Source organism: Pararge aegeria, chromosome 20, assembly GCF_905163445.1.
Source record: "Pararge aegeria chromosome 20, ilParAegt1.1, whole genome shotgun sequence".
NCBI classification, from domain to species: domain Eukaryota; kingdom Metazoa; phylum Arthropoda; class Insecta; order Lepidoptera; family Nymphalidae; genus Pararge; species Pararge aegeria.
In genome coordinates, this window is record NC_053199.1 from 15,344,550 (window position 1) to 15,632,907 (window position 288,358).

At 37.1% G+C, this 288,358-nt stretch overlaps 10 protein-coding genes across 15 annotated transcripts; 7 read left to right on the plus strand and 3 right to left on the minus strand.

Moving 5' to 3' along the window:
- Window positions 1–2,606: 2,606 nt before the first annotated feature.
- LOC120632770 (mitochondrial import inner membrane translocase subunit TIM50-C-like) lies at window positions 2,607–10,829 on the minus strand. Its single transcript, XM_039902766.1, has 8 exons — window positions 10,609–10,829; window positions 9,500–9,680; window positions 8,651–8,822; window positions 7,747–7,880; window positions 5,691–5,916; window positions 3,742–3,865; window positions 2,853–3,040; window positions 2,607–2,705 (listed from the first exon to the last, which is right to left on the minus strand). The coding sequence occupies exons 1-7, from the start codon at window positions 10,745–10,747 to the stop codon at window positions 2,853–2,855; spliced, it is 1,164 nt and encodes a 387-aa protein (XP_039758700.1). The 5' UTR covers window positions 10,748–10,829; the 3' UTR covers window positions 2,607–2,705.
- Window positions 10,830–16,792: 5,963 nt separating this feature from the next.
- On the plus strand, window positions 16,793–24,075 carry LOC120632765 (serine/threonine-protein kinase RIO2). The gene is made up of 8 exons (XM_039902760.1): window positions 16,793–16,867; window positions 16,957–17,098; window positions 17,363–17,531; window positions 18,447–18,656; window positions 20,504–20,695; window positions 21,899–22,070; window positions 23,097–23,210; window positions 23,627–24,075. Exons 1-8 carry the CDS (start codon window positions 16,802–16,804, stop codon window positions 24,047–24,049), a joined length of 1,488 nt encoding a protein of 495 aa, XP_039758694.1. The 5' UTR covers window positions 16,793–16,801; the 3' UTR covers window positions 24,050–24,075.
- A 2,565-nt stretch (window positions 24,076–26,640) lies between these two features.
- LOC120632506 (sorbitol dehydrogenase-like) lies at window positions 26,641–34,128 on the plus strand. Its single transcript, XM_039902318.1, has 8 exons — window positions 26,641–26,763; window positions 27,257–27,290; window positions 27,818–27,951; window positions 29,310–29,500; window positions 31,049–31,233; window positions 31,538–31,716; window positions 32,267–32,388; window positions 33,812–34,128. Exons 1-8 carry the CDS (start codon window positions 26,710–26,712, stop codon window positions 33,993–33,995), a joined length of 1,083 nt encoding a protein of 360 aa, XP_039758252.1. The 5' UTR covers window positions 26,641–26,709; the 3' UTR covers window positions 33,996–34,128.
- A 1,192-nt stretch (window positions 34,129–35,320) lies between these two features.
- LOC120632505 (sorbitol dehydrogenase-like) lies at window positions 35,321–51,527 on the plus strand. Its single transcript, XM_039902317.1, has 8 exons — window positions 35,321–35,431; window positions 36,483–36,516; window positions 38,202–38,335; window positions 46,535–46,725; window positions 47,307–47,491; window positions 48,689–48,867; window positions 49,549–49,670; window positions 50,095–51,527. The coding sequence occupies exons 1-8, from the start codon at window positions 35,378–35,380 to the stop codon at window positions 50,279–50,281; spliced, it is 1,086 nt and encodes a 361-aa protein (XP_039758251.1). The 5' UTR covers window positions 35,321–35,377; the 3' UTR covers window positions 50,282–51,527.
- A 1,222-nt stretch (window positions 51,528–52,749) lies between these two features.
- On the plus strand, window positions 52,750–61,105 carry LOC120632620 (sorbitol dehydrogenase-like). Of its 2 annotated transcripts, none has more exons than XM_039902563.1 (8): window positions 52,750–52,832; window positions 53,778–53,811; window positions 54,775–54,905; window positions 55,751–55,941; window positions 57,060–57,244; window positions 57,902–58,080; window positions 59,608–59,729; window positions 60,622–61,105. In XM_039902563.1, exons 1-8 carry the CDS (start codon window positions 52,782–52,784, stop codon window positions 60,764–60,766), a joined length of 1,038 nt encoding a protein of 345 aa, XP_039758497.1. In that variant the 5' UTR covers window positions 52,750–52,781; the 3' UTR covers window positions 60,767–61,105. The 2 variants fall into 2 exon arrangements, with proteins under 2 accessions (XP_039758497.1, XP_039758495.1); XM_039902561.1 differs by having other exon boundaries at window positions 54,772–54,905; window positions 60,622–61,104.
- Window positions 61,106–62,209: 1,104 nt separating this feature from the next.
- On the minus strand, window positions 62,210–90,731 carry LOC120632602 (Bloom syndrome protein homolog). The gene is made up of 23 exons (XM_039902531.1): window positions 90,532–90,731; window positions 90,068–90,144; window positions 89,530–89,582; window positions 88,529–88,669; window positions 87,397–87,651; window positions 85,968–86,820; window positions 85,619–85,765; window positions 85,264–85,422; window positions 84,533–84,688; window positions 83,556–83,668; window positions 81,584–81,762; window positions 80,531–80,696; window positions 79,365–79,489; window positions 78,210–78,369; window positions 76,569–76,761; window positions 74,800–74,996; window positions 72,909–73,060; window positions 71,882–72,016; window positions 70,950–71,111; window positions 69,985–70,175; window positions 68,670–68,853; window positions 63,505–63,620; window positions 62,210–63,037 (listed from the first exon to the last, which is right to left on the minus strand). Exons 1-23 carry the CDS (start codon window positions 90,621–90,623, stop codon window positions 62,931–62,933), a joined length of 4,113 nt encoding a protein of 1,370 aa, XP_039758465.1. The 5' UTR covers window positions 90,624–90,731; the 3' UTR covers window positions 62,210–62,930.
- A 929-nt stretch (window positions 90,732–91,660) lies between these two features.
- LOC120632767 (arrestin domain-containing protein 2-like) lies at window positions 91,661–102,662 on the plus strand. 2 transcript variants are annotated; one of them, XM_039902764.1, is made up of 7 exons: window positions 91,661–91,706; window positions 91,792–91,941; window positions 92,867–93,010; window positions 93,634–93,848; window positions 94,530–94,715; window positions 95,184–95,372; window positions 101,577–102,662. In XM_039902764.1, exons 2-7 carry the CDS (start codon window positions 91,809–91,811, stop codon window positions 102,006–102,008), a joined length of 1,299 nt encoding a protein of 432 aa, XP_039758698.1. In that variant the 5' UTR covers window positions 91,661–91,706; window positions 91,792–91,808; the 3' UTR covers window positions 102,009–102,662. The 2 variants fall into 2 exon arrangements, with proteins under 2 accessions (XP_039758698.1, XP_039758697.1); XM_039902763.1 differs by lacking the exon at window positions 91,661–91,706 and having other exon boundaries at window positions 91,733–91,941.
- Window positions 102,663–111,416: 8,754 nt separating this feature from the next.
- On the minus strand, window positions 111,417–119,076 carry LOC120632789 (arrestin domain-containing protein 2-like). Its single transcript, XM_039902798.1, has 8 exons — window positions 118,832–119,076; window positions 117,975–118,127; window positions 117,023–117,231; window positions 115,722–115,904; window positions 114,633–114,818; window positions 113,039–113,839; window positions 112,677–112,749; window positions 111,417–111,934 (listed from the first exon to the last, which is right to left on the minus strand). The coding sequence occupies exons 1-8, from the start codon at window positions 118,944–118,946 to the stop codon at window positions 111,924–111,926; spliced, it is 1,731 nt and encodes a 576-aa protein (XP_039758732.1). The 5' UTR covers window positions 118,947–119,076; the 3' UTR covers window positions 111,417–111,923.
- Window positions 119,077–120,834: 1,758 nt separating this feature from the next.
- LOC120632686 (bumetanide-sensitive sodium-(potassium)-chloride cotransporter) lies at window positions 120,835–179,613 on the plus strand. Of its 3 annotated transcripts, none has more exons than XM_039902651.1 (24): window positions 120,835–121,560; window positions 137,814–137,914; window positions 141,228–141,342; window positions 152,235–152,394; window positions 153,810–153,905; window positions 154,401–154,570; window positions 155,779–155,971; window positions 157,894–158,033; window positions 158,900–159,097; window positions 160,584–160,691; window positions 161,495–161,618; window positions 162,582–162,703; window positions 163,706–163,841; window positions 164,586–164,685; window positions 165,652–165,763; window positions 166,234–166,368; window positions 167,803–167,909; window positions 169,993–170,126; window positions 171,991–172,053; window positions 174,039–174,132; window positions 175,394–175,530; window positions 176,947–177,061; window positions 178,292–178,440; window positions 179,357–179,613. In XM_039902651.1, exons 1-24 carry the CDS (start codon window positions 121,180–121,182, stop codon window positions 179,599–179,601), a joined length of 3,435 nt encoding a protein of 1,144 aa, XP_039758585.1. In that variant the 5' UTR covers window positions 120,835–121,179; the 3' UTR covers window positions 179,602–179,613. The 3 variants fall into 3 exon arrangements, with proteins under 3 accessions (XP_039758585.1, XP_039758586.1, XP_039758587.1); XM_039902652.1 differs by having other exon boundaries at window positions 169,993–170,039; XM_039902653.1 differs by lacking the exons at window positions 120,835–121,560; window positions 137,814–137,914 and having other exon boundaries at window positions 141,231–141,342; window positions 152,239–152,394.
- Window positions 179,614–190,652: 11,039 nt separating this feature from the next.
- On the plus strand, window positions 190,653–286,821 carry LOC120632494 (putative GPI-anchored protein pfl2). 2 transcript variants are annotated; one of them, XM_039902301.1, is made up of 12 exons: window positions 190,653–190,823; window positions 239,515–239,535; window positions 266,735–266,833; window positions 267,531–269,510; window positions 269,719–271,181; window positions 281,097–281,261; window positions 281,724–281,960; window positions 282,676–282,813; window positions 283,500–283,785; window positions 284,130–284,318; window positions 285,144–285,328; window positions 286,667–286,821. In XM_039902301.1, exons 3-12 carry the CDS (start codon window positions 266,806–266,808, stop codon window positions 286,718–286,720), a joined length of 4,725 nt encoding a protein of 1,574 aa, XP_039758235.1. In that variant the 5' UTR covers window positions 190,653–190,823; window positions 239,515–239,535; window positions 266,735–266,805; the 3' UTR covers window positions 286,721–286,821. The 2 variants fall into 2 exon arrangements, with proteins under 2 accessions (XP_039758235.1, XP_039758236.1); XM_039902302.1 differs by lacking the exon at window positions 239,515–239,535.
- Window positions 286,822–288,358: the final 1,537 nt, after the last annotated feature.

Here is a 288,358-nt window from a genome sequence, read left to right on the forward strand (position 1 = left end):
TTAGCAGGTGGACACGTTAATTATATTCCTTGCCTGTGCTAGCATGTTGTCGTGCTGTAGTGCCAGTCCAGGTACCAACTAATTTTTTTATACTAATTCGCCTGAACAGAAAAAGAAGTGTCGGTACTTCCGTAAGCATGTTCATTTGGGAACATGAAAGGTTTTTCTTAACGTAAATAGGTGTCTCTACTTTAAGTTACTTTTTTTGACGTTGATCATTTTATAACAGGTAGGTAATTTTAAATGTCATCTGTCAAATAAAATAAAAAAAAAATGTTTTCATATTCCCTATTTGTACTTAGGATTCAACGTGCACAAATAAAACAACATAATTATCATAACCATTCTATAATACCTATCTATAATGACTGAGATAACGTCAAGCGCGTCTACGAGTACACACAAACACACGCACGCACACATCCACGCAGTTACTGTATCTATGTAATATACGTACAACCGTTACTTACGGTACAAAATAATATATCTCTATTCAAAAGTGAAATTACATACAAATTTCATAGTATAGGTAGAAATAATTCAAGCATACACTAATTTTTGGTCAATGAAAGTAAACAATGAATGAAGTTCTAATACTTAAGAGTGTTTTCACTACTGGGGCCTTATTATTGTTGTTTAATACAGTATATTACAGTTTATTTGATATACCTTAACGTCCTAAAAATAAAGATAATAATTCTGTCAAAAATAGGTATTATACTGTAAATGAAAACCGAAATAATATTTAACAGGCTTTAGAGGTACATTATGTACTGTCTCTGAGACTTATCTGTGTAACCGAAAACCTAATAGCTTTTGAGTAAACCATTGCTATAGTTTTACTGAAAGAAATGAGGTACAGACCTAACATCACATGCAAAATTAAAATGATGTGACTTTTGTAATTTTTTTAGGTACTTGTCGCGTAGCGTAAGTACTATGCGCGTGTCGGTCTTTTATCTTCAATAGGGTTGTCATAAGTAAACACTTAGAATGTTTTAAATTAGTTTGTATGGAAAAATAAATATGCTTCTTTTGATTTATATTTACAACATCTCTTACTGATGCATCCTTCTTTATTTCTTCTCCATTATTTCTTAATTCTGTTACCCGTTGTACAATAACACTAGTGATAGTAGTAAGGCCCCCAGTCAAAAAAAAAGAACAATCTAATCCCAAATTTTCAGTTATTTTTTTGCTATTGCTACCCTTATCTAGTAGTAGTTGTAGCAGAGCTTTTTTTAACAGAGCTCTTAGCGGGGAAGTACTACCGCATCAACAGTAAATTCCGCGGGGTTATTACGTATCTTGCAAAAGGCGTAAATCTTACAATCACTGCTGTCAAACGACACTTTTCCATACATAAAAAAACAGAAGTGACGTTTGACAGCAGTGATCTGAAGAGCTTGATTGCCGGTGTAATTATAAACACATCAATCGAATGGTGATTATTACGTACAAAAACTATAAGGAAGAATAGAAAGAGGGAAACACTCATTACTCAATTCAATCTGCCATCTGAATATTTTAGATTCGATTGATAAATAAGTAAATTGACTAGTGCTTATCTACAAAACAGAATAGGAAAAGGAAGGCACTACTCAATTCAAACTATAATCTAGATTTTGGATCCGATTGATAATCAACTAATCAATTTAGGGCGTTACTGAAACGCACCCTACAGTTGTTCGTTTCAAATAAGAAGACCATTGAACATATTAACCCCAGTTTTAATTTATAGTGACTGCAATACTAGATAAATCTGACCACGAGGCGTTGTCGTCATCTACAAAACCGCCATTTTGAAACTTCAGTTTGAACTTAGCGGGCGTCCATAAATTACGTGAGGTGTTTTTTTAAATTCTCTGTCCCTCCCTCCTCCACTGGTGAGATGTCGTGAGATTTTATTCAACCGCCCTCCCCCATCCCCCAATCTCACGTGAGATTTTTCAAAATGTGGGTTTCTTACGTTAATGCGATTGTTATTGTAAAAAGACCAATGGACCCCTCTCCCCAACGTAAGATTAGATGAGCTTAGAATCGGACCCCCCCCCCCTCCTTAAAAAATCTCTCGTATTTCGTGATTGTTTTGCGAGTAATAAATGAGTCGATGCGAAAATTTTGCATTACAAAGTTCAAGTTGGCCACGCAATGCGAATTCTTATTTGAAACGTACAGTTAGTTGCTTAGTCTAGTTGTAGGGCTGAACCGTTTTCGATGTCGATGTCGATACATTTATGATGCAGAATGAAAGAAACATGCTAATGATTCTTTGTAATATCTCATCCGTTAAAAACCAACTTAAATATGGATATAATGTGGAGAGCCAATTAAGCGCAGTCCTACAACTAGGCTGGGACTACTATATATCTAAAATTAACGAGCAATACAGATAAGAAAAATGTAAACAAATCTATGCCCATCAACCTCATTACATACATTTTTCTTAGCTGTCTGTTGGGGCTAATATACAAATGAATTACATTATGAATAACGTCAGAATGTTTTTTTCAGTGTTTGTTTTGGGACGATCAGAAGTGGGATTGATCACGTGTTTTTCTACAAAAAGTTTTTATGAGTTTATAATGCACAGATAAATGCCGGAGGAATTTCAATCACATTTTATTCCACAAGTGAAGTTATACAAGTATGTACAAAAGCTGGCGTTGCGATCCGTTCGAGCGCTAGTTTTTCTTTAGTTCTATCTGTAAAGAAATTGATCATAATATTATGTCTAGATATGAGACAGTTTTATTGTCAGTTATTTTTAAATACCAAATTATATGCGTGGCCATCTGCTCTTTGAGGCGGCGCTGGCAGTACGAGGTCTCCGCTGGCAGAAGCATGCTCACCTAGCGGCGCGTGAAGGGGCGAAGCCAAGAGCGAGCGAGCGGCACGTCCGTCTTGTTCTCTCGCTCGCGCTCGGCCATCTGCTCCATGAGGCGGCGCTGGTTGTCGCGGAAGGCCGCGATGGGGTCGTCGTACTGGCTGTAGTAGCGCAGCACGTCGCGCACGTCCTTCACGTTGGACATCGCGATCGCTGCAACACGAGCGTGTTAGGAAGTTGCGTGTGTACTTAAGTGTGCAAGTGAATGAGCTCGTCTTACATTGGTTAAATGGAGATAGGGTAAAAAATACAATACTTTTCATTTTAAGGGTTTCCATGGCACAGTTTACAAAGCAACCCTTGAAATGTCAATAAATGGGTAGGTATCTAATTTACCACACTTGTTTCATAATGTAGGTAGGTGCAGGTTTTTTTTACATTTAGCCTAAAATTACCATTTGCCCCCTGTTATTGACATAGCTAGAGGTTAGGGTTTTTAGATAGTTAATAGGAAGTTTTTTTTTTAATTTGGAGAATAAACTTTTGAGGTGTCAATACTAAATCATTGATGGGGTGGCGGTAATAAGTATGCTTACCTCATATCAAATTCAACATAGGTCTTTTGTAGTTTCAAATTCCACGGTTTTTTGCCACTTGGTTCCAGCGACGCGCTTAATGTCGTCTAACCACCTCGTTGAAGGTCGATCAACGCTGGCATTCCAGAACTTTGGAACTCCAACGTCCATCCTTTCTCCGAGCTATGTGCTCCACCCATTGCCACTTATGCTTCGCGACTCGTTAAGCTATTACGGTCAATCTGGTTCTTCTACGGATCTCCTCAATGTGATCACGCAGAGATACGTGCATAGCTAAACTGTGAATAATTTATTAATTCAGCTGGGAACTTTACTTACTTTGTAATAAATTAGCTAAGTCTAGTAAAGCGGTGTCGTCATCGTCCCCCTTCCATTTGTTCAACACCAGAGCGTTGTCGGGCTGGTACTGCGTGGCTTGTTTATTCCAATCGACGACTATTACCTGCCAACAACACGACACATTAGATTATCAACATACGCGACTAGGGAGCGCGTTTAGGAAACTTGGAACTTAAATTTTAAGTAAAAGAACATAAATAGATAACAACTGAAATATTTTAGAGAAAAATAATAAATAAAATATATTAATAAAATATTGTATCATATTTTTTTAAATATTTATTATAATATGTATTATTTCATTTGTGTAATCTAGTTAAGTATTAGTATGTATTTTTTTTTAATTATGCACATCCTCATGTTTTCCTTATCCTAAGGTTGACTGGCAGAGATCGCTACTAAGCAAAAGGCCGCCTTTTGTATAGTGCTTCTATCTGCTTTTTTTTACTCTTCTTCTGTTTTTTTTTTTTAACTTGTAGTTTGCAAATAAATAAATAAGAATTACTCTTAAAATATTAATTAAAAAAATTGCCTAAAAAAGCGTATAAAAATAGACTTGCGTATAGAAAATTTTAAATTACAGGAACATTGTTTTTAAGGTCTCGGTTTTGGTAAATTGTATACTACCACGTAGTAAGTAGACAAAGAAGGCAAAAAGTCGCTAATCTTCTTAAGAGAACAACAATCCTTACTAATACTATAAATTTTGCATACCACTTGTGAATTTAAGGAGGTATCGGGTTCGGAGGTACCGGGTTCGGTTCGGCAGAGGCGATTTGGGAATCTATAATTTCTGAATTTTGCTGGGTTTGGTCTAGTGAGAGGCTTTGGCCGTTACCACTCTATCGACATAGACGTTCCGCTAAGCGATTTAGTGCTCCGGTGCGATGTCGTGTAGTAACTGATTCTACAACTCGTGTAGTAACTATGACTACAATACTCCCTAACAGGTCATCCCTCTACCATCTTAGACTGCATCATTACTTACCACCAGGTGAGATTGCATTCAAGGGCTAACTTGTAGTGGAATAAAAAAAACAATGCGAAGGTGTGTTTGTTTGTTTGTCCTTCCTTCACGCCCTAACTAAGCAACCAATAAACTCAATTTTGGCATTGAGCATAGTTATAAGGACTGAGAGTAACATAGTCTGAAACAGTATTAGGGGTTTATTCTTATTAATGTTTTTTTTTTAGTTCTGTTATTTAATTTTTATTTGGTTGATTTAATTTAATTTAATTTTTTAATTTATTTATTTTGACATATCTTTCGAAATTTACTTATTTATTTTAATCGCATTTCATTTATATACAACTAGCTGTTGCCCGCGACTTCGTCTGCGTTTGATTTTGTGTTTTGATGTGGCGTTAAAATTTATTTGTAGTTCTAAAAAAATTTAAAGTACATATTCAGTATCGCTAAGGGGTTTGCTACTGTCCGCTGAGGAGTTCTGTCCTCTATCTCCAACCACATTTAGATCTACACAAAGTTTGGGCAAAATTAAACACATATTATAACCTCTATAGTACAAAAATAATTATTCAAATCGGTTATAATTTGTCGGAGTTATGGTGTAAAATACTCTAACACTTTCATCCCCTCTCCAAAAGAAACCGAGCTTAATGTCGGGATAAAAAGTATCCTATACTTATTACTTCTAACACTTCCAAAATATATATTATAACATATAGTATATGTACAAACTTTCATGAGGATCGGTTAAGTAGTTTTTGCGTGTAAGCGTAACAAACTAACATTGACATTTATAATATTAGTAGGGATGTTTATGGGTAAAGCCAGTAATAAATGATTATCATCATAATTATTATTATAGGCTACTTTTTATTCCAGGAAAACAAACGGTTCCCACGGAATTTGTATAAAACAGTTATATACGCGGTCAAAACAGCCAGTCGTACATAAATCTTACCTTGGACAAATCACGATTCAATCCCTCCAGATTCTTAACGTGTACTCCGTCGGTGAAATGCGTAGAGTCCCTGAACAGTCTGTATGATATCAGTTTGTTCTCCGGGTCCAACTTGTCCAGCACCGGCCAAATCATAAACGCGTTCTCTGAAGTAAATATCACCACTTCGTAGTCCGAGTTGGCTACAGTTTGCAGGAATTGATCTACGCCCGGACGCTTTTTAAATCTGCGAATTGGAGACATCCGATTACAATACACGCCGAGATTTTTTATTTTTAAATTTTTCATTCCGCAAGTAGGTCGTATTAGGACATTTTAAAATTTCGTACATAAAACTGTGTTCAACCTATAATAACATTGAAAAGAGCAAACATTTCTAAGTAAACGTTAAATTTAAGTAAACGTCTAATTTTTAAGTAAACGTTAAATTTAACGTTAAGTTTGCCGTTTGGTGACGGCAAATCAGAATACAGTTGTCACCACCCCTCGTCTTCCCGCTGGTATTGTACGAGGCGACTAAGGGAAGATAACGGCCAGCAGCGTCCTCTGTGCCACTACTACCATCTACTGCGATCACCAACCGCCTGCGAGGCCTTTAGTCTAGCAGTGGACTGTAATATGCTGTTTTGAAGGTTGATGTTAAGTTTAATAATCCTTTCATCATAAGAAAGCTATTTTATGAAGAAGTAACATAGGTTATATATAATTTCAGTAATTAACTAATTCATGGTATTTAGAAAAGGTTGTGTTAGTTCACGAGTGATGGGCAGTGGCGTGCACTTCATACATGGACAAAAGCAATGCCTACCCTAAAATTTAAATATAATTCGTATAAGAGGAGGATTTTTGCCATTTTATGCAATTTTCCTGCTCAATGCATACCCAAGTGGTAAGAAACCCAGTGCACGCCACTGGTGATTGTCAACTTCTTTGACTTAATTTTATCTCTTGTCGGTGTAGCCTTTTCCAACCTTCTTTTATCTCTTTTTAAGTCCCCACCCGAACCTGTCGAATTATTTGTCCCACAAAAGCCAGTCTCGGACGTTCTCTTCGCCTCTTTCCATCTACTTCTCCCTCAATTATATTCGCAATAAATTCATCATGTCTCAGTAGGTGGCCAATCATTTTCCCACTTCTCATTGCTATAGTTCTAAAAAGTAATTACCAACCTTGTCCTAAAACCCAAATTCGTCAACATGGATAGTAAGAAAATCTTTAGTCTAGGATTTACGACCCTAGATCAAGTTAAATAAGGTCTACTTTACTTAAGGCGTTAAAATTGGTCGATACTTGAAAAAGACTACAATAATATGCGTGCAAATTTTACTAAAGCCATTTGCTAGTTCTCAAAAAAAAATAACTCCTTACTATTAAATGCGAAAGTGAGTTTGTATGTTTGTTTGTCTGTCCTTCATTCGCACTCTAACCAAGCAACCAATCAATCTGATTTTTGGCAAAGAATTAGTTTAAGGGGCGCAGAGAAACACAGGCTTTTTATCCCGGGAAAACACACGGGATTTTCACAAAACCGTAATAAACGCTGACGAAGACCGCCTATGACCTACAACCCTCACCTTAGGTGAGGTCTTCAGCAATGCAGTGAACTTGTGACACTCCCACCCATACACCAATGAATCGCACTGTCAGCTGTCACAGAGCTATTTGCAGAACGATCACTATTTGATCTAACACAGATCGATAGTCACACATTTAGTTACAGTTTTACTTTGTAATTTTAAAAAATAAATTTAGTTTAAAAAATTTGCACCCCAAAGTGACTATAGTGATATTTATATATATATATTTTATTTATATATTTGTATAATTTTAAATCTTATTTATTGCACCACCTACCTCTTTTCTATGTTTTTTCCTTTTACGCCATTGGTTGCCTGGAAGAAATCGCTATGTAGCGATAAGGCCACCAAATTGTACTCTCTTGATATGTAATTATATCTCTGTAACTATTTTTTTTTCTTTGGTGTACAATAAAAGTGTATTCATTCATTCATTCACTCATATAGGCAACTTGATGTTGACGTTAAGTAAAACTTACCTCCATCCAGTCTGATATGACCAGTCAGGGTGGACCAGGACATCTGTGAATTCCAGCACCAAGGTGTATGTGGGCTGGTAAGGTACAGGCAAGGGATCCGGCAGTAGCTTCTCTCGAGATGGCTCTTTTATCATCTGAACAAAACATAACAATATTATATCATAGAACGTATCATATTTGAGATGTTTTGAAGTTTCCAAGACTAAAGAACCTAAAAGAAGCCAAAGTCAAACGGATTTCTTTTATTAGGTAAATGTTAGAAAACCTGCGGAAGCGGTGATAGACTAGTGGGTATGAATTTTATTAATTTTAATATGCATATAAAAATTTTCGGAACCGACAGGATTTAAATCTCTCTGGCAATCGCGACCTGAGTGCTTTTTCCAATTAAGTTACGGCTCTCCTACCATCAATGCCACAAATCAGTATATACCTTTTACATCAGTCTTATAGCGACTGTAGCGTCATCTAGTAGGAAACGTTGCAGTTTTGATCTACTTTTTCAAAGGTCCATATTACAATGAGACACGTTTGAAACAAGAGATGACACATCCTGTCGGTTCCGAAATTTTTTTTATGCATATTAAAATTTATAAAATTGATAATTCTTTCAAGTGTAGGTAAAACACTAATAAAAAATTATAAAATTATAGTCTGTATGACTTTGACTTTACTTTCAGTGGGCCGAGTTCGAATCTCCTAGCACGCATCTCTAACCTTTCCAAGTTATGTGCGCTTTAACTATTTAAATACCACTTGCTTGCTTGCCTGCTGCTGTGGTCCAGTATTCTACAGTTAAGTTTTTTTATCATTTATGCAATGTTCTGACAGTTAAAGTACATATTTAAAGTGCACTGACAGCTATGTGTCCCTTGTCATTATTAAGATAAGTCTTATTTTATACCTTTTCATAAAATGTAAGTTCTTTCCACGTCCGCCTCAAATATTGCAGTGCTAGAGGCAAATGAGAAAACTCGTCTTCGATTGGCTGACCGTCGTCGCCGCGTCTCGGGGCACCCATCTCGATGACAAGGCAACCACCCATCACAGTCAACGCACCACCAAATGCTGCGAATCTGTTTAAAAAAAATTATCTGTGACCTTATCTATGTGTCTATATCATATACAAGATGTATTTTCATTCATCAAAATTCATTTATTTCAAGTCTGGTTTATAATCGCTTTTGATCAAATTAGTCTGTTTGTAGTGACTCTACCACATTTTACAGTTTTACAATCTTTAACAAGTAGCCTTGTCGTTATAAAATTTATCAATTGTGTAGTTAATTAAATGTAAAGGGAGATCTAATATTAAAAGCATACAAAGGATTTCTGTATTTTTCTCAGACAATATGCAGATATAACTAATTAATGCCCGTTTTTATTTTTTGTTAAAATTGCTAGGGCTTTTTTTTTTTAATAAGAATTATATAATTTTAAATTTTAAATTAAATTTGGCACCTATATTTGGATATTTTGACCAGTTAAAATGCTGATTTATATAATCTTACACTGATTGTAACTGTTTATTATTTACAATGAAAATTAATCTTAATTTGCTATGCTCTGCAAAAAGCAGGAGAATCTGTATTGTGTAATTTATAATTTCTTCAATATTTATACTCTACACCAAACAGATCTTTGGCAATGTACTCTCCAGGCACGTTTCGCTCCAACACTTTCAGATTACATCATTGTAATGTCAACGTATCCTAAGATTGCTTTGGTGTTGGTGCAACACAAAATTCCGTACCCAATTTTCATACGCCTCCAGTTTTTCTCATTTTCTTGTGACTTTTCCTTCTGCTCCTGCTCAAACTTCTCCTGTTCCTTTTGCACCTCATGTGCATCTTTGGTGGCGGGAGGCGACTGCGGGAAGAATCGGCCCAAGATGTCTACCTTCTCTCCCTCTTTACTTTCTTTGTTCTTATCACCTAGATAAATGAATTTATTAATAAAGATGACCAGTTTAGTTTTAATGTGAATTATGGTTATATCAAGCTTAACTAAGGTAACCAAGGCCTATACCCGTAAAAATCATTTTATACACACACAAAAAAAAAGGGGTTAAGGTGTAGTCCACCACGCTGGCCCAGTGCAGATTGGTGGACATGTATTTAATTGGGGATTAGGTTTCATTGGGGTATTAATGTCACAAAAACTTATAAAATCATTGCTAATTAAAGAATGTATGAAAAAAAATTGCAACATCAGCTTTTGCCACAGGGCCCAACACTACTAAGCATGTTAAAAAATAATGTGACTAACCTAGAAGTACGCTAATCTATAACCCTAATTGGCTCCTATGTAGCATCATACCCAAACTAAAGATCAGTTGGTTGTCTCTGCCATCAATGTTATTGGCAGAAAGCTTTTACCAGACCTGATCTAACTCATTTAGGAAATAATAAATTGCCTAAACTGATCCCACACAGGAATCAACCCAGGGCCTTAAAAGGCAACAGCGTAAACCACTGTATCAGAGAGGTCACTGACTGTGAAATATGATAAACAATCAAGACCAGTCATTTTATGTGACAAGTCCTTCTTACCAAAAATTACTTACTCTAAACCGCTACTTTGTCTGAGTAAATAATTTTCGAGGAATAAAAATAGCCCATGTCACACTCTGGTTTTTGAACTATCTGTTTACAAAAAATAATATATCTCTTTTGCTGCGTGAAAGAATGGCAAAGCAACGAACACAATTTCGCATTTATAATATTTGTAATTAGGTAATAATATGGTAGCTTATGATGGTCTTTCCTGGGGAAAAGAAAGTAATTTTTACATAGTTTAAATAACCCAGGAGCGCTTTTAGTTTCGTAAATAACTACTAAATAAAGGAAAATGTAAACTAACCTAAATGTTCATTTGAATAGAATCTTGTGGAACTTGCCGACAGCAGAACAATGTTTTGTCTTGAGAAATTTGTAGTTTGAAGCTTAACAACTTTACAGCATGCCGTACGCGTTAGGAATAGTATTTTTCTAAGAGACATTTTCTTTAATATTTTGCAGAATTTCTTAATTCATAATTCTTTTGCTCTTGATTCTCGAAACAAAACATGAGAAGAAATTGGAAAACTGTCACTGCCAAGTGTCAGTTGTCAAACTGTGACACTCGCACCTTTTGTTGCCAAGGCAACATCGGTTGTAGACAATATATTTTTTTAATGGTAATTTGAATTTTAAATATTTTTCCAACAATGAAAATCAATGCGTGCAACCGCAACACATCAAGATTGTCGTAGTCTAAGAATAATAAATGAAAAAAGGGCGGGAAACTTCGTACATGGCGGACGCGGTTTTTTCAAATTTTTCTTTTATTTTATTGTAAACTCGTTTTGAAAAGGATTTGGTGTTGTTTATATTGTACATATTGTAGTATTAGTGTCATTCTCATAGTAGTTAGCTGTTTATATAGGTAAGTTCTTCAAAATATTTTATTGGAAATTTTAAACTTTTATGGGGGATCGGCCCCCCGACCCTGGGGGAACAATACCCCCAGGGTCTGTAAATATTCCATCTAAGATGGATATATTAATCTCAGCGGTTGAGTCGTCAATGGACACGGACGCATCTGCTGTGTCCAATGCCGAACAAACGCTAAAACGAAAAATTTTTTCCCGCGTTTGTACGATGTGCAAGAAAAAAAAAAGGAAAGGCAAAGCAAATTATGAAAAGGATAAATTTAATGACTGCATGTGCGAATCACATACTGATGATGTTCCGAATCGCCCTAACAAAAATCCAAATATTTCTCCCAACCACAAACCAACTGAACCCACTTCTCCCATTGATAATAATAAACCATCATTATCCACCATACCAACAAATGTACCAACTCGAGTGCCAATTGGTCGTGCTCAGTATCAGAAATCTGACAGTGCCCCATATGTGGTACATGTTAACAAAGAATATGAAAATAGTGATAGTTCCACAACCCTACATCCCATAACTTTTGGTCGCTTTTTGCAACGTAACAAATTTGATGGTGTTGTGAATGGTAGTCTCAAACGTGTGGGTAGGAATCGCATTAGTATGGCGTTTTCTTCCTATATGGATGCCAACAAATTTCTGTTGCATCAAAGTCTTGGCTTGGAAAAATATAGCGCCTTTATACCTACCTTCAATGTAACACGCATGGGTGTAGTAAGAGGTGTTCCAAATGATTGGTCTGATGAGGAAATATTGTCAAACATAAATGTGCCACTGGGTTGCGGTCCTATAATTAAAATCAGGCGTATTAAAAGAAAAGTCACTGTAAATAATGTAAATCAATTTATTAGTACTGGCACTGTAATTATAACTTTTGACGGACAAGTTCTGCCTACCCGGGTGTACATGTGTTACACTGCCTTATCAGTGGAATTGTACATTTATCCAACTGTACAATGCTATCAATGTTGCCGTTTTGGTCATGTTAAAAATCAATGCAGGTCTTTGCCAAAATGTTATAAGTGTGGTCAAGGACACTCTGGTGACACTTGCCAAGTTGAAGAGGAGGATTACCGGTGTTGCTTATGCAACGGATCACATCAAGCCATTGATAAAAAATGCCTAGAACATAATAGACAGAGAGCAATCAAAGAAACAATGAGCAAAAGTTGTATTTCATATATGGAAGCAATTAAGATGCATCCACCAGTTTCAAAGATGTCATATGCCGAAGCTTTGTTTTCAACACCTGTGTCATCCTCTTCATCAAAGGACATACATAGTCCTCAAAACTCTAACCTTCCATCTTATTCAAAATCAGAGTCTCAGTCATATAAAAAAACAGTCTTTGCCAAGCCGAGATCACCGTCAAAGCTTGGTAAGGGCTATGACCGCTTTGCTCACTCTGATATAATAAAAGATCCTGTTTTCCCTAAACAAAAGCCTAATATTAATAATAACAATATTGAAAATAGCATGAAAATTGCTGACATTATTAAAATACTTATTCAACTATTATCACAATCAAACATAGTTACACCGTCCCACGTTGCCACAGTAATTGAAGCATTATACCACATCCCAAACAACAATGGATCACAGAGCCAAAGTGGTTCAGTGGAATTGCCTGAGCCTCAACAGTAGAAAACACGATTTAATACATTTAATAAATAAACATGATCCATTTCTCATATGTCTTCAAGAGACATGGTTGAGAAAGGAGTCATTATTTAAAATGCCAGGTTATGTTTGTGTCAGAGAAGATAGACCATACCCATCAGGGTATGGTGGAGTGGCCATACTCATCAAAAATAATCTGGCATTTACAAATATCACTCTCCCTGTACATAGCAATAACTTATCAGTTATTGCAGTTATTGTAAATAGTGTATGTTATGTGTCTATATATTTTTCTCGTCCTAGTAATGATATATTTAATGAAATTAATCAACTTTTTAATTTTTTGCTGAAACCTTATTTATGTTTAGGGGATTTTAATTCTCATCACATGTTATGGGGTTGTGCTACATCAACCTATTATGGAGAACAATTGTTAGAGTTAATTAGCTCACATAACTTGTGTATTTTGAATATGGGGTCTCCAACAAGGCTTGCACGGACACCTAGTGCTCCTGATTTGTCCATTTGCACCCCTGATCTTGCTTCATCTCTCCTTTGGTCAACTGCAGAGTCTACTTATGGTAGTGATCACTACCCGCTTATTATAACTTTTCCTTTCGAAAAACCTCCAAAACATGTGAAACAACCAAGAATAAAACATAAACTTGTTCATGCTAAGTGGAACTTGTATAGAGTAGCTGTTGAACAGAAAGTTAATAGTTTACCACCAATAAGTAGCTCTAACATATTAGAATGCTCACAAACATTAGCTACTGCATTGATTGCAGCTGCAAATGAAATTTTTCCATTAAAAAAGTATGGTTCAGGATTTATTCCATCACCACCATGGTGGGATGCAGAGTGCACTAATGCAGTAAAACAAAGAAAGGGAGCAGAGAAGCAATATTGTAAAAACATGACTGATGACAATTTTGACCATTACTTACAAATTGCCAATTCTACTAAGGAACTACTTAGGGTAAAGAAGTATGAAGGTTGGCGTAGGTTTTGTAAATCCTTAAATCCTAATGTTTCATCATCAATAGTTTGGCAAAATATTAGAAAGTTCAGATCTGCATTTAAAGACACACAACAGAATAAATTATCTCCAGCAATAGCAGAGCAAATCATGGATCGTTTAGGTCCTCCATATGTACCTGAATGTCCCATGGCCATAATGCCTCTAATAGTATCCAATAACAATTATTATAACAATTCAGATTTGAATTCACCATTTACACTTATAGAACTGAAAGGCGTACTTTCATCAACGACAGATTCTGCGCCAGGTGAAGACGGTATTCCTTATTCTTTCTTGTCAAATCTTGACGACAATAGTCTTAGTTATTATCTTTCTTTAATCAACAATATTATAATTGCGGGTATCGTTCCTGAATCCTGGAGATCACAAACATTGATCTTATTACAGAAGCCGAACAAATCGAGTTCAGATCCAAAATCGTATAGACCAGTAGCTCTATCATCTGTGTTAGCTAAAACTGCTGAACACCTTATTAAAATCAGGTTGGAATGGTTTTTGGAACATAAAAAATTACTATCAAAAACACAGTTTGGTTTCAGGAAAGGTAAATGTACCCTTGACAGCTTGAGCATCTTTACCACAGACATCAGACTCAGTTTCTCCAAAAATGAATCAGTGGTTGCTGCCTTCCTAGATATAAATGCTGCCTATGATAATGTTAACATTTCAATTTTAAAGAGTAAACTGTTAGCCCTGAATATTCCTAGCTTATTAATAAATTTTATTGTAAATATGTTATACGAAAGATATATAAAGTATTCAATAGGCCATTCCCAAAGTGAATTCATTAGTAGAACTGTATGGAAGGGCCTACCACAAGGTTCGGTTTTGAGCCCTATTTTGTATAACATTTATACTTACGATTTGGAAATTTCTGTATTGAGATATGCAAATGTTCTTCAATATGCGGATGATTTGCTTTTATATGTTTCTGGTCGATCATTAGATAATATCAGTGAATTATTAAACTTAGCTTTGAACGATTTAAAGTCTTGGTTAGACAATAATGGTCTAGAACTATCACCATCTAAAAGCTCTGTTGTATTGTTCTCTCGGAAACGAATCCTCCCATGTATTCACATTAGTTACAATAATGTACCGCTAACAGTTACAGATAAATCAAAATTTTTGGGTGTTATATTAGATTCCAAGCTGACTGGGGTTCCTCACTGTGAATATGTTTTATTAAGGTGTGAGCGAAACTTAAATATCTTAAGGTGTCTTTCTGGAGTATGGTGGGGTGCACATCCTTTTACAATGAAACTGTTATACAATGCTTTGATCAGGAGCATTTTAGACTATGGGACATTCTTGTTACACCCTGGTAACACAGGTGCAATTAAAAAGCTTGATTTCGTTCAGTCCAAGGCTTTGAGACTAGTTACAGGTGCCATGAAATCAACTCCAATAAACTGTTTGCAGGTAGAATGCTGTGATCCGCCCTTATATCTTAGGAGACAGTTACTCTGTGATAAATTTTTCTTTCGTACGTTACAGCTTATCTCCCATCCATTATTTCCAAAAGTAAAGCAACTTGCGGATCAGATTGATACCTGTAATTACTGGACTCATAAAGATTCACCGTGTCTTGTAAAAAGCTATAAAAAATATGAAAGCTTGGGAGCTCCCACTCATCGCAGTGTTACTCTGCCTTTATACCAATACAATTACAAAAATCTTATTGCGGTTCCCAAAATTAAGATATAGGACTATTGAAAAATAGCCCTAATATAAAACAGGATTTTATTAATATTGTTAATAATGAATGGTCTGATTGGCACTGTTTATATACCGATGCATCTAAACATGGGAGTAAGAGTTGCGTGGGCGTTGGGGTCTACCATTCACAATACCAAGTTATTCAGCAGATTAAATTTCCACCAGAAACATCAGTTTACACGGGTGAATGTTACGGTTTACTCAAAGCTATTGAATATATTTTAATTCTGAAAATACCAAAAACAATTGTATTTACAGACTCCCGAAGTGCTTTGGAGGCTATTATGGGATTTCCGTTCAAGTCTCATAAGCAGTCTCCAAATGTTTTTCGAATTAGAGATTTACTATATACATCTTCACAGAAAAATTGTAACATAGTGCTGGCTTGGGTTCCAAGTCATGTCGGCATTCCTGGAAATGAAAGAGCGGATCAATTGGCAAATGAGGCTATTCGCATAGGAGACATTGTACCATATACGAATCATTGTTCCGACTTGGCAAACCAAGCCAAGGTTTATCTGTATGAAGAGTGGGATAGGGTATGGAATAATGATAGTTCAGTTGGTAAACATTACAAGAAAATTCAAGTATCCATTCCGAGAAAACCTTGGTTTAGCCAATGCGTTTTTTCTAAAACAGTCACCTCTGTTCTGTGTAGAATGCGCCTGGGTCATGTTTGTACCCCGGCGCACTTGCACAGAGTGAAAATCGTTCCTGATCCTTTTTGTTCCTGTGGGGAGTATGGGGACTTAAACCATGTTTTCTTTACATGCCCTATGTATGATCGTTCTGCCTTTCTTGCTCATCTCGAATCATTAAACATTCCATTTCCCACCTCTATAATTTGTTTATTAAATATCCATTCGTATAAAGTTTATAAAATTGTATCTTTGTTTCTAGAAAAAAATGATATCAAACTATAGAACAAATCGTATAATATATTTATAAAGTAGAATCAATCCCTATCCTTTTCCTATCCAAATAGTTAAGTAGATTAATCCTGATGTTTTATATTTTAAGTTTCCCTAACTTTTATTAAACATATAGACACCTGACATTGGCTAATCTCTGTAAAGCCAGAACAAAAAAAAAAAAAAAGAGAATAATAAAAAATTAAGTCGTAGTTCATATTATGATATTAATCTGTGAGATTGTCACTGTCAAATGTCAAAGTCACGCACCACGCCAGTGTTTATATTGATGTTGGATTTTGCTTAAAAAATATAAAATAATAATGGGCAAACTAGACGTAGCAATGCTACGGTATCTAACATCTGAAGATTTTCGCGTATTAACTGCGGTAAGCGTTCATTCTAAGGAAACCGAGGTTATACAAATCTAATGTATAACCTCGGTTTTCGCACAATATTAATATTAATGTATTTTCAGGTTGAAATGGGAATGAAGAACCATGAGCTTGTCCCAGGATCATTGGTAGCCTCTATTGCTAATCTACGCCACGGTGGAGTGCATAAACTCATGAAGGATCTGTGCAAACATAGACTGCTTACATACGAAAGAGGAAAACAATGTAAGTATTTTATAATAGCTAGTATATACTACCGGAACGCCCTCCCTGCGCAACTTGTAATAAGTTTCCCAAACAATGTAATTTCGCTATTTTATACAATTTACCCGCTGCGTCGAATCGCCCGTGGGTACAATTTTCTACCAGAATTTGGGCTATCAAATTAAAAGAATATTGTTAGTTTGTTCCTAAATGAGGGACCATGTAAACTCAATGGAATTAATAATGTCAGCAGGGATTCAAATCATGGTTTGCTTTTGTTCACAGATGATGGTTTTCGACTCACAAATGCTGGGTATGACTACTTGGCACTTAAAGCTCTAACAAACAGGAAGGTTATTGCGTCATTTGGGAATCAAATTGGGGTTGGTAAAGAGTCAAATATATACACTGTTGCTGATGAAGACAGAAATCCTTTGTGTCTTAAACTACACAGGTAATACTGGCACATTTAAATTATTGACACTATCAAAGAAGTTCTTAGGGTTCCCACACCTTGTGATGGTAAAATGAAACTTAGACTTAATAAACTTAAATTTACTTTGTCAAGTGGAAGGCTTTGCCCGTGGCCATGTACCACCTTTCCGACAAAGACATGCTGCCAAACAATTTAGCATTCCGGTACGCGTACTGATTAGTCGTATGTACCCCTAACAGGTTATGCTGCTACCATCTTAGCATTGTAACTTATCACCAGGTGACCAGGCTAACTCTGAAGAGAAGCAGTGTATTGGAAAAATTATTGATGAAGAAGTGTATTGGAATAATTATTGACGACCTCCCTGGCGTAACGGTGAGAGTTGTGAATTGAGTAGGAGGTCCTGGGTTCGATTCCCGGCAGGAGCAATTTGGAATTCTGTAATTTCTGAATTATCGGTGGTTTGGTCTCGTGGGAGGCTTTGGCTGTGTCTGGTTACCACCCTACTTATAAAGACTTGCCGCTAAGTGAATCGTATATGTCGCCTAGTAACTGATTAGGGAATATGACTACCATACTCCCCAACAGGTTAGCCCGCGACCATCTTAGACTGCATCATCACTTACCACCCGGTAATTACAGTCAAGGGCTGACTTGTAGTCATCATCATCATCATCATATCAACCGATAGACGTCCACTTTTGGACATAGATCTTTTGTAGGGAGTTCCAAATTCCACGGTTCTGTGCCGCTTGGATCCAGCGGCTACCTGCGACGGGCTTAATGTCGTCTGACCACCTCGTTGGGGGTCGACCAACGCTGCGCTTACCAGTTCGGGGCTGCCATTCCAGCACCTTGGGACCCCAACGTCCATCCTCTCTCCGAACTATGTGTGTGTCGAATAAAAAACAATTGAGATAATAACGCGTGCAGGTTAGGGCGCACATGCTTCCGCAACATCAAGGACAAACGCGACTACCATGCGCACCGTAACCGCGCCTCCTGGCTATACTTGTCGCGCATCTCCGCTACCAAGGAGTTCGCCTACATGAAGGCGCTGTATGACCGTGACTTCCCCGTGCCGCGCCCCGTGGACTTCAACAGACATTGCGTGGTCATGGACCTGGTCACTGGTGGACCACTGTGAGTACCTACAGCTTTTAAAACTGTGTCTAGAGCTCTATGAAAAACGCTGCATGAGCGTGGCTACCCCATGCCTCGCCCCGTGGACTTCAACAGGTATTGCGTGGTTATAGACCTGTTCACTGGTTGACCACTGTGAGTACAGCTTCTAAAGCTGTCTTCAGAATTCAAAGAAGAAGTTATTTTACTTGAAGACCCTGCACGAGCGCGACAACTTCGTACTGCGCCTCATCCGTGGATGTAGACCTGGTCCCTGTGAATCCAGCTTCAAAAACTGTCAAAGCTCCACAGAGTTTCTCAAACTTAGGTGTCAGCCTCGGTAGTATTAAGAGGAAAAAAAACCTTACTAGTAAGTAAGGTTTTTAGTTTTTTTTCTTTAGTTAATAGTATTCAAAGGCATATACCAGGGAAACATAGAACATTGTGATTACGCATAAAAGAAAGCCCATATTCATATCTTACAGCGTTTAATCGTTTTAGTATCTCTAATTACAGCATAACACGTTATAAAGTCCAATATCAATCTATCTGAACTTAAAGCACATAGCTTCTTCAATCTTCCCTTGACACTTCGGTACTCTGCTGTACCTCTTTTTTCCCGCCATATTCATAACCTTCCTTTTTTGTGGGTTCCTGTCATTTTGAATTCCTACTCCAACTTATATAAACCACAGATAATTCATTTATTTACTAGGTTCACCAACAGATTATACACTGAAACTAGCTTAGGAAGTACAAAATTGAGAAACATAAAGTTGTAGTGTGATCCAATTACTGGTAAACCCGCATGCGTACCTTTAAAAAAAACACAAGTGCGGGGTTGCAAGTTTACAATATTTATATTTATAATAATATAGTATTTGTAAGACAACATATTAGTCTTTATAAACAAAAAGTGGATATAAACAGTCGACTTACAAGAAATGGTCATAAATTTGTGACATCTTCATATCGTCTGCGAAAGGTACAGAAGTCATTTGTGGGATTGAGTATAAGCTTTTACAATATGATTCCTAAGGTAACTTTGGACCTACCAATGCATAAGTTTAAAGAATGTGTTAAAACACATTTATTACAGCGATGTTATTATACAATTGATGAATTTCTTAATGACAAGGTTGCTTGGAAGCATCCGGCTCCGCTTTCATCTCTCACAAGATAGAAAAATGAATGTTAAAATGTAAAATGTAAATTTTTGATGTTGGAAAAGAGCAACTGCTGTGTTTCTTGCCGGCTTCTTCTCGGTATAATCTGCCTTCCGAACCGGTGGTAGAGTCACTACAAACAGACAGACTTGAACAGACACGTTTCAAAAGTGCTTATATTAGGCCTACTTAAAATAAATGAATTTTGAATTTGGAATTTTTTGACAATGATATTATTGTCGTACAACATTGAAGTTGAAAACAGCTTGAATCAAAACAAAACCGAAATGTACGAGGCAATTGTAAACTAGCTGTATTAATATATAGTTGCAGATTTTTTTTATATTGCTGAAGAGAACATGAGTTGATGTCGGGACGAGTAGTAGATTATGCATAATTTTGACCAGTCTGAACAAAGATACCTTTTTCCTTAACCAAACATACGGACAAAGGCAGATTTGCTAACACACATGCAGTGGCGAGCATAGATGGTATGCACAGGGTATGCAGATGATATAAAATGTAAAAATCTATAATACAAGTTATAAATACTTAAGGGTAAGCTTTTTGTGACTCTTACAAAGCCTATCCTTAGGTTTTTTATAACTCGTACTGGAGATTTTTTTCATTTTATATCATCTGCATACCCTGCGCATACCTTGTAATCACGCCACTGCACGCATGGTATTCATGCTTCATCAGGACGCACGTGACGGCCGTGGAGGACGTGGAGGGCCTGTACGACGAGCTGATGGGGCTGGTGGTGCGGCTGGGCAACTGCGGCGTCATCCACGGCGACTTCAACGAGTTCAACATTATGATCGACGCGCACGGACGCCCCATTATCATCGACTTCCCGCAGATGGTGTCCACCAAGCATCCCAATGCAGAGCTGTGAGTGTTTCCTAGTTCACTAGAAATTCTGTACCAATCTTCATAAGCTGGGCAGTTTATCCTATCAAACCATTACCCACTACCCACTTCAGTGCGCAGGTTTCCACAATGAGAAGGGGTTAAGGCCACGCTGGCGTCGTGCGGATTGGTGGACCCTTTTGAGAACATTATGGAGAACTTTTGTTTTTAAAAAGCGTTAAGTCAAAACTTAGTAGTTCTAGAGTTTTTTGTGCCGGTGCTCACCCGGGGAAGTACTACTACCATGATTATTTCTGCCGCTAAGCAGCATTGTGGCAATGCTGCTTAGCGGTTCCGGTCTGAAGGCCGTGGTTGCTGGTGTACATGAGGCTTAACACCTACGCCTCAGTTTGGTGGACACAGGCGACACGATACGGACGTGTTCCTTGCACGCCCTGCGAAGTGTTGCCCTGTTGCCATATGCTACGTCTGTGGCCATAATTATGCTCGGTCCGTCAATTATAACTATAAGGGGGCGTCCATAAATTACGTGAGGTGTTTTTTTAAATTTTCTGCCCCTCCCTCCCCCCTGGTGAGATGTCGTGAGATTTCATTCAACCCCCTCCCCCATCCCCCAATCTCACGTGAGATTTTTCAAAATGTGAGTTTCTTACGTAAACGCGTTGGATTATTATTGTAATAAGAAAAAAACAAATTTGCTTCATGCTTTTATTTACGACTATTCAAGACTAGTAATCAATATTGCTGAGAGTTTAATTATAAGTGTAATAAAAATTTAACAATAGAATACTTAAATCGTAACTACTGTGATTAAAAAAAGAATATCTACTCTAAAACGTCGAAGTATGAATGAAATTAGACCAAAATAGTATATTTTTTTTTTGTTTCAATCAGAAAAAAAATTGCGTGATATTTGCCGAGACCCCCCCTCTCTCCAACGTAAGATTAGATGAGATTTAACTCGACCCCCTCCCCCCCTTAAACACCTCACGTAATTTATGGACGCCCCCTAACATACAAAAAAAGCCAGAGCTAAGATATTGTATCCAAATTTGAGCTTTAATACAATGCAAATAAGATTCATTTCAGTCCGATGTTCAAGTATTTCTATAATCGAAAACGACTCTTCGATTGCGAGCAAGCAAATGTAGTAGTAAGGCTACAGGGGAGATTGCAGTCAAAGGCTAACTTGTGCAAAAAATAAAATTACTAATCTTATTACAGCTATTTCGATCGCGATGTGAAATGTGTGCGCGATTTCTTCAAGCGCCGCTTCGGGTACGAGAGCAGCCTGTATCCGCGGTTCACTGACCTCGAGCGGGACGACCATATGGACGAGGAGGTGGCGTGCTCGGGATACAAGCGGACCAAGGGGATCGAGGATGAGTTGATGCAGGTGACTAAAGTTATGCTAACGTGACCGATTCGTTCGGCATACCGGGGCGTAAGTTGTATTATTTAAAAAACGAAGAACACGGAAAGAAGGTTTTATATATTAACTAACTCTTGGTTGCGTTAAGTCACTAATGCCCGTTTTCACTAAACTTACGCATCGCCTTAATCGAATGCCTAACTAAAGACGTTACATCAACTTTTAGGTGATAACTATTGGTGAACGGTTGATGTATGCCTAGGAATCTCCTTAGGTTAGGCGATACTTATTTTGATTTACTTATATAGATATTGCCTTGTTCGTCGTGAGTGAAAACGGGTATAACTCTGTGCTAATATTTCAAAAGGTGTTTTGTATTTCTCGGTTTCAAAATATTGGATCTAGTTTTTCAGAACGCGCAAGCTCGACACAATGATTGTCGTTTTATATTAGTCTATAAACTTACTATTCAAAATGGCTTGTCCATAATTTATTTGCAAAATAACAATAAACAATTAGCTCTAGCTGCGAGCTAAGGTTCGAGGCCAGGTCACTAGGTCACAAATGTTCGTTTGTACAAGTTGGAAGTAGCTTCGCTTCGCGCTCAGAGCAGACTGACTCAGTTCCGACGTACGCCTGGTTTTATACCCGTTTTTTTAAATTATAGAACTTTTTTTTACACGGAACTCCTAAACAAAGACAATGTTTCAGGTTTTGATTTAAGAACCATTCTAGTACCTGCCTACCTACTACCAATTCTAAACTTTAACCGATGTACCTACCTAATTATAGCGAGGGAATTTTATTTATATGGAATATGTTTATTGATGTAGTGAGTAGGTGGGTGTTAATTAATTTCCTTAGATGTTACCCTTTGTCGAAGGCACGGTGGTGTACGGTAAAATTCGTAAGAATTTATGATGACACCATAATAGTTTTAAGTCTACCTATGAATTTTCGTTAGTAAATTTATTTATTATCTTCTTGTGAGTACCTTCCGATATTTAACCTAGAAATAAGTTTTTTCGTAACAATATCAATTTCTTCTAGGAAATGGGTATATGTCTGGAAGTGAGTGACGACGAAGCGAGTGGCGAAAAAGATGATACTGAAGATCAGCAAACTAAATACTCCGAGGATCAATTAGCCGTTCTCAGAAAACAGGTCAGCTTTTGTGCCTCGTAGCGAGACAAACGGTCTTACAGAGCTATTTTATATAAATTTAAATGTTTTCTCTCATTAAAGTGACAGAATCTTTAACAGTAAATATTTTGTACTAGCCCGCGAATTGGATCAGTTTTTAATTCCATAGGAATCGTTCGTTCGTTATACCAGTTCTGGTACTTATGAAAATGTATTTGTGTCCTCTACAATTTTAATTTGTGTCCTCTCTGGCGACACTCTGTCGTCGACGCGTGGGTACCATTTAAGCAACTTTTCTGTCCATCGCCCATCTGTCGCTCTCTCTGGCTGTGTGTTTAAGGATAACAGCTAGTTATGCCGCGCCAATTATTGCTGGTACTGGCAAAAATAATTCCAAAGTTAATTCCAAAGTTAATTTTATATCCATTTTTTTCTAGGTTTCCGACTCTATACAACACGATGAATCCAAACTATCAACACAAAACGTAACCGACAACATAACCAATTTACATATAGATGACAAAACTGACGCAGAAGAAATACCCACATTAGTTTCCACAGAAGATATACAGAACAAAGATGGAAAAGAAGAACTTGACAAAAACTCCCAGAAGTACCGACTAGCTATGATAGAGAAGGCCTTATCAGATGTTAGGTCGATGAGATCTTATACATCTGCCAGTACGATAGCCCCAGAAGTGGTAAAGCAGCAAGTGAAGAAGAATCTAGAAGTTAGGGAGAAGAAGATGGCGCGAAAGCACGCGATAGCGAAGGGAGAAGCGAGCGCAGTGACTCGTGAGCGAAGAGACAACAGAGAGACCATCCGGGAGAGCCACGGCCTGTGGGGTTGGGACGAATGATGATAGATATAAACACAGCTATATTATTCATTCGTTTTTATTGACTCCTTTCTCACTTCCTCCACACTCACTCTTACACCAGTGGTGTAAGAATTTCAGTCGTACAGTACCGGCTTATAATGCATCGCTCGCAAGAGAAAAATTAATGTTATATTGTAAAATTCTTATGTTGGAAAAGAGCCACCGCAGAGTTTTTTGCGTGCTACTTCTCTGTAGAGATTCTGACTTCCAGCCCAATGGTGGAGTCACTATAAGCAGACATACACAACCTTTTACTTCTAAAGTAGTACTAGTGAAATTTGCCGATTGGCGCAGTTTGCAGCAACCCTGCTTTCTGAGCCCAATGCCGTGGGTTCGATTCCCACTACTGGAAAAGGTTTGTGTGATGAGCATGAATGTTTTTCAGTGTCTGGGTGTTTATATGTATATTTTAAGTATTTATGTATATAATTCATAAAAATATTAATCAGTCATCTTAGTACCCATAACACAAGCTACGCTTACTTTGGGGCTAGATTGCGATGTGTGTATTTTCGTAGTATATTTATTTATATATTACAAATTTTTGGGCACACTGAATTTCGTTGGATGTTATGTTTCAAAATATGGCCACCCGGCGCGTTACTTTTGGCGCGTTGTTATAAACACACATAAAGAGTTAAAGTAAAATACATAAATACTGACAATATTCAGATAAACACACAGACACTGAAAAATATTCATGTTGTTCACACAAATACTTTTCCTATTGTGGGAATCGACCCTACAGCATTGGGACTCAGAAAGCAGCGTGACCACGGCCCCAATTGGCGGTGACTTAAAACCTAATAGTTTTTGAGTAAATCACTGTTATAGTTTTTATACATAGAATCATCTGATTCTATGTATATAGTAACGAAATATTATGCTGTAGGTATCTACCTACAGCATAATATTTCATGCAAAATTAAAATCATGTGACTACTGCCACTTTATTAGGTACGCATCGCGTAGCGTAGATACTATGCGCGTGTCGGTCTTTTATTTAATTTTAATAGGGTTGTCAAGTAAACACCTAAAATATTTTGAATTCGTTTGTATGGAGAAATAAATATTCTTCTTTTGATTTAATATTTTTACAGGTGATTCCTTATGAAATGCACTAAGAAAGCGGAGAGAAGAAATAGCCATGATGACAATAACAAAGAATCGCTAAAATATTGTATTTATCTATAGATATATGATTCCTGTAGTATAAAAACGTAAATATTTTTATTTATAATTTAAGTGACATTGGTATTTATTTTCAATAAATAAAACTGCAAAAACTAGCGAGCCGCTATAAAAGGTGAAACGCCCAATTCAAAATTACGACGTGACGTCCATATAATCATATTTTTGTTCCGTCGAAAATCTCTGCGTACAATATCAAGTATTTTATGTAATAACTATCAGCTGCTAACTTTTTAATTTAAGCTACGGAACAAGGACTTCCCGAGTGCAGCATGACAACCAGCGTGCATTTTCACGCGAAATATTTATTATAATCGCCTGCCCAAATTTCAAATTGTTGTATTTAAACCCGCCAACATGCTTTGGAGCAGCATCGTGGGTCTGTGATATAAACTCGTCTCTCCTGTGGTATTGGAAGCCTGTGCCCAGAAGTAGAACGGTCGGCTGATGACGATGATGATATTATGGTGATTCTTTAAATTTGTAATTTAATTACGTTCGGGTCTCTGTAAGGAGCTGTTATTTCGAGATCACAAACAAACACTTTATTTGTAAACATTGAAGCAGTTAGCTAATTAGCGCTTTATCTACGTTAAATGACTTTTATATACAAACTGTTCTATCTCTATGCAAATGAACATAAATACTAACCATACAAATATTGTTGAAATGTACGTCTGTAATTTAGGATTTATTTCTTATATTTAGACGATTATTTACTTATTTAAATCAGAGGTCACGACAGACTTTTTGTTGGTTCGATAACCGAGCCGGAAACGGGGACAAAGGACGTCAAAAAAAATTAAAAAATACTATCCCGCTGTCCCCGCTATCCAACTGGCCCCGTTAATAGCAGTCAGTGGGATTTAAAAAAAAATCCGCGATGGAAAATATCCAAACTATCTTAGTTAGGGCACAATAGCCGCTTTTGTGTTCTGAAAATTTAAAAGTATCGATTATTTTACAAAAAAAAAGGTTTTAATATACTATAAATACCCTTAGTATTTACATAGAGGTAAAATACTTTTTAATTCATTCCATTTCTTGAACAAAAGAGTTCTTTGTAGAGAGTAATTATTAATGAATTTTGAATTTGAATACATATGTATGTATGTAATATATGTAGAACTATACCTAAATTTATTGGACACACATCTCCCAATTAAACTTCTCTAAGGGATGCTTTAAAAAAACATACGCGGCCAACTGCTTGTGCAATATATATGTGAAGAATAACGGATGAATGTTTGTAGGAGACCGCGTGTATGTAATTGCGTTGTTCCCTATGAGTTTAAAGTCGGACGAAGCAGCGGGCACAGCCGGTTTATGGTATCGATTGGCTAATAGTTATTGTAATTCGTAACCTCTGTGTTTACTAGCAATTCCAAAGAGCATATAAACCCGACGCTGGAAGCAATCATGTCAGTGTTTCTAGGTGGAGGTAAACGATGGCACAAGATAACCTGGGAGCTGTTTTGTACAAAACAAAAGATTTACGATTGGTAAGTTTAGCTATACCTATTTGTTTTTTTTTTATTTACGGAATGAACTGATGACGTTTTATGTGTTTGGTGTTATAGGATGTGCGCTTGTTACTTCCGCTACAAATAAGCACAACTGATGGCTGTCACTGCGTATCTTTTTATGAAAATTTTGTTATTTCTTTGAATGTATTGATCTCAGGAAAATTTTGTGAGCAGATCTTCATTATTATAGTACCGAATATTCCATCGGCTCACTACCCCCTTTCCAATTTTTGAAATTAAATGTACTTATAGTATGTAGTAATCGTTAAATGTACCTAAATGCGTATTGGGTTAAACTGTCATTTAGATGAAGACTTTTAAGTTATTTAACTTTGTTTAGAAGAATAAAATTTATTTTAAAGCTAAATTAATATAATATAATTATTCAAGTAATATTATATTAAAACATTGATTTAATAATTTAATATTATACTGTTTGTAATCTCTCTCTTTAAATTTTTTTTTCCAGGAACAAACACCAATCCCAGTAATAGAAGATGATGGTAAGTTACCTACCTATTAAGTAAAGGAAATGGCAATTTTTCCTTAGTTTTCTTTAAATGTAAAAATTTTTTTCTCTATGAATATTAAACTTACTATACGTTTTTTTTTTAAATGCACAAGAAAAGCAATATAATAGGGCAAGAAAAAACCATAAAAAATATATTCAGAAAATTACTTACTAAAACTAGCTCAGACTAAATTAGAAATACGAATAAAAATATTTACAGATTTTAACCTAATACTTAAAATAAATATTATAATGCATTTTTTATTATTTTTTAATATGATAACAACATAATTTACACTAAAAATATCATTTTCATTACATAGCGAGAAAACTGAAAGATCTATATTTTAAAATGAATTACGAAAGGTCTTCATTTGATCATCCATAAAAAAATATAGATCACGCTTACGCTGATGTTAAATATTTGTTAACGTTTGTTAACTGGTAGCCCATCTGTGAAAACCAATTGAATCGCCCACTGCTGGGCAATTGTCAAGCTTTTATTTTAATGTATTACAGAGGTACTCTTGCGCATGGACTGTGTGGGCATTTGCGGCTCGGACGTGCACTTCTGGCAAAACGGCTCGTGCGGAAACTTTGTGGTCAGAGCGCCCATGATCATGGGTCATGAGGCTTCTGGGGTCGTCGCCAAGGTACTTAGTGCTATCCTTTTCTTCGCCATGGTCTTTTCTACTTCTTCTTCTACTCTTTTTTAGGACAGTAGGTATTACCTTTTGGATCTATCGAATAAGTTTAGTCGTACAATTTAAGAGATTTTTGTAAGACATAATTGGCACCAATAAGAACTTTCATGGGTTGTGTCAACCACCGTGCCTCGGAAAGAAGATTAAGACAGGTTAATGATGAAGTATTCGAACAGTGCAAAACTACTTAAAATTATTACATTCAGGGGACAAAAAGTTAAAAATCGCAAATATTTCGGGTCACTAGGATATTAAATGTAACTATTTTTATGGCCTACCTTATATATTAATTAACTTAATAGAAAATAATATCCAATAATAACTTTATATATATATTACTTGTGTGCGTGTGTATGTCACTGAACTCCTCCTAAACGGCTGGACCGATTTGAATGATTTTTTGTTATGCGTTTGGGTGGCACCCTGGATGGTTTATATTCACAAATCAGCCCGACAGAGGGCGCTGGGGTCCGCTAGTCTTTTTATAAATTCTAGAGTATATTATAATCGTAATAGCATAGTTCGCAGCTCCAATCAAAGATCAAGTGCAGCGTAGGTTATCGTTTTGTTTGTTTCTAAGTGCATCTTGATAGCTTTCAATGACATAACTGGTATAATAATTTTAGCTATCATACACGTGCAACAAATCGGGAAAGTCGGTTTTATTAAACGTTTTTAAATAAATTTGTTTAAACGAAACCGAAATTGGAATACGGATTCAAACTCTACGCTCACCAATAATAGCACGATACCGCAGGAGCTGTTAGGATCCTTGTTTGTTGCTTAATCATGTATTTAAATAATGAACTAGGTGCATGAATTTATCTAAAGCTTTTGATTGCGCTTAACTTAAAACCTAAATTCTTTAACTATGGCATCAGAACATTGTTCTTGATATGATTGCCTATAAGCTTAGTTATAGAATCCAGATGACATACGAGGCACAAAATTTTAGGGTGCATCTACCTTAATAGGTGTTCCACAGGGCTCAGTTTGGGTACCCTTCCTATTTTTGATTTTTATAAAATACCAAACACAACATGTCAGCGTCACTTGTTAAATTTCACTATTCTATGCTTTGCTTGTGGGAAAAGATATGGATGAATTTAGCACTGCCAAACTAAACAGGGTACCTATTTACGACCAAATTAAATTTTGTAAAATTGTATGCATTGCGTACATCACTTCCATAACCCATCACTTTTATTTAAACTAACACAAAAATAAGCATGGCGGCAGTACTTCCGTGTTCCTACGAGCTCTGCTCTGTAGAGATCTACTACTACTAAACGTTACTACTATTGTAGTTGGGAGCCAAAGTAAAGAACCTGAAGGTGGGTGACCGTGTGGCGATTGAGCCGGGCAAGCCATGTCGCTACTGCGAGTTCTGCAAGACGGGCCGCTACCACCTGTGTCCTGAGATGCAGTTCTGCGCTGCGCCGCCCACGCACGGCAACCTGGTGCGGTACTACAAACACCCGGGCGACTTCTGCTACAAGTACGTCATACTTTTGCATTGGATAGAAGCAGGCGTTACTTTGTGGAAGCGCATGATATATTATGAAAATTAAGCTTAATTTGCTATACTACGCGAAAAGCAGGAGAATCGTGTAATTTATAATTTCTTCAATCCTTCACACTAAACAGATCTTCGGCAATGTACCCTCTACCCACGTTTCGCTCCGAAACCGGGGCATCCTTACGAGATGTTGACTTTACAATGAATAATGGTTAAGTTAACTCTTGCATGTTTTCTCGAACAATTAAATAATCATCATCACCAAAGCTCCACAGCCCTAATTGGGTCGTTCAGAAGCAGCTTCCTTGCAACTTCGAACTCCCAAAACCCTCTCTTCTTCATCACTCCACTTCTGAGTCGCCCTCGGCCATTCATTGCACAAGTCCCGCCCAATGCATTCATAACAGTTTAAGGTTTCCGAAGGCATATGGCTCTTTAAAAAGCACGTAAAGTTTATGGTATCGAATGCACCAAAAACTGCAATCCGATAACGGGTATCCTGAACAGCACCAGACACTCGTCTCAAGACCTGTTTTATTGAAAAATGAGCAACTGTTTTCGTCTTTCTTGCTTGCCAACACTCAGCGTCATGTATAATATATTGACCGTAGCAATATCTTATAAACGGTTATTTTCGGGCAAGATTTTTGATAGAAGATAAGGAGAAAATAATATTATTTATTATTTATTCACGAATATAAACAGAAGAGACCAGTCACCAGCTTAGATTGCATTTTAAACTATTTGAGGTGATCTTGGTAACAATCCTTAAGCAAAGTCAAAAGTCAAAAATATATTTTTTCAAGTAGGCCCATAGGTGGCACTTTTGATGCGTACATAAGAATTACACGGTAGTGAGATGATGGCGATAACCACATTCGTAAACTTAAAACTAAAGCTACGAGGGTTCCAAACGCGTCCTGGTCTAAGAAGAAGCCCACAACAAACTTAGCCGGGTGTTTTTTTTTGTTATCACCATCTCACAATGTCATTTTAAATTATTAGAAGAGACCTGAGAGAACCTGGTTAGAGCAATAATTTACACCCAAGCTTTTTTTATCGATTACGTAGTCCTTTATACTATAATAGGACTTTTCTATAAGCTTACGTTTAATACTAACTTTGAACTTTTTAAGAGACATCTCCAAGATGTCAATTTGTTGTTTATTGTAGAATTGTATGCAATTTTCTTTAAACGAATTATGAATTTTATGTAACCTAGTATATTGCACTGTAAGTTTATTCTTACTTCTAATGTTTAAATTATTGCAGTCACATTTTTTCTTCAATTTAGAAATGTTTTTATGAACGTACATTAAATTTTCAAATATGTACTGACTATACACTGTCATTATTTTAAGCTTGGACTATAATCTGGAAAAGGCATTTCAACTCATATCGACTGAACAGTACAACATCCCATAGTAAGAGTAGCGTTTGGCAAAACAACCTCATTGATTACCTAGAGATGTGTCTATTTTTATAAAATCTTCTTGAAAAAAAATTAACTTAGGAATTCATATCTAGATTGCCAGACCATGTGTCAATGGAGGAAGGTGCTCTACTGGAGCCACTTTCAGTAGGCATACATGCGTGTCGGCGTGGCGGAGTGACTGGTGGAGACGTGGTACTGGTGCTTGGTGCCGGGCCGATTGGCCTGGTCACTTTATTGGCCGCCAAGGCCATGGGAGCAAGCAAGGTTCTCATCACAGGTGAGATTTTACTTCTAGCTTTTTAAAATTCCATTTTAAGTTACCCCAACAATCTTACAATAATGGTAATTGATGAAACAATCTAAGACGGTAGCGGGCAAACCTGTTAGGGCAAGTGTATCAAACTTATACCCCTAATCGCTTTCAACGCGATATCGTACCGGAACGTTAAACCGCTTTCGCTGTTAAAGGCTGCACGTCTTTTCGAAGCTTCTACCTAATTTTAATACAATTTGCCAGATACATTTGTAATGTAGTTTGTTATTTGATTAATATACGTTGAGTTTACCCATTTTTATTCTAGATATCCTTCAAGCTCGATTAGACGTAGCCAAGGAATTGGGTGCAGATTTCACTCTCCTAGTCTCCCGGGACTCTCAAGAAGCAGATTTAGTTAGAAAGGTCCACGAACTACTCGGAGGTCACCCGAATATTTCCTTTGATGCCAGCGGGGCAGAGTCCACTGTGCGATTGGCTTTATTGGTGAGTATATTATATTTATAAAATTTTAAAATATATTAAAGGTGCTCGAATGGCGACCGGTAAACGCAGCGTTGCTAGATCCCCGATGAGGTGGACAAATTACATCAAACGAGTCGCAGGTGGCCGCTGGACCTAAGCTGCACAACACCGAGGTATTTGGACCTACGGACCTACAAGGGATCTATGTCTACCAGTGGACGACCATTAGTTGAAATTATGATGAACGAAGGTTTCAAGTGCCCTGGTAAAGTATACCAGGCTGCGTTTGAATGTTTCGCACTGTAAGGGAGCTGTGGTGATGCGCTCCACCCTAGACCGTACCAATAGGAAGATCTTCCTTCGAGCGGGTGATCGTGCTCGGGGACTGAGGTCCGACCATTCATCTTTGGAAGTTGTATATATGGTCAATTTTTGTGAACACTTCGTTAGCGCGATGCAGGATCTTTGTTGCGCCATCTAGTTTGGTAATGTGGTGACCGCCACATTACGTTTATCAAATTTAGAAGTCACCAAGAAACTCACCTGGTGCTCTGTCACATTTCCATGTCAGGCGACCAAGTCTGGTGGCGTAGCAGTTCTGGTGGGAATGGGCAGTGCCGAGCTCAAGGTGCCGCTGGCGGGCGCGGTGGCCAGGGAGGTGGACATCCGTGGCATCTTCCGATATGTTAACGAGTGAGTAAATTTACCTTATTATTCACAACTTTAACAACACCCGTGGGAAGAGGAGGGTTGGTGACAATATTCTGGGCTGAATTTGCATTTGCTGAATGGAATTGCATTCCATTTATACAGTAAAATTTAAAAAAAAAAAACTGTTTTGTTCAGGTTTTTACAAAATTAATCCTTAAATTCAAATTCAAATTCTTTTATTTGCATAAAACATTGTAGGTATACATGTTCAGTCATAATATATGACCTGCAAATCTTAATTTAAACAAATTCATTTGTATAATAACTAAAAAAACATCAAAATAATCAAAATATGTCGGCTGAATATAATAAAAATGTCATTTATTTTACTGTAGGGAATAATAAATTCAATTAAAAAATAACATATAAATTAAATTAGTACCTAAGTAAATTATATTCTATTATTCAAGAACTCTTTTACCGATTAATAGCATTTATCAACCAACCAGTCACGCAATTTTGCCTTGAATTTCAAAAATGGCAAATCTTTAATTGCTGTAGGCAATTTTAACTTTTAAAACTCGCGATAACTTCTAAATTAAATATTCTTTTGGAATGAATTAAATAGTATTTCACTGATGTAAATACACTTGATAAACACATTTATTTGAATATGAATTCACACTGCGATACTTATGTTACTAACTTTTGTTTTTACTGGCGATCAGAAAAAAATTAGAACATAAAACCTGCTCATGCAAATTAGCTATATTTGTAAGATATATCCGCGGACTTTTTCGAAGCTAGTATTTGAGTACATAATTTTCAATTTCTATATTTTTTTTAGCGCATGGCAAGTGATGAATTTTATAGGCCAAATTTGCTACTTTTGTTAAATTATTGCAATTTTCACGAGAAAAATAAATTATAGCCTATGTTATTTCGTGATAGTTTAGCTTTCTTTTGGCGAAGGAATGGTTATAATCGGCGCAGTATTTTGGGAGCCTATTATTTTATTTAGCTCTTATATTATTAGTAGATACTAGGTATACAATCTGTAAATGAAAACCGAAATATGACTTCACAGGCTTTAAAAGTACTCTGAGACTTATCCGTGAAACCGAAACGTTTATATTTTTTGAGTAAACCACTGCCATAGTTTTTACTAAAAGAAATCAGCTACAGCCTTAACATCACTTGCAGTATGAAAACCTTGTGACTCCTGCCACTTCATTAGGTACGCGTCGCGTAGCGTAGGTACTATGCTCGTGTCGGTCTTTTATCTTCACTAGGGTCGTCATAAGTAAACACTTATGTTTTGAATTAGTTTGTATGGGAAATTAAATATGCTTCTTTTTATTTAATATATTTGCAGCGTGATTCCTTATGAAATATATTTATGCACCCTTGAACAGTATTTCGTATTTCGGGTGCACGTTGTATATTGTATGGATGCCTCGTGCAGGTACCCCATCGCGCTGGCCATGGTGGCGAGCGGCAAGGTCAACGTGCGGCCGCTGGTGACGCACCACTTCGGCCTGGAGCAGAGCCTGGAGGCCTACGAGGTGGCGCGGCGCGGGCTCGGCATCAAGGTCATGATCCACGTGCAGCCCAGGGACGCCAACAACACGCACAAGTTCACCAAATAACGAAGACGATAGAGTTATAACAACTAACGTTTGTAGCAGAAGTAGCCACAATGAAATTTGATTGTTACCATAAATTTTTGAACCTAAGCCATACTTTTGTATACATTAAATAAAACTTTTTTAATAATAACTATAATATGTTTTCTTTCCCATTTTCGACTATTTTATATGACGGCTGATTGGCGCAGCGGGCAGCGACCCTGAATTCTGAGTCCAAGGCTATGGGTTCTACGGGAAAATGTTTGTGTGATGAGCATGAATTTTCAGTGTTTTCGTGTATTTTATAAGTGTATAATATTCTTAAAAATATATACAAGTCATCTTGGTTGCCATACCACAAGCTACGCTTACTTTGGGGCTAGATGTCGATATGTATTCTGTCGCAGTATATTTATTTATTATTTATTTAATTACTGTAACCTTCAGCCCTATTTGAACACAGTAGCAGTAGTGATTTTTGTGACAAGAGCTCGTGCTGAACAACATTCTGTGTTCCGGTCTAAAGGGCGTGGTTACCGCTGTAATAACAGGTACTCGTACGTATACGTATACTTCTTCAGCCTCAGGTTGATGGACATTGGACACAAGTAGGCACGTAACAGGACGTGTTCATTACAAGCCCTGCGAAGTGTTATTCCTTCTATAGGCGATGGTTCAGGCGGGCCACCTGCTTGGCCATTAATTATTACTATAACAAAACACCCTATCTTTCATAACTACATATAAATATAATTTCAATAAACATTCTGATAAACTGAAGAAAAAATAGACTTGAACGGTTTCGTTCGGATTATTGATTTGGCAACGATATATCAACGCGTTTGCTTACACGTGCCGTTTTTTTGTTTTGGTTAACTCCTTTGTTGGGGTAGTATATTTATAAAAGAGGACATAGCCTAGTGCTTCGGTCGAGGGACTGATTCGATGCCTATATCAACACAGTAATCAACTAAAGTCGGAAGAAGCAGGAGGAACCGCAGTTTAAATAAGTATAAATGCAACTGTATGTTTGCATGTATTTTGATCCTTTATGTCACATCAACTTAACCATCTCGGCCGATTTTTGAAATGATGATTACTTAAATCCGTAAACCCTGAATTAATTGTAGGCCACTAAGTACATTAAATCTCGGAAAATTTAAATAATCCCGAAGGAATATCTCGTGGAAACCAAATACTACGAAGAGGCGAAAATGTAAGTAACAAGCACAGAGCAGTGAAAGTATATAGATTAATATATTTTGTAACAATCAGTCTTACGAATTTGTAATTGGAATTGAGGGGTGTAGCTACTCTGTGTCTAATATCAGCCGCGACCCACAGCTCTTCAAAGTTCAGTGACAGACGACAGTCGTCGGAGGCGCACGCGTGAAAACATAACCATGGCACAAGATAACCTCGCCGCTGTTTTGTACAAAACAAAAGATTTACGATTGGTAAGTTTATTTGTTACTTATAACAAACAACGGAATTAAATCGTAATTTTTTGGAACTGTTATTTAAATTGTCTAGTTATATAATATTGTTATAATTGTCTGTCGTAATTTAAATGCAATGACAGATTTAAAGTTCAAATATTCGCGAATTCGCGATCCAAACTCTTGCGCTCTCGACAAGAACATAGGATTTTAATTTTTAAGTGATGCATTTCTATTTTTAGTTTTTGCTCCCGACAATTCTATAAGGTATTTCTGGCGTGTTGCGATAGATATTTATGTTGTTGTTTTGGTACAATCATTAATGTTTGGGCAACAAAATATTGCATTTTAAAAATCTGTCACGTTGCATTAACAAAATTTTACACGCCTTTTTGAAAACAAACGTTCCGCAAGAATAAAGTTTACCTATCTGCTGTTGTTACGAATATCGATTTACCTCACTAGTCTTTACTGCGCGGATTTGTTTTCTTGGAGTAGTTATAAATAGCAAAAGTCACTATTCGTAGCTACCACGTAACCCGTTGCTGCGTGAAATAGGAATAAACCAACACAATTTCGCTTTTATAATATTCAAGTGCACCTTATTCCCTTGTAGATGTGTGGTTAGCATGCTAGATTACAGATGACTAGGTCCTAGGTTCGATTCCTGGGTCGGGCAAAGAATTGTAAGATATTTGTTTCTGAGAATACTAATACTGAGTATTAATGTTCTCTGCTACGGTGTACGTACACGGTACACGTCGAGGTTGTTATTTATGATTACAAACAAGTGATTGTACCTAGACATACAACCGACTTTCAAAAGGAGATACAATTTAGCGTCACATTATTTGGCGTGATCTTTTTTGGCGTTATTTATATTACATATTACTAACAAGTAGCAACTCAGTTTATAGTGGAGCACTTTATTTATTTATGACCCGTCACTACACATAACACACTACACTATAACATAAAAAGAATAATTAAAAACTAAACTAAATCAAAAATGATAAAAATAAATAAAATACTTTAACTAAACATTAAAAATAGTCTGTTTTTTTTGTAGGAACAAACACCAATTCCAACAATAGCAGATGATGGTAAGTTAAGGTCTGCAATGACCGGGTTTCAATATCATTGGCAACCCTTTACCCGCCCACCATAGACTTCACACGCCTTTGCGAGCTTTTGGCATCTAGGTTTCCTCACGACGTTTTCCTAAGTGCAATTTTATTTCCTAAAACGCACGTTACTCCGAAAGATTAGTGCCGGGCAGTAGCGTGCACAGCGGCCAGGGTATGCATAAAGCAGATATATAGCATAAAATAGGAACATTCCCCTCCAATACGAGCTATATGAAATAATTTGGGTATGCAGTGCTTCTGTGCATGTATGTTATGCACGCCACTGGTGCCGGGGATCAAACTCTTTTGTTCCACAATAAGCTTGCCTTTGATTGCAGTCACACCAGCAGGGCTAGCATGGGTTTTTTTTTTTAAATTAATTTAGTTTTCTTACATTATCTTATTTTATATACTTCGTTTCGTAAGGTACAATTTTTGAAAAAAAGTACAGCCCTGCTTCTGCGATTTGATACATCGGCCAGGCTGTTCTTCCTATACACATAGATAAACTAAAACTATAAAATTTACACACTTATAATAATTATTACTAAAAATTTATAATCTACTAAATAGTGTTGAATCGCTTGAGCTCACTCAGGATGGAGTTTACCATGTCGGTGTAAGATTGCGAGGCAGATCTTTTTCGCATCAGAGAGCGCAGCTAATAGGGGGAGACCCCAAGGTGCCCGCAAAGGAACTCATGGTCCAGGCGGAGTCTTCCGAAGCGGGGACATTCCCGAAATAGATGGTCAAGGGTTTGGCTGGTAGACATAAAAATTATATCCCCTGACAAGGAATATAATCAACGTGCCCACCTGCTAAATCACTGGAGCACGGAATAGGAGAAGTTTACCCCCGTTTATTAATACACATATGTATATTATTTGGATATTATTTCCACTTGTGCGCCAGTGCGCTGAGAGTTGATAAAGCTGTGGGAGAAGATAAATGTATATCCTTTCCCCGGGTTTTTTTTCTCATGCCCATGCTAGCCGTGCTGCTGATAAGTGATGATGCAGTCTAAGATCGTGACGGGAACCTGTAAGGGATACGGCAGTTATATTAAATCCATATCCTTAATCTGTTTCGCGACATTGTAACGGAACGCTAAGTCGCTTAGCGGGACGTCTTTATCGGTAGGGTGGTAACTAGCCTATACCGAAGCCTCCCGTCAGACCAGACCAGAAAAAAATTGGAAATTACAAATTCATTAATTTCCCTCTCAGCGCTCACCATTGCGCCAAGGAGGTTATTTAATACTGGCCGAGTATGATCGGGGTAACTCGTATTTATGCCTTACCCGTAGCAAGTTAGCTCGATACCGTGTAACTTATGGCAGAATAAATTAAAAAAAAGCTCTCGTTCCCCCCGGAAGGCAGACTGAAGTCATAACCAAAGTCAAAAACTTATTAGGCACTTTCGATGCGTACATTACATGTAAAATATGACATAGAAGTGAGTTGATACCGATATCCAAATTCGTCAACTTAAAACTAAATCTATGAGGGCTACCGTGGTCTATGAAGAAACCCACATCAAACTTAGCCGGTTGTTTTTTTTTGTTATCACCATCTCACATTGTAATTTTCAACTATTTAAGAAGCAACCTAAACCACTAGGCTTCCACCGCCATTAACCTGGAGTCTTATAATGTCTTACAGAGGTACTCTTGCGCATGGACTGCGTTGGCATATGTGGCTCAGACGTGCACTACTGGCAGAGTGGGTCGTGCGGACACTTCGTGCTCCGGGAGCCTATGATCATGGGCCACGAGGCTTCGGGAGTCGTCGCCAAGGTACCACTTTTTACATCCATTCAGTCATTAGTTTCGTCGTCATGGGCGTACCCAAATAGGGACCGGGGAGGGCAGCTGTCCCCCCGCGCAAATGTATGACACGTCTTAAAAAATGTATGGCGGCGAAGACACGTACATACAGACATATACTAAGTGTTTCATGTAGTGTGTCTTAGCTGTGTATGACAAAACAGCCGCTGACGTTCTGACCTAAAAAAAATCTCACTCGTTGTGACCACGGTCCATGTAACTGGGTCGAAATATGAATGACTGAATGAATGTATAATATGAATGAGTGTATTCACAATTTTATTGTACACCACATAACAATACAGGAAATAATAAAAATAACTACACAATGTATGATATGATAAATCTCCAGTACGAGATACAAAAACTTTAGTGCAGGCTAACTCGTACAGTGCCTGTACTTCAGTTTCTTATAACTCTTACTGGAGATTTTTTCTTTTATATCATCTGACCGCTTAGTGCATACTCTATGCAGGCCACTGATGAGTTAGTATAATCAAATTATAATATACATATAAACACCCTGACACTGAAAAACATTCATGTTCATCACACACACATTTTGCAGTTGTGGGAATCGAGCCCGTACGGCCTTGGACTCAGAAAGCAGGATCGCGGCCCATTGCGCCAATCGGCCGTTCAATCGGCCTGGGCAGAATTATCATGTAGTCCACCTAGCTGGCGCAGTGATCTGATCACCAATAGTTTTTATACAAAGTTTCAAGAGCTTGCTAAATATTTATTTACTGCGAGTTGGCTTTTCTTACACCAGGGTTGATTTGGAACGTTCCTAGCTTTGGTTTTTTATTATATATTCATATTGATTGATTTATAGTATGTATTTCATATAAATTGAGGATGTTATATGTTATATATTGATATAGATATTTATGTTATATATTTACATATTTGTATATGTTGTATATTAGGCAAATAATACAAATATTAATTAGGAAATATTGAGAAATCTCAAAATATATTTTAGGAAAGTTAATTATTTTAAATACTTCGTGTTACACGTTGATAACCTGATGGGTATGGCTTCTGCTTCCCTTTCGGGGAAACTCGGTCCACCTGAAAGAAAGCTGTAGCCCTAATCACTCATAGTGAGTGGGGAAGCGCTGTATATTAAATGTAAATTGTCTGGACGTCTGAATGTTTGTTAAGAAATTATTTAGACGTCGTTTAAATGTAAAGCAATTCCAATGCTAGTTTGACCTTCAAACCGGTTGAATGTGGAGGTGTGTCAAACCTGTCTTTGTTTAGTTATAATATAATGATAAACTTATATAACAACTTATTAAGAAGTATGCTAAATATAAAGCACGGAACACACTAATGCCGGGGCACAGGCGGTCCGGGGCTCGAATGGCTGCAGCGTAAATCCAGGCTGACATTAGAATGTTGGCTGCATATCACTGAACAGCCAAGCTGATACTTTGCGCATAAAATGAGCCTGAGATTTTGTCACTAAATGAGTCAATCAAACGCGGTGTATTGTTTGCAAGATTTGTGATTCTATCACATTGTGATTTCAAACTCGATGAAACGAAAAATAAGTCCATTGAGACACAAACACATATATGTATAGGGCAGAGTGAGATAAAAAACATTATACATTTTTTACCTCATCTGGTTACCATGGAAACTAAATAATAAACCTTACATTTATCCTAATAGTTCTGATACTCTACATCCACCTTAAGCTACTTTTCAGAAATTACACTTCTGCCGTGTGTGTATAAATTGCACAGGATTTTTTTTTGCATATAGACTCCACGGTCGCACTTATATATTTTATAATAATTATTGCCACTTTGCTTAGCGTTGGTGGACTTGGGATGTGTTAAGGTTACTGCAGAGATGCCGAATGGACTGCCGACATACCCAAGTATTGCAGTGTTTGTACAAAAACGCCACTATGGCAGTTCTACGAGGCCAATCCGAAGAGTGCGATCTCCATGAAATCTCCCCGTGTATCACATAATTAACATCTTACACTACAGAATAAAAGGTCGTCACTGTATAGCAAAGGTCGACACTGAGTTTATATCTCTTGGATCATATCAGTAAATAGGAAAACATATCCGAGTACAAAAGTTGCTAGGTTCCTACTTATTCTACATATATACTCATATATATGTCTATCCAACAGAATAAGTATATTTTAATCATAGAAGAAGCATACCCCCCCTCTCCCCCCGCAGCTGCAATAAAAAGATTAAGTGCAGCTAACGTTATCTTATGCTGTATTATTTGTTTATAAGTGAGATATCTAAATTGCTTCTGATAAGGTAGGTAGGTAAAATAAATTTTCCCATCGTTATACAGCCCAACAATATCGGTTCAATACCTCCCAGAGGTAATCAGGGCAATGCAAATCCAAATAAAAAAAACCTATTGCAAAAGGTAATAAAAGTGTAAATAAATAATCAGGCACATTATACGAATATTTAATCGATTACCACAGGTACTATATATATTTTATTTATATATTTGTATAATTTTGAAATCTTATTAATTACACCACCTACCTCTTTTCTATGTTTTTTCCTTTTACGCCTTTGGTTGCCTGGATGAAATCGCTATGTAGCGATAAGGCCACCAAATTGTACTCTCTTGATATGTATTTACATCTCTGTAACTACTTTTTTTCTTTGGTGTACAATAAAAGTGTATTCATTTGTTGTGGTTGTGTGTGCACCAATTGTGAGGGCCGAAAATGTTAAAAAACATAAACATGTTAATTAACATATTTAAAGATCGAACATAGATTCCCTATGTTAAATTTATATAGACTTTAACAGTTTCCTGCTGGACTAAAGGCCTCTCATAATCACTACTCTGCGCTGGGCAGACAGGTTGGTGATCGCAGTTGATGATAGTAGTACAACAGAGGATGCTCCGTTCCTCCTCCCGTTCTCTGTATATTCCCTTAATCGCCTCGTACGACACCCGCGGTAAGAGGAGGGGTGGTGACAATTATATTCTGATCTGCCACCACGCTGGCAACCTTGAAATATAATACCTAGATCAGAAATAAAAAAGTCTGCTTTGACACTGAAGCAAACAGGATCTACTTAAAATTTAACCTCACACAGGTTTTCAATTCAATTCAATTTTGAGGCTTCAAAGCTGTTTTTCAGCGTCTATAGCAAAAACGGCTTAACTTGACATGCTAAAATTGAAATAGTGTGAGTGATGATAGCCTAGTGGTTAGGACTTCAGCCTCCCTTTCCATCCAATTTTGTTTCGGAGTTATGTGCGTTTTAAACACTTAAATATCACTTGCTTTACTGGTAATCGAATACATCGTATTTAAGATCGATCTTAGGAAACCTGCATGACTGAAAGTTCATTACGTACTCAAAGGCATGTGAAGTCTACCAATCGGCACATGGTCAATGGTGTTCTAAGAGTTGCGACGGCCTAAACCTTTACATTTTGAAATGAGACATGTCTGCTCGAGTGGTAGTGGATTATTTATAATGTATGTAGTGTAATTAGGTACAGTTCCTGATTAAACAAGCGCGGGGCCCCTAGCAATTTTTAAAAAAAACCCTTGATCTGTTATGGGTTCTTAAGTATAAAGTGATAAAAATACAATTCAATACTCAATACGTATCTTAAATACGTATAAACTTCTATAAACTATAGGATACAATTTTTTGGGTAATTAATAGTGTAGTAAATTACTGTAGGCGATTTCTGTGCTCGTGTCAGTCAGTCAGTCAGTCAGACAGAGATAAGCGGTAATTAATATGCGGGGCCCGTAACAATTAGTACTCTTGCTACGTGGTTAATCTGGCACTGTGTAAGTATTGAACACTTATAGAATGAATCTTTATATGGCGTTACCCCTAAAAGTTTTTACAACACCAGGTGCTTTGTGCGAGGACGAAGCACTATAGAATAAAATATGTAAAACATTTGAACACAATGTGTTGATTATAATAGTTGTTAGCCCATGCCGGTGTCATTATTGTAATTCTGTTATCGTTACTTATACCTACTAACTGTTAGCTGTAACGTGGTGATAAGTGAATTACGTTAGCCATAAAACGTTCTTGTAAACATAACATATTTATTTGCGTCAGATAAAGTACATAATGACAACGAATTATGATATATAATTTTATCTCCACTTTAACATAAATATTGTTCTCCAAAACTTATAACATAAAAACTTAAGAATTTTTAAGACCAGTCCATTTAAGAAGTTAGGTAGGTACCTTTTTCAAAGTCAAGTCAAGTCAAGTCTTTAGAGAAAATTTTAAACAAAACCCATCCAGGATTGTTCACTTCCGCCACGGCTTCTATGTGTTTCGTGCGTTAGGTACCTAGGTTTGATATTCAATTAGTAGGTTATGATTTAAAAAAAGCGTGATAAAAAGTGGTTGCTTTAAGTCACCCTTCTCATATTAATTGGAATCAAATTTTACCCTTTACAAGTATTAAAAAGTTAAAAATGTCTAATATAAATTGGAAAGTAGAGCAAAAGTATATTTAACTAGCTGTTGCCCTCGACTTCGTCTGCGTTTGATTTTGTTTTTTGATGTGGCATTAAATTTAGTTGAAGATCTAAAAAAAATTAAAGTATTCAGTATCGCTAAGCCTTAAATGATGGGTTTGCTGCTGTCCGCTGAGGAGTTCTGTTCTCTATCTCCAACCACAGTTTGGGCAAAATTAAACACATGTTATAACCTCTATAGTACAAAAATAATTATTTAAATCGGTTAAAATTTGTCGGAGTTATGGTGTAAAATCCCTCTCCCAAAGGAACCGAGCTTAATGTCGGGATAAAAAGTATCCTATATTACTTCTAACACTTCCAAGAATATGTGTACAAAGTTACATGAGGATCGGTTAAGTAGTTTTTGCGTGAAAGCGTAACAAACAAACTTACATTGACATTTATAATATTAGTAGGGATAGGGATAGATAATAATCGAGGCACGAATCGCGAGGCAGTACAAAACATAATTTTTCATCCAAAATCTGGAAATATATAAAAATCTAGAAATATATACATAGCCTACGAAACTTTCATACAAAAACTTGTCAGTTATATTCTAAGAACGTATTTAACAGTTTATCCTTTTTTTCCTCGCAAGTGTGATGAAAATCGTCGTATGAAACGCGTATGGAACATTTCTTGTTACACTTCTCACTATTAAATTCGTTTTCTAAGGAATACAGTATACCTACATCTAGTAAGCAAACTAATGGTAATAATACTGTCTGTTGTTTCACAATTATTTAAAATTATTCTCATGTAGACGGCCTTGATTAATAAATAAATAATTAAAGGCGGTATGGGCAAACTAAAGATTACTTCTTTACATAGCGCAGATTCAAACACACTTGCGAGTATGTTTACAAATGTATAAACAGAAAATATCTTCCGTCAGGTGTCCTAGTCTATACTATCGACGGCCGATTGGCGCAGTGGGCAGCGACCCTGCTTTCTGAGTCCAAGGCCGTGGGTTCGATTCCCACAACTGGAAAATATTTGTGTGATTGTTTTTCAGTGTCTGTATATTATAAGTATTTATATGTATTATATTCATAAAGATATTCAACAGCTATCTTAGTACCCATGTGTGTATTGTCGTAGTATCTATATTTATTTATTATTATCTGACCGCGCTGTTCGTTTTCCCATTAAGCAGAAACTTTAAATTTCAGTATAATTATATCTGAATCTAATAGATTTTTATCTTGGCCAACAGCTTCGAAACTTTAATTACTCTGGGAAGAACGGAAGCTGGTGCAAAACATAATTCCGGGCTTGTCCCACAAAAATGAAAATTTATAATTTTTATTATTAACGTGATTTTACCTACACTTGGATCGAATGTCAGAATAAATTAGTTTAAAAAAAATGTAAACAACCAAAATGGACTTTAGGTACCATAGTACCTAATGTCTAAATATTAAAGTATTTTTTAATGTATCCCAAGTTTTTATAAATAAGTATGAAACTTATTTCAAATTTGCTCACTAAAATGTGCGGTTATTTTTTACAAATTCGTCTGACTTTCTGAAATAACAAAAAAACAAGAAAGTAATATTTTCTATCGAATGTCCGAAAGTTTGTACCAAGAAGAATGTAGAAAATTACTGGCTAATTAAACGGCGCATTAAATATTTTTCACTATGGTTATCTGTTGAGAAGGGCTTAGAAAAAAAAATTAAGAAACTAGTAAAATAATGTACACTGCCTATAGTGAAAGTCAGTGGATTCCTTATTTTTTTTTTTATATAGTAATATTGGTCGGACGAAACAGATGATCCACCTGTTAGTAAATAAAAAACAATTGCCTACAAAATTAAAAAAAAAAAGGAATTATAATTTCTGAATTTTGTCCGGTCTGGACAGGCGGATGCTTCGGCCGTGGCTAGTTACCGACAAAGATCCTTAATGTAATTTTGTAATTATTCAGAAATATAACCAATCATGGCTAACATATATTTTTTTCGCTGTAAAGAACCAAGTACTTAGATAATTTATATTGTTTCAGTTCTTTAAACAGGTCATATAGCAGCACTCAGCACAATGAGTTGTCGTTACGCCAATTTATGCCAAGCTAAAGTATTGTCCTCGAATCTTCATTTACTACGCAAATTATAGACTCATATTATATTGTCTTATATCTTATATCTTTAAACGAGCAATTCTTGTTTATATATGTATAATTGTAATCTCGGAATCGGCTCCAACGAGTTTCATGAAATTTAGTATACAGGGGGTTTCGGGGGCGATAAATCGATCTAGGGATTCAATTATATCCCCGGGGAAAGGATAAAAATTTATCTTCCCCCACAGCTTTAGCAACTCTCAGAGATTTGGCGCACAAGTGGAAATAATATCCAAATAATATATGTGTAATAAACGGGAGTAAACTACTCCTCTTCCATATTCCCGTGCTTAAGCAGGTGGATACGTTAATTATACCCCTTTATCAGGGGATATAATTTTTGTCCCCAGCCTGTGCTAGCCTTGCTGACGTGATCAACAGATGCCTCCTTATTCCACAAAGGTATACTCCAAGCACAATTCTCTCCATCTTTAATTACATAGTTACTATAATAATCTGTTAAACAATTTACCTGGATTATAATCTAGATAAGTAGATACTTAAATAACAAGTCATAAAATACACACGATAATCAAGTATCTATGAAGTACCTAAGTGCTTTTATGAAATTACTATAAAATTGAATCAATAAGCGAAGCGTTTAGATACATTTACGTGCATAAAATAAGAATTAACGATCAAGTGAGACTACATCGCACTACTTTTCCGTGGTATAAAATACTAGCAGGTCTATGTTTCAGTTTTCAGTATGTGTATGAGATGAAAGGAGCTTAATTAGTAGAATTATGTACAATATATTGAAAGTCAGGCGTTTTTAAATATTTTTTAGGTAATAATAATTGACGCGCCTATGGGCCTCATAAGAAGGCTCAGAGTCCCTCAGCGAGCGATGAAAAGAGCTCTACGTGGTCAAATCATAAATGAGGAGATCCGTAAAAGAACTAGAGTTACCGACATAGCTCAGATTCGCGAAGCAGAAATGGCATTAGGCGAGGCACATAACGGTAAACGCAGCGTTGGTCGACCCCCAACCAGTTGGACAAACGACATCAAGCGAGCCGCGGGGTGCTGCTGGCCCAGAATGGTGGAATTTGGGACGCCCTTCAAAAGTCCTATTATTAGTATTACTCTTTATTTTTACACCACGTGAAGTAAAAGAATTATACAAGAAAGAAAGAAACATAAAAATAGACGCAGAATACAAAAGGCCACCAGTGGACTTATACCAGCAGTAAACCTATGTCTATGCTGTGGACGTCAATATAGTCAATATATCTATATTATATATTGACTATATTGACGTTGACGAACTGACCAAGCAGGTGGTAAATTTAAAACCATCGAAAGGAATACGTCATACAAAGTTCCGCGATGAGTCCATCGCCGGGAGGGGTTACACCGGAAACCATACCCCTCAGACCGGAACACAGGAAACTTGACGGCAAAAATAAGCATGGCAATTGGCGGTAGCAGGCACCTGCCCAGACCAGCTCTGTCACAAAATGCTTTACTAAGTACTGCTAGTTCTGGCTGTCCCTTCATTGAAATTCGTGATTCTTTGTCGTAGCTTGGCGCCAAGGTGACTAGCCTGAAAGTCGGCGACCGTGTGGCCATCGAGCCCGGCGTGCCGTGCCGCTACTGCGAGTTCTGCAAGACGGGCCGCTACCACCTGTGCCCCGACATCCAGTTCTGCGCCACGCCACCCGTGCACGGCAACCTCGTGCGGTACTACAAGCACGCCGCCGACTTCTGTTACAAGTACGTCTTTCCAAGCTTCATTACAATTACCGATTTGATTCCCGAAATCAGTTTTTTTTTATTCCACAACAAGTTAGGCCTAAGATGGTAGATCTTAGTAAGATTTCAATCAAGGGCTAACTTGTTAAGGAGTGTGGTAGCTATACCCGTAATAGGTTTCTACGCGATGGCACCAAAACACTAATTCAATCGCTTAGCGGCACGTCTTTATCGGTAGGGTGGTAACTAGCTACAGCCAAACACCAGAACAGAGAAAATACAGAAATTATTAATACCCAAACTGCCTCTGCCAGGAATCGAACCTACTTAAATTCACAGCGTTCGACGATTCCTGATTACAGCTTAGTTTGTAATTCGGAAAATGCAGTTCAACTCATATCGACTTAGCAGTACAAAATTCTGATAGTCAGAGTTGATCAGCAATGTCAGTTTTTATAACATCTTCTCGTCATATTTTTTTCTTAGTATTTTTAATTTTTTTTTTTAATTTAATTGTTCAAATTAAATTGTAACAAACATTTCATTACAACATCAGTCATCCTCTACGAAAATGCATTTATGGTGGAGTATTATGTATCTAGATTGCCAGACCATGTGTCAATGGAGGAAGGTGCTCTACTGGAGCCTCTATCAGTAGGCATACACGCGTGTCGGCGTGGCGGAGTGACTGGTGGAGACGTGGTGCTGGTGCTTGGCGCGGGGCCCATTGGCCTGGTCACAATGTTGGCCGCCAAGGCCATGGGGGCTAGCAAAGTTCTCATCACAGGTTAGATTGTAATACTTCTTTTGACCCCTAAGAAAGATATTTCCTATAACACACAGAGTTTTTCAATCATTAACAGATTGGCAGCAAGAATTATAGGTACATTAGTCTGTTATGACTGTACTTTTTTTGGTAGGAGTAGTTTCCACATATTATGATCAAGGTATCGTGAGATTACCATCGAGAAAATGTATGTTTAAAAAAAACCTTGCTCTAGTGAATTATTTTTATCCATCACATGGTATGTTTAAATCTCAGATGTCATTAACAACGTAATTTTTTAAACATTGGCAAAAAGTGCACCAGATTCCAAACCTGAATTAATATAAAAAAAGTTGAATTTTAATGGTAATTTAATATATTCTAATTTAAATTTTAAATTTTATTTTTTCATTTTATCTCTTGATTTTGTATATTGGTCCCCGACATGAAATAAAATGATTTTATTTCATTTAATTTTATATTATGTTCTCCCCATACGCAACGTCTTCCTCAATCATTAAGTAGAAGTACCTAGAACTTTTTGTGGCAGTGCCTCCCAAGCCATGCTTATTTCAGCCGCAAAACATTGTTGCACTGCTGAGTTCCGGTCTGAAGAGCGTGGTTGCCGGTTAAATTACAGGAGCTTAACACCTATGCGTCAGTTTGATGGACTCAGGGTAGAACATTGCAGTACATGTTCCTGGCAGGGCCTGCGAAGTGCTGATCTGTTTATAGACTATGGTATTTCACTAACCATCTGTTAGTGGGCCATCTGGCGCAGGAGACAATTATATCCCCGGAGAAAGGGTAAAAATTTATCTTCTAGAGCTGTATTAACTCTCAGAACATTGACGCACTAGTGGAAATAATATTCAAATAATATATGTGGAATAATTAACGGGGGTAAACTTCTCCTATTCCGTGTTCCTGTGTTTAAGCAGCTAGACATCGTTAATTATATCCCTAGTCAGGGTATATAATCAGGGGATGTAACTTTTGTCTCCTGCCTAGCCCTGCTGCTTGGTCCATCAATCAATACTAAGATTGAAGAGTTGACGGCACAGTTATATCTTCCTATGAATGAACTTTCAAGTTAATAGCTGCAACTGCTAGAGACTGATTCAACTAATTATTGCTCACATTAAGTTTTCCATCGTAGATAGATACAATATCGTAATATAGCATGATATCAAATTAAAGGTTATATCTTACTTCTAGATATCCTTCAGAGCAGATTAGACGTAGCCAAGGAGTTGGGCGCAGATTATACTCTCCTGGTATCTCGAGATTCTCAAGAAACGGAGCTAGTTAGAAAGGTCCACGAGCTTCTCGAAGGTCATCCGGACATTTCCTTCGATGCTAGCGGAGCGCAGTCAACAGTACGGCTTGCTTTATTGGTGAGTTATTACATTCTTACAATATTTAAATTATATAAATTATGGTAAAATTCCGTGGATCATCAATCATTAATAGCCTATAACGGACAGTTCCAACAGTCTGGACCGTACCGTAGATTATGGAACTACAAAATACCGATGTCCAGCAGTGGACGTCAATTGGTTGAATTGTTGAACAGTCCTCTGCTAGACTGAAGATGTCTTCAAACGGGAGGATTGGTCCATATGACCAGAAGGGTTGGCGATCTCACTAGTAGTTTTTTAAATAAGTGCCAGCTCACGATTGTCGTGATATGGTTCTGATACAAAATATTTATTTTTTTACTGCCTTTTAACTTCTCCTCCTATTTTCTACTTATGCATGAGTGGCTGCTGTCTCTGTTGTACTCCCCTAGTCAATCAATAGCCTATATATATATATATATATAGCAGTCTTCTGCTAGACTGAAGATCTCTTCCAAGGGGAAGGATGGCCCATAATCGCCACGCTGGGCAGGCCGATATGTGATCGCATTAGATGGTAGTAGTAGCACAGAGGACGATGCGGGCCGTTCTTCGTTATATTGCCTTAGTCGCCTCGTACGACACCCGAGGTAATAGGACGGGTGGTGACAACTGAGCATTCTGAGCGGCTATCCGCACCACTTGGTCAAGTATGCTATCACGTTATTTCCATTCCAGGCGACAAAGTCCGGCGGCGTGGCGGTTCTGGTGGGCATGGGCGGGCCCGAGCTGACGGTTCCGCTGGCGGGCGCGGTGGCGAGGGAGGTGGATATTCGCGGCATCTTCCGATACGTCAACGAGTGAGTATATACCATTTCTTTTAGCAACTCACACGAAACTTAAACTCTATAAAATTCCGTTCCCGTTCCGGACCGAACTCTTACGTTTGCAAGACGCGTCACGTAAGCCCTGGCGTTCCAAATCTAATTTTTGGACGCTCGTCGCATTATCCGTAGGTATTCAAGTTTCTCAAAAAATTTTGTCTTGCTGGCGAACGTCATGGTGATTTTTAAATGCGTGCCAAGAACTACGAACCCCAAAGTTTATGTCTACTTTGTCACCTCTATTAAATTCGCGCATATTTTACTTACGTTTGGTTTCTTCTGACTCCAGAATTCTGGCATTGCAGCTTTGGCATATACAACAATAATTCTTGAGACACATTACTTTGCGGAAAGGTTGCTTCTAGGTTTATTTTCGTTACAATGTTCGTTTCCCGTGCAGGTACCCCATCGCGCTGGCCATGGTGGCGAGCGGCAAGATCAACGTGCGGCCGCTGGTGACGCACCACTTCGGCCTGGAGCAGAGCCTGGAGGCCTACGAGGTGGCGCGGCGCGGGCTCGGCATCAAGGTCATGATCCACGTGCAACCCAGGGACGCCAACAACACGCACAAGTTCACAAACTGTTGACCCTATAAATAAGTCTCATTAGGCGCTTCGCAAACGTAGCAACTAACAACGTAATTTAAGTTTCCTTGTGAAACCTGTGTTTACAGCTCAAAGGAACTCCCAAATCCTCCAGCAAAAGTGCCAGGGTTGCTGTACTCAGCTCACCAAACACCCACCAATTCCTCTAACCTTTTTTGTTTCTAAAACTAGGGGTTGAGTTTGCAAGGACAAATGGAAGCGAAAATGTATTTACCTACCACTTGCCTTGACTTGAATAAAGTCTCCGTTGGGGCAGGGATAAGAGCTCTATGAGAAATTCATCATTGCCTCAACTTTATTAAAGTCACAATACAATTTTCGAATATTAACTTAATTTAATACTAAAACGATTGGACACGCTATATGATATGATGTTTACAGCACGTTTAGCTCGTTTCGCTCGTGCGTAGAGGGTACATTGCCGAGGATCTGTTTGGTGTTGAGTATACGGATTGAAGAAATTATAAATTACACCATAAAGATTCTCCTGCTGTTCGCGGATATAGCAAATTGAGCTTAATTTTAATAATATATTATGGATTTCCGCAAAGTAACGCCTTCTTCTATCCAATAATAAAAAAGGTAAAATTTCGCGGTTGCTGCTAGTAACTTAAACTATGAGGTAGAGAGATACCACGATGCATTGCGGTCTGCGGTTCTCGACAGCAGAAATCTGAGCAGCAATTTAAGATAACTTCGTACCCACTGATGAAAATGTATATAATTATAATAAATAAATTGGTAAGTTAGTTAAGAAACTGGAATGCAACAGAAAAATAAATTAAAGTTGATACTCAGAGTTTCTGTGTCTGCACACAATTTTGAAGTTAGGAAGGTATGTTAAAATCGTCATCGAGAGCATCTTCCCAGTTAACTCTTACAAAATTGCTACGTCTGTACATCGCCTAATGGCCCCAGTTCCATCGCTGGCTAGAGTTGGCAATTAGTGATAAGCAAGTGTGTAGATAAACAGTTCCGAAAGATTTAACACTATAATATAAGCGTAATTTATTAATTTTATCACTGGGCTATAATGGGCTATAGGCGAGTAGTTTCGATTGTTTTATCACTAGGCTTTAATGTAGTTCCGATCCTTTTATCACTGGGATATAAGCGAGTGTGCAAGTGAGGCGGACGAGATTATCTTTAAGCCACTGCGACAAACTTGTGGAGAAACATGTATTTTCCACAGTGTCCACGTTGAGCGTCCAGCCATAAACTACTCCTAAACTTTGGTATGTTCCTAGAGTAACCATCAAACCAAAGGAAGAGAAATACAAAAAAATATTAAAAAAACTATGTCCAATTATATAGGGGAGTGCACTGATATCTATAGTACGAGTTTTTACTCAGTTTAGGTACCAGTGATTCAACCATACATAGTACTAAGCTATGATTTCTGTCACAATTTAATAATCGTGTGAATAAATGATTTTATTATTATTATTATTATTATTATTAAATAAAATACCTACAGCTAGCTAGCTTCAGCTAGAAAATTATTTATTGTTTCCCTCGAAAGTTAGTCGATTGATTTACTTGAAATTTTTCGATCTTGTTTTTCTTAATACTAGTGTTTCTACACCATTTCCAATACCAGACCTGAGCTACAGTGTAGCATGAACGGGTTCGTCTTGTAATTTTAAAAAATAAAATAAATGTGTATTTATTTTAAAACCATTGTATAAACTATATAAATATACTTTTTTTATTTAGTTGTGTTTCATTTTATTTCTCCTCCCTCCTTCTTAATCCTTGTTACCTGACTGCGTTTGTTTATAGTATGTAAGTAAATATTACTTAAATAAAACTGTGGTATTTAGGTACATAAACATACACGAACTTTCATCACTTCAATGTAGACCCCTAGCCTATCGTGGGTCCCTAAGGGTTCACCTGGACCACTGGCAATTAAAATTCATTTATTTTAGGAAGTCTTACTTTATAAGCACTTTTGACACGTCAAGTATGTGTACCTGTAGTGACTCTACCACCGATTTGGAAAGCAGATTCCACCGAGAAGAGCGGGCAAGAAACTCAGTAGTTGACCTTTTCCAACATCAACATTTACAATTATCTTTCTATCTTGCGGGAGATGAGAGCCGAGCTGGCCGCTTCCAATCGACCTTGTCATTAAGAAATTCATCAACTCGTTCATTCAACATCAACAATCACTGATGTAGAATATTCAAATAGAGCAAATATGCCGATTTGAAAGAGTTAACGTCGTAGTAAGATTTGAGTACAAACCAACAAACATAAATTCGCATTTCAGAATAATACGAGCAATGCGGATTACCGAAGACGAGTCTTAATTCCAAATGTTACGTAACTAGCTCCGCGGACTTGTTTTGTTAAACAAACATTAATTGCTGTTCATTATCACAATGTTCTTTTATCATAACTATTAAATAATTAAAACGAAATCGGTATTAAGTGGACAGTTCCATTAAGCTACTGGCCGCGCGAAGATCGGTAACAAATGGCGAACAATTACGCAGCTGTGCTCTATGGTCCCAGTGACTTAAGAATCGTTAGTATTGTTTAAGTAGTTAATTAAATAACTGTTTCCCGCGTTCTTCGCCTGCGTTTGTTCCGGATTTTTACGAATCCCTTTGGAATCAAATTCTAATTTAAAAAAAAAATCTTTATTCACGTAGGCCTATCACAGGCATTTGATAGCGATCATGAAGCGTTCATACATATATGTTTACATAATTGTAAGAGGATGGTTATAACTTCGTTCGCCAACTTAAACCTAAAGCTACGAGGTTTCCAAACGCGCCCTGGTCTAAGAAGAGCCCACAACCAACTTAGTCGGGTAATTGTTTGTTTCCCTGGGACAAAATAGCCTATGTTACTCTCCGTCCTGTCAACTAACTCTTTGCTTAAAATAAAGTTCATTGGTCGCTAAGTCAGAACATAATTTCCTATTTAAAGTTACAGTATATTATACGAGGCCAGTGGTGTACACGGTCTTCTAGCGTAGTAGACAATCGTGACAACTCATAAAAAAAGCTTTTATCATCATCTTTATCGGGCACACGGGTCTGATCTCACAACCAAAGTAGTTTAACCCACCATGCTGGCCTTGTGCAGATTGGTGGACAATGGACTCACGCCTTTGCGAGAATTATGGAAAACTCTCAGGCATGATGGGTGGATGGATGAGATTCAGTGGCGTGCACAGGGTCTTCGACCAGGGTATGCATAAAGCAGGAACAAGGCACAAAATGGAAAATTTTCCCTCACATACGAGTTATACAAAGTAATTTGAGTAGGCAGTGCTTTTGTGCATGTATGAAGTGCACCCCACTGATGAGATCTCCTAACGATGTTTTCTTTCATCCTTAAATCAAGTGAAATGTAATTGAGTAAAAAAAAGTGAGGCCGTATTCATAAGCACACGGCTATCACCGCACCTCTTGTTTATTTTTGATGTCGTATCTTGTTATCTAAAAGAATATTATTTTTACAGGAAAAATTGCCAATGCCCGAGATAAACGACAATGGTACGTTGACATTTGACTTTAGATAATTTATCTGTAACAACATCTCATTCATCCTTAGGTACATTTAATAAAACAGTTCGTTTTGTATACAATGTAGCTGAATGTATAAAAAAACTTTATAGTTTTAAAATTACCAATTACGTACCAATTTTTTGTTGTTATCGCTGGGAAATGTATTAATGCATCCCTCCTGTACTTATGTAACAACTAACCACTTAGTTAAGACCATACAGAAACCGTGTACAAGACTAATATTGAAGCATCAAAAACCAATAAAAGTTGCGCACGTTGTTGTGCACGTTCCTTGCATGGCCTACGATGTGTTGCTCTGTTTATATGCGATGGTTTTTCACTTAAAATTTGGTGGGTTATTTGCTCAGTCCGTCAATTATTATTACAAACTATAAAAAAATTTAAAAAGGTGACGACACAAGGTCGCTTATGCATACCACTGTGATGTCCCGAAACTAAACGATACTAGTGCGACTTACTCCACTACTAATGACATCTGTTGGCGATGTCCTAAAACCATGAAAATAAAAACACTGACTTAAATTTTTATTATACTTCATTCTTATATAAGCTCATTATCTATAAGAATGAAGTCCTGATATAAATATATTTCCGAGATTGTGCTCAAGAACTGTTTGATCTAATTCCCCCCTCACCTTTTTATCATCGAACCGCGAGGCCCCGAAAGGATCTGAATTCCGACGTGGTTGATATAACGCGGACGCGTGCGAAATGCTTTTGCATCATCGTTTCTGCTTCGCACCGCCCCTTCTAGCTTCCATTTTCCGCAGTACCTACAATATGAGTACCTTCAAATCAAGAGTGAATAGGCATCTTCTAGGCAAGCGCGCTCCATCTTAGGCTGCATCATCACTTATCAGGTGTGATTGCAGTCAAGCGCTCGTATATAAACATAAAAAAAAGTCGTTGACTCAGCTACTTTTCCAGAAGTTTTGATAAAGATCGACTGCTGCGGAATCTGCGGTTCGGACTTGAAGATTTATTCGACGGGGAAATGCGGGCTCGTCAATCTCACCGAACCAGTTATACTCGGCCACGAAGGGGCAGGTGTTGTGGTTAAGGTGAGGACATGGAAATTTATATTTTTTAAGAGCAGGCTGTGCCACTGTCTTCAGTGAGCTTACTCTAGTAAGCTCAAATCGTCAATGGGTAAAATGAAAAAATATACTTACAGTTGCATTCAAATTCAAATTTGAAATCCATATTTTAAAATTTATTATTCACGTATACCTTTATTCGTGGGGAAATCTTAATAGATAACATAGCGGTAGCGCCACGGTGAGGCACGGTGGCTATGTCGGAATGGGTAACGGTTTCTTCGCATTACGCCCGTGGGTCCTCATCAAGGGGGCAGAGGACGTTCGTGAGCAAGATGGCTGCGCCCGATCCTCCTTCGACGTATCGGTTGAGATTCTACGTCGTCCTCTCTCCGTCGCCACCTTCTGCGACATTATTAGCTCGCAAAAGGAGACCGTCGCATCCCAAGGTGTAAAAATATCGCAGGCACTTATGAAACGTTCATAGTTTACACCAGTGGCGTTACTTAAAGGACTAGTTTAACTTGTCATGTTCTTTAAAGTCACATATACACATATGTGTTGCCATCATTGTGAGGGAATGATGTTAAACTACATTTGTGAATTGAAAACTAAAGCTAGGGCCTAGGAGAGTTCCAAACGCGCCCCTGGTCTAAGAGCCCACAGCAAACTTAGCCGGTGAATAATTAGCATTTGGAGCGGCATTTTTTTTTCACTTATTCGCAGTAAACTCGTGACAGCAATCTCATTTGATGCAGTCTGAGAGGTATGACTGTTATATTAAACAAAAACCTCGATTTTTTTTTACACAGTATCGTACCGGAACGCTAAATTGCTTGGCGACTCACTGCTATTCTCACCGTCTTTAGATGGGAAGCAAGGTGGCGGGCCTGGCAGTCGGCGACCGGGTGGCTATCGAGCCGACGCAGCCGTGTCGCAGCTGCGAGCTCTGCCGCTGCGGCCGCTACAACCTGTGCTACGACCCAAATTACTGCTCAACGCCTGGCTCACCCGGGAACCTCTGCCAGTACTACAAACACGTCGCTGACTACTGCCACAAGTACACCACCGTTCCCCATTGATTAAATACTTTACTATCACTTATCAAGTTTCAATATCACTTCATCGGGATCAGAGTCAAAGTCAGGTCGTACGGTCAGGGCCGTAGACCACCGCACTGCCTCTGTGCGGAATTGGTGGAATTCACACCTCTTTGGTGACATTATGGAGATCTCTCTGGCATGAAAGGTTTTTGCACGATGTTTTCATTCACTGTTGAAGCAAGTGATATTTAAATTGCTTGAAACGCCTGTTATGAAAATTAAAGTCCGCGAAAAGCAGGAGAACTGTATGGTGTAATTTATAACTTCTTACAATGAAAAATTGTTAAGTTAACAATTATTCATCTCCTGAGGATGCTCCGGTATCGGAGCGAAACGTGCGTAGAGGGTACATTGCCGATGATCTGTTTGGTGTGGAGTATAAGGATTCAAGAATTATAAATTACACCCTACATATATCATGGATTTCCGTAAAGTAACGCCTGCTTCTATACCTACTTCTATATTTAAAACGCCTATAACTTACAAAAGTTAGATGCGATTCGAACTCAGTCCCCCGAATATGAAGTCGAAGTCTTACCCACTGGGCTAAAAGCCCGATACATATATTTATATAAATACTAGCTGTTGCCCGCGACTTCGTCTGCGTTTGATTTTGTTTTTTGACGTGGCAATAAATTTAGTTGTAGATCTAAAAAAAATTAAAGTATTCAGTTTCGCTAAGCCTTAATTGATGAGTTTGCTGCTGTCCGCTGAGGAGTTCGGTTCTCTATCTCCAACCACAGTTTTCGGCAAAATTAAACACCTATTATAACCTCTTCAGTACAAAAATAATTATTTAAATCTGTTATAATTTGTCGGAGTTATGGTGTAAAATCGTCAAACACTTTCATCCCGTCTCCCAAAGGAACCGAGCTTAATGTCGGGTTAAAAAATATCCTATATTACTTCTAATACTTCCAAGAATATATGTACAAAGTTTCATGAGGATCGGTTAAGTAGTTTTTGCATGAAAGCGTAACAAACAAACTTACATTGACATTTATAATATTAAATAGGGGATAGGGATAGGGATAGGGATGCAGACAGATAAAAATATCCGAAACATTAATTCCAGAATACCAGATAATTTGAGCATGGAAGAAGGCGCTGCCGTCCAGCCCTTGGCGATCGCCATCCACGCCTGCAACCGAGCAGGCGTCAAGATCGGAAGCACCTTAGTGGTTCTAGGCGCCGGCCCTATTGGCGTGCTATGCGCAATGACCGCACGCGCTATGGGTGCCACTAAGATTCTTCTCACAGGTAACCAGGTTCCTATACCCATAGTATAAAGTTTATATACAAAGTTTGTATTAAACGTAAGCTCATAAACAAGTCTTATTATAGTATGAAGGATTTATCTACATCTTCATCGACCCCTCTCCGGCCCACTACAGGGTACGTCTCCTCTCAGAGTGGGAAGAGTTTAGGCAAGTGCGGATTGGTAGACTTCACACGCCTTTGAGAAAACTACGGAGAACTCTGAGGCATGCTGGTTTCCTCACGATATTTTCCTTCGCCGTTTAAAGCAAGTGATATTTAAATTGCTTGAATTTAAATATTCCTCCTTTAATAAAACTCCGAAAAGTCAGTGGTGCCAGGGCTCGAACTCGGCCTACACGAAGCCTTACCCACAAGGCTATCACGTTATTCGAATAAAGGATTAATTAACCGATAGTAAAAATGTAAGATTTTAAATTTAACACAAAATGCCACTGAACTACAAATACTTTTAAAAAATCTTACACCCGCGCCATCCTTGATGTGAAGATGCTCCAGTGTCAATCTCCGTAACTGAGTTGGCATTCCATTGTCCCCCTTGATGCTTGGCACCCGGGTCGAACCGCCCTTTTTGCCGCCACTTACGCTGTCAAAGTAGTTGGACAAGCTTAGTTGGCTACCCTTTCAATTTTATTCCAGATGTAGTTGAATCGCGTCTCAAAACCGCTAAGAAGTTAGGCGCGGATCACACGTTGCTTGTTAAGAAGGAATACAGCGACGAGGAGGTCGTGGCCAGGATCACAGACACGCTGGGAACCGCGCCTGACATTACTGTGGACGCATGCGGCTTTGCGTCCGCCCAGAGAGTAGCCATGATGGTAAGTTACTAACGACGATAAAAGTTATCTACATCCCTAATTATATAAAGCGAAAGTAGATGTGTTTCTAGTTTGTCATAAATAAAGCAAAAGAGCAATAGATTCAGATTTTTTTTCATAATTTTTTAATTTGAAAAAATAAATGCTCGGATTCTATAGGATATATCTATAATGCTTTTCTGATTTTTTTTAAACTAATAATTGACGGATAAAGAAGATGGCCCACCTGGATAACCATCGCCTATAAATAGAGCGACACTTCGCAGGGCATGTAAAGAATACGTGGTACGACGTGCGGCCCTGTGTCCATCAAACTGGGGCGTAGGCCTAGCATTATGTGCCTGAAATTACGCCGGCACCCACGCCGCGCCGCCCGCAGACCAGAACACAGCGTTGCTCCAATACTGTGTTCCGGTCAGAAATCATCAGAAACAGAAATAATCATAGTTCAAATCACTGGTTGAAATGCTAAAATGCCTGAATTAAATTAAGAATTAGAAAGAAGTTACTGTTGGTGAAAAGAAAAATGTTATTAAAATACAAAAATCAGAAGAGGGAAATTGGTCACCTACCAACAACCTGTTGGTTTTTACATATGCATGCCAAACAAGGAAATTTACAAATAAAACAAAAAAACAATATAAATACATGTCAAAGAGGAATGGAACGGAGCACGCTAAACATTAAAAAGCTACACAAGATAAGACACACAAAAATAAGAACAGCCACGAAAATAATAGATGCACTAAGCTACGCAAAAAAACGTGTAAAGTGGAAATGGGCGGGTCACGAGGCGCGCCTCACAGATCACAGGTGGACCAAAACAGTAACCACATGGAGAGGCCCACCAGGCAAGCGCTACAGAGGCAGACCGTGTACTCGATGGGATGATGATAATAAGAAAATCGCGGGTCCACAATGGATCCAAATAGCTCATGCATAATCCTGAATCTGCCCCTTTACTGCAAAGTCCTCAATAGACCTCATAATTTTGAAAAACTGCCCTCTGATGTACAGAAGTATTTATGGTATACAAAAAATATCTTATTTTTGCAGAAATGAAAGGTTTTATTGTTATAAATTTCATATTATATTTAAAAACAATATTTCCCACGAAATTGCACGCTGGGTGTTATGGCCGCACGACATAGGCAAATAAGACCTTTAGGTAATAGGACCTACGTCCTTGTTCCATTGCTAATGACAAAAAAGCAACTGATAGTTTGAAAATCATAAAATACTTGATATAGGTACCTACCTACGCAGTCTTTCGAAATTCAAGTGGTATAAAATTATATTAATGTAGACGCGACGTGGTAATTTTGAATTCGGCGTTCCACCTGTCATGGCGGATCTAGCGCTCTGGGATTTTGCAGTTTTATTTATTGAAAAAAATATCAACCTCACTGCAAATGAAAATAAAAATACGTATTTTATAAAACATTAATCATATATCATTAGTTATACCTAAACAATATTTTAGCGATTCTTCGTTATTGTCTCAATGTAACTACTGGCACGTTGCAGGTGACGCGCTCGGGCGGCACTGTGCTGGTGGTGGGCATCGGCGCCGAGAGCGTACAGGTGCCGCTGACGGGCGCGCTGCTACGCGAGGTGGACGTCCGCGGCGCGTACCGCCTCCTCAACTCGTTAGTTTGTCTCAGTTCCTCACCGCACACGTGGCGACCAAAGAGCCAGGCCACGCGCACGGGCGGCTCGGTGGCTTCAGTTACTTTATGAAAATTAAGCCTTATTTTCTATACTCCGCGAAAAGCAGGAGAATCTGTATGCTGTAATTTATAATTTCTTCAATCCTTTTAATCCATAGCAAAGAGATCTTCGGCAATGTAGGGGACATTACGAAAGTTTAAATCCGAAACCGGAGCATCCTCGGAGGAGATGTTATTGACTTTACAATGAATAATTAAAATGATGCTGTTGACTTTACAATGAATAATTCTTAAGAACACACTTAAAAATTATTCATTGAGATTATAAATTACACCATACACATTCTCCTGCTTTTCGCGGAATATAGCAAATCAAGCTTAGTTTTCATAATTTGTCATGGAATTCCACCTGCTTCTATCCAATATTCAATTACTTACGCAATCCAGGAGAAGGGAGAGTCCATAGCCTTAGCACACAATAGGCATACGTGAAACTAAGGATACATATTTGCAAAATCAGACGTGCTATCACTAAGCTTTCAACGCTCTGGATGTTAAGCGCATCAAATCATCAAGTTGGTGCGCCCTAAATTTATCGATGATTAGTTTTCTTTTTCTTTTACAACTTAACCGCTATCTCACCTGGTGGTAACTAATGATGCAGTCAAAGATGTTAACGGAATGGAATTTTGTATACTTTAATTGGTCAGCAAGTAATCCTACATATTGCAGCTACTACGAACGTTCTTTTCGAAAGCTCTCTCAGGCAATGATGTTATGATTGCGCTCGCTCGTTTCACTTTTAAGGTCCCCATCCCAAACATGTGATAGAAGTTATTCTTCATAAAATAAATTGTATTAAATATTGCAGATACCCCCAAGCACTGGCTGCAGTTTCCAGTGGGGCCATAGATCTGAAGTCTTTCATCACCCATCACTTCCCACTACAGAAGTCCAAGGAAGCCATGGAGTTCGCCAAAACCGGCGAGCCTATGAAGATTATCATACACATGTAACTGCCGTACACGTCACATAACGAAATATACGTTGCATAAGCAAGTCAAATTTCCTCCGCAAGTCAAATTCTTATAATCATCCTGTAGAAAGGACAAACGGCGAAATCTTAGTCTGGACAAATATACAGAAAAACAGATGTTTAAGTGATGGTATCAAATGTGGAGTCCAAATGGACCTGGGACCTGGGTCACCTGGCCCGTTAGTCCGCTATTACAATATGTCAGTGGTCGATCAATAAAAACATATTAATATAAAAAAAAAACTTTTATTTTAAACAATGAAGTGAAGGAAAAAAGCGTGATCACCCTGATCGCAAACACTATTTTTTAATTAGTTATTTTGTTTCATTCCCTGGACCATACCTGAGTATGCCCTCCCGACACAACTTGTAAAGTATTAAAATTTTTAAAAAATTAATAAAATTGAAGAGTTTTAAAATTAAATAAAATAATAAAATTGAATTTTATCTGTATTTTTTTTTCCTAGGTTAAAACACTTTTGAAACGTCAAGTCAGTCTATTTGTAGTGACTCCACCGCTGGTTCGGAAGGCATAATTTTATAATTTAACAATCTTTAGGATTTTGCCTGTTTTATGACGCACGTAACCACACCGGAAAAGAAACATTAAGGAGTATACAGTAAACAATGTAGACATGCAAAGGCGGCCTTATTGCTGTAAGCAATTACAACAATAAGGCCGCCCTTATTTAAATGTAAATTAAACCAAATTTTCCGTATAAATGTAATAATTTATTTAAGATCACTATAAACTTATTTAATTATGAATTATTAATTTAACGTTAGTTATTTATTTCACTAAGGCAACATCAAAATTGACATTTTATAACAATTATTGGTTAATAATTAAACTGAAATGGAAAAATAAATATTACATATATTTATGAAAAACACTTTAAAATTAAATTTATCACACTTTGTAATCACGAATAATAAAATTTATGAAATCCCAATATCACAAGTATCTTCTTACTTGTACGTCTTATTTTGTATGTAATCTTTTCATTAGTGCAGTATGTTTCAAAATATTAAAAATTAATAAATATATAAAAGGAAATACATTTTTATTATAACGGGCTTTTTGACGTGACGCAAACCTATTCTGCTTTATTATTATTATTATTATTGTTATTAAAGTTACATATAAATTTGATCTTGTGCACAATAAATTATAAACTTTTACTATAAAGACAATCCTTGAGATGTCTCTCATTATATTAACGATTACACATACATATATGATAAAAAAGCTTGCTCCAAACTTCATAACTAGACTGTGAGATGGTAATAACAAAAAAAAACCTAAATAAGTTTGTTGTTGGCTCTTCTTTTATTAATTAATTTGGAACCCTCCTAGCTTCAGTTTTAAGTTAACGAATGCAGTTATCAACATCACTAACATTAGTGTAACATGTTAAATGTATAACGCTTCAAGTGCCTGTGATAAGGTCTACATGAATAAAACATTTTCGAACTTGAATTTGACACGTTTTATATATTTTAAAAACAAACTTAACACTACTGTAAGGAAAAGTTAGTTTTCGCTATAAGATGGGAATGAAAAAATTGAGTATATATATGTGGAAAACGCCACAGAAAAAAAACTGAAATCCAATGAAAATTAAGCATCATTTTCACAGTATATCATGGTGTTCCGCAAAGTAACGCCTCTAATCCAAAATCTTTGCCAACTTTGGTTACGTATAAACTGTTTTTAAAAGTGTGTAAGAATTAACTTGTGATATGAAGGGTTCATTGCTATCATCCTATAAATATCAATATAGAGCTTTGGCCCTCCACGCTGCTTCAATGCTGCGTGGTAACTAGCCACGGCCAAAGCCTCCCACCAGACCAGACCTGATAAAATTCAGAAATTATCCCTGCTATCCACAGCGCTCAGGGTTGCGCCAGGGAGGTCGTCGTTAATATAAAACAGTTTTAATTTTTATTTATACACTTCTTAAATCGTCAGATATTACGCATAAATTCGACAGTTACCAGCGACACGTATACGATTGTTATTATAAAAAAACATTTTAAGAATCATGCAGCATCGAAATCAGAAGGGCGTTCCACACCCAAACACGAAATGCGTATAACAAAAGAATATTATGGCACGAGTGCAATAATAATGTTATTATTGCCTATATTAGATTTAGTTTTGAAGGTTTGAACACGCCGGGTCGTGTGTTCAAAACAGCGCTGTTAGCTCGCGGCATCGGCATAGTACCTAATGCATTAGCGCTCGTACCTGCATGGAAAAACCACTTTAGTTAAAAACCATTGTTGAAATCGCTATGTGGTGAAGATCTGAATACACTTGTGACAATCTTTTTCGGAATACATTTAACGGCCGATTTGCGCAGTTTCCAGCGACCCCGCCTTCCGAGCCCAAGGCCGTGGGTTCGATACCCACAACTGGAAAATGTTTGTGTGATGAGTATAATTGTTTTTCAGTGTCTGGGTTTTTATATGTATACTAGCGGACCCCGGCGCCATCTGTCGGGCTGATTTGTGAATCTAAATCAGTACCAGTTATAAAAACATAAGGGTAGGCTTTTTATAACTCTTACAAAGCCTATCCTTAGTTTTTATAACTCGTACTGGTGATTTTTTAATTTCTATCGTCCGCATATCCTGTGCATACTCGCTATGCACGCCACTGCTTGCTTACGTACAGCCAGCACGGCTTCAGTATCAATAAATAACGCGGCGTACCGGGGCGGCTGCGCGCGGGCGAGCGGGCGGCCGTGCGCGCTCTACCGCGGGCGAGCGCCGCGCATGCGCCGCGCGCTGCTTTCGCCTTCGCGGCCGAGCCACCCTTGCGCTTGTACCTGTGGGATTGCAGAACTTTAAGTAGCGGTCTGCACATTACCAAAAACTAGATGGCGCCACAATATTATTACAAACCTGGGTGGTTTCCTGAAGCTATAAATAAATAAATGACAAAGATCCTGCATCGCGCTAACTAAGTGTTCACAAAAATTTACCATATATACAACTTCCAAAGATTAATGCCCCCCCCCCCCCCTTTCTACGCGTGTGGTGCCGTAGCAACCCCTCAGGTGGTTATTACCAAGTGTCAATTCGAAAAAGAAAACATGAATGGTGGATAAATGTTACAAAAAAGTACATAAAATACTAAATAAGAGGAAAGATTTTTTTGTTTGTTTCTACTAGTGTTGCCCAAATTCAGTCTTGGTCTTGCAGTCTTGGTCTTGTTCTTGCGTTTTTGCAAGACCAAGACCAAGAACAAGACCGCGTATTTTTAGCAAGACCAAGACCAAGACTGACCGTGCAAGACTTGAGCAAGAACAAGACATAGCCTGCAAGACTCTTGCGTCTTGCAGCTAGGACTTAGCGCTATTTCACGGAGTAGTTAGGTGTAACAGTTCGGTGTATAGGTAGGTAGGTACGCTTAGGAATTCTATGAGACGCAAAAAACTATATCAAAGAATATGAAAAACTGGACCTATGCGCATTACGACTAATACCATAAACATAGCGAATAAAAAAATATCTATTAAAATCAAACTGAGTGCATGCATAGTTATGTTTTAACCATCGGCACTTTGATAATGCGGCATCAAAGGTTTTGTACTTACTTCTCAAAGAAATTTGCCGCTTTTCGGAAGTACATGGTTATGATACACGCGCCGGCGGCTTCTTTTGAAATCTAAAACAATCGTTGCCGCCGCGCCGAAATCATAACATTTGACACTATTCATGCAAAATAATTTCGAATTTTAAGAGTACCTACAGGTGTTCCAAAGAATAAATAAGTTTCAGAGTGCTTAGAATGAAAATGAATACATTATACTGATCACGCAAGTAGTATTATGATTAGGATAAAATGGTGAGGATAGGTAGTAGATGTCATAATAATTCATTCTAGTAAGTAATTATAATATTGATTACTTATATGGTTTTAAACTAATTACTTAGGTACTATTATTGTACATTTAGTCATTATATTTCTTAAGTTTTTACAAGAAAAAATAGCAAAAAAGTGTTCGAATATCTCTGAGAGAGATGATGAGAGTAAGTATTTACTAGCTGTGCCCGCGACTTCGTCCACGAGGAATAGTAACTTTGGAGGTATAGTGACGTTCAGGATTTATTTATTTATTTTAAAACTTCTGTCATCAAACATACAAACGAACTCTTCAGCTTTATAATATTAGTATAGATGCACGCCAAAACATTCACTTATATGTAAAGAATAGTGATTGGCACTAATTCTTTACATATATTTTATTCACGGGTCGCATCTGTACAAGTAGGTAATATTTAGTGTGTGTATGTACGCCGCACGCGGCATCGTTCGATTTGCGGCGGCATCCTTTTCATAGAGCCGGCACGTGGCGAGGCGGCGCGGTAAAAAGCAAGGAAACGTACTATAAATGAAGGAATTATTTTAATTCCAGTCATTTCCAATTGAGCTGTGCTTCGATTCTAACTTAATAATTGTTTTTACTAATTCTCGTTGTTTTCTAAAAACGTATCACGTGTACAATTTAATATGAGTGACGAAGATTCAAATTATTCTAGTCCGAGTAACGAGAGTTTGAGTCACAGATCTAAAAGACCCAAAAGCAAATTTGAGGAGTTTTTCGAAATAATTCATGCATCCCAAACTGCCTTGTGTAAATTGTGCCAACATAAAAAGATTGAAATAAAAATGAAAAACAGAAACACTTCAGGCTTAAGGAAACATCTAATGTCTTTCCACAAAAAGGAATCAGAAATATTTCTTCCTGTTAAACCAAAATTAAGTGGAGATATCACAAGCTTTTTAGTAACCGCTGGAAGAAGTGGACAGGTAAGAATATTTTTTTAACAGTTAAAAGAATTTTAACTCCGCGTAGCTATTCATGCGATACTTTTAAAAACGCCATTAACTTACGTAAGTATTTTTGAGTTAGTGGTGTTTTCATCTAGGGGTGCGACATATTAAGTATGTAATTATCGTCTTAAATATTTTTTATAAACACCCATATTTTCATTTAATCGGCCAGTAACAACTAAGTACTTTATTTTGGTAAATTACAGTACAGTGCAACCTTAATATAACAAATATCAATTTAACGATTTTCTCGATTGAACAACAACAAACCTCCTCCTCTTATACGCTCAAACCTAGTATGTTTTAAATAATAACACAAGATTTATTGTTTTGTTTCAGTCGGAAAACAGCAGTGACAACATCACGTCAGCTACAGTTGATTGGGTGGTGAAAAGATATCTTCCCTTCTCATTTTTCGATGACGAAGCTACACAAGTATATTTTCGACGTATTTGCCCTAATATGGTGTTTCCTAAAAGGTCTACACTTAGAAGGAAAGTCAAAGAGCGATTTGAAGAGCTCCAATTGAATCTCAAGGAACGACTTGAACCATTATCATCTAAAATGTCGTTTACCATTGATGGGTGGACGTCAATTGCTGGTAGGAGTTACTACGGGGTTACTATTCATTATATAGACAACGAATGGAAGTATCGATCTGTAGTTCTTGATTTTATACCATCACGCGGTCGACATACTGGGGAAGATATTGCAACTATTTTCCATGAATGTTTATTGGAATATGGCATAATTGATAAAATACAAGGTATCACGGTCGACAACGCAACTGCAAATACCAAATTTATGTATGAACTGGGCAAACAGCTGCCGCCACACTTTGATTCAGACAATCAACATTTCCGGTGCTTTGCTCACATTTTAAACCTTGGTGTACAAGATTTATTAAAGACCTTAGCATTACACTGTGAATCTGACACTAACGCGCAAGATCAGCAGTACGAAGACTATGCAGACGAAACTGAGGATGAGGAAGATGAAGAATCTGCACCAAATATTGCTGACTCGCGTACATCTGTAACAAAGTTACGCAGTATTTCCAGTAAAATAAAAAGAAGTGAGATAGTGAAGAAGAAGTTTCAGTCTGCTTGTGAAGCAGCTGGCGTGCCATCAAATCTAAATGCCATTCTTGACTGTCCAACGAGATGGAATTCCACACATGATATGATTGGATTTGGTTTAAAAGTGAGAGCGGGCATTGACATATTGTGCAGTTCTGTCACCGAATTGAATGATTTTCAAATCACAGCTAATGAATGGCAGGTACTCGAAAAATTACATACATTTCTAATAAACTTTAAACTTTTAAGTACAAAACTTGGTGGAGACAAATATGTTACGTTACCGCTAGTCATTGTATCATTTAATCTCTTGCTAGATAAAATTGAATCCATGGTAAAACAGTTAGATGAGAAACCTAATCGATCTGAAGTGGATGAAAGGCTCATTCTAGCTTTCCAAGCAGCTCGAGACAAAATGCTTAAACATTACAAGAAGAGCAACTGGATTTATTGTACTTCTTTAATTTTAGACCCAAGGCATAAGGCTCAGACTTTTGACCTGACAATGTGGGGGAAGCAACTTAAAACAGAAAGTCTGCGCAAGTTCAATGAACTTTATGAAGAATATAAAAGTCTACACTCACTGAACAAATCTCTGGAATTACCAGAAAAAGACAATAAAGTATGTGATGAAGATGAAGACTTAATAGACTTTGATAAACTCTATGAATGTCCCTCGACGTCATCCGGATCTTGTCTTCAAGGCTTAGTGATAGACGAGTTGGAGGAGTACCTGAGAAAACCAAGAACTGCCAGCTCGGAAGACATTTTAGATTGGTGGAGGACGCATGAGACAGAGTATCCGATTTTATCGAAAATGGCCCGTGATTTTCTCTCAATACCTGCAACTTCAGTACCTGCTGAGAGGTTATTTTCTAAAGCATCATTAGTAATTAGAAAACATAGAAATAGGTTAAGTGATGAGTCAGCCAGATGGTTACTTTGTATTAATTCTTGGTCAAAAGAATTGATATAAAGTATCATAACCTAATGATAAAGCTGTTGATTTGTGTTGTATTTTATTTTTTATTCAAATAAATGATAAATCGTAAAACTCTTTTATTAAATTTCTTATAAGTTGAGGGTTCAATCTCTTTCTAGACAGATAAGTATTGTTCTTTAAAATACAGTCAAGTTATTGTAATTAATTTGTTTTTTTACATGTTTTAGCAAATGTAAGCTTATAAATCATAAATGTTTATTAAGAAACAGTTACTTCCATGGAAAACGACATATAGGTCAGTTGATTTTTCGAATTTCTTATCAAATCTTCAGTTATTTATTAATCTGCTTGATCTTTACTATGGCTATGTTAATTCAAGCTCACAATGTTCCAATTCTAATACGTTTTTCTAAGATTTAAAGTAAACTTTAATAAATAGTAATAGACTAATAGGTAATTGCAAGACTTGCAAGACTCTTGCTGCAAGACCAAGACCAAGACCAAGACTGGGAGCGCAAGACCAAAACCAAGACCAAGACCAGGTGTATTGGCGCAAGACCAAGACCAAGACTGGCTAAGTCTCGTCTTGTTCTTGCATTTGGGCAACACTAGTTTCTACCCAACAGGCTCCAATAGTACTGGAACGATTTTAACCATTTCTTCGCCTATAGAAAGCTAAACTATCACGAACTAACATAGGCTATAATTTATTTCCAAAATTGCAATAATGCAACCCTATTACAAATTCTACCTATTAAATTACCTTGCCTTGCTAAGAAAACTATTGATAAAACAAAATATTTATAATAATATAGTTTTTGTAAAACAACATATTAGTCATAAAGAAAAAGTGGATATAAACTGTTAACTTACAAGAAATGGTCATAAATTTGTGTAATCTGCATTTCGACTGCCATACTCCCGAACAGGTTAGTCCGCTACCATCTTACTGCATCGTCACTTACCACCAGGTGAGATTGCAGTCAAGGATACCTTGTAGAGTAAAAAATAATACCGTTTCCTGACTCCGCCCCGATATGTCTTCCTCCCCCTGGACCCGCTGCTAGTGGAGGTGTTCTCAGCGTTCCTCGCTAGGCTGCTCCAGTCGGTTTCCGAGTCGTTCTCTTCTTCTTGAAAGTCATCTCCCTTTTCCTTAGATTTCTTGTCTTCAAGGTCATCTTCGTACTGCATTAGGATACCTATAACATGTGATTAAGGGGGTTAGTAAAATATAAAATAAGGTAGATCAGCTTTAATTTGCTGATTTATAGATTTGCTTTACAAAAAAAAAAAAAAAAATGGGCATAAAGATGCGCCGATAAACTTTATCTCCCTAGATACGCAGACGAAGTTTTTGGCATGTGAAAGGTAATAAAAAAACAATATTTTTTAAAATTCATACTGCGCTTTTATAAGGTCTACAATATTACTAACTGACAGACGTCAGGAAATCATGAATGAATGAATTAACTTCTATTGGACACTACAAAAAGTACATCAAACAGAAAATTAATCACGCGTATAAAATTTGGCGGCCTTATCCACAAGATGGACTGACCGCTGGCTCAAGGCCGTGGTGTTTGGAAGTCACTATAAATTACTGGCTAAGTTTGTTGTGGGCGCTCTTAGACCAGAGCGCGATTGGAAACCTCCTAACTTTAGTTTTAAATTAACGAATGCAGTTATCAACATCACTAATATTAGTGTAACATTTTAAATGTATGAACGCTTCATAACTGCCTGTGATAAGGTCTACATGATTTTTTTGTTTCATTCAACTACGAGTTAGTACGTAATTTATGTACGCCCCGTACATAAATTACGTGAGGTGTTAAATTTAACAAAAAAATTGCGTGATATATGGCGAGCCCCGAGAGAATTCCGTGTCCGCCACACAGGGTCAACGCTCGATATTGAGACAGCTTAAAATTACAAGAAGGCTATCAACCACCTGTTTTCGGAGGATTCTCGAGTGCTTCGGTCACATTGCCAGAAGAGATGTTGACAATCTTGAAAAGATTCAAAGTCACTGGCAAAGTGGAAGGAACGAGATCTCGAGGATGTAGCCCGATTCGTTGGTCGGATCAAATTACTATACAGGCAGTGTCATGCACAGGGTTTTTGACCAGGGTATGCATAAAGAAGAAAGATGCCACAAAATGGAAAAATTCTTCGTTTTTTCGAGTTATACAAAAATTTAAGGATTGGCACAGCTTTTGTGCATGGATGAAGTGAACGCCACTGTTTACAGGTTGCTAAAGGCCGAGTGAAATCAAAATCGTCCGGAAGGTTGGAAGTGGAAGGGTCACGACGTAGAGAGGGCCACTCACCCAGCTTCTCGACGGCGTAGGCGGTGGTGAGGTCGAGCAGGCGCGCGGCGTACTTGTCGTAGTTGGCGCGCGTGACGTGCGGCAGCGCCAGCATGGCGGCCGGGCTGTCGGGCAGGCTGGCGGCCATGGCGCGCAGGGCGGCCTGCGGGAACACCGCGCCCAGCGACGCGCCGCGCGACACTGCCATCTCCCTGCGACCGACATGTTAGTAGCGGAACTCACAGCCAATTCTAAGTTCCAGTTCACACCAAATTTAGCTAGCCCCTTTGGAAAGTTGGCAAAACAAGAGAGCCAGGACAGCATGTTTGTGACGATGCAAGAGAGCCGGGACATTGACTTTCGGGGGTAAAGCAAACTTTCTTGACGTCTGTATTTGAAGTTAGCGGCAAGGTCAACGCAATGTGTAACGATTTGGCCGTTATTAAAGAACGGTTACGTAGAATCCGATGTTGATAATGTGAGTACCGGCCTCGCCGATCAACTAAATGAGATCGTAGATTTTTAATGTTTAAAGATGATAAGACTAGAATACCATGCCGGCTTTCGTTCCTTGATGTATGAGCTGTCGTAATGCATCGACACCATACCGCACCAAAGAACGCATTAGCGCATGCATCAAAAGTCGACATGTTTTTCGGCACATAGACAATTAAGCGAGTTGTTGGAGCGGGTAAAAACTATTAATGCTCCTTTTAAGAACTCCGGCGCTGTATACTTCTAACTCAGGGTTGAAGCTATCTTCCGACCAATTGCCCACAGAGTTGTCGCACATGGCCAGACTAAGAACATGGACATGCCAGAATTAAGGGTTACTGGCACAGAGGACACTTAACCTCGATTATCACACAGGGATGCAAAGGATATAGTTTCAAATACCTGACACTATAAATACGAACTGCAGAATGATGTTCGTCAAAAAGGACTCTAGGGCTCTCATCGTGAACTGAGTCTCCAAGACAACTGACCTGCAAGCCTCGACGAGGTCGGCGTAGCAGCGGTCCTCCAGTCTCTTGATAAGTTCCCCGATATGAGAATCGTTGGTCTGCGCCGGCGTCACCGTGGTGACCAGGGCCGCCTTGCGCTCGATCTTCATCGGGAAAACGATACGCAAATTGCCTGACATAAGCCTGTAACAATGATGTTTTTAATTTAATGAAAAAATCAACATATTCTCTTTTAATTCGCTCCAATAATATTGCGCACAGCAAATAACGAGACATCAAGTTAGTTAACTGGTGCGTATTTTGTATTGAAGTTTGGCAACATACGTTAGAAGCAGTATGCAGTATAATACTGGCAAATGAATTGAAAATAAACCAAAATGCCATGCGATTCCGTTCGGACCTGAGTTTTGAGGGGATTGTTTTAGTTTGTGCAATCGAACACGCTCTGCTACCATGCAGAAGTCCGTAGAGTTTCTGTCCTTCTCAGCAAGGAAATAAAATGGCACAGAAAATATTACAAAAATAAGTGTCAGTGACAACGTCAACGTGGCAGTAGATCCTTATTTTCCGGAAGTACTCTCCTGGAATCCGAGCCACTGATAAATATATAAGTGTGATTGCGCAGCGATTTATTGTAAATAAATCTATCAGATGTAAGTCGAGTGATATTTTAGATAACTACGTTGGACGAAGAGCAAAGGGACATTGATAACTTCGTCAAACATTTATATCATATTATAAAGATATATAGAAAACAAAACTTCATTTGTCATCTCATGCAACTAAATGAGCCTCAACGTGACCTTGAAATTTTACTTAAAGCTTTAAAGTCTAAAAAATTAATTTATGCCGCCTAAGACAGTTCCCTGACAGAACACAGACAAGAAGGAAGAGTCTTCGCTCTATAAGAGCTCTCTGCTGGCAAAACCTGCGTGTTGTCTCGGTTCACTCACTTGTCGACGCTGGGCCCGAGCTGGACGTACGCGCTGGCGATGTCGTTGTTGACCACGAGCTTCTCCGCCAGCAGCTGACGAACCATCATCTGTCGCAGGAGTCGCTGGGCGTCCCCACGCGGCCAGGACTTGCAGCTGCAGAGAAAATAGGAGCTTCAGGGTGGACACAAGAGGACTATCCCTGTCTTAATTAAAGATTTTAAACTAAGATTTCCGTGGTTAAACAACATTTCTTAAATATAGTTCAACGGGTAAATACCACAAAAATATTATTCGATTTGTCGATATTTCGACCCAGTTGCATGGATCGTGGTAACAACGGGACTGCGTAGGTAAGAGATGCTGCACTCACAAAAATTAAAAGTGACGTTGTCAGTGTAGTAAGTCGAACATTTCGTGAAACACCGACAAAAAGAGCACGAAAGCGGGTAGTCAGATTCTGCCTGTGACATCCAACTTGACATCTCGTACTCACGCAGTCCCGTCGTGAGCACGATCCATGCAACTGGGTCGAAATATCGACAAACCCAAAAATATTATCGTGGTATGTACCCGTTAAACTATATTTAAATAATATCCCTTTGTTACCAAAATAAACACCCTAAAATCAGTCAATTGGGAAGTTTCGACCGTGGCTAGTTACCACACTACCGACAAAGACGTGACGCTTACCGATAAAAAAATAAAAAAAATTATATATTATATATATATATATATAATATATTTTATTATTATATATATATATATTTTATTATTATGTTATTATTGAAAGTGATCTCTTCAAAGCTACCTAAATGAATGGGATATGGTAATGAGTGATGGGACAGCACACAATGTGTATGGTCAAAAAATTCGAATATGGCGTGCATATAGCTTTTGACCAGGGTATGCATAAAGCAGGAAGATGTCATAAAATGGAAAATTCCAACTACTATGCGAGTTACTTAAAAAAATTAGTGTAGGCAATGCTTTTGCGCATGTATGAAGTGAACGCCTCAGAGTATGGTGTAGGAGCGGCAGCACTCACCGTCCATGCAGCGGGCTGTCGCGGAGTGCGGAGAGGCGCTGTGCGTTGGAGCCGCGGAGGGCTTCGGCCACGTGTAGCAGCGTGAACGAGCTGCGGCCCGCGGCGCGGATGCACCGCACGATCACCTTGCAGTCCTCCGTCACGTCGACCGGCTGCGCAACCAAGAGATATGCTATTCAAATAATGCAAACAATTTGCACGCTGCTACGGCAAAGAATGTTTGGACCAATTACTATGTAACCCATCTTTAATGCAAATAAATTAATTATTATTATTAGTATCGAAAACTAGTCTCACGTCCGTGTACAAAATAAATGTATATATAGTGAGCCAAAACAACATTAATATATTAACTTGGATACAAAGTGATTAATACATTAAAATGTCATCATCATCATCATCAGCCTATCTCAGTCCACTGCTGGACTAAGGCCTCTTCATTTGCACGCCATCTCGGTCTATTGCTGGTTAACTGCATCCAGTTCTTCCCTACTGCCTTTACAATATCATCTCTCCATCGAGCTGGTGGTCGGCCAATGCTTCTGTGTCCAGTACGCGGTTGCCAATCCAGAATCACTCGGCTCCACCGCCCGTCCTCCCTTCGACATATGTGACCCGCCCAGTTCCATTTCAGGGCCGCTGCTCTTTGAACGATGTCAGTGATTCCAGTTCGGTTTCTGATCTCTACGTTGGGAATCTTATCTAATAGAGACAAACCTAACATCGCTCTTTCCATTGCCCGCTGAGCCACTTTGAGCCGGTGCACAACCTTCTTTGTAAGGGTCCATGTCTCTGCTCCATATGTCATAGTGGGTAGGACACACTGGTCGAACACTTTGCGCTTTAAACATAAAGGAATGTCTCCCTTAAGGACGTCTGAGAGTTTCCTAAAGGCTACCCACCCGAGTTGGATGCGTCGGCTAATCTCTTTTTCCTGTCCCTCCTTGCTTAAGGTTATTGTTTGTCCGAGGTAGACATATTCGGAAACACACTTTACCTGGCAGCCGTGGACAGTAATATGGGCAATGTTATCCCGACACATTACTTTCGTTTTGTTGATGTTCATTTTAAGTCCTACGGCTGTGCACACTGTATGTAGCTCTTCCATCATCGCCTGTAGGTGTTTTAAGCTTTCTGCTGTAAGGACAATGTCATCAGCGAACCTCAGATGAGACAGTATTTTGCCATTGACGTTAATGCCTTTCGAAGACCAGTCTAAAAGGCGAAAGATATCTTCCAGCGCTGCAGAGAATAGCTTTGGTGAAATTGTGTCGCCTTGGCGAACCCCCCTAAGGATCTTTATTTGGTTTGTCAGTTCGTGTAATTTAACCTGTAGTGTAGCACCTAACATTAAAATGTACATTACATAAATACATAATGGCTCTTGGCGGCGGATTGCACCCCACATATTATTACAGCTAAACCTACAACCTTAGGCTGCATCATCACTTACGATCAGGTGTGATAGCAGTCAAGCGCTCGTCTATAAATATATAAAAAAACCCTAATATAAAATGAAAAAAAAAACACAACATATTACTTTAAAAACAAAACGTGTGAGCCGTCATGGGACTCCTCGCAGATGTAAAACATTGCAGATATTGCATAATGAAAAGATAAAACATTACAAATTTGTTCCACAAATAAAAAAAATACAATCAAATGGATATAACCACTCCTTTTTGTAAGTCGGTTAATAATGACTGTTTCATTACAAAATTAATATTCATTTTTATTGTTACATAAGAAATACAAAAATTCAATCGTGTAGCGTGGCGATGCGTCGCCACGGCCTGTGTCGCCACGCCAAAAATCAGGTTTACCCTCCGCCTATAGAATATACACCAGTTGAATCGTCCATGTCCGCATCTGTTGGCGTGTTTCCACGCACCTTATAGTCGTGGTCGTTGAGGCAGCTGTCGCAGGCGGAGAGTCGGTTGGCGCGGCACTGCTCCTTGGGGAAGCGCTCGCCGAGGTACGCGAGCACCTGCGAGCGGCGACACTCCGTCACACTCTCGCACACCTCCACCATACGCAGGAGGTTCTCTTCGTGCACGCGCCGAGCGTCCGCGGTCGTGTTGCGCTCCACTAGCAAGCAACAAGGCCTTTTAGAACGAGAAGACAGTGTGACCGTCTTTCGGTTCAAAAAATTCAAAATTCATTTATTTCAAGTAGGCAATGGCTAATGACGTCGATATAGCTGTGGGAGAAGGTAAAACTTAGTCCTTTCCTCGGGGAGCAAATTGAGTCTAGCCCATGCTAGCCGTGTATGGCGTAGGTGGCGTCATCAAAGGAATAAGTAGACATTAGTACCAATTTGTAGTTTAACAAAACAGCTGGTGTTCACAATGCATTGTATTGTAAAATAAAAAATAAATTGTAATGAGGTCGCAATCACTAGTGGGCTGAAGTCTCGGGGAGAAGACCAGGGTGGCAAGTGTAAGATTATTTCTACCTACATCGATGGCGTGAAAGATAAAACACGCTTAATATGGTACCGGAAGAGCGATCAAGTGACAATGTCCCAACTCCCAGTATTTAAGCTAGTTTTCTTTTATTTTATAACTTACTACAACCGGAGCAGTACGGTTTCACTAAAGGTCGTAGCACTACGGATGCTCTAAACTTTTAAAGCATCCGTAGTTCAGGCAACACTGGGAACGTTCGCTCCCAAATATAAAATATCCTCTCGATATCTCGATAATTGTCTCCTTCCTATGCTAGCTATACTGGTGTCTTCTCCCCGAGACTTCACCCACTAACTACGACCTAATTACCAAACAATACACACCTTGGAGAACATTACGGAGAACTCTCAGGCATGCAGGTTTCCGTTTTCCTTCGCCGTTGAAGCAAGTGATATGTAAATCGCTATCATCATTATCATCATATCAATCGATAGACGTCCACAGCTGGACAGAGGTCTTTTGGTATGTCCAAATTCTACGGTTTTGTGCCGCTTGGATCCAGCGGCTACCTACGACGCGCTTAATGTTGTCTGTCCACCTCGTTGGGAGTCGAACAACGCCGACCCCAACGTCCGTCCTTTCTCCGAGCTATGTGCCCCGCACATTGCCACTTCAGCTTCGCGACTCGTTGAGCTATGTCGGTAACTTTGGTTCTTCTACGGATCTTCTTAATAAGTCAAAGTCAAAAATATCTTTATTCAAGTAGGCCCACAGGTGGCACTTTTGATGCGTACATAAAAATTACACGGTAGTGAGATGATGGCGATAACCACATTCGTAAACTTAAAACTACGAGGGTTCCAAACGCGTCCAGGTAGACCAGGACGCGTTTGGAACCACAGGAGAAGCCCACAACAAACTTAGCCGGGTGTTTTTTTTTGTTATCACCATCTCACAATGTCATTTAAAATTATTAGAAGTGCAACCTGGTTAGAGCAATAATTCACGCCCAAGCATTTTTATCGATTACATAGTCCTGTATACTATAATAGGACTTTTCTATAAGCTTACGTTTAATACAAACTTTGAACTTTTTAAGTGACATCTCCAAGATGTCAATTGGTAGTTTATTGTAGAATTGTATGCAATTTCCTTTAAACGAATTATCAATTTTATGTAACCTAGTATATTGCACTGTAAGTTTATTCTATGTAACAGCTACAACCATGCCTATTATGAAAAGCGGGCTCACAGTCCAGCAGGCGGCGGTATCGCACCACGTCCCCGTAGCTGTAGTACAGCAGGCACGTGGCGGGCTCGCCGTCGCGGCCCGCGCGCCCCGCCTCCTGGTAGTAGCCCTCCACGGACTTGGGCAGGCTGTGGTGCACCACGTAGCGCACGTCCGCCTTGTCCACGCCCATGCCGAACGCGATGGTCGCGCAGATCTGCGACCGAACTTATCTTTGCGTTTTATGCTCCATTATTTTGCTCCATTTTTTCGTACTAATATTCCTCAACATAAACTATCCTTCAAGATCATTATAATAATAATCATTTATCCGAGCATGAGAATTTTTGGAAGCCTTTCTTTGTGTTGCAGAGGGTATTTAATTACTGACTATTACTTTCTTGTTACTAAAATACATTAATATAAATTAACCTTTAAGATAACCACTATAACCTTGAGAATTTTTGGTTACAAAGATTTGAATTCCCTACCCTCTGCGGTAGAAAAACCTGTGTTGCAGAGGGTTCCTTCTGTTATGTTGGGTTTTGTAGTTCCTTCTACAGTGATTTTCAGTGTCTGGGTGTTTATATGTATATTATAAGTATTTATGTATATTATTCATAAAATTATTCATCAGTTATCTTATAGTCGTAAAAATGTAATAGGCCCGTTTTGACATTTGTGCAAGACCATAGAATGTAACTTGGAACGAAACTGAAAGAAACAATAAAATAAAAATCAATTACATACAGTATTTTAAAAAATACGTAAATTTTTTTGGGACGTCAAATAATATGAAAGAATATATCGCGAGTATTCTTTTTGCCCTTACTTCATAGTAGCATGCAATTTATAATTGTTGCGAAACGTTCCGAAAACAGTTACGTTCTCAGTCTTTTTTTTTTTATACTAGAGCTGTAACCATTTTTTTACTGAATATCGAAATTAAATATTGTGTAGTTATCTTTACTGCAAAGAATGAGCTTGGTTCTCAAAATGGGTTCTAAATAATGAGTCTGAGTTGATGTATCTGACCAAGCGGCACATGACTGAAGCGTCCCCGCGCGCACTGCGCAGTTTTTCGTTCCTCATCTTGTAAAGTTGACTGTGCGCTCGTTTAAGTTTGATATATATTGTTTACTATTACGTTAACTATGGCTCTTCTATTTTGGACATTAATTTAAACATAGTGATTTGACTCGATTTTTGTATTTGTTGTTATATAGTACTAACTCTGTTTCAACATGTTGAAAAGTGGACGTATAATCAACAGCCAGTCACGCGTATTGGTTGTGAAGTTAAAGGAATACTTTGAACGAACGAACACTTTACAATACATAATAATATCAATCAAGTACTGATACAAACTTGAATTGATTTATCGTGAGTATCGAGTCCCGAGTCTTATGGTTCCATAACTAGTTACGTCGCGATGACAAATGTCAAAACGGGCCTATTACATTTTTACGACTATAGTACCTATAACACAAGCTACGCTTACTTTGGGGACTAGATGGCGCTGTGTGTATGGTCTTGGTGTATTTATTACTTATTGTTATTATTTAAATTGTACTCTCTTGTCTCTTGCTCTATGTTTATATGAGTATATATGAGTGTATATGAGTGTATGTGAGTGAGGCTCGCCGGGTTGCGCGAGGAGCGTACCACTTTGTAGCGGTCGGCCAGCCAGCCCGTCTGCACCTCCTCGCGCTTCTTGTCGGCCAGGCCGGCGTGGTAGGCCGCCGCTTGCACGCCCACCTTCCGCAGGTCCAGCGCCAGGCCCTCGCACTCCTTGCGCGACAGGCAGTACACGATGCCGGAGTCCCTGCCAACCAGACCCTCGCATTCGTTCAACATCATCATAGCGGCCCGTTACGCGTGCACGCGATCATCAAGCGTGCTGCGTCAATGATGAGCAGGCTCGTGAGCACCAACACCCTCCTCAGTACACTGGCATGCAGGCTGGACAGCTCTCTCTGGGGAAGCTGGGATGGTGTGCACACGCGGTATAGGGGTGTTATCAGTTAGAGTTAGATAAATTCTTACTTTATAAGCACTTTTGAAACGTCAAGTATGTATGTCTGTAGTGACTCTACCACCGGTTCGGAAAGCAGATTCTACCGAGAAGAGCCGGCAAGAAACTCAGTAGTTGCTCTTTTCCAACATCAACATTTACAATCATTTTTCTATCTTGCGGGATATGAGAGCGAGGCTGGCTGCTTCCAATCTACCTTGTCATTGAGGAATTCATCAAATGTATAGTAACCTCCCTGTACTAGATGCGTTTCTACACATTTTTTAAATGTATGCATTGGTAGGTCAAGAATTGCCTTATAAGGTTGTTTTTAGCTGTTAAGTACTAACATAGGTTTAACTACATTGTTTTACTAACACGATATGGACAAATGTACGAAATAAAGATTATTATTTTATTATTTTTTTTATTTTTTTTTTTTAATTATTAACAATGCTTAAAAATAAATTAAAAAACACTACTACAATAATATCCTACGTTACCGCGTGCGATTATGATCTGTAAGTCCCTCGTAATAGTTTTTCCTAACTTTTGTGATCACCTGAACCAAGATCAGATGTTTTTGTAACTTCTAAAATGTTTATACTATATTTTCTAGTTTTCTAAAATGAAATAATATTGAAAGATAAAAATTATTAGGGATAACAAAAGCACAAGGGATGTTTTTAATACATTAAACCTTATTACTAAAAAGAACTAAAAAGTTCTAAAAAAGAAAATTATTTTTTAAAGAAAGAATTTAAAGTAATTCTTAACACCTATATTATCAAAAAGCCAAAATTTACCTGAAAAACTTCTGCTTTATAAGATTGGCGACGTCTTGATTGACACTCTTCGGCTTCTTCTCTAATATCCGGTACGCGAGGTTAGGCCTGTTGAAACTGCATAGGAACCATTTGCAATTTCTCACCTGTAATATAATATCCATACTAATATAATGAATGCGAATGTTTTTATCCCGGAAAAAAGCAAAGTTCCTGTGCTGACGCTAACGATTACATTTTGTCCTTCAACCACGCAGACATCGAGCAACGGATCAACGTGATTTTTGGCTTAGAGATAGTTTATGAGCCGAAGACTGGCATGGGCTACTTTTTCCCCGAACCGGTGGTAGAGTCGCTACAAACAGACTGACTTGACTTTTCCTGCCTATAAACTAGACCTACTTGAAAATTTTGAATTTTATCCCGGATAAAAAGCAAAGGAAATGGGAAGATAAGCTGTCGCTTACGTACACGCTCGCGCTTGCTTACTTGCTTGCTTACCTTATGTCTTGCACGCTTGCTTACATTGTTGCTTACATTATTGAAGCCTCCCAGTAGACCAGAGGAAATTCAAAAATAATAAATTCCCAAATTTCCCTTTCCGGGAATCGAACCGAAACCTCCTACTTTTTTTTTAAATCAGCGGGGAAATGCGTCGACGTACAATACTATTTCGGAAGTAGAAAAAAAATTCATAGCGCTCAATGTTGCGCCAGGGAGGTCGTCGATAAAGCCGTACGGTACCGTAATAATTTAAAATGACATTGTGAGATGGTAATAACAAAAAAAAACACCAGGCTAAGTTTGTTGTGGGCTTCTTCTTAGACCAGGACGCGTTTGGAACCCTCGTAGCTTTAGTGTTAAGTTTACGAATGTGGTTATCACCATCATCTCACTATCGTTTAATTCTTATGTACGCATCAAAAGTGCCACCTATGGGCAGTGGCGTGCATAGAGGGTATGCACAGGGTATGCAGATGAATTAAAATGAAGAAAATCTCCGATAAGAGTTAAGGATAGGCATAGTAAGAGTTATAGAAAGCCTACCCTTAAGTATTTATAGCTCTTACTGGGGATTTTCTTCATTTTATATAATCTGCATACCCTGTGCATACCCTCTATGCACGCCACTGCCTATGGGCCTACTTGAATAAAGATATTTTTGACTTTGACTTTGACTTTGGTACCTTCAGCTGGTGCAGGATGTCGAGCCGCACCCGGGGCGTGGCGGTGGCGGTGAGCGCCATGATGGTGGTGCTCGGGAACCGGTCCCGCAGCATGTGCAACCGCTTGTAGTCGGGCCGGAAGTCGTGGCCCCACTGCGACACGCAGTGCGCTTCGTCCACCACGAACCTGCAAACCGTTTAGTTGGTACTAGTAGAATCGTTGTGATTTCAAACCGGATGCAAAGGAAAAAACGACAGGTAAGAGACACAAATACAAAAATGTATTGGATTCAGCCGGCGAGAGAATGAGATAGAACACATGTGTTTAATGCATGTGTTTGCACCTGCGTATTAAAAAATTTTAGCATAAGTGTGTCGATTGTTGATGTATTTTTATTTGTGTCAAAATTTTCATCTCGTTGATAAATTAATTTTAAAATTATGCCAAAAACTCAAGTTAAAAAAAACCGCGCACGCACTGCACTACGGCGTTATATTGTATTGCTTTGTGTTATAATAATTACTGAAGGGAAATTAGAACCGCTGTGATTTTAAACTCGATGTAAGGCAATGTTTCACAATCAAGAAAGAGACAGATTTAGAGACAACACATGTATGGGAAGGAATGAGATAGAATACATTAAACATTTTGTTTCGTATTTAAGTTACCAAAGAAACCGAGTTTCTAGATGAAGAAACAAACACATATATGTATAAGACAGAGTTATATAGAAAACATTATAATTATTTTTTAACTATTCTAGTAACCATGGAAACTAAATAATAAACCTTACATTTATCCTGATAGCTCTGATACTCTACATCTACCTCAATCTCTCGTAGGCTACTTTACAGAAGTTACACTTCTGCCGTGTGCAAATAAATGGTACAGGATTTTTCTTTTTAATTTTCTGTCTGTAAATAGAGGTAAACTAATTACTTTCTACTGCTAAATAGTATGAAGTGACTAACGGTTTGTTCGAGCGCCACTACTAAAGTGGAGTGGTTTTTGACGCTTCAATATAAGTTTACACGGCTTCCGTGCGTTCTTAATTCTGTGGCTGTGGGTATTACCTCGCCAGCTTGTCCCTGCGGTACAGCATGTCTAGCATCTCCTGCAACTTGGGCGAGCCGCTGACCTTCTCCGGGGTGACGTACAGCAGCTTGATGAGCGGTTCCTTCATGCACAGCTTGTGGTACACCTCGTCGGTTTCCGCCAGGCTTATGCTGCCGGAGAGGTGTGCGGCCGGTATCTGTAGCAACAACACACGAAGGGGTACTGGCCGGACTGATGAACGGGGGTAGTGCAAAGGGCTAGCTCACCACCAATAAACACTAAGGGTGCCTTTCCACCAGCTATGCTGCGAAGATGTGAAATCTACGCTACTAAAATATGTGACTGTTTCCACCGATACTAAGCTATGTAACTGTGCGAGGACGATGCGCTATGAAGATGCGCCCCCGCAAAGTAGGAGGCGCATCTCGAGCTATGCGATGTATCGATAGTAGGAAAGCGGTGAGGGCGGCGCAGTGAGGGGAGAGACATAGGTCCACCACTCGCAACGGCCCATAGCAGGCATCCGTAGCACGCATCTTTCCATATAAAAACATACATAACGACTGCCGACTGGCGCAGTGGGCAGCGACCCTGCTTTCTGAGTCCAAGGCCGTGGGTTCGATTCCCACAACTGAAAAATGTTTGTGTGATGAGCATTAAGTGTTTTTCAGTGTCTGGGTGTTTATATGTATTTTCTAAGTATTTATGTATATATAATTCATAAAAATATTCATCAGTCATCTTAGTACCCATAACGCAAGCTACGCTTACTTTGGGGCTAGGTGGCGATGTGTGTATTGTCGTAGTATATTTATTATTATTATTATTATTATTATTATTATATCTTAGTTGAATCCGTTTCCACCAGGGCTAAGCTATGTGAACCAATGAATATGATTGGTGGATATCAAACACATCCATAGCACATCTCTGGTAGAAAAGCAACCTAATACTGTAATATACATTGCAGGAGGAGACTCGTGTAGGTAATGGGTGGATATGCCTCACTAATAATTTTAATGATTTGAAATAGTATTTGTATAATTTTAAATCTTATTTATTGCACCACCTACCTCTTGTCTATGTTTTTTCCTTTTACGCCGTTGGTTGCCTGGAAGAAATCGCTATGTAGCGATAAGGCCACCAAATTGTACTCTCTAGATATGTATTTATATCTCTGTAACTACTTTTTTTCTTTGGTGTACAATAAAAGTGTATTGATTCATTCATTTACACATGTATGTACGTAAATTATTGTTTTAACTTTTTCCTGTTTTTCTGTTGCCATGGTTGTCACCGCGTATATTTATGTCAAATTTATACAGCTTTCAATTTAAAAGAATTGATCTCAGGCAAAAGAAGTGAAAATAATTAAAATTATATAATCCTAATTCTAAATTCATTTATTTCAAGTAGTATACTTTACCCCACAAGAGAATTCTGTACTTTTCGCAGACGATATGCAGATATCACTAATTTATGTCATTTTTTAGTTTTGGAGTAGAAACTTTTGGAGTGCCATATTCGGATTGAACCAACCGCGAAAAGGAAATGTACGGGAGCCATGGAGATATGCTCGACAGTAACGATAGAATGATCTTCCTCTTAGCTGGTGTAGGTCCAACCATGAATTATGAATTATGAATCGTTGGAAGTTATCTGTATTGCCCTCATTCGTGCCCTTCCAGCTTCCATTTTCCCCAGTACCTACAATATGAATACCTACCTTCAAATCAAGAGTGAATATGCATCTTCTAGGCAAGCGCGCCTTAGGCTGCATCATCAGTTACCATCAGGTGTGATTGCAGTCAAACGCTCGTCTATAAACATTTAAAAAAATCTTCGATAGCGCGATGTAGATTCTTGTGGCGCCATCTAGTTAGATTTCCGCGTCAAGGCCGCAAATTAATTGGACACGACGATAATTGGTCATCGCAACTAATCCGAATATTCCATCCCTTATATGATATATGAACGAGGGAAACTTACGTCGAGAGACAGCAGTTTGTTGACTTGATCCAAGATGAGCGATTTGAGCGGCGATATGACGATGGTGACGCCGGGGGTCAGCAGAGCTGGTAGCTGGTAGCACAAGGACTTGCCTGCAACATCAACGAAACGGTTGTGACGAATGGAGCCTTCCGAACCGGTGGTAGAATCACTACAAACAGACTGACTTAATAAACGAGGCCGACTTGAAATAAATGAAAGTGGAATTTTTTAATTTTTAATTTTGGAGCATTTGGGCGTATTTATTAACCACGACTATCATGGTGGCATCCATTAATAACATGAGGTGATATTGGCGACTTTTCCACCCTCCCCCCTCTCGCCCTCTGGTGAGATGTGAGATGTCGTGAGATTCTGCTCGACCCCCCTTCCCCTGGTGAGATGTCGTGAGATTTAGCTCCAACCCCCTTTCCCTGGTGAGATTTAGCAAAACCTCTCCTCCCCTCTGGTAAGATGTCGAGAGATTTTGCTCGCTCGATAGATTTGCGGAGTAATGTGCGTTTTTAATTTATGCAATTAAATATCGCTTGTTAGTATGGCTTCTCCTGAGGCTTTCCCCTAATGTACTGTGGGAAGTTTACCAATCCACTTGGCCAGCGTGATTGAAAGAACAACACAGGTTTTTGGTTGTATCTTCATTAATTGTATCAGAGTATCTGTCATATATGACAGGCAGAGTATTTTTCGTTTGACGACATTAGACAGATACCCGTCACAAAACTAATTATTTTTCGTTGGATTTGGATTTTGACACTGGATTTAGAATTGAACCGTGCAAATATTACTACAGAGAGAATTACGACGAAGCATATTATTGTCGTTTCATTTCTGAGTCAAGGCAAGTTTATTATATGATGGACCATAGTGCAACACGCAGCGTGTGGATACAAATGCAAACGAAGAAGCGGGCGACAGCTTGTCTTATTATACAAAAAGGTTTATTTAAAGAAACATACCGCCGCCAGTGGGCATAAGCACGAAACAGTCGTGGCCGAGTAGAGTCGCGTTGATCACTTGCAGCTGATTGGGCCTGAAAGTTTTGAGACCAAACTTTTCTTTGAAGGTCTCCATCATGGGGACGGAATGAGGGTACTGGAATCCGTCAAATTCACCTACGAATAAAAATAAGTAAAAAGTTTATGTCGATAAATAAACGTAAATACATTTAATAAACAATTTATCGTATAGGCGAAATAATATTTGATGTGTAGGCGATGTGTCTACAAAAAAACGTTTTACCAAGTCTTAGGTGATACATGCCTAGGAATCTCCTTAGATCACCACTGGCATAAATGTAAACTAGTAAACTGGCACAAGAATCTTAAGTTAAAGATTCTCCTAACTTGTTTAATCAAATCTACATAAAAGTCCCGTGCCGTATTACCAGATGGCATTTGCAAATTACTATTCTATGACCTATATCATTTTATACTGCGCAAGTTTTAATCCTTACTGATATTACAAATGCGATAATATCTATCAAACAAATAAAATTAAAATTTTCTTTTGAAAAATGCAACCATTTCATCAGTATTTTCTTACGACGTTGTCACGTTCAACTATCGTCAGTAAGCCGACTTTACAGACAACCAATTTTTTTTTTTAAATCTTACTGGGCTGTTATGTCAACTTTTTGTTATTATTTTAAAGCAAAGCATACTATAAACAGATTATAATGATTCCATGCCTGTTATTCCATCGTTCTGCGTGCCTGTGTGAAAGTTGCCCATTCCTTCGTACTTGCTACTCTCCGCAACCGTTTGATCTCCTAAATTAACCTCCTCTGTTCCTTTGGCTGAACAAACGACGTTGTCATCAAAATCTGCCGGATTATATATGGGGAACCCTGAAAATAAATTTGCTGAATTTCTAATGATTGACAAATAATTCAAGATAACGTCCTAAAAAAACAACCAATCGACGTGATTTTTGGCACAGAGAATGTTGAAAGGACATAGAGTAACATAGGCTATTTAAAGTGTACAGAATAATTTACAAAGGGTAAAAATGCAGGGCACAGATATTGTATTAATAAGAAATACCTTCATCATCAATGAGGAGTTGAGCGTTTTTCGAACAAACATTACTTGTGCCCGGAATAGAGTCATCAACAGTTACCGCACTTTCATCGTACGTTTCGGGAAAAATATCAGTATCGTCGTCCAAGTTTATGGGCACCTGGTAATTATCTAAAAGTAACAAAATTTTAAAAATTACAAACGCTTTAAAAAACATACGAGTTAACGTGGCTAAAGTAAGCGTTTGTGTGTAATTGCATGAAAATATAAAACGAGGGAAACTCGCTGTAACATTGCTACACTCCTGGAATGAATCATGTCCCAGGGACAGCTAATGTAGAAACAAGATTCTCCCATCCGCCCAGAAACTCACCTATATCCTCAGAATCTTCGTTCGGACTACTTTTTTGTATCTCATCTTCATTGAGTTGTACCGGTGAACAATTACTGATCAATGGAGCTTGGAAGTGCACAGAACTGCTAGGTAGCGGCGAATACTTCGCCGATGTCTCGAAACGCAAAGGCTGCAATCTCTCCGATGCGTTTTTCACTCTCTCTATTGTATTTGAAGGCACTTGTATAGAATCACTAGAATTATTAGAATCGTCAATAGTTGATCTTGATGGTCTCTTGAATACAAATTTTCCTTTACCCTTTTTAGTATCAGATACATCTAACTCCGTGTCCGAATTAGCTGGAGTAACTGTGTTTTTTTGCAAAGCACCATTGCAAGGCGACAGTGTATTATTAAGTAGTGATATTTTTTTAGCTACACTCTCTGTATATATTGTTTTTTTTGATTGAGGTTTATTAAGTGACATCGTATCCGGAGTAGATGTGTTCGGATGATTTAGTTCTCTTACATCTATGGTTTTTTTATTTGTAATGTTATCTTTACTATATTTGGTATTAAAATCATCATCACCTTCATCATCATAAAATGTTGACATATCTTGTGTTTTCTGACTATCATCAATATTAACAAGCTGAGCATCTGAATTACAATTATTTTTATGTTTATCCCTTTTATTGTTAGCATTACTTCGTAAAAGTGATTTGAGTTTAACCTTCAAATGGTTCATTTTGCTATACGTGTTTTTATCGTAACCGGGAAATTTCTCTTTAATAACATTAGGTATTCTATTGAAGGCGTCGCTAATTTTTTCTAGTAATTCAATGTACATTTTACTACAATCTTCTAATTCTTCGGCAGAAAATTTCCTTTCCTAAGACAAAAGATTAAATTTACTTCTCTGTCTACGATTGTGTTTTATTTGTGTGTGATACAGTGTTTATCTGTATATTATAAGTAAGTATGTATGTATGTTATTCATAATTCATCAGTCATCTTATTACCTACCAATAACACAAGCTACGCTTACTTTGGGGCTAGATGGCGATTTGTTTAATGTCGTATTATATTTATTGATATTTATATTTACTGTAGTGGTTTATTCAGACATTTCCAGGGCTTTGTCAGAGACGGGAAAAATAATTGCAAGGTAGGACACTAAGTATATTGCCCTAATATCAAAAACATTATTTCTTACAAAGCAATGTTCATGCAAATTGTTTTATTTGTTGCGAAAATTGGAATATATATCCAGCATGACCATATATATCTTGTGAATATCTATGACTTTGCAAACCATCTTTTAAGATCTACATTAGAGCTTTATCAAATTTATATTTAACCATACTTCAGTCCAGACCGCCCCGAAATAGTTTAATAACTACCAATTGTTATCATTAGCTGTACATTAAGGCACTGTAGTTGCATTATACAGGTATATAGCACTTACTCTATCTTGCTTCTTCAAAAGACGGTGTTGTGATATTCTCGATAGAAATCCAGATATGGAACTATCTAAATGCAAATTCTTCAATGGGTCCTTGTCTTTGGGACTAGACTTTTTAGGAGTTTTAAGAAAGTTTACTTCTGATGTATTCGAGTCACTTTTAGACGGACTTGGTGAGGAATTTATTGTCAAGGAAATATTTGTTCTGGGTGGTGTTCTGGAATTTCCTCTGAATGCTGTGGCTTCAGCCATTTCATCCTAAAATGAGGAAAATGTAATTGCTTTTAATTTTTTATACAAAGATAAATTAATGCAAAAAAAGTTTTTATACTTATTTAGACTATCATACGTTTGACCCTAAAAATAAACTGTCTTTCCCCTCATCATGTCTGCTCTCAGTGTGAAAAGGGTTTGGAAGGGGTTTGTCCACCACATGCTCGCTGACCAAGTGCGGATTGGAAGACTTAACATACCTTTGAGAACAATACGGAAAACTCTAAGGCATACAGGGTTCACAATGTTTTCCTTCACCATTGAAACAAGTGATATTTTAATTACTTAAAACGCACATAACTTAAAAAAGTTATAGGTGCCTGCCAGTCCAATGAAATTGAAGGTAATGTCCTAACCACTGAGCTATCACCGCTTCACTTTACGCTTAGCTTTACTTTACAAGCTTATAAATGTATCACTAACATCGCAATACACCAATGTAATTTGTGTAAGCATCAAAATTATTCTCTATAAGTCTACTTTAGACCATCCTACCCTGGCGCAGCGGTGAGCGCTGTAGTTTTAGGTGGGAGGTCCCGGGTTTGATCGCCAACGGGGACCATTTGGAAATTTAGAATTGCTGTATTTTTTCTGGTCTGATCGGATGGGAGGCCGTGCTGGTTACAACCCTAGATACAAAGACGTGCTGCCAAGCGATTTATTGTTCCGGTACGAAGTCGCGTAGAAACCAATAGGTACCAGGTTAGCCCATTACCATTTTAGACTGCATCATCAAAGTTATGAATTTCTGTCTTCAAACATAGGGCTTAAAAAATATAATCAACCTGGTTGCTTTTTCAGAATTTCGGCAGCTGTTCAACATAAGAAAAAGAAATAAAACTACTGAACAACAATAACTCACCACATCCATAGCATCAAACAAATCATCGCTATCACTCTGATTAATTCTGTTATCGCTTTTGATTGATTCCACTTGTTTATTTGGAGTGCTCGTTGGATAAGATATCTCAGCTGATTCTAGTCGATCCTTATCTCTGGAGCTCTAATAATAAGATTTTGGAATAATATAAAGTTCATTGTAAGTAATGCTATCTTATTACCTGCACTGCTAACAAGGGCAAAAGACATTTTTCTAATCGGGGAAAAGACAACATTGTATCTTCTTCCACAGCTTTATCAACAGCATGGGTGACCAGATAGAAATCAAAAAATAAATGGGGGTAAATTTCTCCCATTCTCTTTTGCCATGGATGCAGTAGCACTTGTCAGGGGATATAATTAAGCATTTGATTTTTAACTCTTGCCTATGCTAGCAGTGCTGTAGTTACGTCTTATTTTATACTTATATATAAAGCTGAATAGTTTGTTTGTTTGCTTGAACACAATGATCTCAGTACTGGTCCTATTTGAAAAATTAGTTAAATGTTGGATAGCCTATTTATCGAGGAAGGCTATATATCGTCACGCTTAGACCAATAGAGGCATAGCACCAATAAAGAATGTTTCAAACTCAAGGGTTTTTTCCTTTTGAGAGCTTCCATGGGAACGCTGAGTAAATGGTTAGTTTTGATAAAATCATATAATAAAAAGTTGTTTCCCTTGTCTATCTTTTAAGGTTGACTTATATGCGGACAAAACCGCAAGGATAAATTTTTTTTTCTCTTTATTGCATAACTATTTATATATTTGTATAATTTTTAAATCTTATTTATTGCACCACCTACATCTTTTCTATGTTTTTTCCTTTTACGCCATTGGTTGCCTGGAAGAAATCGCTATGTAGCGATAAGGCCACCAAATTGTACTCTCTTGATATGTATTTATATCTTTGTAACCACTTTTTTTTCTTTGGTGTACAATAAAAGTGTATTCATTCATTCATTCAACTTAAAGCATACTCACAGTAAGTGACTTCTGTTGCCCAGTTGTAAAACTTCCTTTAAATGGTGGTGTGACTGGAACATATAAAGTAAGTTGCTAATAATGAGCACAGGCTTCAGACAAAGCATAACACTGCATTATTTTTATTTTACACTGATTGATTTAAATTCAATTTGTTTCTTCAAGATGTAGTTTGATTTGCTTTCAAAAAGTTTAGATCTTACTCTTCTTATAGAAACTTTTGTTATTATAAACAATTACATATTAGGTAATTTACTATAGGTAATTTTTTAAATAGAAAAAAATAAGTTAAATAAATAAAAACAAATTATATAAAAAGATATTTAGTTGTTTTTATTATGAACAGAAACACACTTAACAATAAAGAGTAATGGAAAGTTTGTTTACATAATAATATAATTATCAAACCTTCAAATGGGTATGGGTGGCATGGGTATCCTCTCAGAGTGAGAAGGGTTTGAGGCAGTAGTCCACCACACTAAGTGCGGATAAGTAGACTTTAAATGCCTTTGAGAATGTTATATGTACAGCTACTTACATGTCGAACTTGATGATTTTGATTTAAAAACAAATTTTGACCGCTTTTCCGTGCTTTGATTAAGGCGGTCGCCATTTCTGTAAATTTATTATAGAAGTTTCAACACTGAAATAGTAGTAAAATGTTAGTTACATGCCCTTGTTCAATCAATAACTAGGGCAAGTTTAGAACCATTTAAAGTTCTGGTGTTAACCATATTGATCACTGCAGGATAACATGGAGAGAAAAGTTACTTAGAAGCTTTGCAAGATGTTAACTCTAGGGTAGAAGGATAGTCGTCTTAAGGTCGCCACTTCCGAGATAATTTGGTTTCGAAACCACAATAATATTAAACTAAAAGCTTGTAGCCTTTTTTAAAATATATTATTGAGTTATTATGTTATAATGATCACCACACACAAGTTCGCAATAAGCTATGCAATCGTCAATTTTTAAGTTTTGAATAATTTTAAAATTGTTGGTACCCAGATACTAGTTTTGAATCTTGGTTAGACTTTTTAATGAAGTCATTGATCGAACTTTGTCTGCTGAGAGTTAAATTCTTCTTTGACGCCATAATTATACACAAACTTATGCGTTCCAAATAATTTATTGTTAAATTATTTGCAGTCCCGCTGAAATAAAATGTGACATAAAACGGCAGAACGGCAGAACAAAAAGTAAATAATCGAAAAAATCACACAGATTAGTAACTATTGGCGGAGACACAATAACAAGATCAATTTTTTTTAATTTATTTAACGACCATGGGTTCAAGTTCTTTAACGCCTTTCTAAATATATTACAATTAATCTTCAATATAATATAAAATAATTATCATTATAATATTAATATAAAAATTGTTAGGATTCAGTTAGGTAAGGTAAAACGAATAACTAAAATCTTACAATTGTTCTACACTATTACAAATAAAATCAAAAATAGGCTTAAAATATAAAGTATTAAGGCTTTAATTTGGCAGGGAACAAATCACTCAGTATCACTGTACCACCATATCACAGTAAATATATTTCGTAATTTATATTCATCAATTATTCTTTAGAAACAATTTTTGGTATATTACCATTGTAATTTGTAGTGTAGTAACTACACTACAAATTACAATGGTAATATACTACACTGTAGTTATAGTCTGTAGTTATTGATACCTACCCAAGGTTATGGAGGGTAGAGGTAAGGAGAGTCATCTTATATGGGAGAAAAGTTGAAAAAGTGTCCAGTGTATGCGCTAAATAACAGTTCAAAAATCCTCCACAATGGCGCTGGTGGATGCACAGGATATGGTATGAATGTAGCAATCGTAGATGAATTGAAGTATGCCGAGTTAAAAACTTTAATGTCATTATCGACTAAAGTAGTAAATTATTGAGAATTTCAACAACTTACGTTGTACAAAATATTGTGGTAAATATAACCTTACTTCCTTGTATCTCCATACTTCCTTGTTTATTTTTCAAGCCTACTCTAACAATATTTATATTTGGCGCTTCTTTTAAGAGTTACCCTGATGCAAATGTGGCGCCATCCTAATTTAATACATTTTGACGACACTTTTTCATATACACAGATGACTCTCCTTACCTCTAACCTCCATACCCAAGGTGTTTCTAATTACAAATAAGTTTTATTTTGTTTACTTGTAAGTTTTAGCCCATGTTTTTTTTTTATAAATTAGTATCTCATGTTCCCACAAACAATATTTTAATCATAATTGTGTTCTTCAGAAAAATTTACTACACAAATGGAGCCGCCGCCAGGTCGTCGGTTTATTGACGGTTGTATTGTATTCAATGGCCTAAGATCCATATTTTATTCCGGTCAGACGCTGGAGGGTAAAGTGAACTTTGAACTAAATTCACCATTACATATTTTTGGTAAGTAAAAAAAAAAAGTAAGACGGTAAATAATTGATATTTCAGAGCTATTTGAAATGATCACACGAGTTATATTTCCCTATTGGACACAGGCCTACTCTCATTAAGGAGAGAGAGTTGTGGAGTTACTAGCCTACCGACAGGTACGCCGCTACTCAATTTAGCTCCGGTATAATTCAGAATTGAAACCCATTAAGAGAATGTATTTAATAAAACTGCCATACTGCATCATCACTTACTACTAGGTCTTTTTTTTTACTACAAGTTAGCTCTTAATCTCACCTGGTGGTAAGCGATGATGCAGTTTAAGTAGGTAGCGGGTGAACCTGTTAGGCAGTATCATAGTCATACCTAATTGGTTTCTATGCAACATTGCACCTGAAAACTAAATTGCTTAGAGCTCCATTTTTGTAGATAGGGTGGTAATTAGGGTCCCACCAGACCAGACCAGAGAAAATTCAGAAGTTATAAATTCCCAAATTGCCTTTGACTTTCCCAAATTGCATTTGCCAGGAATCATACCCGCAACATCCTACTTAAATATATGTATTTATAATAGATTCCAATTGGAAATATTTATTGATAAAACACAAATAAGATGACATTTTCTAAAAATGAATCGCAGCTAGATATATTTATCGCCCCCGAAACCCCCTGTATACTAAATTTCATAAAAAATTTGGAGCTAATTCTGAGATTCCAATTATATAATATAATAAATAATATATGTATACAAGTATTGCTTGTCTAAAGATATAATATTATGGATTCATATTAATTATTAGAACTGTAGGGGGCTGACGATAGCAACTTATTACTATTGATGACAACAATTATATGATCAAAACCCTTTTATGGGGACTGCTAACATGTTAAATTCTTTTTACTAGTTTTGATTGATCCTGATATGTTAACAAATCTGCAGCTATAGATGCAGTTTTCCTTGGCCAAGGAAATGTGGAATGGACAGAGGTGCAAGTTGAAACATATGGGCATGTAAGGAGGGACAAGAACTTGAAATATGTTGGCAGAGAGGAGTACTTCAACTATGCCCAACGGCTTTCTCAAGGTAAACGAAAACTCTGGCCCAATTTTTGGAATTTACTGCAATTCTCCTTTTTACAGTTAAGCTCTTTTGTCTTCAATGGTATGATATGGCCTCCATTAAAAATCAAAAAGTAAATAGGCATCTTCTTTGGATATCTCTCTCTACCAAGAGAAATAAGACTAAATCTCTAAACATCTTCAAATTGTAGTATTAGTATGTAATGTAATGTATATCAATTATTTATTTTTAAATTGAATGTTGCACTATCCTGTTATCCATACTAAACATGCTTTATCAACCAAAGGTTGTCTGGAGGATATTGCTTCAAGCGATAAGGCCTCTGCCGCCTTTGCGCATATATACTTATTTACCTTTTGTTTTGTTCAATTTGTTTTTTTTTCTGTATGTGCAATAAAGCTTTCTATCTATCTATCTTCTTGGGTGCAGTACTTATATTCCAAATTTGGCTGCAATGTCTTCCCAGACTTCCCAATCTACGTAAAAGCCTTCTGTAATATTTCCAAACATTTGGCTGTATAGTGAAAATTGGCTCAGAGGGCCTTATGTACTAGTGTTACTACTTATGTTATTTTACTCCTATACCGATATACAAATGAATTTGCTACAACTGTGAATGATTCCAGGTCCATCTGTGCTGCAAGCTGGTTCACATTCCATACCATTCTCATATTCAATACCTTATACATGCCCGTCATCCTTTAAGGGGGAGAAGGGCCAAGTGACATACACTGTGGCAGTGTACATAATACACCAGGATGGTGTGACAAAAGAGATAATAGAGACAGAGTTCAATGTCATTGATCCCTTGAATTTGAACACTGGTAGCCCTGATATTAAGGTAATATTCTTTGTTCCTATATATAAATCTATATATGTTAGTCTTCTATATGAGACTATATCACTAAACTCCTACAAAATGACCTATTTTGAATTTTTTTTTGGTATGTTTGATAGGGTCCATAGTCCACATCGTGATAGCCTAGTGGTTAAGGCTTCAGCCTCTTTAATTAGGCGGGGGGGCGGAGTTTGGAGCCACCTCTAACTTTCTGAGTTATGTTTGTTTTTAATTTAAAAGCAATTAAAATATCGTTTAACATTTAATGATGAAAGTGAAGGAAAAACCTGCCTGCCTGGGAGTTCTCCTTTTAGTTTACCTTTTCAAAGACGTGAGAAGTCTACCAATCCACACTAGGCCAGCATGGTGGACTATAACCTAAACCCTTCTCATCCTGAGAGGAAATCTGTGGGTTGGTAATGGATTGATAATGATAAAAATAGGTCTGAACTCTCCTTTTCCCCTGTTTTGCTTTGGCAAGTGGACAGTAACTTTGAGTGAAGTACTAAGTAACTTTGAGGATATAATCAGTGGATACAATATTTGTCGCCCGCCTAAGCTAGCCGTGCAGAGTGAGTGACTAATCGCAGTTTGGACTTGTGGACATTGAAATTTTAAATCCCTTTCCCACTTCTGAACACAATCTTCAGAAGTGGGATATTAATGACAAGAACCTCTCAACAGAATCCGCTGGTGATGGAGTTCGACCAGGTGATGAGCTGCCAGTGTTTCTGTGCGTCAAATCCCCTGAGCGTGACAGTGCGGCTGCCGGCGCAGGGCGTGTGCCCCGGGCAGGTGGTTCCCGTCACCGTGAGCGTGCGCAACCGCACCAGCGTCGAGCTCGTCAAGATCGTCTTCGCCATCACGAGCGTGAGTGACGGACAACACCAATAGCAACGGCCGATTGTCGCAGTCGGCAGCGACCCTGCTTTCTGAGTCCAACTTGTGGTTTCGATTCCCACAACTGGAAAATGTTTGTGTAATGAGCATGAATGTTTTTCAAAATTGGGTGTTTATATGTATGAGTATAACTAAAGCCTGTAAAGTATTATTTCGGTTTTCATTCACACATTGTATATAATCCCATATCCCGATGCAGATGAAGGTAATGGTGTGTTATATTTACAGAATATTGTTTTTATTTCGGGATATCGATCTAGAACTTTAAAAGTTCGAATAAAATCATGAATAATTTATTCGTGAATGAATTATTATTGCGAAAAATTTTTAATTCGAATAATTATCTAGATAACAATTTATTCGAATAGTGCCCAACTCTGATTGCAATCAACGGCTAACGTAACGTAACGGATTAAACAAAAATGGTTTGACTTCCAGCGGGAGAGGTACCGCAGCCAGCAGCCCCCGTCGGAGTACGAGCCCCCCGAGGAGGTGCTCACAACGCTGAAGAGGGGCCCCGTGCTCGCCCACACCACCCGCGACTTCGTGTTCCAGCTGGCCGTGCCCGACTTCCTCCCGCCCAACATGGACCAGTGCAACATCATTGACATCGGATACTTCTTCAAGGTGGGCGTGGATAAGTGTGCTCAGCAGGACTAGCACAGGCAAAAATTATATCCCCCCACAAGGGATATAATTAACGTGTCCACCTGTTAAAGCACGGGAACATAGAATAGGAGAAGTTTATCCCCGTTTATTTATTCATAAGACACACCAGCAATTAACTACATTCATAAAAAAAAAAAAATATGTATTAGAATTATAAATTCTGTCTAGTGCCATTACAATAATCAGTTATAGGTGTAAAAAGAATTATCGTTGCTATCTCCGGTCAAAATATAAAAAAAAAAAGGAATTGAAAACATAAATTCGTATTTAACTATAGATTATTCAAATTCAAATTCAAATTCATTTATTTCAAGTAGGCCTACTTTATAAGCACTTTTGAAACGTCAAGTATGCATGTTTGTGTGACTCTACCACCGGTTCGGAAAGCAGATTCTACCGAGAAGAGCCGGCAAGAAACTCAGTAGTTGCTCTTTTCCAACATCAACATTTACAATCATTTTGCTATCTTGCGGGAGATGAGAGCGAGGCTGGCTGCTTCCATTCTACCTTGTCATTGAGGAATTCATCAAATGTATAGTAACCTCGCTGTACTAGATGCGTTTTTACACATTTTTTAAATGTATGCATTGGTAGGTCAAGAATTTCCTTAGGAATCATGTTGTAAAAGCGTATACTCAACCCCACAAAGGAGTTCTGCACCTTTCGCAGACGATATGCAGGTATCACTAATTTATGACCGTTTCTGGTAAGTCGATTGTTAATTTCAGCTTTTGATTTATAAAGAGTAATATTTTGCCTCACAAAGACTATATTATTATAAATGTATTGCGAAGCTACTGTAAGAATACCTATTTGTTTAAATTTTTCACGAAGCGATTCGCGTGATCCAAGTTTATATATTGATCGTACGGCTCTTTTCTGTAGTATAAATATACTTTCAATATCTGCAGCTTTTCCCCACAGCAAGATCCCATAGGACATAATACTGTGAAAGTATGCGAAATAAACAAGCCTAGCTGTTTCAACATCGGTAAGCTGTCTAATTTTCCTGATTGCATATGCAGCTGAGCTGAGTTTACTCGCTAGGCTTTCTATATGGGTACCCCACTGTAGCTTACAATCTAAGGTCACTCCTAGAAAAACAGTGGAGTTTTCTATTTCAAGTGTTTCTCCATTTATTATGATGTTTTTATCAATTTTTTTTACGTTAGGCAAAACAAATTCCAAACACTTAGTTTTTTTTGCATTTAAAAGTAAGTTATTAACAGTAAACCAGTCTGACACATGTGACAAAGCACGGTTTACGTCGTCAAAATTATCTTTGTTTCTATCAGTCTTAAAAATGAGAGATGTATCATCTGCGAACAGTACAATCTCACAAGTGCCCCTGACATGGTGTGGCAGATCATTTATATACACCAGAAACAATAAGGGACCCAAAATTGAGCCTTGTGGGACACCCATTAAGGCAGATGATCCCTTAGACTTTATGTCTTTTACGCATACCCTTTGAACTCTATTACTTAGATAAGAGGCAATTAAATTGAGTGCAACGTTTTTGATGCCATAGTGGCTTAGTTTTAATAACAACGTTTTGTGTTCAACGCAATCGAATGCTTTGGACAGATCACAGAAAACACCAATGGCATTCTGCGAACGTTCCCAGGCATCGTAAATATGCTTTATGAGTCTTGCGCCTGCATCCGTTGTACTACGACCTTTAGTGAAGCCGTACTGCTCCGGATGAAGTAAGTTATGTACATTAAAATGATTTAAAAGTTGATAAAGTATAATTTTTTCAAAGACCTTACTAAGAGTTGGCAAGATTGAAATAGGCCTGTAATTGTTAAGGTCATTTTTATGACCGGATTTAAAAAGGGGTATTAATTTACTACATTTCATTAGGTTCGGAAAAATACCCATATCAACACATTCATTAAAAATTACAGCTAGATAAGGGGCAATAACGTCAATAATGTTAGAAATGACCATCACCGACATACCCCACAGATCACTGGTTTTTTTCAACTTTAATAACCTGAAATTCTTTACAATATCTATTGCAGATATATGTTTAAAATTAAATAAAACATTGCACTCTTTAACATTATCTCTCAATATACGCTGAGCTGCTATTGGTGAAGAGCTTAGAGAATCCGTTAACAAAATGGGAACATTCTGAAAGAAGTTTTCGAAAGTATTAGCAACCTCCCTGTCAGACGTCACTTTATTGTTATCAACAATAAGTTCAAAATCCACATCACGAGATTTAGTTTTTCCTGACTCGTAATTAACTATTTTCCAGGTTGTTTGTATTTTGTTATCAGATTTCATTATACTATATTTAATGTGTAGCGATTTCGCATTAGTGCAAACATTCTTAAATATTTTAGAGTATTTTTTTACGTGTTCTACGAAAGTTGGAGTATGATTAAATTGTTTTTCATCATACAGCTCATACAACTTCTCCCTACTTTTATATATACCTACAGTAGCCCAGTCACTAAATTTTAATTTATTACTGACATTGATGTGCTTAAAGTTGAATACTCTATTAAATTCGTTGTTTATAGTATTAAATAGTGCACTATAAAGACTGTCCGGATGAAAATGTTCGCACGCAATACCAGGGATTTTCGCAGTAATTTCACATTTGAATCGCATTAATTTAGTCTTAGTTATTGGCCTACACTTTATAATTTGTCTGCTTTTATTGATAGTATTTAAAACAGTAATAAGTTGACCACAATGATCTGACCTTAAATTATTAATTATTCTTTTATCTAAAATGTCACAATTGAAAAAAATATTATCTAAGCAGGATGCTGAAGTTGCAGTTACTCTAGTAGGTTCACTAAAAGTGTGACACAAATTAAAACATTTAAATAAGTTAAGCAATCTAGCAGTTGTTGCATTTTCTAGTAAAATGTCGACATTGAAATCGCCACATACAATTACTTTTTTAGTAGAAAGACACAAACGCTTTAGTACATCCTCCATGACATTCTCGAAATCGCTAAAATCACCTGAAGGGGGTCGGTAAACACTCACTATTATAAATCGCTCCAGCTCCACACAAGACAGTTCTGCAATGCGTTCAACAGAAAGACCAACTATGTCTTTTCGTTCTTTACAAATTATATTATTACGTACAAAAATTAAAGATCCACCGTGAATTGCAGTCCTTCTGAAGAACGCACTTGACAATATAAAGTTATCGATGTTTACTGCTACTTGTGTACCAGTGAGCCAGTGCTCAGTTATACACAGAATATGTACATTGAGTTTCTCCACAAACAGCTCTATTTCTAATTCTTTGCCGGTGAAGCTCTGTATATTTTGGTGTACAATGTTCATATGGCAGAGCTCCTCCGTTGTCTTATTAACTAGTTTAAATCATTATTATATTTCTTAATAGTACTAGCGCAAGTACTAGGGTCAGTAATAGAAATAGAAGTACTTGAAGTACAATTTGTAAAAGTGTCAATAGACTTTGTTACAACAGTTGTAACAGTATCATTTAAATTATAAGCTAGTAAAAACGCTATCTGCTGCTTACACTTTTTAGGCAGATACAATTTATCTCTTGTCATTACAAATGATGACGTGAATTTATTAATGTCAAAATAAAAAATTGCGTCGCTATGACGGTATGTCAAATTATAGATTAATAAGTTTAATTTATAAATATGTTCATTTTGTTTTGAGTTTAGAGTGCCACAATAAGGAAAGGCACACATTACAAACTTACATTTAGTTTTGTTATTTAAAAGCAGTAATTTTTCAATGCATCTTATAATCTGATGCTTTTTGACATTTAAACTGTCCCCTAACAATAAGACAACATTTGTATGCCTATCTAGATTTTTTTCATTTAGGCTATTAATGACACAATCAAAACTAGCCCCCGGTGAACATATATTTGTCACTGAGTGGTTTAGGTAACAATTCATAATAGGACCTAAACCTCTACCTATTTTGTCAGATATTACTATACTTTGTTTTTTAGGTTTAGCGGATAAAGTAGAATTTAAGGATACAGGAACATGTGTTGCATTTCCAGACCTCTCTGGGCAAATATCCAAATTGTCAGTGAATATATTACTACAGTCTTGACTAGGTATAGGTATGTCATGAGTACATTGACATTTATTTGTTAAAGACTCAAAACGAGCCATATTATACGTTCCTAGGGCTAACAACTCATCAGCTGCCTGGATTTGCTCATGGATCTGCTTTTGTGACAGCTCATATTTGGAAGTGACAGTTGTCAAGGAATCTTCCAACTGTTTAATTTGATCATTCAAGTTTTGGACATCTGTATCATATTTTGCTGTTGTTTTTTGTAGTGAGAAACAATAGCTTTATTAAAAATAAATAAAAATTCATATTTATAATATTATTAAAAATAATAATATAAATATGAATTAAGCTATTAATAAATAAATAAATAAATAAATATACTACGACAATACACACATCGCCATCTAGCCCCAATTTAAGCGTAACTTGTGTTATGGGTACTAAGATGACTGATGAATATTTTTTATATATAATATACATAAATACTTAGAATATACATATAAACACCCAGACACTGAACAACATTCATGCTCATCACACAAACATTTTCCAGTTGTGGGAATCGAACCCACGGCCTTGGACTCAGAAAGCAGGGTCGCTGCAAATTGCTCCAATCGGCCGCTATTAAACAGATTGATTAGTAATATTAAATTTAAATTAAAATTTATAATTAAGATTATTTATATTTAATTTACATACAATTTTCTTCCTTAAACTTTCGAGGGTATCGTGAAAGATATCAATGTCAGGGTCGGCCAGGTTGTTGTAACTATTTACTAGACAATGAATTGGAGCGAATCTGCCTAGATTACTTTTTGAAAAAAATATTACACATATATTATATGGATATTATTTGAATGAATGAATACACTTTTATTGTACACCACAGAGAAAATTTACAGAGATACAAATACAACAGCACAATAAGGTAGAACGTACAATTTGGCGGCCTTATCGCTACATAGCGATCTCTTCCAGGCAACCAAAGGCATACAAGAAAATGTTATAAGAAATAAGTAGGTGGTACAACAAACATAATTAAATATTAGGATTTAAAACTAAATTAACATAAAAAAACATAAAACATAGTATATACTAAACATAACATATTAAAGATATGTACAAAAATATAAAATATATTCCATACATATAACCATACAAATACGCTACTATAAATGCTTAATTAAAAAATGAATAAAAAAAATAAATACAATAAAAGAACCCTCAAAAATATGTAGAAAACGAAATAAACAAAAAATAATACAGTGATGATTCTCAAAACTGTTTGTGTGATGAACATGAATGTACTTCAGTGTCCGGGTGTTTATTTATATATCATAAGTATATTTTTTTTCATAGAACCCATAACACAAGCTACGCTTACTTTGGGGCTAGGTGGCGATGTGTGTATTGTCGTGGTATATTTGTTTATTCATCATCATCCTGATATCAACCCATTATCGGCCCACTACAGGGCACGGATCTTCACCCACAATGAAGAGGGGTTAAGACCATAGCCCACCAGGCTGGCCCAGTGCGGATTGGTGGACTCCACACACCTTTGAGGACAGTTTCAGGCATTTAGGTTTCCTCACGATGGTTTCCTTCACAATTGAAGCAAGTGATATATTAATATCACATAACTTAAAAAAGTTAGAGCTGGGACTGGGACGTATTGGGATTCGAACTCGGCCCCCCGAAAGTGAAGTCGAAGTCCTACCCACTGGGCTATCACCGCTTCCAGTACAAATACTCATTAATCTATTAAGATCGTGACATTCCCAGATTCGATTTCAATACGCAAAGTTAAAATTTGTAATTTTCGCATTCTGGGATTTATCTTTTATATAAATGAGGGAAAGTAACCCTAACACCTGAAAGAAATATCAGTATAAATTAGTATTTAAAAATTAAACTACGCGACCTTGCAGAAAAAAAATATGTACGAACCAATATTTCTAAACTCGCCTTTGGTTGCCTGGAAGAGATCTTTATGTAGCGATAAGGCCGCCAAATTATACCTTCATCCTTATCTTTCTGTTATATTTGCATTTTTTTTTCTATGTCGTTTACAATAAAGGAGTTTTCAATCATTCATATTTCTTCATTAATTTTCAGGTAAAAATAAAACTCTCCGGTTGCAACGAAGACATGGAAGATGAAGCGGAGATATGCATCGGCTTGGTACCCCTTGGTGAAAGCCTCGACCTCAAGAATCACCCCATGGCTGATAAGCTACCCATCGGCCCCATACCGGACCCCAACAACCAAGCCAACGTAGCCCCCATAAATCAAACATTTGTCCCCAACCAAAACACGGTACATCGCTTTCCGTCCCCAATACCGTATCCCTTAAACGATAAATCTAATCACGGTTCGAAAAACAGTCTGGTCGGCTCATATGAAATCGGTTTTCGGACGCAGAACGTTAATACGAGTGAAAATCGTACTTTACCCTACCCAGTCGCGGGTTACCCTTACCCCGGTTTACCCCAGGGCCAAAGTCCGCCTTACCCCACACCGCAACCTTCCGCGCCTCCGCCATATTAAAACCGGGTGTAATTATTATATTTATATTATATTTTATAGAGCTTTGGTATTTTACAATTTATACTGTTGCATTATGATATATTTGATTTTTGTTTTCAAAGCTGATCGCACATTTGTGTTTCGTGGTAAAGTAACATAAAATGCTGGTATGAGTAGTTTCGTAGGTATGGGTCGTAAATAAAACGATATATGGTTGGTGACTAAAAAAAATATTACATTACCCCACTTGTGGGTATAATAAAGTGAAAGTCCGAACATATTAGAAAGATTTATTCAAATCTCGTTTCTTGTCTTTTGTTGATCAATACGAGAACCCAAGCGAATTCGCCTTAGCTAGCCGTCGATCGGGCTGTACAAGACATAATATGTGCAATCAGCTTTACTATACAACTAACGTATTTCTAAGCGATGGAAGTCCACTGTAGGGTTTTCATAATTCACAATTTACGTATTTAGCATTATTGACCGCTGTGGCCTTAATATTCACTATAATAAATGCTATTTTTCATTCATTTCATTAGCATGTGAACTCTTTGTGTTGGCATGTGAACTATTTACTATTTGTATGCTAGCTGAACACCATCTTCATCTTTTGACGACCTCCCTGGCGCAACGGTGAGCGCTGTGAATTTAAGTAGGAGGTCCCGGGTTCGATTCCCGGCACGGCAATGCTTGCAGTCGGAGGCTTAGGCCGTGGCTAGTTACCACCCTACAGACAAAGACGTGCCGCTAAGTGATTTCGTGTTCCGGTGCGATGTCGTGTAGAAACCGATTAGGGGTATGACTACCATACTCCCTAACAGGTTAGCCCGCTACCATCGTAGACTGCATCATCACTTACCACCAGGTGAGATTGCAGTCAAGGGTTAACTTCTAGAGGAATAAAAAAAAATCTATATTTAGAAAACTGTACCACGACTGACTGACTGACAGCACACAGGCTAAACCGCTAAAGACAAACATGCGTTTTGGGCGACATACGTTACTGCAATATAAACCGAAAGATGTCCACTGTTAAACATTATTTGAAATGAAATTAAAATAAAATACTATTGATTGTACACTTAATAGAATGAAATTTTAAACAAAAACACTAAATATAACTCACTGGTACAATAGGCGGCCTTATCGCTGAAAAGCTATCTCTGTCAGGCAACCCAAAGGGTAAAAATAAAAACTAGAGTTAGGTTTTACACAAGAAGAACTAATACGATATACACAGATAACAAATATAACCAAATTAAAAATACCAATCATTATATCATACATAGTAGGAGCCAAAAACACAAAGGGAAATGACAAAGAAGCAATAAAAAACCAAACAAAACAAATTAGGGTAGCATAAAATGCTTTTATAAGGATTATTTTATAAGGATTTCCAAATGCCACGATGTCACGCTATTGCTTAGGTTTTTTTTATTAAATCCGAAGCGCAGACATCATAGCGTGTATTTTTCAAATGGAAATTTTATTTTGCATTCTCAAGTATAATCGCATTTTGCTTTTTTTTGGTTTTATAATTTATTTTAATGTTTCACATGCTAACTTATATTTCGCATGCTAACAATGAATGGTATTGCTAACTGTTTTATTGTAGCTGTTGAATTACTGCGTATGGCGGCTATTTTTATTTTTTATTTATATTTATATGATATACAAATGTTACTTAAAATTAAATACATGTTATATATTTTATTAATAGTATCTGATGAGTATGTCTAGAAGGCAGGACTTGGAACCGGTTTTAAATAACCGGATAAAGTATTGATATTTGTCATAACGTTAATTATCCTAATTTTATAGGTTTGTGTCGACTAGAATCTGTTTCTTCATTTAACCGGTTAAATAAACAACACCCAAACCTTTAAAATGATGCCGATACAAGGTTTCATAATACAAACCGGTTTGAAATTTCTACCGGATTCCAAGCCCTTATCAAGACATTTGTGTAATATTTGTTTAAGAGCAATGTACATAAATATAACTTTTTGATAAACATATATTTTTATAGCTTTTTATATTTTAATAATATGTCAGTTAATAAATATATATAAAAAGAATACAGAAAAATAGCTTTGATAATAATGTACTACGCACTAGAAAATAATGTCGCAAATTATAACTCTTTAGCTCGGACTTTTGACAAGATTTGCGACTCTGTAACGAGAGGCATTAGGTTAATTTTACTTTGACGGTACAAAGTTTGATATGCGAAAACAACGCTTCGGTTGCGAGCGAGCCAATCTTTTACTAGGTCTATCTACGATTGACCGATTCGAAGTGTGTTCTGGAACCTTGATCTGAAAAGCTGATTGAAAAACCCTCTCGGCTACTCAAAAACTAATAGTAACTCAAGAAAATCAAATGAACACATAATTCTATGATATCATTGTCAACCGCGAGACCATCGGCGTGCGATCAGATTCTCTGGTACGTAGGAATTATTACTCAATGCTATGATATAATAATTTATAGATACCGAATGTGCCATATTTACAACTTTGTATAATAGATGAAGCGTAAAAGTCGCGCTTGTAATCTCAATCAAATAACATTTCTATACATCTAATATTTCTATATAACACAATTAACATTAAATAATTTAAGATGACAATCTCAGAAAAAAATATTTGAAAACGGAGGATATATTTTTCGCCCTATTTATCTAGTGTTATTTCAGAGTTTATATTTGCAAAGGTTATTTTTCCGCCTTAATATTTTATTGAAGTTTTTTATTATATTTTATTTTCGTACATTCTCGATTTTTTTAATTATACTCGATGTAAGACTATAAAGCATTTACTCTATGGTTATCCATAACCCCTAGTGCAAGTTTTCAAATAAACAAACGTTCGGTACAAGCGCACTTGAAGGACAGTTGCGCAGAATGTTTTTGGAAATTCATTGGTACATACGTTTTGGCTTTACTATGGAAATGAATAAATAAAAAATAATTAGTAAAATGAGGTCACGCTAACTTAGTGAAGATACATCACCCAATTATCTATAACTCATTTTATCAGTTAAAAAAAAAACAAGTAGGGTGAAAAATTATTCTGTTGCTGCTAAAATAAGTTTACCAATGAAAAATATTTTATTACATAATGTGTCGGAAAATAGGGTAATTATTTTTCTTTGATTAAGATGACCCAAATGAAAAACAATCGAATGTTAAAAAAAAATACACTGAACCATTATTTTTGAACCTTTATCAAGGTTTGCAAATTGGTATAAACTTGCATGTGGAATTTGACAAAGATGGTGGCAAAAATTTTATGGGATTGGAAAAAATCTAACCGGTTTTACAACAGTGTGCAGTCTGTGGGTATTTTATAACGAATGCTGATTTATTCCCGTTTGCTGTACCGAATGCTGATTTAAGTAACGCCTAATCAAAGAAGATTTCTTGGCATACATTTTCTTTGCAACTCATATAGCCTAACTTGTCTATGGTTCATGCCACAAGGTGTGGTTAGTATTATCATATTTATCAATTTTATGTAAAAAATAGGATAATAAAAAACCGATTTAATATATTTTTCATCTGCCAAGTGTCAGTTTAGGAGTCCTCTAAACTTTATGATCCGCCGAATCGGTGTCGTAACTTTAGGCGGCGCACAACCTCGCCGGACATCACATTTGAGTCCGTGAATCGTTTTTACTCTCTAGGAATCACTTAAATTACTAGGCATTCAATTAAGCGATTCCTAGGTTTAGTGAAAACGGGCATAAGTCACATAAATCATTTAGGCACTTACAAATGGTATTAAGGTTAAATCATTTTTTCAAATATGTACAAAAGTTTTCCTTATTAGGAGATGCAGATGCATTCACGTGGGGGGGGGGAGACAATTTAAACGTTTAATTTAATTTTGTAGTGATATATTTTGGGCGTATCTTCTACTTAAGATTTACCCATTATTTAAGGGACGGGACGGTATACACTAACGAATGGTTTATATCTCAAATATCCTCTGTGCTGCAGCCGATGTGACGTTTGTTTATTTGATAAATATGGAAAAATTACACTTGGGCGTTGAATGCATTTATAGAACATATTATACTTACTGTTACTAACAAAATGGTTATTTCTACAATAAATGTATAATTAATGAAACTGGCTTTTTCTTTTTCTATAACAAATTCCTGATACAGAATAACAAATCCATTCCAGATTCAATGTAAGGTTCGAGCCAGAAACCGGTACCTAGCGCATGTTGTTAGGATCATAGTAGGCTCCTCGCAAAGTATATTATTGGTCGGTCCCATTTAACCTAACTAATAATAAAAAAGCGGTGATAGCCCAGTTGTTAGGACTTCGGTATCACTATCGCGGGGCCAAGTTCGAATCCCACCTGCACACACCACCAACTTCGATAAGTTTAACATTACTTCACTGTTGAAGCAATTAAAATATCAATTGTTTCAACAGTGAAGAAAAACATCGTTAGGAAACATAACCCTAAACTTCTTATGGTGGGAGGAGACCCGTGCCCAGTAGTGGGCCGGTCATGGGTTCATAGATGATGATGAGATAGAGGCAAATGCAGCGTCCAAACAGTCATATTTTTTTTTATTAACGATAGGCCAGCGTTTAACGACAATCATGCCCGTTAGAAAGCAATGATGAGGTCTAGGTTGGAGCACGCTTGCCTAGAAAAAGCCTATTCACTCTAGCCTTAAAGGTACTCAAATTATACGTGGCAGGAAACACAGTTGCCGGGAGGATGACTTTCAGGACGTGAATAATAAAAAAATAAATAACACAATGTAAATAAAAACAGTGTTTCCAGTAAAATATTTATTCGTTTCTTCATATAATTACATAATACTTAAAATTTTATTTGTAAAGATTAACATTCAAAGTGATCAAAAAATCATAAAAATTCAATAGCCCATTCAAGGCACTGCAATTATTTTATATATATCATAACAACGTTAAAGTTAGTCTGTAAAGCCTGACCAGGAAAATTAAAGACCTCGCCTTATTGTGGATAGAAATTGAACTATTATTAACTATACGTTAATTATTCTGTCATATGCGGGCAAATATGTTGCCATGAAAAGTACCGCCACCGGAACGGGTTTTTTATTTTTCTGGTCAGGCTTTGTAATATTTTAAGCTTAAAAATTAATAAGGCTTATTTTTTTAATAATTTTATTTCTTAGCACCGTTTTTGTTCTTGGCCATAACATTGAAAAAATCGGTTTGTTTTCAACAAAGACTATTTATTATTCCGATATAGACTAGCGAGCGAATGACACACAAACTGCATAAAAGCTTTAGTTAAACTAAGCTTATACCTAGCTATTTTTAAAAACTATAAGGAAGATTGTTACTTTAAATTATTGTTAAAGAAAATTTCAAAATTTATAAATAATGATAAGAGAATGGCTGTATTTTTAAACGTTGTCAACTAATACAGAGCAAACTTAATTTGTAAGATATCAACTGGTGTTAAAATCTGATCTACTTTGATGGTTCATGGTATTTTTTTATTATCAAAGTAACAAAACCTTTGTCACATCACATAATGGAAGCGCTACTTACATTGAGGAAAAGAACTCCGGAAGTATTACCGGGTCATACATATTGAGTTTCATCTAAACGGAAAAAATATGAATACTTCATAGAAAAAATTCTCATACTAATTTTATATTTCTCACAAAAAAAAATCTTTGTATGTGAAATTCATGGTAAATAGCTTGACACGAATCCACGAGTATACACTCTCATCTTCTCTTAAAGTTCGAAGTTCAATTACTGACTTATAATCCATTCGTTAGGAAAATATCCATCAGTGCAACTCCAGAGAAAAACTTTTTTATTCTCCTTCAAGTAAACCCTTTTGCAATCTCGCTTGATGGTAAGTGATGATGCAGTCTAAGTTGGTAGCGGGCTAACCTGTTAGGGAGGTACGGTAGTCATAACTCATACCCCTAATCAGTTTCCACGCGACATAGTACCGGAACACTAAATCGTTTAGCGGCACGTCTGTGTCGGTAGGGTGGTAACTAGCCACGGCCAAAACCTTCCACCAGACCAGACCAAATTGAACTAATGCCAGGGAAAAGGTTCACAGTGGAGTAAAAATTACGTTTTACTATATTACAAAAGATTGTGTTTAGCAATTACCTTTTTTCAATCACTGTTATTTATGAAAAATTAAATTTTAATAATGAAGGTAAATGCAAAAATAATGCAATAAAGCGCTTACTTTTACAGACGCTTCAAACTTCAACGAATGGTCACTGTGAAATTGACTGTTTAATTATTGGCTTCCTTTACCGTGCGTGCGTGGCTAGGCCGCTGGAGAACGACGACTCATTATTTTCTTACACGAATTTCTTAATTCTTCGAAATTCTTAATAGTTGCACTTACATCATACTTCAACTTACACAGTAACGCCATCTATCGTAATCAATAATAAGTCAAACGATCCGACACAGACAATAGTTCTACCCGAGCTTTGTACTTAATATATGGCGATAACAATCTTCCTTTACTATTTTAATCTATAAAAAGGTCCAGATGGAGTGTTCTACGTGCGAGTAGTCGCGCGTTGAGTTGAGATGACTTGTTTTATGGGCGATTTTACTTTCTAGGACGGATTGTCAGGTGTGTGTTGGCCACTTCCATTATGCTGGCCATGATACAAGTCGTGCGATGTTAAACGTATGGGTGGCCGCCAGTCGCCGCTACTGAATTTATCTCCTTCGCAGGTTCCGTCGCACGATTCATAGCACCTTTAGGGTCGCTTGCTCGCAACTACACTAACTTAAGTAAACGAAAACCGGCGCATAATTATACATGTGGGAGGAATGTATGAACATTTTGTATATCACAATCGCATCAACACGCGACTCAACTCGCGCGTAACTAGCTTCACCTGGACAAGCACTACGCCTTAACTAAAGAGATATAACTTTATATAAATCTCTCATAAAATTGGGTAACATAATATTATTAAGTAAAAAAGCATGTCTTATATTCTAAAATTGTACGAAAGACAATTTAAGTAGTTGCATTTATAGTAATTAACATTAAAAGGTATAAAAAAAGTCATCATTATAAAATATATGCCTTATAGGTGATTAAAACTGAATCACAGAATTAAAATAATTAAAAATAATAAAAATTACGTAGGCCGCAATCAGAATGTCTTATTGATATAAAAGAGTATATGAGTTTGTCTGTTTTACGTAGCCATGCCACAAATGCTTATGTAAATGCCCGTTAGGAACTGCAGTGTGACATTTTGGGAGCGGTCGGGCAGCGAAATTATATCGTCCTTAAATTTCTGAGATCTTCTTTCTGGGTTCTATTAATAAACCTGGCATAACGTCGGAATGCAGTGTTTGGTTAACTTCCACTCAGAGCTAATCTTGGACACGTTTGGAAATGATACTCTAAATACTAAACGGTGTGGAAAATGCATAAAGGTACAAGGCGGACATTTAAAACATCATATCCCTGAATGACAAGTAGACATTGTAATAAATTAGCGTTTCATCATCGTTCTCAGCACATTGGTTTCCCAGCGCTGGGCACAGTACTGGCCTCCAAACTAGGACCCACCAACGCGCTGCGATGCAGGCTGGCGGGTTCAGTGTCAGTCAAGAGCACCTTTCAAATGCCAGACAGTGACAAACAAAGAATAACTATTCCGTCGTTATGCCACGTTTATTTGTATGGCCCAACCCTTTTAAAATGTGTCCTGCATCAGATCACTCCTAAAATGTCACCTTTAAAATATCGTATTAACTGTCGTATATTAGGAGTTATGTGCCATAAGACTATATGAGGTAGAATTCTAGGTAGTTACTGTCAATGTTTTTAAAAATATAACAATTTTAATTTTTCAATAAGACCTACGCTTAAAAAATAAAATAATATGAAATCTTATTCTAAATAGAAAAATTATGTTATAAATCTGTAAGACACAATATTGGCTCAACACGACCCTGTTTATTATGTTAATAAATTAATTCTCGTGTATAAAAATGGACACCCCACTATGTATGAGACTTTAAAATGTTCAAAAATGTTGTCTTATAATATAATATTAAGAAGTAAATCTTTTGTCTGTATTGTATACAATGAATAATCTATATAAACCTATAGTATACATTTTATACTATACGTTAACATGGTTTACCCCATAGTAAATAAACCGATATAAAGTGTATACTATACGTTTACATGGGGTATTTATAAAAATTAAATTTCTTTTGTTCCATTTTCCTGGAATTTTGACATTTAAAAAAATAATAATTGTACCAAGTTTTGTTAAAAAAAATTACTTGGTGAATATAACAATATCTGTGTTTACAGTTAAGAACTAGTGCAACCACGTATTACTATGCCAGCAGTAAAAAAGTTTCATTCACACACGCTCACACAAACACGTGTAGATGAAATCTATATTCATTATAATTATTTAGGGTTGTCAATTTTTTTCAGGAAACTTTTCTATTAAAAAGCGAAATTGTATGCCTTTCTCTAAATCAAGTATTTATAACACTATGTAGTCCTAGTATTTCTTTCCAAAGTAACCTTGTAAGAAAATATTAAGTAATTAAAAAAAATATAATAAAAATATATATATAATATGTACTTATAAAGTTAAAAATAGATTTAAGTACTTTGTGATGAATAGTTGCCTATGCACGACTTTTTTTTGTTCATACACTGCGGTTTAATATTTTCTTAAGTTGGCAGCACCTGATCTAAAATATGTCTAAATATAATCGTAATTTTTTGAATTTCTCATTACACAGGTTAACCCTTGACTGCAATCTTATCTGGTGGTAAGTGATGATGCAGTCTAAGATAGTAGTGGACTAATCTGTTAGGGAGTATGGCAGATATATTTATCCCATACCCCTAGTCGGTTTCTTCGATATCATACTGGAACGCTGAATCGCTTAGCGGCACGTCTTTGTCAGTAGGGTGGTACCTAGCCACGGCAGAAGCCTCCCACCAGACAAAATATATATAAATTCCTATATTGCCCCAGAAGCTGTTTGCTGCCTCGTTTCTGATGCACACCGCAAAGACCTGGAATGCTCTTCCGGCTTCCGTTTTCCCCACTACTAATCACTTGACACCTGAATGCCAGGGCATATTTTTATCCAAGGGGAAAGGACAAAAAGTTTATCTTCTACAATTCTTATCCACTCTTCGAGCATGGGCGTAGGGGTGGAAATAATAGTAAATAAATAAATATATTACGACATTCACACATCGCCATCTAGCCTCAAAGTAAGCGTAGCTTGTGTTATGGGTACTAAGATAGCTGAATGTTTTTGAGTAATATACCTACATAAATACTTATAATATACAGATAAACACCTAGAAAAATATTCATGTTCATCACACCAACATTTTCCAGTTGGAAATCGAACCCACGGCCTTGGACTCGGAAAGCAGGGTCGCTGCCCACTGTGCCAATCGACCGTCAAATAATCAAATCAAGGGTAGACTTCCCTGGCTGTTGTCGTGCTTTTGTGGGACAAATAAATTTTTTCCCTTGCCAGATGATATAATCGGGGATAAAAATCGGATCTCTTGTCTATGCTAGCCGTGCTGGTGAAATCGAAGTCAAGGGATACCTTTTAATAGAATTTAAAAAAAAAAGATATTTTAGGGTAACAGTGTAACGTATGGTACTGCATGCATGTGCGGGTGTAAAAAGAGTTTCACAGCGCGATTTACGTGTCGCGAGAAGTAAAATTGTCGAGTGGGGTTACCCTAGACGCACTGCAACGCTTGTGCGTGGGGACGTGCGTTTAAGGTGCGTTACGTTTTTGTTTAGACGTAGGTTTGCGTGTGCGTTTGTGGGTTTAGGTATGGGTGCGTACGTCTGTCCTATAACCCTAGCTGATACTTGCGGTGATCGGGAACCCCGCAGTTAATCTTTTTCTGTAACAAAAAAACGTCACTGCGTTATTGTTGTAGGTTTTAATTTCTTACATGCAAAAGTAAAATCAAGTGAACCCTGTCTCTTTATTAGGTATGTGTCGGGTAACGTAGGTACTATGCACGTGTCTGTCTTTTATCTTGTCATTGTCATAACAACCCTACTGATGATAAACAATTAGAATGTTTTAAATTAGTTTGTATGGAAAAAATAAATATGTTCTTTTAATTTAATATTTTTCAGGGTATTTTGTGCACCCTTCAACAGTGTTTCGTAATTCCGTTATAAGTTGAATATTATAGAGGTGCGCAAGCTGGCAAGTGTACTTAGTCACCGACTAAGTACTCTTGCCAGCTCCACCTCTAAATTCTCGCTGCCTCATGAGGAAGTACTTTTATATATTATGTATGTTATATATATTTTATATATTACGTTTATTTATTTAAATTATCTATGTATTTACATTCAGTATACATTTTTGGTATTTTTGTATATTTTTCTTTTCCTGTGTGTTTACGAGCAATAAAGTGTTTCTTCTTCTTTATCTTCTTCTTCTACTCCACACTTGAACAGCGTAGTAGACTACGCCCTAAACCTTTCTCATTCTGAGTGGAGACCCGAATTTTCTGGTCCCCCTTATTATCTGACCCTACTATGATTTCTAACAGTAACATTCAATACCTACCTTTTGTATTTTAGATAAAAGGAAAGCTTTTTATTATATCTCTAATAACGAAAACTTACTTTCTGGGAGCGTGCTGTCAGGGGAGTTCATATCTGGCGCGCTCGCCGTAGCGTACGGGTTGGCGGGCACGGGCTGCACAAAAAAAAAACAAAGGTAGTAATAACGTTATCGTTAAATGTAATACAAATGTTAAGCCTTCCATAGAGTATATCACTTCATATTGCTTCCCATGTTAGTTCGACACTTGTAACAGTATAGTGGGCGCCGTTGTGACGCAGACAGCCGATGGCGACCAACAAAAGCGGCGTACACCAGTACAATGACAACCAACTGGCTATCCTTACACGAAATATCATCAAGGTCTCAGAGGTTGTGACACATCTTCGCATGTTTTATATAATACTTCTATGGATGTACTTACAGAGACAGGATTTTGAAATGCAGAATTCGGTAAGAATGGGGGCACATTCATCCCAGCTTCACCCGGTACGGTAAATCCAAGATTTCCGGTTTTCAATCCTCCTATATTTCCAGGACTTGGCATGACGTTCGGCTTCGTTTCGTATGGCACATTTTGTGGTGGGTAAGGCGAATTTGCACCGGGGTAAGGCGGATTTGCACCCGGGTAAGGTTGATTTGCACCCGGGTACGGTTGATTTGCACCGGGGTAAGGCGGATTTGCATCAGGGTAAGGTGAATTAGCCCCGGGGTAAGGCGGATTTGCACCAGGGTAAGGCGGATTAGAAGCAGGGTAAGGCGGATTTGCACTTGGGAACGGCGGATTTGCAGAAGGATCAGTTAAATTACCAGGGTAGGGAGGAGGATTTTCAGGGTAAGGTGGATTTGCAGTGGGGTAAGCAGAGCTTCTAGGCGCGTAAGGTGAGCCTGAAGGTGGATACGGCGAGTTCGATTGAGGATACGGAGGATTTGGTTGCATATTATTACCATTCGGGTAAGGATTAGCGGGAGGGTAAGCCGAATTTCCGGGATACGGTTGTGCGGGGTAAGGAGTGTTTTCGAGGGGCTGAGGTGGTTCACCATCGGAGTAAACATTAAGTACGGGTGGGTATGCAGTTTGTGGTGCCACAGTGATTTGTTGAGGCAGTTGGTCACGAAGTGGGTTTAGCACATTGTCCTGGAATCCAACAAGGGGGACGGTGCCAATGACAATGCGACGGGAGCCTTCAGTATTCGAGTGACATCCATCCGGGCATACCGTAACCTAAAAAAGTAAACTAAGATCAAAAATTGATAAAAAACTAAAACAATGACAACTAAAAAGTCGACTGACGTTTCAAAAGTGCTTATATTAGGCCTACTTGAAATAAATGAATTTTTAATTTTGAATTTGAATTTTGACTATTAATAGTAATTATTTACTCTCTATAAGTAGACTAGCTGTTCAAGTATTTATGTTATGTTAAAGAATATTATTAGTTTATTTTTTTAATATTTAAATTTATTATATTATGTAAGATGCATTTGGGTAAATCAGTTAAATTTATTAGTATGTAGTTATTTATAGCTATATATTATAAAAAATTTGAACCATTTGCAGTAAGTTCTCCACTTTTATTTCCTAATTGTGGTTGGCAAAGATCGCTACTAAGCTATAAGGCCACCTTTTGTATTCTACTTCTAAGTATATCCTTTAGTAAATGTGGTTTACAAATAAAGAGTTATATAATAAAAATAATACTTGTGAGACTTTCTGATTACGTTCATAGTAAGTGGCAACGTTTAAGAGGCAAAAATAATTTTAGTTTGATTTTTTTATCTCCCTTTTTTTTAGAAAGTCTCCCTGTAAGGGACTACTTGCAGCAATAAAGCCACCTTTGCATGCCTAATATTTTCTTTTCGTACTCATATATTGGCTGTATTCTAGTTACGTTTTCCGTGTATTTGTTGTACTTTTTAATAGCGTGGGTGTCTTTAAAATAAAACGCGAAGCTCTTTCAGCGGGTCTCGCCCAGACGCCTTTTTCCGTATATTATTTTATTAGGAAAATCGCTCACTTTGAATACATATTCCAGCTGGATGTACTGGCAGCCGGAGAGGTTGTAAACGTCCAACGCTGGCACACCCATCTCCACCGTCCAGTTGCGACTCGTGTTGGACGGTACCGGTCCCTTCTGGATCTCTGCTATTGTGTCCTTCACTTTCCTCCGGCCGGGCTCGCTCGTCGCTATGAATGTTACTTTCTAGAAATACAAGCCGTATTACATAAATATTAGTACAGACCTGAAAAACTCCCTCGCGCAATTAAAGTCAAAAATATCTTTATTCAAGTAGGGCCCATAGGTGGCACTTTTGATGCGTTCATAACATGAGAATTACACGGTAGGAAGCTACGACGGTTCCATCCTGGTCTAAGAAGAAGCCGACAACCAACTTAGCCAGGTGTTTTTTTTTTGTTATCACCATCTCACATTGTCATTTAAAATTATTAGTAAGAACATTATCACTTGCTTCCTTCGTCGGTGAACGAAAACATCGTGAGAAAACCTGCCTGCCTGGGAGTTCTCCGTAATGTTCTTAAAGGTGCTCCGGCCTTTACCCCTTCTCATTGTGGGAGGAGACCCGTGCCGTGTACTGGGCTGGTAAAGGGTTGATATGATGGTGATGATGAGGTTCGATACCCGGTAGGGACAATTCGAGAATGTTCAAATTTTTTAAATAGTTTACCCTAAAACGACGGTTTTTCACTTGGTGGGCCATCTGCTTGATGCGACACTCCTAACTTAATTATATTCCATTAGATAATAAATGCAAAAGTCTGCTTGTTCGTTTATCAGTCCTTCCTTCACACATCAATCTATTAAATGAACGGAATAAGTTCGTAGACTTTGACAAGTTGTACTAGCTTTTTTTAAGGACTAAAACGTATAATAACGCTACTTAAGGACTATAGCTAACTTCAGGGTGTCAGTTTTTTGCGGCTGTGTTCGCGCGCATCGTAAAAAGGGATTCCCCTCTCTCTCACTCGGTTTCGCAACCTTCATCCTGTTAAAATCCTGTTACTTCGTTACATCGCATTATTTCACTCCCGTCATTTTTCCTAACGCAGCTAAAGAAGTATAACTTCAAATAAAACTGTAGTTTACCTTAGTGAGCTTCAGTTTAATGTCGTCTATCCCCACGCTGCCCTTGTTAGAGCAGGCCACATCTATGGGTATGGTTTGCCCGGGGCAGTAGCCCGAGACGGGCAACTTTATTACTGCTTCTGTTGAGCCAGAGCTCATGCAGCAACAGCAGTAGGACTCCTGGAACTCCATCTCAATCGGCTCCTGCAATAAAGAACGAACGGATGAACGAATGAATACACTATTATTTTACATAACATAAAAAAAAATATATAATTTTGTAGGTAGTATGGAAGCGGTGATAGCCCAGTGGTTAAAAATGGTTCAAATACCAGCAAGCTCGCATGAAAACACTTGTACTTGTAGTACTGTGTACTTGTAGTGGAATTAAAAAAATAAAGGTACGTACATAAATAAATTTAAGTTATACAAAGCATGCAGTATTGAAATATTTATTACAGGATCATTTGAGATAAAAGTATAGATAAAATAATGTAATCTAAAACAGTTCATTTACAGATTGTGCTAATTTTATATTATTTAATTTCCAATATTGAATCAAATTCATAAAATGCAAAATACTGTTATTTCAAGTAGGCTTAGCACTTCTGAATCGTGAAATCTGTCTGTTTGTAGTGACTCTACCAACCGTTCAGAAGAAGTTCAAATTCTACCAAGAAGAAGCTGACAAGAAACTCAGCAGTTCCTTTTTTCTTACATGAACAATTTGCATTTTTCATTTTAGGTTTGACAGTACAGATGTTCTTTAATATTTGTCAATTTAGTTTGTGTAGAGCAGAATTGGCACCACTATATACCTCCTCTCAGAATGAGAAGGATTTAGGCTGTGGTCAAGCACACTGGCCAACTGCGGTTGAGAATATTATGAACAACTCTCTGGCTTGCAGGTTTCCTCGCAATGTTTTCCTTCACCAGTATAATAATAATAATAATAATATAATAATAATAACGTTTCATTCAGATAAAAATCCATGGCTACAACCTAAAATTGGCCAAACCTAGAAATAATAAATAATTAGGAATCTCCTAAGGTAAGTACCCTCTTGAGCACTTGGTGTGTGAGTGTGTACCAACCCAGTGCTCCATAAAGGGATTTTCCCATTTATTGGTTGATATTTTAGTATAGCAAGTGATATTTAATCTTGGTAAAATTAAAAACACACGTAATTACCAAACGTGAGAGGACTCAACGTTTACATAAGGGGGGTTCAAAATTATTCACCTCGAAAGGGAAGCTGAAGCCTTACCCACTAGAATATTATTCCCTAGTTGATTACTATGTACAGATCTAGAATACTCACTCTACAATAGGGATCCAAATTAAGATTCAAAGGTGCCATCACCCTGACAGCAACTTTCTTCTCCTGGTCAAACTTAAAGGCTCTATCCACAACAGCCTTGATCTCATATCTGATGTGTCCATATTCACCTTCAAATGACGATGGACAGTTTGAAGGTAATTGGAAATGGAATGGAAACTCGTAGTGACCTGGTTGGATTGTGTGCTCTCCTGAAATACATGATCTGCTGCCGTCATCATCATCAGCTCATATTAAGGAGTTTTAGAGCAAGTTTCTACAATTTAACTATCCCTACTAATATTATAAATGTCAATGTAAGTTTGTTTGTTACGCTTTCATGCAAAATCTACTAAACCGATCATCACGAAACTTACACATATTCCTGAAGGTATTAGAAGTAATATATGCTTTTTATCCCGAAATTAAGCTCAGTCCTCTTGGGAGAGGGGACGAAAGTGTTTGAAGATTTTACACCAGGCTTAGCTATCCTAAATATGTATGCTGCCAAATTCATGAGGCACATGTCTATCAAAAAACAAAAACAAAAGCGGACAAAGTTGTGGGCAACAGCTAGTCATTTATATGTGATAATAACATTAATAGTTATTATCACATATAAATGATAGTAAGCAGGACCAGTGATAACCTAGGGGTTAGGACTTCGGCTACACTTTAAGCCACCTGAGTTCAAAACCCAGCACCACCTCTATCTTTTCTAATTTATGTACAGTTTAAGCGATTATAATATCACTTGCTTCAACAGTGTAGAAAAACATTGTAAGGAAACCTGCATGCCTGTGAGTTGTCCATAATGTTTTCAAATGCACGTAGAGTCCACCTATTTGCACTGGGCCCATGATAGGCTGTAGTCTACACGTGTATGGTTTGATTTCACACTCCTTTATTAATTATATTAGTAGTGTAGGCATTAATAATATTAAGACGCATATACCTGATTCACCACCAACCATATACATCTTGGTATTGACATATTCCTCATGTGCATTGTGGTTCACAGTATAACTTTGTGATTTTCCATTGACTGTTCGGGTGCGTCTTGTTGTCCAATGAACATGGCAAAATCCTTTTAGTTTCACGAATAAACCTGCAACATACACCCATGTAACTCATATATCTTAGTGGGAAAAAAGACAACACAGTAGTCAGTAATAAATTTTTATTAATTATTATTAATTTTTATAATTTTTGTTAAATCAACTTAATGATTTCATTAAGTTGATTTTTATCTACTAAACTTATTTTTTTTATTCATAATCATCTCATCACTAGTAGTGAAGTGTGTATGAAAGATATACTACAAAGTATACTGGGGAACTTATTAATTAAACTTTTTTAATCGTTCATCAATGCTGGAAGGTCACAATCTGTGTATGTTGACTGTAATGTAAAACTGTAAATGTAAATTATAATGAAGTTTAAAAATAAAAAAATAGCACAAATACTACAGCAATAATTATATCGGCATATTAACTCTACACAAGAAGATTGCTTATTAAACAGGGAGTTTCCATTTTTATTATAGCGGCCAATTTAGACACAGCTATACGAGAATGGTTCTTATATCTTGGGATAGAAAACTTAAATTTTAATATTGGAAACAAAAATACATGGTATTTTAGACTTTACAGCTATATAGATAAGATACATTATACTGGTTAAAATTGGGCTTCAAAATAATCCAGTGAACAAATTATATATAATTACGCTTGGATATCATAAATCACATACTACAAACTTGCGGCGTTTTGGTGGAAAACGATCGGAAGAATTTAATTATATTATGCTTACCACGAAAACTTTTAACTTTGTCTTGTTGAAATATCAGTTTCCCCTGAACTGTTTGACCGGAATAGTACGTTCCGTTAGGGCTGTCTAAAACCATTCGCCCTTCATCGAACCCCATCACGAGATTTTAAAAAATAGTATAAACAGCAAAAATATTTATTATTTCGAGATGAGAACAAGCAAAATCTCAGCCGCCACCAGCCCGCGACAAGCAAAATAAAATCGTAAACACAGATTTAATAGAAAAGATTTACTCCAAATTCCCTATCATAGACTATAGAGCGGAAGTAAACACAGAGTACAGACCAGTAATCATTCTATTATACGATAGTACGCTGTACAGGCTCTAACTTAAAAACTTGTTTAGTGGCACGGGAAAGGAAATAAAATGAATAATTGACTTAATTTACTTGCATCTATTCCTGGACATAATATCATTAGTTCCGATTCTTAGAAAATAATCTTGATATAGTCGTAAAAATGTAATAGGCCCGTTTTGACATTTGTCATCGCGACGTAACTAGTTATGGACCATAAGACTCGGGACTCGATACTCACGATAAATCAATTCAAGTTTTTATCAGTACTTGATTGATATTATTATGTATTGTAAAGTGTTCGTTCGTTCAAAGTATTCCTTTAACTTCACAACCAATACGCGTGACTGGCTGTTGATTATACGTCCACTTTTCAACATTTTGAAACAGAGTTAGTACTATATAACAACAAACACAAAAATCGAGTCAAATCACTATGTTTAAATTAATGTCCAAAATAGAAGAGCCATAGTTAACGTAATAGTAAACAATATATATCAAACTTAAACGAGCGCACAGTCAACTTTACAAGATGAGGAACGAAAAACTGCGCAGTGCGCGCGGGGACGCTTCAGTCATGTGCCGTTTGGTCAGATACATCAACCCAGACTCATTATTTAGAACCCATTTTGAGAACCAAGCTCATTCTTTGCAGTAAAGATTACTACACAATATTTAATTTCGATATTCAGTAAAAAAATGGTTACAGCTCTAGTATAAAAAAAAAAAAGACTAAGAACGTAACTGTTTTCGGAACGTTTCGCAACAATTATAAATTGCATGCTACGATAAATTAAGCGCAAAAAGAATACTCGCGATATATTCTTTCATATTATTTAACGTCGCAAAAAAATTTACGTATTTTTTAAAACACTGTATGTAATTGATTTTTATTTTATTGTTTCTTTCAGTTTCATTCCAAGTTACATTCTATGGTCTTGCACAAATGTCAAAACGGGCCTATTATATTTTTACGACTATAGTAGGATTTGAAAGACAATATACAACCCAATTCATTGTATGGAATGTATAGGTACAAAAATTCATCATCATCATTCTCCGTTGAAAAGCAATTCGATATCTTAATTGCAATAGTTTTGGATAGATATCGATATTTTAAAACTCAGTAGGTTAGTGTTCGTAGGGGATTCATTTAAACAGGATTTAAATAAGAAGAGCATAGAGTATTTCCCGTTATAAACATCTTCATACCTACTAGAATCCACGAATGTAAATGAATAACACATATCAAATAAATAAACACCAATATAAGAACTTACCGTGAATCGAAATTGATATGGAAACATTGATTTAATTTGTTACTATCGTGAAGCTTGTTTATTATAACTGAACTCGTGAACTCAGTTAAAGTTCCATGAAGACTACTATTTTTTTTAAGATAATCATCATCATCATATTATCAACCCATTGCCGGACAATTGTAGGGCTCGGGTCTAAAAATAAATGATTAAGTTAATTGCCATAATTTATTCCGTAAAGTGTATAAAAAAAGATTCTTAATAATAATAATTGAATATAAATTTCTTGATAATAAACGATTATTTTTGCAAAATAGTCGATTAAATATTTAAATCGATTATTTTTGACATCCTTGGTAAAATTGTTTTCCGACTTCTGTGGTCGTGCAATGTGCATCGTGAATGCCGCGTTGCGCGCATTGTTTTCCATTCAGTCAAATTAATGAACTTTACGTGAAAGGTGTAAAATTTATGTCAGTGTTTTGGCGTGAAATTTCACGTTTTTAAAATTATTATATATTTTAAACTTCTTTGTACTATAAGTGCTTTTCTGAAATGATTTTAAATTGAAAAACGTGGTTTAGCGGGTTTATTCGCGTGTTTAAAATGCACGTAGCCAAATAAAATTTAGAATACTATTTATTTTAATACTTCACGTACAGTTTTGTATACGAACTTTCAACTTCATTCAATAAAATTGTTGGCTCGTGAAATGCTGTTTTTGAACTAACCGGTAATATATTTCGGAGTTTTTAATATAAGAATTGACTACAAAATGGGATCTTCGCAGAAAGATATAGAATTAAGCCCGGTGAGTACTGTACCGAACAGCAGTAAGGCTGCAGAAAAAGTGACTATATCTGTGAATGATGAGGAGGACGTTATTATTGGACGATTTAGGAAGATTAGTTCCGCAAAGTCCATGGCGGCGACGAATGGGAACATACAGTATCCCTCTGAGGTTATAAAAAGCGACGTGGATGTGGAGTCAGGGCTCCACTTCAGGGCGAAAGAGGCCGAGAAGGACAAGCTGTTACCAGATTCCGTGTCAAACGGCGGGCTCGTCCGCTCCAAATCGCCAGTGACGAAAAGCAGCTTCCGGGATATTGAGAAACCGTCGAGATTTAAGGATCAACCATCCACCACCAGGTTTCAGGTAAGAATATTATGATGCCAACTTCTTCTTCTCACTGGGCCGTTGCCCGCCCGTAAGCTATCTGCTTGTTGTACTTCAAACTCTTCCCTGCTGAGCTTGCTACTCCAGCCACTCCAGCTTGTTCCAGAAGCCTAGCAGACCGCCCATGTTGCCGAAGAATGATGACAACATAAAAAAACCATTTGTTTTACTGTCTGTTTATACCTACAGAACTATGTTTATTATTATTTTTTTTTTTTTTTCACATTATATCTATCTGCCATCGGCTTTTCCAGCCATAATCAGATTGTATGTTTACATGCTGTTTGATTTTGAGGGGTATTCCAGTGAATATCCTCCCCTATAGAGTTAATTATGGTCTGGTAAGTAAAGCTTTATCTTTTGTCCAAGTCTAGTATATGCCATCTCTTCAGACGTTTAGTGTTTGTGTCTGTAAGCAGTCTCTGTGCCAGGATATTGGGATGTTGCTCGAGTCTGAGTTTGTGTTTCTTGGAGTATTTGTTCACTTCCTCTTTGATGGTTGGTATTTCCAAATATTTGTGAATTTCGTCAGTCCGTGTGAACCAAGGTGCACCAGAGATTGCTCTAAGTATATATTTTTATTATAATAATGAATAGATTTAGCTGATTTCTTTATATCACTAGCTAAAACTATTCCACCTTTGCTGGAGCTCAGCCTGATATGGATTCCCAGGAATAAATATAAAATTACCAACATTTTTAAATAACTTCAGGTTTTGCAGACAAAAGTAAAATGTAAACTCAAAATTCACATAGACACAATGACTTTCAACATGAAGATGTGAAAGTCATTGTGTCTATGTGAATTTGGTGTGGTTGTGATTTTGATATTTTTTGTATGGCTGGCCTCTTGGACCATCATTGATAATGTTTTTGTATTTGGCATAACCATCACAACTCAAATAACTATTTGTTTGTAATGTGGGTAACAGTGTTCAGTTTCATTATTGCAACTTTATTCCTTAGTTGCCTTCTCAAACTTGGACTGCACTATAAATACCTGTTCTTACCTGACTGAAAAACTTTCCTGATAACTTCCAACATTCAGCAAAGTAGCAGCTTAGTAAAGCCCTAAATTGAATGTGAAAGACCCTTAAAAGTTAATAATTATTATAATAATTATAGTAATTAGTTGACTACAATAAATTCTTATAACAACATACAAATGAATATTAAAAAAAGAGAAAATAAAACAATAATAATTAAAAAGTAAGTTGCATTGTTGTGGGAAATGTTTCAACTCTTCAGCTCTGTTGCAGTACCATGACTGTATCTGCCTAGGAATATACTGCAATGCTGATTTTCAGTAGGGTTTTGTTCATGAATCCTGAAGATTACTTCACTTTACCAGTCAACCTGCCAGACAATTTTAGAAGTGTGTGTTGAGTAATTATTTTAAAGGGTGTATTAACAAATAACTGAATAGTTGGCAACATATTTGTGGCACCCCTGGTACTGCAATGTTCATGGGTGGCGGTTCAATTTGAATCAGTACCCTTAGGATCACATTTGTATGCTCCTCGTCCTCCTCATTGGTCTAGTGAAGCGGAGATAGTCCAGTAGATAGGATTTCGACTTCACTTTCTGGTGGCCAAGTTCGAATCCCAGTATGCAATTCTAACTTTTCTAAGTTAGCAATTAAAATAAAACTTTCTTCAAGTGTGAAGGAAAACGTCGTGAGAAAACCTGCATGCCTGAGAGTTCTTCTTAATGTTCGCAAAGGTGTGTGGTGTCCACCAATCCCCACTGGGCCACGGGGCAGGACTTCGGGCATTGGCGTGCATAGAGGGTACTTATGGTATATAAAATGAAGAAAATCGAGTACGAGTTATAAATACTTAAGTATAAATGTTTTATTACTCTTACAATGCGTATCCATAGGTTTTTTTATAACTCGTAATGGAGATTTTCTAAATTGTATATCATCTGCATACCCTCTACGTACGCCACTGACTACGGGCTACTAACGCCCGCACTTCTACAGTAAACGCTCATGGCTTAATAACAGTATTACAAAATAGCGTCAGAAAACGCACTGTATGGTTTAGTCGCTAAAACTCCGAAATAACAGACGAAAGTGTGCTCGTTTGATTGTGTGTGTTTTCCCTACGTTCGTTAGTACCGTGCGCAGATTTTGTTAGGATATGCTTTTTTTTCGTCTACAAGCTATAATAATCTCACGGGTACTTAAGTGACGATGCAGTCTAAAACGGTTAAGGGCTAGCGCATGGCAGTTATATTAGATCCATACCCCTTATCGTCTTCAACGCGGCGTTGTACCGGAACGCAAAATCGCCTGGCGATCAGTGGCGTGCATAGAGGGTATGCACAGGGTATGCGGATTATATAAAATGAAGAAAATCTCCAGTATGTTTTATAAATACTTGAGGGTAGGCTTTTATAACTCTTACAATGCCTATGCTTAGGTTTATTTATAACTCTTACTGAAAATTTTCTTCATTTTATATCACCTGCATACTCTGTGCATACCCTCTATGCACGCCACTGCTGGCGATACGCCTTTTATAGTAGGGTTTACTACCCTACGGCCACCGGATCAGACTAGACAAAATTCAGAAATTAATAAATTCCCAAATTGTCTCTACCGGGTATCCCACCTATAAAAAGCCACACCGCTCAAACAGTGGCGTGTATACAAGATATACACTAAGCTCGCAGATGATGTAAAATAAAAAAATCCCCAGTACGGGTTAATAAAAACTTAAGTGGCATTGTACGAGTTTAAAAAGCCTACCCCTTAGATTTTATAACTCGTACTGGATAATTTCTTTATTTTATATCATCTGTATACCCTGTGCATACCCTGCCACTGTGCCAGAGAGATTTTTAAAAGCTTCTTTGTGTAAGAAGCATTACACCGACCTTCATCGGATTTAGCTTGCACGGACATAAAAGGTCCTTATACCGGAAAAGCCACCCCCGGACGCGTCAAAATTTTGCAATTTTTGCATAAGATGGCTTATATTCTGTCTAAAAATTTATGTCTAGCCGTTATCTCATCTATCGCTAGGACAAAGTAGGACGAGAAACGATTCCTGTACTGGAATCAACGTACCGGAGACCCCTAGAGGCCCCTAGTGAATAGCGATAGAGCTTTCAGTAACAGAGCTTGTCCAAGGAAGTACTACCGCCGTGCTTATTACCGCGTAGCAGCGTTGCTGTGTACTGATCTGAAGCGCGTGGTTGCCGGTGTAATTACAGGCGCATGAAGCGGTGATAGACAAGTGTTTAAGACTTGGTCACACTTTCGTGGGGATAGAGTTCGAATGCTCGCATGCACCTCAAACTATTAACTAAGTTATGCGCGTTTTAAGCAATCAAAATATCACTTGGTTCAATGGTGGAAGAAAATGTCGTGAGGAAATCTGCTTTCTTGAGAGTTCTCCATAACGTTCTGAAAGGCGTGTGGAGTCCACCAATCCGCACTGGGTAAGTGTGCTAGAATACGGCCTTAACTCTTCTTATTGTGGGAGGAGACTCGTGCTTTGCAGCCCGGCAACATGAAATGTCTTTTCCTTTTTTTGTTTTTCTGAACTTGATTTGGTGTACAAATAAAGAGTATAAATAAAAAATATGAAACAGAACAAATTTACCCCCATACTTAAAACAACAATACAAATAATATTATTTGGACATTATTTCCACACGTGCGCCAATGCTCGGAGAGTTGAAAAAGTGTGGGAGAAGATGGCATTTTCTCCTTTCCAAGGAATAAAATATGGGCCATTTTGGGAGTTTCGCTGAAGGATGGAATAAGAAACGAAGAGATCCGCAGGATAACCAAAGTCACTGACATAGCCCAAACTATCAGCAAGTTGAAAAAGTAATGGGCAGGCCATGCTTATCTTAGGTGGGATGGCCGTTGGATCAGCAAAGTTCTAGAGTGGAGGCAACGAACAAGCAAGCGTATTTTGTTACGCCCTCAAGCTGGATCGAAGACATCTACGACGACTATCTTTAGATAGTGACGGGGAGTGGGTGGATGAGGAAGGCTGATGACCGGCAGGGTGATTACGTGTCTCGCGACAGCAATGCGACAGGCGTAAATCTTGCAATCACTGCTGTCAAACGTCACTTTTCCATACAATAAATAAAGAAAAGTGACGTTTGACAGTAGTGATTGCAAGATTTACGCCTGTCGCATTGCTGTCACGAGATACGTAATCACCCTGCGGGTGTGGTGGCGCTTCTTTGGAAAGGCCTGTGGTCAGCAGTGGACGTCCGCAGGCTGAAATGTTGATGATGACGATGATGCTAGCCGGGCTGGTGGTAAAGCTTCTTTGTTTCGTAATAATTATGAAATACTAATTAGGTACTAATTCGTTTTATCTCGGAAAAAAAAACGAATCTCTACAATACAACGGTAGGTACCTACCTACTGTAGGCTTAGTTATTTCAACAGGAACTGACTCACACGAATACATATGGAACAAAAAGTTTATCAGCCTCTAATCTGAATACACCTGAACGCTTAAACATTGAAATGCCATTATAAGCCGTATGCTGCCCACAATATATATTAGCTTTGGCTACAATGAACTGTTTTAATGATAGTGTAAACACACAGATGACATAGAGGTTTGTGTAATGTTAAATAATGAAAAGCTTTGTATGCTTTGTATATGGGAATTAGATAAGCGATATCAATGGATAATGACACAATGGTGGGTACTTTATCTAAATAAAGTTTTTATCGGACTCTCCTAGTGCAGCGGTCAGCGCTGTGGTCTTATAAGAAGGTTCCGGGTCGTCGGCAGGGACAATTTGGAAATTTATTAATTTTAGAACTTTCTCTAAGGCTTAAGGCCTAAGGCTAAAGCCGACCCTACGGACAAAGACGTGCTACCAAGTGGTTCAGCGTTCCGGTACGATGCCGCGAATATCATCAGAAATTGCATTCAAAGGCTAACTTATAATAATTAAAAAAATGTACATCAAGTGGGCCGGGCGCGAGGATATAGTTAGTAAGGAAACCTCCGTGCACACGTATGATCCGTACTTAGGTGTTTTTTTTTTAAACCCGACCATGCTTCGGTGTGGCTCAGTAGGTACAAAAGGTAGGTATTTGCTCGCTATCGCGAAGTCGTTTACGCGTTAAACTATGTATAGTCAAAGTAAAATGGACTTATGTGATTCGCATTAGAGTCTAACATCCTGTACTTAAGATTTTTGTATTACAAACGTTCAGACAAAACCCCGAGCTTAACAATTTTAGACAACTTTGAGCTTTAACACAATGTAAATATGATTCATTTGACTCCGATGTTCAAGTATTTCCATACTCGAAAACGACTCTTCGTTTGCAAGCATGGATCAAATCTTGTACTAAGGCCATAGTCCGATATTTAAAACTATATAAAAACTCTCTTAAGTCATCGTCATCATTATCCACCCATTACTGGCCTCTTCTAGGAACGAGAATGGTTTAGGCCGTAGTCCACAACGCTGGCCAATTGCGGATTTGTATACTTCACAAACCTTTGAGAACGTTACGGAGAACTCTCAGGCATCGGGTTTCCGCACGATGCCTGAGAAACCCGATGCCTGAGATCTGTTTGGTGGGAGTATAACTGAATACTGAAGGACTGAATAATTTTTAAATGACACCATACATATTCTCCTACTTTTCGCGGAGTATAGCAAATTAAGCTTAATTTTCATATCATGGATTTCCGCAAAGTAACTCCTGCTTCTATCCAATAACACTGGTACAGCTCCCCGCTGGGTCACTCTAGCCAGCCGAGCTCACTCCAGAAGCTTAGCAGGCCGCCCAGGTCGCCAAGTGCTTCAGGGAGTGATGCTGGGGAGCCAAGGTATGCTGAGAGACGAGGTAGCCTGAGATACGAGACCGTGGTATTTAGAACTCCCCACGAAAGACCTATGTAAATCAGTTAACATCCATTGGTTACCATGATGAAGATGGACTGACACACATAACTATTCCCCCGTAGTCGTGCGCGCACGCCCTAAGTCTATCCGTCGGATTAGCCAAGACCTGCTTTCAGCGGTCTAGGTCAGAGGCGCCTATACCGATAAATCATAATAGCCGACAATTGGATAATACGCCCCACCTCACTTCCCATAGCCTTAGCGATCGACCTGACTCCTTGCGAGCGTCTTAGGGAACGTACCCATATTACGTGACCTATTTATATAAGTGTCCACCATTTGTATGTGCCAATACCACTCCCTTCCACTTTTCACGTAGTAATTCATAAATGTGGTTGAAAAATATTCTTTAAGATAAGCCTTAGTGGCAGACCGGGTTCCTTGCGATCGTCTAAGGGAACGCCCCCCCCCCCCATAGTTAATGCCAAAACTTCCCTCTCCTGTAGTTTCCACGTAATTCCAATTTAAAAATATGATTGACCATTCTTTAAGACGGAAAATATAAAACAGAACAAATTGGCTGATCCTATCCTTACTAATACTATCAATGCGAAATGTGCGAATATGTGTTGGTTTGTTTCCCCTTTCCCCACGACTTAACTAAGTACCTACCAATCAGTGGCGTGCATAGAGGGTATGCACAGGGTATGCAGATGATATAAATTGAAGAAAATCTCCAGTACGAGTTATAAAAAACTTAAGGATAGGCATTGTAAGAGTTAAAAAAAACCCACGCTTAAGTATTTATAACTCGTACTATAGATTTTCTTCATTTTATATCATCTGCATACCCTGTGCATACCCTCTATGCACGCCACTGCTACCAATTCATTTGATTTTTGACATAGAGTTAGTTGAAATGGCGCTGAGTAACGTAGTAACTGTTTATCCCAGGGAAACAAACGGGGTACCCACGGGATTTATAAAAAACGCGGACATCAGTATTGGAATATAGCTGGAAAAGGCGCGAGATTTCCGTATACTAAATTCACTACGTGTCGAAAACCTAAGCACTCTCCCCGCTGAACAAGCGTTGTATTTTGAAGACCCACCTTCCGCTCTCATAACGGGTCACGTTGTATGGGTATGTTCCCTTATTGAGTAAGTACCTACCAGGTACCTACCTAGCAAGGCCATATCCAGGAAATCATTTCGGTGGGCCGAGCTTTTAACAACAAGGAAAGTGCATTTTGAAGAGTTTTGGAAGAGTTAGATGAATCATCTAAAATTCTATAGGTACTCCATCCAGCCATTATAGATGTGTATTATTCCATCACGTCAAAACGTAAAGAAAACAGAATGGCGGGGTTTATTATAATTTAAATACCTACTTACGAATAATTACATAATACTTAATAATTATTCATTAATGTTTTCCTTGATTAAATAATATTGTGTTTATTTATGTTCAATATATATTTTATGTCTTTTGAGCGGCTGAACTAAAGATACTAGATTGCCCGCGACTTCGTTGGCGTACAAATTGTACGCCACTTAAGTACGTAAGATAATAAAACTCAAATAAATAAATATATTAATTTAAATAAATATATTAAATTGAATAAATATGCTACGTAAAAATAGCAAAAGTAAGCGTAGCTTGTGTTATGGGTACTAAGATAGTTGAAGAATATTTTTATGAATATAATACATAAACACTTATACTATATATAAAAAGTACCCAGACACTGAAAAACATTCATGTTCATCACACAAATTATTTTTCAGTTGTGGGAATCGAAGCCTTATACTCAGAAAGCAGGGTTGCTGCCCACTGCGCCAATCGGCCGTCACTTGAAATGTTAATATTCTTTTTTGTTTCACCGTATACCGGTACTTAATTATGCATTCAGTGAAAAGTAGTGTTGCCCAAATTCAGTCTTGGTCTTGCAGTCTTGGTCTTGTTCTTGCGTTTTTGCAAGACCAAGACCAAGAACAAGACCGCGTATTTTTAGCAAGACCAAGACCAAGACTGACCGTGCAAGACTTGAGCAAGAACAAGACATAGCCTGCAAGACTCTTGCGTCTTGCAGCTAGGACTTAGCGCTATTTCACGGAGTAGTTAGGTGTAACAGTTCGGTGTATAGGTAGGTAGGTACGCTTAGGAATTCTATGAGACGCAAAAAACTATATCAAAGAATATGAAAAACTGGACCTATGCGCATTACGACTAATACCATAAACATAGCGAATAAAAAAATATCTATTAAAATCAAACTGAGTGCATGCATAGTTATGTTTAAACCATCGGCACTTTGATAATGCGGCATCAAAGGTTTTGTACTTACTTCTCAAAGAAATTTGCCGCTTTTCGGAAGTACATGGTTATGATACACGCGCCGGCGGCTTCTTTTGAAATCTAAAACAATCGTTGCCGCCGCGCCGAAATCATAACATTTGACACTATTCATGCAAAATAATTTCGAATTTTAAGAGTACCTACAGGTGTTCCAAAGAATAAATAAGTTTCAGATTGGTGATTTTAGATTGGTGGAGGACGCATGAGACAGAGTATCCGATTTTATCGAAAATGGCCCGTGATTTTCTCTCAATACCTGCAACTTCAGTACCTGCTGAGAGGTTATTTTCTAAAGCATCATTAGTAATTAGAAAACATAGAAATAGGTTAAGTGATGAGTCAGCCAGATGGTTACTTTGTATTAATTCTTGGTCAAAAGAATTGATATAAAGTATCATAACCTAATGATAAAGCTGTTGATTTGTGTTGTATTTTATTTTTTATTCAAATAAATGATAAATCGTAAAACTCTTTTATTAAATTTCTTATAAGTTGAGGGTTCAATCTCTTTCTAGACAGATAAGTATTGTTCTTTAAAATACAGTCAAGTTATTGTAATTAATTTGTTTTTTTACATGTTTTAGCAAATGTAAGCTTATAAATCATAAATGTTTATTAAGAAACAGTTACTTCCATGGAAAACGACATATAGGTCAGTTGATTTTTCGAATTTCTTATCAAATCTTCAGTTATTTATTAATCTGCTTGATCTTTACTATGGCTATGTTAATTCAAGCTCACAATGTTCCAATTCTAATACGTTTTTCTAAGATTTAAAGTAAACTTTAATAAATAGTAATAGACTAATAGGTAATTGCAAGACTTGCAAGACTCTTGCTGCAAGACCAAGACCAAGACCAAGACTGGGAGCGCAAGACCAAGACCAAGACCAAGACCAGGTGTATTGGCGCAAGACCAAGACCAAGACTGGCTAAGTCTCGTCTTGTTCTTGCATTTGGGCAACACTAGTGAAAAGCTGTTTCGTTATCGCAAAAAAATAATAATTAAGCGACTTTTATTTAAATGTTACTTAAAAGATTTTTTACATAGATAGCTTCCACGTGGAATAATACCTTTACACCCAGTCGTGGGGGACAAGTGTCGGTGATAAGATGCGGATTCAACCGGTTCTACATACGCGCCACCGGCTCCTGAGACGTTCCGAGAGATAACCGCAGACAATTATTAATATTCATGACCAGCGAAGTTAAATTTTTTTTTTTATTTGCTACCTGCGGTTGCCTACGACTCCGTACGCGTACGTTTGAATTTTACTTACATACAATTCTCCATCAAAAACTTTCATGCAATAATATCATTTACATCGTAATTAAAATAGAAACCGGTGACCAACCTGTTATTAGATCACAGTGCAATTTACCTACTTCTGTTTTTGAAGTTTCAACCTTGAAGGAAAACATCGTGAGGAAACCTGCATGCATGAAAGTTCTCAAAAGCGTGTAAAGTCCACTAATCCGGACTGGGTCAGCGTGGTGGACTACGTTTCCCATTGTGGGAGGAGACCAGTGCACTGTAGTCGACAGTTAATCATTAGGTTGATATTATGACGGCAATGATGATGAAAGCATTAGAGCAAAATTAGGTAACGTAAAACTTAAAAATGTAGCAAAATTTTTTCTTGAATAATAAATATTCTTTAAAATAACCGCCAACTAATTAATATATATTAGCGTACTTAAAACATTGCAAATATGTAAGGTAAATTTGATTTGTATACAATACAATATGTAATTTAATTTGTAATGCTGATTGTAGATAAAGAATGAGTCATAATGGAATATTATAATTAAAACTACGATACTTCAGCTGCAATAGTCACGTCGCAAAACTAAATATCGTTGCGTCACACATATATTTTGACGGCCGACTGGCGCAGTGGGCAGCGACCCTGCTTTCTGAGTCCTAGGCCGTGGATTCGATTCCCACAACTGGAAAATGTTTGTGTGATAAACATGATTGTTTTTCATTGTCTGGGTGTTTATCTGTATATTGTAAGTGTTTATATGTATTATATTATATTCATAAAAATATTCAACAGCTATCTTAGTACCCATAACACAAGCTACGCTTACTTTGGGGCTACATGGTGATGTGTGTAATGTCGTAGTATATATATATATATACATATATTGTACTAGAAGAACACGCGGCTTAGCCTAGGGTTATTTCGGTTTTTAAAAATACCAAGAAAATTTGTGGTATTTTCAAAAACGGTTTTGTAAAATACCTTTGTTTTCCCGGGTTAAAACGTAATGTTTTCCCACGCACGGTTTTAGAGCGTGACACAATCGGATTCGGTTACAGTATGTGATGTGGCAATGTACCATTTTTTTTTACAATTTTCGCTACTTAATATTATAAATGTGAAAGGGTGGATGTTTGTTACTCAATCACACAAAAACGGCTGAACCGATGTGGATGAAATTTGGCATGCATGTACTCTTTGGTATGAAAAAGAACACAGGCTATTTTTTTACCGTTTTCTTAAGAAGTTTCGAGCTAAACCGCGGGTAGACGGTTTTGAAATGCATGTCACCTATGCTATGGAAAAGGACATGTAATTTCTATACCGATCACTCAAATAGTTCCTAGAACAATATGGGTAAACTAATTACTGGCAACTTTGAAATCGTATGAAGTGACTAACCGTTTGCACCAATCTAAAGTGGAGTGGTTTTTGATGCTTCAATATTAGTCATGTACACGGTTTCTGTAAGTTCTTAATTCGGTGCAATATTGTGTCTAGCCTATAACAGCTAGACTAGAGAGGCCAAACGGATAGGTTTGCCAATAATCACCACGCTAGGCAGAAGGGCTTGTGATCGCAGGATATGGTAGTAGTAGCGCAAAAACAGCTGCCCGGTGTCCGTTATAATCTCTTAGTCGCCTAGTACGACACCCTCGGGAAGAGAAGGGGTGGTGACAAATGTATTCTGATCTGCCGTCACCACACGGCACGTATTCGTGTCGACGTGTTCCGTGGAAATATCGTAACAGTATTTACGAAAGCATTGTTCAAGTTAATACCTCCATCGCATACTGTTTACTGCGCCTGCTTTCCATATTTGAATTTTAAAAACCCTCATGCTTCATTTTCCATCAGTCGAATCGAATTGATTATCCTAAACAAAACAAGCATTAATAAAAAACCGGCCAAGTGCGTGTCGAATTTGCGTACGAAGGTTTCCGTACCATCGATAAAAACGGCAAGGAGATCACGTCTATTGTATCAGAGCTGCCTTAAATATTTATTTTATTCTGTTTTTGAAGTTATACTTCTTTTGGCGTGATAGGAAAAATTATGAGAGTAAATTTGTACGATGCGCGCGCAAACCGTCACAAAAAACCCACAGCCTGAAGTTAGCTTTAGTCAACATTTTAGATTTCAAAAAAAGGTTTGATAGTGTACACTTTCAATTGTCAAATTCTTCAGGCTCATGCCGGTTGTTTAACTGATTCAATTGTACAAAGGTCTCAAATTTTAATGTTAAGTGAAACTTTCTTTTTTAATAAAAAAAAACTCTGTATTAAAAACCTTTTTTCTACTGTTAGTGTCGTTTACTCTTCAATCGTAGAATAAGGCGAAAGATAAAATTATTGAAAAGATTCTTAGTAAGTATAACTTTTAACGCGTGTACATAAGTATACACACGTTTTATATTTAGTACTTGTTGTTCTAACGGCCACAGAAATTCACATGAAAATTTCAACATGTACAACATATACAGTATGGTGACAGACGGACAGACAGATAGGCGGACTGACATCGGAATCTTAGTAAAAGGGTTCCGCCTTTTACTAAGACTCCAATTGTACCCGTTGGGTGCAGTACCCTAAAAAATCCCAGAGTTATAAAATTTCGATTGCTTAGTTATGGCAGTGTTCGCAGAATCTCTGACACAAGGTTAGTATCCTGTTCTTCGTATTACATAAGCGTGTTTATGTTCCACGACATTGGTATATCTACAATTAAATTATTACGCTATTAATAAGATTACTTCATGAATGTCACAGTTTATATGAGTTAGTACCTACCTATAAATTATTGGAATAAGTTCATTTTATACATGGACTCCTTTATGTAACTATTGTTTTTCTGTCCATAACTATCATAGTAGATAACGCATAGGTACATAATATACTGCTCGCCGTGATCTCGTTCGCATGAAATTTTTATGTTTATGTATTCTCTGACACTTACTCATGCCACTACGCAAATAAACATGTCGATCTAATGCTCAGTAAAAAAACAAGAACAAATCTACGGGAACCGCACATATTTCTGGAATAAAAATGTAGCCTATGTGCTAATATTAGCCTTGAAGCTGTTCCAGATAAGTACGTTCTGGCACGATTGAGCAACAAAAATCCATCAAAACTTTCGCATTTATGGTATGAAAATACAAATATAGATTGGCTCTGACAGGTACAGCTTTCTGAACCAGTGGCAGGTGGAGCTCGATCTTTTTCTTTTTATTCGATAACAGGTTAGGAATAAGATTTCACCTGATGGTATCTTACGACATTACGAAAGCCCGCTAATCTGGAAGGCAGTTCATTTTTAGCCATTTCTTTCTAAGAATCGAGGGCCCAAAATCCATAAAAATCGAAACCTTTAAATAATGGAACCCCTCAAATGCGGCTTATAAATGCTGTCAACTCACACAAAAACCTCAAAAAGCAGACGTTATTAAAACTCAAAAAGGGATTTTAAAGCAAGAGTACCAGAGCAGAGTTCCAGAATGTTCGTGGTCAGTGACAATTTATAGTAAAAATGTATTACATAAACCTATATTGCGATAAGAATACGGGTAATTTATCTTACTGGTTAAGTTAATAATGTGGACAACGAGTAAAGTATTTGAGCCACTTAAGCCAATATGAAAATAGCTTGATATGAATCCGTTCTGCTTCAAAGTGGGCGGCTGCTATATTTAGCGGTCTAAATATAGCCAGCGATGCAATCCAGGCCTTGCTGTCTTTATCCAAGAGTAGGGTTCAGGTCACATAAGCGATTTTAGATCCTGTCGTGTAGTCATCATCCTAAGTTTAATAATGACCCGTTCCGTGGCTTGGGACTTCTCTCTGAGAGAGAGGGATTTAGAGAACTTGCTGATCTGCTATGCTGGACGTAGTCTAAGTAACAGTTATAGTAAAGCGTTATTGAAAAACTTAGATCAGATTTAGGCCAAGTTCGAATCTCCGAAGTCGGTCACCGAAATATCTGATATATTGGGTCAACGTTGTGTTCACGAATATTTTTACAAAAATTAGTTTTATAAATAGGATAGCCTGTCATATTATGTAGGTGGAAATTTAAATATGAGCACGTTGACGCGTTTACGTCAACTAAGGCCAACGATGCTTCATCCCAAGTAGTATGTTCATGCGCGGAAGGTGAAGATAAGGCCTTCGATTCCTGATATTACCTGGACTAGGACTTCTTCACGATCTCAGGGACGTGCGGTCGTTCTAGTCCTACCATCTTTACGATAGAAACCCTTACGTTATTGTTAACTCCGACTAGACTTCCTCGAACTGTAGGCCTTTCGAAGAGCTTCGATTCTAGCCTCCGTAACGCTCAAAATAAACAACGAATTTCGGTTTAGCGAACCCGAATCTATCCACAGTCTGAGAAATTTTTATATTTTATACTTCAGTAACGCACAGGTCAAGCGACTTATATAGTATTACAGTATCGCCACTAGTACTGTAGATTTTCGCGCTATAGGTTATCTTTGTCCTTGCACCCACTCGATTTCAGCCGAGCCATCATAGCGTGCTTTAGATACTCTTTATTGCACTAAATTAAAAGAGAAATACATAAATAAAATTTATTGAAACTAGGAACAAAAGATTAAATGAGGTGCAAAGATGGTCTTATAGTTTTGATCGATCTCCTTCAGACAACATTTATTTAGTTATCTTTTTGCGGAGCTAGTCGCTAGTCTGATCTTGAGCTAAAGTGTAATCTGACTCCAAGAACGGGCACAGTACTGCGGAGCGCATGGGTCACTCGGGAAACGATGTAGACAGGAAGGAACCTGTTAAGGGCTAATTGTTTTATTACGTTATACCTAAATTCCGAAGATGTCCAATCGTTGTTGAACTTCCTTAATAAAGACCACGCTTTTTTCCGCGATATCGTCCGACTTTATTCAACAGTGACTTCTCGAACCATCTCGACTGCGTAGTTTCAAATTACGCGGGAAATGTTATATGAGCTAGATGGTGGTGGATGGTTTTTTTGCGTTACGAACTTTCGCTTGTGCCTTGTGGTATCAAATAGATCTTATGAAGTCACCACCCTGGCGCAGTGGATACCACAGGTCTTTTATGAGGGTCTCTGCGTAAATCAATTGGTGAAAAACTCTGTCGCAGTTAAGAGCGCTGTGGCCTTACAAGTGGGAGGTACGATCCCCAGCTAGTAGATCCCCAATTTAGGAATTTATAATTGCACAATTTTCTCTGGTCTGATCTGTTGAAAATTTCATTTCTAATGCTATTTGCCACCCTTCCGTCTAAGACGTGGCGCCAAGCGAGTTGAACAAAACACTAAAGGTACTTATTCAGTTCACAACCTATTGCGATGGAATTATTATTCACGCAGTTATTCGAATGAATGTTTTTATAACTATACAGTATGCACCACCTGCAGTGTGTTTTCCTCATGTTGTCCTAATTTGAAGGCCGCCATTCGTGACCTACTATTTACCTCATTATCATGTTTTTTTTTAAACATTCACAAAAGTGACGGAAACCATTAGATAAAGGGGTATCTGATGATTTTCGTCACTTTTTTGGACGGCCAGGACATTCTGCTCCAGGTATGGCAATCACGAAGCAAATCTTAAGACACGTCGCGGGTCAAGTGAAATCTTCAAGTTATTGGTCGCAAAATGTGCCATCCCGGACGAAGTTTTGAGGCATTATTTAGTTAGATATTGGATGCGTTTGTTTGGGTTTAGGAGCAAAACTCTTCTTTGCCGGCCTAGCAAATCTAGGACACAAAAATGTTATCCGCTGACAAGGGATAAATAAATGTTATACTTACTAAAAAGTTAATATTTTTGGTGTTTTAAATCAAGCTTGAATACTACGTGCTACAACTAGCTTCCAGTCGCGAAAAAATGCGCAACTATTGCATACTAACTTTTTCAGATAATGTGGGTGTACCCTGGTATACTGAAATACATCTGCGTAACACTGACGAGTGCACAGGCGTGATATTACGTAAACAATGTATATCTAGAAGACAGTAATTTTTGAATAGTTCCATTGTCTGTCTCCGAAAATCATCCTGCGACCATTTTGGAAAACCCAAAGTATATATGTAAAGTAGGGCGATCCAAAAAACAATTTTTTTTTTCCCCCAACAGTTTCTTTTGGGTAAAAAAATTTCTTTGAAATGATGCGCCATTAATATTAATATTAAGATTGTCCTCATCGCACTTTTTTAATTCCCTTAAGAATAACATGGGATTTTTTTTTTTGCTTCTTCTGATTTTTGTACCGTTCAAACGACTGATTCACTTATAAATCGCTGTTTCAATCTTTAGAGAGAATAAAACGCTCTACAAAAAAGGTCTGATAACATTTTTTTGATTTGTCCACGCGTTCAAAACTTATATTCTTTAAAAACAAACTATTAATAAAATGAATGTCAACATAATAATAGAATGAAACGGATATGCAAAGAATGATTATTGGTAATCCATTGTTACATAGGTATATGATGTAGCTATGCCCCTTTTTTAAGTCTGTATTTGGTCGCACGCAATTGACGTGTACTCTTATCTTATGGTAGAGATCACAGATAAAATTGAGTGCTGTCATTTACCTACTCTACCTTGTTCATTAGCATGGCTGTACAAACTTTATACTTTCTTCGATCTTTGATCTGAAGATGTTGGATTAGATTTTCGCTTTGCGGAGGGTATCCATCAAATAAATAGGTACCTAACTTACTTGTTAAATCTCATAACTTTTCTTTTACCCTCAGATGGAAGACAAGCAAGATGAGGGGAGTGACTCCGACGGCTCCGGTATGGAAAGCGACGACCCTCTCACGGCCACAGACACTAAATACGGCAAAAGCTTCAGGTACTATATTGATTATTTATTTAAGACCCTAACGATAAAGACGTGTCGATAAGCCATTAAGCATACAAAAAAAACCAAAGTAAGCAGGGATCTCGAGATTTACGCCTGTCACAAGCCTGCCGTGAGATACGTGATCACTCTGCGGTCCAATCCGCGTAAACCGATTAGGGTTGTGGGTTTAATATAACTGGTATGCCTTAATAGTGCGAGATCCGGTGTAAGATATTTATACCCTCATCCGTCAGGCATTATTGACGATCTCGCTGCTAGCGTTTAAATTTATACCTAAAATCTAGGCAATTTTTCGGTCAACTTTTTAAAAAGACACTTTTTAAGTACAGTATGATTCAGAATAAAATAAACTTTCATTTGATATAAAATACGATTAAATAACTGATGAGAGTACATGAATACAATTAAGGTACTCACCTGTTTAAACCTGGCAGCTCCACAGTTGGGCAGACGGGGGACAAGGCAACCTGTAGTTTTTCAACCCTTTAGGGTATGTTTACTCAATTAAAGTACGATTTTTTTAAAATAACTAATGAGGGAAGTAGATTTCAAATTCAAATTCAAATTCAAATTCAAGAGACTTAGAATTGTCTCTCAATTATTTCTTATAACTTAGTTCTTAAGTATATATTGTCAGAATTTTTACTATTATTATATATGTAATTTAAGTATTTGTTTTTTTCGTAATTTATTCTATAATGTATGTTTTTAAAAGCTTGTACTCTCTCTGTCTCTCTTCTTAATCGTTTTTTCTCATTCTAAATGACAATCTAGTTTTTTATTCGCAAGTGGTGACAGTCTCTGAGTGGGTCTACAATATTACATTAGTATGTTTTTTTTTATTTTTTGTTTAGTTTTATAGGAGTTATTGTAACCTGTTTATTGTCCCTTAAATAAATATATAAAAAAAAGAACTTATGAATAACAGATCAGGTTATAAAATTTCTTATATCGGATCTTAGACTATAACAAGTAAGCCGACTACCATTTCACTAACCACTAGGTGAGATTACAATCTAAGTATGGCTATTTTATAGTGGAATAAAAATAGTCAACTTTTTCATGTTGGTCAATTTACCTGCGAATGGTTGTGGCCAACTTGTAGAAGAGGTAATTGAACATGTGCGTTAGTCATGGAGAATAGCTCGTTCGCGCGAGAACTAGTCTTTTCTCTGGAATCCAGATTTAAGGATATTTGTGGCTTATTGGCGGAATGATGGCCGCCGTAAACACGTTGGTCACGTGTGTGGTTCGAGTCGCTGGACACAAATAGCACAGAACCATGGAGTGTGGAAGTCCTTACATGGACGTATAAGGATTGAAGAAATTATAAATGACACCATACAGATTCTCCTGCTTTTCGCGGAGTATAGCAAATTAAGCTTAATTTTCATGAGATATCATGGAATTACGCGAAGTAATGACTGATTCTGTCCAAAGCAACTTCCTGCCTAACGGAATAAAAAACCTCAGTGAGATGAAACATTTTTATTTAAAAGTTTTGGCTCGCTTTCAAAATTAGGCAAATATTTAGAAGTTACAGACACAAACTTCTATATAATTTATTTGTTATCTTAGTACTTAAATAAAACACTCCACCAGAGTGCCTGCCTAACTTACCTAGAATTAACAAAGTTCTAGTGAAAGAGTTTTGTTTGCGCAAGTTGTACTCGAGATTATTATTATTGTGTACTTACTGTAGATTAACTATACTTTCACCATTAGGTAGAGGTACCAACTACCTACACAAGTGTTCGCGCATTACGAAAGTGCCCTAAACTGCCAGTGACATAAATACATGTAAAAAATTCAAATTAGGTATTGCACAAACGGAAAATAAAGTACCCACCAGTGGCGTGCACTTCATACATGCTCAAAAGCACTGCATACCCAAATTATTTTGTATAAGTCATATTGGAGGTGAAAACTTCCATTTTATGTCATGTACCTGCTTTATGCATACCCTGGTCAAAAACCCTGTACACGCTACTTGTACCATTTTTTTGTTTTTTTTTTTGTCGTGGTGGAAAAGCTTTATGGCTACCTTTGTCCTTTTGGGCAGGACAGAGGTTATGTGGGACTCGTTTACCCGAACTAAAAACCACCACGGCATGTCCCTCTCGTTGGATTTATTGGACGTCCGGGGAACCCGTTGTACACTTTCCAGACGTCTACCAACAACCCCAACTGATTGCCAGGGCTACTAAGCTAAGGAGGAGGTGATCAGGACAGCTTGACCCCCCCTCAGACAGCAGGGAGACCAATAACTACCCGCCGCCTCCCAGGGCAAGCAGACGTGCGGCATATTCCCGCCGTCTCCTTCCCCCCCGTCCTACCAATAATATAATTACGATGTATTATCATCATATCATCATCCTGAGCATATTAAAAGCCCACTAATGGGTTCAGGCTTCCTAATTAAGCCTAAAGTGGAATAGAAATAGGGGATAGAGAGTTATGACCAACTATGTAGAGGTTCAAGCCCAGTGGGTAGGACTTTGATTTCACTTTCGAGGGGTCGAGTTCGAATCCCAGCACACATCTCAAAGTTAAGTGCGTTTTAAGCAATTAAAATATCACTTGCTTCAACGATGAAGGAAAACATCGTGAGGAAACCTGCATGCCTGAGAGTTCTCCATAATTTTCTCAAAAGAGTATGGAGTGGACTCCATCAGTCTTAGTACCCACGCTTACTTTGGGGCTAGCTGGCGATATACTACTACAATACACACGTATTGTAGTAGTATATTTATTTATCTATATAAAGTTCTCAAAGGTCTTGTTTTTTGTGTGGAGTCTACCAATCCGCACTGGGCCAGCGTGGTGGACTAAGGTCTTAACCCCTTCTCATTGTGGGAGGAGACCCGTGTCTTGTAGTGGGCCGGTACGGGTTTATATTATGATGATGATGATTCTGTTCGAAAGCGTTTTGTCGGGCTTAAATGTTCGGGCCCTAATAAGCTAATAACACACTGCACAGCTAGCATAGGCAAGAGACATCTGTCTCCCCGGGGAAAGGAGAAAATTCTCCGAGCATCGCCGCAAGTGTGAAAATTATAACATTGCTATTCATTTTTAAAGGCGCTGATTTATAATGATTTCCTTTGTATATAAATATATTTGTATCTAATTTTAGGTTACCTAGACGTACTTTGCCGGTGTAATTACAGGCTTCACCTACACCTCAAATTGATAGGCAAAAAGCGATAGATTGTCGGGGGTCTTTGAAATTTCGAATTTATTTTGTTATTTTATAGGTACCTTGTGTTTACAGCCCTTGAAGTAACTAATTTGTTTGCAGGCATTTCACCCGCGAAGCCTTACCCCGACTGGACAACTACAGGAATGTCCTGTCTCTACACGCAGCGCCCCGACCAACGTTGGACGAGCTACACAACGCGTCGCTTTCCAGGAAGGTTTGACTCTTTTTGATTGTTTGATGAAATTTTGTAGCAGATACATTTTTGTGACAGAGCGAGGGAAACTTGGGAAGTACTTTCTACCTCCATGCTTATTTCTGTCCGAAGGGTTAAAAGCCACGCCTCAGTTTGATGTACACAGGGCGGCACTTGTTCTTTGCATACCCTGCGAACTTATTATATTATCGATACGTAATCGATAAAAAAGTTTGGATGTGAATTGTTGCTCTTCTAATCATTTTAAATGACAATGTGAGATGGCGATAACATGTGATGATGGCTTCTTAGACCAGGACGCGTTTGGAACCCTCTTAGCTTTAGTTTCAAGTATACGAATATGGTTATCGCCATCATCTCACTACCGTGTACTTCTCATGCATCAAAAGCGCCACCTGTGGGCCTACTTGAATAAAGGTATTTTTGACTTTGACTTTGAATACTATATGAAAAAAAATTGTATTCACAAACTATAAGATACTTTTAGCGTTTTGAACGAATTTATTTATTAACTGGAAAAAAAGATCATTTAATACCTATGTATCATATTATTATGCTCATTTAATTTTTTATGTAACAAAATGCGTTCGTGCGAGCGTGCATGCGTGCGTGCTTGTATGTGTGTGCGCGTCTGTGGCATCTTATTTCCCGACGAAATGAACCCATTTTGAATTTGTTTCTTTGTTTGAAAGGGAATTTAGTCGAGTGTTCATAAAAATTTATGCATATTCAGCTATGCTTGATACAAATCGGTCCAAGATGGTCACCGCTACAAAATGGCGGATTACATAGTTTTTCACCTCAATATGCGTATCAAATGAAAGGGCTTGACTACTTAAATACTATACACTATATTGAAAGTCGGGGTTTTATACTATATATTATATGGAAGGATTTTAGTTCGTAACGACCAGTGCACTATTGTAAAGCTAAACAAGTTGACACAAATGTTTAATCTATAACGATGTATGGGAAGTATCTAAAACGCTTGTAAATATTTGTGCTACAGACACACCTGAATCAATATCTTCGCATAAATTAGACGCGCTTAACCTAAGAAGGACGTAATGTTATAGGATAATTTTCATACTCTACCTTTATAAAGGCGATAGTGTTGGTATTCTGAGAAAATAGTCGAAGACAAAATGTCGTTCTAGCATCATATTTAGTGACAATAGACAAAAATATTGTATTCTTGACCTTTTTGTGTGTCATCTATTGGATATATTAAAACGCCCACACAAACTAATTTGTATTTTGCAGCCCAGGGTCAATGTATCGACCCCTGGCGTGTTCCGAATTATTTGAGCGTTACCCTGATAGCCGTTTGTATAAAACGTGATGTAAATAAATCTACCTTATTACTAATAATATAAATGTGATATTGTGTTCTTTCGTTTGCTGGATTTATAAATATACATATACATATTTATATATATACATCCTTATATGTATATGGATGGATGTAATAAAAAAAATATGCCGGATTACATATTTTTCAGAACTCCCTCAATACCATATAAAATAAATTGCTAGTAGAATATTTTAGGTTTAAAGACATTTATTCCCATAAAAAGACCTAAGTCACTTACTTTATATTTTAAAGTTATAAATATCAAATCCAAGATGGCCGTCATCACAAAATGACGAATTAAAAAAAATTGCTTTAGTTCACTTATGTGTGACGAAATTTGGCATAGTGATTTCTGCAACCGGGATTTAGTAGTAGTCTTTTACAACTAAACAAGACTTGCTTTTTGTGACAGAGCACGTCCGGGGAAGTACTTACCGTCATGCTTATTTCTGCTTCTAAGCAACATTGTTGCACAGGTTCTGGTCTAAAGGGCTAGGTTGCCAATGTAGTTACAGGCACATGTGAATTAACACCTACGACTTAAGGCTCCTTGCAGGACGTGTTCTTGTATCCCCTGCGAAGAGTTGCCTCGTGTATAGGCGATGTTTTTCCGCTCACCATAGGTTGGATATGCTAGGTCAATTAGAACTATAAATAAAAGAAGACGGAGTTTTTAGTTCGGTAATCGTAACGTGACCCCGGAACCGGTAACATAGCGTAGCTATTGATCTAAATCCATAGCTTAATATAAATTTACTTTGAGATGGTGAAAACAAAATAAAAAACACGGCTAAGTATGTTGTGGGTTCTTCTTAGACAAGGGCGCGTTTGGGACCCTCGTAGCTTTAGGTTTAAGTTGGCGAACGAAGTTATCACCATCCCCTTACAATTATTTAAACATATATATGTATCAACGCTTCATTAGTGCCTGTGATAGGCCAACATGAATAAAGAAATTTTGAATTTGAAAATTTGAATTAGTACCCAACTAGGTGGACATACGACATCAGGCAGGTCGCTTGGAACCGCTGGAAACAAGCGGCCCGGAACCGTGAATTTTGGAACTCACTACAAAAGACCTATGTCCAGAAGTGGACGTCAATTAGTCGAAATGATGATAATGAATCTTAACATATCCGCGGAAACCTAATCTAAAGTAAGCGTAGTCGCCGGCATCAGCTAGTCATTTACATTCGTAAATCGTAACAAAGCTTGACGCGGGAATTATTATTACAATAGTCCGTAAGCGAGTTAAAAGTGAAAGATTATTTCTACACTTCACGCAGACTATCAGAAGTGGTCAAGGTTGTCAAGCCGTACACGTTTTTATATGATATATATATATACATATATAAACACGTGGACTCCTCTATATAGATCGGAATGTATGTATTTTATAGACTAATACCGGTACAAGGACGCATTATGCGTTTTAATCTTCTATTGTATTTGAGGGTTGATTATTTATGTGACGTGCATATGACCGCGCAAAGGCCTCCGATGGTCCAATGGTAAGTACTCGAGTGTTGATTACTTGTCCTTGGGTTCGACTTTGAGTCGGGTTTTAGCTTCGGAGATGGCGACTCTACAACGAATAATTTTTAGGTAGGTTAAAAATTATTCATTGTAAAGTCGGCATCACCTGGGGATGCTCCGGTGTCAGAGCGAAACGTACATGAAAGGTTTCATTACCGAGGATAAGTTTGGTTGAAGTATGAAGATTTATAAAAATTGTGAATTATACTATACAGATTCTACTACTTTTCGCGGAGTTTAGCAAGTTGAACTTAATTTTCATGATATATCATGGAATTCCGCAAAGTAACGCATGTTTCAATCCAATATCTATACCTAATGTTTTCAAAGGGTGGTTCGGAAAACAGCTACACTATTTATGGAGTATTTGACGGCCGACTGGCGCAGTGGGCAGCGACCCTGCTTACTGAGTCATAGGCCGTGGGTTCGATTCCCACAACTGGAAAATGTTTGTGTGATGAACATGATTGTTTTTCAGTGTATACAGATAAACACCCATTATCTGTATATTATAAGTATTAATGTGCATTATTTTCATAACAATATTCAACAGCTATCTTAGTACCCATAACACAAGCTACGCTTACTTTGAGGCTAGATGGCGATGTGTGAATTGTCGTAGTATATTTATTATTTACTAGCTATTGCCTGCGACATTGTCCTCGATCTTCAACCACAGTTTGGGCAAAATTATACACATATTATAACCTCTCTAGTACAAAAATAATTATTTAAATCGGTTATAATTTGTCGGAGTTATGGTGTAAAATCGTCAAATACTTTCATCCCCTCTCCCAAAGGAACCGAGCTTCATGTCGGGAAAAAAGTATCCTGTATTACTTCTAACACTTCTAAGAATATGTGTATAAAAATTTGTAATTTTTATGAGGATCGGTTAAGTAGTTTTTGCGTGAAAGCGTAACAAACAAACTTACATTGTCATTTATAATATTAGAAGGGATAGGGAATATTATTATCTGTGCAAAATAGAACAAAATTGGTATAAATTTATTTGTAATGTTAAAGTACTTTTGATTCTGTTTTGTTTTTCTTTTATGACAAATAAAACATTTTTACATTTAAAAAAAAAACAGATTGACTCAGATAGGTATACTAAGGTATATGCTTTTTTAACTTGATAACAAAGGTAAAAGATTCACCTTTGCAAATACACATTTATATACAATATATCAATACACATTTAATACATCGATGTTACTATACAATCGATGAATTTCTTAATGACTAGGTTGATTATATACCTATTGTTAAATTGCAAAATGATGTTAGAACAGCAGAGTTTCTTGACGGTTTCTTCTTGGTACTAATTGGTAGAATCTATCCTCCGAACTGGTGTAGAATTACTACTCACAGATACACTTGACGTTTTAAAACTGCTTATATTGAGGCCTACTAAAATGCTTTCAAGTTTGAATTTGTATTTTGGTTATGGTTTCTGTGGATCATGAGCCAAAGAATTAGAGTGCTTTGGCTTATAATGACGTAACCGTATGTAACAATGTCTACGAGATGCGTCTCTATTCCGATGCACTCGTTTACCAATTACAGGTAGTCCGTTATTACGGTGTCTCATCAATTAACGAGGTCCAAGGCCAAGTGCCACTATGACACTGGCGCCATAAAATAGGTCCGACTCAAAGGGTAATCGACGCTCGTGTACGAATATCAATCGTCAATTTGGTGAGGTTACTTTATAACTTCGTAGCATATGACCCGGTTCGGAAGCGGTGATAGCCCACCCAAGTGGGACTTTGGCTTTGCATTCGGAGGACCCAGTTCGAAATTGTCTAAGTAATGCTGCTTACTGCGTGCACTCGCAGCGCCTTGAAAGTATACAGCGCGCTTTTACTCGGCACCTGGCTTTTTATGTCAGTGGCCTTTCACACAGACAGCCATATAATCAGCGATTGGCAGTGTTTAAAATGACATCTCTTCGTAACAGGCGGGATATTCTTGATCTGTGTTTTTTACATAAAATATTACAAAACAAAATTAAATGTAACAACCTTCTCAATCATATATCTCTGACTGTCCCGCGCCGGTACACCAGAAGTTGCAAATCCACAAATTTTTTTCATATACCATTTACTAAATCCCATCTCGGAAAACAAGCGCCTATTATACGTATTTGTGCGAAATACAACGATTTATCTAAAAAGATACCTAGCATCGATATCTTCCATGACTCACCCACAGCTTTTAGAAAAAAACTCACCGAACATTTATCGGTGAGTTAAATTTTTATTTTTTTTTGCAAATTAAGTTTATATGACGCTTTGTCAATGCTATGTGCACTTGTCATTGACGTGCATATCAGTCCATGTGTTCGTGTGTGTCCTATGTTTAAAAAAACGTGTAATATGCATGTTGTTAGTGCTCTTAAATAAATAAATAAATAAATAAATGTGCGTTTTAATCAATTTTAAATATCATTTGCTTCAAGGTGAAGGAAAACATCGTGAGGAAACCTGCATGCCTGAGAGTTCTCCTAACTGTTCAAAAGCCTTTTTTTTACCACCTCCCTGGCCCAGTGTTGAGCGCTGTGATTTGAAGTGAGAGGTCCCGGGTTAAAATCCCGGGAAGGTTAATTTGGAAATATTTCGTAGGTTGCTTCGGCTGTGGTTAGTTACCAGAGACAAAGACGTGCCGTCAAGCAATTTAGCGTTGCGGTACGTTATCCCGTAGAAACCGATTAAGCTTATTGGTTTAATATCAATGCTATATCCCTAATAGGTTATAGTTAATATAAATAATAAAATAGGCCAAATGCTAATTTGTAGTAGAACAAAAAAAAATAAAGATGTGTGACATCCACCAATCTGCACTTGGCCAGCGTGGTGGACTACGGCCGCATTCCTTCTCATTTCGAAAGGATTGCCGTGTAACCTACCTTTTTGGAATGAAGTTTCTTCACGCTTCTTGCGGTAGGAGTTTATCCTGCTTCAGTCTGCTCCGACGACTACAACTATCCCGTTATTTATTATTGTCATACGTACGTTTCAATTATTTATTATTGTTACCATTTTTTTTAATTTCGCTGAATATCTTCACCAAAGATAGGAGGGATTCTCGCTTGGAGGCGGTGTGCAGTTTTTTCTAGTCCTAAAATATAAAAACACGTAGGAGGGCGAGCGATGGATATTGCTTTCCGCTTTTTGCATCACACTAAATTTATGTGTTTTGTTTATTCGTACGCGTGGAATATTTGATATGTACGCCTATGATTCCTGAACCAACACAGTGGAAATAAACATGACGATTTCTTGCTCTGTGCAAAACAAGGACAAATATATCATACGAACCGTATTATTTATCGTTGCACTAAATTTCATCCAGATCCGTTCAGTTTTTCTGGCGTCATTGACTAACAAACACCCGTCCAAACTTTTGCATTTAAAAATAAATGCGAAATGTATACTTATATTATAATATTAGTATACATAATACTAATATTATTATATTAGTATACATAGCGAATGATAAATAAAAAAATTACGACAATACACTCATCGCCATCTAGCCCCAAAGTAAGCGTAGCTTGTGTTATGTATACTAAGATAGCTGATGAATATTTTTATGAATATAATACACATAAATACGTATAATATACAGATAAACACCCAGACACTGAAGAACATGTATGTTCATCACACAAACATCTCCAGTTGTGGGAATCGAACCCACGGCCTTGGACGCAGAAAGCAGGGTCGCTACCCACTGCGCCAACTGGCTGTCAAAATGATAGCAAGGACGTACTTGGATGTCCGAGCTTTATAAAATACTAGCGTACCCAGCCCGTTTCGCCGGGCTAGATTTTGCTTTATTTTATTTAAACAATAAACTTACATTGAAAGTTTCATTGAAATCGGTCCAGCCGTTTCGGAGCCTATATGGAACATACCCACACACTTTCTCTTTTATATATATAGAAGGACCGTCCCATTTCCCAGCTATTGTAGATGGTGGCAAAATTTACGTTCGTATTATAATGATATTTCTTTTTGATACCTGAATAAAACAGATAAAACTATGTTTTCTAAAAATGAAACGTAGCTAAGTAGATCGACTTATCGCCCGCTAAACCCCTTGTTTACTAAGTTTCATGATCATTGTTGGGATTCGTTTTCAAGATTCTGATTGTATAGATATCTGAATATATAAAAGAGAAACCCACTGACTAATCACGAAATCTCGGGAAGTATAAAGCATATAAACTTGAAATTTAAAAGGTAGGTTTCTTTTATGTCGTAGATATCAACTAAGAAACGGCTTTGAGAAATTACGCCCCTAAAGGGGTAAAAATGGGGGTGGAAGTTTGTATGAAAGTGAAGCAAAGAAGTGTTTTTGAAGTTAGATACATGGAAATTGGTATTGGGCTTAAAGTAGTAAGTATCGATATAAATTATTTTGGGAAATCCCTCCTTAAGCGACGTAAAATCGGGGCTGGCAGTTTTTGCAGATTATTTTTAGGTCTACAAACCTGAAATTCAGATAGTTTCAGGGTTGAAAGTTTGTATGAAAATCCAATGTTTTCGAGGATTCACGGAAATTTGTAATTAGGTTACTAATTATACATAAAAGATAAGTAGTGGGAGGAAAGTTTTACTTCATTTTTTTATTATTAGTTCTACAACCCTGAAATTTAGAAAATGGGTTTCTTTTAAAGCATATATACAACAGAAAGGAATAAATTTTATCCAAATAATCTAAAGGGATTAAACAGGTTTTGGCATTCTTTATGAAAGTACAATGTTGTTGCAGTTAGAGATACCAAAATGCGCATTTGGCTTAATAATTCTAAATAAGTCAGGTATCCACGTACAACAGACGAAAAATTTTTAATGCGGAAACCAGCCCAGTTAAAGAAGGGAAAGAGAGGGATGAATTAAGATGTTAAAATAAGAAGTGCAGCATACGGGATGAACATATTCCTTGAAACTACAATCTAACGCACTGCATAGCTATTTACCTTATAACTATACGGTAGGTACTATTGAACTGATCTTAAGAAAATTGTAATTTTCCGGTAGCTTTCTCTCTGGAGAAGGGCGTAGGCACCACGGGAGATATTCTTAAGGAAATAAAAAACTATACAGTAGAAGTCGCGGGCATCCGTTCGAATCACCTCGATGTGCACACTACTAACGTGTCGGACGTTTGTGGTCACGTGTGTTATTCCTTAACGTCCTAAGTAAGTAACTAATATAATTATTTTTGGCAGAGGTTAAAAGGATGAACACAAGCTGCTTTTTATCCCAGGAAAATAACGAGATTTGTCAAAGACCATAATAAAAGCAGAAGGCGAACGCGTTCCACAGCTATTTATTACAATAAAAAACCCATAGTACTGGTTTTAATGAGACCTCAGGAGCTTGTTAACCCGTCAGTAGGTCAGGCCATCGTCGTAGGTGGTACCTGGTGGTACTTCCCATACCGAAGTAATTGCATGCGCCATGCGTTTCAAATGTTACTAATTGATACTACTTCCGAGCTATGTAGATGTTGACTAATGCAGTGCGTTGTATGATGTTTGAATCGTAGGAATCTAATGTGGGTGGTATTTGGCCTAGCGACTAGCATTCTTAACTACGAACGTTGTTCTAGGTACAAATCCCTGGTCGGGCCAAAACATGTACTATACCTATTGGGATTCTAAAGAATTCTTAGTACTAGCCTGTAGCAAGGACATTAGTAGTGTCAACCCCTTGAGCGAGAGAGCAAGTTAAGCAGTCGATCCCAGTTAGTTTCACTAACTTGTGATAATAGTCGTTTAAGCCCACATACCCGCATTGAAGTAGCGTGGTGGCTCTTTCGAAACGGAATTAAATAAAACCAATATTTCACGAATCTACCGCTATTATTAACTTGCGCTTAATATTTTCGGTTCGCTATTCTGAACAAAAAACCGGTTTTCAATACTGGGTTATTGGAAAATGAAAATGTGGAAAGATTCGCGCACCTATAGTATATTTGACAGCCGGTTGGCGCAGTGGGCAGCGATCCTGCTTTCTGACTCCAAGGAGGTTCAATTCCCACAATTGGAAAGTGTTTGTGTGATGAACATGGATGTTTTTCAGTGTCTGGGTGTTTATCTGTATATTATAAGTATTTATGTGTATTATATTTACAAAAATAATTATCAAACTCTTAGTACCCATAACACAAGCTTCGCTTGCTTTGGTGCTAGATGGCGATGTGTGTATTGTCGTAGTATATTTATTTATTTATAGTCATAATTGTAATCAAAAAGTACAGAAATCCTTTGAGGGATTAAATATATAATCGGCTAATTGCCGAGGTTGTTCTCGCATTCGCTTCGGTAGAATCAGCCTACCGAAGTGGTAGAGGTATTGTAACTAAGCCAAGCCATGTAACCAAGCAAGACTAGACCTTTGAAAAGTGCGTATAAAGTGAGCCTCTTTTTTTCTGCGTGGGGAATTGTGGTCCAACCACCAAGCGATGAGTTGGAACACCGAGAAGTTTTAGTCGGTGGAAATCCGACATATTATGCACAATGGCGTGCATAAAGGCGTGTTTGAACACCACTGAATTAACAAGTCAAAAGTTTACAAGTTATCTAAATGCAGCCTAGCAAAATCCCGTCAGAGCGCCACGTGAGACGCGTGTATCGGTAATCACGTTCTGCTGTGTTGCACATTATTGCTCGCCTACCTAAATAATCGCATTAAAAACCATTAACGGCCACGAAGCATTACTAATTAAAATCTACATGTTTATGTCGAGTGTTAATAATAAGAAAATTCCTTTAAAATCTCTATAACACTTACTCCTTATGCTTCTGTTTTCCTGCTCTCTGAGTCTAAGGCCGTGGGTTCGATTCCGACAACTGCAAACTGTTTTTGTGATGAACATGAATGTATTTCAGTGCCTAGATGTTTATCTGGATATTATAAGTATTTATGAATATAATTCATAACAAAAATTCATCGGTCATCTTAGTACTTATAACACAAGCTACGCTTACTTTGGGGCTAGTTGGCGATGTGTGTATTGTCGTAGTACATTTATATATTTTTTATTCAGAAAAACCTCAACAATTGATGATACGGCAGTCGGATTGACTGACGTCAGCACAAAACATTATACATACAACCAACATGTATAAAACTTGATAATACTGCTTATGTTGAAATATCTCAACAGACTTGATATGACAGTCAGATAGATAAACAGACAGACCAAATCGGATCATAAGGGATTTTTTTGATTTTTATTACGCAAGTCACCCTTTTTTTATATTAAAACATGACGGACCAAGCAAATGGTCCAACTGATGGTAAGTCGAAAACCACCGCGTATAAACAAAGGAACGCGTCACAGGGCATGCAAGGAGTACGTCCTGCAACATACCGCCTTGTGTCCATAAATTTGAGCCGTATGTGTTAAGTCTCGTGTGTCTGTAATTACACCGGCAACCAGCCTTTCGGACCGGAACATAGCCATGCTGCTTGGCAGCAGAAATAAGCATGCGAATAGGCGGTACTTCTCCCGACAAGCTACTGAAAAACAAAATTGTTAAATTGTATCGTTGATGCAGTCAGAGGCTAACTGCTGAGTTCCTTGCTTGCTTCTTCTCGGCAACAGCTGTTTTCCGAACCGACGGTAGAGTTACAATTTCCAAAAGTGCTAATAAAGAAGGCCTACCTGAAAGAAATGCATTTCGGTTGTCTTATAAGGTGATAATGGAAGAGAGTAAAATAAGAGTAGAAGCAGGCAAAAACTCCGCAGGTTCCCTGACAGCTTCTTTTTGGAAGCCTGTCTTCCAGTAGATTCATTAGTTTTTAAAGGGCTTCATTTCGGTTGTTGTATAAGGTGATACTGGAAGAATGTAAGGTAAATGAAGGAGCAGGACACACCTTCTTCTCGGTAGCAAATGTCTTCCGAACCGGAGCGGGGGTCAATGAATTTGATTGTTTTTTTCATGCAAGTGGTCACGTGTTTTGTAACCTTTGTACTCCAGCCAGGTCAGACCCTGGAGAAGGAGCAAGGCGCGCCGGCCATGCTGTCCAGCAACGTGAAGTTCGGTTGGGTGAAGGGCGTGCTGATGCGATGCCTGCTCAACATCTGGGGGGTGATGCTGTTCCTGCGGCTGTCGTGGGTGGTGGGGCAGGCTGGCGTTGGTATGTCCTGTGTAATCTGTCACCATCATCATATCGGCATTATCGGCCTACACGGCACGGGTCTTCATTCAGAATGAGAAGAGTTTAGGATGTAGTCCACCACGCTGGCCAAGGACACTCACGCTTTGGTGACTGAACATGTCTTTGAGAACATTATGGGGAACTCTCAGGCATGCAAGTTTCTTCACGAAGTTTTCCTCCACCTTTAGAGCAGGTGATATTTTAATTGTTAGATAAAAAACAAAAAAAACGTGTGTGTACTTATGTACACGCGTTGGAAGTTATACTTCTTTGGCTTAACAAGATAAAAATCTTTGAAAGATTGTATCTTACGCCATAATCTACGTTTGCAGAGAAAAAGACACTATAGAAAAAATTTATTTAATAAATTGAAAGTTTTATTATAACTCATTATCGAACTACGAAGTTACACTGAACATCAAAATTTGAGATTTTTTTACAATTGAATCAATTAAATCACCGGAAGAAGCCCGCAGACCTTGACAATTAAAAGTGTACCTTTTAGCTAACTTTAGGGTGCCGGTTTTTTGTGACGGTGTGGGCGCGCGCACCGTAAAAAGTGAGCTGGCGAACGATGTATTCTCCTCTCACTCGGTTTTGCAACTACCTTCATCCTGTTAAAAACGTGTAACCATTTGCGCGCGCATTTCGTTACGTCGTATAAATTCACTCCAATGATTTCTTCCTAATAAAATTAAAAATATAATCTTTCATCATCATCAACCCTAAACCCTTCTCATTTTGAGTGCAGTCCCGTGCCCTTTACTGTTGGCTGTAGTCCAACATGCTGGAGTTGATACTCACACTCCTTTGGGAACATTATGGAGAACATTCAGGTGTGCATGTTTCCATGCGATGTTTTCCTTCACCGTTTAAGAAGGTACTCGTACTATTTTGATTGTTTAAATAAAAAAAAGTAATATATACTTACTGTACTGAACTGAAGCGTTAACTTCTGTTCAAACTGAGGCAAAAACGCACGGGTCGCGGGGATGGAAGTCGATTAAAAAGACTAGGATTTTTTTTAACTGTTATTTAAAATCATAATTATTTTATGATGTTGCGAAATCAGAAAAACATAGTATTTCGAGTATAAGAAGAGGCATTTCGAAGAATTCGAAGAACCAGGAATAATACGCGCAGATAGTAAGCAGTTTGATATACTCGTACATAGACATACGTAACTGTTATCCTACGAGCATATTGACCCTTAGCAAGCCTTTTATCAAAAATAGACCTGCATTTAAAATTGTCCTCATTACGTAACAGTTGCAGAAATAGCTATCTTGCATTTTATATAGCTTTTTTATAAGGAAAGGCTGGCCGATAGACCGTAGCTTTTTAATGTCCTTCGTAACTCGTGGTAGTGGTGACATAGTCTGGTGTGTCGGCAGCGCAGGCATCGCTGCTAATACTGACGACGTCGGTGGTCACTACCATCACGGCGCTCTCTATGTCAGCCATCAGCACCAACGGGGTCATTAAAGGAGGTAAGCAGTATATTATAATTTTTATTTGATACGTTGCTTTTCAACAGACATGCTTGAATTGCAAGTGTTTTTTGCCATATAGAAAGATTTTTTTTTATAGCCTCAAGTTTAAGTTTCGGAATTTAGAGCTCGTCCGCACTGCGAATAAATTTCCACACGCTTCTTGTCATGTTTTATGGAGCGTAGTACGATTCCATACTGTTCAAATTATTCCCGTGAATTAATCGCAGCACCGCGTTATCTGTTTCAAACCAAGGATTTTTTAAATCGCAGAGTGAATTTCGATTTCAATAAGATTGCATTTCTTAAGAACTGCGAGCTCTTAGTTTAATTACGTCATATAAGCTTCTTGCCGGTAGAATCTGCCTTATGTATATTTACTACCGAGTACCGACAGACACAGACTTTAAAACGTTTAAAAGTTAGCCTACTTTAGATATATGATTTTTTATCTTCTTGTTTGAATTATCCAAGTTTTCTTTATGTTTAAATCAGGTGGGACATACTACATGATATCCCGGTCACTGGGCCCGGAGTTCGGTGGCTCGATCGGTTTGATCTTCTCCATGGCGAACGCGGTAGCCTGTGCTATGTACGTTGTCGGCTTCGGCGAGTCCCTCATCACGCTCATACCGGAGTCTGCTTATATGGTCAGCAAGAGTTGGGTGAGTTTCACGTCCGAGTTACCAGGACCACAGAATTATCTACGACCCTTCCTTTGAAAACTTTTGAGTTATGATTTAATACTTAGACCATCTCTGTAGCGCCGTGGCCAGCGTTGTGGTTTTTAAGTCCGAGATCTGTTTAGGAATATACTATCTCTGAATTTTCTCTGGTCTGGCCTGGTGGAACGCTTTGGTCGTTGCTTCGTTGCTAGCACCCCTACCGACAAGCGATTTTTCGTTTCGGTACGATGTCGCGTAGAACTTTTAGTGGTTTGAACTGCATGGGTTTAATTTAACTGTCATTCCTCTAACCTATCATCATGTACCATCAGGGGAGATCGCAGTAAAGGGATAACTTTTAGTATTATAAAAAAAATACAAAACAATTTGATGAGCTTCGCTTGGTTTTCCTACCCATGCTAGCCGTGCACCAGTGTACAGTTAATGGCTGATGATTGATGATCACAATGATAATTTATTTTCAACCGATGGACATCCACCGCTGGCCTTTTGTACGGATTTCTTTACTTCACGCAGTCTTTGTTCAGCGTTTTACAATCACGTGTTTGATGACATCCGTCCACTTTGTGGGTCTACCAACGTATTACTATCAGATCGTGATCGACCTAAACATCTATCGATCGCCACAAAATTTCCACTAGCTTTGTAACTTGTTAGAAAGAACCAGATTATTTCTACAAAGCCACACATTTTTGTTTGAATCAATCTGTAGTACGCAGTGAACTACCCTTGCCTTGGTATTAAACACTGCATAACCTTGAAATAGTTACGCAGTGTTTTTTCATACTCTGATATTTAAAGGTGCTGTAAGTTCAAGCGTGACAAAACATTTCACAACTATTCCGACGTTATGCCACTTTTATTGATGAGATCCTCAACGTTTAATACACCCTTTAGAATAGCATTCTAGGAATGCATTCGGCCAGGGTAACGGAGTGAGTGTATACTCATTGTCCATTCATTCAGAATAGCATTCCAGGAATGCATCCAGCCAGGGTAACGGAGTGCTTGTATACTCATTGTCCATTCACTATTGAATACAAATTAAAACAAAGTGTTTATTTTCTCACTGCTATCAAGTAAGAATTATTTTATTAATTGCATTTTGGAACATTACAAGCAAAATTTAAAAGAGATATTTAGAGTAGTAGTAAAGTAGGTAATTGACTACATTTTGTCTTCCACAGGACCAAGCGATCTATGGTTGCATAACAATAGTTCTGCTGACCGGTATCGTGATAGTGGGGCTGGAGTGGGAGGCCAAGGCGCAGATAGTGCTGTTGTTCATCCTGCTGGCGGCCATTGCGGACTTCTGCATCGGCTCCATCATCGGCCCTAAGGGCGACGTGGAACTGGCTCAGGGATTCGTAGGCTATAACAGTAAGTCAAACAAGATGGCGGACGCCACGAAATGGCGGATTATATATTTTTGGCACAACTCCCCCAATATGGGTATCAAATGAAATGGCTTGACTATTAGAATACAATACGCTGTAATAAATTATTAACTATTTCAATGTCTGGGGTTTATTTAAATTTATGTAATATATATACACCAATACAAAATTAGCACCAAATTAAATTACAAAAAAATAAATCTTTATATATTATTTATTACTTTTATACACTTTCATGTTTCACTTCCGGTGTTCGTGTTTTGACTTCTTCTCCTTTTTTCTGAAATATCACCTGCTGTTTATTTATTTTAACTTTTTTTGTACACCAATATAAAATTAACACCAATTGAAATGAGAAAAAACAGAAACATTTCTTAATATATTATTTATTACTTATATTGGGTTGTTCGGAAAGTCATTTCGTTTTTTTTGGGGAACATGAAAGACAGTTTTCGTATAATGAATAAATATTTTATTAAATTATATATTGGCCATTCTGGTCCAACACCTTTTGCCATCTTTCTGGCAGTAACATAATTCCCCTCTCATAAAAGTTTTTGTCCTTGCTGGCAAAAAACTCGTCCAGGTGGTTTTTGACATCTTCATTTGAGGTAAAGGTTTTGCCATCCAAAAAATTTTGCAGGGACCGGAACAAATAGTAGTCGGAAGGCGCCAGATCTGGAGAATATGGTGGATGTTGCAGTACGTCCCATTCAAGCTGTAAAAGTTTTTGGCGAGTGACCAAACTTGTGTGAGGTCTCGCATTATCCTGGTGGAACACTACACCCTTCCTGTTGATTAATTCGGGCCTCTTCTCTTTAAGTGAATCATTCAATTTGTCCAGCTGATGACAATAGACTTCTGAATTAATCGTTGTATTGTCCGGCAAAAGCTCAAAAAAAACGATTCCTTTGACATCCCACCAAACGGAGAGCATCACCTTTTTTTGGTGAATGTTGGCTTTTGACACGCTTTGAGCCGGTTCATCTTTTCTGCTCCATGACCTCTTGCGTTTAACATTGTTGTATACAACCCATTTTTCGTCCCCAGTAATAATCCGCTTCAAAAATGGATCATTTTCTAGACGTTTGAGGAGCGAATCACACGCGTCAACACGACGACACAAATTTCGCTCGGTAAGGACATGGGGCACCCACACATCGAGCTTCGAGGTTAAGTCCATGCCTTTCAAATGGCCATAAACAGTTGAATTCGACAAATTTAACCTCTCACCGATCTCTCGTGTGGTGATTCGCCGATTTGCATCAACTAATGCCTTTATCGCATCTTTGTCAGCTTCGACCGGCCTTCCAGACCGTGGTGCATCTTCGACATCAAAATTGCCGGATCGAAATTTTGCAAACCAGTTCTGGCACTGGCGTACTGTTAACACGCCTTCTCCATACACATCCGTCAATTTTTTTCTCGCTTGGACAGCATTTTTACCTTTTCTGAAGTTAAAAAGTAAAATATGACGAAAATGCTGCTTATTGCTCTCCATATTTAAAAGGGCACCAACCAAAAACTACTGGGTAGAATTAATAGAACTTTTTCACACACAAGCCTTGCAATATCAGCTCTCAAGACATATAATGGTTATGGGGCTTAAGTGTGAAGTTAGTTTCGAAAAAACGTAATTAAGTCCTCTGGCGGGAAAAAACGAAATGACTTTCCGAACAACCTAATACATATTCTACAATCAACTTTGGTGTATCACTTCCCGTGCTGGAAGTCTTTTTAAGCCTTTGACTGAAATCTCACCTGCGGTGTGTGATGATGAAGACTTAAGATGGTAGCGGGCCTACCTATTAGGGGTATGGCAATTATATTAACCCCATACTCCTTACCCAATTTTGATGATGATGATGAAAATGATGATGATGATCAAGATGATGGTTGTTTCAGTGTCGGTGTTACAAAGTAACGTGGGTCCGGACTACAGGCTGTTCGAGGGGGTTGAGCATAATTTCTTCTCCGTGTTCTCAATATTCTTCCCCGCCGCTACGGGGATATTGGCTGGGGCTAATATATCTGGTGATCTAAAGGTAAAAAAATAGGGGTAGTATAAAAGAAGAGAATATAAACGTAGTAAAAACATAAAAACAAATCGGACGGCCGATTGGCGCAGTTTGCAGCGACCCTGCTTTCTGAGTCCAAGGCAGTGAGTTCGATTCCCACAGCTGGAAAATGTTTGTGTGATGAGCATGAATGTTTTTCAGTGTCTGGGTGGTTATATGTATATTCTAAGTATTTATGTATATTATTCATAAAAATATTCATCAGTCATCTTAGTACCCATAACACAAGCTACGCTTACTTTGGGGCTAGGTGGCGATGTGTGTATTGTCGTAGTTTATTTATATAAGAGGAAGACAAAAAAACAGATTGTGTGTAAGAGCAATATTCGTGTAAACAATATTCCCCAGGGGTTCTCAACATTTTAAGTCAGCGGCGCAATACAAGTTAAGAAATTTGTCTGGCGTCCGCGCCCTGCCTTATCTATGTAAAATAGATAGGTTCTTGTTAATTAGGTAGAAAAACGTAAGAATTAATCATCCTCATTATGAAACTAATAACATAATAAATTCAAAATTTCAAATTTCAAATTCAACTTCAAAATTTCTTTATTCTTCTTCTTTTCTTTCTTTTATTATTATTTAGGCCTATCACAGGCACTTATGAAGCATTCATACAATGCATGAAGCAATGTATGAACGCTTCATAAGTGCCTGTGATAGGCCTACATGAATTAAGAAATTTTGAATTTGAATTTACTCTATTTTTTGCAACACCTTCAGCCAAAACTCTATATCTTCTTCCATACCTGATTTCAATTCAGTAAATAATTATGTTCAAGTGATTGTTTGTTAATGAAATAATTCAAGTACAATGCCCATAATATCTGTTTCAGGACCCCCAAAAATCGATCCCAAAAGGGACACTTCTAGCTATAGTATTGACAACGATATCGTATATTTTAATCGCTTTAATTGCGGGCTGGACTGTGCTGCGGGACGCTTCGGGCGACATCGCGGACATCGGTAACTGGACGATCGACCATTGCAAGATCAACGGCACCTGTGAATACGGACTGCATCATAGTAATGACGTGAGAATTATTCGATTGATAACTTTTCTTCATCTTTTATCTTACAAATCCTAATCCTAGCAGTCCGACACCCCAACCCCCTAGTGGTCGAGGCGTCCACTTATACCCCCGCCCCCGACGTCGAGCCTAGGCGGCGACGTCCGAAACATGTCCTTTACGACCATGACGATCAAATAACTACAGACAATGTGTCCCAACAGCACACAAACACACAACCAACACAGCGTCTTCGCCGGCGAAGACGAGGGCCCCGATTTCTGACGTCATCCGGACGTGGATCCTTACCACGGTCACGGGGGCGTTCAGACTAAACAATGATTAGTCCAAAAGTCCACCAACACTCAGATTAACGTCGAACCGAGCCGAGGTCCGAGCCCTCGCAGGAGGCACCGTCGGGTCGACGTCTCCCACTCTCCCCACGATGTCGTCGAGCCCTGGGGCTCTTCTCATGGCGAGCTTTCGCGCTCGCCCCACTGCCCCTGTGACGCCGTAGCAACCCCTCAGGTGGTTATCGGCAAGTGTCCATCCGAAAATCGACTAAATAATTGCGAAAGTGTGTTTGCTGGTTTGTCTTCGTTCACGCCTCAACCAAGCGACCTATCACATTAATTTGTGGCATAGAGTGAGTTGAAAGGAGTTACATAACCTATATTTTTATCCCCGGAAAATAAACTATTGACACAGGATTTGTAAAGTAAACTGTAATAAACGTGGACGAACACCGCTGGCAAAAGCGAAAATAGATGGACGTTAAACTTGACACTTGTCAAGTGTCAAAAGCCATTATTTCTTTAAGATCTGGATGTCAAATCGAATAAAGTTTTATTAACCGTGTTGCATTCTATCCTAATAGCTGCTTCGAATGTGCTTCAGGACGCTTTTGGGGATAACGGATATCGCTTATTAAAATTTAACCAGATGCAGAAGTTATGGAGAACTCTCTGGCATGCTGGTTTCCTCACAATGTTTCTCTTCACCGTTTAAAGCAAGTGATATTTAAATTAATTAAATTAAAAACGTACATAACTGCGAACAGTTTTCGGTGCGTGCCGGGGCTCGAACTCGGTATCTACGAATGGAAAGCCGAAGCCCCACTAGGCTATCACCGCTTCAGCTTATTCGCTTGTTTTGCTTTTTTTATTCGGATAGCTGGTTTAAATGTGCTCCAGGACGCGGACTGAGGATTGCGAATGTCGCTTATTAGGACTTAGACCAGTACAGATTTCATGACAGTTCGGAATAATAGGTTGGAGAAAAAGTCTTTTGCGCATTATAGTATGTTGTAATTAAATCTCTTTGGCTATACTGTTTGTATCTGGCTGGTTTTGGTATCATTAAAAGTGTAACTTTTAAAGAAGATAATTCCAAATTCAATAATATGAACTACATAATAAAAATGGCTTGAGGATGTTTGTTAAACTTACCAAATTTCTCCAAAAATAAATATTGTAATTAAAACCCTTGTAACATGAATGTGTTCGTACAGGTAATTCGGTTAGTATCTGGATTCGGCCCACTGATCTACGGAGGATGTTTTGCCGCGACTTTATCTTCGGCGCTCGCTTCGCTGGTGTCCGCTCCTAAAGTGTTCCAGGTAAGAAGTAGGTACTTAATTATCAAATTCAAAATTCAATATTCAACTTAAAAATTCAAATTCAAAATTCAAATTCAAAATTCAAATACAAAATTTAAAATTCAAATTCAAATTCTAATACAAAATTGAAATTTAACGAAGAAACGTCAAGCCAGTCTGTTTGTAGCGACTGTATCGGTTCGGAAGGCAGTTTCCACCGACAAGGCCCGGCAAGAAATTCAGCAGATTGCTCTTTTTCAACATCAGTTTACATTGAAAAATATATATATAATAAATTTTCTCTCTTGTGAGAGATGAGAGCGGAGCCTGCTTCCAAGCAGCCTTGTCGTTGAGAAATTCATCAAACGTATAGTAACCACGATTTATTAAATGTTTTAGAACACATAGTTTAAACTTATGCATTGGTAGGCCCAAAATTACTGATATTATAAAAGCATATACTCAATTCCACAAATTACTTCTGCACCTTTATCATAGTTTTTAATGTTTAACCTATGTTTTAGGTAAACATTATAAATATTTGATTTATGAAAACGTCCACTTACACTAATTTTTATGTAACGACAATTGGTGTTTTGGTTTAATAGCCTTCCTAGCGCTACGGTGAGCGTTGTGAATTTAAGTAGGCGGTCCCTGGTTCGACACCCGCAGGGGCAATTTGGGAATTTTTGTAGTGGAATAAAAAAAAACTGTAACCGAAATTTTGTAAAGGAATGCACATTTAGCCTTTCAATAATAAAGCATGGCGATACTGTCGAGGACTGTCACAAAAAGTTCTACGTCTAAGTACCAACGCTTTGCAGGCGCTCTGCCAAGACAAGCTGTACCCATATCTGGAATTCTTCGCAAAGGGCTACGGCGCTAACAACGAACCTGTGCGGGGATATGCTTTGACATTCATCATTGCTATTTCTTTTATACTTATGGGTGAGTTTTTTTTTGAGTAAAAATTGAGTACCTATGTATGTTTATATAATAGCATAAATATACATCATAAATATCTATTATAGTATATATAAATTTATATCGGTGTTTTTGTAGTTAATATGTAAATGTAGTATGTATGTTCATGTAAGTTTTTTTTTTTGTAACATACTTTATGCGCCATCCACTTTCCACTTTTTTATCGGCTTCGCACGCTCAGGTTGCCTTTAAAAGATCAGTTTTAGTGATAAGGCAGCACTAAGTACTATAACTGTTTTCCTTGTATTTTTCCTATTGTGTTGTGTTGCAATAAAGATTTTCTATTCTATTCTATTCTAAAAAGTTTCGATATCGCAGGATCAGTAAGTTTTTGTTTTACAAATAATTATTGGAGCTTTCAGTAACGGGGCACGGGTCACTTCCCACAATGAGAAGAGGCCGTAGTCCACCACGCTGGCTCAGTGCGGATTGGTGGACTCTACATACCTTTGAGAACATCATGTAGAACTTTCAGGCATGCAGGTTTCCTCAGGATGTGTTCCTTCACCGTCGAAGCAAGTGATATTTATTAAAGTACATAACGTTTTCCTACTAAATGACGCTACAGTCGCTATAAGACTGATGTGAAAGGCATATACTCATTTCTGCGTCGACGGTTGGAGAGCCGTAGCTTAATTGGAGAAAGCGCTCGGGCCGCGATTGCCAGAGAGTCGCAGGTTCTAAACCTGTCGGTTCCGAAAATTGCATTTTCAATTTATATAAAAAAAAAAAAAAAAAACTGAGAAAAGTTAGAAGTGCGTGCTGGGATACGAACTCGCGCCCCGAAAGTGAAGTCGAGCTCCTACCCACTGCGCTATCACCACTTCATACTGAGTTACTCTTGAGTTATACTTTCTCAGCAAACCTTATTTCAGGAAAATGAACCTCAATGTAATTTATTTATTCATATGGCAATCTTTATTCCAGGTGGTCTCAACCAAATTGCTCCGTTGATTTCGAACTTCTTCCTCGCGGCCTACGCTCTCATAAACTTTGCCACTTTCCACGCCAGCCTCGCCAAGCCAGTCGGATGGAGGCCTACCTTTAGGGTAAGGGAAAAGTTAAAGAATTAGACTTAAGAATATTATTAATCACAAGCCGACTAAGATTTGGGCTTCTTGCCCTTATCCCAAGTTATTATTATCACGGGAAAGTTAACAACGATTTACATGGTATCGAAGAGGCGACATCTAGTTACAATACTGGGATATTTTTTTTTTATTCCACTACAAGTTAGCCCACCACACAAACTCTTGCTTTTCGCGGAGTATAGCAAATTCAGCTTAATTTTCATAATATATGATGGAATTTCGCAAAGTAAAGCCTGCTTCTATCCAATACAATACTGGGAAACCGTATAGACACTAGATGAAACTCATTATCATATAAACAAATTACCGGCGTACTACGGGTCTCCCTCCACAATGAGAAGGGTTTAAAGCCGTAGTCCACCACGCTGGGTCAGTGTGGATTGGTGGAAAGCTCTTTTGATACCACATAAACCCGACTTCCACGCGACCGAATAAGTAAATGTAGAAAATTTCACACTTAACGCTCTGAGGTCGTTTTCGAATCCCAATTAGGGTATCATTGCAGTAAACAAATAAGTACAACCATATTAGTCCAAAACTGTTTTTCAATAATTATTGCAAAGCAACGCCTGCTTCTACTTTGCGGAAATCCATGATATAATGAATGAATGAATGAATACACTTTTATTGTACAACAAAGAAAAAAAGTAGTTACAGAGATATAAATACATATCAAGAGAGTACAATTTGGTGGCTTTATCGCTACATAGCGATTTCTTCCAGGCAACCAATGGTGTAAAATGAAAAAACATATATTATGTTTATATATATTATGAAAGTTAAGCTTAATTTGCTATAGTCCGCGAAAAGCAGGAGAATCTGTGGTGTAAATTATAATTTCTTCAATCCTCATACTCCACACCAAACAGATCCCCGGCAATGTACCCTCTACGCACGTTTCGCTCCGAAACCGGAGCATCCTCAGGAGATGGTGACTCTACAAGTCAATAATTGTTCCAGCTGTATAACATGTGGCTGTCTCTGTTCGGCGCGATGGTATGCGTGGCCATCATGTTCGTGATCTCCTGGAGCACGGCATTGCTCACCATCGCGTGCCTGCTGGCTCTGTACCTCCTCGTGTCATACAGGAAGCCAGGTATTTACCTTCATTAGTATCAGCTAAATTATACTTCCACTGGTAGTATTCTTATCATTATACTAACCCATTGAAGGCCAGGTCTCCTCCCGCAATTAACAGGGTGTAGGCCGCAGTCCACCACGCTGGCCCAGTGCGGATTGGTGTAGTAAATATAAATGGACCTCATGAGAAGGCTCAGAGTCACACAGCGGGCGATGGAGAGAGCTATGCTAGTAACTTTACGTGATCAAATCAGAAATGAGGAAATCCGTAGAACTAGAGTTACCGACATAGCTTAGCGAGTCGCGAAGCTGAAGTGGCAATGGGCGGGGTACATAACTAGCAAAACCGATGGACGTTGGGGTCTTAAGGACCCCGGAAATTGTTTAAAACCTCAATAAAGATTTTTTTATTCCTGCGGACAAAGATTTTTTTATTCCACTAAAACTAACTGCTATCTCACGCACATATGTGATGATGCAATTTAAGATAGTAGCGGGCTAACCTCTTAGGGAGTGGGAGTATGGTAGTCATACCACTGATATGTTTCTACGCGACATCGCACCCAAACACTAAATCGTCTAGCGGCACATCTCTGTCAGTAGCGTGGTAACTAGCCACGGCCAAAGCCTCCCACCAGACTAGAACAAAACTAGAAAAAATTCAGATATTATAAATTCCCAAAGTGATCCTGCCGGGAATCGAAACCGTCCCGGGTTTCTCATCTCCTATTAAAATTCACAGCGCTAACCGTTTTTTTAGATGTGAACTGGGGTTCGACCACGCAAGCGCAAACGTATAAGGCAGCGCTGTCCGGAGTCCATCAGCTGAATAATGTCACGGAGCATGTTAAAAATTACAGGTAAAGTTTGATTAGAATTACAGATAATACTTTGATAGTTGTTTATGCAACTTTTGTATAATTTATTAATAAAAGTGTAACATTAAATCCAAATTCTATAATTATTGTTAATCGAAATCATTCTTATGTTTTAAGTTGACAAATTGTAATATTTTATTTTTCTATTTTTTCCTTTAGCTCTAAGTTGACATATTTTAATATTTAAATCAATTACAATAATAAATTTTAATTTGGATAAAAAATTCAAATTATTAAAAAAATAAAAATAATTTCGACATTTCTTATTGCAATGCCCCGGCGGGGCGTCATGTCTCTTATGTATGTGCATGTAGCAATTTATAAACAATAAACAATAACAAGGGATATTATAATGGGGTATAGAGTATAAACACTCATGTGATACTATTATCACACCCCACACTCGTTCACGAAAATGTTCTTTTTTTAAATTCATTGTAAGAAATTGGCAGTCTGTGTGAAAACCTTTGCGCGAAAAAAAAACAAGACTCCTTCCTGTAATAAATTACAAGAAACACTCTTGCTGTTAAGATGCTTCGTCTTTTTGACCTAATTCCACGTTTTGTGTATGGTCGGTACATATTTTCTTGAAACTTAAATACAGACTATGTTTATAAGTGAGATAAAAAAATTTAATCAAATTATTATGACCATAACGATCGTAGATTTTATGAATATTTAACTTAATTAACTATTAGCGAAAAGCGGAAGAATCTGTATGGTGTAAATATATTTATAATCCAAACCAAATAGGTCTTTAGCAATATGATGACGATTATTATTCTTAAGTGGTGTGGAGTATAGTAAATTAATCTTAAATTTCATAATATTTCATGGAAATCCGCAAAGTAACGCCTGCTTCTATCCAATATAATAGATTTTGATAGTTTCGTTCTGGCATGTATTTTTTTAAAATTATGTGATTTCTAAATACTCCCATGTTTTCAGGCCACAGATACTAGTGCTGACGGGCTACCCGGGCGAGCGGCCCATACTCACCGACTTCACGTACCTGCTCACCAAAGGGCTGTCTTTGATGTTGTGTGGCCACATCCTTCAGGTTAAAATTTAATCTTAGATTCAACTGGCTTTTGCCCGCCAGTTTGCCTGCATTTCAACTGTTTTGACGTTAAACGAATAATCGTTAGGACAAGATAGATATGGGTAGAAGCGTCTTTATTTAAAGCACATAAAACACAACAACGTTATGTACACAAAAAAAAAACAATGCAAAGATTCACATTTACTGTGTGACTTGTTATTTAATGTAGAAAATTGATATAAGGGGGCGTCCATAAATTACGTGAGGTGTTTTTTTAAATTTTCTGTTCCCTGGTGATCGTGAGATTTTATTCAACCCCCTCCCACGTCCCCCAATCTCACGTGAGATTTTTCAAAATGTGGGTTTCTCACGTTAACGCATACGATTGTTAAAATAGTATAATATAGATGAGATTTGACTCGACCCCCTCCCCCTCCTCCTTAAATATCTTACGTATTTAATGAACAATTATTACGATTTATTTACAGAGTCCAGTGAACCACCGCACGCGGGAAGCCTTAACAAACAGGGCGTACCATTGGTTTGTGAAGAGGAAGATAAAGGCGTTCTACACTCTCGTCGACGATGTCTCCTTCAAAGAGGGCGCCAGTGCGCTCATACAGGTAACTGACCATCACCTATTCACAAATAAGACTACTCAGAATCACTTGGCGTGCGACGGAGAGATCTATGCTCGAAGGATCTTTGAGTGAGCGTTTTAAAATAGAAATTACTTTTCTATTTTAAAACTACTAAAAGAATGAATTAATTAATACACTTTTATTGCACTTGGTGTTATACACGTAAATTACAGAAAAAATAGAATTAAAACACAAAACAGAGTATACAATTCTTAAACTAAATGCCAACAATATTAAAATATCACCGCTTTAAACCATCTGATGCTCAAAAGGGCCCCCAAATTGTATTTGATGCATATTTTAATCCACTGAAAACCTTTTCAGGGTGTCTTTTAATAATAGGTTTTTATTTCAAACGTAACGTATATGCATTGAAATTATCATTTTAAAGCAATACAATTCACTGACAAAAAGTTAGGTCTTAAGTAGGGTCTTAATTAAGCAATAAAGACGAAAACAGTCTGCTCATTTTCGAACGAAAGGTCTTGCGACGAGTGTTTTATCCGGAACTATACTAACTTTTTAAAGAACCAATTGTCGTCAAGACTTAAACTGTTAAGAATGCAATGGGTAGGGCATGTGCAACGCATGGAAGGCACGAGAGACCCAAAGAGGTTTATGGAGGGCACTTTTGAGGGGCGTAGAGGCCTAGGACGACCTAGGGGATGGTGGAGTGATGGAGTTGACAAGGATATGGGGGTTCTGGGAGTTCGGCAGCTTCCGACAGCCTGAAATGGAGAAATATGCTTGACCAAGCCAAGGCCCACCCAGGGCTGTAAAGCTTTGATGATGGTGATGCCAAAAACTTGCAGGAGGATTATTAGCTTTAAAAAAAAAAATGTATGTACGCATCAAAAGTGCCTTCCATAGACCTATTTGAATGAGGTCATCGAAGCAGAGCCTAGTAATGGGGCATCAAACAAAATATTACTCTTTATAAACAAAAAACTGATATTAACAATCGACTTACCAGAAACGGACATAAATTAGTCCGTAGATACCTACATATCGTCTGCGAAAGGTGCAGAACTCCTTTGTGGGGTTGAGTATACGCTTTTACAACATGATTCGTAAGGTAATTCTTGACCTACCAATACATGCATTTAAAAAATGTGTAAAACACATCTAATACAGCGAGGTTACTATTTATTGATGAATTCCTCAATGACAAGGTAGATTGGAAGCAGCCAGCCTCGCTCTCATTTCCCGCAAGATAAAAAAATGATTGTAAATGTTGATGTAAGAAAAGAGCAACTACTGAGTTTCTTGCCGACTCTTCACGGTAGAATCTGCTTTCCGAACCGGTGGTAGAGTAACTACAAACATACATACTTGTTTCAAAAGTGCCTTATAAAAAGTAGGCCTACTGGAAATAAATTAATTTTGAATTTAGTCCGTATGTCCGTATGTCCTCAGGCTAGCGGAGTGGGCAAGCTGAAGCCGAACATTCTTATGATGGGCTTCAAAGAAGACTGGCGGACTTGTGACCGCACCGAACTGGCAGAGTACGTCGATGTTATGCAGTAAGTTGAATTTCATTGCAAACTTTTTTCAGCTAGAGCGTTTTGTGACTTAGCTCATCCGGGGAAGTACTACCGCCATACTTATTTGTGCCGCTAAGCAGCATTGTCGCATTGCTGTGTTCCGATGTGAAGGGCGTGGTTGCCGGTGTACAGTTTCATGAGGCTTAACACCTACGTCTCAAGATGATGGATACAGGGCGGCATGCAAATAAATAAAAATACACTTTTACAACGTGTAACGGAATTACGATATACTATATTACTTAAGGAATCACCCTGTAAAAATATTAAATCAAAAGAAGCATATTTTATCCATACAAACAAATTTAAAACATTATAAGTGTTGTGTGACAACCCTATTGAAGATAAAAGACCGACACAGGCATAGTGCCTACGCCACGCGACGCTTACCTAATAAAGTGACAGTGGTTTACTCAAAAACTATTAGCGTTTCGGTTTTACTGATAAGTCTCAGAGGTATATAATGTACTTCTAAAGCCTGTCAAGTAATTTCGGTCTTAGTATCTATATTAAGATGGAGGAGCTTGCCTTGTTTTTAATGTAAGCAATAAAATATAAATCGCTTCAAGTTCGAAGGAAAACACTGTGTGGAAACCTGCATGGCTTCTCCATAAAGTTCTCAAAGGGGTGTGAAGTATACAAATCCGCTCTTGGCCAGTTTGGTTGTCTACGGCCTAAAGCCCTCCTCATTAGCACCTAGAGACCCGGGCGTTGTAGTTAATGGGTGATACTCATGATGATGATGATGATGATGATGACCTACATTCAAACTTACTAACTAATAACACTTATTTTTTCCAGCAGGCTACTTTCAGCTACGGAAGCTTTGGTTGTCACTGCGTATTTTTTTGGGACAACTTTGTACAGTTATTTCTCGTACAGTTATTTCTCGTATTAATCCTGGGAACAAGTTGTGGATCCAAAGTTTTTCATACTCATAAATGTTGTAATACTCAATCGGTATACTCCCTTTCGGATTCTTGACCTTGTTTAGGGGTGTCTTTGAGTACTTTTCATATTTAAGCTCCCTTGGGAAGCGTAAATTATAGTTGGACTGTGTTTATTTTATTGATCGTAAGGTAAAAAACATTTATCTCTGTTCTAAACTACGTTAAGATTGGTTCAGCGATTGAGCATAAAAGATTAAAAACAATTATTAAAAATCCCGGTTAATTAAATGGTTCCCACGGGATAGCAACAAATAATCCCGTGGGAATTCTTTACTTACCCGGGATAGAAGGTATCCTATGTCCGTCTCGGGGTTGCAAGCTATCTTTATGCCAAATTTCGTCAAGATCGGCGCAGCGTTGAGTCTCAAAAAAATATATTCTAGTGTGGCTCCGTGTGGTGACGGCAGATAAGAATACAGTAGTCACAATCCCTTTCTTTTCCTACGGGTGACCTACGAGTCGACTAACTAAAACCTGCATCTGAAGCTCTTGGACACAGGGCGGCACGTTGCAGGACATCTTCCTTGCTTGCCGTTCAAAGTGTTTCACTGTTTATAGGTGAAGCTTTCTCACTTCCACACATTCCGGTTGTTCATCTGCTTGGATTGTCTATTACTTCTATAAAAATATTTAGGTAATTGATACGAATCAAATTTTATGGCTTAACTTCGCGTGTTTCGATGCGCAGCATTCAATATTCGGTATCAGCCAAATCAGCGGGAAGGTGCAGTTGATTACCTGAAACTACACGTAAAGTTTAGACCAGAAATCACTCAAAATTAAGGATAGCGAAACCACAGGAGCAATTTAGTTATTTATTAAAACATCAAGAAACGTAGTCTGTTATTATATGAATGGACTAGCTGTTGATAGCGTTCTTCGTCAGCGTTTGTTACGGTTGTTACAAATCCCGCGAGAACCGTTTGTTTTCCTGAGATAAAAAGTAGCCTATGTTTCTCTGCGTCCTTACAACTAACTATGCCAAAAATCAAATCGATGGGTTGCTAAGTTAGGGCGTATAGATAAGGACAAACGAACTTTCGTATTCATAATATAGCTATGGATTTTGTTGAAGCCAAAACAAATGTTAAACCTCGTGTTTCCGTTCAAAGCAAAGCCCTGGACGTGCACATGGCGCTGGCGTTGCTGCGAGTGGAAGGTGGGTTGTACACGCGCGACGCGCTCGACGCCGACTTGCAGGCCTACCTCGACGACACCAACGCGCGCGACCACTCCGCCGTCTCGCGTGAGTAGCTGCCCCGTCTGCCGCGCTAGTGGATCACGCCTTTCGACATTTTGCGTAAACTGAGACCTCTCGGAGATCCAGCACAAGTCTGTAATTCCCTTTTAGCAAAACTCAGTTTGCTCCTTTCGCAGATGCATCAGGAGTCTGTTAGAATGAAAATTAAAATTTATGTATTAATAAGGTTTCACAAAACATTGATCCTTTGTTCTCACTTTCCGTTTTTCTGTAATTCGCTTTTAGCAAAACAGAGTTGGCTCCTCTCGCTGGACCATTTTGAAAGTAACTTTTAGGAAAACGTGATAGACGTGACAAAAAAGTGATAAATGAATACTCATCATCTATCACAGATACAGGAGGAGTCTGTAAATAGCTTTCAGCAAAACGGATCTCACTACTTCCGCAGGTACAGAACGATTTTGAAACTCTCTTTTACTAAAACTGAGCAGAGCAGATTTCAGCTCCTCCGCAGATGCAGGTGGAGTCTGAAACTCTCTTTTAGCGCAACTTATTTCGCTCCTTTGGCAGATGTAGGACGATTCTGAAACTCACTTTTAGCAAAACAGTTTACTCCTTTCGCAGATGCAGAACGAGTTGAAAACTTAATGGGAGCAAAGCTTAGTTTGTTTGTATCGTAGATGTAGCACATGTCTCAGTTTTAGCAAAATGTCAAAAAGTCGCCTGTCACTAGCACGGCAGTTATATCCAGTACCCTTAGTTTAAGGTTTGTACGCTTGCAAAAATGGAGTCGCTTTTGCGCATCGAAGCATTATTTTAAGTCATAGCAAAATAGACACTAGCATTGGTTTTAAAGTCGCAAATTCTGTACTACAAATGTCTATTTAATAAACACTCCAATGTACCAATGCAAAAAAAGAACACCCAATAAAACACCTATTCATAATCCGAGATATACATAGACTTTGGCATGGCAGCCCAAATTTTCTCCTTTATAAACTTAAATGTGTGACTTGCTGACTAGCACTGAAGGATATATCTTAATAAGGCGAACTAATGGTTAATAAAACATGCCCGAACCAAATTTTTTTATGCTTTACAACACAGCGTTTTTACGCAACTACGAGTTGTAGGCAAATTTGAGCTTTAAAACAATAAAAATAAGTTCCATTTTACTCTGAGGTGCCTGTGCTTCGATTCTGGGAAACAACTCTACGTTTGCTAGCGCACTAATCTCGAACTAATGGTACATATCTCTATCCAGTACCTCTTCAGCACAATGCATGGAAGCCAACACGCCTTCACGCCGAAACTTCTGCCTATTAGCTGCGGGTTTTTATCGCATGTGTACACGTTATTACAGGTCTCTCTCAGTGATTCATATTGCATGGATTCTACTCGCTTGCTTGCGTGAGTACATCTAACTGTGAGTCTATTTTACTGCCCTAATAATTTGAAAAAACATTTGTTACAAAGCGTAAGTTTTGAGTAAATCGCTTGAAGCGCCGGGGTTTCCATTCGTAGACATAAGCATTGTATTTACTACCGAGAATGTTTAGTTGAGTTTTATCTTCTTAGTGGGGCAGTATGGTAGATATTACAGGTTATTTTATTTCAGTAATGTCTTGATAGGTTCCCTAAATAATTGGAAAGGTTCCTTATGCGAGTAAACTCTTAACATCTTTTTGCGTGAACATCAAGTATATATTCCACTAACTTTCACGTGTAAGCACAGCTTTTGCATGTTTCTGTCATAGTCTTGCATGGATTTCCACAAGTTTTCTTGCATGATTACAAAACACTTCTATCTAAATACCGCTGTAATCTGCTATCAAGATTAATATTTAAATGGAAGCGTAGATGACCTTGTATTTAAGATACTTTCTATCGTTGAATTTGTTTTCCGCAGGTTCGATGGGTGATAGCATTAAGGATTCGAAATCCACTGAAAGTCTAAACACGCAATCAAGAGGTAAGAACTTAACTAAAATTATAAATGCGAGTTTTTGCTTCTTATCTAGTCTAGAAAAAGCAGATGGTCCACCTGATGTACAAATTTTGTATACAACTTGTAACCGAACTACGAAAGCTGTTGAAAGGTATAAGTATATTTCATAAGGAATCATTCTGTAAAAGAATCATATTTATATGTAAATATTCTATGTGTTTACTTAAGACAACCCTGTTGGAGTTAAAATACCGACACGTGCGTAGTTCCAACGCTACGAGACGCTACGAACATAATCATTTAAGAATAAATTAGTGACAGGAATCTCTTGATTTTGATTTTATACGTGATATTAGGGCTGTGTCTGATTTCTGGGATTCTGCTTCACTCAAAAACTATTAGACTGTTGGTCTCACAGATGAGTCTCAGATACAGTAAATAATGTACCTTTTCGATTTTATTTACACTTTGGGTAAAGCTTAAAGTTATTTTTATATGAGCGTTATCGCAAACGTCGTTGTTTAAATTCTTGATGTCGGAAAAACAACTGCCGAGTGCCCTGCCGGCTCGGTAAAATCTGCCTTTCGAACCGGTGGCACAAAGAGACAGATTTGGCTTTTCAAAAATGCTTATATAGTTGAATTAAGTTTTCTTTCACCACCACTTATCAAACTCAAAACCTTAATACTATTCATTAACTCACCAAGTCATCAAATCAACCGACTGACGTCCACTTCTGGACATAGGTCTTTTGTAGGCCGTTCCAAACTCGGTTCTGGGCCGCTTGTATCCAGCGGCTCCCCGCGACTCGTTGATGTCGTCTGTCCACCTGGTTGGGGGTCGACCAACGCTGCGCTTACCGGTGCGGGGTTGCCACTCTTAACACCTTGGAACCCCAACGTCCATCGGTTTTTTTTTTTTTTTTTTTTTAATTTATTGTTCAAAATAAAAAGTTACAAATATTTTTCCAACATAATTATCCATCCCCTTAGAAACTATGCGTTTATGGTGGGGATGGCAGGTTCGCAAGTGTATATCTAAAAAAAAAAAAAAAGAAAAAATTTATTCAACTACTTAATCTTAATGTAAAAATATTTAAACAATCTTAATCAAACAGTGGCATTTTTGAACTATTAGCTAAAAAATGTCTTTTACAATTTCTTAAAAATATATGTTTTTTTTCCATTTACACATTGCAAAGCAGGTGGGAGATCTTCAAATATTTTGGGTAATATGTATTTATAATTCCTTCTTCCGTACACATTATGTGTTTTCGGTAGAATAAACTTTTTATAACTAGGCAGTTTCCGAAAATTACCATCTCGCCCTTTACGTCTAAGATGTTGTATATTACCAAATTCTTCCTTAAGTACAGCTAACGTAACTTTGCTCTGCACTGGCAATAATTTACAATATGTGAATAATTCATGGCATTCCTTTGAGTATTTTAGTTTGATTTTTTTTAGGTACTATGGTTTTTAACATTTTTAGTTGTAGGTTGTATATTCGGGTAATATATGTTTTATATGTTCTACCATAACTACTCAGACCGTATCCAATTATTGAGGTTCTACGAGCTATGTGCCCCGCCCATTGCCACTTCAGCTTCGCGATTCGTTGAGTTATGTCGGTAACTCTAGTTCTACGGATGTCCTCATTTGATCACGTAGAGATACTCCTAACATGGCTTTTTCCATCGCCCGCTGAGTGACTCAGAGCCTTCTTATGAGGCCCATAGTTAGTGACCACCTTAATAATATTGAATTTATATATAATTATAAAAGTACTAAAATTATCCAATAGTTGTTTTGGGTATCTTCGCCAAGAGGACTGAATTCTAATCCACACTGTAACCATATGCGCTATAGTTATATTAAGGTATTGAAGCTCTGCTTTAGCAAGAGAGATGCGGATTCGAATCCAGCTAGTTCTGCAGTTTTGATACTCTTGAAAAATATGTTATAAACAAATGTTGATAGAATCAAATAGTTAGTCTTATACTGTTGCAGGGAGCAGTATGTCGGACGTGTCAATCGTATCGGGAGAGCTGCCCAAGGTTTCGCCAGACCCTACTGGGAAATTACAGAAACAGAACAAGGAGAGGTAAGAATAAAAAAAAATTATTGAAATAAATCGGTTTTTATGTGATACTTTTTGTAATTTATTATTTTATTAATTTTATTGTATTATAATAAACCTTATTTCATAATTGTAATTAACATTATTCTAATTGTCACTATCTTAATTTTACCTAGTAGTAACATCAATTAAAATTTAAATACCTAATACCCTGATAACAATTTGCATGCCAATTTCGCGTGGTACAGTTAAGATCTACATTTTTTTTAAACCTATTAACCTGCATCAGCGAATAAATAAAATTGAATTGAATTGAATTTGGGCGCATTTGGGAAACATTTTTTTATATTCGTTGACCACATTGAGGCAAGGGCGTTCATGGTCTGATGAGGCAGGAGCTAGTGACTGGGAAGTTCGGACAATTTGGTCTTAAATAATAATAATATGCGTATTAGATTTGTCGCTACATTTAAATACATGTATAGGAAACAAGACCATAAGAGTCTCGCCGCGGATATGCTAAGCTGAGTGCCCGATCAAAGAGCAAGTCACTGGAAATGCACGCATGCGTAGTTCGCGCACTAGCTCTATCTCTTTTACTCTCATGCAAAGGATGCGGAAAGAAATAAATGAGTCCTGGCGAATCTAATCGGGATAATCGGATATTGTAATCGAACTATTGCAATGTCATCGGTCTTTGACAGGTGTGCAAAATTTGAATGAAATCAGGCCGTTTAAAGTGGGTCCAAATCGCGCCCTTAAAACTTTGGTACAAATATACAAACCAACATACAAACAAATAGGATTTCAATGAAATTTCTGGTTTTATCTCCAATCTAATATTCTTACACTCTATATCCTTTTATAAAAAAAATATGTAAATACCCGATCAACTGATACTGCTATTGACTTGGGGCTAACCGCAAGTGGATCGCTTAATTTGTAACTCCTTAATATAAGTTCTACTACTAATTAGGATATTTGAATAACATAGCGAGAAGGGTAAACCATGACTCCATCTACATAAAGGTGAGCAAAGCCGCGGGCAAAAGCTTATGCTATTGTAAATATAAAATTGTGTTTGTTGGTTTGTCCTTCTTCCACAAAGCAACGCCGTCGTCGTCGCTTTCAATAGAGTTACTTCGAGGGCATGAGCAATTTTTTATCCCGGTTTCATGATAAGCGCGCACAGATAGACAAACTCACCGAGGGATTCTGTTTTATATTAATGTAGTAATTAAAGACTTGGCCGCAACCAAATTGACAGCGATTACTTTTCTGGCAGTAAAAGCCTGAGCGACGTGGTCCGACGCATCGGCATCGTTAACAGAACCAGACGCGTGTCTTCCTTCACGTCCGTGGAGCAGTTCACCAAGAAGCAGTCGGGTACCGTCGACGTTTGGTGGCTGTATGACGACGGTGGTGAGTATATCACGCAGTTCTTCATCAACCCATTAGCAACCCACTCCAAGACACGGGTCTCCTCTAAGAATAAGGCTGTAGTCCGCCACGCTGGCCTAGTGCGGATTGGTGGACCACACACGCCCTCGAGAACATTATGGAGAACTCTCAGGCATGCAGGTTTCTTTACGATGTTTTCCTTCACCGTCACAGCAAGTGAAATATTAGGTATATCTAAGAATAAGGTCAAATGGCTTATCTTTGGTGTTCATAATATGGAAGAAATCACTAGTGATAAGGCCGCCTTTGTTTAATTGAAATGTAATTGACTTGTATCTTTGTTCTCTTTTTTTTTTTTTTTCTTGTGCGCAATAAAGTATTTTTGATTGATCGATTGATTGATTGGTTCTTGTAATCTTAAAATTGCCACTGGACTTTCAGTACATTACACTACCTCAAAAAACTTAATCGTAGGTAAAATAATAAAAAGAGATTTTAGTTATGTAAATTATTCATTTATTTTTTATTTAAACTCTTTATTTGTACACCACTACACAGTTAGGATAATAAAGGACGATTAGAGAGAAACACAAAAAGTGGAGTAGAATACAAAACGCGGCCTCATGGCTTAAAAGCGATCTCTGCCTGGCAACCTTAGGATTGGGACAGCAAGAAAAATTTGGACAGTGAACTTTACAATCACAAGTAACAAAAAGTTTGTCTACATCATAAGACAAATATGAAAAAATATACTGTATGCGTAAAAACCCACTTACATTTCACTAATATATAAATAAATTAATGAATATATTACGACAATACAAACATCGCCATCTAGCCCCAAAAGTAAGCGTTAAGTGTTATGGGTACTAAAATAACTGATGACTATTTTATGTATATAATATACATAAATACTTATGATATACAGATAAACACCCAGACACTGAAAAACATTCGGGTTCATCATACCAAAGATTTTTCCAGTTATGGGAATTGAATCCACGGCCTTGGATTTCGCACCGGCAGCTAATATTGGCTAATTTGACAACCGATTGATGCGGTGGGCTGCGACCCTGCTTTCTGCGTTCATGGCCTTGGGTTCGATTCCCACAACTGAAAAATGTTTGTGTGATGAACATTAATGTTTTTCAGTGTCTGGGTGTTTATATGTATATTATAAGTATTTACGAGTATGTATATTATTCATAAAAAATATTCATCAGTCATCTTACCCATAACACAACCAACCAACCAACCAACTACGCTTACTTCGGGGCTAGATGGCGATGTGTGTATTGGCATAGTATATTTATTTATTTGTTTATGATATAAAGATAAACACCCAGACACTGATAAACATTCGTGTTTATCACACGAAAATTGTGTCCACGGCCTTGGAATTTCACATCGGCAGCTAATATTTATTAATTCGCGCAGGTCTAACGCTATTGTTACCGTACATCCTATCGACGCGCCGAGCGTGGGCCGCTTGTCCGCTGCGCGTGTTCACGCTCGCCAACAAGAACACTGAGATGGAGATCGAGGAACGAAAGTGAGTGTATACGCCGTATCACGTGTTCATACAACGTGTAACAGAATTACGAAACAATACTGAAGGATGCATAATCAATATTTCATAAGGAATCACCCTGTATAAACATTAAATCAAAAGAAACATATTTATTTTTCCTTACAAACGAATTCAAAACATTCTAAGTGTTCAAAAAAATTCATTTATTTCAAGTAGGCCTAATAGAGGCACTTTTGAAACGTCAAGTCTGTCTGTGTGTAGTGACTCTACCTCCGGTTCGGAAGGCAGATTCTACCGAGAAGAAGCCGGCAAGAAACTCAGCAGTTGCTCTTTTCCAATATCAACAATTTATATTTTACATTTTAAAATTCATTTTTCTATCTTGTGAGAGATGAAAACAGAGCCGGATGCTTCCAAGCAACCTTGTCATTAAGAAATTCATCAATTATATAATAACCTCGCTGTAATGAATGTGTTTGAACACATTCATTAAACTTATGCATTGGTAGGTCCAAAATTACCTTAATTCACTTGTGACAACCCTATTAAAGACAAAAGTCATAGTAGCTAGTAATAAAAAAGTGACGAGAGTCGCATGATTTTAATTCTGCATGTGGGGGTATCTGATTTCTTACAGTAAAACTATGGCAATGGTTTATTCAAAAACTTTTAGGTTTTCGGTGTCACATAGAATTCTCAGAGACCTTCATAGGAAAAATCTCTTTGTAACTTGTCTTTTTCTATTTTAAGTTTATTTATTACACGTCTATGCTCATCTTGCAACTTTTCCACCGATGGCCTTCAAATCATACACCATAGTCGACGGTATTGCAATGTCACTAAAATTCCCTATCGAAATCTAGTAATATTACCACGGTAATCATGGTAATACAGCCCCTGCTACTGAAACTGGAGATTACCACTTGCACCAACTCATTTTGGCTTCAATGAAACAGCAGTAGAAATGTATCGGGGACAACCTTTATGCTTGAAATACTACTGCTAATACTACTGTGTAATTGGTTATGTGCTCCTGGTACCTACGCAGCCACCGATTTTGTTTATTCCGCTAAAGTTATGTTGGGGTTGCCTGACCGGATATGTTGCGAATTTCTTTTTTGTTAAGAACATTTTATCACATATTCATACAAATAAATAAAAAATAAGACCAGAGAAGCTTCAGGGATAGTAAATTCCAAAATTGCCTTTGCTAGAAATTGAAATATAAACTGGGTTACTTTTGTTCCTTAGTATGGCGTCTCTACTATCGAAGTTCCGAATCGACTATTCAGCGCTGAAGATGATCCCGGATATAACGAAAAAGCCCAAAGACAGCACTTTGGCTTACTTCGATGAACTCATCGCGCCCTTCAGAACACCCGACGACACTAATGATAACCGTAAGTGGTGCTTGTAACTTTAAGGAAATTCGTTTACCTGATTTCGATGAATTTTTACACTTCCGTTCCCACAATGGGTAAACGGGATCCTTATAGGGGGTTTTTATGTCTATGTCTGCCTGTCTATTGTATTTATTGGACTTTAACTAATTCTGTGGATCTAGCCTATAAATTTAATATGCCAAGTTCTATTATATTGAAAGAAATAGAGAGGCATCCCAAAACTATTACACCTAAAATATTTTAAAGGATTAGCGAAATGGCATAGAGCTAAGAGAAAATAATATGTAACAGAAAGGATAGAAAGAGAACAGTAATAGTACTTTGAACTAGAGTGCAAAGGCGGCCTTATCACTAAAAGTGATCTTTTAAAGCAACCCGAGCGTACGAAGCCGATATTAAGGTGGAAAGTGGACGGTGCATAAAGTATAAAATAAAAAGAAAACAAAATAAACTTACATGAATATACATACTATATTTACGTACAAACTACAAAAATACAGGTATAAACGAATATACATTACAATAGATATTTATAATAAATATATGCTATCATAAACTTACACAATACTTAATTACAAAAATAACGCCTTTTATGCGTTGACTCATCAGGCACTTTAACAAAGTAAACTTATTTTTTATTATATTATATCTTTATTTATTCTATTGTTTCTTTTTGTATTTTGGTTTTTGTGTGTGCAATAAAGAATTTTAAAATAATAATAAAATACTGGAGTGTACATCTGATAAGTTTTTAGTATCAATAACCTCGTATAAGTTTGAAACTCAAATAGCAATCAACCAATTCACAATTGTATGGTAATTAAAGCCTTTTCATTTCTGAGACCTGTGTGTAGTATAGGCCTATAATGGATTTATAACGAAGATGATTATTAATCCATACATTTTTCAACAGTGGGTATCACAGAAGCAGACCTTCTAGCAGCTCGCGAACGTACCAACCGATATCTACGTGTGCGCGAACTGATAGGAGAGCACAGCAGCGGCGCGAGACTAGTATGCGTCACTCAACCGATGCCTCGGAGGAGGGGCTTACCGCCAGCACTGTACGCCGCTTGGTTGGCCGCTTTAGCTACAGCGGGGCAAAGAGTGTTACTTGTTAGGGGTAACCACGCCGCCGTGTTAACATTCTACTCCTAATATGTTTATGCTGTCCTAGTAGTTTTACCACCGATAACACAGTCTTTGGTATTACTACAGCACGATCCTCATTAGTAATATTACCACGGTAATCAAAATATTACAGCTGCATCACGGTACATAAATAGGAGGTAGGGGTAATTTCCAGTGCTGACTATACTACTTTAGGTACAGTAGGATAAATGTACTAGTTGGGCAAATTGAAATACCAGTTGGGGGCATGTTAATTTTTCGGAGTCAGCAGTCCGTGGCAAACATATGATACTAGATCACAATGTTAATATGCCCCACTAGTAATATTACTGCGGTAATCAGTAAAATTACCACCATAATATTACACTAAAAAAATATATTTTTAGGATGAGATTTTTTTCTTATACTCTTATCATTAATGACATATCTGATAATGACGACATCATCGTGATTTGTGGTATGCAAACCTAGGTACTAATTTCATTATATTCCACTAGGCTCATTACAAATATGACTGTACCGTTATGTTGGGTAAATTTACTTTTTAAGGGTAACATTAACAGTCAAAGGAAATTGTATTTCTTGAACGCATCTACGTAGAACATTTTGTTCTTTTTTCAAAATCATTCCTTAGAGGTAAAATAAAACTACGAAATCTTTTTTCTTTGTTGTTTTGTCCTTCCTTTACGTGTAAGCAATCAGTCATCTTGATTATTAGCATGGGGATAGTTGGACAGACGGAGAGTAACATAGGAGACTTTTTATCCCTGGAAAACAAAAGGTTCCCACGGGATTCATAAAAAAGCCCTCATAAACTCAAAAAAAGTAACACTAACAAGTAAAGTTACTCAACGGTATTGAAATCAACGTTTACACATTTAGTATTGTATATGTTCGTATTCGTCCTTATTAACCGTTATTTCTATATTACTTACGTTATTAATAATTTATACTGTAAAATACATAATTTTATCCCGGTGATAATAAATAACGTAGGTTAACGTAACGTAATATGATGGTTCTATATTTGGTTCATTTTTAACTTTGCCTATTTTTTTTTTCAAAAATCAGGATGTTTACTGAAAAATCTCAGGCAGAGGGCGCTGTGTTTTTTTTACTTGTCAGTTGTCACCAGTCTGGGGTAATCAGGATCTGTGGGCTATCTTAAATATATCTTAGTATGTTTTAGAAACGATATTATGGGTGAACAGTTTGATTTAATTTAAATTTTTTTAGTTAGCAATTTATTAAAAAATGCTTTGTTGTGAAGTAAACAATGATACACTGTGTTATAAATCTAAAAAAATAACTATAAAAGTGCACTGCTGGACTAAAGCCCTCTCCTAACGGGAGGGTTTGCCCGTAATCACCACGATGGGCAGACAGGTTTGGTGATGGAGGAGATTGCTACCTATTCTCCTTTATATTCCCTTACTTGCCTCGTAATACACCTGCAGAAAGAGGACGGGTGACAAAGCTGTGTTCTTTTCTGCTGTTACCACACAACGCGGTAAAAAAAAGTAATGAATAAGTACAAATTGTAAGAAGATCGACGGTTCGGTTGTAACAAACATTAAGCACCCTCTAGGCGAATCTAATTGATACTGGTCATCCTTGGGCAAATTTAAAATGATCCAATTACTACATAGGCTGTGTTTTATGAACCTTAGCTACCAATACAATATGCTATATATATATGTATATATTGATTTATTTGTCTCTATAAATTTAAGTTTAATTTTTAACGGAAATATTCAATTTTCAAGCCCCTATCAAGTAGAATCAAGTAGAAATATCTAAATATGTTAAGAAAACTACAAAAAAAATGTATTCGTGATACCGTAATACTAATTCATTGCTTGTAATTAGACACCGGATTATATAAAAAGCTTGAGCAAATATTATTCGATGATATTGTATGTAATAATATTGTCGAATAAGAGCTGAAAATGATCCAAAACAGTTTGCTAGAATACCGAGTTAGTGATTATGGGAACAAAATACTAGGTTAACTAGACATCAACATTTCGTTTAAAAGTGTTTAAGAGGATTCGTTTTTTCGCCCTCCCGAAAAATGAGCTAAAGTGGTCTAATTAATGCGGTATTTAAATTTAAAAACAATAATAATTGATATTTAATTTATTTATTTATTAAATAAAATATTTAATATTGATTTTTATGTCAAGTGTCGCAGACAAAATTTGTGCATAAGCAATCCGACACTTATCAGGTGGTGAAGAAGGCCCTTAACAGAGCATGTTACGCGATATCAACGATAATTTGCTTTATTCGAATCTCAGAATATTGGCGACTTTAATTGGATAAGTTAAACTCGTCAGTATTTGTTAACATAGTTGGACATTTCTAAGCGAACAGACGGTAATGTATTGCTGTCGATTATCCGATGTTGCGTGTCTTAACTAACATTCCGTGAGCCTGAAAGTACAAATTAACATGTATGTTAAACAGTGAGTAGGTTAACCACACATCGAGGCAAAATTAAATTCATTAATTTACGTCCGTTTTCTACATTCAATTTATCTGTACTCATTTTATAGGTTGCTTGCCAAAATTATTTGTTAAAAATTGTATGGATACAGTGGCGTGCACTTCATACATGCGCAAAAGCACTGCATACCCTAAAATGTATGTACAACTCATAAATGCGAAGGATTTTTCCATTTGACGGCATCTTCCTTCTTTATGGTCAAAAATCCTGTGCACGCCACTGTATGGATATGTTTTGAGAATAACAAAATTGCTAAGAAATCAATCTTTTGATTACGGATAGAATGAAAGTGAGAAAAAGTGATTAAGAGAGATATACGTAAGTACGTAAATATAACGAAAAACCTCAACGTTATTTCGAAATTACAGGGCTGTACTAATTAAGGTGGCAAACCGTCGGAATATATTTTAACACATTTTAACTGACAAAGCACCCTTTCAAATATTAGTGTTTTTAACCTTACACATGCATACATTTTAAGAAAGTTTCACGCCATTGTCGACTTTATCACAATACAATAAGTTTGACAACTGTTTCAATCCTTGTCATTGTAATGTTGTTTTTTCTATAACCACAAAAATTGTAATCATATTAATAACTATATTATTTGGTGCGAGTTGTGACTTGTTTTTGATTTTGAGAGTGACTCTATGACATTTTATTTTTATACAATTTAGATATTAGAAGTACAGCCATTATCGTCTGAGTCGTCCTGTCATAATACTTCAGTCAGTGAGTGATAAAAGGTTACGAGCTATTGAAATATTGGTGACTATTGCGTTGTTCATAAATCTCTAAAGAAAATTTAATTGGCAATAGACTTTACTAAAAACCAATTTTAGAAGTAATGCGGCTCTGTATGACCGTTTTTTAGCTATATTTTTATACCCGTCAATTTTAGTTAAGTTTAGAGATTTGTGCGAATTTGTTCTGTGACTACGCAGGTATAACATACATCGTAATTATTCCTTGATATTTAGAACTATCTAGGTAATTTGGGGATATTGTGAGGTACTGCGTTGGATTTCAGAGTTATGGCAAGAATAGTTGGGCACTGAACTTTTCTTTTGTGAAATCCCAGTAATCAATGATGATGATGATGATGATGACGACGGCGACGACGACGACGACGACGACGACGATGATGATGATGATTTATTAAATAAATAAATATATAAATGATTATGATTATGATGATAATGATGACGACTCAGATGATAATGTGGATATTATGCGTACCGACAAACTGACGGTAGGTATATAAATGATAGGTTACTATCTAACGAAGCAGAGTGGTGTGACGTAATTAGTAGTAAATAGATTGACAAAAAATTTATGTTTTTACTTATACATAGACCCATGCGATGCTTTTGCTGCGTCGTTTCTAGTATGGAACGGAAACCCGCCGAAAAATAATGGTACCTTCAAATCAATTTGTATTTTTTTTGTTTAAATGCATATATAAATTTCAGGTCTAGCGGATTTTCACTCGTAACTCTGTTATTTGCGGACTGACTGCTTTAACAATAAAGGCCAAGGCTGAATTAAATATATGCCTTTTTGTCAGCCTGTAAGCGACTGAAAGCGCTACCTAGACATTGTAGTTTTAAATCTAAAGGAAAAACTAAACTAGAAAAAATGGCTTAATGCTTTTTATAACTTCTGAAAGTTTTGTATGCATTTAAATTTCTTCAAAGTCTAGATAAAAGAAACTATTAAAAAAGGAATACGCATTTTGTAGACAGACGCCACTTTAGGCTGAATCATCAATGACCATTAGGTGTGAATGCAGCCCATCGCTAATCTTTATATAAAAATATAGAAAATTAAAAAAAATCATTTATTTCAAGTAGGCCTACTTTATAACCACTTTATAAGCACTTATAAGCAATATAAGGATTATGTTTGCTGTTTCATAACACCATTATGACTTTTGGAACTCCCTTCAAGGATCTAGCAGTGGACGTCAATGAGTTGAGATGTTGATGACGACGATCAACCTCTGTTCGTGCTAATTAATTCAACGATTGGCCTTATAATTGTGCCTCAGTAACCGAAACACTATTTTTAACATTTTAAAAACTAAAAAAGTTTTCGAATGCATGTAAACATCTATTATGAGTTAAAATTACTCGTATGATTTTATTGTTGGTCGCGAAAATATTTTAACTAATCGCAACGCAACGAATTTACGCGCGAAACATTTTTATTCGCTGTTGATTGTTGCATACAACTTTGTTGCTGCTATTGGAGCGAGAAAGCGTGAAATTTTGCTATTGCATTTCAAATCTAAACGAAAAGCAGTAAGTATTGCATTTGATTGGGATTTAAAAATAATATTCAGGGCATTAGATAATTCTTCTGCGCTTAAGAATATTGTAATTGTAACCTGCAATAATAATTGTTTTACTTTTCTTTTTATTATTGGAGTCCAAGATAAAAATGTTAAAAATAGAGTTTGAGTTACTTTGTAACTGTAGCGCTATTTTTGCTATAAATCTACATTATACAATTTCGATGCGTGTTTTTGTCTATAAAATTTTGTAATCCACCATTTTTGAATGAAATCTCATACGTGTTTATTGTATGAACTTTTAGGATAGTACCCGATAATTGCATGAAATCTAAAGTGGGGTTAGCAAGTGTTGTATTTAACTCGAGCACACTTTTAAGGTAGATGGAAGACCAAAATGTATCATCGTCTAAAAACTAATGACAATGAAAATGAATTGCAATTGTATGAAGAAGTGTTTAAAAACTGAAATTGTGTAAAACTATTGCATTTAATATAATCTAACTAGATGGACAAATGCCAATAATGTTGTGCCAATCACAAGGTTTTGTACCAGCTAACGCATAATGCTGGAAGATGGCATAAAATTGAAAAATCCTGCTCCTATACGTTATAAAAAGGAAAGGGTAGGCAGTGCTTATGTGCATGTATAAACTGTGAACTAAACTAATAGCGGTGATTGCCTCGGAGAGAGCGTTAATCTGTCGGTCCTGCGACTGATCTGTTTTCGGTTGTATCGGACTATGACAGCGAGGGAATACTAATCACCCGTATGTTTCCGCGCACACTTGTGCACTATAACATCTCCCGCGTAGTTGGCAGATCTCTCTGGATGTTGTCCCCCTAGCCGAAATCGGTGAAGGAAACTAAACTTAATTTGTCAATTAAGAAGAGAAACTCTTTTACTGGATCTAAAAGTAGTGCTATCTTTTTCGATCGGTAATATTGTGAAAAGGGCAGGACTATTGAAGTCCTCTTAATTTAGTTCCATTTAGATATATTTAACATGAGAACCATTTGGTACCAATAATTAGTAAGAAATTTTGTAATAGAAGGGGCCAATTTGCTTTGAGCAAAATGGGTGACCGAACAATATCGTATTCCAGTTTTTGACGCGTGTTTTCATTAAGACAGTACAAGTTTTCGACCATGTAAATACTTGAACATCACAGTAAAATGGATTTTATTGGCATTGGTTTACAGCTCAAATTTGCCGACAATTCTTCAGCTCGGGCTTCTGTCAGAACGTTTGTAAAACAAAAATCAGAAGTACAGAATTTGAGCCTCGAAGACTAGTGACTAGAGACATTATATCCATTTTACTTCGTGATACAGAGTTTTATATGCGAAAACATATTGCAGGCTTTTTTGACAGTTTTTTATGCGAAAAGGATAGCATTATTTTTATACCTGACAATTTAGTTAAGTTTAGGGATTTAAGCAAATTTATTCTGTAGCCACGCAGCTATATAATTCATCGAGATTTGGAATTCACTAAGCCGTTGTATAGAAATGATAACTCCCATAAAGATGCTTTAAACTTCCTCCCTATGCCAGAGCTGCAAAAAGCTAAACATGTGCTACCCAACACCTTCATCAAAAATTCATCTTGCCAAGACGAATTTTTCACAGATGACTTTTCCAATGAAAGCATTCCAGATGATGACTTGGGGCTCCCTGAATTATATTGAGAGTGAATAACAAATACTTGTATCCTATTTATATAATTGAATAGATGTAACATTCCCAATTATAATTGTTACTTTTAGTGACATTCTTTATTGAAAACTAAGTGTTATTATTCTCTTTACTTTTGATTGATTTCCTAATCGGCAAACAAGATTAGGTAAAGGATGTTATAGGATGATCGTAATTATTCCTAAATATCCACAACAACCTTGGTGGTCTATGATACAGAGATGGTATGAGAAAACGATTGCGAGTGTGCAAATCTTGTAATAAAGCTACACAAACCTTGTTTGCCCTTTTTTAGATTTCATGTTAAATTTTCGTAGGAATTTTTAGGATAATTTGTAATTTATTAATGTGAACTAAACATCACGTATGTACCTATTTTAGTTACCTACTATTTTAATATAATTTGCGCATTATTTGTTTTTGTCGCTTTTCCCGTTTTGCGTTCTTTGTTTTTCGAACGAGGACAAAATGTCTTAAGACCTGTTTTTAAAATTGCATTAATTTATATTATCTTGAACATCCAATTTTGATAAATCTCATTGTTTATTTGAATTAAGTGTCAATCTTTTCATCCAAGGAAAAATAGATAAGGTATACTTAGAACGAGAAAGGCGTACAAGACGTAAAATGGAAAATGTAATACTAACCGTTTTTTACAATATGACTTGTTATCACAAAATGTTAATCGGTTTTAGAAATTTCCACTGAAATTAACATTAAATTTTAAGTACAAAAAAGTGATTAACATATTTTCCTAACAACATTTCTACTGTTTGACAATATTATACCAATTAATTTATTTGAATCGAATATTGAATAAAAATAATTAAATTAACATCGTGTCTTTATTTATTTTACTATATTACTATACTTCATACTGCCCCAAATCATCATCATTCACAACCCATTTCCGGCCAACTGTAGGGCACGGGTGGCTTCAGAATGGGAAAGGTTTTGTCCACCACGCTGGCGGTGGACGTGAAGTGCGGATTGGTGGACTTCACACGCCTTTGAGAACATTATGAAGAACTCTAATAGATAATAGAATATATAGTTTTTCTCAAGATGTTTTCCTTTAGCGTAAAAACAATGACCCATCATGGGTATAATAATAAATAAATATGCTACCATAATACACGTGTGTACAAGCTATATAGCCCTAAAGTAAGCATAGCTTGGGTTATGGGTCTAAGATGACTGTTGAATATTTTTAAGAATAATATACCTAACTAAATACCTATGAAATACAAATACACACCCAGAAACTGAAAAACAGCTCATCACACAAAAAAAATCCAGTTCTCGAACCCACAGCGTTAAATTCGGAAAACAGGCTGCCCACTGCACCAATCAGCCGTCTAAAGGAATCCAACTCCTTCCCCCGAATGAGAAGCTGAAGTCGTAACCACTTGATTATATACAAATATCTAAACTAAATTTTTAACATTTTAAACTAAGATTTTCGTGATTAATCAACATTTCTCAAGTGTGTGGCATCCAGTGGTACAATTATGCAAATCAAGAAAGCATCGTACAGCTTATCAATTTGAAAGTGACGTTGTCAGTGGTATGTCGAACAGTATGTGAAATACCAACAAAAAGGACACGAAAGCGGGTAGTCAGATTCTTTGGTGACAACCAACTTGAAATCTCGTATCCCCGCAGTCCCGTCGTGACCACGTCGTGTCCTTGCAACTGGGGCGAAATATCAGCAAATCAATATTATCGAGTTATGTACCCGCTGAACTATATTTAATAGTTTTATAAATATAACACTTGGCGGACAGAAACCTGAATGTTTTATCATTTAAGCGTAAAATTAAGGAGTTCTTACTACAAAAAGCGATATTATGATATTAAAGAATATTTATGCGACATTTTATAGAACTTTGTCATATATTTTATTAATAGATTTGTTGTATATTATTTGATTTAAATACTGGATAAGAATTTAATTAAAAGAGCAATGGAAAGACATGGTTTTTAAGAAATCAAATTTGCATGCCAATCGATGGCGATTGTAGCACTACTATATTATTGTACCCACCAACTATGTAACTCAATCTGCAAATAAAGAAATTGAAATTGAAATTGAAAATTGGAGCTATTTTTTGACGTGACAACGTCTTATAATTCGAAGGAGCCGGCTGCACGCACGAAAAAACATGACGCATGCGGCGTTACCTCGCTCTTAGGCGTTCCATTCAAGGCTTGAAGTGCAAGCGAGAGCGCGGAACGAGCGACAAAGAGGCACAGTCGGCCTCCGCGTTCGACATCTGTCTCTCCTACTTGAGTGAACGATGCGTCCGCGTGGACAGCTTCTATACAATAATACATTTACATGTTTTCGGCAAGGATGAAGTGCAGTGAAAAGTGAATGTGGTGTCAATTGTTTATAGCAACGATAATATCTATCAAACAAATAAAATTAAAATTTTCTTTTGAAAAATGCAACCATTCCATCAGTATTTTCTTACGACGTTGTCACGTTCAACTATCGTCAGTAAGCTGACTTTACAGACAACCAATTTATTTTCTAGGGAAGTATTGTGATAAATACAGCACTACTTTTTGATCACCCAGTTCATTTAAACTATGTCCAGTGGTGGATGTCCAACGGTCGAGATAACGATAAATAGCTCTGACATCAACCAATTAGTTCTTAGGTTAATAATCAAGATCAATATCTGATATACTTAATACGTACATGCTACAGTGAACACAAGCAATCTCAAATTTAATTGCAAGTTGTTGCACGAGGGCTTTTATCCACTTTTTTTCGTAATAAAATGGGCATTTGCGGCTTGAATACATACGTATTCCTTAGGCACGGATTTACGGTTTCTCTGTCTAGCAGTGTCGTGCACTTCATATATGCACAAAAGCACTGTCTACTTTAAAATTGATATGTAACTCGTATTGGATTTTCCTAATGTATGCATACCCTGGTAAGAAACCCATTGCACGCCAATGCTGTCTTGTATTATAAAGGAACTTCAAGTATTACTAAGTATTACTATTATTAGTAAGTATCGAGTGTACCGGTTATCCCAGAGCGGGCAGTTACCTTGGCCAACGAATTAGTTTGGCCATCCAAAGGGGCAATGCTGCCAGCATCTTAGGTACTGTGCCTCGCTGCGGTGGTTTCGAGGACGTTTTAGATTTTATTTAGTTTTAAATAGTTTATTTTAGGTTATATTTATATTTTAAAGAAACAATATTACTATAATAAAGTTAATAAAAAAAAATAAAAAAAAATATATAGTATTACTTCTATTTTAATTTATTTTAAATCCATTGGTGCCAATTTGGTTCTGTAGTTGTGGAGCTTTTTGGGACAGAGCTTATCTAAATAAATACTAAATAAATATACTACGACAATACACACATCGCCATCTAGCCCCAAAGTAAGCGTAGCTTGTGTTATGGGTACTAATATATCTGATGAATATTTTTTTATGAATATAATACACATAAATACTTATAATATACAGATAAACACCCGGATACTGAAAAACATTCATGCGCTTCACACAAAAAAATTCCAGTTGTGGGAATCGAACCCACGACCTTGGACTCAGAAAGCAGGGTCGCTGCCCACTGGGCCACTCGGCCGTCAATCTGGGGGGTATCTGGGGAGTTCTGCCGCAATGCTTACTATAGCCACCAAGCATTCTTGCAGTGCTGTGGTCCGGTCTGAAGGGGGTTTTTGCGCATGTATTTACAGTCTCATGAGGCTTAACACAGTCTCAGGTTGATGGACACAGGGTTCCTAACCGCCCAGTCTTGCGAAGTGTTCAGACTATTTTGCGATTTGTTTATTATATGCTTTGGACCAAATCCTTTTAAATCCTAACGAAAGTTAAAAATATCTTTTAACTTTCGTTGGACGTGGTCGTAAATCCTAAATCAATTAACAAATTTTTTTGTCAGTTACAAAAGTAAATTCAAAATTTCTTTATTCATGTAGGCCTATCACAGGCACTTATGAAGCGTTCATACATATTTGTTTACATAATTGTAAGGGGATGGTGATAACTTCGTTCGCCAACTTAAATCTAAAGCTACGAGGGTTCCAAACGCGCCCTGCTCTAAGAAGAGCCGGGAAAGGATAAAATTTTATCTTCTACTAGCTTTATCAACTCTCCGAGCTTTGGCGCTCGGCTGGAAATAATATCTAAATAACATACGTTTATTAATAAATGGGGGTAAACTTCCCAGGAGACAAAAATTATATACCCTGACAAGGGATAAAATCCCTTGTCAGGGTATATAATTTTTGTCTCCTGCAGCAAGGCTAGCATGGGAAGGAGAATTATATCCTCGAGGAAAGGATAAAAATGTATCTTCTCCCACAGCTTTATCAACTCTTAAGCACGGGAACATGGAATAGGAGAAGTTAGCTCCTGTTTATTATTACACATATATATTATTTGGTTATTTTTTGGGAGGAAATTTTCTCTTGGCCATGCTAGCCGTGCTGCTATGCTAGCCTGCAATTATCTCAATGAAAATTACGAGCACTACAAACTGGACAGGACAAGTCACAAGCCCGGCCGCACAGCAGTCAGACAGCGACCGTTGCTTGAAACGTACGTTCACATCCGTTCAGAAATATACCGCGAAATAGTTACGAATAAATCGTGGTGCATCAACTTTTTGTACTGTTGTGTGTCAGTGTTGTGATTTGTACGTGTTAATAAATAAATTTATTTACTGTACCTGCGCTACAGAACCGGATGTGAGGAGGTAAATAATGTTTTTAATTTGATTTTTTAAGCACGTTCGCTTCGTTCTTTCTTTGGTTGATAGTGCATGTCTTATTATTTTACGAGCGCGGTGTTTAGTAAATATCTGGTAGTTGTTTTTTGTGCAAACTATTTTAAATAGATACCATAGGAATCTTCATAACATTGGTTTGTTATTATGACTTCTAAGGTACCTTACATTACAATTACAGCTTTTATTGGTAAAACTTTTTGATGGACTAGGTTCATTGATATCATACTTTTGAAGTCCTCGGTTCTGGTATTTTTTAAAAATTATTTTCGGTTCATATTTTCATATGATTATGATGTTTACCAAATATTGTGTTGTTTATTTTTTTTATTCCAATTTTTAATGTCTCAGATATCTTTTGGTTAGTAAAAGTTTCTGTATAGGTACTTAGTTATAGTCATAATAAAACATTTAAAAAGATGTACTTTGCCGTGTCATAAGAAAACTTAAGGTGCTAAAACAAAACTAGGTGTGCAATGTTTTGGTCATTAGTTTATAACATTGAAAATAACTGGTCCGAAAGACAAACATGTTTTTGTGGACTTGATTCCTATCACCATAGGTGCCTGCTGGTTTTCGTTGTATAAAAACCCATTTGGAATTTATTCAATGACTCTAACCTGCCTTTTTTATTTAGGAGTGGCTCGCATACCTAGTTGCCGATAATAATTTAATTTTAAGTTAGGAACGCGTGTGCTGCGTGCGTTCCAACTAATAGCGAAGCCAAAATATTCTCTAAGCTACTCGTATCTCAGCTAAATGCTGAATTTATTCTTTAAAATTAGAATTAGTTTTAAGATGACTTTTTTTAACATAATATGTTATCTGGGACACTTTTACCATCTTCATCATTTCAACCAAAGCACGGTTACTACGGGTTTTTTGTGGCGATTTTACCACCCTACGGTCTTTGTGCCGATATTGTCCAGCGGCTCCGTACCTGCTTGATTTGTCAACTTAGACCTTTATATTAAAATGAGTCTGATGAACTTTTACGAGAGGGTACGTAATGATGTCAGGCGGATGCTCATAGTGTTGCCCAAATGCAAGAACAAGACGAGACTTAGCCAGTCTTGGTCTTGGTCTTGCGCCAATACACCTGGTCTTGGTCTTGGTCTTGGTCTTGCGCTCCCAGTCTTGGTCTTGGTCTTGGTCTTGCAGCAAGAGTCTTGCAAGTCTTGCAATTACCTATTAGTCTATTACTATTTATTAAAGTTTACTTTAAATCTTAGAAAAACGTATTAGAATTGGAACATTGTGAGCTTGAATTAACATAGCCATAGTAAAGATCAAGCAGATTAATAAATAACTGAAGATTTGATAAGAAATTCGAAAAATCAACTGACCTATATGTCGTTTTCCATGGAAGTAACTGTTTCTTAATAAACATTTATGATTTATAAGCTTACATTTGCTAAAACATGTAAAAAAACAAATTAATTACAATAACTTGACTGTATTTTAAAGAACAATACTTATCTGTCTAGAAAGAGATTGAACCCTCAACTTATAAGAAATTTAATAAAAGAGTTTTACGATTTATCATTTATTTGAATAAAAAATAAAATACAACACAAATCAACAGCTTTATCATTAGGTTATGATACTTTATATCAATTCTTTTGACCAAGAATTAATACAAAGTAACCATCTGGCTGACTCATCACTTAACCTATTTCTATGTTTTCTAATTACTAATGATGCTTTAGAAAATAACCTCTCAGCAGGTACTGAAGTTGCAGGTATTGAGAGAAAATCACGGGCCATTTTCGATAAAATCGGATACTCTGTCTCATGCGTCCTCCACCAATCTAAAATCACCAATCTGAAACTTATTTATTCTTTGGAACACCTGTAGGTACTCTTAAAATTCGAAATTATTTTGCATGAATAGTGTCAAATGTTATGATTTCGGCGCGGCGGCAACGATTGTTTTAGATTTCAAAAGAAGCCGCCGGCGCGTGTATCATAACCATGTACTTCCGAAAAGCGGCAAATTTCTTTGAGAAGTAAGTACAAAACCTTTGATGCCGCATTATCAAAGTGCCGATGGTTAAAACATAACTATGCATGCACTCAGTTTGATTTTAATAGATATTTTTTTATTCGCTATGTTTATGGTATTAGTCGTAATGCGCATAGGTCCAGTTTTTCATATTCTTTGATATAGTTTTTTGCGTCTCATATAATTCCTAAGCGTACCTACCTACCTATACACCGAACTGTTACACCTAACTACTCCGTGAAATAGCGCTAAGTCCTAGCTGCAAGACGCAAGAGTCTTGCAGGCTATGTCTTGTTCTTGCTCAAGTCTTGCACGGTCAGTCTTGGTCTTGGTCTTGCTAAAAATACGCGGTCTTGTTCTTGGTCTTGGTCTTGCAAAAACGCAAGAACAAGACCAAGACTGCAAGACCAAGACTGAATTTGGGCAACACTAGATGCTCAGTGAGAATGCCTGATATTGCGGTTATAAGGGGATTACAACTTTTCCCCTAAAGATTACCATCGTATACTTTACCCCCTTGAATCGGTGCTAGTGGTTAATCAACCAACAAAAACATTCCCAAGAAGGCATTTTTTTGCGCGTTGTGTGCGTTTAGTACTCATATTTTCAGAGGAATGGAATGCGAAACTCAATGGCGAGCTATAACACCCACTATTTAGTGTGTGTTATATCTAGCCCAGCAAGTGTAGTTTTGTTTAAGGCGACATCCTCGGTGCTAACGGTATCCACAATCCTTGGTGTCCACAATGGGTGAGTAAAGATAGTTTTATGAGTTAGGGGTTGTGGGCGTTCCTAAGAAGGGTTGACGTGAAACAGGCAGGTCGGTAAACAACAAGTGTGTCTATAACATTGATATACCTACAACGTGTAAATGAAAACCGAAATAATACTTCAGATGCTTGAGAGGTACGTTATCTCTAAGATTATCTGTGAAACCAAAACGCTAATAGTTTTTGAGTAAACCATTGCCATAGTTTTTACTGAAAGAAATCAGATACAGCCCTAACACACATGCAAAAGTACCTACAAGTGAATCCTGTCACTTAATTAGGTATGTGTCGCGTACCGTAGGTACTATGCGCGTGTCGGTCTTTTATCTTCAATAGGGTTGTTCTAATCAGTTCTTCAAATTAGTTTGTATAGAAAAATAAATATGCTTTTTCAAGGTGATTCCTTATGAAATATAGTTAAGCACCCTTAAACGGTATTTCGTTATTCCGTTACACGTTGTATTGTGTATTTAACTCGTTGGTCTACAAGTTTGAAGAAGACATGTTGTGCCAACCCGACTAAGTGTAAGAAGAAGCAGGCTTGAATGGAAAATCTGAATGTGTCCACCATTGCGTGTGAGTAGAGGTAGTTTTATGTTGGCGTTCCCAATAAGGGTTGAGATATTTAAAGAACAAATATGTCTTCAAGTTTGAATACATGCTGTGCCCCACGTAACGGGGAATAAGGGCAAGAAGCCTTGGAGGAGACTTGAATGGAAAATCTGAATTATAAAATGTGTAGAAGATATCACCAAGAGGGCGACCATTGGGTAACACGGAGTTCATCGCAATTGAAATTCCAATTGTGGCGGCTCGCGGCATCCATTGCGACAACTATTGCGATGTCAATCATTAAAATCGGTTTTCCCGTTGACTGCTTTTATCAATTTTATCATCTATCGTATACTAGCTAGCACTTACATAAATATTATACCTAAATCTAAAATATTTATTTAGTCTTTAAAATAATTGTTTTATAAATATAACCTAAAATAAACTATTTGAAACTAAATAAAATCTAAAACGTCCTCGAAACCACCGCAGCGAGGCACAGTACCTAAGATGCTGGCAGAATTGCCCCTCTGGATGGCCAAACTAATTCGTTGACCAAGGTAGCTGCCCGCTCTAGGATCACCGGTAGACTCGATAACCCATTTCGATAATTCTTTGAAAAGAGCTCTTGGGCAAATAAGAAATAAGGATTAAGGAATAAGAAAATTGTATTGAATATCATACTTAACCTTAGCCAGTAAGATACTAAATTTTAAAGAATGTAACAAAGCTTTATTGTTATTGCACGCTTGAGAGATCTTCATAACGTTTTCAAAGATGTTTTAGTAGAACCATTATTGTTCTGAGAGGAGACCCGGAATGCGAATCATGGATTAATATTTGATTTATAATGATGATGTTTTTTAAATATCTATTACAATATAGGTTTCTCTATTAAATCTGTTATGCCTGTTTTCATAAAACCTATGAAATTATAAGTTTCACGAACTGTGATGTCCGGCGCCGCCGATTCAGCGAATCTGTAAACTGGCACTTGATAGATAAAAATATACGAATAATGAAAAATATGATACTTAAAAAACAAAACCTTGTGGCAAAAACCATAGACAAGGTGTAAGCTAAATGTATGTTAAGAAATCTTTATGATTAGGCGTTACTTACTAAAGCATTGCCTTGCCCGTCGTTAGTGAAAACGTGCATTAGGACTACAAATATGATGCCTAAGTATATATAGAATATTCAGGGCTCATAGAATCGACTACTTATATACAACTTTTAAATGAAATAGACTGGTCCCTATTGCTCGCGACTTCGTTCTTGTTTATAATTTTTTTGAAAATCTTGCGTGTAACTACTGTTTCTTTTCCGGGGTTTAAAATTAGTATCCTATTTTCCTATGTAATTGTGCAGTGTTCAAGTACAAGCTATCCTTATGAAAAAAATCGTCAAGACAGGTTTATCTGTCAATATATTGGTTTGGTTCCCGCAGGGGTAGTTTTTTCCTGGTAGATTTTTCGTGATAAAAAGAATGCCTGTGTTCAACGTTCACTACATAATACCAGCTAATAATGTGCCAAATTTCATTCAGTTCGGTGCGGATGTTGAGCTATATATTGATTTATACAAATGAATCAATAAATATCTCACTTTTGTAATTTTATGTATGGCCTGTTTAATATACGAAATGTAAAAGGATTTCCTTAAAAGACCTTTTTATTTCCAGCGATAAGAGCGATCAAACAAACAATACAAAACCGCATCATAAAAAACGAGTATTTTCACTTACCAGTATCGAAATCTTTATTATAACATTGACTATTGTAATCGGTAGCCTAGAAAAATAAGAGTTTACAAATGATTATTAAAAAATAAAACATGCGGATAACAGCCAGTGGAGTATGAAAGTAAAAATTGACGGTCGGTAGGTAGTAGGTACATACTTACTCGTTCTTACGTTAATTCGCTGACCTCCAAATAAATCTGTCAATCGCAGACATATAAAAATAAAAGTGCAATAAATTGTAATTGCACAGATATAACAATAATATGTTATCATCTTTCTATTTTAACTAGCGCTTGTCCGTGATTTTTAATGTTAAAAATTTCTTTTTTCCCGTACCTATTCCGCGAATTTTATTACCGCATATGTGTCAAGCAGGTATGTCACAGAGAAATTATAATTATTTGGCTTTTTTTTTGAGCCACCCAGAAATAAGACCCCGCTACATTCAGGGCTTTTGTCGTATAGTGGGAGGTCTCATATACGTAAATACTTATAATATACAGATAAACACCCAAACAACAAAAAACATTTATGTACATCACACAAACATTTTGTAGTTGTAGGAATCGAACCCACGGCCTTGGACTCAGAAAGCAGGGACGTTAGATGAGGTTTATATTACCTCGGGGAAACATAACCTCTGGGATAAAGAGGAGGGGAGGTCCTCTACTCAGCTTCCTCCCCTTCCAACCATGTACGGGAGTATCGAATGTCTATACTAACTACAATATACATGGGATATTGCATAGCGAAAGTTAGTTTTAAAAAGGCATTTCATATTGGTATACATTCTGATTTTAGGGGTTAAAGAGTACATCTTAGAGATGAGCGAGCATTTGCGTGGTCTTGCATTCATCCCTAAATTAAATGCAAATATCCAAAATTTACTACAAATACTCAGGGTCGATATTATAAAACGGATAGTGTAGTCGCCATAGATATTTTAATTTACTTTGAGTTATCAGATTTCGATCAAAATATGTATCAGAAAAATCAAAGAGAAGTGTGTTAAAAGAGTTAAAAAAACTGAAGGTGAGTGAATTTATTGCGATCTCGTTTAAATAAACCTACCTATACTGTCTGGGTGATTGACCTTTATATTGTTATTCTTTAAGAAAAATGTAGCTTAGCTCGTATTATGTTTATACACATGTACTTACCTTTATACCTATCTACCTAGAATCCATAGTTTTGTGTAAATAATTACTTTTATTTTCTTACTAGTTAGTACAGTATAAGTTTATCGCGTCTTTTTGTGTGTGTGTGTGTTAGTAGTTAGTTAGTCGGTAGTGTTCTTAGCTACGTTTTATGAAAATCGGTCCAAGACGGCCGCCACCATACAATGGCAAATATCTAACGGTAATAACAAAAATAATACAGGATAGATTTCGGATACACCACTCATCGATTTTGATTTATTTCAATAATGTTCTTACAAAGGACAAAGATTGAATACCTATGTTGCCCGATAAAATAACAACAATCCTAACTACTCCTGAAATAACAATCAGGAAAGGTTCTAAGTATATTACTGACATCAATATGCACGCAGATCTCCAGTTTCCTCGTAACCTTAACCTCTAAAAGTAGGCTAGTCTTTTTTACATTCAAAAGTACTGAAATAAATTATCGGAATAAGTTCTTAATAACTACCATCTTGTTCAAGTTAAATGATTGACGCCGTTTGGCCACCGTTCCGCGTTCGAATCCGGCACCGTTACTTTATAAAGCTGCGTATACGCTGTATCTGCTGCCGAACTCAAAGGAGGAATTTATAATTTTTTAAAATACGTATATATTTTTTTTTTCAGAACCGATAGGATTTGAACCTGCGACTTCCTTCAAATCATGTTAGTTCTGAAAATTTAACATGTACTCTAAAAAACAAAAATAAGGTTGAGTAGTTACGCGTAACAAAAAAATAAACATTCATATTTCCGCAAATAAAAGAAGCCGTTACGGCTTCTTTTATTTTCTTTTATTTCTTTTATTTTAATCCATGATATATTGTGAAAATTAAGCTTAATTTGCTATAGTCCGCAAAGCAGGAGAATCTGTGTGGTGTAATTTATAATATCTTTCATACTAGTACTCCTAATCAAACAGATCTTCGGCTATGCACGTTTCGCTCCGAAACCGGAGTATCCTAAGGAGATGTTGACATTACAATGAATAATTGTTAAGTCAATTATATTAGTCAGGATGAGGATGGCATGTAAACGCGGGTTAAGCCGGCATAGCGGGCTATATGGCGCTTCAGTGCAGATCGGATGCACATCGCTGGGGCTGCATTGAGATGCACTTGTCTGTAACAACCAAGACGCGAGCGAGCGGTGGAAATTAACACTAACCATTAGGCCCGCTTTCCACTACAGCTGCGCGAGCTAGCGTCGCGAGCATGTGGAGTTAAGCAATAAAATGTAAGCCCTCTTCCTGTGTTTACACCGGCAACCACAGACCGAAACACAGCATAGTAATTATTCTGCTTTGCGGCAGAAATAGGCGATAATACTTCCCCGGACGAGCTATGGCGAGCGAGGCCAGCTATGCTGTGCAGTTTGTCAAAAACTATTGGAAAGATGGTGATAAAGATGTCGATCCCAGTACCCAAGTAGCACAAAAGTGCTTCCTGTGTTCACGCTACTTTGTCCAAAATGGCTTCAGTATAATTTTCACATTGTCCTAAAAAATAGCTTAAAAACCGAATTTTCAGACATCGTTACTGACCTTTTAAATAGCTGAAGCTAAGCGGTGATATCCCAGTGGGTAGGAGCTCGACTTCACTTTCAGGGAGCCGAGTTCGAATCTCAGGACGCACCTCTAACTTTATAAAGCTATTTATATTTTAAGTAATTAAAATATCACTTACTTCGACGGTGGCGGAAAAATCGTGAAGTAACCTGCATGCCTAAGAGTTCTCTATATTGTTTTCAAAGGTGTGTGGAGTCCGCCAACCCGCAATGGGCCAGCGTAGTGGACTACGGCCTTAACCCCTTCTAACTGTGGAAGGAGACCCGTGCCCTGCTTTTGGCCAGTAATGGGTTGATTTGATGATGATGATGTTGATAATTTAGTTGAAATTATTAAAACTATGTTTGATTAACAGCCGAAGTTATTTTATTCAATTGAAAGACTGATAGCTAGCGGGAAAATCAGGTTAGCTAAACCCACCTACGGTAAACTTAGCTAAGCTACAGAATCTATCTTCTTCTTCTTCTTCTTCTTCTCTCACTGGGCTCGTCTCCGTACTTGGTTGGTCGGAACCACTGCCACTGGTACGGCTCCCCGCTGGGTCACTCCAGCCAGCCGAGCTCACTCCAGAAGCATAGCAGGCCGCCCAGGTCGCCGAGTGCTTCAGGGAGTGATGCTGGGGAGGCAAAGTATCCAGCGCGTTGTTCTGCTACTCCTCTACATTGGAGCAGTACGTGAGTCGGTGTTTCATCAGTCTCCATGCACAGACTCTATATAGGCACACCTAGGTAATTGGGAAATCGTGTCTGTCTGTTTATTTGTTTCTCTATCTGTTTGTTATTTATCTATGTTAGGCCCAGCAATATATGGCATTCTGGGACCAAACATATCACGATACTTTTTATCAGGTCACAGTCGATATCTTTTATCGTGGAGAGAAACATTTTTACTTTCCAGCCCGAGAAAAAAACTGTTGCCGCGATAGTTTTAAAACCAGCTAACGAGTAGTATAGATTAAGGAATGGAAACGAAGAAATCTTTTAAGTTGATTTCAAACAACAAGAAAATGGCATCGCAACGCCTGGTGAGGAGCCGCTTTAAGACAGTTAAGACACGGCACGCGCGTGTTTTATTGGCCAGAACAAAGTCCGGGTTCTTGTGATACAAAAACACATATTATTATTACGTTTATTACTTTAAGATACACTCAGTAGCAACATCTCAGTGTAGGTAGCGTTTCTGATATGTGCCGCTAGGATGTTAAACGCACTCTCGGCAACTGTGTGTCCTGCCACGTATAACTTTAGTACCTTCAAGGCTAGAGTGAATAGGCTTTTTCTGGGCAAGCGTGCTTAGACCTCATCATTGCTTTCTAACAGGTATGATTGTTGTTAAGCACTGGCCTATCATAAAAAAAAAAGAATATAAGGTCTCAGGTCTGTATGAATAAACCAATTTTTAGCTAAGAAAAAGTCGTCGAGTACACTGTTCTGGTCAGTCGATCATGTGAATTGCTCTTGACTGTTTATTAAAATGGCCTAATGCCCGTTTTTAGGAATCGCCTAAATGAAATGCCTAATGAGTTAGGCGATGTCTATAGAAAAAAACGTTTCTCCAACTAGGTGATGACTTTTTGTTTTATGTCTAGGAATATCCTTACATTAGGCGTTACTTATTTAGGTAGGCATTGCCAGGTTCGTCCGTCGTATTAATAAACCGACGGACCAAATATCGGTTATTAAATGCCTAAGATTGAACTTAAAAACCTGTTCTTAGCACGATGCAAGTTTATTAATGTGGACTAAGGAAATAACAGTATTTTATTTATGTTTATATCCTTGTCAGCGTCTGATGCATTCGACGATCAAAATTATATATATTTATTTACCTAAGGCAAGTTTTTTTTTGTTACGTCGTTTTATATTTTGAATTTTGAAGTGCCTTTAACTATAATAATAATTACAGAGTAGATGTCAGACCAAAAATAAGAGACGTAAAATAGTCAAATGATGGCTAGACTCGTCTAAAACAATGATTTTAAATTACTTGCAATGTTGATTATTTTAATGAAGTTACAATGTTATTGTGACACCTATATTAAACTACAACTTTTGTTGTAAAAGGTTAATTATTTCAAATTAGTTGCAATAGTGGCTACTAGACTAAACTGCAAGTGTGTCTACATTACTTGCTATGTTAATTATCTATACTTATAATAAAACTGTAACTGGAAGATTTCTGTACATTTAATATATTTTTGACCTTTATAATCGATACTGAGTCCAAAATAGAGTTTTATTTAATTTTTATCTGTCTGTCCGGGCATCACGTGAAAATTACTAAACGGATTTAAATAAAATTTGGTAAAGTGGTAGCTGGTATTCCGGGTCAACATATAGGCTACTTTTAATCCCGATAAACAATAACTTTTCTTCGGGAATTGTGATGAAACTTTTATCAATTTTACATCATAGCTCCGTTAAATTTGAACCGATTTGAATAATTCTTTTTTTATTTGAAAGTGTATACTAACAAGCATGCCATCCATCCTACTAATATTATAAATGCGAAAGTTTGTGAGGTTTGATGTATGGATGGATGGATGTATGTATGTATGGATGGATGGACTTGTTCAAAGTAATCAGTATTACCTACAAAAAAGTCGGGGAGGCTAAATGTCTATCTGTTAAGTAACAATGACCGCTTTTTGTTATAGTTTGTCAATCAAAACACGGGTACAATCTAAAGATGGTGACGTTCCTATCAGTTCCTTATCCAAATAAATAATTCTATAGTTACAATTGATTACTTAACTGCAAATTCCTTTTTAAATGATTCAAATTGGACCTATCGTTTAGACGTAACGACTGCTATAGAATGCTAAAAGCAAGAAAAATGCAGATGCCGCCCGGCCGCGTATTAAATAGTTTGCAAATAAACCGCACCCGGTAGGTGGCGCTGCAATTCGGTTCTTGGTTTTTTAAGATATTAAATTCGATAATAACCAATTTGATGCAGACGAAGTTGCGCGGGTCAGCAAGTATTAAATAAGTAGCAATATTATTGTAACTACTAGACTGAAAAACAAGACATCCAGTACAAATATCCATCAGGTACGTTTAGTAGATACTCAGTTTTGAAACGAAAATCGACAGATCGCTAAATATCATAGCTATTATTGAGGAAGCACCGAGAATGCCGATTTAGCATGCCCTTGCCGGACGTTTGTTACCAACAAAAGGAATAAAAGAGGCAACAAATGGTCGATATTTCCGTCTCATCCAATCAGTACACTTCCAATCCAAGGTCGACGTTTCTCAATAAAACAGACGTTTTTTTGGTACTTATTGTAATCGACGCTCGATTATTTACAAATAATTCGCGAATTTTCCACTAAGTTATAGTGGGTGACAAATTTGAGTGAAATTAGTTAAAGCCGTTTTTCACTCATTTTTACCACAGTAGGTATCCCATGGCATAGAGTTAGTTGAAAGGACGGAGAGCACTTGGATGGCTACTTTTGGTTTCGGAAAATCGCGGGTGGTATTCAGGAACATTCGTATTTTTACGACGATATTTAAAATACTTTTCGTCGTGGGTGTAGCTAGTTATAAAAAAAAACGAAAAATGATCTAACGTTCAAGACTTTATAGATACCATTTGCGTTCGGTCTTGGGTAAAAATGTTCTACGGGTGTGTTGTACCTAAGTTGTTACTTCTAACAGGTTATGGAACTGCTTGGACCGGTGTGTCGTGAATTAAGTGGCTTTAGCTTTAAGTATCGTCTGAGAGAGATGTTAAGGAAACTTATTTTACTTACATAAAAACAAGGAAATGTACTGTTGGAAAATGTACTAAAGTTATTTAACTATTGGAAACATTAGTCAATTAGTCATTAGGGAAGTCAGTTCAGACTATGCTGAGGGATTACTTTTATCTCTCCCCTCCCTTACATTTGAGTCTCGCACGGATACTCAAATGGATATTTAAATATAACTAAATATAACTAAAATATGCCCCGGCTGTTTGAAGGGAAAACAATCGTACCGCCTTAGTTATAATAAATAAATATTGAATTTAGTCAAATTATTCATAATAATTTCTCTTGAATATGAAAATATTATTTTTTATTTTAGTTTTTGTGTTAAATCATAAAAAATGATTATGAATTGTTTTTTTTTCTGGGTAGGAACCACTCTAACTCCCTAGTGGTAGAAAATATACTCACTTCATCATCATCTAACCATTACCGGCCTACACTACACTGCAGGACACGGGTTTCCTCTCAGAATAAGAAGGGTTTAGGCTACGGCCTAACCGCACTTGGCCAGCGTGTTAGCCTACGGGCTAACACGCTGGCCAAGTGCGGATCGGTAGACTTCACACGCCGTTGAGAACATTATGGAGAGCTCTCAGGCATGCAGGTTTCCTCACGATGTTTTCCTTCACCGTTTAAAGCAAGAGATATTTAAATTGCTTTAATTAAAAACGCACATAACTCCGAAAAGATAGCCGAAGCCTTACCCACTAGGCAATAAGCAGCGCTTTCGACGACCTATTTCACGACGACCTATTCTCATACCTTCCAAATTTATATATATAAAAGAGAAAGTGTGTGGGTATGTTCCGTATTGGCTCCGAAACGGCTGGACTGAGTTCAATGAAGCTTTCGGGGACCTCCGGATTGACCTGACGAGTAATCCTGTAAAGTTTGGCGACGATCGGAGCACTCCTATTTTTGAACTGTCAAATACAGTTTTTATTTACTATGATGATATTCTATTGTTGGGTGTACATGGGTGTGGATAATGATCTTCACCCGCTCGAGAAGAGAATAGAAGAGAAAGAATACGGAGAGAAATAAATGATTTAATATGTTACGAGACTTAATTTTAAAATTTAATTAATTTAATTAGGTAAGTTTATTGTTTAAATAAAGCAAAATCTAGCCCGACGAAGCGGGCTGGGTACGCTAGTATATTATATAAAAAATTTGCAGTGGCTGTATGCATAATTAAAGAGCACCTTGTAATTATTTTGACAGAGAATGCGTTATTGTGACTTATCTATAATGAACTACAAACTAACTTAATCATATAAATTAAAAAAACAAATTCAAACGCTCTGTCATTTTTGAGTCGGTGGTTAAAAATAAGGGCCATTTACATTTGCGGAGTCTCCAGCAATTTACAAAGTAAAAATAACGTGTAAAAGTAGAAACATAGTTAAACTGCGTTTTTGATGATCGATTAAAAACAAAACAACAAAATGAAGTGTCATTTTGTCAGAAAAAAAATTCGTCGTAAAGTTTGTTGCTTCTTTGGCGGTTTATTCGTAAAAAAGTTGTTAATATTACCAAAGATTGTACAGCCATGCATGTGAAGTTCTATTGTGAATAAATTTGAATTTCAATGGATGTTCCATTGTACAAAGAAGCTGGATGCGATGATAGCGCTGAGGAAATCCTTCTTACGCCGATGCACATGCAAATAGCGTCTGCGTTTGTTTGTGAAAGGTTCTTTATGTTGCTTTGTTGGTTGAGGAAGCGGGCCGATCATTATTGAGAGCAGAGTACCTAAGTGGGTCAGAATCAGAATCACTTTTATTTTGCCAGTATATGAATGATATCAATAACAATGATTGAATTTAGATACTTTTATTGTACACAACAGAGAAGGGTTAAAAAACTAAATTTTAATAGAGACTAGAACCGCAGGCTACCAGAGGACCAAAATATAGTACCTACATGTTTAATTACGTATCAGTTATGCCTACACTTGATTTTTTTATCGTCGAACATCGAAATTTGACCGTGCCTATATTATAATATATCCGATTGACAGAAGCTTTAAGCAAAATTCGTTTGCGTTTGTTTTGCTTTTTTTAAATATCGCGCCCTTTTGATGGTATAAAATATCCTATGTCTATCCTATCCTCCACGATCCGAGCTACCTTAATGATCCTGGAGGACAGGATAGTCATAGGTCGTAGGATTTAACTTGATTTTAGTCATTTAGCCTGTCAAGTTTCTGTAGAGTGTCGTTTAAAAGTAATACCTTGTATTCTGTTTTTTTGCATAAGTTGTTTGAAATGCTTGATTTACGTTTCATATTTATAATTTACTATGCGCTTCAAAAATACACTAACAATATATTTAAGCCTAATAGCAAACCGACATGCCGTTATCTGATTCGGCCGAGAATATAATTTAATGATACACCAAAGTTTAAAAAAATATATCAAATTGCGAAGTTCAAATGCCCGTTTAAATGGAATGCCTATTGATTTGGCGGTCTATAGAAAAAAACGTTTCACCAACTCTTAGGGTATAACTCAATAGTTATACCCAATAGTTAAACTCAATAGTTCACCAATGTGAACGGTTGATGTATGCCTGGGAGTCGCCTAAGATTATACGTTGCATATTTAAGCATTGCATCGTTAGTGAAACCGGGCATCAGTCGAATATCTAAATACTAGATCAACGAGGTAGTAAACAAACGACGCAGTAATGTTTATGGACTAAACAAGTTCTAATAAGGTGAGGATTTAATAAGGCTTTTAATAGAAGCTTATTAATATACATTACATATCATACGCTGTTATATAACAGCATAGCACGCATTCCCTCATTGAGTAGTAATTCTCTAGAGCAGTCATGTCTAGTGCCCCAAGTTTGCTATAGCCATCATATTTTGAATATGCCGTCATATTTTGAACGAAAAAAAAAATATTTTTTTTTAACAACTCAAACTTAAAATTGAAACTACTCTGAAATATGAAATTTTCTTTGGCAAGCCTGTATCGTGTTTTATTCTAATAATTAGTGTTGCCCAAATTCAGTCTTGGTCTTGCAGTCTTGGTCTTGTTCTTGCGTTTTTGCAAGACCAAGACCAAGAACAAGACCGCGTATTTTTAGCAAGACCAAGACCAAGACTGACCGTGCAAGACTTGAGCAAGAACAAGACATAGCCTGCAAGTGTTGGCAACCCCGATGACGTAAGCGGCGCCACGGCGGCGGCGCTGGAGTCAAGAGGGCGCGGGCGCGAAGAAAAAGGATTATTGTGGGGTAGATTCCGGCGCAAGCGCAGTGTTTTACTTTCAATGTCGATAGTTTTGTTACATATTGAATTTGTTTAACTGTATTTGTTTCGTTTAAATGAGTGATTAAGTATTTCACACGTTGTCTCATTTAACTGCCTAATTAATTTATATTTGAGTTTGCGTGTTGTAGTCTTACGACATAATATCTTAACATCAGAAGTGGGATACGTTTCTCGCATCCTAGTGTAACAGTTAGCCTACAAAATGGGCAAGAAACGCAAAAATAAGCGCAAACGCCTGTCAAAACGCACACGTCACGTCAAGTAGTGGCAGTTCGACGGAGAGCAGCTTAAGTAGTGGTCACAAAGACTCCGCCGATGACACCACGAGTGCGAAAAAGGGTAAAACTACACAATGCTGGAACCGCAAGTACAAATACGAATGCTTTATTGATCCGTTAACCGATAATGTTACTGCCTGGCTAAATATAATAGAATCTTATGCATCGACGTTTAGGTGGTCCGATAGTATTGTACGTTATCAGCTCTTAACAAGCTTAAGGAGTCTATTTTACGGAATGATCACCTGTGGACGGCTTGGTTGTGGAAAGACTGGAAAAATAGAATTCTAAATACTTTCAAAGTCAAAAGAAATATGTTTGAATTATTACGCGATATTATTGATCGGAAACCCATCGAAAATCAGTCTTTATATGATTTTTTGTTTGAACAAAAAGATAAAATTGATAATTTATGCTTAAAATTTTCAGAAAGTAACATTATCTCTATCATATTAGGTAACATAGGTGATAGTAATATATAACGGCGTTTGTCGAAGCTAGCGAATTAAAATCATGTGATAGTTTAGCTGGGTTTTTGCATAGCCGCATTTATAAACCAAAACAGAGTAGACAGACGGTCAATCAGGGTAGGTAGTCGTGAGCTGAACAATAAGGTAATAACACCTCTTCAAAGTCAAATACCTCCCGCCGTAATTTCCGCTTTGGTAACTCCGAATGTATGTAACAAAACTATCGCGAACCCAATGCGTAAGGTGTTAGAATGCTACAATTGCGGTGGCAATCATAAAAGAGTACAGTGCATATTAAAATGTGAATTTTGCGGGAAAAGAGGGCACTCAGAATCCGTATGTTTTCATAAGAAAAATTCAAAGGGTGAAAAATCAGACCGTTCAATAGAGAATCAGGAAAACCAAACTTGTCCAACAGACAAACATGAAAAGTAATGACATCTGACTTTGCCAAGCAATGCAATTTCAAAATTAATGAATTGAACGTACCGGTAACATTGCAAGGGTTTTCAAATGATAGTATCAAGACAGTGTCAGAGACAGTTCGAGTGAACATCAAGTTAGATTCTCCTTGTGTCAGTGACGTTGAAGTCTATATCCTTAATGAATTATCTGGATGCGACATATTGATTGGTCATAACGTAACAGATCGATCTGATTTGATGTACACACGAATAGGTGACACGTTGACTTTTCAAAACGTTACTAATTTTGATCAATTTTGAAATATGGTGAACGATGCGCCTTTATGTTTCAACACTAACTCGCATCGAGACGAATTAACACCGCTCCTTAATAAATATAAACAATGTATACCCTCAAATATAGAACAGTTAGGTAAAGTCGAGGGTCATGAGATGGTTATCAATTTGAACAGTGATAAGCCAGTACATTTAAGACCGTACAGAACTTGTAATGCTCATAAAATAATTGTTAGGCAAATGGTTAATGAACCTTTAGAAGCTCAGATAATCCAATAATGTAAATCGGTATATGCGAGTCTGGCTCTGCTTGTAAATACAAAAAAAAAAAAAATGGAGAAAAGAGACTTCGCATTGATTATCGGGCACTTAATAAACTAACGATTAAAGATAAGTACTCAATGTCACGAATTGAAGACCTAATTGATCGGCTCCATGGGTGTACGTTTTTTACGAACCTCGATTTAAAAAGCAGATACTACCAGCATTCAAGGGTCCGTTCCAAATAGGAAAGTGTTTGGGGCGAGATAGGTTTCAAATCAATGACTTGAGAGGCAGTGAGAGATGCAATAAGAAATATGATGGAGTGGCCGCTGCGGAAAATATTAAACCGCGGATCAGAATTGATGATTGGTGCATTGATTAAAATGGATCCTAAACAAGGAACATGTGTGTTGGCAAAATTGAGTAAGGCATTTTATTAAATTCAATCCAAACTAGTTTGATCTCTTGAATAGTCTAATGAGTCGCTATTTATAGTTTTTATATACTTATACCATAGAGTGTGCTGATCTGTCTCATTGCATGTTTATGCAGGTTCAGTTCATTTTCCAAGGTAGGAGTAGTGAGCTGAAGCAGTCACTCCCTAAGTATAAAGGTATAAACTGGAACAGGCACTGCTTCGGACTAAAGGAGTGAACGGTATCTGTACAGCTTGTCTAAGCATAAAGACAATGTTTCTGAGTCAGGCAGTTCAGTGCATAAGAAAACAGCGGATTTCATAAAGTTACTTAAGCATAAAAGAACTTTGAAAAGGATGCTGTTATAGGATGCAAAGAATAGAGCAAATATTCCTAAGACTAAAGGAATATAAATAGGTGAAAAATGTAATTGTTATACTGCTATGTAATATTCAATGTTTAATTGCAGATACGTTCTTCATAGTACAAATAAGTGATGGGAACCTACTGGACTTTACTACGTGCCTGGGGACATGCACGGTGCAGGAGGGCCGTGTTGGCAACCCCGATGACGTAAGCGGCGCCACGGCGGCGGCGCTGGAGTCAAGAGGGCGCGGGCGCGAAGAAAAAGGATTATTGTGGGGTAGATTCCGGCGCAAGCGCAGTGTTTTACTTTCAATGTCGATAGTTTTGTTACATATTGAATTTGTTTAACTGTATTTGTTTCGTTTAAATGAGTGATTAAGTATTTCACACGTTGTCTCATTTAACTGCCTAATTAATTTATATTTGAGTTTGCGTGTTGTAGTCTTACGACATAATATCTTAACACAAGACTCTTGCGTCTTGCAGCTAGGACTTAGCGCTATTTCACGGAGTAGTTAGGTGTAACAGTTCGGTGTATAGGTAGGTAGGTACGCTTAGGAATTCTATGAGACGCAAAAAACTATATCAAAGAATATGAAAAACTGGACCTATGCGCATTACGACTAATACCATAAACATAGCGAATAAAAAAATATCTATTAAAATCAAACTGAGTGCATGCATAGTTATGTTTTAACCATCGGCACTTTGATAATGCGGCATCAAAGGTTTTGTACTTACTTCTCAAAGAAATTTGCCGCTTTTCGGAAGTACATGGTTATGATACACGCGCCGGCGGCTTCTTTTGAAATCTAAAACAATCGTTGCCGCCGCGCCGAAATCATAACATTTGACACTATTCATGCAAAATAATTTCGAATTTTAAGAGTACCTACAGGTGTTCCAAAGAATAAATAAGTTTCAGATTGGTGATTTTAGATTGGTGGAGGACGCATGAGACAGAGTATCCGATTTTATCGAAAATGGCCCGTGATTTTCTCTCAATACCTGCAACTTCAGTACCTGCTGAGAGGTTATTTTCTAAAGCATCATTAGTAATTAGAAAACATAGAAATAGGTTAAGTGATGAGTCAGCCAGATGGTTACTTTGTATTAATTCTTGGTCAAAAGAATTGATATAAAGTATCATAACCTAATGATAAAGCTGTTGATTTGTGTTGTATTTTATTTTTTATTCAAATAAATGATAAATCGTAAAACTCTTTTATTAAATTTCTTATAAGTTGAGGGTTCAATCTCTTTCTAGACAGATAAGTATTGTTCTTTAAAATACAGTCAAGTTATTGTAATTAATTTGTTTTTTTACATGTTTTAGCAAATGTAAGCTTATAAATCATAAATGTTTATTAAGAAACAGTTACTTCCATGGAAAACGACATATAGGTCAGTTGATTTTTCGAATTTCTTATCAAATCTTCAGTTATTTATTAATCTGCTTGATCTTTACTATGGCTATGTTAATTCAAGCTCACAATGTTCCAATTCTAATACGTTTTTCTAAGATTTAAAGTAAACTTTAATAAATAGTAATAGACTAATAGGTAATTGCAAGACTTGCAAGACTCTTGCTGCAAGACCAAGACCAAGACCAAGACTGGGAGCGCAAGACCAAGACCAAGACCAAGACCAGGTGTATTGGCGCAAGACCAAGACCAAGACTGGCTAAGTCTCGTCTTGTTCTTGCATTTGGGCAACACTACTAATAATTGTGTGTACTCTTAACGCTTGGTTTCTGGAAGTTCTTCACAATTCATTACAAAAAAGTGCATTATATAATATGTTTTTGGTAGCTTCACGCTAGTATGTTTCACCGTTACATTGTCATAAATCGCGTTAGTACAATTTAACAGTGCCTTCATAATCTGACATAATGAACCCTTGTCGAACACGGTAACCACTCGATGCAGTCAAGAACATTATCGATTTCTATTTAGCAATGCTAGTTACTCGTTTTGGAACAATCAAGGCGACTTGTCAGTTGTCAATGGGACCACAAATTTGTATTGCGTTGTCTTCTCTAGTAGGTACATTATGTCTCGAAGCATTCGGCAACTGGCTATGACAATACGCCACGAGGCGTGCTACACCGGTTCAACGCCATAAACGTGTAGATGGTAATCGACTTAATGTTTTGAATACCTTTGCAGTACACATGAAACCTTATTTGCAACTAGCTGATTCTCGCGGGAATCGATCGTTATAGTTTCGTTTGCGATTTTATGTCGCGGGAACCTTCTGTTTTTTCGATCTAAAAAGTTACTCATGTTCTTCACAAGTATAACAGCCAAAATTGCTATAGCTATTATAACATATAATGCCTGTTTTTAATATATTAACTTTAACTTTAATGATGCGCATATTGAATCGTGTTAACTGGTCAAGAATAACATCTGCATAGATTATTAATAATGCAGCCCCTGGAGCTCCAATGCCCTATCACCGCTTCCGCTTTTATGACTTCAATAAATAAGCCAAATTGTATGTTAAATAGATTAAGAGTTATTGAAAGGGCAAAAGTGTCTCAAAATGGTTCGTGTAATACACACTATAGCTGCGTCGCCAGTCCGTTTCTTTTGGTTTGAACTTGGCTGAAACGCTCTCGCGTGTCTTGATACTAACTGAGTGGGATAATCCCAATTTCTATGTGTTATTTGCAATAGTATAAACCGAATTAAACTTTTTTTTTAATTGAACCGTATCTAGGACACTTAAGTAATACTTAACGCATGTTTCACTATCTATAAATAAATGTGGGAAAAAGTGGCTGCAATATCTCCGGAAATAGTCTTGTATCCGTAACGATCTCGCTTCTAACTCGGTCAGAGCTAATCGATCCGACATCGACGTTTGGTTGCGATTACAACTTACTGCAGTAGACATCGATTTTAAGTTGATCGGAGATTGTAATGGAAAACAACCTTACTTATTTTACTTATTTCTCAGATATCCACCATAAAATGTTAAGAAGAAGAAACACTATATTATAACATACAGGAAAAGAAAAATAAGGATTATATATATTTTAGTTGGTTTTCTTATAATTATTATGTTAAATATGTGTTAATATTCGGTATTACATGCAGGGGGGGAATGCAGGATGGCATAAAACTAAAAAATCCTGCTGTAATAGGAGAAATGTAAAAAAATTGGGTAGGCAGTGCTTTTGAGCATCTATGAAGTGCACACCATTGATTACAAGGGAAATCACGGGCATTGAAGTTATTAATAAAATTTACGAATTTTTACTCTTCAACTTTTACCTTCACATTTACCTATACTGCAACTTTGCTGCCGGGATTTAACCTGGGACCCCCTACTTAAAATCACAGCGCTCACCTCTGTGCCAGGGAGGTAGTCAAAAGCATTTTCAGGTCTCCAAGTCTTTCTTAGGTCTTGTCGCGTTATAAAACGTCACGCAGACGTAACGAGGTGTTCAAGTAGGTATTTGCTTGTAAAAGCGATCATGGAGTCATTATCCACGCTTCCGCCAGCCGCAGCTGTAGTACCCGCGTCACACATCTGCACTGTGCAATTTATAATGACCATAATAATTTATACCTATTTCATGTTATGTATTGTTTGCGTTGCAACAAGCAATAATTTTATTACTTGCGTTACATTATTTATTACGTTTGATATAGTGTCAATTTACCAGTTTTTGCACGCCTCATAAGCGGAGCGTGAGGTGATGCTCTACTCTCGACATGTCCAGTCAAAAAACCCAGTCTTTCAAAACTTAAATGATGTTTTTTTTATTAGTATAACACTTACAGGATAATATGAGTGCACTAACATCAGGTTAAATAATCTGTCTAGCACATATGATATATATTTTATAAGCAATTATTCTTGTTCAATATAGTAAATAATAATAAAACTAATCATTCTTGGACGTCCGTGTGTCTGTGTTTACGGATCCGTGTATGTGGCAGAGAAATTGGACGAAAAAATTATCTTACCGGAATATTTATTTTTTTATTATATAAAGTAATGCACTGTGCTGATTCGTAGTTAATATTAGCGTTCTAAGTACTGTCGTTTAATTATAAACTATCAAAAACTAAAAAAATACGACTGCGTTGTATATCTAGATATATATACATTTATATATATATATTTTTTCCCACCTTAGAATTATGGCGCCACTATTTTTTATTTCTATGTAATGCAAGAGTATGTGGATAATCAAGATTTTAGCGGATTTAGGAAAAAATCATGGGAGTGAAATTATACGATGTAACTATGGAGGGTAGAGGTAAGGAGAGTCATCTTATATGGGAGAAAAGTTGAAAAAGTGTCCAGTTGTTGCGCTAAATAACAGTTCAAAAATCCTCCACAATGGCGCTGGTGGATGCACAGGGTATGGTATGAATGTAGCAATCGTAGATGAATTGAAGTATGCCGAGTTAAAAAATTTAATGTCATTATCGACTAAAGTAGTTAATTATTGAGAATTTCAACAACTTACGTTGTACAAAATATTGTGGTAAATATAACCTTACTTCCTTGTATCTCCATACTTCCTTGTTTATTTTTCAAGCCTACTCTAACAATATTTATATTTGGAGCTTCTTTTTTCAGGGTAACCCTGATGCAAATGTGGCGCCATCCTAATTTAATACATTTTAGTAGTAATACGTTTTAGTTTTACGACACTTTTTCATATACACAGATGACTCTCCTTACCTCTACCCTCCATAGATGTAACGAAATGCGCGCGCACAATTTTAACAGGATGAAGGTAGTTGCGAAACCGAGTAAGATGGGAAAAAATGAGCTGGCGGACGATGTACGTCCGCCAGCTCATTTTTTATGATGCGCGCGCACACCGGTACAAAACCCAGCACTCTGAAGTTAGCTTTAAGGTTTGACAGTGTACACCTTCAAATGTCAAAGTCTGCGGGCTCATTCCGGTGATTTAATTGATTCATTTGTACAACAATCTCAAATCTGTTCAGTGAAACTTGGTGGCCCGATAACTAGATAATGCGTTATAATAAAACTTTTAATGTAATTAAATACCTTTTTTTCGTTTTCTTTACAAACGTAGAACAAGGCGTAAGATAATTTCCGAAAAGATTTTTATCTTGTTACGCCAAAGAAGTATAACTTCTAACGCGTGTACATAAGTACACACACGTTTCTTTATTTTATTAATCGAACGACCTCCGAAAGAACTTTCGATTCTTTCGAAGGGCCGAGTCCGAATCCCAGCACGCACCTCTTAATTCAAAATTGTAATTCAAATTCAAAAATTCTTTATTCATGTAGGCCTATCACAGGCACTTATGAAGCGTTCATACATTTACATATATGTTTACAAAATTGTAAGGGGAAACTTCGCTCGCCAACTTAAACTAAGAGCTTCAGGTTCCAAACGCGCCCTGGTCTAAGAAGAGCCCACAACAAACTTAGCCGGGTAACTAACTTTTCTAAGTTATGTGTGTTTTAAGCAATTAAAGCGAGAGAGTGTGAGATCTCTCTTGAATGTTCTCGAAGGACTACGGCCTTAACCCCTTCTTATTGTGGGAGGAGATCTGTGCCCTGAAGTGGGCCGGTAATTGAGATTTTGATGATGATGAGCATGTGTCACTTCTCACCCGAGGAATGTTGCTAGCTCACAAACATTTCCCATTTCCCCATTTCATGGTAAACGTTACCACATTAGAGCTAAAATAATTACTGTCAACTGTTAAATGGAATGAAGTGGCTGTCACCTGTTCGAGAAGCACTACTGAAGTGTAGTGGTTTTTGATGCTACAATATTAGTCGTGTACAAAGTTGCTTACTAACTTTGCTAACTGGTAGGTTTCAATTTAATATGGACCTTTGAAAAAGGAGATCGAAATTGCAATGTTTACTACAAGATGGCGGTACAGTCGCTATAAGACAGATGTAAAAGGCATAAACTAATTTCGGCATTGAGTGTAGGAGAGCCGTAGCTTAATTGGTGAAAGCGCACAGGCCGCGATCGCCAGAGAGTCGCAGGTTCAAATCCTGTCGGCTCCGAAGATTTTTATACGCATTTTGAATTTGATAATTCGTAAAATTGGTAAGAACACTCATAAAATTATAAAATTAAGGTTGCTGTACGTTTTTAATTCTGTGATTATACGTTGCTCGGATAGTTGAAAAAGCATTGGGAGGAGATAGAATTATATCCTTTCCCCGGAGGGGAATCGGAGAGAAAATGTCTCCTGGCCATGCTAGCCGAGAAGAGACAACTTATTAATAAACAGACATTCAAAGATGATAAAAGCATGAAACTTCGGCGGCGACTGGCGGCCTTCTTTTTGTTACGCTCTATGTAAAACCAATGAAAAGATCACTCATCTGTACTTGACACATTTATTGCTCGAATGACGAACTGAGTACTAGGTTTTTCATAAAAAAAAAGTTTATTAAAAACGTCATACTAAAATCCGGCCGTAGTATTTTTTATTCCACTACAAGCTAGCCTTTGACTGTAATCTCAGCGGCTGGTAAGTGACGATGCAGTCTGAAATGGTAACGGGTTAACTTGTTAGGTTAAGCAGTTATATTAAACTCATAACCATAATAACATACCAATAATAAATGGTTACAAAGAACCCTAAATCGATTAGCGGCACGTCTTTTTTGGGTGTCGAACTTTCTCGTGGTTTGACAACAGATCCTTAATTCATTCATTCATAAAACATTTGTCACAACCCTCCTCTCCTCACAGGTTTCCTACGAGGCGACTAAAGCAAAAAGCCGTCTCTATGGTACTACTACCATTTGCAGGGGGCTATTTACGGGAATTGAACCCTGGACTTGGTTTTAACTGGTATTAAAACCACAGCGCTCAAAAATGCGCCAGGGAAGTCGTCAAAAAGTCAAATAGGTAAAGTCTCTTAAGGTCATAGTATGATATTAAGAAGCTTTACCTATGTGTTTAAAATGCGTCAAGCAGTCGTCGCTGCGGTGAAGGTAAACTGCGTAAGGAAATCAGCATATCTCATTGACCGTCTGAAGCGAGGTCTCCGAGTTTACTTCGCTGCAACTACACTTAGTCTGTCCGTCCAGATTAAATCTTCTTAAAGATTTTAAACTGAGATTTTGGGTTAAGGAACATTTCTTAAAAATAGCCAACTGGTACATACCTCTGTAATTTAAATGGATGTTATTCACGAAGTGACAGCGGAGATGCGAGTCGTTCTTGACAGTCTGTGTATAGCGTCTTCGAAGACGAGGTCCCCGACTTTGACGTCATTCGGACGTTGGCTTGCACCACGTTCTCGGAAGCGTGCGGACTAATCACCGTCCGTAACCCTTACACTCCAACAGTCGCCTGAGCCAAGGTTGCGCACTCAGGCCGACGATCCCTTCGCTTCTTCGAGCCCTAGGGTTCAAACTCTTCCTGGCAGAGCCCCATTCCGAGGCTCGCCAACAAGCCCGCATTATGCTGCTAAATTCATTAAGGTTAATCAGCTGCACACAATCCGAAAAAAAAATTCTCGACAGTTTGACTTTTTCTTATAAATAATATATATCTTCTTAAGTTTGTTATATATTTAGTCAATATAAAATAAAAAAATCAAAAATAGTAAATATACTACGAAATAATAAGAAATAAATATACTACGACAATGCACACATCGCCATCTAGCCCCAAATTAAGCGTAGCTTGTGTTATGAGTACTAAGATGACTGATGAATATTTTTATGAATAATATACATAAATACTTATAAAATACATATAAACACCCAGACACCGAAGAACTTTCATGCTCATCACACAAACATTTTCCCGCTGTGAGAATCGAACCCACGGTCTTGGACGCAGGAAGCAGGGTCGCTGCCCTCTGCGCCACTCGGCCGTCAAAATCAATTATATAATATAGGAATAATAAAGAAAACATCATTAATAGAAAATAGGAAATAAGGATTTAAGTAAATCTTTATATAGATAATAAATCTCTCTCTATATTCCAATTAGTAACACTTACCTAATAATAATTACAAACTGACATTAATATTTACAAAAAATATAACCCGTCTAACGTTTGTTTGTTTCAAATTCGAATTAATAGGAGCATTTTGATGAATGAATGCATTTGTGTTGTACTCCTCAGAAAAAAAATAATAGAAAAATAGATTACACACAGAAAGATAGATGATAAAATTCTGGAGGCGAACCTATATTTTTTATAGTAAACGGCTCCCACGGGAATTTCTCAAAACCGAAACCAACGCGATCGAAGTTGCGGGCAACGTCTATAGGTACTAATGTGTGTGTGTGGACTTCATATATACACATAAGCACTGCCTACCCAAATTATTTTATATAGCTCGTATTGAAGGGGAATTATGCTATTTTATGCTATATATCTGATTTATGCATATCTTTATGCATTTTACGAAGCCCTGTGCACCATTGGTACTAATATTATAAATGCTAAAGTTTGAAAAAAAAAAATATAGAAAATATACATATATACACCTCAAAGTGTTCACGTGAACGAAGTCGCAGGCAAAAACTAGTATGGTATAAACATAGCGGTTTTGCGGTCTTTTAGGCGATTTGTGCCAAATACCAAATAATGTGGGTACACCGCAAGAAATATCAAGTTACTCTACATTATAATCTTCAAGCTGTTGACGTTTTTCTCGTCATCAGCCTATTAATATACCACTGCTAGGAACATCTCTTTTTTCCATAGGAGAAAGGGTTTTTGAGCAAGGACCCACAATGCCACTTTGATGCGGGTTTGTGGGCTTTAATGGTTACTTTACAACATGTTCGTCGCAAAAGTCGGGATGGCTTTAGGTGTTCTCCGATGCATGGGAGTTGACACAGCCAATTCCTCAACTTTGGGATGGTACTGAAAGTTTTTACCATAAAAAAAAAAATCGGAAATCGGACATAGGACTTCGTTATTTATCGTAACCACTAGACTAACAAGGCAGTTACATAATAAATACAGATTACTGGATACGGTTTATTCCACTACAAGTTAGCCCTTGACAGCAATCTCACCTGGTGGTAAGTGATAATCGGTTTCAACGCGACATCGCACCGGAACACTAAATCGTGTAACTAGCCACGGCATAGGCCTACCACAAGACATTCTGAGTTGGATCATCGTTATTTTCCCACTGCTGGACAGATGTCTCGTCTTCTATAAGAGAGCTAAACACAAACAAAGCTGCTTTGTAGCGGGTTGGCGGGCTTTAACGAGCACTATTATATTAAATTAAACAAATAAATATCCTATTAGATTTTCTGAAAACTAAATCACAATACCCAACATTTTTTTTAAAGTGTCCCAGGAATCGAACTTACGTCCTCGTGATATGCTAGGATCTAGAGCAACTGCGCTGTTACAGAGGCAGTAGAGTCGTAAAATAACTGTAACTACAACTCAAGAGTTTAGTAAGATAATTATGTATTATGTGATTTAACTCCAAATGTGCCGGTGGGAAAGGCATTGTGGCACACAAGGTCGCTCATTTGTGTGCGACACTGACCTTTCACGTTTGACTACATGCGTGTCTGAGCTCCTGGTAACAAACACAACAACAAGTTAAGTAATTTAATTTTTTTACTAATAATGATAGCCCACCAACCCACATTGGTGCAGCGTGACGGGTCTATGCTCTAAACCCGCCTCTTCCTGGAGGCCTCAAGGCTTCGGACGAATTGATAGACCTAGCAGAAAGTCCTCCTGATAGTAAGTGAACCATCGTCAACCGTCTAACCGCGGCGAGGTGAGGTGACCTGAGAGACTATAATCAAAGTCTAAACTTAGTCAATCAAAGTCAAAGTCAAAAATATCTTTAAGTAAGTTCAAGTAGGCCCATAGGTGGCACTTTTGATGCGTACATTACATGAGAAGTACACGGTAGTGAGATGATGGCGACTCGTAAGCTTAAAACTAAAGCTACGAGGGTTCCAAACGGGTCCCGGTCTAAGAAGAAGCCCACAATAAATGAAGCCGGGTGTTTTTTTGTTATCACCATCTCATGTGCATCGTCAATAGCCTGTAACAATCCACTACTGGACCAATCGCCACGCTGGGCAGACGAAGCTGCCCAGAGGACGCTGTTGTCCGGTGTTAATTGTATTCCCTTAGTCGCCTCGTACGACACCCGGGGGAAAAGGAGGGGTGGTAATAACTGTTTTCTGATCTGCCGTCACCACAGGGCAACTCAGCTAAGGTTCATGTGCTGAACATATTTATGGATTCCTCATGAATCATGATGGACCTAGTTATGTGCATTTTAAGAAATGGTTAAGTTTGAATAACCTTAGCAATAAGTGATATTCAATTCCTTAAAACGCATATAACACCGAAAAGTAAAAGCTGCATGTCCGAAATCGAAAGAGGTACACCCAAAATTGAGGCAGACAGCGTAACCGGGCTGCCATCTGAAGTTTTTTAGGGTATAGATGGCTGTATAGGTATCGACCTTTGCCTTTCCTTTCCTTTGAAGATTCCGATATAGATATTCAGTGGCTGTACGGTGGTGACCTTTGCCTTTTCCGCACGGGAAAGCATAAAGAAAAAAAATAGAAATTCATCTGTCAAATTCATAAATGGAACATTACATCGAATAAGATACCGAAGTTGATAAAAATCATTTTACTTGTGTAGCGAAGAGCCGGAGTGAATCACATGCAATATCAAATTATGATATCAACAATAGTGTATATTGTATAATTGGTGCACTGATAACGGCGTGCCGGCGCCGCCCGGTACCGCGTCCATCTGTTGCCCGGTCATACAGAGCTGTGATCACAATTATTGTATCAAAGGTCACCTCGACTGCTAAGCAATGACCTTATTTTTATGGGTCGGGCCAATGAATTCTTAATACCGACCTGGAGTACGACGTTACAAGTTTTAGCGACCTCCCGTGCGCATCGGTGAGCGTTGTGAATTTAATTAGGAGGTCCCGGGTTTGATTCTCAGCAGGGGCAATTTGGGACTTTATATTTGTTTTATATTCCCTGGTCTGGTTGGAGTCTTTGGTCGTGGCTAGTTACCTCCCTAACGACAAAGTCGTGCCGCTAAGCGATTTAGTGTTTCGGTGAGATGTCGCGTGGAAACCAATTAGGGGCGTGACTAACATACTCCCTAACAGGTTAGCCCGCTACCATTTTAGACTGCATCATTACTTACCACCAGCTGAGTTTAGAGTCTAACTTGTAATGGTAATAAGTGGCTTGGAACATAAGAGGTAAAATAATTATTGTCCAGTGCTAAATGTAGTAACTGTCAAGTGAGCAACCGTCTGTTCGAGAAACACTACTAAAGTGGAGTGGTTTTTTATGCTTTAATATTAGTTTTTTACACGGTTTCTGTGTGTTCCTAACTCTGTGTTCTCGCCATTTTAGACAATTTAGAATTGCAATATATCGAAAAATCAATATCTATACTCATAATAAAACTGTAACCGGAAGATTTTTTGTAAACATAATATATTTACTATATATTTATTTACTACATATTTTGACGGCCGATTGGCGCAGTGGGCAGCGAACCTGCTTTCTGAGTCCAAGGCCGTGGGTTCGATTCCCACAACTGGACAATATTTGTGTGATGAACATGAATGTTTTTCAGTGTCTGGGTGTTTATCTATATGTTAAACGTATTTATGTATATTATTCATAAAAATTATTCATCAGTTATCTTAGTACCCATAACACAAGCGACGCTCACTTTGGGACTAGATTACTTACTTAATGTGTGTATTGTCGTAGTATATTTATTTATTTTCAAAATTTTTACCGGGGGATGCTTTATAATCGATACTGAGTACAAAATAGATTTTTATTTAATTCTTTTATTGTCTGTCTGTCTATCTGTCTGTCTGTCTGTTTGCTATAAGATATTAAATCCGATAACAACCGATTTGATGCAGACGAAGTTGCGCAGGTCAGCAAGTCGCTACTATAGAAATACTGATGTCGATAACATATTGTAAATACCTTCATAACAAAATGTTTTTACGACGTCTTATCTTGCTTAACATGTAAACTGCAATTAGGTGCTTGCATGGATTGTATTAAGTATGACGTCATTAATCCTTAAATTACACGGTTAAATAGTTTCAGTTATTGGCCAATGTTTACCTTTATAAAAGGAAACTGTTTCAATAGCCTGTCGAATAAATAATAAGTATAACGACATAAGTAGGTTATTACGTTATTGCATTGAAATTATCATTACATTATGTGTTTTGCTAAACGATATTTGTATTATTAGTTACTAGTTGGTCCCGCGACTTCGTTTGCGAGGAAATTTGATATGTATGCTTATGTTATATCCCTACTAATATTATAAATGTCAATGTAAGTTTGTTTGTTACGCTTTCACGCAAAAACTACTAAGCCGAACACCATGAAACTTTGTACAAATATTTTTGGAAGTGTTAGAAGTAATAAAGGATACTTTTTATCCCGACATTAAGCTCGAATCCTTCGGGAGAGGGGATGAAAGTGTTTGACAATTTTACACCATAACTCCGACAAATTATAACCGATTTAAATAATTATTTTTGTACTCTAGAGGTTATAATATGTGTTTCATTTTGACCAAACTTTGTGTAGATCTGATGAATGTGGTTGGAGATAGAGGAGAGAACTCCTCAGCGGACAGCAGCAAACCCCTCATAAGGCTAATAATGAATACTTCAATTTTTTTTTAGAACTGCAACTAAATTAAATGCCACATCAAAAACAAATTCAAACGCAGACGCAGTCGCGGGCAACAGCTTGTAATAATATAAAATACTACGACAATAACTTGCCATCTAGCCCCGGCCCGAAGTGTAACTTTTATTATGGGTACAATATACATAATTACTTACAATTTCAAGTAGGAGGTCTAATTATATCACTTTTGAAATGTTAAATCTGTCAGTTTGTAGTGACTATACCACTGGTTTGGAAGGCAGATCCGGCACAAATCCTCTTTGCAGGTTCCGTCGACAGTTTCTTCAGAGAGTTCCTCATCATTACCACTGCCATCCTAATCAGCCGTATAGTTGTTTTGTTATTCCTTACAACAGACCTTTGTCCAGCAGTAGACGGTTGATAAGATGATGATGAAGACCAGTTCAACTGCTTACTAGAGTGGACGAACAGTTTCAAGCTTTAATGCCGCTCATCTCTGTCTGCCTGACTGACTGACTGACTGACTGACTGACCCGCACACGCACACGTACACGCAACAGACATACTGCTCTATTAATTACCAACAAAGTTGTAACCTATGTACTCGTATAGCAAATTACGTATTGTATTTAAGATACGTATTTTAGATACGTTTATACATATTTAAGATACTCGTACGTATTAAGTATTGAATTGTATTTGAGTGTAACTCAAGAAGACATGGCAGATCAAGGGCTCTTTTAAAGAATTTGCTTTATCAGGCATTGGGGTGGTGTCAATGGTATTCTGAACTGCTGTCACCACGTGGCACGCGAATAAAACAGTAGATGACATGGTTGACAAGGTTGCTTGGAAGCATCCGGCTCCGCTTTCATCTCTCACAAAATAGAAAAATGAATTTTAACATGTCAGATGTAAGTTGTTGATATTGGAAAAGTGCAATTGCTGAGTTTCTTGCCGGCTTCTTCTCGGTCGAATCTGCCTTCCGAACCGGTGGTAGAGTCGCTTCACACAGACAGACTTGACGTTTCAAAAGTGCTTATATTAGGCTTACTTGAAATAAATGAATTTTGAATTTAGAATTTTGATGTTTACCAAATCATGACATTTAAACAGTAAAGTAATCGGCGTAAAAAAAAAAACAACACATAACAATACGAATAGTCGAATAGTACTGGCATTGGACCAGTTTTACTACATTCCGGTCTTTGTAACAGTAATACAGTAACTTAAAAAAATTTAAAATCAACTGAACCCGGTAGCTTATTTATGTTTGATTACAAATCTCGCGTTACAGCATTTAAGTTGAGTAACAGTTTTGTAATACGCCACGATCGCTTGATGGAGAGTGCTTTTTATGTGCTCTACCTCTCCAGTAGGGATACTGGATATCAGCGTTGCAGTATTTCCTAAATACACACAGAGTTGAATTTCTCAACAATAATATAAAAACTTTTTGTTTTCATATTTGAGGTTGTAGTTTGTTTTACGAAGAATCGTGGTTAAAAAAAGTTTTAATTCATTTTTTTACCTCAGACATGGGACATGACAACCTAGCACCTAACTTTTCGGAGATTTTTTTATTTTCGGTGCAAAAAAAAAACTGCCCTGCCTTGCCTGGCCTGGTAGGAAACCCAGTGCAGGCCACTGGGTTTGTCACCATTGCCTATAAACAGAGCAACACTTCGCAGGGCATGCAAGGAGCACGTCCTGCAACATGACGCCCCGTGTCCATCAAATTGAGGCGTGTAATTACACCGACAACCACGCCCTTCAGGCCGGAACACAGCATTGCAACAATGCTGCTTAGCGGCAGATGCAATGTGATAAGCACGACGATAGTTCTTCCCCGGACGAGCTCTGTCACAAAAATCTCTATTACTATAAATGTTATGATCGTTTAAAGCAATTAAATACATCCATACGTGAAGGAAAATACCGTGACGAACGCCCGAGTTCTTTTCATTCTTCGTAATGTAGGAGGGAGCATCTCATAAGAGTCGTCAATTCTTCCAATCCATACGTGGCCAGCATGGTGTCCTTCACCATATAAACCCATTACCGGCCCCCGGCCCACTACAGGGCATGATTCTCCGCCCGCAATGAGAAGGGGATAAGGCCCTAGTCCACCACGCTGGCCCAGTTTCTGTTATATTACCTTAGTCGCCTCGTACGACACGCGAATAGAAGTGGTGGTGCAGTGCCGGAGTAGCAATTGCTACGGGCTCCGCGCGAAAGGGGGCATCGCATATTTAATACCGCTCATCTCTGCTTGAGATCCGCACACGCTGCGTCTCCTCCCGCAATGAGAAGGAGTTAAGACCGTAGTCCACCATGCTGGCCCAGTGCGGATCGGTCGAATTCGCGCACCTTTGAAAACATTATGGAGAACTCTCAGGGATGCAGGTTTCCTAACGATGTTTTCCTTCACCGTTGAAGCAAGAGATATTTTAATTGCTTAAAACGCACATAACTTAGAAATGTTAGAGGTGCTGGGATTGGAACTCGCTCACCGAAAGTGAAGTCCAAGTCCTACACACTGGGCTATCAACAAACATTAGTGAAATATTAGGATTATGTTGATGTGGAAAAAGATAAAATCATTGTCATATGCACGCCGAATTAAATGAAATTTAAACATTTTAAAGTCCGCTAATTACATCATACGTAAAAGTAATACTTATCGGCTGTTAGTTAATAAAACAAGAATTTAAAAAAAGAGTTTAAACATTATAATAATGTAAAATGCAACAAAACGTTTGCAACAAAACACGCAAACCAATCCAAAACCCGTTCAGGCACGTTCAGTGAATCACGCAGTACACTGCAACCGGTTCGATTCCCGGCCGCACTGACACACTGAACTCGTTAGCATCGATTCATCTCGCAGGATTAGCATTTAACCGTTCATTCGAGTTCGACCTTTAAGGCGAATCGGTTCACTTTGATCGTAAGAATTCGGTATGCGGACGAAATTAGGCGGCTTATATTCGATTAGATGTTGGCCGCCTCGTAGTTCCAGTGGGTAGGACTTCGACTTTACTTTCGGATGGCCGAGTTCGTATCTCAGCACGCACCTTTAACTTTTCTAAGTAATGTGCGTTTTATTCAATTAAATATCACTTGCTTCAAAGGTTAAGGAAAACATCGTGAGGAAACCTGCATGCCTGAGAGTTCTCCATAATGTTCTCAAAGATGCGTGGAGTCCACCAATCCGAACTAGGCCAGCGTGATGGAGTACCCCTTCCAATTGTAGGAGACCAGTGCCTGATATAAAAAAAAAAACTCGAAACAAATACTAACCTCGGAACAGGTTCCATGTTTGACATGTTATCAGGTCACAGACAGACTGAATTTTTTTTTTACTATCTTCAATAATAGGTAGAATTTTCGACTTAGGAATTACTGGACTTTCAGTTATCTAGGTTCGCGTACTAGACTGGGCGCTGATAAGTAGGTGCCTAAGCAAGTCAGAGAAACATTTCTTTTTATATCCTTACTAAGAATAAACGGTTTTAAATAAGAAGTGCGAGCATAAGGAAGTTCCTTTAATCCGTATGCCAAAAGAATTAATAAGTAAATTGATTGTGATTGCGATTTCTATCGAAAACAAAATCATCGATATCTTATCTAGTCTATTGCATTTGTTTTTTATAACTTGACACTTGATAACAGCGGTTTCTGTACAGCGGAAATACATATATCGCAAAGGTATGAAAAAACCAAATATTGAAATCGATATATCAAAATAACAATAATCGCCCAAAATCTTTCTTCCACCATGCTGCTCTAACGTGGGACGGTGAATTTTGATATCTATTATTACCAGTTCTCTATTGTTATCCATAATCACCGCAACTGACAATGGTAACGTGCTCTCCGAGGCACGAAGGTTATAAGTCCAATTCGGACGTCCAAATCCGCATTAACTCGCCTTAAGAACTTTGCTGCCCCAGGCAATATTTAGACGCATGCGAAAGTGTTATGTTAAGTTTAAATGGAACAGTTATTCTAATTGTAAATGTAATAAAAAATGTAGGTTGCTCAATCATGCGCTAAAGCAAAGATGGCGCCCGTAGAATTTGCGTAACGACCGTGACAATATTTTTTTTGTGCTCAAAGACGTTGATTAAGTAATTGTAAGAACAAAGAAGGAATATTGTTTAGGTACCAGCTGTTGCGCGCGACTTTGTCCGTTTTTATTTTAGGGTTTTAAATACTCCGCAGGGACCCTTTACTTTCCCGGGATAAAATGTTCCAGTGTCCTGGGTGCAAACTTCTTTTACGCAAAATTTTATCTAAAATAATGCTATTTTTTTTAAATACAGCTGGTAAGTTTTACCAGCATCTTTTCAGGGACAAAAACCTACTCAAGATCCATTTTATCAAGGTCGGTTTAACGTTTGAGCCGAACATAAGTAGCAAACAAATAAAAAAAAAAGAACAGGCACACATTAGCATTTATATTACATATAATTAAATAATTTGGTAACTTAAAAAGTACCAAGACGGTGCGTCTTTATTATCTACATACTTGGGTATTGAAGCCGGGTACATTATCTGTGCAGAAGCTCATCATGGTAAGTCTATTAATATCCCACTAATGGCTACAAGCCATCTCTTTCACACTGCTCCAAAGTGGTATATTGGCTTTTGGCATTATCATAAGTTACCTCGTTAATTATTGATAATAGGTACTAACAATAAGAAGGAAATAATAAAACTACTTAACAATAAGAAGGAATAGACGTCGCTGATATGTATTTTTTTAATATTTCAAAGTGGTTTCTTTATAAGACCGAAAAAGCTCCTTGAGCTTTGCCCATTATTCAATACAAAGTACCAGGCGTTCAGAAGTCACGAGGAGAACTCAAGATCTCTGCAAAAACAATCTAGACACTTTATTTATTATTACTATACCGAGCAGTTCGCAACATGTTTTTGTCCTTAATCATTACCATACTACGCGGTAAGGTATTATAATGATTCATAAACTACCTCAAATTTCGGCTATAATGCATATGGAATAGAGTTTAATATTAAAATGTAGTCTTTGTTGGTGATGCTGCTATGATGAAATCTCATCTTAACTTACGGTGGAGAGACCCCTCTGGTCTCAACAAATACCACGCAATTTTTTTTGATACTATTTTGGTCCATTGGTCTTTACAATAACAATCCAACGCGTTTACGTAAGAAACCTAAATATTGAAAAATCTCACGTGAGATTGGGGGATGGGGGAGCAGGTAGAATAAAATCTCACGTCATCTTAACAGGGGGGAGAGGGAGGGACAGAAAGTGAAAAAAAAAACACCTCACATAGTTTATGGACGCCCAAAGTAAATAGAAAAAGTAGTATATAGGTATCCACCTACATAGTTCTTTTGGCAGTAATTATTGAACCGCAGTATCTTGTCGCCTGTAGGCGCTAGGTCGCCGGCACCGCTCTATAAATAAACAGCACTTGTTGTGTTCTGCTGACCTCTCAGTACTGCCATTACACTCTATTTACTGCGGGGAAACTTCGACCTGCGCCAATTTTGTCTTACCCACTAAACAAAAACGATCACGCGGTAAAATAAAGTTTATTATGGCTGCGTTACCTGCTTATTAATATCTGGTTGTTTTTAAATTGAAACAAGCGCTGATTAATGTGCTCAGTACTGCTAAATGAGTTGAAAAGAACATAAACAATGTTATTCTTCAAAGTGAAAATAAAAGTTATTTCTGACAAAAAGTTTGCCCGCTTTACACAATTCAGTAAATTCAATCATTTCTAATTGAAATAGAAAAAAATGACAAAGTTACCCCTGATGGCAATTATAACTACGTTTTTCTTATTGCATGAAATAAATGAAAAACCTAGAATATTTATCAACAAAAGTAATCTAAAAAAACATATGCTGTTAAATGAAACTTAATATGATCTAAAACGTCTTCGAAACTACCGCAGCGAAGCCTCTAAAAACTCTTCAATTACCCTTCTTGACTATTCTTTAAAGAACTCGAGCCCCTGGTCCCCACGACCCCAAACTGCCATCTAGGTTTTCAAATTTGCGCCTCTTAAACTCTTCTCCTTAATACTTGATTACAATTTTGGGATAAAATAAATATTATTGTATAGGTTTACGTTACAGAAATCGAATCCGACCATATTATCATCTTATCGATACGATACGGTTGTGGTATTTGTTTGAGAGGTACGCTTGCCAATCTGAAAAGTTGGGAAAGTTATCTCTAGAAACTCCATATAACACTTATGACTTAATGCGAGTGTAATGGCAATTTCCCGTTGTACTGTTGATCTGGGGGGCTCATTAGGTTAACTTGCACTTTCTCCTTGCAACTCACTTGTTAGTAGGTTTATGCCCGTTTTCTACAGCACCAACTACTGCAATCACTAACCCTCGTCTTCGCGGCTTGGTGATAAAGGGAAAAACCTACAGTTAGTCGAGGCCCTTAGTACAGCTGTGAACTGTGTTTTAGGCTAATGATAGGTCAGCGTTGCAAAAGACAGCCAAATATTTGTGTGTAACTTTTGGCAGTCGCTTTAACTTCGCAGATCCCACTAGCACATCCCGAAACAAGGCTGCGTTCTTCCTTTGTAGACTCTTACTCCATCTCTCTTCTCCCATGTTAAACAGGCGTAGCTAGTTTATCTAGTACCTGTGTCCACTCCATCATGTCATATGCGAGCGTCACCTACGCGGTTTGCCCTCCCTCCGTTATGAGATTCCAGACTCTCAAAAACTACTGAATGAATAGCGCTAAGCAACGCGCGCTGCGAAACGTCAATCTCCACAGATATCTCAAACTGAACACTATCGCTTAATATTAAAAAAAAAACCAACTAAAAATTTACTTCGAGAAGTCCATCAAACATCCAACCCTCTCATAGTTGCGGCTTCATTTTACTCAACCTTATCGTCACTCTCACTAAAAGGAACCTTAAACATATCTTTCACGACCCTGGCGATCAGATGACAATGCTCCGGTCCCCGACTTCTGGCGTCATCCGGACGGAACCCCGTCAATCAAATACATAATCATTAATATAACAGGATTATTTTATAAGCTTACGTTTTATAAACTTTTCAAGACGTCATTACTTCACTTAATGCTTTGACAGAATGTGAGTGACGCGAAATCACAAGTCTTTACATATCCACAACATGCACGCGTCGCTAGTATGGCGCAATACGTCACAAGCATGTCGAGGTCATCAGTGAGGCGAACACATTTATAAGTTTTTCCCCCATAATAGTTAGTTTACAATGGTGGGTAATTATAGAGTCGGTTTTACGGACGCGCAAGCTGCGTGAACTGTCCGGTTTCAAGGTCATGTCGTTTTACTTCTCTACAATGGCTGACAATTTGGAGCGTAATCGCGATGGAACTCTTTGCACAAAAACATACTGATCCTCACCCCTACGTAGTTGGACACGTATCCAACTTGCTTTGTATCCTTGTTTTTGATTTTCACCGCACAGATCTGGAATGCCCTATCGGCTTCAGTTTTCCCCATTACCAATAATATAAGTTCCGTCTTATTAAACGTGATCATAGCCTCATTTAGGTCTTTATTAGAGATATCCACTCGCTATGATTTTCAGCGAATCAACGCTTATTATGTCGTCTGTCCACCTGGTCTACCAACACAGCGATTGGTTGTGCGTGGTGATGCCAGCATCTTGGGACTCAAGCGTCCATTGTTTCTTCTATTCCGAACTGAATTCGATCTAGGACGTTATCCGTAGTCTATAATTTTATTTAAATTCCACTACAAGTTAGCTTTTGACTGCTATCTCACGGTGTCTCTGGTCATCTCACTAAATCGCTTGCTAATCACAAGACCTACGACTCAATATTTTGAGTTCCAAAAACTGTTATACAATTGGTCTGGTATAGATATCAGAAAAAAAATTAATACACATCGCGGAATATTAAAAAGAAAAAAGGTTTGTTACTCTTTTTATTTCTACTCAAACAATGTACTCGCTTATGTAATTAATGACAACAATAGTTAATGACTTATTGCGAAGAATGCCAATTAAAAATGGCTATAAATTACGTCGATAATACTAATAATCGATATAATCGTCCCAGCTTGCTATCGTTGCATCGATTATTTTAACAAGAATCGCTGGGGTTTCTTGGAAAATGCATTTACATCCGATACGTCGAAGGAATTCTCAGCGATTCCATCTTGTTTATTTAGAATAATATTCTATGGTATGTCCATCTAAAATTTTATACTTCTATACAATTACTAATACCTACTTTCTATACTTTTTTTTAAAATCTATTTTGGTTAATTTGTTTCACACACTTGTCTTTTTTAGTACAAGTAGACCTAAATATAATTCCAATTAGAAAACACAAACCAAATAAATAAATAATAAAACTTAATGAATTAATAATAAAACACACAAATATAACTTTCTATAGGTACTATAAATTTTAAAGGGGAAATATTTGTTATTGTTTTTTATTCTTAGTCTTTATTACAACTGAATCGATTTTAAAAACACACATTCGACTTAACCCCACGTTTTTCAACAGTTTCATAAACTGTCATGCCACTCATTTCGTGAAAAAAGGTATAAAGTACTTACTTGAAATGAGGAATATTTGTATTTATTAATATGTTATTAACTTAACAGTGTCATCACCAGCATCGTCAACCCATTACCGGCCCACTGCAGGGTACGGCAATGGGTTGCATGCCTGAGAGTTCTTCAAAATGTCCTCCAGGTGTGTGGAGTCCACCACCAAACTGGGCCAGCGTGGTGGACTACGGCCTTAACCCCATCACATTGTGAGAAAAGACGCATGCCCTGTTACAGGGCAGTATCTACAGTAGTAGGTCGGTAATGGATTGATATGATGAAACTTTTCATGCGCTGCGTTTAATATATTGAGACATGTTGTCTAACTGAAATGAATAAATATGATACTAAATCAAATAGTGTTAGCTTAATTATTTCAAAATTGATCTCGAATACTACAGGGAGAAAGCCATTATCATCAATATGCATAGCTGGATGATTTCTCTCGCCGCACGCCACCGGCCGCGTGCTTCTGTGGGCATCGCATGAACATTGCGAGCAACATTTTATAGTATGACCATATTCAGAGATCGAAATAATTGAACTGGCTGACACAGAATTAAGAATATACAGACACCGCTACTTTAGTAGTGCTTCTCGAACATGCTAGTCACTTCATTCCATTTAGAATTTGACAGTTATTATTCTACCTCTAATGTTCTAAACGTAAACGTTTCATGGTAAAAAATGGGAAAATGGGAAAAAGTTTGTAAGCTAGTCACACATTACGTGGGTGTGATAGTCTAGTCTACAAGTTGAAAATGGTACAAAATAGAGATACTGCTCTTAAAATAATGTGCGATAGCTCATTGGATCCGGAATGACGTCTATAAAAATGTGCCAAAAGCGAGTATTAGCATATAAAAAATTGCAAAGTTATAAACAATTAAAGATGAAAAGAAAATGGCATTTCGTTTTTTGCCAATATTTAATAAACTATTAATATTTAAGAAATTTCAAAAAAAGATTCTGAAAGAGGAGGAAATTTCCAATAAAAAACTCCTAGCACTTCTGTGATGAAAACGCCCTGCGCACTTCTTGAATGGCTGGATGAGGATTCTGTATTTTCTTAATTCTGTGCTGGGTGAGAATGAAAAGTATAAAAAAATCAAATGGGGGTCACTAACTAAGAGACTTCTGTTAAAACATTTCGTAGTGTCTGAATTAAACAGTTTTTTTTTTTTTTTTTTTTTATTTATTTATCAAATAAAGCAATTACAATAAAATGGTTAGTATAAAAACACCGAAAAAACCGCAGAGGTTTGTCCTCGGTGCCTATCTGCAACGATTACCTAAGGTGTTAATTAAAAGAATAAAACCAGCTGTGGGAAAAACATACTGCTACATTGTAGAACGATAGGAACCAAGTAAGACTGTCAATTTTATTTTTAATAGTAGTAAGTACCAAAATAATATAAACTATACGAGATACAAAAGAGTCAGCCAACTAACTTCGCTAAAAAGTATTCTTTGAGTTTACGCTTAATGTTTTTAATATTTACATTTTGGATCAACGTTGAAGGTAGTTCGTTCATGAATCGCGGAACCAAAAAGGCGGTCGTACGCTCACCGTATGTATTGTTAGCGCGCGTAATGAGCATGCGGTTAGCAGTCATCGTCCGCGTATGTACAGGATGTTCATTTTTCCGGAGTATCTTCTTATTAAAGAACTCATTTTTCAATAAAGTATATTTAAACTGTTCCTGAACAGGTAATGTTTTACAATGATTAAAAAGCCCTAGATCATTACCTTCGTATTTAGATTTAATGGAATGTGAGACAATAGCTTTTAAAATTCTTAACTGAAAGCTATATATGTTATTGAGATAAGTTTTATAAGTACTACCGTAGCTACTGAGACCATATTGTACGTAAGTAAGAGCGAACGAGTTATATAGCATTAATTTGATTTTAAATGGAATCCGTCGATTTAAAATAGTTATATTTGCGAGAAATTGCCTCAGTTTATTACATACGTAGTCTATGTGGAAAGTCCAGTTGAATTTGCAGTCAATAGTAAGACCAAGATAGGTATATCGGTCGACTAGCTCAATCGAAGGGCACTTACATGAATTATAATTTACACTGTGTAGACAAGCATGATCGTGAGCTATAATATTTTTAAAGGGAATGAATTTTAGATATGGTGATCTAATATGAATCAGTTTGGTTTTTTTCACATTAAGAACTAAGCCCGCATCGTGACACCACATGGTCAGGGTGTTAAAATCCATCTGCAATGCTTCACAGATCTTGTCAGGGTCCCGACCAGCAAAGATGATGCAAGTATCGTCCGCGAATTGGTAACATGAACAATGCTTTATACAGTTGCTCATGTCATTCACATACGTCAAGAAGTGCAACGGGCCGAGGACGGAACCCTGAGCCGTGCCTTCACTAACCACATGAGTGTCGCTGTAGGCGTTATCAATCCGTACACTAAATGTGCGTTTGCGAAGGTAGTTTGCGCACGAAGCGAGCAAAGGACCGCGGACACCACATGTTTCTAGTTTACTTTGAAGAAGATTATGGTTCAAAGTGTCGAAAGCGCGCGAGAAGTCTATAAACAGTGCAAGTACATGTTTTTTTTGGTTAAGCTGTTCATTAACTTCGTCAGAAAATATTGAGAGAAGATCCCTTTCCCTGCTGAAATCCATATTGGTTGCGGTAAATTACTTCGTTCTTCTTATAAAATGTATGAATTTGTTCGCAGACAAATTTTTCCACAATTTTGTCTACCGACCATAAAAGCGTGATTGGTCGGTAGTTTAAAAAATCATTGCGTTTCCCTTTTTTAAAAACTGGTCGAACACATCCTTTTTTTAAATTTTCAGGGTAGAAACCGCTTTTGACACTGCTGTTAATTAGATTTGCTATAGCTAAAGAAATTTTACCCCTAGCCGTCTTTATGTGGCTAACCTTAATGCTGTCCGCTCCTGGCGCTTTACTTGAATTTAAGTTTTGAATAATCTTAGAAATTTTAGTGCATGTCGCTTTCTGAAATAAAATGGAGGAGTTCACTGACTTGGTATACAAACAAGGGTCCAATAGCTTGGAATTGCAGGTCGGAATTATCGATTTAACAGCCTTGTCGAATTCGTTTGCAAAACCATTAGCAATGTCGTTACTGGATAACCCCTGTGATTCAAAGGCTTTTAAAATGGAATCATCAATAGATAAGGATACACGGCCCATCATTTCATTTATTAAATTCAAATTCAAATTCAAAATTTCTTTATTCATGTAGGCCTATCACAGGCACTTATGAAGCGTTCATACATAATTGTTTACATAATTGTAACGGGATGGTGATAACTTCGTTCGCCAACTTAAATCTAAAGCTACGAGGGTTCCAAACGCGCCCTGGTCTAAGAAGAGCCCACAACAAACTTAGCCGGGTAAATTTATTTTTTTGTTATCACCATCTTCCAGTAAATATAAATTAAGCTATGAAGCTAGAGCAATTCACACCCAAGCTTTTTTATCGTTTAAATAATCCTTAATGTTATAATAGGATTTTTCTGTAAGCTTACGTTTTTTATAAACTTTGAACTTATTGAGAGACAACTCAAAGATTTCATTTGGTAATTTGTTATAAAATAATATACAATTGCCCTTGAATGAATTTGCAATTTTGTGTAGCCTAGTAAACTGCACAACGAGTTTATTTTTGCTTCTAATATTTATATTGAACAGTGCATTTTCTTTTTAAATTTTGATATATTTTTATGGACATAAATTAAATTTTCATATATGTACTGACTATGCACCGTCATTATTTTAACTTCTTTAAATTTATCCCTTAATGACTCTCTTGGGCCCATTTTATATATCGCACGAACAGCCCTTTTCTGCAGGACGAAAATAGAATCTATATCAGCAGCATTACCCCATAATAAAATGCCATAGGACATAATGCTGTGAAAATAACTAAAATAAACAAGCCTAGCAGTTTCTATGTTTGTCATATGACGAATCTTTTTTACCGCGTATGCTGCAGAACTAAGTCTGTTCGCTAAATTATTTATATGTGGGCCCCATTGAAGCTTAGCATCTAAAGTTATTCCTAAAAAGATTGTCGTATCCACCAAATCCAACTCCTCATTATTAAGTTGTACAATGGTTTTTACTTGTTTAACATTCGGTAGTGTGAATTTAATACTCTTCGTTTTTTTTCCGTTAAGAGCTAAGTTATTAGCCTCAAACCATTGTACTACTTTAGCGAGACATATGTTTACATCGTCAAGATTTTTTTCACGACGTTTAATTTTAAACATCAATGATGTATCATCAGCAAACAATACTATCCCGTGATTGTCCTCAGCTAGGTAAGGAAGGTCATTCATGTAAATGAGGAATAGGAAGGGTCCTAATATAGATCCCTGGGGGACACCAATTTGCACAAATGACCCGTTAGACCGCTTTCCGTTCACGTCAACTTTTTGAATTCTATCATTAAGATAGGAAATCATTAAATCTAGAGCTATGCCCCGAATTCCATAGTGGTGTAGTTTCCTGATTAATGTTTCATGTTGTACACAATCGAAAGCCTTGGACAAGTCACAGAAGACGCCAAGTGCGTCTCGTGACTTCTCCCAGGCTTCAAATATATTTTTTACTAACTCAACACCAGCATCGGTTGTTGAGCGACCCCGTGTAAAACCAAATTGCTGCCCGTGCAATAAATCGTTCTTATTAAAAAAGTGAAGTAATTGATTTAATATAAGTTTTTCAAAGATTTTACTGAGAGTAGGTAGTACAGATATTGGTCTAAAGTTAGAGGGGTCGGTAGTACTACCCGATTTGAACAACGGAACTAGTTTGCTATGTTTCATTAAATCAGGAAACACACCGCAGTCTATACAATTATTAAATATGAATGATAGGTCAGGTGCAATTATATCAATCAAAGACTTTACAACGTTAACGGAAATGCCCCACAAGTCATTTGTTTTCTTATTATTTAATAATTTAAATGCCTTAATAACGTCTGAGCTGCTAACGTGTCTGAACTTAAAAGTATCGTTACATTCAGGCACATTAAACTTCAACAAAGAGAGAGTTTTAAATTAGTTTAAAAGTTTTAATTAGTTTAAAAATTTAGTAAGTTGTGTAGTCCTCCCGGCACTCCACCATCAGCTCCTATATTGTGACGAGCATAAATTGCTTACTGTATTGCTTATTGTATTGTTGTATAATTCCGGTAGCCATCCGTGGTCTCTCCTTTGCACGTTTGATTATACGATTTAATAACATGACTCTGAAGGTAATTCTGGACCCACGGATTCATGTTTTTAAGCAATGTGTTAAAATCATTTATTATACAATTGGTGAATTTCTAAATGACTATGGTATGGTATGGTAGCTTGGAGGCAGGCAGTTCCGCTCTCATCTCCCGCAAGACAGAAAAAACATTTAAAATGTCGATGTTAGAAAAGAGCAACTGCAAAGTTTCTTGTCGGCTTCTTCTCCGTAGGATGCTGGATTTGAGTTCCGAACCAGTGTTAGAGTCATAACAAACAGACATTGACGTTGCAAAAGTGTTTATAAAGTAGAACTAATTGAAATTAAATAAATTTTCATTTTAGTCACTTTATGTAGGCTTCAACACCTTCGACAAAGGACTATTAAACAATACCCAGCTTTTTATGTCAGCCTAGTACTCGGTCTGCTAAATATATTTTCTAAAGCTTATCGTACAAATACCTGGTTCGAAGATTATAGGATATATTTAAATATAGAGAAATATATGTAGCTGTTTCACGCAGCAAGGCACTTTTTCTTAGCGCCGTTGTCCATTTCGAAGTTCCGAAACGAAAAAAACATTGAAAACAGACATACTGACGTCGCAAAAGTGTTTATAAAGTAGAACTACTAGAAATAAATAAATTTTGATTTTGAATTTGTTATCGAAATATATATATATATATATTTTTTTTTTTTTTTTTTTATCTTATTTAAAGAGCTTTGTCGTCAATGCGACTATGCCGCTCTGTTAAAGCCACTAATTATATTTAGCTTACCGCTACATTATATAAATCAATTAAGTTTTTTGGTAATTTGGATGATATGTTTCCTAAAACTATATTTATACCGCCAATAGATTGGTATATACAATTTGTATTAAAAATGGAACGTCTCATGGACTCATTCCGAACACATTCCATCAAAATATGGAACACGTCTTCCACCACACCACATTCTGTGCAGTTGGGTGTTGGAGCCTTACCCATTAAATAGGCAAATTTATTTAATGGAATGTGTCCGGATCGAAGTCGTAACAAAACTACAGTGTCCCTCCTATTCATTGAAGTGTCTCGAATCCAAGGAGTCATCAAAGGCTCAGCTTGATTTATCATCAGTGTGATGAATATTTTTTTTAAAGTGAGATTATAGAGAGAAACAAGTTCTTTGAGATTTTTTTATTGCTCGAATCAGGGGCTAATTTATAATTATATTATATTTTGTTGCCTTGATTGAAAAAAATCCATTGAAAACTTCACCAAAGAAAATACGTTATAATATTTAATGCACATACAATTAGAATAACTAATGGCACATTATAAGTTGTGTTCAAAGTAGGAAAGAGTATAAGCTCCACGAAGCTATCAAACCGGATTGAATGGCTGGACCTCGCTTGCACAATGCCACGCTATTTATGTTAGCCTAGTATACTTTAGGTACAAGATCAAACCGTTTTGCTAAATATGCTAGGATTTAATAAATCTAGCGTGACCTTGGTGACATTTTTATGGAGAAATTTCCACAAAGCTACTCGACGTTCTATCGTAGTTTTCTTATACACTCCTTGCTATTTATGTCAGCCTCGTACTTTGGGCACTAAGTACGAGTTTATAAAAAGCTTTGTGTTACTCGTGTTCATTTTAGTCACTTTATGGCTTCCTCGAAAGCCTCCTAAAGAATACCCAGCTTTTTATGTCAGCCTAGTACTTAGTCTGCCAAATATATTTTCTAAAGCTTATTGTACAAATATACCTGAGATTATAGATATGAAATATAAAGAAATATAAGAGGTACCTCCGCTATTTCACGCAGCAAGGCACTTTTTCTTTGCTTTTCATTTCTATTCACTTCGCATTTGATCTGGATCACAGGTAAATGCCGACAATGTATAGGGACTATGTGAGTCCTTAACTATTGGTAGTCAGTAAGGCCTCCTTTCCTCACCCCCACCTTAAATACACACTTGGGGGAAAATCTGTGAACATTGAAATTGTTTCCACTTGTTTTTCAGTTCCGCAGGAGTTGGAAATATATATTTCAAAACATAAAACGGACAAACGAACGAAGCAAGTTAAATAAAAGCTTGAACAAAAATCGATAATTGCACGGGCGATGCGATATATCAATCGAGACATACAACCTATCATTAACGTCCAGTATTAAGTGGACTGTTGGTATTTTCATAACACACGCGATCACAGGTCATCGGAAATAAGACGATTACTAATAACCGATATAAAACGAACAACAATTACTTTTTCATAAAAGATAATTATGGGCCGCGTAAAAATTGAATGTGAAACAGGAAAACAACCGATTCGTAAACACCATTATAGATCGAACACGAATTATAAATTAATAGTCAAGCGATATTGTCCACGTATACTGGAAGGGTGAATGAACTGTTTTCAGGGTTCAATGTAAAAACCTAATAGGAATTCCTCATTTTCAATTTCTACTTGCCACGGCATGAACGTAAATATATTTGTTTATTTTATATGGATTCCACGTTTGGTAGAGAAAAGCTATGAAAAGAAGTTCTTGTTCTTGTCTTTTATCTGCTTTATTTTGGGTCGGTACAACCTGCAATGTCGTAAGTGCTGATGCAGTTTCAGATGGTAGCGGGCTAACTTATTTGGGGAATGGCAGTTATATTTAATCCATACCCCATCGTTCTGGACGGTAAAATCGGCTACGGCTTTGTCGCTACGGTGGTACCTATCTCCGACGAAGCCTTTCACCAGAAGTTCAGAGGAATTTCAGAAATTATAAATTCCGGAATTGCCCCTCCCGAGGATCGAACTCGTGATGTCCTACTTATAAGACCATTGCACTCGACACTGCCACGGGGAGGTTTTTTTTTTGCAATAGGGGATGAATCAGTCGGAAACGTTGCAGTTTCGATCTACTTTTTCAAAGGTCCATATGTAATGAGACTCGTTTGAAACAAGAGACGACACATTGCTTGTTTTATAATTTTACTAGCTGTTGCCCGCGACTTCGTCTGCGTATGATTTTGTTTTTTGATGTGGCATTCAATTTGGTTGGTTCTCGTTCCAGAGACGCGCTAAATAACTGCGACTCAGTCTAGCACTATAGCAGTATTATCGAATTTGGGTTTCATGTAACACATTACCTTATTTTGTACTATTTTGTAATTTACTGTGTAACTGTTAATTGAAATAAATCTATTATTATTCTTTTAGGAAACCCGTGCCCTGTAGGCTGATAATGGGTCGCTAATGCACCTTCGCCTCAGATTGATGGACTCGGTGCTGCGATCTGTAGGACATGTTCCTTGCATGCCCTGCGAAGTGTTGCTCTGTTTATTGGCTATGGTTTTTTTCCTTATAAAAATTAAGCTTAATTTGCTATACTCCGCGAAAAGCAGGAGAATCTGTGTAGTTTAACTCAATTACTCAAAAACAATTATTGAAAAATGAATAATTGTTAATTGTTTAACTAGGATTAGGATTATAATTAGGATTGCAGATATTATAAATTACACCACACGGATTCTCCTGCTTTTCGCGGAGTATAGCAAATTAAGCTTAATTATCATAATATAACATGGATTTCCGCAAAGTAACGCCTGCCTCTATCCAATGGTTTTCTCCTTGCCATTAGGAGCGCAATCTGCTTGGTGTGTCAATTAACTATATAAAAATTGTACGGAACACTACGGTATTCGTGTTATATATGAGAAGGGAGCAGGTCAAAGGCTCCGTAGGCCATTCAACCTCATAAACTCCAATTGCTATACCGATGTTCATGTCAAACACTTGGAATTACCTCGTATCTGTTGACTCTACTTTGTGCGTTGAAATGTTACGCGCAAAGTCTGCATGGTGTGCAGAGTTAGTACTTTCCGGGAAAAGTCGAATATAGTTAAGGCATAGAAATCTTAATAACAAGGCAATGCTATTAAGGTTTCGATTAGTAAGAGTAATATTTACCACGGCATATAAATCTATATAGCGCATGAAATACAATTTGTGACGTTAATTTTGGCACTGTGTAAAGCATGAAATTTTAACAATAACGTCAAAAATTTTGGTTGAGAGCTATGATTAAATTTTTGTAGAATCAGGAATTGAGAATTTGGGTCTGGACGGACTGTATTTTTAATGCAACGCAGTACTTTAATTAGTTTACTTGTATGTTCGATATTTTTAAATGAACATCACTTATCGACTCTTACCTACCGAAACTTCTACAAATATGAAGTTATGTAACACGTGTAGATTTAAAACTGCCCGGGAAGATTCATTTATGGAAGGTCTGGAGTCGATTGTAATTTAAGGTCCTAATAGAGGGCATATAAACCCATTCTGTGACGTAAAATTTAACACCACGTAAAACAAGGAATTATAGTAATTACGTGACAAGTGTCTGTGTCACTCTTAGATGTAGAGAATCAGTGAACATTTTTTGGCTCTCGATAGACTGTATTTTATTAATGTAACACTTTTAAGATAAAATTATAGTTGACAATGATGGAAACGTATTGGCTATATATGCCAATACGTTTCCATTATTAGTTCAGAAGTAAAATCTTCCAGTGAAATTGAGATACTGATTGTCTTATAGTAAAATATAATTTTTATCCAGCCATTTTCGATTTTGCACTCCCTGCGTACTTGGATTGTAACATACTATAATAAACAAATAGTAGTGTTTCATACGACCCTAATTATTGCAATCACCTTATCAATATATACTATAATACATTACTATGTTTAATGGAAGGTAATAAATTTTGTTAATATTTTTGTTACAGGTTGCCGACATACCGGAAGAGGTAAATCACTTATATTAGCCTTTTAACATTATCATAGATACTATCAAACCAGAGACAAAATAATTTGATGAAATCTTTTTTTGTCAATAAATTAGTTTTTTAGTCATTTATTGTGTAGTGCCCCAAGGAATAATGCAATGCAAAGGCCGTTGCTATGTCAGATAATACCACACTCCCTAATAGGTTAGCCCGCTACCATCTTAGACTGCATCATCACTTACCACCAGGTTAGATTGGTAAAGAGCTAACTAGTAGTCGACTTAAAAAAAATGTTTTTCTAAATATACTTTGAAGATACACACATCGCCTTCTAGTCCCAAAGTAAGCGTAGCTTGTGTTATGGGTACTAAGATGACTGATGAATATTTTATGAATAACTAGCTAACCCGCGCAACTTCGTCGGCACGGAATCGGTTATTAGAGGTTTCAATATCTTAAAAAACCTAGAAACAAATTGCAACGCTACCAGGTCCAGTTTTATTTCCAAACTATGTTATTCGCGGCCGGGCGGCCCGCTGCATTTTGTGACTTAAAAGTCGGCATGACGTCTTTAGAAAACATCGTTATATTTCAGCCAATTTACTGAAATAGGATGGTACGCATGCATTCAATCGTTGTGCAATATGGCTTGCGACTTGCTAGTATCTGTGAAGAGTTATGTTCTTTATCTCCAACAATATTTATCAGATCTTCATTAAAATTACACAATACATGCTTGTTAGTATACACTTTCAAATAAAAAAAGAATTATTAAAATCGGTTCAATTTAACGGAGCTATGAAGTAAAATTGATAAAAAATTTCATCCCGTTTCCCGGAGGAAACTTATTGTTTATCGGGATAAAAAGTAGCCTATATGTTGACCCAGAATACCAGCTACCAGTATACCAAATTTTATTTTAATCCGTTCAGTAGTTTTCACGTGATGCCCGGACAGACAGACAGACAGACAAAAAATAAATAAAAATCTGTTTTGGGCTCAGTATCGATTATAAAGCATCCCCCGGTCAAAATTTTCAATATATATCAAATGTACAGAAATCTTCCAGTTACAGTTTTATTATAAGTAGGTATGTATAGAAGATAATTATTGAAAGTTGAAAATTCATTATCAAATGGTCGTTCGCAAAAATTAATGCGTAAAGGTATATTTTTCATTGACTCTTTTAGACAATTCAAGGCGATTACGAAGAATTGTTAAATCTAGTATGATGGTAGATCGCAATGTTAACGTGTTTAAAAAAAACAAACCTTCAACTTTATTTTCAGTATGAATGAATGAATGAGTGAATAGAAAAGTATAAAAAAAACAATGTACACAATTTGGCGGCCTTATCGCTTCATAGCGATTTCTTCCAAGGCCATTGGCGAAGAAAACAAATACAGAAAATAGGTAGGTGGTGCATATATATATACATATATCCATAAAAAATATTTAATTACTTAAATAAATATATATAAAACAGTACCTGTAACTAAATACAAATAAATAAATACGTAACTACCAAAATAAATATAATATTTAAAAAAAATATTTACTTAAAAATTTACACGACGTATACAATAAGGCGACCTTATCGCTACATAGCCATCTTTTTAAGGCAACTGATGGCGTAAACCACTGCTCACGACGAGAGGCATGTGGTGCATATACATATATTTGTAAAGAATTCTTTTCTCAAGAACGTATATCGAAACTTTTCTTAAAGTCATCAGTGTATTTTACAGTCATAAGTGACATTAAAAAAGATGTTTAAGAGTTTATTTTAAGCATAAATTATTTGATTTAAAGACCTGAAGTAATGGCGTTAAATGTTGTTTCTTGTATTTTCACAGAAATGCAATTTCGTTTTTATTTCAACTACCCATTGATAGGGATATTATAAGCATGTTTATATATTTATAAATATATACATACGCCTCTCATAAATATATACTCAAATATATTTATAAATATATGAGATGAGACGTAATAGCTGTAGTATGTACGTACGCTAGCCTCAACAATAGCATATCTCCAGAGCATGAAGCACGCGTCACCACGCCACGCTCCGGCGCGTCTTTACGCTTTCGCCCGCCATTCCTCCGGACCGATACGTCGGTGGCTGAAAAACATACAGCACTTAAATAATATCTCAATGAGAACATTATACTAACATTTATGTTTATCTAGCGACTTCGTTCGCGTGATAATCATAATTCTAATTTGTATGCCTGTATTTGTCTGACCCCTGAACTATTACTATGTCAAAAAAACACATCCATCTTTTGCTCTATAATCAGAAACAGAAACCAGTCTATTATTATTTAAATCTTTGCAATGGGAAAATAAATATTTCCAGTATAGCCTATGTGCCTATGTGAATTCAAAGTATTTTAAATAAGGGTAAGCGGGAGTAGCTTCTTGGGACAGGCATTTGCGATTGGCAACGATCTTGGGAATTTGACTTTTTCCAGGACTAAAAGAAGCCTATGTTACTCTCCGTCCTTTCAAATAACTCTATGCCAAAAATCAAGTCGATTTTTTAGAACGTGAACCAAGGAAAATTTTTCGTAAATCGAGTTTGTTACACTCCGTTTTTTAAACTAGCTCTATGTCAAAAATCAAGTCGATTGGTTTTTGGGTGTGAAGGAAAAAAAAACCAAAAACACAATTTCGCATTACAAAATGTATGCAGACAAATATAATTTCTATACTATTCTATTATATTCGTTACTTAGGAAAACACGGAAGATTCAATGCAGCTGGTTACATGGAACTATAGTTTGCTGAGCTATTTGAACTTATGCCAGACTACGATAACAATCGAGGTCGAAAGGAGCACGAATAGAATTATACGATACCGTGTCATTTGTGCTAACTGCAGGATTGTTAGGCGACTAAACTCTGCGTAGGTTTGTCAAACTAGTTTTGCCCAAGTCCTTTGGAGGTGTTTTACCTCCGTAAGGGCTGAATTTGGGAAATTAAATATTCCATTCGTAAATAGATCAAATAAATGCTCTTATTATAATTTAATATATATTTTAACTAGCATTCATTTTAGATTTTAGACTGTAAATATATGTACGTAATCACTACACTTTTAATTCCTTAACGACAAGGCTGCTTGGAAGTAGGCCACTCCGCTCTCATCTCTCACAAAACAGAAAAATTCTAAAGATTGTTAAACTTTAAAATGATGTTGGAAAAGAGCAATCTGCTGAATTGCTTGCCGGCTATTCTCAGTGGAATCTGCCTTCCAAACCCGTGGTAGAGTCACTACAAACAGACTGATTTTACGTTTCAAAAGTGCTTATTAATTAGGCCTAATTTATTTCAATAAATGTTTAAGTAATGTTTCAAATTTTGAGTTTTCAATCAATAGTTTGGCATATCGTAACTTTTGGTTACTATATGTTAGGCGACTAACACTTTATAGGTTTCGCAAATTAGTTTCGCCCAAGGCGTTTGTAGGTGTTTTACCTCCGTAAGGGTAGAATTTGGGAAATTAAATATTCCATTCGTAAATAAATCAAATAAGGGTTCTATTTGATCTCTATTTTAACTAGTATCTGTTCTACATTTTAGTTTCTATATACCTGTAGTTCGGCATATCGTTTCATCATCAGGCGACTAATTGCCGTTTTCACTAACGACGAACAACGCAAAGCCTAAATCAGTAACGCCTAACCTAAGGAGATTCTTAGACATACATGAACCGTTCACTAATAGTTATCACCTAAGATTTCTTGAAACATTTTTTGCTAACGACATCTTAATCATGAGACCTTCGATTTAGAAGATGCCTAGGTTTAGTGAAAACTGCCATAACTATATAAAGGATTTTCAAATTAGTTTCGCCCAAGTTCTTGGTGACTGATCTAACAAACAAAATTAATGCCTTGAGTGACGGTACGTTTAGATCAGTATAATTTACAAATTACATACCTTGCAGTCTTTAAAATAAGGATTACATTTCTAAAACAAAAATTAACAATACAAAAATAAAAATGCTTTAAGCGATGGTATTAACTTTTCAGTATCCACAAATATTACTTTAGATTCGTAATTCATATATCGTGTTGTATTTAAAAGTCATACTAAGTAATGTAAACATTTTGATTAGATCACAAATCTGTCAACAATTAAAAAAATGCTTACGCAAGTTAATTCAAAATTTCATAGCACTGGGTTTTCATCCATTTATTGGCAGAATTGAATGCTTATTAAGTTTTTGCATGGTTTGCCAATCGAGTTTTCTTAAGTAATTCCAAGAGATTTGGTTCATTGTATACCTAGAGGCACTGTGCACAATAAATCTCGAAAATGCCTTAACCATAAAAGAATGGATAGCGAAGGTTATTATAATAACCTTTGCGCAACTGGTTGCTTTATTTTATTTATGGAGCATAATTTCTATTAATCCATGGTCTAATAAGAACTTCACTAAAAACAAAGTCAACCGGGCTTGGTACGTATTGCGAAATTTGTAATTATGACATTGTCCCTGGCGGAGTATTGGGCGCTGTGGTTTAATGAGTGTAGGTCCCGTGTTCGTTTTACTCCGGTCTTGTCTAGTCACAAATAGTTGCCAATTTTTTTTCGGATTGTGAATGCTTTTTATATAAAACATAATAAACCCGATAACCAGATAAAACGAGATAATGGGTAGACATAATTATCTTAGCCCTACTAAATAAACTATCAGAACATATTAGACACTGCCGATCGGTGCACTCTTTTAAACACAATGTAAAGGAGCATTATCTATCGTTGAGTTCCGACGGGATTTTAAGCAATTCTTAAGTCACAAGGATAAAGACTTGGAAGCATGTTAATTCAATGCCTAAATAGTATGAATATTATACAGAAGGAAGGTATATCGTCGATAAATCTTATAAAAAACATGTTATAACACACAACTATAATTATAACAGCGTAACGCAGGCTTGTTGGCGTACCTCGGAATGTGGGTCTGCCAGGAAGAGTTTGAACCTTAGGGTGTTAACCTTTCGAAGAAGCGAAGCGGTCGTGGGCCTGAGGGCGCGAGATCTATGATTCCAAGCTGAACCTCGGCCTAGGCGACGATTGGTGTGACGGGGTTTCGGAAGGTGTTATTAGTCCACACGCCTCCGAGGCCGGATGAAAAATATGATAATACAAACACAAAATACACCTTGTTGCAAGGATCGAGGACAAGTTAGGTTATATGAGTCAACTAGCGAAAATCGATTGTTGAAAGGTAAATGTATGTCTAGGCGTTACTTAGGCATTATCTAGTTCGTCGTTAGTGAAAACGGGTATAATCTCGTAATAACATAGGAAAACAGAAATTCTGCTTGCAAAGAGTGCCGAATAGTTGTTAGTCATAAATAAAGCTTCTAAGCAAATGCGCAATATGTTTTCCCAAAAAAAAAATAATTGGCAAATCGAACAAAAACCGTGAAAAACGTTTTGTAAACGAAGGGGCCAAAAAACAATGCCTTGTTTCTGTTGTTTTTAAGATGATAAAATAGGCCTGCATAAGACTGTGATTACATTATTCAAGTTACGTTGGTCAACGAAATGTTTTTGTAGTTTTACACAGTATTGACGCAATTATGTTAACGGTTTCGGCATTTGGATGGGAATTTAATTATTTAATCAAATACTCAGTAGATGAAAGTCAATGAATGAATCCATAAATATGCTTATATACCACTTAAGAAAGAAATGTAGTTATAAAGATTAACAGAAATTAATACAGAAAAGAAAGTTAGACAGAAGTTAGATTTGAAAATGAAGGTTACATTAATAAATTATATAGCAGCTAAGGTGGAGGCAACGACTGTAATGCGAAGAGGATCTTCTCCAAAAGAGTCTGACAGGGAGGGAATGAAAGGTGGTAGTCATTCCACCAACTAAAAAGGTTGACGCCAAACCGGCAGTCGGACGTAAAAATATGCCAAATCAAAAACAACAACAACCGGGCACGGGTTTACTGCGCTGGCTAAGCAATTAAATATCACTAGATTTAACAGTGAGAACATGGTTAGGAAACTGGCATGTCTAATAGTTCTCTATAATCTTCGGCTACTGCCAATGGCTACCAATTCGTTCTCGTAGAACCTTACACGCTATTTCTCTCCTTTACTCCATTTTATATTATCCGCAAACGCCGCCATATTTAAAAGAGCGATTCACCTTTCTTTGTAGCAATGTTCACTTAAATCTGCGAGCTAATAATGACAGCTTGTTACACGTTTCTGCTAGTCGTTCATTGGCATATGGCAATTCTTTTACGGTAAAGGTGGTTAACTTATGGAATGAGCTGCCGAGGGATATAAGACAGTCCAAATGATTAAACATCTTTAAATCGCGGTTAAAAGACTATTTCCTGTGTAATATGTAGTAAAATATCTATGTATTTTATGTGTATTTTTAAATAAAAAAACGTTTATAAATATATATTTCTATATATGTATATGGATATATACATATATATATGTTTAACTATATGTATGTAGTATTAGTATTTATTGTATATGTAATGTATATAATTAGCACAATTTGGGTATTGCACTATCCCGTTTTCACTAATATGTTTCTTCAACCAAAGGTTGTCTGGAGGAGATCGCTTCAAGCGATAAGGCCGCCTTTGTGCATATGTTTATTTTCGTTTTTTTATTGCTAACCTGGGTTCTATTTGTATGTGCAATAAAGACTTTTTCGTCTTCTTCTTCTTCTTCTTCTTCTTCTTATCAAAGTGTGGAGTCCACCAATCTGCACTGAGCAAGCATGCTGGACTACAGCCTTAACCTCTTCTCATTGTGGGAGTACGACCGTGCCCTGTAGTGGGCCGATAATGGGTGGAGATGATAATGAATGAACTAAATACTTACGCACAAAGGAATGCCTGCTTTTGTCAATCATAACTAGAGAAAGTTGAACACGCACCAGCTCACAGCAATCACAAACAACGCTAATAAGGAAGTGTTGAGTTGTGGCCCGCTTACGCAACGCTCGGGCAATATGTCCACGATCCACGGCGACAACTATGTCAAGTTCGGCCGAAGATGTTAACCCAAGTGCAATAAGTGGTTTCAAATTGAAATTGTTTGTGAATTGTTGTGTAGTGAAATGTGCGTACAGTGTGTATTTTGATTGTGGATATCATCGCATCTACCCTTTACCGGGTCTGCTCTCACAATGAGAAGGGGTAAGGGCGTCAGCCACCACGCTTGCCCAGTGCGCATTTGTGGACTCCACACACCTTTGAGAACATTATGTAGAACCTCTATGCCTGAGGTTTCCTCACGATTTATTCCTTCACCGTTTAAGCAAGTGACACTTGAATTACTAAAAACGCACATAACTTAGAAAAGTTAGAGGTGCGTGCTGGGATTCGAACTCGGCCCCCCGAAAGTGAAGTCTAGCTCCTACCCAATGCGCTATCACCGCTTCCATCGCCGCTTTTTATTATTGTGGAAACGTTGCTTATAAAAAAAACATGTAGAACATAATATTGCGTTCACTGTTTTCAATATTTTAGTCTCAAATTTGCGTCGATGTAAATCTATGAAATCGTTTAATTTTGTATTGAAGAAAAAAACATATTTTCTCAACCACCATTATTTTTAACGTTTTAACAACAACGCCTAAATTATTACTCTGTGATTTAACATTGTAACAATGTAACAATATAACTTTGTTTCTATATAATAAAAAACTGGTCAATTTAATATATGAAATATGAAGCGGTGATAAACCAGTGGGTAGGACTTCGATTTCACTTTCGGAGAGCCGAGTTCGAATCCCAGCACGCATCTCTAATTTTTGTAAGTTTTATGCGATTTAGGCAATTAAGATATCCTAGCTTCAACGGCGAAGGAAAACAACGAGAGGAAACCTGCATGCCTGAGAGTTTTCCACAATGTCCTCAAAGGTGTGTGGAGTCCACAAATGGGCCGTGGTCCACCACTGGGCCAGCGTGGGGACAACTTAAACCCTTCTCATTGTGGGGGGAGACCCGTGCCCTTTAGTAAGCCGGTAATGGATTGGTCCATTCTTCGACGACGATGGGACCCACCATACATTGGGGGTCAAAAGCTTTACGATATTGCGGTAACTACGCAATGCATCTCGTACTCTTACCTATAGATTCTTCAAGATATACGCACAGAGGTTTAATTGGTTGCAAGTTCCACATAAACAATCCAGAATGAGTTGTTCTGTATAAAAAAAAGTCTTGTCTATACTTTTTTTTAATAAACTAAGCTATCTAGTTTTTAGAATAATATAGTCGTCTTAGTCGATTATGATATAATTTCTGAAGACTCGTTTCAAGCTAACCCAATTACCACAATGTTGAATTATTCAAAAGATCATGTAAAAGTTTTTTTTTAATAGGAAATTATGCATTGGATCTGAATAAACATGCACACTGTTCACTACAGACGAAATAATTATAGATAACCTGTATCCATAACCTGATAGAAACGAAGGTCACAACTATTACGTGCTAAAAATATTGCATCAGATTCGTTGGTATTGCGGCTTGAATACATATTATAACGTTATGTCATTATAATCATTATAATTGTAGATCGCGGGTCAATCTTTAAGTGAACAATGTTTATTCAAATAGATTTTTAGTGATAGTATTTTATTATTTATTTAAACAACTTTATTGCATAATAAAGGAAACACACTCAGGAACACTTACATTAACATAAATGATATGCAAAAGGCGGCCTTATCACTAAAAGTAATCTCTTCCAGGCTACCTTAACTATTGGAATAAGGCAATGAGAGACGGGAAATCGCAATTCTATATATAAAATATATAAAATAATTAAATAATTAAATTAAATAATAAATGTAATAATATAATATATATAAATATTGATATAAATACTAGCTGTTGCCCGCAACTTCGTCTGATTTTGATTTTGTTTTTAAAGTATTCAGTATCGCTAAGCCTTATATCAGGGGTTTGCTCCTGTCCGCTGATGAATCCTCTATCTCCAACCACATTCATCAGATCTACACAAAGTTTGGACAAAATTAAACACATATTATAACCTCTATAGTACAAAAATAATTACTTAAATCTGTTATAATTTGTCGGAGTTATGGTGTAAAATCGTCATAAACTTTCGTTCCCTCTCACAAAAGAACTGAGCTTAATGTCGGGATAAAAAATCCTATATTACTTCTAACACTTCCAAGAATATGTGTACAAAGTTTCATGAGGATCGGTGAAGTAGTTATTGCGTGAAAGCGTAACAAACAAACTTACATTGGCATTTATAATATAAGTAGGGATAGGGAAGTAGGGATAGGGATAATAAATATGACTATATATACATAAATACACATACATATACATATAATATTAACATGTTTATAGTGACAAATATCGCCTCCTTACAAGACTTAAAATCGCAAGGGATTTAGAGCGTCGAATGTCATCAGGGAGTTCATTCCACAGCGTTGCCGCTTTTACTGTAAAGGACTCCGAAAAAATGCGAGAGTTACACTTTACCATTCTTAGCACATTTTCTCTGGTAGATTGCTGAGAGCCTTGGGATGTGCACGGTTCAAGAAATTTGAATCGTTCTTTGAGGTAGGGTTGTGTCCAAGGAAGAAAAAGAGTAGAGTACAGGATAGATAATACATGCAGATAACGCCGATGCCTATTAATGCCTATTACTTAAGATTCTAAATATTCTAACTGATATAGTTCAAGTAGGCCTAATTTAAGCTCTTTTGAAGCGACAAATCTACACAGAAGTTGCCCATTTTCAAAATCATAATTTTAATGTTTGTTAGCTCAGAACTCTTTCATTTGTAAACCGATTTGAAAACTTACTTTATTTGTTTGAAATTGTGTGGTCCTATTTTGATCAGGTCTAGATAAAAAAGGAATACCAAGTATATATATACATAGTAACTTTCTAAAATTTATTGTGATGACTTAAAAATGTTGTAGAAAATATTTATTTCTTGATGTTTAGTAGTATAACAAAGTAGGTTGTTTACTGTCATAATATTTTTTTTACACTAATTATTCTGTGATGCGAGAATCGAATTGATGAAACGTATGCATTGGTGAAAAATTACCGTTGAATCAAGTTATAACTGGAAAGTATTTGTGTGATGAACATGATTTTTTAAGTAATTCTGTGTATTATATTCATAAAAAAATATTCATCAGCTATCTCAGTACCCATAACACAAGCTACGCTTACATTGGGGCTAGATGGCGATGTGTGTATTGTCGTAGTATGTTTATTCATTTATTTATTTATAAAAATATAATTATACTGAAAATATGGCAAAGTTAAAAATTCATTTAAGTAGGCTTATAAATAACCAACCCTATAAATCAATATATGACTTATGAATCTTTCGTAGACGACATGCAGATGTTATTTGTTTATGAACGTTAGTATTACGTCGATTGTTTATGTCCACTTTTTGTTTATATACACTAATGTTTGTTATAAATACTATATGATTATGTCTTGACAGGAGGTTTTGGGAATTTATAATTCCTAAATTTTCGCTGGTCTGGTCTGGTGGGAGACTTTGGCCGTCGCTAGTTACCTACCAACAAAGACGTGCCGTTAAGCGATTGAGTTAACGGTGCTATGTCGCGTAGAAAACGATTAGGGGTATGACTACTATACTCCCTAACAGGTTAGTCTGCTACCTTCTTAGACTGCATCATCACCTACCACCAGGTGAGATTGCAGTCAAAGGCTTATTTGTAGTGGATACAAAAAAATGTATTGCTACTAGGGAAGCATAAATCGCAGCTACAGTAAATTAAGGACTAGGAACTGACCGGTTAGCAATACCACTATAATTGAATGACACACCAATCAGTAAAGGAAAGGTTAAATTAAATTCAGTCGAGTTCTGCAATCGGCCTTCTTGCGATTGTTTTTTACGGCTGTGTGAATGATCGGTTAATTGTTGCTTTTTTCACAGTCGTTTTGGTTAAATCCATGTCGGGTTCAATTATTGTATTTATCTTACACGTTGAATGGATATTTTCTATAGTCAATCTAATTTTAATACTTGGTTACATTGATCCTTTATCAACACGTCTGTCGCCATGATCTTACAACGTTGGAAAAGATATTGTTTAAAAAAACCGGTGAAGAATACATTCTTCCACACCCTCCACGTCTGGCCATCGAAGAAGCCAATCGAAGAGTCGGATGTTTTAAATTTTGATTGTAAAAAAGAAATTAGTCGTTACGGGATGCCTGGTAGATCATATATGTGGCACAAAACAGAGAAGGTAGTCGGTGGCGTAGAAAGGGTGTGACGTTATAAGAGACCGTCGTGCCGTTTACCGTGATGACATATAGGTCGATTTTACTGCTAACGCATGTCAAAAGATGTAAGTTTCACGTCATAAACCGAAAAAACCGCGGGTGAAGTTAAATCGAATAATAACTTTTTTTTATTCAAGTAACTTTTGCTATTTTACATTTTTTTTATATTATACTAGAATGATGGTGATAATATGAGAGTTCATAGTCGTAAATAACAGTAAGATTTTAATAGCTTCATATTTTTACTCGTGCATAGTTTCTTATAAATATTTCATTTTGTATGTTAATTCCATTGCGCGTACCAAGAACGCGTAAGATATAAAGTAACCGTGAATATATCGAACACTTTCCCTTTCTAAGGTTTCCGCCTTTGTACAAACTATGGTACAGTATGATTTCACTTTCCTTCAAATATTTGAGGCCCAAATAGAGTATTATTAGCACAGTATTTTAAACAATACTTGTAGAGATTTTTATATAAATTTCGGTTAAATATTGTACCTTTTACTTTTTTTAGTTACTTCATAAAATTTAAATAAAAATCCCTTCCTTATCCCTACTAATATTATAAATGTCAATGTAAGTTTGTTTGTTACGCTTTCACGCAAAAACTACTTAAGCGATCCTCATGAAACTTTGTACACATATTCTTGAAACTCTCCGTCTCCTCCCACAATGAGAAGGGGTTAAGGCCGTAGTCCACCACGCTGGCCCAGTGCGTATTGGTGAACTCGACACAACTTTGAGAACATTATGGAGAACTCTCAGGTATGCAGGTTTCCTCACGACGTTTTCCTGCACCGTTGAAGGTTAAAACTTAGAAAAGTTAGAGGTGTGTACTAGAATTCGAACTCGCCTCCACGAAAGTGAAGTCGAAGTCCTACTCTCTGAGCTACCACCGCTTCTGATATTTTAAAGAAATTATGCAACAATGTGATTTATAACACAACACTTGACTTTGTTACCCCACTTCAAGAGGGAGTCCTCAACCCTATAGGGTGCCTCTTGTGAGGCTTGGACCTAGACTTAAGGTGATGCTTTTCTGTTTGGGTTGACGTTACCTGTTGTAGCGAAGACGCAGTCTCTGTGAAACAGCGAATGTTGTTTTTGTGTGATAGCTTACAACGTACATTTTAGGTACGAAGCCCTTAAATAAAACGAACCAGTCATAAATAATTCCGACAAAATCAATCCACTCATTGTAGGCGTTCGATTCTCGGGTTACAACATCTGTTTTCTGGGTGCTCGCTGTCATTTGCGTCAAGCACTTCCACGTCATCGAATATATATCATGAGCACAGCCACAATGTAGCTGGATGGACGAAGGTTGTATTGGAACAACAGTCGGAAATGCCACGTATGTATAGGTACGAAATGTACAATTTTATAACAAATTTGTATTGCATTTATTCCTATACAAGACTTATAGTTGGAAATTAATTAAAAACCAATTAGAACTACAGAAGATCCCAGATAAGATTCGCTAGTCAGGGCAATACTCGTTTTTCTGGAACTTGCGAAAGTTTACTGGTATAAAAGACTTAAGGACATTCATACCTACTTTTTCATTTATAAGACAATAATAAAGCAAAATCAATTAATTTTTAATCAAAAGTTGAAATACCAATAAGTTTCAAAATAAAAAAAATTCAAAATTCATTTGTTTCGAGTAGGCCTAATATAAGCACTTTTGAAACGTCAAGTCTGTCTGTTCGTAGCGATTCTACCACCGGTTCGGAAGGCGGATTCTACCGAGAAGAAGCCGGCAAGAAACTCAGCAGTTGCTATTTTCTAACATCAACTAAGTATTTACTTTTTAACATTAATTTTTCTAGCTTAAGAGGGACGAAAGCGGAGCCGGATGCTTCCAAGCAACCTTGTCAGTAAGAAATTCATCAATTGTATTTTTAACTTTAAGAATTACAGACCTTAATATAAAATGTCATCCCTTTGCATACAATTGCAATTTGACGGCCGACTGGCGCAGTGGGCAGCGACTCTGCTTTCTGAGTCCAAGGCCGTGGGTTCGATTCCCACAACTGGAAAATGTTTGTGTGATGAGCATTAAGTGTTTTTCAGTGTCTGGGTGTTTATATGTATTTTCTAAGTATTTATGTATATATAATTCATAAAAATATTCATCCGTCATCTTAGTACCCATAACACAAGCTACGCTTACTATGGGGCTAGGTGGCGATGTGTGTATTGTTGTAGTATATTTATTTATTTTTTTATTTAATTAAGAAGAATTCCCTCTAACAAATTACGACAATACTAGTAGGTAATATAAGTTACTCGAAATGACCCAATGCCGATGGCAGGGAAGATCAAATTGCTTCACGCGCCGCCTACCGCATATCATAATTTTCACTTTTGTTTAATTTATTAAGATCATAACTCATTCAGGGAAAGTGGATGAAAACATTCGGGTGTTATGTTAAGTAATGTAAATATACACATTCTCAATTATATTAATAGGTCTTACGGTAATAGCTTTCTTCAATTACCATTAATATTATGTGTAACTGCAGAGCGCTTCATATGGACATTAATGATATATCACATTTTCTTCTTCGTTTATGTGCGTATACTGTGTGACTAATTGGAGATGTCTCTGAAAAAGTTCAAAGTTTTTAAAGCGTAAGCTAATAGAAAAGTCCTATTTTAGTATTAAGGACTAAGTCAACGATAAAAATGCTTGGGTGTAAATTATTGCTCTAACCAGGTTGCTTCTTTAATAGTTTTAATTAACAATGAGAGATGGTGATAACAAAAAAAAACCAACCGGCTATGTTTGTTATAGGTTTCTTCTAAGTCCAAAAGTAGTTTGACGATCAACCTTCAAAGTATTTTCTGTGTCCTGAAGCATTTTTACCTGGTTTTTCAGGCATGTCATGTTTTGCCCGACCGAATTGAGTCCAAGATCTGTAGGCTGTGTTACAAGCTGTGTGTGCTGTGATCTGTAGGCTGTTTGCTAAGTTGTAGACCAAAGAGGCATTTAGTTAAAAGGTTCTTGTGATGAAAATAAAATATTGCGCTAAACTGCCGTGGAGGCTGAGTAGAAATCGAGAGCGTTGGTTGCGCAAATAGATCTCAGTACAGTTTCTTGAGGAGGCTGTCGACTACAAATAAGTCAACTCCATTAGTTAGGCAACCTTAATAGAAGTCGAAAACTCGATGGCTGTACTATTTTGGTAGTTACAGATTGGCCTTTTGAAGCAAACACAAAATTGCGACTCGGTGGAGTGCGAATTTGCAGCGTAAAACACTACCACAGAACAAACAGAACTCTTATTCAGACAACTACCGACAATGTGTGTCAACAACACACACACAGCCAACACAGCGTCTTTGCCAGCGAAGCCTGGAAAGAAGCCGCTCCGCTTTCATCTCACACAAGATAGAGCAAAGATTGTTAAATTGAAAAACGATGTTGAAAGAGAGCAACTGCTGAGTTTCTTGCCAGCTTCTTCCAGTGGAGGCAAGAGTTTTCAGAGTGAGTCTTTCAGAGTGAAATGAATGAATTTTGAATTGAATTTGAATTTGAAGACAAGGGCCCCGATTTCTGACGTCATCCGGACGTGGACCCTTTCGGTCACGGGGGCGTTCGGACTAAACAATAATTAATCCCAAAGTCCACCAACAGTCGGATTAACGTCAAACCGAGGCCAAGTCTGAGTCCTCAAAGGAGGCACCATCAGGTTGACGTCTCTCACGCTCGCTCCAACCCCGGTGACGCAGTAGCAACCCCTCAGGTAGTTATCGGCAAGTGTCCATCCGAAAATCGATCATTCGGCCATTGCATTGTGCATTGTGTCCAAAAACAGTCCAAAAACGCCCGGCGCACGTGTGACTTCTCACCCGCGGAATGTCGTTAGCTCACAAACTCATTCCCATTTTCCTGTTTAATGGTATACTTAAGTGAGTAACCGGCTGTTCGAGAAACACTACTAAAGTGGAGTGGTTTTTATATCTTCTCTGTTTTCCCGAGTGGCCGAGTACGAATCACAGTATCTCTAACTTTTCTAAGTTATGTGCGTTTCAAGTAATTAAAAGAAACCACTTGGTTCGACTGTGAAGGAAAGCATCGTGAGGAAACCTGCAAGAGTTCCACATAATGTTCTCAAAAGTATGTGGAGTCCACCAATCAGCACTGGGCCAGCGTGGTGGACCACAGTCTTAACCCTTTCTCATTCTGGGAATCGACCCGTGCCCTGTAGTTGGCCGGTAACGGGTCGATATGATAATGGTACACAATTAATGACCCCCGTATACAATGAAATCTATTAAGTCTTTTTTTTTATTATAATATTTTTATTGTTATATCATTAAAGCAGGTAAAGTATTTGGAGCGTAGACAATCAAACGATCATTGTTATCGGAGTGTTATGGCGGCCGTAGCTACAAATGAGTTTTTCTACGCTTTCATATTTGATGTAATCGCTTCTGTTGAGCTCTGATAGCTTTTCATTATGTGCTTATGTGTTAATAGGACACCTTGAGCTTTTACCCGTTTATGCCAACTCGGGGCACCCCATAGGGTCTTCTAAGAGAGACAGATTTACATTGCCGAGGATATGTTTGGTGTGGAGTATACGTATTGAAGAAATAGTAAATTACACCATACAGATTGTCCTGCTGTTCGCGGAGTATAGCAAATTAACCTTAATTTTTCATAATATGTTATGGATTTCCGCAAAGTAACGCCTGCTTCTATCCAGTACAGATTTAGAGCTTTTTTTTAGTTCCTCTATAAATTGTAAAATTTACAAATAATAGTAAATAAATTACTTTTAAAACTAAATCACATCTAAATACACGAAATATCAAATAGGTATAAATTGAGATTACCCGAGACTACTAAGTATGGCAGTAAAACTATACAGGTTGAGGGAGCGCTACTGTACAATAGTCTACCTTAAGAACTTTTTTGCGAGAAATCTTCGAAACCATTTAAAAATAAGCTAAAAAAAGTTCTTTAAACTTAATATAAACGCGCCACCTTTTATTTTATTTTACCACTAAAAGCACTTCTTAGTTTAAGCTGCTAGTTTTGTATCTAACTAGATAATATATTACCAGTTATTTATGTTGATTTTTATTTCTCATTAAGTGAAACTGTTTCTTTTGAGAATAAATGTCTTGTGTAATGTTAACCCAGCCGTTGACTGCAATTTCAGTTGTGATGATGCGGTTAAGGTAAGTTATAAACATTCCAGTAGTGAAACGGTGATAAGGACATCAGCTTCGAATCCCAACACGCAGCTCTAACTTTTTAAGTTGTCTTTTTTGTTTTTCTTTTGTTATTATAGTTTAACGGACGGTTGATGTATCAACGATAAAAATGCTTGAGTAATAAGTAAAAAGCTCTAACCAGGTTGCTTCTTAAATAGTTTTAAATGACAATGTGATGGTGAAAACAAAAAAAAGAAACAACTGGCTAAGTTTGTTGTGGGCTTCTTCGTAGACCAGGGCGCATTTGGGACCCTCGTAGCTTTAGTTTTCTCACTTCTACGTCATATTTATATGTAACTAGCGCACCCAGCCCGCTTCGCCGGGATAGATTTTGCTTTATTTTATTTAAACAATAAACTTACATCATTAAATTTTTAATTTAAGTCTCATAATATATTAAATCATTTATTTATCTCCGTATTCATTCTCTTCTATTCTCTTCTCGAGCGGGTGAAGATCATTATCTACACCCATGTACACCCAACATTAGAATATCATCATAGTAAATAAAAGCTGCATTTGACAGTTCATAAATAGGAGTGCTCCGATCGTCACCAAATTTAACAGGATTACTCGCCAGGTCAATCCGGAGATTCCCTAAAAGTTCCATTAAAATCGGTCCAGCCGTTTTGGAGCCTATACGGAACATATCCACACCATCCTACTATCAGGCGAAATAGCAGTCAAGGGCTAACTGGTAGTGGAATAAAAAAAGAAAGCCTCGTGACTCTACCCAGAACATGTTAAATTTATGCCTATAGCTATTTTTCCTTGCTATGTAGGTATATACGCAGCCTATTGCTGGGCACACGCCTCGTCTCATAGGAGAGATAGTTTATATACCCACCGCGCTGCTTCTATTCGGGTTGGTGGGCTTCAACGACTATTAACACAATTAAGTTATAATAACCGGGACTTACGTGCTCTCCGATTTACGGGGCTTAACACCGCATATTTCTTAAATCAGACTGGTATTGAACATTCCATAATAAAAAATGCCTTTAATAGTTTCTGGCTCGAGCCGGAATTCGAACCCAGGCTCTCGTGATCTTTTGTTGACCACCACTACCAACCAACTAATAGAGCAACGAGGCAGTTTGCTATATAATAACTCTATTAATATTCTTAAACAAGTGCACAAGTTAAGAACGGTTTAAAGGTTTCTAAGGCCTTGCTGCAGCGTTGCGACAGCGGGCTTAAAGGGCGTGAGTACGAGCGACCTGTGTACCAACCGTACGTGCCCGGTGAGTCTATTGTGGACAGTGCACTGGACAAGTGTTACCTAGACTACTGCGTTAACCCAGGGCTTCCAAACATGGGCGCTGTAGAAAGTACAGAGGTGAACCGCGACGCGCTACTTCTGTACTTGAAAAAAAATCAAGAATTTTATGTGTAGCGGTGTCATGGTTTGTCCCACACATAGAAAAATTGTGGTGTTCATTGTTAGTCTAATTTTTCTAATTTATTTCATAATTGTGTTATTTATTATGTATTATGTTTTATTAGTTTCATAATGAGGATGTTATATACATAAGCTGTGATAGCGCAGTGGGTAGGTGCTCTACTTCACTTTCGGGGGGCCAAGTTCGAATAGCAGCACACATTAAAATTTTGAGATTTTGGCCGTGGCTAGTTACCACCTGACCGACAAAGACGTTCCCGATTTAGTGTTCCGGTGCAGTGTCGCGTAGAAACTCATTAGGGATTTGACTACCATACTCCCTAATAAGTTGACTAACCACCAGGTAGATTGTAGTCAAGGGCTAACTTGTAGTAGAATGACAAAAAATTCGATTTACTTCAGTCTTGTATGAGACTCAAAAGATGCAAAGATACCACATGGTCTCTTTGTCGTTATCAGAAAGGACAAACAAATAAACACATTTATAAGTAAGGTCACAACTGCATTGTGATCTGCAGTCTGCCATTCAATCTGACTTTCAATAAAGTGTACATTATTCGACGAGTGAGTAGGCCTATTTCATTTGATATCCATATTGAGGCAGTTGTGAAAAAAAAGTAATACGCAATTTTGTGTCTATCTTGGACTTGAAATGTTTCTAGTGTATAGTCACCGACGCCCTTTCATTTGACAACCATATTGAGGAGTCGTGAAAGAGAAATGTAATCCATTTTATGGTGGCGGCCATTTTGGACTGATTTTCATCAAACATAACTAAGACCACTCCCGACGAATTCACCTTTCAAACAAAAATCTAAATCAAAATCGTTTGAGACGTTTTAGAGCTACGATGCCACACACACACACAGAGGTAGAACAACCCGTCGTTTTAGCGTCGGTGGTAAAAATAATTAAATATGCGTTGTCCATGCGAGTGTACACTGTAAGCTCGCCAAAGTGCGCACCGCTCGGTGAATGTACCCTGTTCGTTAGGATTCGAGTCGCGCCTCGACTGCGAGGAGCTTATGTCGATGTCGATGTTATTTCACTCATAGTGTTGTAAAATCGTTGTCTACCACCATAAAAACTTACTGCCAATTTTTTCTAACTTGTGCTATAATGCCAAACGAAAACAAAACCTAACAAATAGAGATATTTAATAGTGTGTTTTTATTATTTTCTTACATTAAAAAGTAGCAAAAATATTTTTTTTATATATAAGACAGGTTAGCAAAAATAAACTTTTTGTAACCATTGAACTACTATAGCTTTACTAAATGTCGTCGCAAATGAAAAAAATATTCGCTGTTCTTTGTCTGCACTTCTTAGGGATATAAATCCCGTGGGATCTGTTTGTTCCCTAGGGATAAACTAGCCTACGTAACTGTCCGTCCTTTAAACTATATCTTCAATTAATCAACTTGATAGGTTGCTTAGTTATGGCCTCAAGGAAGGACAAGCAAACAAACCAAAGATACACTTACGAGTACGTATTTAATAAGTTAGGATTAGGATATTCAAATGTCCAATTTATCTGTTTTGTTTTTATAAGCTTTTTCTATAACAATGATGTCGAACGTCGATAAAAACGTACGATAAAAAGTCTGTTAAGCTCATAATATATACTTCTTGCGGTAATTTAATGTGGTAATGCAGTTTTCCGGATCATTGCCCACGGGCGGTGAAATTTTTTACGGCTCACGATAAAAGAAATGAGATCTTCCTTTACTTAGCCTGTTTTTAGTATTTCGGCATAACTATTTAGAAACTTAAAATTAGATACTTGATAACCGGCGTCCAATAGTGCTGCTATCTGGATTTGCGAATTTAAAATATAATATCTTCATCATCATCTTTGAAATATCAACATGCGACAACTGTCAGGAGGTGGTTTAAGAGTATGCGGCTTTGTGAGTTTAACCCACCGCACACTTTTGTACAGTTTTTGCAAATCTCGTGAGTTGGGTTGGTTTGCCCCGTATAAAAAGTAGTCTGTGTTATTCTGCGTCCTTTCAAATAGCTGTATGCAAAAAACAAAGATGGTACTTGTAACTTGGTAAGGGCGCAAAAAGGGACAAAACGAACAACTGACATGGCTGGAAACCATTTTATAGAGTACATTATTACATATAAAGATATTATTTTTTGCGGCATCGTACTAACTTCATGGTGAAAATTTTTTGTGACGGTATGCGCGGGCATCGTAAAAAAATTACTCTCACTTTTTTTCCCTAACGCGCCAAAAGAAGTATAATTTCAATAGGAATTGTCAACGAATTGAAATGCCACGCTTTTTTTTGCCGATAAATCTGTGTCACATCACTTAATATGCAATGGGACCGGAGCCGCATTCAGTCACGACTTACAATACAATTAATAATTCTGAGTTATGAAATTTAACTACGCGCTGTACATTGCTGCTTTTGTAAGACACACACAATGCATAGAGCTAGTTAAATTGAGCACGTATATTAAAATAGTGATGAAACTTTTGTAACAGACTATTATGTACAAGAAGGTAGTGGTAAGAGTTTTTAGCAGGGCTGGCACATTGAGAATTTATTTCTTAATTAAATTAGAAAACGGTATTAGGTAAATTGGTTTGATGATTCTTTTTAAATTTACAGATTTGACGTTATTTTGTGGCATCATTTTCCTGTTAACATCTGGGCCAAGTTATGCACCTTGGTTGTTTGATAAAAAAAAAACACCCGGCTAGGTTTGTTGTGGGCTTCTTCTTAGACCAGGACGCGTTTGGAACCCTCGTAGCTTTAGTTTTAAGTTTACGAATGTGGTTATCGCCATCATCTCACTACCGTGCAACTCTTATGTACGCATCAAAAGTGCCACCTATGGGCCTACTTGAATAAAGATATTTTTGACTTTGACTTTGACTTTGACTTTGATAGGTTCAGACTCAGTAACACGATTTTCTACTTCGATCTAGAGCTTCTACAATCTTTATTCGCTAGCTTCGTGTGAATGACTAAGTAGAGAGTCATAAGAGTTGTTGTAGTAGATTGAGGACATATTATGTTTTTAAATATCTATTACTACGTAATATAAGTATAATGTTATTTATTTTTTGACGGCCGATTGGCGCAGTGAGCAGCGACCATGCTTTCTGAGTCAAGGCTGTGGGTTCGATTCCCACAACTGGAAAATATTTGTATGATGAACATTAATGTTTTTCAGTGGCTGGGTGTTTATTTGTATAGTATGGTGTTTATGTATATTATTCATAAAAATATTCATCAGCCATCTTAGTACCCATAACACAAGCTACGCTTACTTTGGGGCTAATTGGCGATTTTTGTAGTGTCGTAATATATTTTATTTATTTATTAATTTATTTAATGTTATTTTTATATGGATAATCGTTACCCACGGATTTGTTCGCATGAAAATTTCATTTTTTATTCTCTGATCGCGAGATTACCACTATGCATAAAAACATGTCGATCTTTTGCTTTCAAAAACAACATAATAGATTTGTGTTGTTTTTGAAAGCAAAAGATCCCACTGAAATTGTACATTTTTTGGGATAAAAAATAGCCTATGTCCTTTTGCAGACTATAATATATCTACGCAATAATTTTATCCAGATCAGTCCAGCAGCTCTGGCTAAATATAATATTAATATATTATGGAGCGGTGATAGCTCAGTAAGGACTTTAGTTGACTTTCTGGGGGCCGAGTTCGAATCCCAGCCTCGAGCCTTTTACTTTTCTAAGTTATGTGCGTTTTAAGCTAATAAAATGTCACTTGCTTCAATGATAAAGGGAAACATCGTGACGAAACCTGAGTTCTCCATAATGTTGACAAGAGCGTGTTAAGTCTACTAATCAAATGAAATATTTAATGAATTATTGTTAAATAATTATTGAATGTTTCATTTAAATAATTATAATTCATATATTGTAAAGTCAAAATCTCCTGATGATGCTCTGTTTGGTGGTCGAAGATCTGTTTGGTGTGGAGTATAAAGATTGAAAAAATTGTTAAACCAGAAAAGTTAAACCATACAGATTCTCCTGCTTTTCGCAAAGTATAGCAAATTAAGCTTAATTTTCTTAATATATCAAGGAATTACGCAAAGTAACGTGCTTCCATGAAATACTGCGAAAGTTTTCCTTCTGAACTCTTTGAGATTGTGCGTCCAACTTAAGGTTGAACCAAGAATTATACCCAGATTTTTATCATTGTCACAATATGGAACGTAACATCGTCAAAAACAAAAGGCGGTAGAAAATCCCAGCCAATCGTAGAGATTCTATTTTTAAAATATTCCCTGTGATTTCCTGGGATTGTCATTTGTTTTACTCCACTCCAGAATAAGGTGCAAATCTTTATTGCAATCCTAAACCCTTCTCATTCTGAGAAGCATTCTGAGGGACCCTGTAGGGGGCTGCTAATTGAGTAATAAAGATATGATCATTGAGTGGGCAACCCTAGTAGGTATACCAAGAAGCGAGTACTAGTAGTAAACTGTCTACTGGCTCTTTGTTTGGGTTAGCAAACGTCTGTTGCTCAAGTATGGGGAGTAAACGGCCGCTTTGTAATGCCATCGTGTAATTGCTTTATAATGGGTCTTTATTTTTGGAGGTTTTGTAACTCTTACTATGCCTAGCTGTGTAAATACTTGACTTTCCTTTCTGGACCTAGAGATTTCATTTAAGTCATCATAGAGTTTTCAACATGGAGGTAATGCGATATGTGTTGCCGGTTAAAAACCTGCCACTCAGGCTACTCTTGAGTAGAAGTGAAAGAACCACTTCTACTCAAGAGTAGCCTGAGTGGCAGGTTTTTAGCTAACTAAACTAACTAACTTTTAGGCTAGCGAGAAATGATTTATTATTTTAATGTAAAATATTATTCAGTTTCCATGGTAACTAAAACAAAACGTGTAAGGTATTCAATCTCATTCTATCGCCGACCTAATCCTTTATCTATATCCTTTGACGGCCGATTGGCGCAGTTTGCAGCGACATTGCTTTCTGAGCCCAAGGCCGTGGGTTCGGTTTTCCACAACATGAAAAATATGTTTGTGTGATGAGCATGAATGTTTCTGTGTCTGGGTGTTTATATGTATGTATATTCAAAGTATTTATGTAAATTATTCATAAAAATATTCATGAGTCATATTGGTACCCATAACACAAGCTTCGCTTACTTTGGGGCTAGATGGCGATGTGTGTATTGTCGTAGTATATTTATTTATTATATAGAGATGTTTCTTGTGATAATAAAAAGCATCCTCAGAAGTAGGGCGATCTTCACGGCGTGGGCAGTAATTGTTCCACTGCGCAGAGGTCAGGTTCATTGTGTGTGTAATTGCCAACCTTCAAGTACTTCTTTTACCTCGATAATCATGTGTTTAGACCAATTGACTCAGCGAAGCGATACCTTTGCGTACACTTCAGTGAATTTGCAGTTTGTCCAAGTCTTACTGTCCAAATAGGCCTACTTCAGAACTTAAATCAATTGACTGATTTGATTGACTTGATTTGACGGCCTATTGGCGCAGTGGGCAGCGCCCTGCTTTCTGAGTCCAAAGCCGTGGGTTCGATTCCCAAAACTGGACAATGTTTGTGTGATAAACATAAATGTTTTTCAGTGCTGGGTTGAGTTGTATGTTATAAGGATTAATGTAGGTATATTATTCATAAATATATTCATCAGTTATCTTAGTACCCATAACATAAGCTACGCTTACTTTGGGACTAGATGGCGATGTGTGTATTGTACATAGTTTATTTACTTAATACTAGCGGACCCTCGCGACTTCGTCCGCGTAAGAGTCAATCGAGAAGCTAGAATATATCTGATGCTAACAACATAATGATCGTGGCTAGCTATCTACTTGCTTATTTTGCGTGGTATTTTAGTTGTTTCATACATATATACATCCGCCATCCATCTATACATCCATCCTCACAAACGTTCGCATTTATAATATTAGTAGGATGGTACGCATGCATTCGACCGTTGTCAAATACGACTTGCGACTAACAGTTATTTGTGAAGAGTTATGATCTCTATCTCCGACAATATTTATCAGCTCCTTATTAAAATAAGACCCATACATGCTTGATAGTATACACTTTCAAATAAAAAAGAATTATTCAAATCGATTCAAATATAAATTAGCTATAAAGTAAATTGATAAAAATTTTCATCCCAGTTCCCGGAGGAGACTTATTTTTTATCGGGATAAAAAGTATCCTATATGTTGACCCGGAATATCAGCTACCACTACCAAATTTATTTGAATCCGTCCAGTAGCTTTCACCCGGACAGACAGACAGACAGACAAAAATTAAATAAAAATTTTTTTTGGACTCAGTATCGATTATAAAGCATCCCCCGGTCAAAATTTTAAAAATACGAGTATATTAAATGTACAGAGATCTTCCAGTTACAGATCTATTTAGTTATAAATGTCTTGCTTCGGTTACCTGTGGTTACCACCCTGTCGACAAAGATGTGCCGCTAAGCGATTTAGCGTTCCAGTACGATGTCGCGTAGAATGTCAAATTAGGGGTATTGGTCCCTAACAGGTTAGCCCATCATCATCATCATGTACTAGCAGGTAGTTACTTTGGGGCACGATGGCGACGTGTATAATGTCGTCGTTTGTTCAATACATTTATTTGTTTAAACCACTCACGCTTCTTCGTGTTGGAATCGCAAACATAAAAGAGTGGGGTTTCAAGTAATCTGCTCGAGAGTACAAACGATAATAATACATATCTGCAAAGTATGAGCAAAGGTTGGGCTTTGAGAGGAATGTATTCATTTGCGAGCGATCGAGGTCACACTGCAATTCACGTCTAGTAAGTACCTACCTATTCAGATTTCTAGAACAGGTTTGCAACCTAAAATTAGCTCTGAGCTTTTATAAGCTTTCTTACGGTAATAACCTATTGCTGGCAAATTGATAGCGCTTGAATAAGTAGAAACCTTCTCGGATACCATTCTAGACTGCAGAACGCAAGGTCTTGGGTTTTTGAGTTAGGGTATTGGCGGTGTCTTATGTGCCTCGGAGAGCACGCAAAGCAGCCCGGTTAATATAACTTAAATAATAATAATAAATTTACTACGACAATACATACATTGTATTTGTCAAAAAGTAAGCGTAGCCTGTGTCACGGTTAACCTTGGTGCGCGAAAAAAAAGCCATCGCCCCATTTTCCGTGATAGTTATTTTGTTAGTATTTCCGCTTTTTGGACTATTGTTAATAATTTAAAATGTCCAGCTTAAAGTAATAGTAGGTTTTACTCTGCCGGAAATAATAATCATCGCGAGTGAATAATCTGTTTCGATCAAAATCTTGAGAGCAGCCTACGAAACTTTCATACGTTTTGATGAAAAACGCCGGCATAGTTCTAACATCCAAAGCTGCTGACCTCAATGTCCTAGTGCCCCTCATGAGTCAGTCGTGAATTCGGAAGTGATTAGCACCAAACTTTTGTAATTCAGTACGTCGCTTTTCGTAGAGTGCAATGATTCTTATCGTTAGTCAACCCTGATTTTTGGGTTAACCATTCCAAATAATTCAGCTATAGCAATAGACATTTGGAGCAACTAATCTATTTATAAGCGGTGCTAATCTAGTGGTTAGCCGATACACGTAATACTCCAATGCAATGGAGTAGCAGAACTACGCAGCACACCGTGGCTCCTCAGCAACAATCCATGTAGCACTCGGCGACCTAGGCGGCCTGCTAAGCTTCTGGAGTGAGCTCGGCTGGCTGGAGTGATCCAGCGGGGAGCCGCATCAGTGGCCATACAGCTGACGGTTTCAGACCAACGGTGTCGGTTTTTTGTGACGGTGTGCGCGCGCATCGTAAATATTTATTCTCATCATTTTTCCCTAGCGCGCCAAAAGAAGTAGAACTTCAAAAAAACATTGAATAATCTAAACTAACACTATCGGTGCTATAAGAATAGTGCACCTAGCAATTCAATATAAAATGAACGTAATGCAATATTCCCACAAAAGCATTAGTGTTCTACGAATATAAAGCGAGCACTATCGCGGTTCTCATGCGATATATATGGCTTCAATTATTTGTACAAGATGCTACCGATATTATCAGTGTTAGGAAACCTTCTGCAAATAATTTTAGCTCCGCCGCCGTCCTTTTAGAGAGCTCTTTCTCATTTTGTAAATTAATCAGACATTGTTTGATAGTTCTGTTGTCTTCTATTTATATCATTATCGACACTATAGGATACGGATTTCCTCCTTAAATGAGAGGGGGTTAAGCCGTAGATCACCACGCTGGCTAAGTGCGGATTGGCGGACTTTACACACCTTTGAGAACACAACTGAGAACATCATGGAGAACGCTTAGGCATGCAGGTTTCCTCACGATGTTTTCCTTCACCATTAAAGCAAGTGATATTTTAATAGCTTGAAACGCACATAACTAAGAAAAGTTAGAGGTGTGCGCTGGGATTCGAACTCGCCCCTCCGAAAGTGAAGTCAAAGTCCTACCCACTGGGATATAACCGCGTGTTCTACTCGTATTTATATAAAAATGCCAAATCGCATAAACGCAATCGTGTTTAGTGAGTCAGTCGATTATATTTTTTGTTTTGTTCGCCAAATTTTAGTACGATAATATAGTCTTTAAAAAAAACCTATTTAGATTAATCTATATTTTTTTATTTTGCCCGATTATGCAACACGTTTGTCTATGTGGGAATAATATTATATTTTATTGTGTTACACATCCTGCGAAAATCAGCTTCAAATTTTTTTGTCATTAATCCAGGAATTCTGTTTCTATAATTATTTGAAATTTGTATCCTACTAGTCGTTGATATGAGAATAAAGTCTATCGACAATCCCACAGTGTTTGTAAATAATTACGGCCATACATAGTGTGCACTGTTACTGGTCACAGTGAGCTTTTACACACAACACAACACATAACAAGGCTTGGTTAGGGTTACTTTTAGTGGTTTGAAAAGCGGTCTACGGTGTAGCATATCTGTGCCATACAATTAATCTTTACATGACATGAATAATTCTCAAACAAATGGTGGTATAACGGACAAATAAAGTTCAAAAAACCACAAAGCTTTAAAATAATTGTTAAAAAGGCCGTATCGCTAAGAAGTAATCTGCAAAGGATAATTATAAGAAATCGATCTAGATAGAGTTTAGTTCAGTAGCTTGCGTGGATCAGATAATTTTTATCCCATTAAACCTTCCCATTAATTTGTTGTCTCTTTTTCCAGGTCAAATATAGCAGCCCGCGGCATGGGGTGGAGTTGCTGACAACTTTGCTACACAGCAAAATGAAATAAACATGGAGTCACCAGTCAGAATATGTATAGGTACGTACTTTGGATTGAAATCGTAACAAACATAAATTTAAATCACGTTTATTGACTGACATTTATATCCATGTAGAGATTATATCTTTATTAAAATAATCATTGCAAAAATATTATTACTTGATCTCATCCTATCTTGTTTTGTGTGCTCGACATATTATTTTATAATAAAACATTAAATATTGAATTTTATGTTCATAAAAATATAACAAATTTTAAAAAGAAAATGGACTGTGACATTGTAAATATTAGAAGCAAAAATAAACACCTTGTGCAGTTTACTAGGCTACATAAAATTGCTAATTCATTCAAGGGCAATTGTATATTCATAAGAAATTACCGAACGGAATCTTAAGATGTCTCTCAATAAGTTCAATGTTTATATATCACGTAAGCTTACAGAAAAATCTAATTATAATGTTAAGTATTACTTAAACGATAAAACAGCTTGGGTGTGAATTGCTCTAACTTCATAGCTTGATGATTGATTGATTACTGAGCGTTACAACACTAGCTATACCGCCATTTTTATTCAGCAAATATGTTTACCCGCCATTCTTAATTAGAACAGCGTAGTGAGTCTTTCTTCCACTATCTTTATGAAAAAGGTAGTTTATGCCCAATAATGGAACACCAATTAGACTGTCGATGATGAAATTTGCTTGCGCAACTTAATTGAGTAATTTATACATTTCAGGTGCAGCTTTAGTAGTAAACTTACTACTGATAACCAGCACGACAGTTACTGCAGACACACTGCCAATCGAAACGACTTCTACAACATTAAGAAATGAGAGGAACCCAAGGTACGCAAAAACTAACGGCACATCATGGGTTGAAAAAACCAAATCAAAAGTTCCCGATGCAGCGCTCAATGAGTTGAATCCGAAAGATTCATCAAGCGAAGAAGATACAGACAAAAATGCTAAATATAAGGACCGAGGAAGGGTAAAATATAATCTGCAATCTAAAACGCCAACAGCTAGTCCTTTAAAGAGGGTAACCAAAGCTACTGATGTTGTTATAGTAACACCAACTCCAGAAGTAAGAAAACCTGCACAAATAATAGACAGCATGCGGCAATTTAAGAAAACAAAGATACCTGCAGTAACAATCATAAGCAGCACTGAGCCGACTAAGCCAGCAATACAGCATGATGATGAATATGACGATGAGGAAGAAGATCTCGATTCTTTCGAAAAGTTTACATCAACTAAGTTTGATGATAGTAGTTTTTTCACTATTCCAAGCTTTGACGATGACGATGACTACAGTACTAGAAAATATAAACACGGATCAAATAGACATAATAAACATGACTACATTACCCCGACTTTCAGTAGTTTTTCTGATTTCTTTCCTAAAAGTGTTTATAGTATGAATCACGAGGAGTCATATAATTCGGAATCATACATTGATTTTGACTCTGAACTAACTACTCCCAAAAATAAGTTTTTTGACACTAAACATAAGCAAATATCATCCAGTATTGTCAATAAGGTAGATACAGTTGAAACTAATATGACAGCGTCCAATGAGATGGATGTTGATGACATGAAGAAAGATAATATGGGTTTTGATAAATTAAGTAATAGTAGTTTACCTAGTAATAAATCAACTGTATTTATAAAAAATACCAAAGAGATACGTTACGTAGATAATGATGAAGAGGGCACTGCTAATAAAGGGCAATCTGATGTACACGGTACAAGTATTTATTATGAGATGACAGTATTATCCACTGAAACGTATACGAATATTGATAAAGATAGTAATGATGATGATTGCGATCAAAACGAACCGTCCAGAACTACAGTTAGTACGTCACTTAATGAGGAGCTGGCTTCTATTGAAGCTGTAAAGCCTTATTTTGTAGAAAGTTCCACGAAACCTAGCGTTCTAGACTCCGAACCAAGTCCTGTTTCTATATCCACAGTATCATCTAATTTCTTTCCTAGCAGCACACCTTTCACCGTGTACACTTCAGTAGGCCCAATGCCACTTTCTACCCAAAATATAATATCTTCAACAGACACAGCTAAAATATACCCTAATAGCTATAGTAGAAATCGAAATTATTCAAAACGATTAAATTTATCTGGTACCAAAGATTCTCCAAATAGTGTGTTGTCTACATTACAAACAGACCAGGTTTCTCCAAATCAAGCATACAGGCTACAAACTAGACGTTTTCACTTTACAACACCAAAATCAAAACCGATCTGGATGGCCCCTAGACGAAATGCAACGAAAAGGATTCCTACGACAATATATTCCGAACATTTTGATATAAAGGACAAAATATCATCTACCCATAAACCAAAATTACCGACAAGAACTGTTTTGACTACTCAATCATCAGAACAAATAGACCCTGTATTGCAGAGTGACGTTAGTAGTTCGCAAAAGACTGTGTATTCGCCATCTATATCAGATAATACTATACCATCGTTATGGAAAAGAGGCTCTGTGAAATTTGGCACGTCAACTGCTAGCTCCGCTGAAAGGAATACTGAAAGTGGAATAAGTGATTTGGAGATTCCACCAACTTTAACAGCATGGGCATTAGCCAGCATGAGAAGCCCTCCATCGTTGTCCAGCCCTACAGTGAATGCTACTGGATTGAATCAGAAAAATGTGGATGAAAACGAATTACAGAAGGTCGGAGAACTTGTGGGTAAGTTTAAGACATTAAATTAATTTCTTTAGTTTCTTTGATTTCCGTAAAATATATTTGCATCTGTAAAAGTTAACAATACTTATCAATATTATATGAACTATAATATATATTTACAGTAATATTTATTTACTTTATTTATTTTGCAAATTTTAATACCTTTTCTAATTCTGGATTCTTTAAATAATTTTATATTGATTTATTCCAGACAAAAAAGAAACTACCACAATTTCATCAATGACATCTTCTACTCTAGCTGTTAGTGATTACTTAACAAAAAATATTTCTGAAATATACCAAAATCGATTACCGTGGAAACCATTATCTCCTACATCAGCTTCTGTAGAAACTAATGATAAACCTGGTGAAACAAATTCAGAGAGAGTTCCTGCTGAAAGTAATATCTCCATTCAAAGTAGTCAAGAGCCACCTAGTAATGAGCCAATAAAGACTAAATCTACAGAAAGTTCTTTAAATGATTTAAAACATTCCTGGTTTCCTGTCACAAACGCCCATAACCAGGTTACTGTAAATGAAATAAAAGAAACTTCAGATATGAAAGTCATTCCACCGGTTGATACAATTAAGTCAACTGGCTTTGAATCTATAACGAAACTACCTGCAGAAATAACTACACCTACAGATGACACAGTGGCTCCTTCAGAAGAGAAGAAGGAAACGACGACTGATTATGAAATTACTACGATTAGATTTTCTTATGTTCCAACTGAAGAATCGATTGAAAATACTGCACCTGTAGAAAATACGGATTGGCATCCAGTTTTCCCAACTCGAACACGTACCACAACTGAAGGACAAAATGAAATAACTACATATAGACCAAAATATGTGACCACTACTGAATTATATGAAGAAACAACTGCCACAATTATTGAGAGTACACCTCAGGTAGAGGTGACCTCGCAGATAGTAGAAAATTCTTCTCAAAAAGAAAGATTTGTAACAACTGTAATGCCCATAACTACCACGACTTCCACAACATTGCCTAAGATAAATACCCCCACGACTATGACTAAAGTACTTTCCACGACTGAGCTGGAAGAGGAAACATCAGAACCTACTAGTGAGTCTACAACTTATATTACCACATCAATAGAAAATAGTACAGAAATTCACACGAAGACTAAAGCAGAACTTGAGGCAACTACGCCGATGGAAACAAGTACGATTATAGTTACTGTCGCCACAGAGATAAACTCGGAGAGAGCTCCAGTCACGTATATACACAATGAAGTAACAGAGTCATTCGAAGTGGAAACTAGTAAATCGTCAGAAGAAAACAGCAATAGCAATGAGGTTGTAGACGAAAAAACCAAAGTCCCACAAACAACTACTGAAGGTATTACGAAAATCGAAAGAGTAGTTACTACAATAGAAGTTCGGTATCCAACAACGTCAGCTCGAACAACGACTGAGGCAGAAACTACCACCCACAAAGAAGATGAAATCGAAACGACTACTTATGAAGACACAATAGATGAAACAACTAAATCTGTGAACGATTTAGAAGATCTCACGAGTTATGCAGAAGATGTGACTACGGAGGCATCATCGAGGGTGTTGGAACAAGAGGCTGGAACTGGTGCTGCCATCGCAATTGCTGTCAGTACGATCGGCGTGATCGCTCTCGTACTACTAGTTGGATTATTGGTGAGTTATTTTTTTTTTATTTACCTAGATTTGTATCTGTGGTCCGAAATCCGCACGGCCTTACTAATAAATCCAGTATAGTTCAACTGAAAAGATTCGATATAACTAAACGAAACCTAGGAAAATAGAAAAAAAGCTAAGGGAACTAATTTCAAATGTAAAAAAGAATGTAATTAATAAAAAAGAGCCAACCAAATAAAATAAAAAAACCTTGAAAATAATTAGTAAAAATTAAATTGTTATTTGCAGTAAACCGTCTTGTTAGCAAAGTGGTTAGCATGTTCGATTACAGGGTTCGCGGTCCTGGGTTCGATGCTCGGGTCTGGGCTTAAATTGTCTAAGTCACAAATTGTTATAATTATCGCTAAAACCCACAAACCCCTTAATGCATTAGTGTGGTGGATCGATGATTTAAAAACATAAGAAAGAAAATCTGTGTCCAGAGGCTGATTATAAAGAATAAATTTAGTAAACAAAATTAAAATGTTAAAAGTTTCATGAACACCTTAGTATTGTTCTGCATGATGATACGTTATATTATCTTGTTCCTCTGATTCTTCATTTCCACGTTGTAAGTGTTTTTGATGAAAAGTTCTGTTAACTTCTTCCTCTGGATCTTCATTCCCTCGATGTAAGTGTTCTTGATGAAAAGTTCTGTTAACTTCTTCCTCTGGATCTTCATTCCCTCGATGTAAGTTCCACAACATATCCAAAGTAATGAGCATAATATCTATAGCTAGCTCACGATAAATTACGCCCACTACTTTGGAAAATGTTGAGGATTGTAATATAGCACAGCTAGTAGATCCTGAAACGTGAAAAATACAATCTCAATGTAAGAACTTAAATGTCTTTCTAGTTTTTAATGTGAAGAATATTGTTAGTAATATAATGGTAAATTGAGAATCTCTAAAAATAATTAAATCCACAGTTTTTTGCTAGTGAACTTTTATGTTAAGCTTAAACAAAAACGAAAAGTTTATATCTGTTTTATTTTGTATCATTTATTGATTTTCATTTTTTTTTTAATTCTTCTCAATGCTCAATAAAAAAAACACTATTAAAAATTTATAAAAAACATCCACTAGCTTGCAGGGCTTTTGAATGCCTAGGCAACCGGCGGTCAGGGCTTCAGAGTGAGGAACCTCGTCACAATACGTGCCGTTTCAAGGACTATTGCCTTCTGTATCCGATCCTTGATCCAACAACCAAGCGAAAGCTTCTTAAGATGCCGGTCGAAGCTTTTCGCGAGAAGACCATTGACTGAAACGGCGATCGGAACAATACCGGTCGACTCAACACATATCCGTTTATTATTGAACCCGTGGAGGAAAATTTCTCAACTAATACTAGCCAGGGGGAGATGAAGACCTCGATCCAGTCCAGTTAATAACGAAACAACACATTATAATAAATTGTTTCGAGCAACGAAAATTTACATATAAATTGGCTGGAACTTCAATATAGGCTTTTGAGTAAACCTAAGAGCTAGAAATAACGGAAACATACCTTTTGAATTTCTCCTTATTCATCCACCTTCTAGCTGCTCCTAAAATATAATAACAATTATTTAGAAAGATACATAAAACTAATGCCCGAAATTAATAATTAATCAATCTAAAACAAAATCTTCAGCTACGGCAGAATGTATTTAGTGTGCCTTTTCCTATTTTACTCTGTAGATTAAGACATACTACATAAAATCTTCTATTTGAAATTTTTGGATTAGAATTAAGAGTTTTTTTCAATTTTTTTTTAATTAATTTTAATTCTATATTATTTGTTAACATTCTAACCTTATTAATTAGTAAAATATTATGCAAACGATGTGAAACGTCGAAACATGGACAAGAAAAAATTTATTTGCAGCTGGTTTCCCTAAATAAAAAAAAATAAGTCACAGAATAAAGAATATAGAGAATTCTCATTCAGCTATTATTGTATACAGTGCATTGTGTTCCAAAACAGAGAAGACGCTCCGAGCACGTCTTGTTTCACACCCGCAGAATGTTGGTAGCTCACAAACTTTTCCTATTTAACCGCTAAATGAATGAAGTGATTAGCCGCCTGTTCGAGAAATACTACGAAAGTAGAGTGGTTATTGATTGTCTTTAATATTAGTCTTGTGGCTTTTATATTAGTCTTCAACACGGATTCTGTATATTCTGTGATTAAATTAACATGAAACTTGATATCAGGCAGTCATCAACGGCGCAATCATCAGCTAAACTATAATGATTACAATGGTTTCTCGCAATCCAAACACCAACCGCCATTTCAGACTCTTAAAATTCCTTCGCGGTAATCCGAACACTATTAAAACCGACACCGCTTATCGTATCCGGCTAGCGAGAAGTCTCACTTGGTCAGTTGATTGGCCCAAGATAATTATCATAAAACCGTTGGATACCTACATCATATCCGGGGAAGTACCGTTTTAGCGTTAATAAAAATATCGCACTAACTCGTACTTACATGAGTATCGGTTTTGTTTATCTTATATCTTTAAACGAGCAATTCTTATGAATGAATGAATGAATACACTTTTATTGTACACCACAAAAAAAATTTACAGAGATACAAATACAATAAAATAAATATAAAAACAGCACAATAAAGTAGAACGTACAATTTGGCGGATAGCGATCTCTTCCAGGCAACCAAAGGCATACAAGAAAATGCTATACGAAATTAGTAGGTGGTACAACAAACATTAGTGAAATATTAGGATTTAAACTAAATTAACATAGAATAAACATAAAACACAGTACATATTAAACATAACATATTAAAGATATGTCCAAAAATATAAAAAATATTCCATACATATATACAAACATATTAACATACAAATACTCTACTATAAATACATAATTAAAAAATAAATATAAAAATAAAAGATATATAATTGGAATCTCGGAATCGGCTCCAACGATTTTCATGAAATTTAGTATACAGGGGCGATAAATCAATCTAGCTAGGATGCATTTTTGGAAAATGTCATTTTATTCGTGTTTTCCGATAATAACCGATTTGGTGCAGAAGAAGTTGCACGGGTCAGCTTAGTATAAGTATATATATAATACTAGCGTACCCAGCCAGCGGGCTAGATTTTGCTTTATTTTATTTAAACAATAAACTTACATCATTAAATTTTTAATAAAAGCTGTATTTGTCAGTTTGACAGTTCAAAAATAGGAGTGCTCCGATCGTCACCAAACTTACACAGGATTATTCGCCAGGTCAATCCGGAGATTCCCTGAAAGTTTCATTGAAATCGGTCCAGCCCTTTCGGAGCCTATAAGGAAAATACCCACACACTTTCTCTTTTATGTATATAGATAGATAGATAGTTATATTTACATAACTAAATCACTGAACCGATTATGGTGAAAATTAGTACAGAAATAGTTACATTGAGGAGTACATTATGAACATAGTCAGCCGAACTGTCAAGCCGAAGCCTTACCCACTAGGGTAAGGCTTCGGCTTTCCTTCCAGACAGAGTTCGAGCCCCGGCACGCACCACTGACTTTAAGGAGTTATGTGCGTTTTTTATTTAAATATCACTTGATTTAAATGGTGAATAAAAACATCGTGAGGAAACCTGCATGCCTGAGAGTTCTCCATAATGTTCTCAACGGCGTGTGAAGTCTACCGATTCGCACTTGGTCAGCGTGGTAGACTACGGCCTAAATCCTTCTCATTCACCCTTCTCATGAGAGAAGACCTGTGCCCAGTAGTGGGCCGGTAATGGGTGGATGATGACGATTATAATAATGAACTTAGATAGTTCTTTATGTATCTGTTTGTATTGTCTCAGTTCTAGTTAAAGTAAGGAATTATACGTGGATGAAGGCGCGCGAAACCATAATTAATATACCTTTTTGAAAAAAAAAACACCGAAAGAACTTTCCACGAAACGAAAGCCTATGACTATGAATGAATGGATGAATGAATATACCTTTTTTGCACACTACGTAAAAAAAAAATTATAACAAAACAACGTACACGATTTTAAGTAAATTCCTAAGGGTTTCATTTGAATTTAGAACGTATATGCAACTCTGAATTTCTGGGTTCAGCTTTTAGTTCTTAAATATAGTCATCGAAAGCTTCCTAGGTCAGGTTTAAGTTTAAAGATAATTATTTCCAATTATATACGTTACTTAAATAGAAACAAGAAGTTAATGGGTATTATATCTAAATGCAGATAGAAATACTCTATTACAAAAAGTCGTCGTTTAGGTTAAAAGTAGAAATTAATGAAAAAAATCTATGCTAAATTTTCCCTACATCTGCCTTTCTCTATCAGTAAATACTTTGCATTATTTAAATCACTATAAATAATTACAATAAAAATAAATTACAGTATTTTTTAAGAAATTTCCTTGAAAGCCTACATTGCCTACTAAGTTCACATTCTGATATATTTTCTAATATATTTGCTAACTCAATCTGTATGTTGAAACTCCTTCTCCTTGGAAGCAATCTGACTGAATTGCTTAACCCGATTAATCAAATATAAACTGAATATGCCCAAAAGTTCTTGCACAGAGTAGAATCGTTTTTAATATTGTTGTTCCTAGCTGCGCTGTGTGTAGCCATAAATACCATATAGTAAGGACCATAGACAATATAACTTCGTACAACTATTAGGTATATATTCTATGACTATATGTAGATTACATTTTCCTAACCTTCCTTAAGTTAGTTTTGCGCATACGCGCTATTAATGTCTCAGGAATGCGAGATGCTATTCAATAGAGTATAATACAATAATTATTGTTTAATTACAGCTTTATTACTAGCCCGTGTGAATACGCTAAGGAAGTATTTTTACTAAAATCACTTTGGGGACAAATTGGGTATAAGAGTTGTTCATACAACCCCTTATTCCCATATTCAAGCTCTAGTTTTTTTTCGGAAGTAACGGATCTTCCGTATTAATTTTGACTGATTTTAAGACGTTTGAGGGCAATACAACATTTTCAGTACAGCGTGTTTTGCCGCTTTTCTAACTAAGTTTAGTTAAGCCCGGTTTGCGTTAATTTAAGTTAGTTAGTTTACAGCTTTAATTAATCAATTATTTTATAATCCTTTTTATAAATGCAAAATAAAGTTAAGTATCGTTAATTAAAATTAAAGCTATGTATAAAATTATATCTAGTCAATTTGATTTGATGAATAAAAAAAATTAAAATTAAAACAACTTACCCGTTACGCGTTCATCTTGCCAGTACCACTAAAACTAAAGTAAAAGACTTTTTACAATTCCGTGACACTGTATGTATTAAATATCTAATGTAACTAAAAGTGATTTCAATTTTTTGTAATATACTGATAATAAAATACTAGAATACTTAAATTAAAATATATTAATCATGTTCAAAGAATCAAAGAATATAAAAAGAAACTGTAACTAAAAAGGGCGGTGCTGAATATTTTTTACTTATTAAAAAAGATTCATTTCTTTATGAAGTTTAATAATTTTCGAAGTGATATCCCTTCGAATATTATAAAATATGGATACTATATTATTTTATTAGGTTAAACAAGTTTGTGAGTGTGTGACCTATTCGGCGTACGCAGGAGTTGTGTGGCGCGAAATAAGGTTAGGGCATTGGGCAAAGCTAGTATGTGCTTCGGCTGCACTTGACTTTGATATCGATGGGACACCGGCAAGAAAGTATTGTGATATTTTAAGATATACGGATAATTTTTTTGGATGAAAATTATTTATTTATTTATTAATCTTTCAAAAACATGTGCCGTGTGGTGACAGATCAGAATATCGTTGTCACGTATACTTACCGTTTTCTATTGATGTCTTGCGTGGTGACTAAGGGAATATAACAGAGAACGAAGGCATTAATAAATAATATATTAATGAAATATAATTATTCATATGTTACTTATTTATAATGTCACAATAAATAAATAATATAAATAAATAAATATACTACGACAATACACACAACGCCATCTAGCCCCAAAGTAAGCGTAGCTTGTGTTATGGGTACTAAGATAGCTGATGAATATTTTTTTTTATGAATGAAATACACATAAATACTTATAATATACAGATAAACACCCAGACACTGAAAAACATTCATGTTTATCACACAAACATTTTCCAGTTGTGGGAATCGAACCCACGACCTTGGACTCAGAAAGCAGGGTCACTGCGCACTGCGCCACTAGGCCGTCAAATAAATAATATATACAATTTAACTAACTAATTTCTTATAATGAGCCAGCCCTTCTGTCACCAGATGAGGCAATCAACCGCAGTAACATTTCTCGCAAGATTTTAAATCTTGTAAGATAAATAATAAAACATAATATATCCTTCAACTTAACGGGGACAGTCTATATCAAGCGCATCGCTGGGAGCCGCTGGATACAAGCGGCTTAAAATCGTGGAATACCTCAAAAAGAGCTACGCCCAGCAGTGGACTTCTATCGGTTTCTATGGCGGTGATGATAATATCCTGCCAGAGAAAAGTAGGGATAGGAAAGAACTTCTGAATTTAATGTATCTTTTTTCTGGTGTTAGTCGACAAACAAAAAAATTAGTATTTAAAACTATTAATTAATTGTTCTACAATTTGGCCAATATAGTAAACATTTTCTGTTTAAAATTCTTAAAACCGGCGCAAATGGGGCTTCACAAAAGTCGAGCATACAGCCACAGTCTCTCAAACACCTAACCCTCCTGTAGTCGGGTAAAAATGTGGGGCAATAGTTTCTTACCACTTCACATTCCAGAGGTTCCTAAGTTCTTACTAAGCGATGTCGCCGTATCGCTACGTAGAGGATGTTTTTACAACGTAAATTATAAACAACGGTCGATGATGACGGACCTAAGGGTACCGTGTCCGTTGACATACCCGGCACGACTTTGTCTAACATGAAAAATCATTGACACTAAGCATGCCTCTTATTGCGTCGGGTATTCAAAATAAATCAATGTCATTAACATTATATTTTTAATAACCTCCCTAGCGCAGTACTGAGCGCCATGATCTTAAGTGGGAGAAGGGTCCTCGGTTCGATCCCTGGCGGGGAAAATTTGGGAATTTATAATTTCTGAATTTTCTCTGTTTTTGTATGGAAGGCTGTGACTACTTATCGACTTACCGACAAAACTTGCTCTCTTTCCGGAAACTGATTACAGCTGGGCATAATATAACTGCCATACCCCGTAGAGGTTAGCTTTTTTTTTAATTTAATTGAATTCACTTATCAACAAGTGAGATTGCAGTCAAGGGCTTTATAGGCTATAATTTGTAGTGGAATAAAAAAACGTAAAAAAATAAAAAAAATCGGTAGGTATTTTATGAATTCTCGTATTATTAACAGAGGTCGACGTAAGAAGAATTTCAATAACAAGTGTGATTGAAGTCCACTTGAAGTGGAATAAAAAAAGTGTCCTGCCTGTATCATCAATTTAAAAATAAAATCAAAATAAATTTTTTGCCGGTACCTATTGTATGATTTATCTTAGTATTAACAGCCGTAAACGTAAGTCAACGAGTGAAATTGCATTAGATAGAAGCAGGCGTTACTTTGCGAAATTCCATGATATATTATGAAAATAAAGCTATATGAAATTAAGCTTTTATTTTCCTAAATGAGATTGCTGTCAACTTTAAGTGCAAAAAAACTTTAACTTAAAACTAAAACTTTAAGTCCACTGCCTTTAAAAAAATAGACTTAACAAATTTTACGTCGGTATTTTATGATTTCTGGTAACCGCAACCGCAACCGCAACAGCCGTCAACCGCAATATCGTTGTACAATGAAAACAAGAAATCTGTACTGGATAGGTCATAAATTAAGGTCTGAAGTGGTGTTGCCAGCCCTGGCACTTCGTCGCGTTCCCACCTAGTTCTTATAAGTGCTAATTTGAACGTTAAACTTTGCGATAACGAAATATTTTAATGGTTAGGTCTCATGTTGAGAATATGATTTACTTATGCTTAAACTTGTGTGCAATTTGCATCGAGTTGAAATGTATTTCCAGTTATCAAATTTGAAATTTGATCTAAAATTTGACTTAAAATCTTTGACTATAGTTAGTATTTCCTTAATTAATTTCATTTTTTATTTTTTATTTCTCTTTTTTCGAATCAGTTTGAATCTTATTACGTAGAATCAGAAAATATTTTAAAACTGTGGTTGATAGTAGATTGTGTACGAGTGTATTTTAATTATTGTTAAACAACTTATTCTTACCCACAATTCTAGCAAAAAAGAAATTATATATTATTATTATTATAAATGTATAACTTACCTACATGGTAAGTACATATTTGATATGTTGCTGAAATTTGAATTAATTGAACTGAAGGTAAACTATGATATATTTTATTTAACAATTATTTAGGTGTTTTCCTAACAATTTCATATCTAGTTGAAAAATAAACCTACAGTCTTCTCAATTCGGTACTTTTGGTTATTGAAACTCAATATTGAATGCAAAAAAAAAACAAGCATTTCAAGCAGGGAATGCTTGTGGTAAAACGAGTTGTTGAACACGTGAATAACTTTAACACAGAGCTTCTGAAGTGCCCAGTTACTTCTATTAAAATAAACGATTTTTAGTTCTAAACTATAGATGGAATTATTTCTTATTATTAAAATAAAATAAATAAATATACTAAGACAATACACACATCGCCACCTAGCCCCAAAGTAAGCGTAGCTTGTGTTATGGGTACTAAGATGACTGATGAATATTTTTAGGAATTAGGAATACTTAGAAAATACATATATTTAACCAATAATCCATAATAATTCGATTCCTGACAACCCTGTTATTTAAATAAATGAAGGATGTTGATATGGCGAAATACTGCTGAGCTTTTAACTGATAAAGAGATGCCATTGTGCCGTGGAGCATATTTGAATGTTTATGCTTGAAACCGAAGACTAAATAAACATTTTAATTGAATAGTTTATGAGAAAAACTACCCTGATGGTCCCGGTAGAGGATATGATCAAGAAGAACTGGGTTTAATTCCCAATTTAGGCTAAATATTTTAAGTGGTTTCTCTGTAAATAAGTTCTCAGTGTCAGACTGGATTGGTGATTGGGTTTTTTCCAAGAGACAGGCCTTCGTCACAAGGTTATCATGGTTAAAGGGTCAGGTTTCCATCCCCATGCCTTGGAGGGTAGGTTTCTTTCCCATTAACGGCCCACTAAAGCCGAACATTATAATTAACATTAATTTGAGAAGATTAAAAAATACTAAAATGCTATAACCATAGATAAAGTCCATTTATGAGACACGAATAATACCTCTCGTGAAAAGCGGCCCGTGCTTTAGGCCTAAACTCTGTTTACAGTGATGTAAATCCGGTGACTCTGCACCCTGAATGACCCTGCAGTGAGGTTGTGAATTTCATCATTAGTCTATTAACGTCACTCTGCCGGACACAGGCTTCATCTTTCATAGAAGAGGGGGTTTTAGAACATATACCCACCACGCTACCATATATCCGGTTGTTGGGTTTTGACCAAAATGTTAATGGCAATTATTGGATCGAGGCACGTGGATGGGCTGGCCACCACCAATTAACCAAGTCTACGCGTCACGTAACCCTACGCGTCAAATACAGTCCATAAGGTTTGTGGACCAACTTGTGGACCTTGTGGCTGGTGGTGTAGAAAGTTGAGAGGTCCCGGGTTCCCAATTTGGAAATTTGTCATTTCTCCTAGGAGTCTTTGGCCGTGGCCAGAAACCACCGATTCAGCGTTCCGGTACGATTCCGCGTAGAAACCGTTCAAGGATTAAATAGTAATTAATATTACCATCTTACAAACAATAATCACTTACATGGAACAAGCGCTAACTTATAGTAGAAAAAAAAAAGAACAGAAAAATGTTATTTACAAAATAAATTGCAGTTGGTGGTACGTCGTCGCGGACGTCGCGGCGTTTACGCCCAGCGCTGCACGCCAGTGTCACTAGACGCTTACAGCCTAGACAGCGTCAGCGTTGGTCACAGAAAAGGCAACCACCGTCTGCGGGCCAGCAAGAGGAGCTACGGGAACCCTGCCTATGATGACGAGGTATATACCGTTCGATCGAATACTTTGCAGTACCCACTCGCTTAGTCACTCACTTCTCTACCCGGTCTTCTCTACCCACGATGGGAATATAACGGAGAACGACAGGGTGATTACGTGTATCGCGACAGGTTTGCGACAGGCGTAAATCTTACAATCACTGCTGTCAAACGTCACTTTTCCATACAATAAATAAACAAAAGTGACGTTTGACAGCAGTGATTGCAAGATTTACGCATGTCGCAAACCTGTCGCGAGATACGTAATCACCCTGCGGACAGCAATGTTCTCTGTGCTACTGCTACCAACTTCTGCGATCACCAACCCGTCTTTCCAGCGTGGTGATTATGAGCAAACCTTCCCATTGGGAGAGTCTTTTAGTCCACGAGTGGACTGCCACAGGCTTTTGATAATGATATTTATTTTTGCTATCCCACTGCTAATTGCATCCTTTATCTTTTCCAGGTTACCTCGCATCCAATGCAGTATCCAGCACTCGCAAACTTCGCTCTAGACTTAGACTCCATAACCGCGGAGTTTTCCGAAATACCCTCAGTGTCTGTACGCCCGGACGAGGTGCCCCCAGGATGCGAGGACAAGAACCGATACTCCAATGTCCTGCCCCTACCGGAGACCAGGGTGCCGTTGCGAAGAATCGGCAATGACCTAACTACAGAGTATATAAATGCTAACTATGTTACGGTAAGGAAACATTATTTGTGTGTTTACAAATTAAATAACAACAAAGAATTATCGATATTCAAAATTCTTCTACTTCAGTCTTCAAGTAGGCTTACTTTATTGAAACGTCAAGTCTGTCTGTTTGTAGTGACTCTACCACCGTTTCGGAAGGCAGATTCTATGGAGAAGAAGCCGACAAGAAACCCGGCAGTTGCTTTTTTCCAATATAAAAAATTTATATCTTTAATTTTATCATTCATTTTACTATCTTGTGATGAAAGAGTAGCCGGCTGTTTCCAAGCAACCTTGTCATTGATACATTCTATTACGTCACCTACACCACACGCACTTAGATATCGGCGTGGTCTGGCACCGTGTATTCAAATACATCTCGCTCTCTTACGTCTTTTGTACCTATTAGCTGGAGACCAAGGTCATCTAGGTAAGCCAATCATACTTACCATAACCTTAATACCAATTCCTTATGTTAGTTATGATTCTTCGACCTGCCAAAGTCTAGTCATGCATACCATTGTTTTGAGACGCCCTACTTTTTTTTCCTCTTTTTAGCAGAACCAAATACTGGCTTACAAAAGGTAGACCTTATGTTAAAGTATCTAACTATTCAAATTGAAATTGAGGCGTTTGCCATCAGATGAGACTCTGACAAGTGCAAATCTGTAATTTAAATTTATAATTTATCAAGAACGAACTACAAACTGGTATTTTATTTCAGGGGCCAGGTAACATCCGCAATTACTACATCGCATGCCAGGCACCGCTGCACAACACGGTCGTGGACTTCTGGCGAATGATCTGGGAGCAGAACTCGAGGGTCCTCGTCATGCTCACCGAATACATGGAGAACGGAGTTGTACGTCGCTTAATTATCCATTTAATTAACTCAGTAACTTTCATATGTATAGGGCCTATTTGTATGATTCAATGTGGCAGAGACATCGTAACCTGAAAGCTGGCAAAAAAAAATGCTTGCAATTTTATATAGATATATCATCTTCATCATTTAACTGTTAAAATCGGACTGGAGAACTAAATTCAATTTGTGATATCAATGTAACCGAAAATTTAGCACTGCTTTCACTTGTTTTTATAATAATAGTTGTAGGTTTTATATTTAAAACCCTTGTGTAAATACTGTATTGACGGGCGATTGGCGCAATGGTTAGTGACCCTGCTTTCTTATTCTAGGGCCGTGGGCTCGATTCCCACAACTGGAAAATGTTTGTGATGAACATGAATGCATTTCAGTGCTCTGTTTATCTGTATATTTATGTTCATTATTAGTGAAAATATTCATCAGTAATCTAAGTACCCATAACACAAGCTACGCTTACTTTGGGGCTAGATGGCGATGTGTGTATTGTAGTATATTTATTTATACCCTAGAAACAAGTTGTTTCATCCCGGAGTTTCTTGTTTTCTCGGGGTTTATCCTATATCCGTCTGGTGTCCGGGCAGTTAAGCAACTGATTATTCCTCCCTAAATTAAAATGTGCAAAGACACTTGACAAACATCTGACATCTGTCCAACTGTTTCAGGAAAAATGCTATGAATATCTTCCACCATCTGAAATATCGGACAACAGGCGGACTTTTGGAGAGTTCCAAATCATCCTCAAGAAACGAGAGCAGAGGGATAAGTACGCGATATCCAGCATTCAGCTCATAAACCTGATGACCAGGACCTGGCGGGAGGTGACGCAGCTGTGGTACTTCTGGCCAGCGAAGGGGGTGCCTGAGGATTACGACTCTATAATCGACTTCCTGTCCGAAATGAGGAGTTATATGAAAGTGTCACAAACAGCTAAGGAGTATGATGAAGAAGGTATTTCAGTTTGATTCGTTTAGTTTTCCCGCAAATAAAGAGTTGTAAAAGGGTTGAAGAAATTATAAATTACACCATACAAATTCTCCTGCTTATCGCGGAAAAAGCAAATTAAGCCTAATTTTCATAATGTTCCTTTTTTAAGCATTGTCTTGTTCGTTGCTAGTGCCCGTCTCTGCGGTCGAGAGGGATTTCGTATTTAGCTACCCAACGTTGGTCATTTATGCTGCGTTAAGTGTTGCTTACAACCAACAACATTTTTGGCATTTTTATATGACAGGTTAGTTTAAGAAGAGAAACGCAAAGATGGTGTTGTTAATTTCAAATGTACACCCTTTTTCCAGGAGTGGAAGTAATATACCAAGACCAGAGCCGTTCATCCTACCACAACCTGTCCAAACTCCGCAGCGACGAGAACGGCTCCAGTAACGGCATCAACGTATACTCGCCCGCCAAGGCCGAGGAAATGATGAAAAGGGGTACCACCACTAATGGGACTCTGGGTAGAATGAAAGCGGCCTCAGAAATTGAAGGTATCTTTAATTACTATGGAGTTAACCTCATCGACACTTTTCGCGTAAGCATAAGCAATATGTGATCTTTATCATCATTATAAACTGACTAATCGGGACACGACAGCGTTCTGCTTTCATAATCAAAAGGCTTTAGTCTAGCTTTTGCCATGTGTACATTGTGAGATTTTTTTTATTCCACTACAAATTAGCCCTTGACTGTAATCTCACCTGGTAGTTAGCGATGTCAGGAGACCCAAGTTTTACCCATAAGGCTACCAAGGCTAAAATAATATTATTTCCTTCTATCAATCAAAAATAAATACATTCATTTTACTATCTTGTGATAGATTAAAGAGCATCAGGATGCTTCCAATCAACCTTCCAGTCGTAAAGAAATTCTATTAGGCCATTTATGCAGTTTAGATATCAGTGTGGTCTGGTACCTAAAATTATAAGTCTCTGAAACGCATCTATTCAAATACCTGCCACTCTTTTACGTCTCTTGGACCTATTGGCAGGAGACCAGGGTCATCTAGGTTACCCAATTATACTAAACTGTATAATAACACCTCACCTAAATACCAAATGTTAGTTAAGATTCTTTGAACTGCCAAAGTTTAGTCATGTATACCGTAGTGTAGTGACTCAAATATTTTTTTGACAAGTCTGAAATACTTCACGACTTCACGAGTAACTAAGCAGACATAGTTTTTAGGAATACCATAGTTTATACAAGGAAGGTACTTGCTGGAACGTCTCCTAAAGCCTAGGTTTTACGTTTTAGGTTGGACAGATAAGATTGTTTGATCTGTAAAACTTTGAACGTAAGTGCATTCTTCCCAGGAGTACGTCCCTGCGTGATGGTTTGCGCGTCAGGAGCCGGTCGCTCAGCCGCCATGATCGCTGCGGACCTGTGCGCCCGCGCACTTGCTTCCGGGCAGGCGGATGTCCCGCGGATCGTCCGGCGGTTGCGGGACCAGCGACCGCACTCGCTCTCTAATAGACACCACTACATATTCCTCTATAAGGTATGTTACTTTATTTTAGCAATAGTAGAGCTTTCCGTTTAGCTTATTTCGGCGTATTATGCGACGTGGGAATCAGACTTATTAACACGGAAAACACCAAGGGCAAAATACCGAAATGCCATTAACTAAAAAGATGGGAGTCTACATTGCTATAGATTTCAAGTCAGTGCAGCAGGATATTAAAAGAAAAACTGAGGGACCTAAAGTGCAAATTATACACCATTGCCAGGCTGGCCTCGGATAGAAGCCGGTTTGAGCAACTGATCCGCACGGGGTTGTAATAACACCAAGACCACGATCTGCATCAATAAAGGAGCGACTAGAGAGAAAGAGAAAGAGAGCTTTTTGTGACAGAGCTCGTCCGGGGAAATTGCCCTCACCGCTATGCTTATGCCTGCCGTCAAGCATGTGCTGTGGTCCAGTCTGAGGTGCATGGGGCTTCACACCTACGTCTCACGTTGCTGGGCACAGAATGGTAGTTTGTATAACGTGTTCTTTGCATGCCCAGCGAAGTGTTGCGCAGCTGATTGGCGATAGTTTTCCGTTTACCTTAGGTGGGCCATCTGCTTGGTTAGTCAGCAACAAGAATAAGCATCAGTTTCTACGACTACAACAGCAGTGTCGTCGATTGTATAAAATTGTCCTCATCGTCATTATATCAACCGATGGACGTCCCAGTGGATGTTGGTCTTTGCTGTTGGGATTTCAAATTCCACGTTCTTTTGCTGCTTGGCGTAGTCGTGAGGCTGTGGTGGGTAGGAGGGCGTGTGGTCTTTTGAATTTTGATTGGAAGACCTTGGATTCCATCTCGGGAAGGGTTATTTTGAGACATTATATCTGAATCTCTGGTCTGGTCTGATGGGCTGATTTGGCCGTGACTAATTTATCGTTGGATCGACGATGGGGTTGCAAGCTTTGAAATATCGACCCCGCACCGATAAACGCTGTGTTGGTCGGCCCCCAATGAGGTGCACAAACGACATCAAACGGGAGCCGCTGGAAACAAGCGCCCAAGGACTGTGGATTTTGGAACTCCCCACAAAAGAGTCCAGCAGTGGACTTCAATTAGTTTAGGTGATGATGATGATGAAGTTACCACGCCAAAGGAAATAATCAATCTTATCCCAAATCTTCAGATGGCAGGTTGAATTTAGTAGTGCAATCTTTATCTTTATTTTTGGAGAAGTGACGAAGAGAATAGCCCTACGAAATTTAATCTGAAGATTTTGGTTATTACTAATTTCGAGTGTAAGGCACCCGATTTAGCGTTCATTGCGCATCGACGCTACTATCGTTTTATTTATAACATTCATTATATTTATTTTATGTTTTTTGCAGTTGCTAAGTGAATATGGCAATCGACTTATGGGCGGAGGAGTCGACACGATTTGAAAACTGAAAAAAGACTCAACCCATGTTACATGAGTAACTAAATAACTTATGATGATAGACTTAACACATCTGTTAGTTTTTCTACATACATAAATAAAATCAGCACTTTTGACTTATAAGCTGCTTTAAATTATTTACAGATTTAATTAAAAATTTTAATACACCACCAAAAACCTTATTAAATCAGAACCTAAATAATTTTAACTATAGTCAGGCATCAATCTACAGGTCAAATAACAACCAAAATATTGAATGAATGAATGAATACACTTTTATTGCACACCACAAAAAGTACATAAAAAAAGAATCATTACTTATAATTAATTACTTATTAATATGATACTTATTAACTATATAAAACATTTGGATTCATTTGTTCTTAATTCCCTCATGTGTTAGGTCTTCGTATTGGATTATACCAAAGTATGTATTATAAGATCTCTGATTTTTGGTCGCTCAGAATGAAATAAGAATTCTCATTATTATGGTAGCTAAAAACTTTGATAAATATATTAATTGTAGGTAAAGTTTATATGTTTAAATTAATTATACTAAGTTAAAAGTAATTGAGTGTTTTGTATATAAAAATATAGTTAGGTATGCTATTGAACAATATATTATTAGGATATATTTTTAAAGAAATTATCTGTAAAGACTAATATATAAATTTGGTACGTTTATGTTTAGACGCTTTATTTTTGCGTTGATAGATGCCTATTCTAGTAAAAATCCGCGTCAACTTTGATGCGGTTATAAATAAAAAGTTTAAGACCGATAAGCTGTCAATAAATGTTAAAAACTATATTAAATAGGGAAGTAAATAGAATTATTACAATAATTCCACTAGTATTAAGATTTCGATAATTTTACCAAATACCAGTTCTGACAATGTTACCCTTAGCATTTTCGATATTCTTACAGTTTTATGACCGAATAAATAATAGGTAACAAAAAAAGTTAAGTAAATGTAGACATGTTACTTAACCTTTTTTTTAAATTACTCCAGTTCTCCTGTTTATAATGTAGGAACAATAAAAGATAATTCTTTCGTAACTTTTACTCAAAAATATGTTTTAAAAGTAATAAAAGTAATAAAAGTTACATAGATAAAAAAAATTCTTTTTATTCTGTATATTTTTAACTTACTTACACTAAAAGAATTTATAAAACAAAGTAAGAAGAAATGAAATATAGTTATGGTATATTTTCAATGTGGCAGTGATAGAATCTGTTAGTTTTTATTTGTACTAATTTTTTTTTACCTATAAGCATCATTACTTAATGCATCTCAGATTTAAACAAAAAAAAACCCTAGTTTTTGTCTGCCACAGTGACATTGAAGAGTTGACCTATATTTATTGACTATAAGGCTGCTTTTCCACAAGAGATTTGCCAGATAGCTAAGCAGTGAGCGAGGTTAAAGCTAGGCTATGAAACAATGAACATTTGCAGTCAAGCTAGTAGTGTAGCGGAAAGGATTAGATTTGCTAACATATTATGCTAATCTATGGGAGCTTGGCATCATAAAAACGCACCTCACTATACAAAAAAAAAACATAGCTTCATTGAACACGTTTCCAGCAATTCTAAAACACGTTCTAGCTAATCTATGAAAATAAAAGGTTAATGGAGAAAATT

Bases quoted from the DNA above. Each gene is read 5' to 3' on its own strand.
- LOC120632602 (XM_039902531.1), bottom strand. From the start codon at position 90,623: ATGGCGTCAAAGAAGAATTTAACTCTCAGCAGACAAAGTTCGATCAAT. The intron at 80,697-81,583 runs GTAATACCCACA...AACGGTTTGCAG, and splicing joins CGCAGGGACAAGCTGGCGAG to GTTCGTGGTGGACGAAGCGC. The intron at 74,997-76,568 runs GTGAGCCCGCTT...GTTGCTTGCTAG, and splicing joins ATACCGCCGCCTGCTGGACT to TGGAGCGCAACACGACCGCG.
- LOC120632789 (XM_039902798.1), bottom strand. From the start codon at position 118,946: ATGGGGTTCGATGAAGGGCGAATGGTTTTAGACAGCCCTAACGGAACG. The intron at 117,232-117,974 runs GTATATGCGTCT...CATGTATTTCAG, and splicing joins TATGGTTGGTGGTGAATCAG to GAGAGCACACAATCCAACCA. The intron at 114,819-115,721 runs GTAAACTACAGT...TTGTATTTCTAG, and splicing joins TTAAACTGAAGCTCACTAAG to AAAGTAACATTCATAGCGAC.
- LOC120632770 (XM_039902766.1), bottom strand. From the start codon at position 10,747: ATGTCTCTTAGAAAAATACTATTCCTAACGCGTACGGCATGCTGTAAA. The intron at 8,823-9,499 runs GTACGGAATTTT...TTTTTTAAACAG, and splicing joins TGGAGGCGTATGAAAATTGG to ATTCGCAGCATTTGGTGGTG. The intron at 5,917-7,746 runs GTAAGTTTTACT...TCCAATTCGCAG, and splicing joins TCATATCAGACTGGATGGAG to ATTTAAAAAGCGTCCGGGCG.
- LOC120632620 (XM_039902561.1), top strand. From the start codon at position 52,782: ATGGCGAACAATTACGCAGCTGTGCTCTATGGTCCCAGTGACTTAAGA. The intron at 52,833-53,777 runs GTTAGTATTGTT...TTATTTTTACAG, and splicing joins GTCCCAGTGACTTAAGAATC to GAAAAATTGCCAATGCCCGA. The intron at 59,730-60,621 runs GTTAGTTTGTCT...TAAATATTGCAG, and splicing joins GCGTACCGCCTCCTCAACTC to ATACCCCCAAGCACTGGCTG.
- LOC120632765 (XM_039902760.1), top strand. From the start codon at position 16,802: ATGGGCAAACTAGACGTAGCAATGCTACGGTATCTAACATCTGAAGAT. The intron at 16,868-16,956 runs GTAAGCGTTCAT...ATGTATTTTCAG, and splicing joins ATTTTCGCGTATTAACTGCG to GTTGAAATGGGAATGAAGAA. The intron at 17,099-17,362 runs GTAAGTATTTTA...TTTTGTTCACAG, and splicing joins ATACGAAAGAGGAAAACAAT to ATGATGGTTTTCGACTCACA.
- LOC120632505 (XM_039902317.1), top strand. From the start codon at position 35,378: ATGGCACAAGATAACCTCGCCGCTGTTTTGTACAAAACAAAAGATTTA. The intron at 47,492-48,688 runs GTTAGATTGTAA...TCTTACTTCTAG, and splicing joins TAGCAAAGTTCTCATCACAG to ATATCCTTCAGAGCAGATTA. The intron at 49,671-50,094 runs GTGAGTATATAC...TTTCCCGTGCAG, and splicing joins ATCTTCCGATACGTCAACGA to GTACCCCATCGCGCTGGCCA.
- LOC120632686 (XM_039902651.1), top strand. From the start codon at position 121,180: ATGGGATCTTCGCAGAAAGATATAGAATTAAGCCCGGTGAGTACTGTA. The intron at 153,906-154,400 runs GTAAGCAGTATA...TGTTTAAATCAG, and splicing joins CAACGGGGTCATTAAAGGAG to GTGGGACATACTACATGATA. The intron at 162,704-163,705 runs GTAAGGGAAAAG...TAATTGTTCCAG, and splicing joins GATGGAGGCCTACCTTTAGG to CTGTATAACATGTGGCTGTC.
- LOC120632506 (XM_039902318.1), top strand. From the start codon at position 26,710: ATGGCACAAGATAACCTGGGAGCTGTTTTGTACAAAACAAAAGATTTA. The intron at 27,291-27,817 runs GTAAGTTACCTA...AATGTATTACAG, and splicing joins CCCAGTAATAGAAGATGATG to AGGTACTCTTGCGCATGGAC. The intron at 32,389-33,811 runs GTGAGTAAATTT...TGCCTCGTGCAG, and splicing joins ATCTTCCGATATGTTAACGA to GTACCCCATCGCGCTGGCCA.
- LOC120632767 (XM_039902764.1), top strand. From the start codon at position 91,809: ATGGAGCCGCCGCCAGGTCGTCGGTTTATTGACGGTTGTATTGTATTC. The intron at 93,011-93,633 runs GTAAACGAAAAC...GAATGATTCCAG, and splicing joins TGCCCAACGGCTTTCTCAAG to GTCCATCTGTGCTGCAAGCT. The intron at 95,373-101,576 runs GTGGGCGTGGAT...ATTAATTTTCAG, and splicing joins ACATCGGATACTTCTTCAAG to GTAAAAATAAAACTCTCCGG.
- LOC120632494 (XM_039902301.1), top strand. From the start codon at position 266,806: ATGGAGTCACCAGTCAGAATATGTATAG. The intron at 281,262-281,723 runs GTATATACCGTT...TATCTTTTCCAG, and splicing joins ACCCTGCCTATGATGACGAG to GTTACCTCGCATCCAATGCA. The intron at 282,814-283,499 runs GTACGTCGCTTA...CAACTGTTTCAG, and splicing joins AATACATGGAGAACGGAGTT to GAAAAATGCTATGAATATCT.